At 48.3% G+C, this 288358-nt stretch overlaps 2 protein-coding genes and 1 long non-coding RNA gene across 6 annotated transcripts; 1 reads left to right on the top strand and 2 right to left on the bottom strand.

Annotated features, from left to right (window-relative positions):
* Window positions 1–98054: 98054 nt before the first annotated feature.
* On the bottom strand, window positions 98055–100566 carry LOC308528170. The gene is made up of 2 exons (XR_013996679.1): window positions 100220–100566; window positions 98055–99893 (listed from the first exon to the last, which is right to left on the bottom strand). It is a non-coding gene; the product is annotated as an uncharacterized lncRNA (long non-coding RNA).
* An 11651-nt stretch (window positions 100567–112217) lies between these two features.
* Window positions 112218–115469, top strand: S1PR3 (sphingosine-1-phosphate receptor 3; the record flags this gene model as incomplete). Its single annotated transcript, XM_081104209.1, has 1 exon — window positions 112218–115469. The coding sequence occupies one exon, from the start codon at window positions 112218–112220 to the stop codon at window positions 113349–113351; it is 1134 nt and encodes a 377-aa protein (XP_080960335.1). The 3' UTR covers window positions 113352–115469.
* A 7483-nt stretch (window positions 115470–122952) lies between these two features.
* SHC3 (SHC adaptor protein 3) lies at window positions 122953–270827 on the bottom strand. Of its 4 annotated transcripts, none has more exons than XM_081104088.1 (12): window positions 270057–270827; window positions 230375–230445; window positions 187000–187063; window positions 184606–184725; window positions 179471–179524; window positions 171007–171058; window positions 165545–165671; window positions 160459–160609; window positions 158641–158728; window positions 150230–150388; window positions 146362–146657; window positions 122953–123409 (listed from the first exon to the last, which is right to left on the bottom strand). In XM_081104088.1, exons 1-12 carry the CDS (start codon window positions 270513–270515, stop codon window positions 123281–123283), a joined length of 1770 nt encoding a protein of 589 aa, XP_080960214.1. In that variant the 5' UTR covers window positions 270516–270827; the 3' UTR covers window positions 122953–123280. The 4 variants fall into 4 exon arrangements, with proteins under 4 accessions (XP_080960214.1, XP_080960215.1, XP_080960216.1 ...); XM_081104089.1 differs by having other exon boundaries at window positions 160528–160609; XM_081104090.1 differs by lacking the exon at window positions 150230–150388.
* Between the last annotated feature and the right edge of the window lie 17531 nt (window positions 270828–288358).

The raw sequence follows: 288358 nt of genomic DNA, 5'->3' as shown, positions 1-288358 counted from the left end.
GAACTTGTAGAGATTCAGTTTGTGTCCTAACATGTGGTCTATCTTTGAAAATATTCCGTATGCACTTGAGAAGAATGTATATTCTGCGCTTTGGGGTGGAATGTTCTATAAATGTCAATACATCCATCCGATCTAGTGTGTCATTTAGGGTCACCGTTTCCTTGTTAATTTTCTGTCTGGAGAATCTATCAGGGATGTGGGCGGTGTTAAAGTCGCCTGCTGTGACTCTATTACTGTCTTTCAGTCCCTTGACGTCCTCAGGAGCTTTTTCATATGCTTAGGTGCTGCTGTATTGGGTGCACAGCCACAGGCTGGCCTGCTGCTGTCTCCTCGGCACAGGTTAAGGTGCAGGTGTGGCCAGCGGGGCTGCTGAGGGTCCCTGTGCTGCATCGCCTGGGGGAGCAGCATCCCTTTTCCTGAGCTGTGGCTCTGGGAGGGGCCAGGGGCTCTCAGGAAAAACCGGTAATTTCTATCTGCGGGTGTCTGATTGAATGCAGGTCTCCCTGCTGCTACTTTTCCACGTCCTCCCCAAAGCCTCCCACCCCAGCCTTTCCTTAGGCACCGGCGATGTCCGCACTGCCTTCCCTCCACTGAAGCCTTGGCTGAGTAGCTGCAAGCGAAAATCCTGTGCTCTGGGTTTATAAAACACAAAACAAAACAAAATCTGAGGCTTTATCTCAGACCGGCTCTGGACTCCCGGCTGCCAGAAGCCCTGCGCCTTTCAGGACAGGATGTGACGTGGGCGCTGGGCTCGGCTCTGGGCCTCCCTCTCAGGGGAAAGGCCCTCCGTAGCCCAGAGCCCTCTTCACTGTCGTCTGCTGCCTGGGGAGCCGGGCAGCCCCTCTGGCACCTCGCCCTTCCTGCCGGCCTGCAGGTGTTTCCCGTCCTTCCTGATACATCTCCTCCTCAGCGGGACCTCGGGGGCTAATTCTGGGCCAGTGTTCCCCAATTTAGTTTTATTTCCAGTCGGGCCCTCGGAGGAGGGGCAGGAAAGGTCTGCCTGTTTGGCTGCCGTTTTCCACACGTCCCTGTCATGTCTCCTTACAGCTAACTTTCTCTGTTGTCACCCCAGCTATTATGCTAATAATTGTAATCATTTCATTGCCAGCTGATTGCTGCATTGCCTTGAAGAATATTCTGAGGCGTCCTTCTCCACTGTCTGAAATATTTCCAGTTAGGCTCCTTGCCGGTGGTTTTGGAGGCAGGCTGTACCGTTTGTGCTGGCTTTGGGAGAGCGTCCATCGCGTCTCTTCCTCCTGTTCCCTGTGACTCACATGACCGCGGGCTTTGCTTGCTGCATCAGGAAGCCACCATCTCTTCTTCACGGCTCACTGTCACAATCGCCACTGTATTTGCAAGGTCCCTTAGGCTTGAACTTCTCCACATTCTGTTCCAAATAAATCCGTTTCTTTGACGAGAGTGCTGGAATTCTCTGTTCTTCTAGCCTGCTCTTCTGCTGAGCCAAATCTTTACCCTGGAACTGGTTGCTAGGCAGGGCACTGGGCGGGGTTGTGGCCTGTGGTTTTCTCCACGTGCTCCTGCCTGCGTGGAGCCTTGGCCGTAATGGCGAGCTGCTAGGAGGGCGATAGGAATCTCATGGCCTCTCTGTCAGGCTTGGAGTAGCACCTTCACCCTCTAAGTGGGGGCTGGGCTGGGAATGAGCTGGTGAGCTCTTAGCTGCGCTCAAGGGAATTTAACCTCTGAAACACAGAACTACGGGAAGGTGTGCGATGCTGGTGCCCTCCCCCCTCCCCCAGGAAAACAGCATCGTTTTTGACTGGAGGACAGAGGGGGAAGGAGCCCTGTTTCCCTCCCGGCCAGGAAAGCTGTCGTCATGCTGCCCCGGGCCCCAGAGAGCGCTAGTGCCACAGCCCCTTCCTGCTCCCGCCAAAGCCTGGTGGCTTTTCTTGCATGAATATGTCTTCATTTTCTGTGCGCCCTTTGGACAATTTCCAGTCTTTAAGTGGTTGAGTTTTTCAAATACTTTCACCCGCTAAGGCTGTTGTAGAGCAGGTCTGCAGAGCCTTGCATGCTAGCATTCTGGAATGAAAGCTCCCAGTTATTGTAAAAGTTCACCCAAGTGTGCTGGGAGCTCTCCCCAAAGAGAGAGAAATAAGGGAGAGGAGACAAAAGACCTGGAGGACAAACCTGGGGGTCAAACACCAACTAACAGGAGTTCTGGATGGAAAAAGCAGGAGGAGAGTGAGGGGGGAGTTATAAACACACACACACACACACACACACACACACACACACACACGAAAATGTCTGAGAACTGCAGAACGCACGTCTCTAGTTTGAACAAACCTTCCAAAAGGTCAGCACAATGAATTTAAAAAGCAAAGACAGGCAAAGGTACATAATGATGAAACTTTAGGACATAAAGTCATAAAGAAAGTGTTTAAAAGTAAAAAACGGATAGATTTTTGTGCTGATTATTTTACAACATATACAAATATTGAGTCATTATGTTGTGCACCTGAAATGCATATAATATATATTGGTTTTACCTCAAAATTCAAAACATTTTAATTAAAAAAACACATTGAAAGGAACCCAATTTTGAATGGGATTTGCCTGGATGTTGACGGCAGCAGAGCAAGGCCTACAACGTCCTGAGGGTGTATCCTTTGAACATAGAATTCTAATGCTCACCAGATAGTCCATGTACAATGACGGAATCAGGAAGGACATGGGCAGCTACACGGAGGCTGGTGGTTTTGGCTCAGAGACCACAAAAAGAAGGGAAAAAGCTAAGTCTGGGATGAATGGTCAGGGAGCAGCCTGCAGGTGAAATAATTGCATTTGGAAAGTAACAACGTTTCACTAGGTTCGGTGCCGGCCTGCTGTACAGGCCTTTCTGTGCTTCCGGGAAGCTCACGGATGATCGACCTGGCTGTGCTGGGTTTTGAATTTGCTTCTGAAATAAAATAATGGAAAGTAAAGATCTGAGCTAACTTATAAGCATTTTAAAGTGAATTTTAAAAGCTGGACTCTCCCCAGTAGCAGGGCCTTCCTCTGAAGTGAGCCGGACAGAAAGGAGGCCAGTCAGAACCGGAAGGAAATCATTCCCGTGGGGAATTTTGAACAATATTTTCTAAAGCCTGAATATCCCCCACAATTAGTTTTCATTCATTCATTCTGCATTCCTTTGTTTGTTCAACATTGTGGGAGCATCTGGTCTGTGACTTGCACTTTGGCAGCAATAAGGCTACTGATGCGAGAAAAGTCTCTTTTCTCTGCTTCCCACTTTACAGGGAGAAGCTCCCCACGTCTCTTCCTGGGGACCCCTGTCCAGCTCCCACCTCCCACCCCCCTCCTCTCACCCCCCACCAAGCTACACCCCTCTGCTGAGGGGGGCTTTAGCTTTAAGGTTTTAAGCTTCCAAATTCCCAATTGCTTTACCTCATGTTTAAAACATACAAAGTACACAGTAAAAAGAAACGAAGACACTTCCACTAGTAATAACTTTCTTTTCATTCGTCAATTACAAATGCAAGAAATAGAAATTATTGAAAGTTGTCAAATTCCACATAAGCGGCCATGCAGTAGGTCGTTTAGATAAAATGTCAAGAACACTACCGTCACCACCAATCTTGAGTCTAATTCTTAGGTTAACCAATCCATAACCAGAGCTTAGAATCAGTTCTGAGTTTTTAAGAGAAATATTTATTAACTGAAGGTGGCTAACCAAAAGATTTAAGTTACTGCTAATAGTTCTTCCTTTTTTGAGCAAAGACCAAGCTTCTTCTTTTGTTTGGTGTTGCTGGGGTCTTTTTACTGATGCTTTTGAGAGATATAGCCAAGCGGACACCCCGACCTGGACAATCTCCAGAATGTTAAAATGTATACACAGGAAACATAATGACTCATCACAAAATTTACAGAAGCTGTGAAATCTTGGGGAGCATTCCTATGAACAAAGCAGTGCAGTCAATGTTTGGGGCTATCATATTTACAACGTCAACCATAACAACTACACATTGCACAGTCTTCACCAGCGCACATCAGCAAAGACCAAACCTAGCACCGCGCGGGGAAACAGAGCTAGTGACCCGGGCACCAGTGCCCTGCTCCAGGGGAAAGACTGGCCAGATTAGGCCACGTATTTTGTGGGGAGAACTCCCCGACCTCCTTTTTAGCAACATCATCCTTTGACATATTATCCACAGGAAGGGCATTCTAACCATGATATTTGTGGCTAAGCCGCAGCAGTCAGCATGCAATTCATTCCACAGAAGTTTCTCCAGGCCAGCCTGTGTCTTCAGTGACAATGTCTAAGAAGCTGTGTAAGAGGAACACAAATCGTAGTTTTCTTTTTATATCCGAAAGGATTTATCTTGGCACAGAGCGTGCTGGGATTATGAAAAGCAAGGAAACAGAGTAGAAATGCCAGGTTCCTTTCCTCTCATTTATTCATTTACTTAGAAAGTAATTACTGAATACATCGCCTGTGCCACGGCCGTGCTGGGAGCTGGGGGTACTGCCGTGAGCAGTGCATGGGTGTGCATATTGCCTCCTGTCTAGGACTCTTCCCAGTTACTCACTGGTGCTTCTTGATCTGCAAAATATGTAAGTATACGGGGAACAAGTGACAACTTCTAAAGAAATGTGTGAATCATATTAAAAAGGGAGACAACGGAAGTTCAAGTGTTACGAGCACCAGACCTTCAATTCATTGTTTGTGTAAAATCTTGAGATGCTTTTTATAAGCCAAAAGCTTACTAGCAGATGAGAAGATAACATTTTTTGTTTGGAAAGTTTTTGCTTGTTGGAAAGTCACGGAACAGAAGAAATCCCCTAGAATTTACCGTCTATACTGGCTGATTTACAGGTAACTTATAGCAGCAGAAACCTGTTGCGGCATTGCACACAGAGGTCACGGGAGGAGCACAGAGATCCCTGTCTTCAGGTTAAGGCAAAGGCTTCTAAAGGAAATGCCGAAAGTGCTCCCAAGGTTGCCGAGGCAGGGAGGGTCTCTTGGTGGGAAACTTCTGAAAGGCCGAGCAGCAACTGGAAATAGAATCGTCTTCTTAGATCGCTCACCAAGATGTGTGCTCTGCCGGGTAGTGAAAAGTCAGGGCCTGCTGCATGGGGCAGAAACCAACTATATTGAGACCAGCGGCTAATTTCTTTCTCTTTTCTGTCCTAGAGAAGTCCTTCTCGTTGTTAAAGCTGGAAAGGGTGAGCTCCTTGGGGATGGGAAGTGTGTTTCCTTCAGTGCTGCCTCCAAGTGCCTGCCATGTAGCAAGTGCTCAAACAGTTAAAGGGAGGCAAGAAACGCTTACCTGTGTAACCTTGTCCCTTCCCGCCTCTATGGGACACACTTTGTTTATTCCGCATCATCAAGTTTCTGTTTGACAAAGAAATGAAGCAGGGGCTCCTATGGGAGAAACGGCTGGAGCCGCCTGGGAGAGAATGAGTGTGGGGGCTGAAGGAGCGAATCGGGAAGGGGTGCTCACAGGTCCGGTGCAGAGTGGAGGAGGCTGGGCCACTGGTGTTTGGGGGCGAGGGATAAAGCAATGGGGCCCGAGACAGAAGTGCCGGAAGAGGGTTCCTGGGGGCTTTGCTCTGTTCCGTGTCCTTGATGCCCTCAGAAGAAGCCTGGGCCGGGGACCCACAGGAAGCCCAGGGCTCTGGCGTGGAGTGGTTGCGTGCTAGTGAGGGGTGGGTGCTGGGAGACTGTTCTAAAAATGGGAGAAGGGTGTTGGGTATTGCCATCCAAAGTCCACGTGCTGATACTTTGAACGGCCACAGCTGAAAATGTCAGAATTTGGAGTAAGGAAAGGCTTATTGATTGAGAAGGAGCCAACAGAGAAGGTGGGAGACTTGAAGGTGCCTCAAATCCATCTTCCAAAAGTACAGGGTTCAGGCTTCTGTAATAGGAGGGGCTGTTTCTGTAAAGCTCACGCCAGGGCAGAATCCCCATGTTTATATGCAAAACTAAGCAGGAGCTATTAGCCTGAAGGCATGGGGACAGGCAGGCTTGGGCAGAGTGGGTGAGAGGCCGAGCGTTTCACTTGGTTGAATGAGTCCCAGATATTTTAGTCTTACAACGCTTCATATTTGCCATCCTCAGATGGGTGGCCCTGTCATAGTCAAAGCTTACATACCGTCAGTAAATAATTAGTGATTATAAAAAGAGCTGGGGTCCCGTGGTGATAATAATAATCATAATAATTTCTCTCCATGAGTCCACATGATGATCGTGTTGGTGCCTAAGGAAGAACCCCTCCCACATGGAATGCAAGGATGGTGTTTTGTTCAGAATTGAATGACTCTTGATAAATAATCAAAGAAGCCCACTCGTTGTCCTGCAGTGATGGAAAGGACCCCCCGGAACAGCAGCAAAGGCTCATGGTAGGCAAGGATTTATTTTGTGAAAAATATGATGGGATCTGTGTTAAATGCCAGACCCTTGCTTTGACCAATATCACAACCCTGAGACATAGCCATTTATATTGATTAGTATTTATTTAATGTCCAGACAAAACCAAGTTCTAGCAAATTCATCAGGCCCCTATATTGAATTCTTCTAAAGACCATAGTTACTGCATTTCACATTTCATTTTCCTTTACACAGATAACCAAAGGGAGAACATATTTTACTCTCCCTGCATATGCAGGGCTCTCTTATTTCCCTACACATGTTGGTGGCGGGAGACAGACCTCTCACCCGGAGTCAGATTTCCCAGGTGATTTTGCTGATGAACTCAGGCTGTGGCTGTAGGAGTGCTCTTTCCAGAAAGATACTCAGGGTGTTGAGTGTGAGCACCAGCCCATTACACATTCGCTAGTCCTTGTCTCATGTTTTCCCTTCCTCCGAGTCTGCTTTCCTCCCCAGGCACTGAGCCCACACAGCTGCTGCCGGCTCTCGGGGGGAGTTTCACAAAGGCATTCCTCTGTCTGTGGTCCCTGGGCGAGCAGTTACAAAATGCCGCGTCTTTCCTTTCCCAGAAATTAATAGTGTCCTCTCCCTGACCAGGAAGCCCTGGTGGTTTTCTCCGTTTGCACCCAAGAAGTTGGCCATCACCAGGCTCTGGTACAGTCAACAGATTGTAAGCAAATAAGGCATTATTTTAAAGCAGCCACACCTTTAGGGACACTCGGGCAGCTTGCATTCAGTTTCCTTTCAGAATTCTCCCAAAAAGCATTATACCTAAGGAAAATAATGTCACACGATAGCTCCTGAAACAGACATATTTACCACAACCAGGTGTGCCTGTGTGTTTTGCATAGTCATGCCAATACTGTATATCTGTTGGATAAATTCCTGAGAAGTGGAGTTGCTGGGGCCAAGGCCACACATATTTAAGATTTTGAAAGGTGTTGCTAAATGGCTTTCCAATGAAAGTGATGCCAGTTGACATTCTCACTGAAAAGGTTACCCTCTTGCCAGCACTGACTAACATCACACTTTGATCTGATAAGAAATGGCATCGCATCATTATTTAGATTTGCATTTTTTGAATGAGTGATGGAGCTGAGCCTCAAGTCATAAATTTATGTTCTGCAATTTCTTTTTCTGTGAACTACTCGTCCAAGTCCTTTGCAGGTCACTTTCAGTTGCATTGTTCATCTTTTTCTTCTGATTGTTTTGTTGCTGGTGGAAATGGGGTCCTTTCATGGAGTTGTGATAAAAGTATTTCTGGGGACACACATGGGAGGATAAAATTTAGTGGCAAGATTTTTATTGGAGTTGAAATAAATGGCTGCCCCCAGGTCCTGGTATCTCGTTTTTGTCTGTCCCACTGTGGGGAAAGTCCAGCCTTGTCTTCATCAGGCCCAATACAAAGGCCAGTGTCCAAAAGTTCTGTGCCATGCGGAAGCCCAGGCCAGTTTAGTCCAGGCCTGTCCCTGTTGGCTATGTAGTCTGCTCCTGGCTGGGCTCCAGCCGGCTGTGTTCAGGCCTGCTCTTGGAGTCCATGCTACCCGTGCTTGGAGCCTGCAGGCTGGCTGGGCCCCAGGCAGCTGCCAGGCCCACGGGCTGCTATGGAGGGACATGTATGGGGTGAGCAGCTGTTACTGAGAGGGAGTGGGAGGGAGGGAGAAGGAGGATGGTAAACTGGGATTATAGGACCTCAGGCTTGGGAAGGACCAGGTGCTCCTTCAAACTGTCCAGTCATTTTCCCAATCTTTCAGGGGCTGGTTGTTGGGTTCTCCCCCCAACCAATCCTTTGCCAAGATCTTCTGGGTTACCTGTCTCTTATCCAATCTGATCATTTTCCCAGGCTAGGCCCCACCCCTCATGGTCACCTTCATGCCTCACAGTAGAAGCCCCCCCCCCCCCCCCCCCCCCCCCCCCCCCCCGTACCCTCTTGGCTTCTGCGCCTGAGCCCAGCAGCGGGAATTCTCCTGCTGTTTCTATTCCTCCAGCAAGCATCCTTCCCGCCGCTTGGGGGTAGGTCGTGAGCGGCAGGATGCGGCTCCCCTGGGGGCTGTGTGAAGCTGTAGCTTTCTAGTGAAGTGGAGGGACATTGGGTTCAGCTCCCTCGTTACCAGGCGCAGGGTCCGAGGCCCTTTGCTCCCTTTCTTTACTGATATCTGCCTCCCTACGCTAACAGTCTGGGCCTCTTACAGATTAGGAATTCTCTTTCTGTCATACATAATGCAAGTGATTTTCACTTCACGGGAACATGGCAGACTGTGATGTCCAGGAATAAAACCTGGGCCACATTCTATTATGACTGTACTGTCATAATAGTATTTAATATATCGTAACCAACAGACATGGCTAGGCTCACATCATTCATTTTTCCCTTATAATTTCCTGGCCAGTCCCACACGCCCCTCAGGACATTTCCCTACCATCATCGTAATTATGATCTTTGCCAAACCCCTGGGAACTATACAGTGGCCAGCACTGTTTTTCAGGCATAAAGTCACCTCAATTAATTATATGTATTTTATATTTTCACTTTCACTTTCGTCTTATTTTTATTTTTTACTAGAAGCCCAGTGCACAGGTAGGGTCCCTAGGCCTGGCCTAGGGCCAATCTGTGGGGCAACTGGGGGGGCAATGAGGGGGGGCCACTGGCGCCTGCATTGGCGGGCCTAGAGCTGCCCACTCGCTGGCCCCGCCCCCCCTGCCACCGCCACTGGTTCCCTCCCTCTGTGGGGCGACCAGTGGGGTAATGCGGGGGGGGGGGGGGGGGGCGGGCATGCCGCTGGCACCCGCCTTGGCTGGCCGGGGCCTGCGGACTGGGGGCAGCTCCTGCATTGAGCGTCTGTGCCCTGGTGGTCAGTGCATGTCATAGTGACCGGTCGTTCCGCAGGCCGTTCAGCTGTTCGATTTGCATATTGAGCTTTATTATATAGGATGATAGCTTTGGCTAAGTATTTAGAATGCATAAAACATAAAGAAAGAAAGGGCCAAGTGGATGTCTTTGTCTTATCCTGACTTTAAAGGGAATACTTTTGGTTTTTACTGCTAACCAGCAGTTGAGAGTTTATGTTTGCTAATTGCTTTACTCTATTTCTAACCTGATATGTGACTTGGAACTAATTTCTTAACATTGCTAAACCTTCAGTTCTTTATCTGTTAAATGGGGATATGAATACTGCCAAATTCTTTGTTTTGCATTTTTTTCTGTTTTCTTTGTTAAGTCTTGAAACCACTGTTATGTCAGTTTCATTAAATAAATTTGGAAGCTTCCTGTGTTTCTATAAACTCCAAATATATAAATATCATCAGAATCATATTTTATTTGAAAGCAGGAAAGAACTTGGGCACTAACTCTTTGAGAATTTTTACAATTCTTTTTTTTTTTTTGGTTTTAATCTCTTATTAAATCAAATTTTATGACATCTTTTCCTAGAAAATCAACTATTTAATCAACCTTTAAATTAATTAGCACACATTAGTAAATGTATAATATTATACATTTTTTGGTACCTGTAGGAATATAAAACAAGGAACAAAGAAAAAAATAAAATGGCTTACTTAAACCCTAATGTTTCAGAAATTATATTTAATATAAATGGTCTATATACACCAATTTAAAAACAGAAGTTGACAGAATGGATTTAAAAACATGACTCATGCTGTCTACAAAAACTCACTACAAATAAAATTAAAAAGGGTAAAAGTAAAAGTGAAAGTAAAAGGGTAAACAAATATATTATGCACCATTAATTAAAAAGAAACAAATGATTGGCTATATCAATATCAGACAAAGTAGACTTTAGAGTAAATAAAATTACCAGCAGCAGAGAAGACTATTATATCATGACTAGAGGCCCAGTGCACGAAATTCATGCAGGGGTGGGGCGGGCAGGATCCCTCAGCCCGGCCTGCACCCTCTCGCAATTTGGGACCCCTCAGGGGATGTCCAACTGCCAGTTTAGGTCCGATCAGCCTAAATCTAAACCGGCAGTTGGACAACCCTCTCGCAATCCAGGACTGCTGGCTCCTAATCACTCGCCTGCCTGCCTGATTGCCCCTAACTGCCTCTGCCTCAGCCCCTGCTGCCACGGCTTCATCCGGAAGGACATCCAAAATGACGTCCTGAAGATTGTTCGGCTATCTGGTCTAATTAGCATATTGCACTTTTATTATTATAGATAAAAGGTCAATCACCAAGAATACAGTAATCTTAAATATGTATGCACTAAATAAGAAGCAGGAAAACATGTAAGGATTCTCTCTTTCTCTCTCTCTCTCTCTCTCTCTCTCTCTCTCTCTCTCTCTCTTTTTACCTCAATTGCAGGCTTGACCCCCTGCCCTGCTTGGGGCAACCACATCAATCTCTCTCTCACATCAATGTTTCTCTCTCTCTGTATCTCCCCCTCCCTCCACTCTGTCTAAAAATCAATGGAAAAATATCTTCTGGTGAGGATTAACAAAAAATAAATAAAAATCATAGTTAAGTTTGATTTATACAAATCTGATGGCAAATGTTCAAGAAAGGTGATTCAACTCTATTATTCCTCACAATAAGTACTAGTATATATCACAGGCAATGTAGAGTATTGTGCAGATGGTCCTACAAAGTGGGTTGGAATGGTTTTGTTTTAAAGAAGTAAGCAGAAGAAATAATTATGACACACGGAGAAACAGTGATAGAGTTAGAGGAACTGATAATATCAGCTACACACAGAGAAATAGTGATAGAGTTAGAGGAACTGATAATATCAGCTATTTTATGAATGATTTAAGACAATGTTTTCAAACTATGGGTTATGTTCCACTAGTGGACTGTGAGGTCAATTTATAGATAATCGGCATTAAAAAAATACAATGGTATAGAATAGAACAGAATATTGTCTTTTTCTTTAGTAGTTAACTTTTAGAATCCAACATTTGGGTAAAAAGTGTTTACTAGAGTAAACACTAACAATAATTCAACCTCACAGAAGTAAGTAGGTATAAAGCAAGATACTGAGACAGGCTAGTAAGACGAGACAAGTGGAAGTCAGCACCCCTCTCTTCACAATTAATATTAGACATAAAATCAGCAATGATATAGAGGAATTCAACAACACCATCAATCAACGGTATCTAATTGACATTATAAGACACTCCACCCAACAACACAGAATACACATTTTATTTAAGCACCCATGGACCATATACTCAGGCAGATCATATCCTGGGCCATGAAACAAACCTTGAGAAATTTAAAAATATTGAAATTATACAGAGTGTGTTTTCTGTCCTTAGAAATCAGTAATAGAAAGATAATAAGGAAATCTTCAAACACTTAGAAATAAAAGAATACATATAATTGAATGAAAATAAAATATGCAACATACCAAGAACTCAGTGTACTACAGTTAAAGCAGTGGTGAGAGGAAGCGTTATAGCACTAAATGCATACATTAGAAAAGAGGAATTGCCTCCTACCTCGAAAGCATAGCAAAAGAAGAGGCAAGTAAGCTCTAAGCTAGCAGAAGGAAAGAGATAAAAAGATAAGAACAGAAATTAGTTCGATTGAAAACAGTAAAATGATAAGACTATCAGTAAAACAAATGGTTGATTTTTACAAAGATCAATACATTTAACACAAAAAAAAATCCTTTAAGCAAAATGCAACATCCATTCAGGATAAAACACCTCACAATCTGGGGAGAAAGGGAGCTTCCTCTATTTGACAAAGGACATCCATGATGAACGATAGTGAACGACTGGGTGCCTCCCACCCAAGCAAGATGCCCTTTTCCCAGGACCAGCACCCTGCCCTTAGCAGGGGCCTCTGACACCTCTGCCAATACACAAAGCCCAGGACCCTTCCGATAAGGGACCTGTGTTCTTACCTTCTTTGTTTGTTTGTTAACCCTCACCCAAGGGTACTTTTCCATTGATTTTTAGAGAGTGGAAGGGAGGGGGAGGGGAAGAGAGAGGGAGAGAGAAGCATCTATGTGAGAGACACATCAATTGGTTGCCTCCTGTTCTCACCCCAACCAGGGCCAGGGATCCAGCCGCAACTGAGGTACGTGCCCTGGACCAGAATTGAAGCTGAGACTCTTCAGTCCCCAGAACGACCCTCTATCCATTGAGCCAAATCGACTATGGCATCATCTTCTTTTCCTCCGGATTCAGGTAACAGATCTTAATAATGTTCTATTGTAACCATATATTAAATGCAAATTGTTTCCTTAATAAATGGTATTTGTTATGCAAACATGTACAGTAGGAGAAATGCGTTTACAAGTATATTTTTATTATAAGTTCCTAGATTCAGGAAAATGATTGGCTGTGATGCGGAGTAAATCCAAGGGTTGGGGAAGATCAAATGTGACCATCCTGTTGGTGGTAAATCCCAAGTGAACTAAGATGATGGGTCATTTCACTTTGCTCCGCCTAAGGCAGGGGTGGGCAAACATTTTGACTCGAGGGCCACAATGGGTTCTTAAACTGGACCGGAGGGCTGGAACAAAAGCATGGATGGAGTGTTTGTGTGAACTAATATAAATTCAAAGTAAACATCATTACATAAAAGGGTACGGTCTTTTTTTTTTAGTTTTATTCATTTCAAACGGGTGGGATCCGGCCCGCGCGCCCTACTTTGCCCACGGGTGGCCTAAGGTCATCCTTCTGGAGCCGTCTAAGAGTCAGGAGGTATCCCGTATGCTCGGATTAAGAAAAAAAATTAAAAAAGAGGAAACCTGGCATAAGTGGCAAATGTCATAATTCAATCTGTCCAATAGGCCCATCTGAGCGTCATGTGATGGTCTAGGGCAGCGGTTCTCAACCTGTGGGCCGCGACCCCTTTGAGGGTCGAACGACCCTTTCACAGGGTCGCCTAAGACCATCGGAAAACACATATATAATTACATATTGTTTTTGGGATTAAGCACTATGCTTTAATTATGTTCAATTTGTAACAATGAAATTGGGGGTCACCACAACATGAGGAACTGTATTAAAGGGTCGCGGCATTAGGAAGGTTGAGAACCACTGTTCTAGGGAATGATAACCGGCACACTTACTGTTTACTAGTATGTACTGCAGACTTTGTAAGGTTAGATGTTAATTCCATAGGAGACTGACGAATTCCCAATGATTTCTGTCCAAGAGAGAGGAAAACACTCTGTGTGTTGGCATCGAGACACCTGAGCGACCTTGCCCCACCGATGTGTGTGCACGTTATGCTTCCTCAGATCCTCTCTGAGGGGTTGCAGACTCTCGCTCTTTACTGGGCGCTGTCGTGCATGGGCCGTGCTCAGAGCGGTCACTGCCGTTTGGTTATTTCAATGGGAAGATCCTGTGGGGCTTCTCTTCCCATCGCTTCTCCTCATGCCAGCAGGCAGCGGCCGGCACCGCTCTGGTGGTGGCCTTGAGCAGGCGCTGTTAGCTACCCTGCAGGGCTGGGAACGGGTCTGACACCAGCCCCCCCGGAGTCCACCGGCGTCCAGCACCAATGGCATGTGGTCTGTGTGCAGGAGAAACACTGACGCTGACGGAAAACAGGTTTGCAGACAGCTGCCTGCTCAGGGGTTAGGGCCGCTAAGCCCCAGTCTAGGGCCTTGAGGATTTTTAAAAATAACACAATGTGTGAGCTTTTTTTTTTCCAATTGCTGTTGACTTGAACAAAATTAAACTGAGGTGAGAACTAGCCATTGCGCATTAGAAATGCATGGCTTGGCTCCATAGTCCACTGCAGACACAGGAGTCCCGATCTCCCACCCAGCCCCCATTTCCTGAGTCATCAGGTGCTGCTAGAACTGCGTGAGCAGCCAAAGATTCTGGGGTAGTAACAGGTCCTGGTGTCAGAGCGGGGGGCAGACAGACCTCTGGCCCGTGCTGCTGAGGAAGGCTGCGCAGAGCGGAAAGGCCGGGCTGTGGGGAGGAAAACAAACCCTCCCGTCTGTCCAATGGGCCGGTGGGATACTTAGCCACAGTAACCTGTACCCGTCTGTCCGCTGCAGTGCATGGGGGCCCCCCTCCAGGTGTTTCTAGGCCAGAGCTTAAAACGCTGGCTTCAGGAGAATGCCATCCTTGAGGCGGACAGCCGTGACCTCTAAGTTGTCAGCGGACGCACGCCCGGGACAGGCTGCCTCCAGCAGCACCTGCGTTCTGTGCAGACAGACCTGGCTCGGCCTTGAGCATCCAGGTAAGGCACTTCCTCTCTGCCAGACTGAGTGGGACACTCAGGGCCTCGCCAGCTCCGCTGGTGAGGGAGGAGCTGGAGGGGGTGGCCGCTCTCCATGGGGAGAGCTGTCGGGGAGCAGCGGCCACAATGCCTCTCACGGTGGCCTCAGGCCCTGAACACACGCTTACTGCCGGCCAGTTCCGTTTTTCTAGAGACATTTCGAGATTTTGAATTCAGACTTTTAGAATTTAGTAGAATTCATGCTGTGAAATAACTCGTCTAAAGAGCCAAGTCAATAATTAAGGGAAAACTTTCCAATTTCATTTTCTGAACGAGATTTTATATACATAAGCACATATAGCACATGCTTTGTGTCCTCGTATTTATATTACGTACTTCAAGTGTCGATGTACATGCACACACATCTACAAGAATAGGCTGCCCCAGCCCTTGTTTTATTTATTTATTTATTTATTTATTTATTTATTCATTCATTTATTCATTTATTTATTATTTGTTAATCCTCACCTGAGGGTATTTTTCCACTGATTTTTAGAGAGAGTGGAAGAGAGAGGGAAAGACAGAGAGAAACATCGATCTAAGAGAAACACATTGATTGGTTGCTTCCTGCAGGTGCCCAACCAGGGGCAGGGTTCTGGAGGAGCCTGCAGCTGAGGTATATGCCCTTGACCTTAATCGCACCCGGGACCCTTCAGTGGGCAGGTCAATGCTCTTTCCACTGAACCAAACTGGCCAGGGCCCAGCCCTTGTTTTAAAAGCCCTGCTCTCTAACCACAAGTGCGGCAGCCCAAGGCGGAGACCGAGGCCTGGGCGGCCTTCACAGAGCACCACCCAGAGCAGGAGTGGCCGAGGAATGTGCCCATGATCCTGACCTTGAAACATGCATTTCTCTTCCCTCAGTTGGAATCCCAGACCTCAGAGGTCATGACCGCGTGAGGAGCTGGGACCTGCTGAAGCTGCAGGGGCCTGCGCAGCAGAGGCCACGGAGCACCCTACCCTCCTGCAGCCTGGCACCGGGCGGAGGGGCAGCCAGAGGGTGTCCCACGCAGGCAGCCCGGCTTTCCCTTCACTGAGCTGTGAGCTGGTGCTCAGACAAGCCTCCTTCCCCCACCACGTTCCCTCCTGTTCCCTCAGGAGGGGAGACAGGACAAAGTTTCCGCCGGCCTCGCCCCTCCTGGCAGGGACAGCCTGCACAGCGTCTGCCTCCCCTCCCATCCCCCCGTGCTCCACCGCCCCCCGTCCCCCCTCCCCCCGCGTGCGTCTCGGCCACGCCACCAAATGAGGCCTTTTTGAATGAAGATCCCACTCCACTCAACCCCCAGCCTGACCCCAAGCCCAGATTTTGATTAAAGTGCAGTCTTGCCCATGAAACTAGGAATTTGACTTTTTTAAACTGCAGTAGATACAAAGGCGGCTTTTCTTCCTCATCCAGATGTCCTCACTGTTGACATTTGCATGTGCTCAGAGGTATTCTCAGCCAGAAAAGTCATGAGGCCAAATGAGGCAGGAAATTCCTCCGAGGGCTCCTGAACTGAGCGTAAATTCTACTCTGATGTGGAAAATGCATTCCTCCCGCCTTTGCCCCGCCAGCATTCCAGAGCCGACCGGGCATTAGAGCGCTGGCCCGCCTCCTCTGCACACGTTCAAGGGAATCAGAAGTCGGTGACCGTACATCTGAGCTTTCATTTTATTCTTTTTTACAGATAATACGTTGAGTCAAGCAAATAAGCAAAAAGTATGAAAACTGCCTCTCTGCACTTTCCTTTCCCCAGTCTCACCCCATCGACCCTTTCAAACGTCAGCCCAATTCTTGTCCCCAACCTTGATCTGACACAATGTGGCGTCCTCAGGGCCTGGAATGTGGTCTTTGGAGCTGGTCCTGCTCCCCAGTCCTCAGTGACCTTTCATTACTCTCCTCCCCACCCTTGTCTGAGCTCCCAGAGAGTGAGACAGAGGGGAGGGAGGGGGGAAGTGGAGGGGCCGGGGGTGGGGGGTCGGGGGGGGGGTGGAGAGGGCCCCGCAGGAGCAGAACAGAGCCCATTCAGGACGTCCTTAGCCATTCAGGATGGCTGGTTCATGGCTGAAGAGCTCTTTGTTCTCTTTCTATGCTGCTCTGGGAGGCCCGTTATGATTTTCATTCTTTAATGATAAATATGCGTTGCTGCTCTCACCTTGTGGGTAGTAGAGGCGCTCAGGAATGCAGTAGAAGGTATGAACCCCAGTCTGTCCTTACTGTAGTTTATGATGAACCGGATAATAGTTTTCTAATTAATGTGCTGATTGTTTTCGGCGCTGACTCAGGAGCCGTGAGGGGCCTTCAGGGTGGGCACAAGGCCAGGAGCTGATGGGCAACTACAGTCCCGCGGTCGCCAGTGGCACCGCTTTCCCAGGCTCGGACAGTTTCTCTTGCAAGGGGCCTGCTTTGCCACCACAAAGGGCCGGATGTAGAGCAGGTGGAAGGATCACCCGCGATGCCCTCTCTTTCCGGGCAGGAGCAACCAGACGTGCAAGTTGGAGACTGCCTGTGAGTGCCGGCATTGCTGGTGAGGAGGGGACGTTGCCATGGTGACGGAGAGCCCAGATGTCTGTGGGTGCCATCTGCCAACAGGGGCGTCTCCTCTGAGGCTATAGGCTGTTTCAAGGCCCTATTCTCTTTTTGGGGAAAGAGCTTACTTTTTAGACTGGAATCTGTCTCCTGTCTCAGCCCACACAGAGACTGCGCCTGAGGCGGCCTGAGGTCCTGTCTGTACCCTAAAAGTCCCGGGGGGAGTTTTACTCTGGATCCGGGACGCCCTGACAATGACGTCACCGGTTCCACTGCTCACAACTCAGTGACTCAGAAGCCTCCCGGCTCCACTTCCACCGAAACAGGAACAGGTCTCCTCACGCCTTTGGTTCTTTGGGTTAAGCAGGAGCCCAGGACACTTAAACCCACTTAATGGAGGGAGGTGCGATCACTGACAGCGTCCTGCGCGCAGTGAGTCACAGGCCAGTGAGTTTGACAGCTGCACTCGGAGTGAGCAAGACAGCGCTCCCCGCGCCCCTCCTGCGGACCCCTCCCCTCTCTGTGCCCTCCACCTGCTCCCTGCCCAGGCCACTGCTGATCTGCTTTGTCACCGACTCAGTCTGCCCTTCCTCGGGTTCTATATAAGGAAAGGGCGCACAGTGTCAGCCTCCGGTGAACTGGCTGCTCGCGCTCAGCACAATGACTGAGCCACCTGCACTTGGGCATCTATCAGGAAGCGGTTTGACCTTTTGATGGTGAGCATTACCCATCATGTGGGCAAACCTCATTTGTTTATCCACCCGCCTGTGGATGGACATGGGGTGGCCCCAGTTTTAGGATATTATGAATAAAGCTGCTATGAACATCTGTGTATGAGGTTGTGTAGACATTTTTCATGGCGAGACACCTACTAATGGAATGGCTGGGTTACATGTCACCGTTCAGTTACATTCCCATAAGGCCCCTGTTGCCCAGCGCGCTGCGCAGTCCAGCCGGCCTCCATCGTTGCCAGGACTCGGTGTGTCACCTTTCCTCCTCATCACCCTGATTTTGATCTGCATCTCCCGTGATTAATAACCTTGAGCATCTCTTCACGTGCCTGTTGGCCACCACATCTCTGCTTTTTTTTTTTTTTTAAATATATTTTATTGATTTTTTACAGAGAGGAAAGGAGAGAGATAGAGAGTTAGAAACATTGATGAGAGAGAAACATCGATCAGCCGTCTCCTGCACACTCCCCACTGGAGATGTGCCCGCAACCCAGGTACATGCCCTTGACCGGAATCGAACCTGGGACCTTTCAGTCTGCAGGCCGATGCTCTATCCACTGAGCCAAACCAGTTACGGCCATCTCTGCTTTTGATAAATGTTTGCTCAGATTTTTTTCCTGATTTTTTAAAAATAGGTTATTTGTCTCCTGATTCCCCCTCAGACACTTCAGGTAAGTGTGGGGTGTTTTTTTTTGTTGTTGTTTTCTTGCTTGTTTGTTTATATTTTATACAAAGTGTATAGTTTTCTGCAAGAGTTTCAGTTCGTTGAGAGTTCAATCCACCATAAAGAAGCAAAATTCCTGGTCAATTTTGTAAACAAACCCCACAGCCTGGCCCATGCTGGGTGATTTAATCAATGGGTACGTTCAAGAGATACATCCTTTCATTATAGAAAAACAAATGAAATGTTTTAATTTTCAAAAAGAAAGTTGTGGGGACTTTTGTTAATCCTCACCCGAGGTTATTTTTCCATTGATTTTTAGAGGGAACGGAAGGGGGAGAGATACACAGAGAAACATCGATGTGAGAGAGACACATCGATTGGCTGCCTCCTGCACTAGCCCCGACCAGGATGGGTCAGGGCAGCAGGAATCAGGGTGTCATGGCGTGGCAACAAGCGGAACTGTGGCAAAGGTGTCTGCCTTTTTCCCCAGTCCTTCCCCATTCACCTCCCTGTCCCAGAAAGCTGCAGGCCCGTGGCTCAAGCTTGCCTTCTATTATGGGCTGAGCTGTGTTCCCCAAAATCTGTCTGTTGAAGTTCTAACCCCAGCGCCTCAGAATGGGACTGGAGTTGTAGATGAGGTTATCAGAGTGGGCCCTAATCCAACATGACTGGAGTCCTCACAAGAAAGGAGTTAAGACACAGACAGATTAGAGATGACCTCTGAAGGACACAGGGGGAAGATGGCCATCTACAAGCCAGGAGAGCGCTTCAGAGGAGACCTACACGGCAGCACGCTGCTCTCGGACTTCCAGCCTCCAGGCTGTGAGACAGTAAATTCTTATTGTCTAAGATGCCCGTGTGTGTGGCCCGTGTGTTATGGCAGCCTGAGCTGACTGATACATCTTCCCAAGCATGAGCTTTAGCCACTGGTCCTCACCCCGAGGTTTGCCCCCAGGCCTACCCAGCACCAGCCTCCTGCCCAGGCTACTCCCCTACCTCTCGCTGAAAAGGCCCCTCTCAGGGCTCACATCCTCTTTCCTTACCTCCTGGGTCACCCCAACTCATCTATTTCCTCCGCTGTTTCCTCAGCAGGAAAATAAGTTATGACCTACTCCCACGAAGGAAACCATTCCTGGATCTTAGTAAGTGGTGCCACCTTCTAAGTGCTCACCTAGAGGCCATGCTTGTGTCGAGAAGGCTACCACTGCTCCAACCGTCTTCTGAGAGGTCTTCACAGAACGTGCCACCTCCCTCGAACTACCTGAGGGCAGGAATCCAGCCTGCGGTGGCCGGACAGTCAGAAGCAGGGTCACTGCTTTGGGAGTGAATGTGGTTGGAAGGGGCCCTGGAGTTGGGGGATGTGGTGAGAATCAGAAGTGCCTCTGACAGAACATGGGGAGCCCCCTCACCAGGACCTTCTAAACCCCGAGTCTCCTCGTCCCATAGACGAGGGGCACCAGAGATCTCTGTCACAGACGAGGGTCTGGTGTGTTTCCAATGGCGACTCCTGCCTCACAGTTGAGGCGACAGGCTCAGGAAGTTGGAAGAGCCAACCCGTCAAGGCCAGTCACAGGTTCCAGTTCCTATTCCCTCGCCACCAGCCACTGCGTCGCGGGATCTATGACACCACCATGGCATCCTCCCGGGGGCCTGCTGAGCATGAAATCACTCTTTTGTTGTTGCAGCTCTACAGACAGGGGCACTGATTATTAGGAAGATGAAGCCACCAACCCAAGCGGCAACCGAATAGGCTGCAAATCAGGGTGTACACTGGCCCTCCAGCTGGGAGGCCCACCTGATCCAGTGCCTTTCCACTGCCCCTCCCTGTGCCCCCTTCCCTGTGCCCCCCTTCCCTGTGCCCCCTTCCCTGTGCCCCCCTCCCTGTGCCCCCTTCCCTGTGCCCCCCTTCCCTGTGCCCCCTTCCCTGTGCCCCCTTCCCTGTGCCCCCCTCCCTGTGTCCCCTTCCCTGTGCCCGCTTCCCTGTGCCCCCTCCCTGTGCCCCTTCCCTCTGCCCCCTTCCCTGTGCCCCCTTCCCTGTGCCCCCTTCCCTATGCCCCCTTCCCTGTGCCCCCTTCCCTATGCCCTCCAAGTATGCTGCTGGCTGCAGCCCGCTCCTGCCCAGAGCACAGCCTCCTGCCCCCCCTCCCCTCTGCCCCATTTTGGCTGCTCCTACCGGGAAGGGCGCTCCTGTGGGAGGGGGGTCTCTCCAGGCCCCGTGGCCACCCGCCCACAGTTATGAGGGAACCACTTCACTGCTAAGGCGTTCGAAGGGCTTTGAGAAGCTGGGCCTTCCGCTGAGAATTGTTTTTTAATGTTTCCCAGGAAGTATGGCTACATCCGTGAAAGATGCGGATGCCTCCATGCCTGCTCCTCACGTGTCTCGGCATCGAAGGGCGGACGGGACTCGCCCTGCACAGGCCCAGGAGCCCCGGTGCTGGCCGATGCCCCGGAGCAGAGGTCTCCTGCCAGTCAGGCTCCGGGCCTCCCTGTGGGCTGCTTCCTGCGGCTCATCTCCCTGCAGAACCCTGCGCTTCAGTGAGGTCCCCAGGGCAAGGGGCGAGGCGCCGCGACGCGGGCTTCCTGCCCACACATCATGCAGGTCCTGGGAGGATGGGGGCGCCCCTGAGAAGGAAGCCCGCTGCGGGGATGAGTGTCCTGCGGCTCAACTACAAAAGGGGGCGGCCGCCCCTCGTGGGGAGGACGGCCCGGGACTTTCTGGGACGCACGCAACGGCTGCCCCACAGCTGACGGCCAAGCAGGTCACAGCTGGGAAGGAGCCAGGGAGCCAAAGCCGCGAGAGTGCGCGGCCGTGAGCTGGACAACGGCCCCTGATGGCCGAGCAGGATGTGGGGGGAGGCGTGGGGCTCCCCGCCCCGGCCGCAGGCGCCCTCTCCCCGCGTGTGGCAGTCACTGCTGGACAGTCCCCACGCGGCGACAGCAGCCGCCAGCCCCTCTGCACAGCGGGCACACGGTCCGCCCGGGGTCAGGGCCGCATGGAGCCCGCTGCCGTCCCCACCGGCATTGCCAGGACTCCCCAGTCACTGAACCCGACAAAGCCTCGGGGTTTCCTGTGTGAAAAGGAAATGAGCCCAGCTGGCACCCGCCTGGCGAAGGCTGCCCAGAGCCAAAGCGCTTACTCTGTGGGCCGGTTGGAAAGTCCTGGAAGAGGCGGTGGCAGTGGCACGGACAGAGTCTAAGGATGGGACGGTGCCCACGCCCTGTCCCTGGGACTCTGAGGCAGAGCGGGCGCCACCATCACCCCCAAAGTCAGGTCTCTGGCAGGAACAGAGACAAGCAGCCTCCACTCCCCCTTGGACCCCGCGCTGGCGTCGCCATCACCAGGCACCGGGAGAGATGGAGGGCAGGAGCGGAGAGCCCCCTGTGGTGCCTGGGCTCTGCAGGGCAGCGGGCAGGGCCTCGGCCCACGCCACCCAGACAGCTTCTGAGAGCCGGGCCGGGGCGCATCCAAGTTTTATAAACCTCATTTCCTGAGCCTCCGCGGGGTTCTGACAGAGCTGCATGAATAGGACATTTCTGGAATGCAGCTTTTCACCAACCACCCCACCAAATGAATGCAGCCTGCTAAGACGCGTTGGTTCTTGATTTGTTTTTTATTGTGATTTTAAATGTGGGTTGTAGAACGCTTAGGAAACGCTGAGAGAGAGAAAAGAGGAACGCAGTGATCAGCGTACTCTCAGCACCCACGGGGGTGGGGGGTCCCTCACTCTCCCTTTGCATAGCGTTGCACTGTGGCCTCTGGGCATTTATTTGCAGGGCACGGGCGGGACCATGTGCGGGACCACGTGCAGGAGGGCTGCATTTGGTCCGGGGAGGAGTCGGGCCCTGTTAGGGGTGGGAAAGAATGGAAGGATGGGCCTCCCTTCCAACAAGCCCAGACACTGCTCTGCTCTGGCCACAAGTGCCGGGACCGCAGGCCCCTGTCCGCACCCTCCAGGGTGCTGCCGGGTGGGCGTTCAGGGGTGGGGAGTGGTGCAAGGCCTCGAGCAGGCCAGGGAACTGCGAACCGCCTTCCTGCGGACACACTAGTGCTTCATGGACACGCCCACAACCAGGGGGAATGAGGCCATCGGTCCGATACCCCCTCCACAGTGAGGGCCCCGAGCCACCTTCGCTAGGTGAAAGGAGAGCCCTGAGCACCTCACTCTCCGCCCGGCTGGTGAGGTGGGCACAGGCCATTCCATTCTCCCTTCCACTCACAGGACTGCTCTGGTTCTGCTACAGAGTTGGGGTTCTTTACACTCAGTCTTGGATGCTTTCTCTTGTTCTGAGGTCATGGCTTTACTTTACCCTTTCTCTTGTAGTCTAAATGTTCTTCGATAAGCATGCATTGCTTTCATAACCAGAAAAAAATGTGCTATTGATGAAAGAGAGGGTGGGTCTGTAACAGAGTGTTTGAAGCTTCATTTTGTATGACTGCAACCTCGTCATTCTGGAAAAGGCAAAACTATGGAGACAGTGGGAAGATCCATGGTCTCCAGCGGCTGGGGCTTGGGGGCGGGGGGATGAGTAGACAGGGCACGGAGGGTCCTTAGGCAGTGACACTGTTCCGTATTAGATGCCACAGTGGAGACACGCCCCTGGCGTTAGTCAAAGCCCATAGGATGCATGCCACCGAGAGTGCCAACTATGGACTTTAGTTAATGATAACGCATCTGCTCTCCACCCCATCGGTCACCAGGAATATGCAAGTTAAAACCACAGTAAGATAGCACTACGCCCACCAGGGTGGCTAACATACCACCTCTCTTCCCCCCAGCATACCAGGTGTCCGTGCAGATGCAGAGCAACCAGAAAGGGAGCACGCAGCTGGAGAGGCCCAGCCGGTGCAACCACGTTAGTAAACAGCAGCTTTACTAAAGCAGAACCCACACACACCAATACACACCCACCCGAGACGCACACATACATGTATGTGCACCTGAAGCATGTATGTGAATTTAATAATGCATTATTTGTAAAAGCCAAAAGTCAAAAATAACCCTACTGCCCAAGTATAGCATGGATAAGTGAAGTATATTTGTGTGCTGACATACTACACAGGGAGAAAAATAAGCTACGGCTGTTCTGCAGCAACATGGGTCAGGCTCATAGACATAATGTTGAGGGAAAGAAGCCAGTCACAAAGACTTCTATTGGATAATCAGATTTTTATACTTGAAAAACAAGAGGAAACCAATCTGTTTTAATGAAAACCAGAATAGCAATTATCCTTGTGGTTGTAATGATTGAGAGGGAGTGGAAGGAAATTTTCATAGTATTAAAATGATTTATACTTTGATCTGAGTGTGTTCACTTTATATGAATTTTCTTGGTGAACACATGGTTTGTGTGTGTGTATGTGGGCGTGCATGTACCCCGCAGGAAAGTCGGTGTAGAGTTACCAGTGTGATCCTTCATAACTTGTCATTATCTTGGCCCAAATTTGTGACTGCATTTGACAGACAGCTATTTTGGCAAGGCCGTGAGAGAAATGTAGACAGGTTGCCAAGTCTTGAAAGTCGTGGAGGGCAGAGTTTGTCTCTGGTGAGGGAGGTGGATAAGGATAAACATCGCCACGAGGTCTACGACACCCACCCTGAGGGGCAGATAATCAAAATGGACAAAAAAGAAAATCCCACAATGTTTGAAGCCCATTCTGCCAATTTGTTGGCATTTGCTCTGCCTCATCGAGTGAAGCCCATTCTCTTCTCTCTCTTATTTTTTTAAGACTACAGAAAAAGAATCAAGAAATAATTTTACCCGTAGTTTCTCAGAAGTGAGGGTATATGCTTTCCTGTCAAATGTTTCAGTCAGGAAGCCGTGTGTATGAATGGCCAGTAAAGACATGGAAAGTCGTTACCACAAGCAACCACTGCAAACCCACTCAATGGCTAAGACTGAAGACTGACTATACCAAGTGTTGGCGAGGGTGTGAAGCAGCTGCAAGTCACGTGTTGCTGGAGCCCCTTTCCAAGACAAGGACAGTGTGCCAAGCGCAGCAGGAAGAAGGTCTCCCTCCGGACCAATGCGGGGGTAGCACCAGATTCACCAGGAGATAATTTCCTTTCTCGGTGAAAAAACATCCCTGTCTTAACAGCTGACATCTTGGTATTTTGTTTTGTCCATTGAGTTATTCTCTAGTAGCAAATCCTATTATTTCTGAAAAGTGTGGGAGCACTTTGTACCACGAATGAGTGCACCATTACTGTGGAAAACCCCGCACCACTGCCCAGCCCCGTTCCCAGTGGGCCTGTGAGGGGCAGACCCGTGCCCGGACCCCTCTCAGTACGGCTGCGCTGGGGTAGCTCCCGGCACTGTTAGCGTTCACAGAGCCATGATGCTGGGATGATCCCGGGGCCAGACACACATCAGATTTTGATTTTCCTGTGTGAATACTTCACAGGCCCCTGGACAGATCTTGGTTACAAAACTGCTGAGGCTTCTTGACATTCCTCCCTCGGCCTCAGGCCACAAGACGTACCGGGAAGCGTTAACCTCCACATCCCGCAGGCAGCGGCTACGCATGTGTCAAGAAACAGTAACCTTTATGCGTTCTCTGAAGCATTCTGACCTCGCGTCCAAGAGGCAGGCTTTGGAAAATCAGGGTCATCATTAGAAAGAAAAAGGTTTTTCCGTAAAAACTCAGCGGTAAGAAATGTGCCAGCAAATCTGGAAGTTTACAAGATTATTCTTCGCCCTGGCCGGGTGGCTCTGTTAAGAGCACCAAAAAGGTCAGAGGTTCAGTTCCCAGTCAGTGCACATACCTAGGTTGTGGGTTCCATCCCCAATCAGGGAGCATATGGGAGTCAACCAATGGGTCCTCTCTCACATCGATGTTTCTCTCTTTCCCTTTTTCTCTCTGTAAAAATCAATAAAAACATACCCTTGAGTGAGGATTAAAAAAAAAGAATATTCATCCCTGAACATGAATTCTGATTCACATTAATAGCTGTCAGTCAACAGTATTTTATTTTGCAAATGATCTTAAACCTTGATGTTGCACGTATGATATCTTGTAGCTCTTGTTTGAGAAACTGAACAATAATCACATTAAACTACACTGATGTCCGACATGAAAAAATAATTATTTTAACTTAAAAAGGATAATATTATGTTGGTTTAAAGAGGTGGTTCCAGGTGATAACTTTTAAAGTAATTCAGTTATTTAAAAATGCACCGGTGGTTGTATGAAAGAGAAAAGCAGGGTCAGATCCACACCAAGACATCAATGAGAAGCAGGTCCAGCGTTATGTCAGTAGCGATCAGGCAGGCAAATTACAGCCTGCCTGTCGCAGCGGGGCTGAGAGATGGCTAACAGGGCAGGTGCTGGTTAATTTGACATAGAAGATTTCATGATTTAATAGAAATGCTCTGGATTTTGCTTTTTAAAAAATATGCCCTCAAGATTGTTCCACAAAGGGAAGCAAAGAATTTCCTTATTCTTTTAACAGACCAAGTAATACTCCATGACTGTGCATACCACACCCACCAACTAATGTTTTCATTGATCCTGTGCTATTAAAAGCCACAGTATCCTCAACTCCCTTCTCAGGTGTCATATGTCATTTTTAAAATGTCAGATTTATTGGTTATGACCTCTGGAATCTTTGGTCACACTTTCTGTATCCTACAATAACTTTTCGAAAATTCCTCAATTCTCCTTCCAGTATTTTTGTTTAATTAGTAGACTTTATATTTTAGAAACACTTTTAGGTTCACAGAAAATTTGGGAGGAAACTAGAGAGGTTTTCCATACACTGTCTGCACACACCACACCCCCTGGCCGACCCTCACCGACCCTCCCCGCACCGACCCTCCCTGCCCATCAACATCCCTCACCAGGTGGTACATTTGTTACAATCAATTATCCAAAGTCCACAGTGTGCGTTAGAGTAACTCTTGGCATGTGCATTCCATGCGTTTGGACAAAGGAAAAAGGACATGTGAGCTGCCACTGCAGTGTTACACAGAGCAGTTCCGCTGCCCTGAAAACCCTCTGTGCTCTGACCATTCATCCCTCCCTCGATGGGCCCTGGATCCACTCATCTCTGCTGAATGCGTAGGTTGGCCTTTCCAGAATGCCGCATAGTTGGAGCCCCACAGGAGGAAGGCTTTCCAGATCGGCTTCTTTCACTCAGTGGTGTACATTTAAGTTTCCTTCATGTGCTTTCATGGCTTCATAGCTCACTTCTTTCTTTAAAATATATTTTTATTGATCTCAGAGCGGAAGGAAGAGGGAGAAATAGAAACATCAATGATGAGAGAGAATCATTGATTGGCTGCCTCCTGCACGCCTCCTACTGGGGACCGAGCCCACAACCCGGCTTGTGCCCTTGACCGGAATCGAACCCAGGGCCCTTCAATCCGCAGGCCGGTGCTCTATTCACTGAGCCACACCAGCTAGGGCAGCTCATTTCTTTTCAGCGCTGAATAATATTCCATTGTCTGGATGGACCCGAGTTTATTTCTCCATCACCTACTGAAGGACATCTTGGTGCTTCCAAGTATGGGCAGTTATGACTAAAGCTACTACAAACATCTGGGTGCAGGTTTTTGTGTGGACATATTTTCAACTTATTTGACTAAACACCAGCGAGTGCAAATTGTTTTCCCAAGTGGCTGCACCACTGTGCATCCCGTCAGCAGTGAGTGTGAGTCCCTGCTGCCGCGCACTGGATGCTGAGTTCAGGATTTCAGCATCCTGATGGGTGCGGTGGGGGCTTATTATTGCTTTAATTTGTAATCCCCTAGTGATATGTGGTGTGGAGCATATTTTCATCTGCTTAGTTGCCACCTGTATATCTTCTGTTTTCAGTTCGCAGGTCGATGCTCTATCCACTGAGCCAAACCGGTCAGGGCTGTATATCTTCTTTAGTGGGGTGTCTGTTCACATCTTTTGCCTGTTTTTAATTTTTTAATTATTTTCTTACTGTTGAATTTTAGAGTTCTTTCATATTTTGTATAACTAATCTTGATCACATATGTGTTTTACAAAGATTTTCTCCCAGTCTTCTAGTCATCTCATTTTCTTAGCAGTGTCTTGGGCAAAGCAGTTTTTTCTTTTATATCAAATTTTTTTCATGGATCGTGCCTTTGGGATTGTGTATAAAAAGACACCAAAACCAGATTTACCTAGATTTCCTCCTATGTTATATTCTAGGAGTTTTATAGTTTTGCATTTTACATTTAGATCTCTGGCCGATTTTGAATAAATTTTTTGTGAAGGATTGAAGGCCTGTGTCCAGGTCATTTTCACATGTGTATGGCCAGTGGTTCCAAGAAGGTTTGTTTAAAGCCTCTCCTTTCTCCTGGCCTTTGCCGCTTATCAAAGAACAGATGACTGTGTGTGTGTGGGTCTATTTCTGGGCTTTCTATTCTGACTCATTGACTATTAGTCCTTTCACCAGTACACACTGTCTTCCTGTTATAGCTTTAAAGTAAGACTTAAAGTCAGTCTGTCAGTCCTCCAACTTCCTTCTCCTTCAACATTGTATTGTCTATGCTAGGTCTCTTGCCTTTACATAAAAAAATTACAATGAGTTTATTGATATCCACAAAGTAACTCATTGGGATCTTGATTTGGATTGCATTGAATCTGTAGATCAATTTGGAAAGAATTATCTTAACAATTTTAAGTCTTCCTATCCATGAATATGAATTATCTCTTCATTTATTTACTTTTTGATTTCTTTCATCAAAGTTTTGTAGTATTCATCATGCAAATCTTGTATATATTTTCTTAGATTTATAATAACTTTTATTTTTTCAATGTTAATGCCAATGGTATGTTTTTATTTCAAATTTCAATTGTTCATTGCTGGTATATAGGAAAACAATTGACTTTTGTAGTTTAACCTTGGACCCTACAATCTTGCTATAGTCTCTTATTAGTTCCAAAATGTTTTTGTTTTTTTATTTGTTTATTTGTACCTGTGGAATTTTTTACAACAATCTTCATATAATCTAGGAATGACAGTTTTATATCCTCCTTCTCCCAATCTGTATAACTTTTATCTCCTTTTTATTTTTTGTCTTATTGCATTATCTGTGTCTTCCAGTACAATATTGAATAGGAGTGGTGAAAGGGAACATTCTTGTTTTGTTCCTGATTTTAGGGGGAAAGCATCTAGTTTCTTCTTATTAAGTATGTTAGCTGTATGGTGTTTTCTTTTTAACAGATGTTCTTTATCAAGTTGAATTCTTCTTCTCCTTTTGCTGAGAATTTTGATCATAAATGGGTGTGGAAGTTTGCCATATATTTCTTTGATCAGGAAATTTTTCTTGCTTAGCTTGTTGATGTGATTGATGTGCAAATATCAAACCTGCCTTGCATACCTGGAATAAATTCCACTTGGTCACAATGTTTAATTCTCTTTATACATTGTTGAATTCAACTTGATATTATTTAGTTGAGGATTTTTGGTATCTATGTTCATGGGAAATATTGCTCTGTAGTTTTGTTGTTGTTGTAATGTCTTTGTCTGGGTTTAATATTAAGGTAATTCTGGCCTCCTAGAATGAATGAGGAAGTATTCTCCCTGCTTCTAATGTCTGGAATAGATTATAGGGAACAGGTAAAATTGCTTCCTTGAGTGTTTAGCAGAATTTACTAGTGAATCTCTTTGGAGATGATTTGTTATTGATTCCATTTCTTTAATAGACATAGACCTATTCAGATATCTATTTCTTCTTGTATGTATTTTGGAAGGTTATGTCTTTCAAGGAATTGGTCCATTTCATCTAGGTTATCAAATTTATGGACATAGAATGTTCATACTATTCTTTTGTTCTTTTAAAGTCCATATGATCAATGGTGATGGCCCCTCTTTCATTTGTGATAATAGTTATTTGTGTTTTCTCTTTTCTTTAGATTGGCTAGCTGTTTATCAATTTATTTTATTGGTCAGTACAAAGAACCAACTTTTAATTTTGTTATTTTGTTGATCTCAATTTTTTCTTTTACTAATTTCTGCTCTAAATGTCATTATTTCTTTTCTTTTGCTTGTTTTGGATATGATTTGCTCCACTTTTTCATGTTTCTTAATATGGAAGCTTAGGTGTTTGTGGGGTTTAAATATATATTTTTAAATATATGTGTATTCAATGCAATACTTTCTAAGTGCCAATTTTGCTGCATTCCATTAATTATGGGAAGTTGTATTTTTATTTTCATTTAATTCAAAATATTATAAAATTTCTCTTGAGATTTTTTATTTCCTGGTGTTTTATTTAGAAGTGTGTTGTTTAAAGCCAAATATTTGGGGAATTTTTCAGCTACCTTTCTGTTCTTGAATTCTAGTTTAATTTTATTGCAGACATTGTATGATTTCAATTCTTCCAGGTCCATTGATGTGTGGTTTATGGCCCAGACTGATATCTGTCTTGGTGGATGTTTTATGAGCTTTAGAAGAATGTGTATGCTGTTGTTGGATGAAATAGTCTATAAATGTCAACTAGATACCATTGATTGATCACAGTGTCCAGTTCAGTGTTGCCTTTACTGATTGTCTGCCTGCTGGCTCTGTCAGGTACACGGGCTTAAAGTTTCCAACTATAGGAGTGAATTCAACTATTTCTTCTTGAAGTTCTACTCGTTTTTGTCTCATGTATTTTGAAACTCTGTTGTTGAGCACTTACACTTTGAGGACTATGATGTCTTCTTGGAGAACTGGCCCCTTTATTATTAGGTAATGCTCCTCTGCATACCTGGTACGTTTCCTCCTTCCGAAGTCAGCTTGGCCTGAAATTAATAAAACTTTGTATAGATCCAAGTTTCTGGCCCACATCATTTTCCTTCTCCCCGAAGAACTTCTTTTATGTATTTCTTACAAAGCAGGTGGCCTGGAAATACATTTCTTCAAATTTTGTTTATTCATCCTTCACTTTTGAAAGGTAATTTCACTGGATACAAAAATTTAGGCCACTAAGATTTTTGTTGTTCGACTCTATAAATACTGCACCGCGTTCTCCTCTTGCCTGCATGCTTTTTGAAGAGAAGTCTAATGTAATTCTTATCCCTGCTCCTCTGTAAGGAGGTGTTCTCTTTTTTACAAGTTTTTGTCTTTGTTTTCAATTACGATATGTGTGTGTTACAGAATTTACCAGGCAATCGAAGAAATACGCAGGAGTGCTGGAGGCACAGGAAAAACCCATTTATTTCCAGGCATTTCACATGTACCGGTACAGTGACTTAGGGGAGTCTGTCTCTCTCCAAATCCTGAGCCCCCCACCCCCCCAATATGGAGTAAGCTTTCCCTTTATACCACTTTGGTTTCTTTGTCCCCCAAATATGGATTATACTTCCGGACCTTTCACTGGCTTTACAAAAAGCCCCATCTGCTGAGATGGGGGCACTGGGACCACATCTCAAGGCCTGGCCTGGCGCTAGCACTGATAACTCCGTCTTAGGGATGGTTTATGGCCTCTCTAAAACGGGAGTAGTACTTTGGGTAAACAGGTCTTGCAGGGCCAGATAATTAAAGGGGCAGTGACTAGATTCAGATTGCTAGCCCCCCCAAAATGTCTCATTTTCCCCATCAAGTGTAGGCTTTTTAAAAGCATATATCCTTCTGAGCTTCCTGGATCTGTGAATTGATGTCTGAAATTGATTTTGGAAAATAGTCATTACTGCTTTAAGTATTTCTTCTGTTTTCTTTTCTCTCTTTTCTTTCTGGTAACTGTTACACAGTTCTTGGGTATTTTGCTCTTTTTTTTTCCAGTCCCTTTTCTTTTTTTTTAGTTTGGAAAATTATCATTGACATATCCTCAAGTTCACAGATTCTTTCCTCAGCTGTGTCCAGTCACCTTATGTCCCCATCAAAGGCAATCTTCATTATAGTTTTTTTTCCTATCATTTATTTTTGAGTCTTTCTTAGGATTTCCTTCTCTCTATTTACATTATCCCTCTGTTTTACATGTTGTTTACTTGTTCTATGAAAGCCCACAGTGTATTCATTATATTTCTCTTAAATCTCTAATGAATCCCTGATAGTCCCAGCCTCCCTGCCATGTCTGAACCTGGTTCTAATGGCCTACTTATCTCTTCAAAGTGTCTTCTGCTTGTTAGTATGCCTTGTAATTTTTTGTTGGAAGCAGGGCATGATGTACTAGGTCAGTGGTTGGCAAACTGCAGCTCGCGAGCCACATGCGGCTCTTTGGCCCCTTGAGTGTGGCTCTTCCACAAAATACCGACTTCTGCACATGGGCCACAAAGTTTCAGTCGCACTGTATGTGCACGCCCGCACGTGGTATTTTGTGGAAGAGCCACACTCAAGGGGCCAAAGAGCCGCATGTGGCTTGCGAGCCGCAGTTTGCCGTCCACCGTACTAGGTAACAGGAACTGTGGTAAACAGGCACTTAGTATGTGACGGTGAGATATGGGGCGAGGGGCAGTGTTCTTGAGTTCCACAGTCTCTTGTGAGCGGGTGTCCCTGGCTGCAACCTCATGTTGCTTCGTTTCCCGACCCCTCCCTGTTCAGTGAGTCAGGACAGCTCGAGGAGCTGGGCTGGTATTCCCCTTCTCCCACTGGGAAGGCTGGAGGGGCTGAAGTTGGGTATTTCCTTTCCCTTGGTTGTGAGGCTCAGGAAAAACCCAATGGGTTAGGCTCTGATGAAATCGTTCCTTTGTGAAGAACAGAATGCTCTGGGCTATTTCAAAATGGTTACTTTCCCATTCCTCCTGCTGGAAACATGAGGGGACTTTCCTCTGATCTCCACCCGAGAACCCCATGAGGCTCCTAGAGTTACAACTCAGGAAACTGTGTACCCCCTCCCTCCCCGGACCCCGCCCTCCTGCCGCAGGTTCAGTGCCAGGAGCTTTTATCTCTCAAGCTAGTCCTTCAGCAGCCCCAACCATTAGGCAATCACACTTGAATAACACATTTGTACCCGTGCCAGCTCCAGCGTGGTTGCTGGCTTGTATCTGCGCCACGCGAGCTGTCATTCTTTGTATGTGCCTGCCCCTCTGGCTTGTAGGTGGTGTTTTGTCCTGTGACCTTAACTCTCTGCTGGATTTTACAAAGGTTGTTGGTTTTCAGTTTTTCAGCTTTTTTCTTGGTGTGGGGATGGGAATAGTGACTTCCAAGCTCCTTACATGTGAGGCCATCTCTTCTAGCATTTTTAACAATATAAGAAATTAAAAGATTTGATCTACCTAGACTCCTAGTGTAAACTGTGAGGTATGGATAGAGCTTTATGCTTCCCAAGGCCCCTCCATATGTCCAAAAGCTTTTCTTAAATAATCCATCCTCTTCCTCCACCAATGAAATGCCAGTCTACAATCTAATGAATTTTCTCTAGTCCATGAAACTATCTCTGGACATTCTATTCTGTGGTATTGATACATAAATCCAGGCATCAATATTGAGCCCTTTTAATTATTGAAGCTTCATACTATGTTTGAACTTCTAAGAGGTTAGTCCTTATTCATATTTTAGTTTTTCATATCATTTCCTTTTCTACTGTTCATTTTTCCTTAAGAACTTCAGCTAGTTTAAAAAACATATTTTAACAATATTTTTATTGGGCTCCTAATAATGTTAACATTTAACTTACTGGGGGAATTAATCTTTGTCATGTTGAGCCTTTTGGTCGGGTATGTAGGCAGTCTTTCCACTTGTACAGGTGGGTGTTTTTTGTTAATGACCTTCAAAAGGATTTTACAGTTTTTCTTATAGATTCTCTACACTTCTAATAGAGTCATTATTTTTCCTTATATTTTAGGTGGGTTCTTTCCTTCCATTTAGCTCTTCCAATTAATTTGATGCTTTTACACACAAAGGTTATAAAACTGTATGTATTCTTTTTGTACTAAGCATGTTATTGAATTCTCTTATTGTTTATAATAATTTTCTCCAGAAAATATTCTGATTTTCCCAGGTATAATCAATTAATACATAAAATAAAATTTATATGGTATGTAAAACTACTCATAATTTTACTTCCACGTTTTCAATTTTTTTACCTCCAATTTTTATTAGTAGTTCTAATTGTGTTGACTGGTACTTCCAAAACAAATCCAAATAATAATGATAACAATGGGCATTCTTGTCTTTTTAAATTTAACAGAAGTACTTTCCAATAAAAATAAATTTTTGCCTTGAGGATAAAATAGCTATATTATATTTTACTAATGTAGCATATATACCCATATTTCTATTTTTAAGCAGTTTTTATCATGAATGAATAGTACATTTTATTGAATGCCTTAAAAACATCCTTGAAAATAAGCACACACTTTCCAACTTAGCTTCACTAACATATTAACCATATCAATAACTTCGACCCTTGGGTCACTCTTAGATTCCTGGAGTAAACATGCTTGGTCATGGTGAATAACCATTTTTATTTGCTGCGGGTTTTATTTAGTAATATTTTATTTATTAATTTTAAATCAATATTTCTATGTAGCGTGGTCTATAATATTCTTTTGTGTCATCTTTGTTTTCACATAAATGACTGGAAGCAGTCCTTTTGGTAAGTTCTAGAATAGAACCATTTAATAGCATTGGGATTGTTATTCTGTATAGGTTTGGTAGAATCCCTTGCAAAAACAACTGAACTTAGTGATTTCTGGAGATTTAGCTGGAAACCTTTTCTATTTCCTCTCTGGTAGTCAGTCTCTTTATATTTTTCACGTCTATTTAAGAAAATTATGTATTTCTTAAAATTACATATTTTATCCAGGTATTTAAATAAAAGTGTTGAGAAGACAAAGTTTCTAATCAAGATAAAATAATAGATACCATATTTTACCCCCCCCCCCCCGAACTAAAACAATATATGAAACAATTGTTTTTCAGACACTGGACATGAGGTAGCAAAGGACGGTAATCCCCAAGAGTCAGGGAACAAATGAAGCAAGTCCAACATCGCCCAGCGTATTGATGGAATAGTTTCCAGGCTGGGCTCAGGAAGGAGCAATCCAGGGAGAACCCCACAAGCTCCCCAGTTGAGGAGATGGGGCTGAGGGGACAGAGTCCTGGAGGAGAAGTGCACAGAGAGAGAACCCTGGCTTCCCTCCAGGTTCAGCTGAGGGCTCATTTCCAGGGATGCGGGGAAAGCTGCCTGAGGTCAGGGAAGAAGGGAAGAGCCACCAGAGAGGGTTAGAGGGAACAGGACCCAGAGCTCTCATCATGTCGAAGAGCAGAGCCTGCTTCTGTCAGCACTGCTGGACAGTCTTATTTCTCATGAAGACTGAAACACAGAGAACAGATAATGTTAAACGAACAGATCATCAGTTCTGTAGGAAAAGTTCGAGCTGCAAAAATATAGGTAAATGGAGTCATTGTAAAACAGGGTAGGGACACAAAAAAAATTTGATGACATAATGACCAAAAATTTACCAAATTTGATGAAACCTATAAACTCATGGATTCAAGAAGCTGATTGAAGCCCCATCACAAGAAACATAGAATGCAAGCCATGTGAAGCCATGACCAGCAGGGCTAGGGTTCAAGCTCCGGAGAAGGGGCTGACGCACAAATGGATACACTAGACAAGAAATATAAATTTAGAAGGCATGGGGGGAGCCAGGCGGAGACCTTACTCTCTAGCCGAGAGGTTCCCCCAAATGCCCGGACCTATTAGCTTTTTATTTACTAGAATACACATTTGCCCTTTAGCAAAGCAAACAGACATATCAATGGTAAGGTTTGGTAAATGAAAAAGGATTATCATGTTAGGGGGGTTGCCTTCAGCCATTCAGCCAGCAGCAGGGTAATACAGTGCTGATTTTCAGCCCTTGCTGAATATCAAAGTCCATTAGCCTTCTAAGGACTTCTCACATAATTATGCTAACTACTTCTTGGTCTTAGCCTTTGGCAAAGTTACATTAATATGAAATAGCTCAAAACCAGTTATAAAAGGAATATATTAAAATCAGCCAGGGAAAAAGAGATGCATTATGTAAAGAATAACTAAAATAAGAATAACAGCATTTCTTGTCAGAAATAATGCAAGTGAGAAATCAAGAAAGTAACATCTTTAAAGAACTGAAAGAAAAAAATCTGTCAACTCAAAATTCTATGCTTCATGAGAATGCCTTTCAAAAAGTAAGACAAAATAAAGACATTTTCAGACACACAAAAGCTTAAAGAATTCACCCACAGCAGCCCTGCCCTATAAGGAACAGTAAAATGGTTCAGGTTGAAGGAACATGACACCAGAGGAAATATGCATCTGTACAAAGGGATGAAAAGTACCAGAACTAAATAGGTAGAGATAAAATATTTTGTTCTTATTATTTAAATATAGGTCATTCCCCAAAATGTATATACACACTTTGAATCATTATAAAAGCAAGTGTTTATTAAAATACATTTCATTTTCAAAATGGAGCTATCGGCTGTTCAAGTGTGTATACATTTTTGGGGCACCCGTATATTTAAAAGAAATTGACTAGAATAACAATGTTCTATGAGGTTTATTAATTCTGTACTTAATTTTAAAAAATGTATGACAATAATAGAATAAAGTTTGGGATAAGAAAAATAGAACTATACAATTGCTAGGTTCTTATACAGTATGTGAGGTGGTATAATAGCACTAAAACCTAGTCTACAATAATTAAAAGATGTATACAAAAAGTTAAAGCAACCACTAAATAACAAAAAAGTTATAGCAAATAAAGTCAACAAATCAAAGAGAACGAAAACATTAATTCTACCAGAGCTGAGCAGGGCTGTTTGAATAAGACAATGGGATGTCGCTCATTCATAGGGTCTCCAGGAGTTAACAGCATTTAATACTCACAAAGAAAGAGATTTTATAATGACAGTGGGGTCAGTTCATCAGGAGGACATAATAATCCTAAATATCATCTAACAAGAGAAAATCAAAATAACTGATGCAGAAACTGATATAACTGCAAGGAAAAATATATAGATTCACAGTTATGGTTAGAGAATTCAGTAACCCTCTCAATAATTGACAGAACAGGTAGACAGAAACTCAGGAAGGATATAGGATATTTGAACAACACTGTCACCTGGCTTGACCTAACCAGCATTTATGGGACACTCCACCCAACAACAGCGTAAGACACAGTATTTGCAGGTGTACACATACTGTGTACCAGGATAGGTCACACTGGGACCATAAAACAAGTCTCAAAGAATGTACAGTGTTCCAAGCCATACAGAGTCTCTGTTCTACTCCAAGAGGAGTTAAATTTAAAATCAATAACAAAAAGACCTCCAGAAAATCCTTCAAACATGTGGAAACCTTAGCAGCACATTTCTACATAAGCCATGGCTCAGAGAAGAAATTAAACTAGACAATGATTTGAGCTGAATGAAAGTAGAAACACAACAAACCAAAGTTTATGAGCTGCCACCGCAGCACCCAAGGAGAAATACGGAGCACTAAGCATCAATATTGGAAAACAAGTCTCAAACTTAGAATCTCAGCTTCCACATTAAGAGTAGAAAAATAGCAAGTTAAACCCCAAAGTAAGTAGAAAAAACGAAGTAACAAAGATCAGAGTGGGAATTAATGAAACAGAAAGTGCGAAGACAATAGACAAAAATCAATAACATCAAAAACTGTTGTGTTTTTAAAGAAGATTGTTAAATTGACAGACATTAAGTTAGATTGTTCAGGAGAAAGGAAAGAGAGAAGTCACAAGCCATCAAAATCAAAAGGGATAAAAGTGATATCACCTCAGAATCAAAAGACAATAGGACAATAAGGGAATATTATGAACAATTTTGTGCCACTTAATTTGGTGACTAGATGAAATGGGTAAAGTCTTTGAAAGATACAAACTACTAATGTTCACTCAAGAAGACAGATAAACTTAATAATCCTAAAATAAGTAAATTTAATTTGTAATTAAAAGTCTTATTACACACACACAAACTCTACTCCCAGATAGCTTCCCTGGTGAATTCTATGAAAAATTTAAAGAAGAAAAAAAGTACAGTTCTACAAGAAATTTTCCAGAAACTTAAAAGGAAAGACTCTTCCCTACTCATTCTGAGACCTGCTACTCATGCTGACTCAAGAACTAGACATAATATTAAATAAAAGACAGTATAGACCAATATCTCTCATGGACATGATGGACAAATTCTCAAATTTTTTTATACTAATTTATCTGTCAATGTATAAAAAGCAAAAGACATTTTGCGTAAGTGGGATGTATCCCCAGAATGCCTGCTTGGATTAACATTCAGAAATTAATCAATGTAACTGGAAAAGAAAAGTCACATCATCTCAATACACACAGAAAATGCATTTGATAAAATCCAACACATGCTTAAGATGAAAGCCCTTAGGAAACAAAGATTAGAAAGGTTTCTACCCAAAATCCACAGATGACATGAAACTTACTAGTAAAGAACGATGCTTTCCTCCTGAGATCACAACAATATACTTCTACTCCACATGGCGCTGTGGGCTCCGGCCTGCAAACAGACAGGAAAAGGAAGCTATAGGCATTCAGACTGGAAAGAAAACAGCAAGATTGTCTTTATTTGCATATGACATGACCATCTATGCAGAAATCTAAAAGCTAATAGAACTAGCAAATGAGTTTAGCAAGGTTCCAGAATACACGTTCAATAGACAGAAATCATTTTATGTTTATGTACTCGCGTCAAACAATAGGACATTGGAATTTAACAATACCATTTGCATTCACATAAAAACATGAGATATTTAGTGGTTAATCTGTCAAAAGAAATGAAAGAACTACACACTAAAAACTACAAAATATCATTGACAAAATTGAAGAAGACCTAAATAAATGAATAAATATGCTGTGTGTCATGGGTTGAAAGACTTGATATTGTTAAGATGTCAATTCGCCACAAATCGCTCTATAGAATCAATGCAATCCCTGTAGGAACTCCGGCAGTCTTTTATAAAGTGTTATAATTAAATCTAAAACTTATACAGAAATGCAAATACTTACAATACCCAAAACAACATTTAAAAATAAGAACAAATTTAGGAAGCTAACACTATCTGATTTCCAGATTACAATAAACTTACAGTAATCAAGACAGTATAATTTTGTTGAAAATATAGACCCAAAATATCAACGGAATGGAATAGAGAGTCCAGAAATGTACCCACACTCTATGGACAATTGATTTTAACCAACTTTCAAATGCAACTTGATGGAGAAATGATAGTCTTTCCATTACAAGGTGCTGCAACAATTGACTAGCTATACTTAACAAGATGACTTGAGCTTTGGGGTGTTTTTTTGGTAACCTGTTGCGATATTACAAATGGAGATAAATTTCCCTTTAAAGCAAAATGATGGCCAGAATGTGGGGTAGAAAGGATCATTAGCTACCAAGGCAACCTGGCGCTATGAGGTTGCCATAAATAAAGGAGAAACACAGAGGAGTGATACTAAAAAGATAAAAAGGCTTCAGTTTCAAAATAACTATTTTCCGAGGTTTGTATCAGATGTCATAAATATGCAAGGGAAACGGGAGGCTTGTGGTTTATCAAGATTCGAAGAACTGCCGGAACTGAGGGCAGTTCGGTTGAGGGTTGTTGATAAAACGGCGGGAAAGCTGTGACCATGTGGGCATGACCCAGGCCTCACAGCTCGCTTTCCGAAGGGTCTGCAGACGCTCCTCCGTTCAGCAGCGCACATGCCGCGCGCCCGCAGAGCCCCCCGCAGAGCGTGGCCTGGGCTCACCGGGAGGTCGGGCAGGACGGCAGGGAGCGCTGGCACCTGCTTTCAGCCACCCTGTTCCTGGCACAATCTGTATTTCAGGAATGGCCTCAGACGCCATGCACTCCTAACAGCTAGCTGGTTCACTAGCCAAGTTCCAAAGGAAGGGGCTCTTCTCCCCGTTTTACCACGAACCGTCTGCCTAGAAGCAGCCTCACGCCCCGCGCGGCCCAGGGAACCCCCAGCAGCTGCAGCCCTCGGGGAGGGTCCCCTGATCACAGGGTCCGCCAGCCTCTGCGGTGAAGAGCACAGCACGGCTGAGCCACGGGCACGCGGAGCCAGGACTTGGCCCCCTCGCCCCCCCCCACAGCAGTCACGGGCGGTCTCTAAGCACCCCCAGATCCCACGCCACAATTTCCAAGGCCCCACCATATACCCTGAAATATTAGAAATCACTTCCTAGCCCGACTGTTTAAGAGTTATAAAATGATAATGACTAGATAAAAAACCTGGTTCAGTATTTGGGGGAAACACTGCAGTTGTATGGAGAGCCGTCAGAAAATGCATGCCCTTCACGGCTCTGAGTGCCGTGGCTGAACGTGCAGGAGAGGGGAGTGTGGGACTCCCCTTTTACAATGAGGGACTCCGGTCCTGTCGGCGCAAATGGAAACCGTGTCCCATAAATAACCCAAGCCAGAGATTTGTTTTCTCTGGGGAAGCTGGCAGGAGAGAGGTGTGGGCGAGTGTTGGCGAGGAAAGAGGAGGTGTTTTAATTGATGAGGTGGGCCAGGAGGAGATGGAAGTCCCGAACCATTCCGTCAGGAATAATGCCTTGGGTTTACAGGGTGGTTTCTTCTGAAGATCTAAAGACATTTCATCGCGACTATTTTGTTTCTGTTCACAGCAACCTGGCAAACAAGACACTGTTGTGAAGTAAACAGACTGCTGCCTACAGAGAAGAACAGGCCTTGCGGAGCCGCACCGACCTGCCTGCACAGGAAAGGGGGCAGCTCCAGCCCCTCGCAGGGGAGGGGGGAGGGTTGGAGGGTTGGGGGGGGCGGCTGGCCCAGGGGTGCCGCCCGCCTCCCTGTCACTGGCAGCCAGCCCCTGCAGCGCTGCAGATGCTCAGGGACTTGGACACATCCTTGTTTCCACCAGAGGAAGCCGGTCAGGTGCAGAGGGCCTCCCATTCCCACGAATCTTTCCCAATCCCTTTTCCCATAAGTAGGCTTTATTTTAGAACAGATTCAGATTCAGAGCAAAGCGGAGGGCAGGTCGGAGGCTTCCCATATACGCCTGCCCCAAGCACCCACAGTCCCACCCACCGCCCACATCCCTCCCGAGTGGAACTTTGTTCCCATCAGCGAACCTACACTGACCCAACATCCTCACGGAGCCCGTAGTTCACATGCGTCCCCTCTTGGTGTTGGGCCTTCCGTGGTCTGGACAGCTGTGTGATGGCCTGTTCCCGCCATTGTAGTATCCACAGAGCCGTTTCCCTGCCCTAAAAAGGCCGATGCTCACCTGGTAATCCCTCCCCATCCGGCCCCACCAGCCGCTCACCGGCACCATCTCCACAGCAGCCTTTTCCAGAACCTTTCCGTTGGGACATACGCTATCCAGCCTCTTGACGGAATAGATGGGCTTCATTCACACAGCAATGTGCACGTAAGTTCCCTCCGCGGCTTTCCATGTTTTAATCTCTCTTCTTTTATTGCCGAATAATAAATATCCCGCATGGGAATGTACCACAGTTTGTGTATCCGCTGAAGGCCATCAATGTCACTGTCAGGGGCCGCTCCTGCCGGGGAGCTGGCGGCCGGGACGGTGTGCAGGAGAGGCCAGCCCTCCGCGGAGCGTGGCCCGCAGAGAGCCTCGCGAAAGGCCTCCCTGCCTCCCTGACGTTGTGGACCCACCAAACCCTCAGGACCCAGCTGCACGCCAGGCCCAACCACCCACTCAAGTCTCTTGTGAGGCCTGCTGCCCTGTGCAGAACAACGCGAGCCGAGAGCCACCGTGGCCGTCGGCAGAGCCAGCAGGACGCGAATCCCGGACTCCCAAGCCAAAGAAGCGAGAACCCCAGTGCTTGATGCTGGGGGCAGAGACAGGCCTCCTGGTCGGCCTGTGGGAAAAGCAAGCGCAAGTTTCCATCTCGCCTCCATCCAAAGTGAGAGCGTTATGCTAAGCCAAGTAAGCTGGTGGGAGAAAGGAAATATCACATGATCTCACTCATATGTGGAATCTTACAAACAAGCCTAGAGGCCTGGTGCACGGATTCCTCCAGGGCGTGTCCTGCCCGACTCGCCCAGACCCCATCAGCCGGACCCCAGCAGCAAGCTAACCTACAGGTTGGAGCATCTTCCCCCTAGTGGTCAGTGAGCATCATAGCGACTGGTTGAATGGTCAAAGGAATGGCCGGACAATGAGCAGATTAGGCTTTTATTGTATAGGATAAACCGACAAACAAAATAGATTCAGAGGCATGGGAGCATGGCATGGACTGTGGAATCTCAGCGGGAAGGTGGGGGAGGCGTGGGTGGGAAGAGATCAACCAAAGAGCTTATATGCATACATGCATGACCCAGGAACACAGACAATAGTGCTGTGAAGCCTAGGGTGGGGCAGGAGGGGGGAGGAGGGGAGCCAATGGGGTAAAAAAAGGGGGAGGGGGGACTTCTGTAATATTTTCAACAACAAAGGTAATAAAAAAATAAAGAAGTTGGCGATCTCAGAATAATTTACTTTCCGCAGTTTTGATTATCTAAAAATGCTTACACTCTAGCACATAAAGTCCCTTTTCCGGCAGATACTGCGATCCTCACGGAGGGGAGGCCGGAGTTGGCTTACGTTCCCCCTCCAGGTGGCAAAAGCCCTACTTTGTTCTGCACGAGATTGTTGTTTACTTGAAATGACAGGTACACACGTGCTTTGTTGAAAAATTATCAAATATAGTGAAGAAAAAGTATTTCCACCATGAGCGCTGCCAAATATGTGTGTGTGTCGGGGGAGGAGTAGGGAGGCAGGGGGCATGTCACGTGCACATGGAGCTGGGTATATTCTGCTTTGGGCATATATAACTGATTTTAATGTAAAAACCCTCAGTGATCAGTAATTTTCACACCTTAAAAAAAGACTTCAAATAATTCAGTTTGAGGAGACAAAGCCTGGGGAATTCGCACTTTCACTCCACTGGGCAGTCAGAGTTCGCAGTGATGCCAAGTTTCAGACACAGCCTGAGAGATCTGGACTGAGCCACGCTCGGCACAGTGGACACCCCAGTCCCCCCGCAGGCCCTGGGGGCGAATAAAACCCCAAGAGTCTGAAGGACGTTGGCCAGAGGGCTGGCTTCCTCAGGTGGAGAAGCAGGCCCACCCCCACCCCCGGCCGCAAGATGCTCTCCCAGGAGGAGGCCTGGGAAGCCCTCTGTTTCCTTGTTCCCCGCCGCTTACGGGGAGAGGGAGGCTCAAAGGCGCTGGGGAAGGAGGCCAAGGCAGACTTCAAGTCCACGCCTGCCGGGCCCAGCCCACGGAAAGCCAGTGAGCACGGGCGGGAAGAGGGGGGGGGGTGCGGTCGCTGTGTGAGATGCTGCCTGCTGTCCCCACGGGTGGGAGGAAGGGGGGGCGCTGTGTGAGATGCTGCCTGCTGTCCCCACGGGTGGGAGGAGGGGGGGCGCTGTGTGAGATGCAGCCTGCTGTCCCCACGGGTGGGAGGAGGGGGGGTCGCTGTGTGAGGTGCTGCCTGCTGTCCCCACGGGTGGGAGGAGGGGGGGGCGCTGTGTGAGATGCTGCCTGCTGCCCCCACGGGTGGGAGCGGGGGGCGCTGTGTGAGATGCTGCCTGCTGTCCCCACGGGTGGGAGGACGGGGGCGCTGTGTGAGATGCTGCCTGCTGTCTCCACGGGTGGGAGGACGGGGGCGCTCTGTGAGATGCTGCCTGCTGTCCCCACGGGTGGGAGGAGGGGGGCGCTCTGTGAGATGCTGCCTGCTGTCCCCACGGGTGGGAGGAGGGGGGCGCTGTGTGAGATGCTGCCTGCTGTCCCCACGGGTGGAAGGAGGGGGGGCACTGTGTGAGATGCTGCCTGCTGTCCCCACGGGTGGGAGGAGGGGGGCGCTGTGTGAGATGCTGCCTGCTGTCCCCACGGGTGGGAGGAAGGGGGGGCGCTGTGTGAGATGCTGCCTGCTGTCCCCACGGGTGGGAGGAGGGGGGGGCGCTGTGTGAGATGCTGCCTGCTGCCCCCACGGGTGGGAGCGGGGGGCGCTGTGTGAGATGCTGCCTGCTGTCCCCACGGGTGGGAGGACGGGGGCGCTGTGTGAGATGCTGCCTGCTGTCTCCACGGGTGGGAGGACGGGGGCGCTCTGTGAGATGCTGCCTGCTGTCCCCACGGGTGGGAGGAGGGGGGCGCTCTGTGAGATGCTGCCTGCTGTCCCCACGGGTGGGAGGAGGGGGGGGCGCTGTGTGAGATGCTGCCTGCTGCCCCCACGGGTGGGAGCAGGGGGCGCTGTGTGAGATGCTGCCTGCTGTCCCCACGGGTGGGAGGAGGGGGGCGCTCTGTGAGATGCTGCCTGCTGTCCCCACGGGTGGGAGGAGGGGGGGGCGCTGTGTGAGATGCTGCCTGCTGTCCCCACGGGTGGGAGCAGGGGGCGCTGTGTGAGATGCTGCCTGCTGTCCCCACGGGTGGGAGGAGGGGGAGCGCTCTGTGAGATGCTGCCTGCTGTCCCCACGGGTGGGAGGAGCGGGGGGCGCTGTGTGAGATGCTGCCTGCTGTCCCCACGGGTGGGAGGAGGGGGGTGCTGTGTGAGATGCTGCCTGCTCTCCCCACGGGTGGGAGGAGGGGGGCGCTCTGTGAGATGCTGCCTGCTGTCCCCACGGGTGGGAGGAAGGGGGGGGCGCTGTGTGAGATGCTGCCTCCTGTCCCCACGGGTGGGAGGAGGGGGGGGGAGGCGCTGTGTGAGATGCTGCCTCCTGTCCCCACGGGTGGGAGGAGGGGGGGCGCTGTGTGAGATGCTGCCTGCTGTCCCCACAGGTGGTGGGGGGGGGCGCTGTGTGAGATGCTGCCTGCTGTCCCCACGGGTGGGAGGAGCGGGGGGCGCTGTGTGAGATGCTGCCTGCTATCCCCATGGGTGGGAGGAAGGGGGGCGCTGTGTGAGATGCTGCCTGCTGTCCCCATGGGTGGGAGGAAGGGGGGCGCTGTGTGAGATGCTGCCTGCTGTCCCCACGGGTGGGAGGAGGGGAGCACTGTGTGAGATGCTGCCTGCTGTCCCCACGGGTGGGAGGAGCGGGGGGCGCTGTGTGAGATGCTGCCTGCTGTCCCCACGGGTGGGAGGAGGGGGGGGCGCTGTGTGAGATGCTGCCTGCTGTCCCCATGGGTGGGAGGAAGGGGGGCGCTGTGTGAGATGCTGCCTGCTGTCCCCATGGGTGGGAGGAAGGGGGGCGCTGTGTGAGATGCTGCCTGCTATCCCCATGGGTGGGAGGAAGGGGGGCGCTGTGTGAGATGCTGCCTGCTGTCCCCACAGGTGGGAGGAGGGGAGCACTGTGTGAGATGCTGCCTGCTGTCCCCACGGGTGGGAGGAGGGGAGCACTGTGTGAGATGCTGCCTGCTGTCTCCACGGGTGGGAGGAGGGGGGCGCTGTGTGAGATGCTGCCTGCTGTCCCCACGGGTGGGAGGAGGGGAGCACTGTGTGAGATGCTGCCTGCTGTCTCCACGGGTGGGAGGAGCGGGGGGCGCTCTGTGAGATGCTGCCTGCTGCCCCCACGGGTGGGAGGAGGGGAGCACTGTGTGAGATGCTGCCTGCTGTCCCTACAGGTGGGAGGAGGGGAGCACTGTGTGAGATGCTGCCTGCTGTCCCCACGGGTGGGAGGAGCGGGGGGCGCTGTGTGAGATGCTGCCTGCTGTCCCCACGGGTGGGAGGAGGGGAGCACTGTGTGAGATGCTGCCTGCTGTCCCTACAGGTGGGAGGAGGGGGGGCGCTGTGTGAGATGCTGCCTGCTGTCCCCACGGGTGGGAGGAGGGGGGGCGCTGTGTGAGATGCTGCCTGCTGTCCCCACGGGTGGGAGGAGGGGGAGCGCTGTGTGAGATGCTGCCTGCTATCCCCATGGGTGGGAGGAGGGGGAGCACTGTGTGAGATGCTGCCTGCTGTCCCCACGGGTGGGAGGAGGGGGGGCGCTGTGTGAGATGCTGCCTGCTATCCCCACGGGTGGGAGGAGGGGGAGCGCTGTGTGAGATGCTGCCTGCTATCCCCATGGGTGGGAGGAGGGGGAGCACTGTGTGAGATGCTGCCTGCTGTCCCCACGGGTGGGAGGAGGGGGGGGCGCTGTGTGAGATGCTGCCTGCTGTCCCCACGGGTGGGAGGAGGGGGAGCGCTGTGTGAGATGCTGCCTGCTGTCCCCACGGGTGGGAGGAGGGGGAGCGCTGTGTGAGATGCTGCCTGCTATCCCCACGGGTGGGAGGAGGGGGAGCACTGTGTGAGATGTTGCCTGCTGTCCCCACGGGTGGGAGGAGGGGGGGGCGCTGTGTGAGATGCTGCCTCCTGTCCCCACGAAGGGAACCACACAACCTCTGGTCTCATGTGAACTGCCTTGCAAGGGGCAGGTGGCTTCCAGACGAGCCCACAAACTTTTTTACAATTGCACCATGGAGAGGAAATCAACAAAATGACCACGTATGTGGTCCAGCTACGGAAAGTAGCCACACGTACAGGGATGTCATGAGTAAGACGAGGCCCACCTTCCAACTCAAGCTGGAGTCCCTCAGCACATGAACTGGGGCAGGGGACACTGTTTGGCCCACAGCCCCAGGAAGTGGTATCCAGGGCACTGGAGACATCGCAGGCCACCAGCGCTAAAAGACAGGGGCAGATCTGCCCTGTGCGCCCTGGACCCTTTGCAGAACCAGACCCCATCTTTCTCCACTGCTGCCCTGGAACAAGTGAACCACAAGCCTTACTCAGACCTGAGCCTCTCAATAACTTTCTGGGGGCAAACATTTTATGGGCCCTGCACCTTGACCTTTTTTTTTTTTTTTTAAATATATTTTTATTGCTTTCAGAGAGGAAGGGAAAGGGAGAGAGAGATAGATACATCAATGATGAGAGAGAATTATTATTATTTTTTTAATATATTTTATTTTTTACAGAGAGGAAGGGAGAGAGATAGAGAGTTAGAAACATCGATGAGAGAGAAACATCGATCAGCTGCCTCCTGCACATCTCCTACTGGGGATGTGCCTGCAACCCAGGTACATGCCCTTGGCCGGAATCGAACCTGGGACCTTTCAGTCCGCAGGCCGACGCTCTATCCACTGAGCCAAACCAGACAGGGCTGCACCTTGACCTTTGACGTTGACCTGTGACATTATAGCTTAGACCAGTGGTCGGCAAACCCATTAGTCAACAGAGCCAATATCAACAGTACAACGATTGAAATTTCTTTTGAGAGCCAAATTTTTTAACCTTAAACTATATAGGTAGGTACATTGTTATTAACTTAATTAGGGTACTCCTAAGGCTTAGGAAGAGCCGCACTCAAGGGCCCAAAGAGCCGCATGTGGCTTGTGAGCCGCAGTTTGCAGACCACGGGCCTCGACAATTCACGAGCAAGCTTCCTCTTCAGGACCCATTCACTTTCACTTCCTGCTTTTTATCCATCTCACACCTGTTTCACCACCTTTTACCTGGGAGATTTATTAAAATATTAAAACCTTAATCTTCTGACCAGCTGTCTCACTTGAATCTAATTAATCCCTAAGCAAAATCATACAGAGTTTTTTCAATCTTATACCTCAGATTGTAGGGTGGAACTCTGAGAACCCCTAACTTAATTTGCCCAATAGAAGAACTGAAAACTGACATTTTTTTCAAGTACACATGGTTAGATGTGGCTCATTGATGTTTTTGTATGTACACATGAGACCTCGCTGCGATTCCTGGGAATTTTTTTTAATGGTCAGAGCCTTTTTTGTCCTTTATGTCTCCCTTTTTCTTTCCCTTGATTCTTTTTTAAAAAATTGATTTCAGAGCGGAAGGGAGAGGGAGAGAGAGATAGAAACATCAATGATGAGAGAGAATCATTGATCAGCTGCCTCCTGCACGCCCCCTACTGGGGATCGAGCCCACAAACCCGGCCATGTGCCCTGATCAGAATCAACCCAGGACTTTCAGTCCACAGGCCGACGCTCTATCCATTGAGCCACACCAGCTAGGACTTCCTTGATTCTTAACTTCAGTGTTTACCTGTTCTGACGAAGCACTGGCTGTCAACACTCAGAGCAGGGCGGGCTGTTCCCTTCCTCCTTTTGGTTACTTTGCCTGTCGCCCTCACGGAATTATGAACGCGGACATACTGGGTGTGGTGACTAGGCACAGGGCACTCACGGTGACAAGGTGACGCGTGGAGATGGGCTGAGCTAAGTCCCTCCCGTCTGCATGCGGTGCTCACACTCGCGGTGGTCGCCCTGCTCAGCGCCACGGGATGCCCAGTCCCGAGGCCTGGCTCACGAGGAGGCTCTCCGCTCCACGTTCCTGGTGGTTTTACACGCAGGTTGCGTCTCACTTACCAACCCAGAGCTTCAAAGCAGGCGTGTTGCTTTCCCCTCCCCTGGGACCGTCACTCCTCCCTCTTCCACACTTTGGTCATTTGCAGAAGACAGTTCATCCGCAGGAATGTCAGCATCGTCCGAGTCTGAACCCGGACCCTTCTCGCTGATGAGGAGCAAGCGCCAGGCAGCCTCTGTGCGGCTCCTCCCGCTCTGCTCCCTGCACCGCAGTTGTGCCCTCCCCCAGCACAGTGTGGCTCCGGGCGGTGCTGCGTGGCTGTGCTGTGCTCTGCGCTGCGGGACCTGGCCCGTGGCTTTGGAAGCCACCCTCTGGTCACATGGTGTCCCCGCTGGTGCAGGTGAGAGCAGACAGGGAAGCAAGGTGACCATTTGGACAGCAGGCTCACCCTTCCAGGGACCAGGCTGGGTCACTCGCTGGTTGTTCCATTATCTACACTAATAAAAGAGAAACATGCAGAAATTGGTGTCACTCCGCTACGCCCACCAGCCAATCAGAGCTACTATGCAAATTATCCCAACAAAGATGGTGGTTAATTTGCATATGGAGGCACAGAGTGAAGACTGAAGACTGAAGACTGAAGACTGAAGCAACAGCAGCAGAGAAGCCAAGCCTCACTGCGGCTGGAGGGGAGGAGCCTCGCATCGAGGCTTGGCTTCTTCACTGCGGCCGGCGGGACCAAAGGCCTGGGTCCCAGGTGCCAGAGGAAAACCAGTGCCAGCAGCCGGGGAAAGGAAGGCCTATTGAGCGAATCTTTGTGCAACGAGCTTCTAGTTAGACAAGAAGTTCCCACGCAGCTGTCCGCTGGCGCCTCCTGGCTGAGTCATCACCTGGGAGCAGGAGGCTTGTATTTCTGAAAACCCGCTCCAGGGACACCTTGCTCCCCCCCCACCACCACCCAGCCGGGTGCCCTGCAGCTGGCCTGCCCTGTCTGTCCTGTATTTGAAGCCAACATCTTCAGTCACACGGCCACGTGCACGTAAGTCTTCCATTGGGAGGAGGGCAGCCAGCTGACTGGCTCTCTGAAGATGAGACTGTTTATTTAGCAACCCCCAGGCGGCATAACTGCATCTGAGCAGCACCCAGTCCTGGCACACAGACCGCTCCCCATGGCCCCTCCCCGCCCCCCGCCCCCGCAGCTCAGCTGTTTTCTTGGTGGGAGGCGTGGGACCAGGAGTGGCTCCTCCTGCAGAAACTCCGGCCCTTGCACCTGCGGGGCCCTTGGCCAAAGGGCTGCAGCCTCCAAGTGAGAGCTTTGTTCCTGGAGCCACCCGAACCCAGCTTCCAGTCCTTCCCCAGATGTGCTCAGGGCCAGGAGGGTGGGTGGGGGGGAACTGCTGTGAGCCAGACAGGAGGAGAGATGCTGCCCGTGCCAGCACCGGGAGCAGGCCGCAGGCTCTCGGTCCTGCCCAGCAGAAGCAGAAGCAGAGGCAGAGGCAGAGGGCGGGACAGGAGGTTCAGAGGGCCTATCCTCCCGGGCTCACTCCAGCCACACACTGACCTAACACAGCTCAAAGCAGAGGCTGCGCGGATCTAAAGCTGCGAATTCTGGAAGCTCGCCCTCCCAAAGACAGCAGGGGCCAAGACAAAAACTGCTGACCCAGGGCGTGCGGGTCAGCTGCAGATGCTCGAAGGGAAAGCATATGCGCAGGGCGATAGGGGCACACAGAGAATGTTCACAGAAGGCGTGTGTAGAAAGCTGTGTGTAAAAGGTGTCTGCAGAAGGGGTGTGTACAGGGAGTGTGGAGAGGGTGTGTATAAGGGAGTGTGTGCAGGAAGTGTAAAGGTGTGTACACAGGAAGTGTGTAGGAGTATGTAGAGGGTGTGTGGAGGTTGTGTAAGGGAGTGTGTAAAGGTGTGTGTAGAGAGAGTGTGTAGAGGGTTTGGGTAGAGAGTGTGTATAAAGAAAGCGTGTAGAGGGTGTGTGTAGAGACAGCATTAGAGGGTGTGTGTAGAGGGAGTGTGTAGAGGGGGTGCAAGGGCGTGTGTAAGGGAGTGTTCAGGAGAGGTGTGTCGGAGGGAGGTGTGGATGTGGGTGGGGTGAGGAGGTGCTGTAGGCAGCGTGCCAGTGTGTGATGAGAAAAGGCACAAAACAAGGCATTCCTATAATTCTCCCGAAACCAACACAGCCATTTCATGGCGTCATACACTTGAAATGACTCCCATAAAAGCATTTCCAAATTAATTACAAGGAGTTGTTAAAAGGCTTTGGGGATAGTTTCCAGGAGCGAAGACGGGAGTTCTTCATGGATACCTGGTTCCCGGCAGCTCTTAACACTTTGAACGCCCCTGTCTCTCAGCAGTGCCTTCACTGCAATCCGCATACTGCTCTACGCATGCTCACTTGGCTGAGCGGAGGCCTTGGGATGCAGCTCTTAAGGCTAGTCTACCTTACTGAAGGGTTAAATGTAGAACGTAAGAGCTAATGAGGAAAGGGAGAGGGTGGGGGAAAGCGAGGTATAAACGGCCTTTTCACATGTTTTGGACTGAAAATCCAGTTCAAACATAAATTGCTCAGTTCAGGAAAAAAAATACCTCTGTGGAATGGGCATCTGTCAGGGGAGAGAAGGCCGGCCTGTGGGACAGGTGGCATGTGGAGATGCCCACCCCCCCTCCCATGCTCCTCCGCTTCTGCCTCCTGCTCTGTGAGTGTAGGTGGCTGTTGCTTCTAACCAAGAGGGACAGCAGAGGTGCTGGCTGTCACTGCCCTGAGTAGGCTATATACGGTGGTCAGACCGGCATGCTGTGCGCACAACTGGGACACTACTGCTATCCTTGGCGAGGCAGACTGCCGCGTGTCAAGTGCCTGAGGGGCTCCATGGGAGACCACGGAGGGCCTGAGCTACCCTGAGAAAGAAGAGCAAGGAGGAGGCATCACCCTCTCTGATGCTAAGCCATACATAACGCTGCAGTAATCAGAGCGCGGTGCTGACATAAAAACAAAGCAATCAATGGAACAGAGCCAAGAGCCCAGAAGTAAACCCAGACATACACGGCGACCTGATATTAGAGCCAAGGTTACTCAATGGAGGACAGACAGTTTCTTCAGTAAATGGGGTTGGGGTAATTTTATGTTCACATGTAAAGGAATGAAATTGGACCTCTATCTTACGCTATTCCAAAAAATTAACTAGAAATGGATTGAAGGCTTAAAAGTAAGACCTAAAACCATAAAACTCCTAGAAGAAAACAGCAAAAAAGCTACTTGACATGAACCTTTATTTTTTGGATATGACACTTAAAGCACAAGCAACAAAGTAAAAGTAAAAAATAAACAAGTGGTAAGACACCAAACCAGAAGGCTTCTGCACAGCCCTGGCTGGTGTGGGGTCTGGTCAAGGGCACGTACCTGGGTTGCAGGTTTGATCACCGGGTTGGGGCACGCTTGGGAGGCAAACAACTGATCTCTCTCTCTTTCTCTTTCTCTTTCCCTTCCTCGTTCTTTTCCTCTCTCCCTTCCACTCTCTCTGAAAAATCAACAGGAAGAATATCCTCGGGTGAGGAGTAACAAAAGAGAAATCCTATCTAATAAAGGACAAAAAGGGTAATTAACCATACCTCCGCTACTCTTTTCATTGGCTAATCAGGGCGATATGCAAATTAACTGCCAAGAAAGATGGCGGTTAATTTGCATACGTGCAATGATGGGAGGCCAAAGGGGAAAGAGGAAGAATGGTGATCGGCAACCCAGGCAGCAGGCAAGAGCTTGGGGGGTGGGCAAAGGCCGCCTTTCCCTACCCCCCAGCCGGTGATCGCCATCAGAAAGCTCGCGGCAACCCCGAAACCTCGGGGGCCCGGGGTTGCGCCTGGCCTGCGGCCCCATGATCGCCATGGCGATCAGAGGGCGGGAGAGCCGGGGCGCCAGAACCTCTCTTAAAGCAGTTGGCGAGGGACCTCGGAGAGCCCCAGGGGGCCCTGGTGCCAGCAAAGCTGAGACCTGGGGCGGCTCTCCCCAGGAAGGTCTAAGGAACAGCCACTGCAGCCCGCCCCCACCCCAGCGCAAGGCAGGGCGCGCTGGGCCCGAGGACCCACCCCCTCCCAGGGGCCCCTCACTCGCTCATGCAGCCCTGGTCACGTCACCGGAGCAGCTATAAGGCACAGACAGCGCCAGGGACGGCCGCTTGCCCCCACCCGCATTTGCAAAGACAAGGCCGGAGGGTGTGAGGGCCGCTCACATCTCCTTCTCCCTCCTTGTGCTCCTCCTCTGGCTGCTCAGCTCGCCCAGCTTCTTATCCAGGCTCCTCTGCAGCTGGGCCCTCTTGGCTGGGTCCAGGGACCGGTCCTTGGCCCCACCCTCCGGCACTCCCTCCGGCTGAGCCATGGGTCTCGGGCAGGCAGCGGCTGAGGCAGTAGCGGTGGCTGCCGTGTGGGCAGAGCTGGCCCAGAGCCACGACGCTGGCCCGGCACTTGGTGAGGCCACAGGTGTTATCAGCCTTCATGGCGGCCGAGACCAGGGCATCGAAGTCCTCCGTGGAGGGCAGATCCAGGGCCGTGGGTCCTTTTGCATCTTTCTTCTTTTTCTTTTCTGGTAACTTCTGCGGCCCGTGGGCCCTCCTTGGCTCGCTGCTCCTGCCTGCCCCTCTCCCTCTGCAGTCGCTCCAGGTGCACAGCCCTCAGGCCCACGCGGCTCTGCTCCGTCTGCACGGGGCTGGAGGGCTCGGGATGGAGAGGGGCTTAGCTGTCAGTCCCTGCCGGGGCTGGTGGGACAGGTGGGACAGGTGGGGCTGGTGGAGCCAATTTTTTTTTTGGCCATGTGCACATAGCTTTAATTCTTAAATAATTTATACTCCTCTAAAAAAAAAAAAATAAAACTCTGTGGCCCTGTGATCGCCATGGTGATCGAAGGGCGGGAGAGCCGGGGCGCGGGCCAGGTGGCACCCAGGCACCCCAGCACCTGACATGCAAAGGTCGGGGATGGAATGACTTTTCCCAACCACATCTGCAAATATCCTGGTAAAGGCATCACTGAAGAGTTCACAACTCTCTTACTTGGCAAGGAAGAAAAAAGTTGGCAATGGAAACAATCCCTTACATCAAAGTTAAGGTGCCTCTGGGTAAAAAAGAATATTTCCAACGTAAAGGAGGGAGCAGACAAAAATAATAGGTTCTCATGACTTCCGCTGAAGTTTGAGCATATGACAGAGTCAAAACGAACATACAAATTAAAACAGACAGTGGACATTCAAATGACCTGAATCAACTGTCACTGTTTGTCCCAATGGCAGCAATGCTTATGTGATAACAAACATACAAAACAAGTCACATGATAAGAGAGGTTCGGCTTCTAAAGTAAATTGAATATGTTCTTTTAAAATTCTAATGTCCTTTCCTCTGACTATAATTCTTAGTTTTCCAATCAGAAAATTACCCCAGGTGATCCAGTAACATGTAGAACTCCAGTAAGCTAACTTATTTAAAAACAGACAAACATCCCAACCATTTTTAAAATATTTAAATTGATATTTTAGGGTTAAAATTATAGAAGATATTTAGATCCAAATATATTTTCTGAATAGAAAATATTTCAGTTTTTGATTTAAAAGAAAAACATAAAAAAATATAAGTGATACATTTTCCCAAGGAACTCTGAATTAGTACCTTTCCCTCTAACTTTCTTCAAATTGAGAGAATCTATGGAGTTCCCTATACTGCACAAGTTTTAATGAAAGAAAATAAGACTTTCTAAGAGATCAAATACATGTTTTCTTATTTACAAACATATACACTCTTCTCTCTCTCTTTCTCTCTCTTTAAAATATATTCTTACTGATTCAGAGAGGAAGGGAGAGGGAGAGAGATAGAAACATCAATGATGAGAGAGAATCATTGATCGGCTGCCTCCTACACACCCCGTACTGGGGATCAGGCCAAAACCTGGGCATGTGGCCTGACCTGGAATCAAACTGTGACTTCCTGGTTCATAGGTCTATGCTAAACCACTGAGTCACACTGGCCGGGCTCAATTCTTATTTATAAATTCATTCCAAGGACAGATACAGCTTGAAAAGCTTTGGAAGTAGTTTTTAAAAAAAACCTAGCTTTTAAGTAACAAGAAAACAGTTATAGAAGAAAGTTTAAATTAAAAGAAATAAATTGTTTTAATTTATTCAAGAGTGGGAACATCCTCCATGAAAATGTATACCTTGACTGTGGATGGCTGGGAGGCCTTATCACACCTTAGGAATTCAAATGCTTTTTACAATGAAAAGAAAGAGAGTTTCATCTCATTTCTCTCCCAGAGTAGATGTCTGTCAACAGAAGGTGGACATCAATAAAAGGAGGTGCTTGCACAATCAATCCAGAAAGTCAGCAATCTATGAATAATCCAGAACCCAGTATTTATCTCCTCTGCCACAACCCTTCCTCCCAGCCAGTGAGCAAGATAATTACTCTCAAGTCAAGCTAAGTGCCCCCCAGTCACAGTGGCCCAATGCTGACATACAAAGCATACAAATAATTCTCACTCTGGCATAAAAGTGACAACTTTCTTGGAAGAAAAGCAGATACTGTAAATTTCTCAAAGTCTTCCTGAAACATTTTTTAAAGTAATTTTTACTTCTTTAGAAAAAATGCATACATGGCAAACCATCTGTAATAAAAGGCCCATTCTATAAAATTTACCTGGTCCTACTCATATCTACAATCTTAATCATATTTAAAGACAAATATATCTATACTAATAAAAGAGTAATATGCTAATTAGACTGGGAGACCTTTCAGGAGACCTTCCAGATGTTCTTCTGGACAAAGCCATGGTGGTGGGGCCGAGGTAGAGGCAGTTAGAGGCCAAGAGGGGATGGCAGTTGTGGGTGATCAGGCTGGCGGGGGCTGGGGCCGTTGGGGGTAAGCAGACCAGCACGGGGGCCAGCTGGGGGCAAGCAGGCCATCAGTGGGGTTCAGTTGGAGGTGATCAGGATAGCGGGGGGGGGGGGTAGTTTGGAGTGAGCAGGCCAGCAGTGGGACAGTTGGAGATGAGCAGGCCAGTGGGGATGGAAGGTAGGGGTGAGCAGGCCAGGAGGGGGTGCAGTTTGGGGTGATCAGGCTGGCGGGGGGGTATTTGGAGGCAAGCAGGTCAACAGCGGGGAGGAGGGCAGTTGGGGGCAAACAGGCCGGCAGGCAGAGTGGTTAGAGGCAATCAGGCAGGCAGGCAGGCAGGTGAGCGGTTAGGAGCCAGCAGTCCCGGATTATGAGAGGGATGTCCGACTGCTGGTTTAGGCCCAATTCCTGTAAACTGGTAGGACATTTTTCGAGGGGCCCCAAATTGGAGAGGTTGCAGGCCAGGCTGAGGAACACACTCTCCCCCTGCATGAATTTCGTGCACCGGGCCACTAGTAAATAAATAAATAAATAAATAAATAAATAAATAAAAAAATAAATACATGACTTCTACACAACAAAGGAAAACACCAACGAAGTGAAAAGACAATTTGTGGAATGGGAAAAATATTTGCAAATCATATATTTGATAAAGGGTTAATATCCAAAGTATATAAAGAACTCATACAACTCAATAGCACAAAACTAAATAATTTTAAAAAAGGGCAAAAGACTTAAATAAACATTTCCCCAAAGAAGATATACAAAAGGTACAGGAAAAGGCTCAGCATCATTAGTCATTAAGGAAATGTAACTCCAAACCACAATGAGATAATACTTCATGACAGTTATAATGTACATCATCAAAAAGACAAAAAATAGCAAGTGCTAGAAAGGATGTTGGGAAAAGGTAACTCTTATATGCTGTTGGTAGGAATTTAAATTGGTATAGTTACTATGGAAAACAGTATGGAGGTTCCTCAAAAAATGAAAAAAATGAACTGTAATATGACTCAGTAATTCCACTTCTGGGAATATATTCAAGAGAAGCAAAAATGCTACTTGAAAAGATATCTGTACCCCCATGTTCATTGCAGCATCTATATAATAAAAGCCTAAGTGAGCATTATCACGAATGACCAGAATGACCTGTTGCTATGATGCTCACTGACCACCAGGGAACAGACACTCACCGCAGGAACTGCCTGCTGGTGGTCAGTGTGCTCCCACAGGGGGAGCACCGCTCATCCAGAAGTCAGGCTCATGGCTGGCAAGTGCAGCAGCAGTGGCGGGAGCCTCTCCCGCCTCCACGGCAGCGCTAAGGAGCAGTGGGCCAAGGTGGTAAGGAACAGTGAGCAGGTGGACGGTAAGGAGTGAGGGGCCCTGGGCTGCGAGAGGGCACAGGCCAGGCTGAGGGACCACCCCCCAGTGCACGAATTTTGTGCACCAGGCCTCTAGTTATTTATAATAGCCATAGTAACAACCTAAGTATCCATCAACATATGAATGGAAAAAGAAGCTGATTATTCAGCCATAAAAAAAAGGGAAATCCTGCCATTTGCAACAACATGGATACACCTTGATGGCATAATGCTAAGTGAAATAAGTCTAACAGAAAAAGACAAATACCATATGCTCTCACTTATATGTGGAATCTACACTAATAAAAGACAAAGATGTTAATTGACCTTACCTTCATTACGCCCACCAGCCAATCAGAAGAGTATGCAAATTAACCAACAAATATGGCTGTTAAATTTGCATACTGCAGGTGGGGCAGGCAGTGCCAGATGCCGCCCACAGGATCCAGGCCGCAGATCAGGGACTGGGAAGGTGGAGCGGGCAGTGCCAGACACCACCCGGGGAAGTGGAGCTGGCGATCACCCAGCCAGAAGCCTGAGGCCTGGGCAAGGGTGGAGCCGACAATCACACAGGGCTGGGGGTCCCCTGCCCGGGCCTAAAGCCCCGGCCAGAAGCCTGAGGCCTGGGCAGGATGGAGCTGACAATCGCACAGGGCTGGGGGTCCCCTGCCCAGGCCTAAAGCCCCGGCCAGAGGCCTGAGGCCTGGGCAGGGGTGGAGCCTGCAATTGCACAGGGCTGGGGGTCCCCTGCCCCTCTGGCCTGGGCAGGCGCGGCGCCTTTGATCAGAGCAGGCTGGGGGCCCCCTGCTCAGGCCTAACGCCCCAGCCAGAGGCCTGAGGCCTGGGCAGAGGTGGAGCTGGTGATTACCCGGGGCTGGGGGTCCCCTGCTCAGGCCTAACGCCCCAGCCAGAGGCCTTAGGCCTGGGCAGGGGCCGAGCCAGGGATTGGTGTGAACTACAGAGGAAACACCTTTTCTGACCGCTCATTGGTTAAGCTCCCTGTATGCCACTGGTAATATTCTTAGTAACTTGGGTAATAAGAATCCAAAAAGGTGATCTAGGGTTTTTCACCACACTCCTGGCGAAAAAAACAAAGGTCTGCTGCTGGAGGGCTAAGAAATGTCATATCCTGCCCTAGCTGGTTTGGCTCAGTAGATAATGCCTCAGCCTGCCAATGGCAGGGTCTGGGTTCAATTCTGACCAAGGGAATGTACCTAGGTTGCAGGCTCTTCCCTAGCTGGGGCCCAGGTCAGGGCTCATGCAGGAGGCAACCAATCAAAGTGTTTCTCTCACTTTGATGTTTCTCTCTGTCTTTCCCTTTCTCTTTCACATTCTCTAAAAATCAATGGAAACATATCCTCAGGTGAGGATAAAAAATAATAATAAAGAAATGTCATATCCTTGCCGAAACCGGTTTGGCTCAGTGGATAGAGTGTCGGCCTGTGGACTGAAAGGTCCCAGGTTCGATTCCGGTCAAGGGCATGTACCTGGGTTGCGGGCACATCCCCAGTAGGAGATGTGCAGGAGGCAGCTGATCGATGATTCTCTCTCATCAATGTTTCTGACTCTCTATCTCTCTCCCTTCCTCTCTGTAAAAAATCAATAAAATATATTTTAAAAAAAAAAAGAAAAAAAGAAATGTCATATCCTATGAAAGACACATCTTGAAAATGCCTAAAGAAAGTTGTCATTTTTTCATGGTGAAGGGACCGGAGTCCATGTTGATGAAAAAATCTTGCTGGCTGCGGTGACTGACAGTGGCTGCAGCAGCGGGGTGATGGGGCTGGTGCCTTCCCCTGATCAGCCTGGTCACCTCCCACAAAGGGAGGCCAGACTGTGGCTTAGGCCCGCTCCCCAAGGGGAGCAGGAAGCGGGCCTAAGCCGTCAGTAGAACATCCCCTGAGGGCTCCCAGTATGTGAGAGGGGGCAGGCTGGGCTGAGGGGAGCCCCCCCCACCCCCCCCCCCCACCCCTCCAGTGCATGAATTTCATGAGCCAGGTCCCTAGTCTAAAAATAAAATAATAAAAACTCATAGAAAAAGGGATTAGATTTACCAGAGGTTGGGGCTCTGGGGAGGGAGATTAGGAGAAAGGTGGTGGAAAGATACACATTTTCAGTTTCAACATAAATAAGTACTAGAGATGTGGTGTTCAGCATGACGACTGCCATTAACATGCTGTGTGATATGCCAGTTGTTACGAGAGAGAAATATCTGTTCAAATCCTTTGCCCATTTTTAATTGGGTTGTCTCTTTAAGCCTGAATTGTAAGAGTCTTTATATGTTCTAGGTAGAAGTCTCTTTCCAGATATATGATTTTCAAATACCTTCTCCCACGCTGTAGGTTGTCTTTTCACCTTTCTGATGTATCACCTGCAGTACAAAAGTTTTTAATTTTAATAGTCTATTTTTTTTTATTTTGTCATTTGTGCTGCAGGTGTCATCTAAGAAGTCATTGGCGAGGCCAACATCATGAAGATTGACTCCTACACTTTGTTCTAAGAGCTTTAAAGAGTTAGCTTTTACATTTAGGATGATAATTCATTTTGCATTCATGTTTGTGTGTGGAGTGAGGTATGGAACCAGTTTCATTATTTAGCATGTGGACAGCCAGTTGCCCCAACACTATTTGTTGAAAAGACTATTGAATTATCTTGGCACCTTTATAAAAAATCAATTGACCATAAATGTAAAGATTTTTTTAAGCTCTCAATTCTATTCTGTTGATCTGTTTGTCTATCCTTGTACCTTGACTACTGCAGCTTTATATTAAGTTTTAAAATTGGGATATATGAGTCCTCCAACTTTGCTCTTCATTTTCAAGATTGCTTTGGCTTTTCTGGGTCTCTTGCATTTTTATGCGAATTGTATCTGCTTGTCAATTCCAGCTGGGATTTTAACAGGGAACATGTTGAATTTGTAGATGATTTGGGGGAGTATGATCATCTTAACACTGTTAACTCTTATAAACCATGAACATGGAATGTCTTTTCATTTATTTTGATCTACTTAATTGACTTTCAACAATGTTTTATAGTTTTTCAGTATAAAAGTTTTGTACTTCTTTTGGTAAATTTATTCCTAGTTATCTTATTCTTTTTGATGCTATTGAAAATGGAATTGTTTGCTTATTTCTTTTCCAAAATGTTCATTGCCAGTATATAGAGGTACAATTGCCTTTTGTATAATGGTCTTATGTTCTGAGATGTTGCTAAACTCGTTTATTAGTTCTAATGGTGAATTTTATGGTAGATTCCTTAGGATTTTTTATATACCTCTTGTCATGGCATCTGTGATTATAGTTTTATCTCTTCTCCAATCTGGATGTCTTTTATTTTATTTTCTTGCCTCATTGTCCTGGCTAGAACTTCCAGTGCAAGACTGAGTAAAGGTGGCAAGAGGAAACATCCCTGTCTTGTGCCTGATCTTTGAGAGAAAGCATTCAGATTTTCACTATTAAGGTTATGTTAGTTGTGGGGTTTTACTGTTTTTTAAAATAAATGTTTTTTTAATCAGACTTAAGAAGTTTCCTTCTACTTCTTGTTTGTTGAGTGGTTTTAGTATAAAATAGTTTTTAGTTTTTGTAAAGTAATTTTTCTGCATCTATTGAGATGATCATTTTTTTATTCTATTATATACTGCATTACACTATTTGATTTTTCTTTTTTTTTTCTCTATCAGTGTAGACAAAGTTTTGTCATTTTGTTGATTTTATTAATTGTTTTACTTTTCTCTATTTCATTAATTTCTGCTCTAATCTTTACTTTTTTCCTCTTGTTCACTTTAGGTTTATTTTAGTTTGCTCATATTTTTCCCCTGTCTTAAAGGAGAAGTTTAGGTTATTTATTAGAGATTGTTATTCTTTTTTAAATATAAACATTTAAAAGTATAAATTCCTCTAAGCCTTACCTTAGTTGAATCCCCATAAGTTTTAGTATATTTTGTCTTCATTTTCATTCATTTCAAAGACTTTCCTAATATCCCTGGTGATTTTCTTCTTTGTATCATTGGTTATTTAGGAATGTATTGTTTATTTCTACATTATTTATGAATTACCCATAATTTTATTTTAACTTTATTCCATTGCATGCACTGTGGTCAAAAAACATACTTTGTATGATTTCAGTTCTTTTAATTTATTGAGGCTTGTGTTATGGCCCAGCACATGGTCCATCCAGGAGGATACTTCATGCTGCGTGAGGAGAACGTGCACCTCACGCTCGTGGGTGGAATCCTCTCCATGTGTCCATTAGGCCTCACTGACTAGAGCGTGTTCAAGTCTTCTGTTCACCTTACGATCATGCCCAAGTTTCTACCCATTAGTGAAAATGGAATATTAAAGTCTCCAACTTTTATTGTTGAATTGACTACTTCTCCCTTCAATTATTTCAATTTCTGCTTCATGTGTTTTAGAGTTCTATTGTCATATGCATTATGTTTTTAATTGTTATATCTTCTTGATGGATTGACCTTTTTATCGTTATAAAATGTCCCACTTTATCTTAGCAATATTTTTTTTAATTTAGAGTTTATTTTGGAGATATTCCACTTCTCTTATAGTTACTGTTTTTAAGATACATGCTTTCCCATTCTTTTATATTGAGCCAATTTAAACTTTTGAATCTAAAGTGTGTCTCTAGTAGACAGCATATCATTTGATCTTTTCTAATTCTCCTGAACAATCTCTGCCTATGATTGATTGTTTAATGCATCTGAAGTTTTATTTTTTGTTTTCTATATGTCTCATTTTTTTGTTCTTCTCTTCCTTCTTTACTTTCTTTGCAGTTAGTGAATATTTTCTAATGTAACATTTTTAATCCTTTTAATGATTTTCCACTATTATTAAAGTTATTTTCTTAGTGGTAGCTCTAGGGTTTACAATATACATCCTAACATATCATAACCTACTTCAGAGTGACATCAACTTAATTCCAGTAAAATATTAGTAGATATATTTATATATATCAAATATGTATTTTGTTGTTATTATGCATATTATATCTGTACATGTTACAAACTCAACAATACATTGCTATAATTATTATTTTAAATATTTTTGTATCTTTTTAAAAGTTTAGAAAAAAATGAGCAAGTTTATATTTCTATAAATTCTAGTGCAATGTTGGTTCAACCACCTCTTTTTTGCTGTTATTTTTAAATAAATTGCATTTTATATGTTACAGATCCAACCTTACAAGTTATATGTACTTGTATAATATGTATACAGTAATATATATATATATATATATATATATATATATATGCAGTAATTTATACAATTGCTTTTTAAATTAGTTTTGAGACAGGAGAAAAAATAGAAAATTTACTGTCTTTTATAATTACCTGCATGTTTACCTCTCATGACACACTTCGTTTTTATGAGAATTTGAATTATTATCTGGTATCTCTTGTTTTCAGCCTAAAGAATTTCCTTTAGTATTTTTTATAAGATGAGTCTTTAAGCCGTAAATGTTCTGTTCTGCTTCTCCGGTAATGTCTTAATTTCGCCTTCGTTTTGAAGGGTACGTTTTGCTGGACATGAGATTCTGGTTTGATGGTTTGAGTGTTTTCTTTTGGCGTTTAGGTAGCTATCCCACTGCTTTCTTCCCACCTGGTTTCTGCTGAGAAGTCAGCTATTAACTGTTTTGGGGTTCCCTTATACGCAACGAGTCATTTTTCTCTTACTACTTTCAAGATTTTTCTTTTTTCAACATTTTTTACTATCATGTGTGTGTCTGAGTGTGCGTCTCTTTGTGTTTATCCTACTTACAGTTTTATTTTTTTGTTTATTGGACACATAAAAAATGTTTTTCATCAACTTTGGGGAGTTTACAGCCATTGGCTCTTCATATTTTTGTCTGCTCCGTTTCCTCCTCTTTCTTGTGCTCTCTTTATCTGTATACTAGCATTGCTATCCCACATTTCTCTGCAGTTCTATTCATTTTGCTGTATCTTAGAGTTACCACCCTCCTCTCAATTTATCTTCACCCAGATGCGAACCATTCCCCCAACACCCTCAAGCATGGATTCTGTCTGTCCCATACTTCAGGGTGATGCAGAGATACAGAGCTACCCTTTGGTCTGCCTGTTCTCTGGACAAAACCTCTGCATCACTGCAACAGAGCTGGGGCCTCCCCCGCTTCTCTGGGAGTAACACCCCCACTTTAGAGGTGGGCCTGATTGCCATTCTATTGAAAATGGAAAAGCAGCTGCAGGAAAGTGTAGAAAAAAATGTCTCCCCTGAAGATTTCCCCCGTCCCGGCCACCACCCGGGAGCAGAGAGGCTGAGGGCCTGCATCCCTGGTGCCCCGCCCTTTGCTGGTAAGCCAGGGGGTGGGGTTCAGCACAGGTGCGGCAGGGGCCCCGAGAGCGCAGGGCTTCCCCTTCCTCCTGCTCAGAGCACAGGAGGGCTGGAGAGCGCCATGGCCCAGCATCTGCCCTGAGGCAACTCTGACCTCCTTTGATCAGAGGCAGATTACTTCTGACCAGTAACCCAACCACCGGAAAAGAGTTATGCAACCTTCTTTCTAGGGACTGTCATGTGCCAACAGGCAAGCCCGTGAACTGCAGCTGTCCACCTTCGGGAGGAAGCAGCGGGCTCTGGAGAGGTGATGTGACCTAGCCCTTCAGGTGAAGCAGACATCACAGGCGATGGGAGGAAACGGAGTCAAGGCCCCGACCAGGCCCAGAGCACAGGAGCGTGGACACCGTGAAGAGTCAGGACACATTAGACGTCAGGGGAGCGGAGCGTAACTTCAATAAGTGATTCCGCATCCAAATGGTGGGAAATAGCCATTGGAAATCATGCTTTTGACACTTTGTCATGTTTAAATGGCACAAGGGGAAAATACCAGTTATTCTGGCAAGTAGGGCAGAGACTATGTCATACAACCCTAATGTTACTATATAATATATAGTAGCTCCCTGTAGATTTCACACACACACATATATATCGCACACACAAACACAGAGAGTACATTGTTCTTCCTACACATTGCATGCCTAGGTATTGGATACGTGACACAGTATATATATATATATATATATATATATATATATATATATATATATATATTACACTACACACATGTACTACATGAGGGCCTACCATGTGCCCTTCCATGCTAAGTGCTTTAGAAACATCATCTCATTTCTTCATTGCTACAACTGAGGGATATATATACTGAGTTGAGTAGTGTCCCCCAAAATGTATACACACCTGGAATTTGTGGATGTGATATTATTCAGAAACAGGGTCTTTACAGATGGAATCACATTGAAATGAACTCGTATTGGATTAGGGTGGTCTTAAATCCAATAACCAGTGTCCTTAGAAAAAGCAGGCAAGTTGGGACACCCTGGGGGTGGGTGGGAAAGGCTGTGTGAAGGCAGAGGCAGAGACTGGAGTGATGTGCTTACAAGGCAAGGATCGTCAGCAACCACTGAAGCCAAGGAAAGCAGGAAAGGACGTCTTAGTGCCTTCAGAGGGAGGGAGGCCCTGACAGCACCTTGATTTGCTGCCTGCATCCAGAATTGTGAAAGAATACATTTCTGTTGTTTTAAGCCATCTGTTTAGTGGTCCTTTGTTAGAGCAGCCCCAGGAAATTCATGCAAGATAAATGTATCCCTATTCGATACATCAAGACGATTAGAATCAGTAGGATTAAGACTACCTAAGGCTTAACAGTTAATAACTGTGGTGACAGAATTCAAATGCAGGTAAAGTGATGCCTGGGAACTGGGGACCTCAGGCTGCACAGCCTCCCAGAATTTGGTAAATTACACAGAAAATAAACTTTCAAACAAGCCAGCATTTATTTGGGGTAGCTGGGCAATAGGTGTTTCAATTTTCTTCATTGTACTTATTTGTACTTTCTAGTTTTTATAGTGAATGAATATCATATATAATATATAATATTTATTATCAAAGAGAAAAACTGTTATTGAAGAATTATGGCCCCAAGCCAGGTAAGACTGGGTCACAGGTGAAGGACTTCCTTCTCACCTTTCCCTTCTAGCTGCTGCTTCAGGGAGCTGGGCTGACATCAAATCCAGAACCAGCAGCGATGTCCTCCCTGGGAAAAAGCCCTCCAGCCAGTTGAGTGGCTTCGCCTCCGGCCGACTCTGTGTTAGACTCTGCCTTAGCGCTGGTGGGATTTCCAGATGGAAGTGCAGCCCATCCCACTGAGGCCTGGGCCCTAGAGAACTTCGTGCCATGGCTGACCTTCAGGAGGCATGCTGAGGCTGATGGCTCTGTGTCCTCAAGGGCAGGAGAAAACAGCCTTCTTCCCCCTTCCACCAAAACCAGAAAAACCACTGCTCCTTCTTCTGCCTCCAGCCAAGACTGACAGGGTCACTGTGTCCGTGCACGTGGCCCTCTGTGTCTCCCATGTGGCCCTCTGTCTCGCATGTGGACCTCTGTGTCTCTCATGTGGCCCTCTGTGTCCGTGCACATGGTCCTCTGTGTCCGTGTATGTGGTCCTCTGTGTCCATGCATGTGGTCCTCTGTGTCTTGCATGTGGCCCTCTGTGTCCGCGCACGTGACCCTCTGTGTCTCCCATGTGGCCCTCTGTGTCCGTGCACATGGTCCTCTGTGTCCATGCATGTGGTCCTCTGTGTCTTGCATGTGGCCCTCTGTGTCCGCGCACGTGACCCTCTGTGTCTCCCATGTGGCCTCTGTGTCCGTGCATGTGGTCCTCTGTGTCCATGCATGTGGTCCTCTGTGTCTTGCATGTGGCCCTCTGTGTCCGCGCACGTGACCCTCTGTGTCTCCCATGTGGCCTCTGTGTCCGTGCATGTGGTCCTCTGTGTCCATGCATGTGGTCCTCTGTGTCCATGCATGTGGTCCTCTGTGTCTTGCATGTGGCCCTCTGTGTCCGCGCACGTGACCCTCTGTGTCTCCCATGTGGCCTCTGTGTCCGTGCATGTGGTCCTCTGTGTCCATGCATGTGGTCCTCTGTGTCCATGCATGTGGTCCTCTGTGTCTTGCATGTGGCCCTCTGTGTCCGCGCACGTGACCCTCTGTGTCTCCCATGTGGCCCTCTGTGTCCGTGCACATGGTCCTCTGTGTCCATGCATGTGGTCCTCTGTGTCTTGCATGTGGCCCTCTGTGTCCGCGCACGTGACCCTCTGTGTCTCCCATGTGGCCCTCTGTGTCCGTGTATGTGGTCCTCTGTGTCTTGCATGTGGCCCTCTGTGTCCGCGCACGTGACCCTCTGTGTCTCCCATGTGGCCATCTGTGTCCGTGCATGTGGTCCTCTGTGTCCATGCATGTGGTCCTCTGTGTCTTGCATGTGGCCCTCTGTGTCCGCACACGTGACCCTCTGTGTCTCCCATGTGGCCCTCTGTGTCCGTGCACATGGTCCTCTGTGTCCGTGTATGTGGTCCTCTGTGTCCATGCATGTGGTCCTCTGTGTCTTGCATGTGGCCCTCTGTGTCCGTGCACATGGTCCTCTGTGTCCATGCATGTGGCCCTCTGTGTCCGCGCACGTGACCCTCTGTGTCTCCCATGTGGCCCTCTGTGTCCGTGCACGTGGTCCTCTGTGTCCATGTATGTGGTCCTTTGTGTCCATGCATGTGGTCCTCTGTGTCTTGCATGTGGCCCTCTGTGTCCGCGCACGTGACCCTCTGTGTCTCCCATGTTGCCCTCTGAGTCCGTGTATGTGGTCCTCTGTGTCTTGCATGTGGCCCTCTGTGTCCGCGCACGTGACCCTCTGTGTCTCCCATGTTGCCCTCTGAGTCCGTGTATGTGGTCCTCTGTGTCTTGCATGTGGCCCTCTGTGTCCACGCACGTGACCCTCTGTGTCTCCCATGTGGCCCTCTGTGTCCGCGCACGTGACCCTCTGTGTCTCCCATGTGGCCCTCTGTGTCCGTGTATGTGGTCCTCTGTGTCTTGCATGTGGCCCTCTGTGTCCGCGCACGTGACCCTCTGTGTCTCCCATGTGGTCCTCTGTGTCCGTGTATGTGGTCCTCTGTGTCTTGCATGTGGCCCTCTGTGTCCGCACACGTGACCCTCTGTGTCTCCCATGTGGCCATCTGTGTCCGTGCATGTGGTCCTCTGTGTCCATGCATGTGGTCCTCTGTGTCTTGCATGTGGCCCTCTGTGTCTCCCATGTGGCCCTCTGTGTCCGTGCACATGGTCCTCTGTGTCCGTGTATGTGGTCCTCTGTGTCCATGCATGTGGTCCTCTGTGTCTTGCATGTGGCCCTCTGTGTCCGTGCACATGGTCCTCTGTGTCCATGCATGTGGCCCTCTGTGTCCGCGCACGTGACCCTCTGTGTCTCCCATGTGGCCCTCTGTGTCCGTGCACGTGGTCCTCTGTGTCCATGTATGTGGTCCTCTGTGTCCATGCATGTGGTCCTCTGTGTCGTGCATGTGGCCCTCTGTGTCCGTGCATGTGGCCCTCTGTGTCCATGCATGTGGTCCTCTGTGTCTTGCATGTGGCCCTCTGTGTCCGCACACGTGACCCTCTGTGTCTCCCATGTGGCCCTCTGTGTCCGTGCACATGGTCCTCTGTGTCCGTGTATGTGGTCCTCTGTGTCCATGCATGTGGTCCTCTGTGTCTTGCATGTGGCCCTCTGTGTCCGCGCACGTGACCCTCTGTGTCTCCCATGTGGCCATCTGTGTCCGTGCATGTGGTCCTCTGTGTCCATGCATGTGGTCCTCTGTGTCTTGCATGTGGCCCTCTGTGTCCGCACACGTGACCCTCTGTGTCTCCCATGTGGCCCTCTGTGTCCGTGCACATGGTCCTCTGTGTCCGTGTATGTGGTCCTCTGTGTCCATGCATGTGGTCCTCTGTGTCTTGCATGTGGCCCTCTGTGTCCGCGCACGTGACCCTCTGTGTCTCCCATGTGGCCCTCTGTGTCCGTGCACGTGGCCCTCTGTGTCTCGCATGTGGCCCACTGTGTCCATGCATGTGGCCCTCTGTGTCCCAGCATGTGGTCCTCTGTGTCCGTGCATGTGGTCCTCTGTGTCTGTGCATGTGGCCCTCTGTGTCTCACATGTGGCTCTCTGTGTCCATGCATGTGGCCCTCTGTGTCCATGCAAGTGGCCCTCTGTGTCCGTGCATGTGGCCCTCTGTGTCCATGCACGTGGCCCTCTGTGTCCATGTATGTGGCCCTCTGTTTCCGTACATGTGGCCCTCTGTGTCTGCGCACGTGGCCCTCTGAGTCCATGCACGTGGTCCTCTGTGTCCGTGTATGTGGTCCTCTGTGTCCATGCCTGTGGTCCTCTGTGTCTTGCATGTGGCCCTCTGTGTCCATGCATGTGGCCCTCTGTGTCCGCGCACGTGACCCTCTGTGTCTCCCATGTGGCCCTCTGTGTCCGTGCACGTGGCCCTCTGTGTCCGTGCATGTGGTCCTCTGTGTCCCAGCATGTGGTCCTCTGTGTCTTGCATGTGGCCCTCTGTGTCCGCGCACGTGACCCTCTGTGTCTCGCATGTGGCCTCTGTGTCCATGCATGTGGCCCTCTGTGTCCATGCATGTGGCCCTCTGTGTCCCAGCATGTGGTCCTCTGTGTCCGTGCATGTGGTCCTCTGTGTCCGTGCATGTGGCCCTCTGTGTCTCGCATGTGGCTCTCTGTGTCCATGCATGTGGTCCTCTGTGTCCATGCATGTGGTCCTCTGTGTCCATGCAGGTGGCCCTCTGTGTCCGTGCAGGTGGCCCTCTGTGTCTCGCATGTGGCTCTCTGTGTCCATGCATGTGGTCCTCTGTGTCCATGCATGTGGTCCTCTGTGTCCATGCATGTGGTCCTCTGTGTCCATGCAGGTGGTCCTCTGTGTCCGTGCATGTGGTCCTCTGTGTCCATGCATGTGGCCCTCTGTGTCCATGCATGTGGCTCTCTGTGTCCGTGCACGTGGCGCTCTGTGTCCATGCATATGGCCCTCTGTGTCCATGCATATGGCCCTCTGTGACCGTGCATGTGGCCCTCTGTGTCCGTACATGTGGCCCTCTGTGTCCATGCATGTGGCTCTCTGTGTCCATGCATGTGGCCCTCTGTGTCCGTGCACGTGGCCCTGCTGCGGAAAGCCTGAGGAAGTAGTCTGATGGGAGGATGTGTCTCAGACCCAGGCACAGTGAGGGTGTGCTCAGACAGTTCACAGTGACTCTGCTAAGTCGAGGCCAGTGATGGCGATACTGTGGGTGAGTTTGGGGGTGTAGGCACTGGGAATGGTTTGAAAGGAAGAGCCATACTGTATTTTAAAATCCAGTGGTGGCTAGAGCTACAAGTTTTAAACTCTTGGCAAACTGGGAGTCGGGGGCAGTAGGGATAAATGGAGGAGAGGGTGATGTTTTGACAGTTTCATACTGATACGTGGGAAGAGAAAATTGGTGCCTGAAACATTTTGGGGAAACAATTATTTAATGCTTTTATGGTTCCTAATACACAGAGATTCAATTATAAATGTTGAAATCAGGAAGTGGGATTGAAAAGTATTTTATAAAAATTCCAACATGAAAGTGTAAGAATAGGAATGAAGAAAATGTGGCCTAATGACAATCTGACAGGAAAATGGGCGAAATAAAGGAAGAGACACTTCAGAGATACAGTGGATAAGCAAGTGAACTTACTGTCTGAGGGAGAGTCAGAAAAGAGACGGGTTCGCTCCCAGCCCCTGGCACTCAGCTCCCGAAGTCCTGGCCCCCTGAAGATTAGTGCCTCTTGTATGTGATGGGCGCGTCAGGAAGGGGCTGCTGTCCAGAGGACCACGGCCTGATCAGACGGCTGGGATCCCCAGTCCCGCTCCCCACCTCCTGGCAGCAGCAGAGCTGGAGATTGGAGATTGATGTCAATTAGCAAAGACCACGATTTAATCAATCACGTTTATGTCATGAGACCTTGATAAAACCCTCAAAGCAATGGGGCGTGGGGACCTTGGGGCTGGTGACGACACGGAGGTGCTGGAAGGATGGGGTGCCTGGAGCGGGCGAGCACGCTCCCTCCCCCCGCATACCTTGCCCTCAGCCTCTTCCATTTGGCTTTTCATTTATACCCTTTCCGGTAAACCCGTAAGTAAGCTGCTTTCCTGAGTCCTGTGAGTCATTCTAACAAATTATCAAACTTAAAGGGCTGTGGGAGCCCCCACATTTGCAGTTGGCTGGGAAAAGTATGGATGGCCTGGCCCCCTACAGCTGGTGTCAGAAGTGGGGACCTCTTGTGGGACTGGGCCCTTAACCTGCGAGGTCTGCGCTCATTCGGGGGAGATGTCAGGTTTGAGCTGAATTAATGGTGGGACACCCAGATGGTATCAGAAAATTAGAGGTTGTCACTTATAAAATGAAAATTAAGACCACAATGTGATACCAATACACTCACATTTGATTGGCAAAAAGGTAAGGATCCTGGGAACCCCCACAGTGGAGAAGGCTGTGGATGGACCAGTTCTCAGACTCAGTCCCGGGATGCCAATCAGAGTGACCACTTTGGAAGCGAACTGGCCACTGTCTCTTAAACCATGTACATGACTCAGCACCTCTGCTCCTGAGTGCGTATCCAGGGGAAGGCCCTTCGCAGGCCTCAGCTCCCACTCCGAGGCAACGGGCAGCCCATCCTAGAAAGAGAGGATGCACTATCTCTGTTGGAAATGGGGTGTCAGACAGCCATGAACGCCTGGGCCACCACTCTGCACGACATACGGCAAGCAAGGCCAGGAGGATGGGATGATGCAGTGTGGAGTCCTCGTAAAGTTCAGACATGAGCAACATGAAACAATAGCAATTCAGGCACATAAATAATTCATCAGGGGAGAGAGAAGTGGCGGCCCAATAGGCAGACCTGTCGTGCACCTCATCCGAGGGCCAGACTGGGCATAGAACTAAGTGAGAGAACATTCACTTGGAATTACCAGGAGACCCAGCTGAGGAGACAGATCAAGGAAGGACAGAGGACACCTGGGGATGATAGAAGGGCGCGGTCGCGAGGAGCGGAGCCGCTGGCTGTTTGGGTCTGTGAGATGCACTGGAATGTCAATAGGGACCGCATTGCATCTGGGGCCTGCGCCAGGGCATTGGCTGGGCCTGCTCTGTGGCAGCTGGGCTGGTCCCCGGGAGGCAGAAACGCGCTCATTTCTGCAGCTCTCCCTCTGCGGGCTTGTGCTGCACGCGCTCTCACCAGCCCCTGGGCTGGGGATGCGAGGAAGACAGCAGAGCCCTGTGCTCGGTGGGCCTGTGAGGACCACGCCGTGGGGCGGTGCGGGCGAGGCTGCGGGCCAGGAGGAGCCATGGAGAGGACGGCAGGAGGAACGGCTTCTCAGGGGAGCTCACACGGGCACTGACGGAGCAGCTGCACGGTTCAGGCCCAGCAGCAGCACGGCTGCAGCCAAGCCAGGCAATGCCAGGCTGACCCGGGCTGGTGCCCAGGGCAGAGCTGGAAACCGCTGGGCTGTGCAGCGATCTGAAGGGGCTCTTACTCACTGTGGGTTTCCTCCGGGAGCCCAGCCTCTTCCCAGTGGTGTGACCTCTGGGCGACGCTTGGTCTTTCTGAGCCTCCAGTCTCCCATCTGTAAAATGGCGCAGTGACGCCAGGTGCTGGGAACACTTGGCGGGAAGCGAGGCCTGATCAGCACAAAGTCCACGACAGTAAACGCAGTTCTTGAAGGAGCCAACGCCGCTGCCCCTTCACCCGCCTCGGTGCTCCTCCGGGGGGTGCTCCTCCAGGGGGTGCTCCTCCGGGGGGTGCTCCTCCAGGGGGTGCTCCTCTGGGGGGTGCTCCTCTGGGGGGTGCTCCTCCAGGGGGTGCTCCTCCAGGGGGTGATCCTCCGGGGGGTGGTCCTCCAGGGGGTGGTCCTCCAGGGGGTGGTCCTCCAGGGGATGCTCCTCTGGGGGTGCTCCTCCAGGGGGTGCTCCTCCAGAGGGTACTCCTCCAGGGGATGCTACCCTGGGGGTGCTCCTCCAGGGGGTGGTCCTCCGGGGGGTGCTCCTTGGGGGTGGTCCTCCAGGGAGTACTCCTCCAGGGGATGCTCCTCTGGGGGTGCTCCTCCAGGGGGTACTCCTCCAGGGGATGCTCCTCTGGGGGTGGTCCTCCAGGGGGTGGTCCTCCAGGGGGTGGTCCTCCAGGGGGTGGTCCTCCGGGGGGTGCTCCTTGGGGGTGCTCCTCCAGGGGGTGGTCCTCCAGGGGGTGGTCCTCCGGGGGGTGCTCCTTGGGGGTGGTCCTCCAGGGAGTACTCCTCCAGGGGATGCTCCTCTGGGGGTGGTCCTCCAGGGGGTGGTCCTCCAGGGGGTGGTCCTCCAGGGGGTGCTCCTTGGGGGTGGTCCTCCAGAGGGTGGTCCTCCGGGGCGTGCTCCTCCAGGGGTGCTCCTTGGGGGGTGGTCCTCCAGGGGGTGGTCCTCCGGGGGGTGGTCCTCCAGGGGGTGCTCCTCCGGGGGGGTGGTCCTCCACGGGGTGCTCCTTGGGGGGTGCTCCTCTGGGGAGTGGTCCTCTGGTGGTGCTCCTCCAGGGTGTGGGTCCTCCAGGGGATGGTCCTCCAGGGGATGATCCTCCAGGGGGTGGACCTCTGGGGGTGCTCCTCAGGGGTCCCGCGGCAGCAGCAAAGGGCAGTGTAGGCAGTGCCTTGCCCCAGGCATGTTTCTCCACAAAGAAACGTGTCATTTCCGCTTTTATTTGCTGGCGGGCACCTTTGAGACCAGCGTGTCCTGGGTGTGGGATGTGGGATTGGGGGAGTTGTGGCGTGGGCACGTCTTGTACACGGCGATGGGTATTTTCTTCTCAAGGCTATTGAACAGGGGATCGCTTTCTCTTTCTTTTGGCCACAACACCCAGGCGAGCCATTCTGTCCTTTCTCGGAGAGCCCGTCTCCATGGGGGATGCTACCCGAGGGGGATAGGCATGGATGGGGGCTGGGGGTGGGTGAGAGGGGTCTGCTCGGGCCCCCGCGTGGGGAGGGGCCTCCTGGCTGTGGCTCCATGTGTCACAGTCTGAGGGGGTTCTTCCGTTATAGTGACCCCGACTCTCAGTGCCGGCTGAAGAGAAGGCCTCACAGGCCACCCCTTGTGCCTTGAGAAGTTACTGCGCCCCAGCTGCACACGCAGCGCCTCCCCGCAGCGTTGAGATGTACCCGTGTAGCGGGCATGACACGCGTCCTGGTGAGTTCTCACCGACACAGGAGCAGGCGGCTGCTGAGCGCCCCCAGCCTCGGGAGGGAGGAATTCCAGCCCTAACTGAGGACCTGGCCCAGGAGGACCTTTTCCTCAGCCAGGGCTGCCTTACCCACGCCCCTGGGAAGAGCGCACAGGGCAGAGCAGCGGCCCCTCCTCCCTGCTCTCTTTTGCAGAAAGGAGACCGGAGTGGAAGGAGGAGAGGCCAGGGGGCGGGGGATGTCTTGGCAGAGGCGGGGGTGCAGGAGCCTGGCCGAGGGGGGCCGAGGAGTGGGGTGAGCGGAGCCTCTGGGGTGGGCTCTGGGCAGTGAGGGCAGCAGGCGGGCCCTCGCCAGTGGGTTCCCAGGACCGCTTTCCTATGAGACGAGGCGCACGGGGTGAGAAGGAGCCAGCGGAGAGGATGGGAGGGAGGAGGCTGGTCGGACAGGGCGTGGAAATGCAAGGTGAAGATCCTTGAGAAAGTGCGTCAGAGGGCAGGGGCGTGCGTCAGGCAGTGCAAGGGCAGGCATCTTGAGAGAGGCCTGTGGGGGCATGTAGGGGAAGGGGAGGGATGTAGAAGAGGGAGAAATGCACAGCTCACAGCTCTGAGGGCCCAGGTGTGGGAGGGCCCACCTGCAGGATGCAGCCCTGCAGAGAGAGAAGGCCGGGGGCTGGACGGATCCCGGGGGGACAGCGGTGGCGAGGGACAGAGGGCAGGGAGAGGTGTAGAGGTGCAGAAGGAGGTAGAATAGTGTCGGAGGGGAGCTTGGGCAGGGGGTCAGTGGCCCCGGAAACCCCTGCAGTCCGGGAACCCTCCCAGAGGGGCACATAGGGAGGGCTATGCTCAGGGAGTTGGAAGGGGAGATGCTCAGACAATGACAAGATGGCCATGTCGCATAGATGCCGCAGGGGTGAAGGTTGTTGGAGAACAACCCATTTCCTTTGAGTACTGGCTGTTCACAGACGCCTGAGTGATCCAAGATGCTGGCAGGAGTGTCCCGGACTGGTGGGAGAATTATGTTTAATGTGGAATTAATTCAAAATCCAAAAGCAAGATGAAGATCATCAAGCTGTTTCTCTTATAATATTATTCCTGAGGACCCACACCTTCAGAAAGCATCATCAAGAATAACAGGTAAGAGAAACGCCACCCGCTATGGTCTGCGCTCTTGATGCCATCACAGAGCTTCTGGATCAACCCTTACCTGAACCCCATCCCTACTGTTTCAGGCAGGTGATTTGCGTTCTCTGTGATTTGCAGCTCAAACCATCCCAACAGATACAGGAGCTATTACACAAGAATAATTTCTTTGTTTCCAACTTTCCTTTTCCTCCCCTACATTACCTCCACTAGATTAATTCTTCTAGCAGAAATTAACAATAGATTTCTCCCTAAAACAACTTTCGTATGCAAAAGCTGCAAAAGTTTTGCATGCAACCAGCTGAGTTTTAAACTAATGAAGCAATAGCAATGCTGTCATGAAAAGGATATGTTAGGGTAATATGAAAAACCAAGAATATAAACTTTAAAAATCTGCACAAAATTTAAATGTGAGCAGGCCAGAATGTGAATACTAAAAGAACAATCTCAAAAAAATGGTACTTCATTATGGGGACCAGTGGACAGGTCACCAGGACATCTGGAAGCTCAGCCATTCAGGGGACAAAAACCAGACACACAGATACTCCCGGTCAGTCCCCCGTGACGCAGGAGAAACTGCCGAAGAGCGGATGGGGACAAGCCTGGGTACACCAGCAACGTCTGGGACGGAGCGATTTCAGATGTACAGAGTGTTGGCACCATTTTTCTCTCTCTTCCCTGCCTGTTCCTCACTGTCCCTTTCTGGGAGGCAGCCAGGCTGTCAGGGCTGAGGGCCAGCAGGGCTCCACGTGCTAGCCTTTGTCTGTCTCCGGCCCGAGTGCGTTAAAGACACTGTCCTAAGAGCCTTTGTGGAAAGCAGGTGGGAGGACTGGGAGGAGGAAGAAGGGACCCAGAGGAGGGGAGACTGAGAGAGCTGGCCCCACGCCCTGCAGCTGTTTCCCGCTGGAGCAGAGAGCTCCCGGGCTCACTGGGCCATGGCCACTGAGAAAATGGGGTACTGCAGCCACCGGGATGGATGTCAGCTCAGAAGCCCTGCCATCAGGGGCGCCGCCCCAGCAGGGCCACCTGGCAGGTCACGAGAGCCCACGGTTGTCTGGGGTCCACGTCTCCATCAGCCTCGCAGCACAGACAGAGTCAGGCGTCCGGGCAGGGCGGAACTGGGTGCAGGGCGGAACTGGGTGCTGTGCCTGTGTGCGCCGGCGGCGTGAGGCTCCTGCTGCGGCCATGGCCCGCACTTGCATTACCGTGGTGGTCTGGTGTTGGTGAGGCTTTAGAAATCAGAGGCTGAAACAGGAGGATTTGTGAGAAACAGTAATAATACATTAAAATTGTATTTTTTAATTCCCTATTCTAATCTAAGTACAAAACCAATAGACTGATGATGGAATAAAACCGAGCACATCGGTATGAACCCGCGTTTAATGTAGATTCCCCTACATCAGCGGTTCTCAACCTGTGGGTCGCGACCCCTGTGGCTGTCGAACGACCCTTTCACGGGTCGCCTAAGACCATCCCACGTATCAGATATTTACATGATGATTCATCACAGTAGCAACATGACAGTTATGAAGGAGCAACGAAAATAATGTTATGGTTGGGTCACCACATGAGGAACTGAATTTAAAGGGCCAGAAGGTTGAGAACCGCTGCCCTACATGTCGATTGTGTGCATACACGGGTTAGCGTCGCACACGCGGCCTCAGAAGTGACAGCCAGGGAGCACCAGGCAGATCCAGCTCCGTATCTCCGTTTCTAAATGCGATTTCCAAAAGCAAGGGGACCACAGCTCCCCAGGGAAATGGCTGGTTCTGGGACAGGGGCAAGGAAAATACAAGATGAGCCAGGGACATCTTATTGTGCCAGAAATTTAAAAAGTACTCACGAAAGGAAGGAAACGATAACAAGTTGGGGGCATTTTGAAAGAGCATCAGGATCCAACCGGGAAACACCCCCAGCCGCCAAAACTGGAACAAATTGAGCAACAGAGTAAATCAGGAGAATACCAGATTGCAACCCAGAGAAAATAAATTATCTGTGAGTCCGGGTATAAATAGGTGGCTGAGAAATAAATAAATAAATGGGGAAACAGGAGAAGTCTCCCTTCAAGAATTCCAAGCCGCCAGTGCGGAGGCCTGGGGGCCAGGGCACACCGCCATGGTCATAGCTGCTGCAGGCGCGGCCCAGGGGGACGCTGTACTGCATCAGTGGGAGACCGAACAGGTGCAGGATACTAGTGTGGCCACAACGCATCTGCCGCCCATGTTTATCAGTTCCCATGCTGGTTTTAACGTATTTCCGCAAAGTCGTGGTCAGCCTCCAGGAGGCGGAGCTTCCTTCCCCTCCCTTGAGTGCAAGCTGGATTTACAATAATAAGTTCCTGTTATATTTGTTACAAAATGTGTCAAGAAAATAGCTTGGGTAATAATAAACTTTGAAATATCAGAGTTCAACTAAAATAAAAGGTCTCAGATAAAACTTTTCAACAATAATTGTTATATGATATATAACAATACATATTATATTATATTTGATATACAATATATTATATGATATAAGCATATATAAGCCTATATAATAAAAGCCCATCAATCAAACAGCGGAACGACCAGAACGACCGGAAGACCAATTGCTATAACGCACACTGACCACCTAGGGGGCAGGCGCTTAACGCAGGAGCTGCCCCCTGGTGATCAGTGCACTCCCACAATGGGAGGGATGAGCAGCTGCTCCCACAGCAGGCGAATCCCCGCAGGCCACGCCCCCACCAGTGCCCAAGTCCCGTGCACCTGGCCTCTAGTACCTATTATATTACATATATAACATATTTAAGCATATATATACTTAACCACAGTTTTCCAAATTTAACATTTAGAGTTTTACTGAGTTAAGTTAAATGAAATAAATTATTGACTATCTAGATATTTCAAAATAAAATAAAAATCTGAAACATTATTAGATTAGTCTAAGTTTACCTCCTTTTGGCTCCATATTACAGAAAGATTAAAAGATAAATTTGGATCTGTAAATAAATGTCTTGTAATTTATTAATATATATATATATATATATGTTTCTTTAAAAGTATAAATGTATTTGACAATGAAATAATGCTTATCTTTAATTGTCACTAGAAAGTAGGGTTTCAAGTAGTTAAGAATTTTAATTAAATTACAAAAATACTATGTTTTTGGTAATAGGAGGTATAAGGCATGAAGATACTATTTGAAGGAAATTAAAGGAAAATAATTAGTCCTGAAGTTGGTTATTTCTGAATGAGTTAAGGAGCAAACTAAAAGGGACAAGGAAGGTTGCAGAAAGTCTGTGAACAGCAATCTTTAAAAAGAAGATTTTATATATGGTTATGCAGAATAATGTGGGAACAATTATAATAAAATTAATGAATTTTATTTATCTATTTATTTATTTATTTATTTTGTTAGTCCTCACTTGAGGATATTTTTCCCATTGCTTTTCAGAGAAATTGAAAAGGAGGGTGAGGGAGAGAAAAGAAGGAGGAGAGAGAAACATCAATGTGAGAGAGACACAGCAATTGGTTGCCTCCTGCGTGCACCCAGACTGGAGCAGAGGTGGGTGCCCTTGACCAGGAATTGAACCTGCGACCTTTTGGTGCTCAGTCTGTTGCTCTAACCACTGAGTAAGACTGGCCAAGGCTAAATAATTGAATTTAAATATCAAAAGGAAGCTAATGCAAAACCAGAGTTTGGTTCTTTCCCACTCTGTTAAGAGGAGAGCTTTTCCCGTATGTATTGTCCTTCTCCAGATAAGATATTGTGAGCCCTGGCTGGTTTGGCTCAGTGGGTGGAGCATCCACCTACGGACTGAAGGGTCCCGCGTTTGATCTCAGTCAAGGGCACATGCCTGGGTTGCAGGCTCGATCCCCAGTAGGGGGCAAGCAGGAGGCGGCTGATCAATGAATCGCTCTCATCACTGATGTTTCTGTCTCTCCCTCTCACTTCCTCTCTAAAATCAGTTAAAAAAAATAGATATTTTTAAAAATTCTATTTAAAAAAGACAGTATGAGAAGTTTTCTACTCAGAAAGTGAAGATTGTGTTTTATTAAAATAGACTGTCTCATTGTCCTAATGAGTTCCTTCATTTCCTAAGGGAACCGTCTTCTCAATCCTGGGAACTGAGGCTGGACTGACAGTAGCAAACCAGTGTTTATGTTTGATACGTTTTGTTTCACTTTGTGTGAGATAATTAAATATTGTTTCATGATGATATCAGATCTTTTTGGTCAAATATGTTTGATAACCTTCCCAGCGTTCATTAAAAGGAGACATTTTTGTAACCTGTAAATGTCTTTGAGCTATTCCAATGAGCTTATGGAATATCTCAAAGATTTGTTCTCTCTCCTTATAGAAGAGAAAATTTAAACTAACAAGGCCTATTTGATGTGCTTAAATTACATGAAAAGATTTGTCAAATAAAAAAATAACGCTTATGTTGTATTTGTATGCACATATTAATACTAAAATGATCTAGAGATTATATAAAGATCTTTAAGAGTCTACAAAGTCATGATATGTTTTCATTTGTAATTCTGATTGTTATCTTAAAATGTTATAAAAAAGCAAAGTTCTCTGCTAATTGTATGATAATCATATCTATAACTGTGTCATTTTAAGTTTTATCATTTACAGACAGTTATTGTTTTACTCTGATGTTTTGAAAATGATTTGTCTTCAGAAAGATTCATGGAAAGGACTCTGTCTTATTCTAAAATAGAATTTTCTGAGAATAAACTTTCAGATCATAACTTTAAAGTATATGAAGATTTATAGAACTCTAAGGAATAGCTGGATTCATGGAAATGCTGGCCGATGATCAAGACAAACAAGAACTCTATGGGACTGAACAAACTGAGGATGATTTTAATCTTTATAACTTTTATTTGAACTATTGCTGATTTGAAATTTTTTGTTTTGTTTTCAAATATAAGAAAACTTGTTAATTGTAGAGAAATTTGATAAATTATATCTTTGTGGGCACTATTGAAACATTTACATTTTTCTCCGTACCTGATCTCTATAGAATTTGGAAATTCTTAATGAATATTATTATTGTCATGTCAATATGGTTATTTGCATAAATTCAATACGAATCTGTTCTCATTATAACAGGACAGAATTGGAAACTGACATTATTTTAAAAGGTTTGATTAAATATAATGTTGAAAGAGACATGCATAGACTTTGATGTCGCCAAAAAGCTTGAAGGAATTAACATTGACTTTGGGCTTAGACCGTTTGACTCAGTGGATAGAGCATTGGCCTGTGGACTGAAGGGTCCCGGGTTCGATCCGGTCAAGGGCACATGCCCAGGTTGCGGGCTCAATCCCCAGTAGAAGGCGTGCAGGAGGCAGCCAAGCAATGATTTTCTCTCATCATTGATGTTTCTGTCTCTTTCTCCCTCTCCCATCCTCTCTAAAATCAATTTAAAAAATTTTAAAAAAAGACTGGTTTTGGAAGCCAGTAAAAGCCCTTGGAAAACAGCCTGATGCCTCGCTTACATGGTTCACAGAAGTCGTTCCAGGTGAGGAACCCAAGCTGCTTCCCGGAAGACGGCAAAGAAAGGACCTCAGCGCATCCTGGGGAGCTTGAGACCCTGAGGAACCCACCCAAGCCTATCGCCTTGCAGACAAAGGCTGATGGCAACGCGGTGCTTGGCTTCTTAGCCTCACGAAGCTAATTAAAGCTCAATCGGAGGTTCCTTACAGAATTCCAGCAAAGCAGATTTGAAGAAGCCTATATGATGCATTGCTGTTCTTGTATTTATGCAGGTAATCAGGCCAAATTTATTGGAACTAGACTTCTACAGTAAATTAAGTAAGTTAGTGTTAATTTAGCTATCCTTGCTAAAACTGAGGGTGACTTTAGGGAGAAATTGTAATGTGCAGTTGTGGATATTAGATTCCAGTTATCAATTGTTTGTAAAGCTTTTTTTTTTTAATCTAGAAACTGGACTGGGTCTTGAATATTTCTAGTTTTCTTACATATTTGGCTATAACCCTTCAAACGAATGTTTCATTTTTCTCCCATCCTTTGACTTGAAATTATTGAGAACTAGCACTTTTTTTTTCTGAATCAACATAATATAAACTTCAAAGAAGTCACAACAGCTTATGCTTAAACAATCTCAGGGTGATGCTGGGTAAGCCACACGGAGAATTTACCTGGCACCCGATGACATCATCAGAGAGATGAAAGCCACAGACCAGGAGAAGCTGATTGTCACGCCCGCCTCCTTCGTTCCAGCAAAGGAAGCTCAGCTTTACATCTAGAAATCTCCTCCACGGACGGCCTTACAGGCTCAGAAGCTGGTTTCTACTTTGCTCTGACCACTAACCTCTGCTTATTTCTGTTTTCATAGTCAGATCTCTTATGCAACACCTGCCTGCTTGCCTACACATTACAGACCTCAGTCCAATGCCTCCTGAAATGAGACTCTACAGATGAGCTGAACTGACTTACTCTCAGCACTGAATGACTGAATCAATGAAATACGGAGCAGTCCGCCAATTCAGCTTCTGAAATGTAAAACTTACTTAAGTTTCAAAGGTAGGACTGAAGGGAACCCAAGTTTTGCCACCCTGAAGCTGTCCTTTGGGATACTGATTTCAAGCTGCTTTTTAAGAAACAAGACTCAGAAAGAACCTTTGACCCTCTCTTCTTTCCTGCCTCAGGGACTCAGAGGAGAAACCTGCTGTAACAGAGAGCTTTGGCGTAAGCACCTGCCCCCCAGCGGGAAGACTCCTTCAGTAGCTGGATAAGCCGGGTCCCACGTTTCTGAGTTGCCTGGCAAAAGCATTCCTGCCACGCGTGTCCTGCTCTTTGTCAACTCCCTGCGAATTCCCATTCTCGCTTCTTGAATCTGATACCTCTCCCTTCCTTTTCTCCTTTGTCCAAAAATATTTTATGTACCCAACTTCGCCTCACTGTCTTTGGAATTTTCATGCTTATGTGATTTCCCCATGCACCTGTATTAAAACTTTGACTTTCTCCTGTTAATCAGTCTCTGTTAATTTGATGATTGGCTCAGCTGAAGAACTTAGAAGGTGGGAGGAAAATTACTACTATTTTTTAGCCCCACAATACATTGGGGATATTAGGTTCATCGTCTTTTAAGTTTTGTGTGTGTTTTAATTTTCTACCTATAAGCTGGACTGTATCCTGAATGTTTCTAGTTTTCTTCAATATGTGGCTGAACCCTCCAAACTAACATTTGTATGTTATCACCCATGGACTTGAAGTCATTGGGAACTACACGGACTATTCCCCATGCCCAGGCAAGCTAAAGTGGCTCCTGAGCTGCCAAGTAAATGTTCTATTTGCGACCTCAGAAGTCGCCCTAGCAGCTCCTGGTGGCCACTCCTCATGCAGCTGCAGAGACAGTCACACCGCAGGCCAGGAGGACTGAAGGCTGCACTGCCTGCCGCACTCCCTCAGAAGGCGATGGGCAGACATCTAGCAATCTCCTTGACTGCCTGCCTTCAGAGCTCAAACACTGCAATAATGGTCACCTCTGTTCTAATTTTTTTCCCTAGAGATGCCTCCATGTGGGGGCTAAAAACATATTAATACTTTCTCTCCTACCTTCTAAGTCCTCTTGCTGGGCTAATTATCAAATTAACAGAGACAGATTAGCAGGAGAAAAATCAAAGTTTAATACCTGTATGCGAGAATTCACAAAGATACGATACATCCATGAAAATGCCAAAGACAAGGCAAAATTGGGTACAGAAGGCATTTTCGGACAAAGAAGAAGGAGGGTGGGGTATCAGACTTCAGAAGGGAGAATGGCACACAGGCAGGAAAGCCCTGCAGGACACTTAGAAGCAATGGGACACAGTGGGTGTCAGCTCCCGGGCCTGCCTGGAGCCTTCTCTCCTTTTACCAGACTTACTGCAAATTCGGGGAAGGCAGCGTCCACCCTAGGACCTCCTTCCTGAAACAGATTTCTCTTCCTGAGTCTCTTGGGCAGGAAGGGGGAAGGGTCAACATTTATCTCTGAGCCTCGTTTCTAAACAACAGCTTAAAGTCAATACCTCCTAGAGGCAGCGTGGGGGGGGGGGGGGGACTTCGGTCTCTTCGCCTCCCGGGAAACACGTGGGTGCCTGCTCCCTGGCCATATCCAGCGTCATTGCCTCCCGCCGGGAGAGACAACTGTTTCATCGCACCGAACTTTTCTCAAGGCTGAGACTGGGTTGATGATAGAAAACTCCACCGGCCAGTTTTTGGAATAGGAAGCTGCCAGGGAGGTTTCGGAGGAGGGAACTTTGGGGTTCAGAATGAGCTGTGCCTCAGTGGGGTGCAGGCTACTCTGAGCTAAAAGCAATTTCAGCTTCAGGGAGAAACGTGGCTCCTCCCTTTAACTGCCATCTGTAGGGCAGGGAAACTTTCCATTTACTAAATGTCTGCCCTTCTTACCATCCTGCAAGGACCCTTTGGAGCCCAAAGTCCCAGGCTGCTGGCAGCCTCCCCCCTGGGCCTGCTGAGCTCCCCCTGAGGCAGCTCTCCGGGGCCTCCTCTCTGAGCCTCCCCACTAGGTGAGGGGACACTGCTGGGTTCTATTCTCTGGGTCCCCAGTGCCAGTTCTGGGCTTGGCACCACTACAGATGAGTGGGAGGGAGAAATGGAGTGAGCGGGCGCATTTTGTCCGAGACCTTTCTACTGGTTCTTTCTAGGGCCCTGACGGTGCAGCAAACCAGGCCTGGAGGCTATGGCGGTGTGTGTCTGTAAGGCGGGGGGTGTCTGTAAGGCGGGGTGTGTCTGTAAGGCGGGGTGTGTCTGTAAGGCGGGGTGTGTCTGTAAGGCGGGGTGTGTCTTTAAGAGAGTCAGCTCGCGGGGACTGGCGCAGGGGCTGGAGTGGAAACCGATGCTCCTCAGTGCCCAGGGGGCCCAGTCTTCAGCCTGGTGAGCCCGGTCACTGCCCCGCAAGCTCAGGCTGTGCCATACAAATGCCGACGGGAATACTGAAAAACTCTAGGTCAACAGAGAATACTGTGCTTCCTTGAACCAAACCAGGTGAGATTGAAAGTGAGGAAGATAAGACAGGTTTCCTCTCAAATTGTCTTACAACACAGTTAACAGAAAATGGGGTGAACGTATTAGAGACCAAAGTGGTAATGGGCATAAGCCATTCAGAAATCATTGTCAGGCCTCCCCGGCGCCTGAGACAACTGCTAACCAAGGAGGGCAACGGGGCGGCTCTTCAAACTCAGCCCGTGGAGGGCAGAGTGGTCTGCACCTGGGAACTCTACTCCATGCATGCTTGACACATATGCAAACACACACAGATACACACGCAGACATATGCACATGCATGAACACAGGTACACACAGTTATACGCATGCAGACGCACATGCATGCGTGCACACTCCATGCCTCTCTCAGGGTGACACTGAGCTTCAGGACCACAGAGTTGCTGAGCCAGCATTTCCCCAGCGTCCAGGGGGCTTCCAGGCGCCCACCCCTCCTCTGCAATCCCTTCCCCACATCGCCTATACTGGCAGTCAGCTGCCCAGCACTCCAACTTGGTGAGTAAAACCCTCCCGCCCCTGAAAGGCTGTAAATTCAAGCAGAGCTCCTCTGTTCCCCCCTGCTTCGCCCCAGGTGAGTGTCAGGCCCAGCTGTGGGGTGCCAGGCCCCAGCGTGGGAGTGGCCGTGGCAGCCAGGGTAGATCCACAGCACTCATCCTGAGCGTGCACTGCCATGACATGTGCGTCTGACTTATGCAAAATGAAAAATAAAAATATCACTTCTTGGAAAAAAAAGAAATCCCCCAAAGGGGTGAGAAACTGCCTCCGCTCCAAGCAGCTGCAAGAGGGACTGTAGATTGTGCCTCTGCTCCGCCGGAGAAGAGAGCACCTCCGCTCCGGGGCAGAACCTCAGGACATGCTGCTCGATCCCCAGAGGTCCAAGCCTCTGGATGGCCAGGCTAGGGGAGGGGGGGGGCAGGTGCAGAGTCCGGGGGGGTGAGGAGGGAGGGGGGAGGGGCAGCGGAGGAATTAGAGGAGCGTTTATCCCTTCGATTGCCAGGAGGGGTGAATGAGGTGCGCAAGGAGGGCGTCTTGCAGGAAGGGCCCCTTCGTGGAAGCCAAGGGGTATGTAGGGTCTCATGAGACGGGGAGGACGGTGGACACCGCGGGGGTCGTGCATGTGCTCAGGCCCTGGGGGAGGCAGCAGCATGGCAGGAAGAGGCTGCCCTGTGAAGAGGAGAGAGCTGAGCGACCTGGGTGTGAGCTGGGTGTGAGCTGGGTGTGAGCTGGGTGTGAGCTAGAGCCAGGATCCGCAGGGCACGAGGCCACGAAAGAGTGCGCTCTGCCCCGGAGCTGAGGAGCCAGGAAGGGGGAAGAGATGCAGTCATGTTTGTACTTTGAAAAGGTCCTCCAGGCCGCAGTGTGAAGGGAGGGGGAGGGGCGTTTGTGTGCTATCGTCATGGAAATTAAGATGGAGAAGGCCCCGACCAGCCATGGGGAAGCCAAGGGCCAGCCTCTCTCTTTTTCTAACTTTAGTTTTATTGTTGACTCTATTACAGATTCCCCGTTTTCCCTCCCTGTGCCCACTTCCACCCGCCCCGCCCCTTCCCTCTGGCCATCACCCCACCGCTGTCTGTGTCCAGGGGAAGGTGAGTCGCTTGAGAGCCAGGGGCGCCTACAAAGGGGAGCGAGGGAGCATGCAGAGGAGGGACGGCGGCCAGGGAAGGCCCTCCAGGCGGTGTGGTCAGCACGCTCAGTTGGCAGAGGGGCCACAGTGAGAGCAAAGGGCGGTGGCTTAGCAACCTGGAGGCCTTGGTGACGGTAGCCAGAGACGTTTTGGCTGGAGCAGTGGATTCACGCCAAATGGGAGTGGACTGGGGAGAGAGAGGAAATAGAAACTTTAGGAAAGAGGAAAAAGGCAGGTGGGGAGGAGGAAGTGTTCGAGGAAGGGTTGGCTTTGCTGCCGTTACTGTTTAAACGGAGAATGCTTTCCGTGTTTAAATGCCGGTGCTCTCCAGCTGAGACATTGCATGGACACAGTCTCCTTCCTGAAAACCCACTAGAGTGGCAATCAGTGCACAGGTTTGGAGGCCAAGGGACAAAGGAATGGACTGGAGACTCAGGGAAAGACCTTCAGGAAACTTTCTAGAGAGGAAGCCTGGGGGAGAGGCGGATGCTGCCTGAGCAACCTGGGAGGGGCTGCACCCTGGACCTGCGGCGGGTGCGGACCGTGGGGACCCTGGGAGCCCTTGAGTCTGCGGGCTGGGCTGAAACCGGGGAGCCCCAGGGAGCGAGGGCCCGTTCCCCCTCCCACCTGCTCTCGGAGCACAGCCTGGGGCTGGTTCCAGAACCTACACGCGTCATGCAATGGCCCAGAACCGCACACGCGCTGTGCCTGCCAGCCTCTGGTCTGAGCTGTGCTCCACAGCGAGGTAAGATGTAACCAGCAGGAGGGTGCGTGAAGGCTCCATGGGACTCTGCGCCAACTTTGCAGATTCCCACGAATCTATAATTATTTCAAAATAAAATCAACATTTTAAATAACTAAAAATCAGCAAGTCCTTTTTTTTTTTCTGGTAAAAGATTTAACACGTGATGCTGTGTTCCAGTGGGAAAGTGAAGGGTGGTGTGTTCTAATGACCACGACAAGAACTGGGGTGTGGACCCCTGTGAGGAAGAGCAGGTTACTCTGTCATGAAGAAAGACCCCACCTGGAAGGCCCGGGGACTTGTTACCCCTCGAGCTGTGGTCTGAATGGGGAGTGGGTTTTTTCCGAGATAGCCTCTTTCTGGACAACGCCACAGGGTTCACAGCACGAAAAACCCTTAGCCCGCGCGTCCGGGGCCCCAGGCTAATGGGGAGGCGGGAGGAAGGCCGTGGGCTGCAGGCCTGGTGCTCGGGGAGAAGTGCCCAAAGCCAGCCCTGCCTTCCTGCAGGTTCTCAAGTTACTCACCGCCTTGACTCAGCTTTTCGGATCACCCGTCACTCACAGCCCAGTGTGTTTTCCTGCTGACCTACAACTCCCCTCCGGCTGAACCTGAGCCTCCAGATTGCACATCAGAATGCCCCAAGTCCAAACACGTTCCCCTCTTCTGTCCCCTTTATTTCTCTTCAAGTACCTGAGCGGCATGATAGTCTGTGAGGGCCTGGCACATTTCCCACGCCTTTAATTGAGTGGAATTAGCTGTGCTCTCCATGAGTCAGTTAGCGAGGACTCTTGACTACCTGTGGGCTCCTTGCAGGCAGGTTTCTCTCCTGCTGTGTGGCTTACCTCTGCTTTTATCCGACTTTGCAAGATCCTAAGGCCACACAGCCCATGGAGCTGGGGGCCCAGGGCCCTCTGGTTGCTGTTACTACTTAGAGGCCTGCAGCCCTGAAGCAAGTGTTCTGAGGCCTTCACAGTCCAGGCTGGGGACGAGTTGCTTCCCTGTCCTTTGTCACAGAGACGGGAGCAAGAGAGTCAGGGAGGGAGGCCAGGGAGGGCTCCTTCCTTCGCTTTCTCTGTCCTCATTCTGAATGTCAAATTCCTCAGATTTATTCTATAATTGTATTCTTTTTTATTCCTTATATACTCTCTACTCCTCTTTGTCTTTTTACTCTAATTTTTGTAATGATTTTAATTTTTCTTTATCTCCCAAGCCCATCCGATGCAGTTTTAAAAGTTTTATAGATCCATCTTCTCTCCCACTCCCACCCAGGCTCTTCCTAAGATTGCTCCTTTTCCATAGATTCTGTTCTTCTTTGATTGATAAAATATTTTCTGTGTAGCTGTGAAATTTGTTTTGATATTTTTATGACCTCAAAGATCTGTTTCCTCTCCAAGAAGATCTCTCTCATGACACTCCTTTATACCCACACCCGCCCCCCACTCACCAGCCCCCTCCCAATGCCTAACCCCTGGCCTCCCTAACCTGTCCTCTATCTCCGTTTATGGAATATAAATGGAGCCACACAGCGTGACCTTTAGAGACTTATTTCATTCAGCAGCATGAACAGTGATTCCTTTCAATTGCGGAGTGAACCTCTTTGGTACAGATGTGCTGTAGTTTAACAATTCACAATTCATCCAGGAATGCTAGGGTTGTTCCCAGGTTTTGTCAATCACAAGTAAAGCTGCCGTGAACAATCATAGCCAAGTTTTCTGTGGACAAAACTTTCATCCCAGTGGGATGAATGCCTAGGAGTGGTTGCCAGGTCACATGGTATTGCGTGTTTAACTTTTTAGGAAACTGTCAAACTGTTTCCCACAGTGGTTATGCATTTTACATTCCCACTAGAGCGATCCCGTTCTCCACCACCCTCACCAGCATTTTCTTTCAGTTGTTCCCATAGGTATGTAAGGAAAATTCATTGTGGCCTTAATTTTCTTGTTCCTAATGGCTAGTCATGTGCCTGTTTTCCATCCACATTCTTTTTCATGCCTTCTGCCCATTTTCTATTTGATTTTTTAAAATATTGAGTTTTCAGAGTTCTTTGTGTGCTCTAGATATGAGTCCTTTACCAGATGAATAGTTTGCAAATATTTGCTTCCAGTGTATAGTGTGTCTTTTCACCCGCATTGCTGGGTCATTTGCAGAGCAAAAGTTTTAATTTTAATGAGGTCTATTTATTGACCTTTTGCTTTTATAGATCATGCTCTCCTGTCATGTCTAAGAACTCTTCACCAAGCCCCAGGTCCCAAAGGAGGGCTCCTACGGTATCTTTTAAATAGTTTATAGTTTTACACTTTACATTTAAATGTGTGATCCACTTGGATTTAGTGTTTGTATAAGGTCAAGACCTTTGTTTTTTGTTTTTTTTGCTTTTAGATATCGATTACTTCAGCACCATTTTTTTGAAAAGGCCATCGTCCCTTCACTGCACTGCTTTGCACTTATATCAAATATCTGTTGATGCCCATGTGAGGCTATTTCTGCGTCTTCTATTCTGTTCCATTGATCTTTGTGTCTCTCTTTCTGCCAAGAACACCATTGATTAAGGTAGTTACATTATAAATCTTGACATTTGGTAAAGTGACTCTTCCTATTTTATTCTTTGTTTTTATAATTGTTCTAGTGATGCTATTTACTTTGGTTTTTCATATAAATTTAGAATAATTTTGTCTATTTCTATCAAAAATTTGCTGGGATTTTGTTAGAAATTCTGTTAAAACTACATATATGTCAATTTTAGAGAATTAACCACTTTAATATATTGACTCTTCTAATCCATGAACATGGTATGTCTCTCTGTTTATTGAGATCTTTGATTTCTCTTTTTAATACTTTTTAGTTTTCAGCATGCGAGTCCTGTGCATATTTGTTAGGTTTCCACCAAAGTGTTTTTTATAAGTATATAGAAATACAATTGATTTTGTATTAATTTGTATTATATCCTGCAAGTTTCATATTAGTTCTGGGTGTTTTTACTTTTTTTTTTTTTAATTCCTTAGGATTTTTACGAGGACCATCATACCATCTGTAAATAAGAACAGTTTTATTCCTTCCATACATATATGCCTTTTATTTCCTTTCTTTTCTGCATTGTGCTAGATAGGACTTTCAGTACTGTGCTGAACAGAAGTGGTAAAAGAGGGCATCCTTGTCTTGCACCCAAGCTTAGGAGAAAGCATCCAGCCTTTCACCACCAAGTAAGATGTTAGTTGTAGAATTTTTGCAGATGCTATTTGACAAGTTGAGGAAAGTCCACTCTGTTCCTAGTTTGCTGAGAATTGTACCCTGAATGAATGTTAATTTTGTCAAATACATTTTTTACATCAACTGATATGATTATATGGCTCTCCTTTCATAGGCTATTAGTATTATGGATTACATTGCTTAATTTTTTAAAATTAAACCAGCATTTCATTACTGGAATAAACCCAACTTGGTCATGGTAATATTTATTCTCATGTACTGTTGAATTCTACTTGTTAATGTCTTGTTAGGAATGTATGTGTCGATATTTATGAGAAATATTGGTCTGTAATCTTCTTTTTTCTTGTATCCTCTTTGTCTGGTTTTGGTATAAGAATAATACTTGCTTTATAAAATGATTTGGGAAGCATTTCTATTTTTCTGAAAGAGATCATGTAGAATTGCTGCTAATCTTTTTTAAATGGCTTGGTAGAATTTTCCAGTGAAACCATCTGGGCCTGGAGATTTATTGTTTATGAACTCATAAACCCCACTTCCCATTCAAAATGCTTACTTCATATTGAAAGAGTTGTTGTAGTTCGTGTCCTTCCGGGATTGGGCTGTTACATCTAAGTTGAGTTGTCAAGTGTATGTGTGTGGAGTTGATCCTAATTTTTTATTGCCCTTCTGCTGGCTTCAGGGCGTGCAATGCCAGCCTCTGTTCCATGCCAGACGGTAGTAATTTCTTTCTTCTCCCCTTTTTTCTTTGTCAGTCTGGCTAGAGGTCTACCAATTTATTGATCTTTCAAAGAACCACCTTTTATTTCATTGATTATTTTCTCATTTAATTTAATCAATTTCTGTTCTTATGTTTCTTGTATCCTTCCTTCTACCTGCTTTGGGTTTATTTTGTTCTTCTTTTCCTTGTTCCTTGAGGCGAGAACTTAGATAATTAATTTGAGACATTTTCCCTTTTCTAAACTCAACTTTTAAAGGATTTTTAATCAAGAAGAAAGTCTTCGAGGAGAAAAAATGGCGGCCGAGTAGGCAGATGTGTTGTGCACGTCGACCCGGGGCCAGACTGGAAATACAACTAATCGGAGAACATCCACCTGGAATTAACAAGCAGGCACAGATGAGGAGACAACTTACAATAAGGAAGGGCAGGAAACACCTGGAGACCTCTAGGGATGGTGGCGATGGGCCGGAGGGCTAAGAGGGAGAGGAGGAAGCTGCACCAAAGCCTCGCCCCTTGGCAGCAAGCATAACATCCAACTGAGAACAGGAAAAGCCACAGGGCAGTCTGGACCGAGACCACAGCCGTGAAAGGTAGCCCTGCGAGGGGAAAGCAGCTGGTGCTGGCGGGACAGAAAGCCACAGGTTTGTTGTTGTTGTTGTTGTTGTTTTGTTTTGTTTTGTTGTTGTTTTTAGTCTCTAAACCCAGAACAAAGGACTTTCATTGCCATCACCCATCCCAGGCTTTGGCGCAGGGAGGGAGGCTTGGACTTGAGGTGCCTGAGGAGAGGCTGGGATGGGAAGCAGGGCAGGGGGGTGTGGCAGGCGTCCAGCACTGGGGCATTCTTAAGCTTCTAAACCTAAGCGGCCATTTCTCCCCAGAAGAGCTAGCCCCTCCCAGGAGCCTCGGACAGGTGATACAGCTGCCAAGCCCTGCCTTTGAGCTTCAGTGAGGAAACAGGCGGAGGCCAAGCTCGCGGGTCCGAACAGTCTCCAGGACCCTTCAGTGACTGAATTGGGAGAGGGGCCATCCACCCTGCTATCTGGGAGCCAGACTGATAAAAACTCCAGGTGGGCAGCCAAGCTCATTGGTCTCCATACAAGGACCTCTGACCAACCAAGGCCAGAGTAACAGTTTGGGTCACTCACCCATTATGGGTCAGGAAAAAAACACCCATCTTATTCCCTGAAAGGAAACAGCACCAACCTCCCCTAAAGCCCTGTCAGAAACAGACGCTTAAGTGACTAAGATTGACAGCTGGCAAGCAGGCAAAGAGGGCAGACTGACCCCCCTGCTGGCAGCCGAGGCCTGTGGAGGCAGACACGAGCAGTGGACCGGTGGGTCACCTGGAGCTCCAAGCAGGTGCTAAAAGCCAAAGACAGTGCCTGACAGTGGCCAGCACCTAAGTACCTCGCAGGATGCCCAGAATTGGCAGACAGAACAGAAGAGCGGGGTCCTAAACCAGCTCCCCTGGGGCATTAAAACTGGGCTGCAGTAAACAAAGCTTCATTTTTATTTTTTAATTAATTTTTTGCACCATTTTCTTCCTCTATTCTCTTTTTTCCTCCTATTTTTCTTCTCCTTTCCCTATTTCAATTTTTCTCTTTCCTTTCTTTTCCCCCCTTTTTAAAAATTGATCTTCTTTAGCTGATTTATTGATGTGTTATTATTCTAGTCTCTGTTGGTTTATTCATATATCTAAGTTCCTCTTCCTTGCTCTGACAACATTTCCCCTTCTCTTTTTTTTTCTTCACTACCATTTTTTAAAACTCTTCTCTTGCTCTTTTCTTCTAATTTTTTAACTTGGTTCGCTTCCTAAATGTAGGCCTATCTGCTCTCTCTTATTCTCCTTTCCAAAAAAAGATTTTTTAAAAAATTTTCTTTTTGTCTTCTCATTTCTTTTCTCCTTTCTCTATTCCAAACCATGGTACTTCCTCCATTCATCCAATTCCTTAACCTTACTTTCTCTATTTCAGCTTAGATTCTGCCCCCTCCCTTTTTTTCTGGGTGTTTTTTGTTTGTGCTTTTTGGTTTATTTGTTCATTATGTTGTGTTTTCGTCCCATGTTCTTTCTTTTCTTTTCTCCCTCACTATCATTCTTGTTCTCTTTTCTCTTGTGGTCACTTTTCTTGGGATATAGGTGTCTTGTGTACATTTGTGTTCTGTTCCTTCTGTGTTGTGTCTTGTTATGTTGTATTTTGTGCTGTTCAATCAGCACCTCCACAACAGCTGGCACGATGTGGCAGGGAGCAAGCCACGTAATCAGACTCCCTGAGAGGAGATGCTGTCCACGAATGGGACAATAACATTCAAGACCCAACTACATCAGGAGAACCCAAATATCTAAGTTAGGGAGCCTCCCTAGAACACCCAGCTCAGGAGGCCTGAGAGACTGACCACTGGATCCCACAAAATACCTATTAAATATGGCCAATTAAACAAATCTGGGCAGCATAGCAGTTTCATCTAATACATAAAAACAATTACAAAGGAACCGCAAAAATAGGGAGACAAAGAAACAAGCCCCCAATGGAAGGAAAGGGGGAAACACCAGAAAAGGAACTAAATTAAATGCAGGCAAGCAATTTGTCAGAGAAAGAATTCAAAGTAATGGTTATAAGGATGCTCAAACATCTGGATGAGAAATTCACCATGTGTAAGAATCAAGAAGAAATGAAGAATGGCATAGCTGAAATAAAGAACACAATGGAAGGTTACAACAGTAGACTAGAAGAAGCTGAGGACCACATCAGTGAGTTATAACACAAGGTAGAAAAAAAAAACCAACACCCAGGAGAGCAGCAACTGGAAAAAAACATTAAAAAGTAGGAGAGTCTAAGGGAGCTTCGGGACAACACGAAACAAAACAACATCCGCATAATAGGGGTGCCAGAAGGAGAGAAAGCTGAGCAAGGAATAGAAAACCTGTCAGAAGAAATAATGACAGAAAACTTCCCTGATTTAGGGAAGAAAAAAGTCACAAGTCCAAGAAGTACAGAGAGTGCCAAACAAGATGAACCCAAAAAGATCGACACCAATACACATCATAATTAAATTGGCAAATGTCAATGACAAAGTAAGAATCTTAAAGTCTGCCAGAGAGGGACAGAAAGTTACCTACAAGAGATCTCCCACTAAACTATCAACTAATTTCTCAATAGAAATACAACAGTCCAGAAGGGAATGGAATGAAGTATACAAAGTGATGCAAAGTAAGGGACTGAATCCAAGAATACTCTATCCAGCAAGGCTATCATTCAAAATGAAGGTGAAATCAGGAGCTTCACAGACAAATAAAAGGCTGAGAGAGTTTGTTACCACCAAGCCAGCAATGCAAGAAATGCTAAAGGGACTGTTGTAAAAAGAATAGAAATGAAGAAGGAACAAAAGCATAAAGAATAAAAATGGCAATAAACAAGTAGCAATCCTATATAATAAAAGGCTAATATGCAAATTGACTGAATGCCAGAACGACCAATCACTATGATATGCACTGACCACCAGGGGACAGACGCTCAATGCAGGAGCCTTCCCAGGTGGTCAGTGCACTCCCACAGGGGGAGTGCCGCTCAGCCAGAAGCCAGGCTCATGGCTGTTGGGCACAGCGGCAGTGGCGGGAGCCTCTCCCGCCTCCGTAGCAGCAATAAGGATGTATGACTGCCATCAGTTGGATATCCCTTAGGGCTCCCGGACTGTGAGAAGGTGCAGACTGGGCTAAGGGACCCTCCAAGTGCACGAATTTTGTGCACCGGGCTTCTAGTCAATAATAACCTTAAACGTAAATGGATTAGGTGCTCCAATCAAAAGACATAGCATTGCTGAATGGATAAGAAAACATGACCCATATATATTCTGTCTAGTAGTCCCACATTAGAACAAAGGATTCACATAGACTGAAATTCTTTTTTCAGGCAAATGGAAATAAAAAAAAAAAAAGCTGGGGTAGCAATATTTATATCTGACAAAATAGACCTCAAAATGAAGGCCATAACAAGAGATAAGGAAGGCCACTTCATAATACTAAAGAGATTGACACAACAAAAGGCTATAACTCTGGTACACATATGTGCACCCAATACAGGAGCATCTAATGATATAAAAAAAAAAAACGTCTGGAGGATGTCAAGGGAGAGATCAACAGCAATACAATCATAGTAGGGGACTTTAATACCCCACTGACGTCACTGGATAAATCCTTTAGACCAGCGGTTCTCAACCTGTGGGTCGCGACCCCACAGGGGTCGCCTAAGACCATCGGAAAACACATATATAATGGCATACTGTTTTTGTGATTAATCACTATGCTTTAATTATGTTCAATTTGTAACAATGAAATTGGGGGTCACCACAACATGAGGAACTGTATTAAAGGGTCGTGGCATTAGGAAGGTTGAGAACTACTGCTTTAGACAAAAAATCAACAAGGAAACAGCAATCCTAAATGACACTCTAGAACAGATGGAACTGATTGACATCTTCAGAACATTCCACCACAAAGCTATGAAATATACATTCTTCTCAAGTCCACATGGGATGTTTTCAAAGATAGACCACATGTTAGGACACAAGCTAAGTCTACAAATTCAAGAAGATTGAAATCATATCAAGCATCTTCTCCGACCACAATAGCATGAAATTAGAAATCAGCTGCAATAAAAACGCTCAAAAGCAATCAAATACATGGAGGCTAAATAGCATGTTATTATAGAATGAATGGGTTACCAAAGAGATCAAAGAAGAAATAAAAAACATCCTGGAAACAAATGAAAATGAGCACACAACTATCCAAACCCTATGGGATACAGTGAAAGCAGTCCTGAGAGGGAAGTTCTTAGCAATACAGGCCTACCTCAAAAACAAAAACAAAAACTGGCAATAAGTTATCTAACACTACAACTTAAAGAGCTAGAAAGTAAACAAAATCAGAAACAAAGAGGTAAAGTAACAACCGACCCCTCGGAAATACAAAGGAGTATAATAAAATATTATGAATGACTTTTTTTCCAAGAAACGGGACAATCTGGATGAAATGGACATATTCCTAGAAAAATACAATCTTCCAAAACTCAAGCAGGATGAATCAGAAAACCTGAATAGGCTGATAACTAGTGATGAAATTGAAGCAGTAATAAAACTCACAGCAAACAAAATCACTGGGCAAGAAGGATTCACAGGGGAGTCTACCAAATATTCAAAGAACTAACGCCTGTACTCCTCAAACTATTCCAAAAAGTTCAAGAGGAAGGAATACTTCCAAACTCTTTCTATGAGACCAGCATCTCCCTAATTCCAAAACCAGATAAAGACATAACAAAGAAAGAGAACTACAGGCCAATATCCCTGATGAATATAGATGCTAAAATCCTCAACAACATTCTAACAAACTGGATCCAGTAATACATTAAAAAGATTATACATCATGACCAAGTGGGATTTATTCCAGGAATTCAAGGCTGGTCCAATATTCAATTAATGTAACACATCACATAAACAGTTGCAAGACAAAAATCACATGATCACAATTGATGCAGAAAAAGCATTCAACAAAATCCAACACCCTTTTTTGATAAAAACTCTCAGCAAAGTAGGAGTAGAAGGAACATACCTCAACGTAATAAAGACCATATGTGACAAACCTACAGCCAACATCATACTCAATGGACAAAAACTAAAATCATTTCCCCTAAGAACAGGAACAAGACAGGGATGCCCATTCTCACCACTCCTGTTCAACATAGTACTGGAAGTACTAGCCACAGCAATTAGATAAGAAAAAGAAATAACAGGCATCCAAATTGGAAAGGAGAAAGTAAAACTCTCTTTTTCGCAGATGTCATGATACTGTACATAGAAAATCCTAAAACTCCATCAAAAAACTTCTGGACTTAAGAAATAAATTCAGAAATGTAGCAGGATACAAAATTAACACCCCCAAATCCATGGCATTTTTATACACCAATAGTGATCTCTCAGAAAGAGAAACTAAAACAAAACAAAACAAAACCCATTTACCACTGCAACAAAAAATTAAGATACTTAGGAATAAACTTAACCAAGGAGGTCAAAGACCCGTACTCTGAAAACTACAGGACATTGAAAAAGGAGATTGAAGAGGCTATAAACAAGTGGAAGAATATACCATGTTCATGGATTGATAGAATTAACATCATTAAAATGTCCATACTACCCAAAGCAATCTACAGATTCAGTGCAATTCCTATTAAAATACCAATCTCATATTTCACAGACCTAGAACAAATACTCCAAAAATTTATATGGAACAAAATAAGACCTTGAATAGCTGTAGCAATCTTGAGAAAGAAGAACGAAGTTGGAGGAATCACAATGCCAGATATTAAATTATACTACAAAGCCACTGTACTCAAAACAATGTGGTACTGGCACAAGAACAGTCATTTAGACCAATGGAACAGAACAGAGAACCCCGAAATCAACCCAACCCACTATTCTTAATTAATATTTTTCAAAGGAGGCAAGAGCATACAGTGGAGTCAAGACAGTCTCTTCAATAAATGGTGTTGGGAAAATTGGACAAATACATGCAAAAAATAAAACTAGACCACCAACTTACACCATACAGAAGAATAAACTCAAAATGTATAAAAGACTTAAATGTAAAATGTGAAACCATAAAAGTCCTCAAACAAACCATATACATCCAAATCTCAGACATCCCTCATAGCAATATGTTTACTAATACATCTCCTAGGACAATGGAAACTAAGGAGAAAATAAACAAATGTGACTACATCAAAATAAAAAGCTTCTGCACAGCAAAAGAAACCATCAACAAAATAACAAGAGAGCCCACCTATAGGAGAACATATTTGCCAATGTTGCATCTGACAGGAGGTTAACCTGCAAAATATACGGGGAACTAATACAACTTAACAAAAGGAAGACAAACAATCCAATTTTTAAAAATGGGCACCTTAACTGGTTTGGCTCACGTGGCTAGAGCATCAGCCTGCGGACTCAAGGGTCCCAAGTTCGATTCTGGTCAGGGGCATGTACCTTGGTTGCGGGCACATCCCCAGTAGGGAATGTGCAGGAGGCAGCTGATCGATGTTTCTCTCATCGATGTTTCTAACTCTCTAGCCCTCTCCCTTCCTCTCTGTAAAAAATCAATAAAATATATATTTTTTTTAAAAAAAGGCAAAAAACCTAAATAGACACTTCTCCAAAGTGGACACGCAGAAAGCAAAGAGACATATGAAAAAAGGCTCAAAGTCACTAATCATCCGAGAGATGCAAATCAAAACAACAAGGAGATATCACCTCACACTTGTCGGAATGGCTATCATCAACAAATTAACCAATGACAAGTATTGGTGAGGTCATAGAGAAATGGGAACCCTAGTACACTGCTGGTGGGAATGCAGACTGGTGCAGCCACTGTGGAAAACAGTATGGAGTTTCCTCAAAACATTAAAAATTAAACTCCCATATGCAAATTGACCATCACTTCACTACAAAGATGGCAGTGCCCACAGCCAATAAGGAAGGAATATGAAAATTGATGTGACAAAGATGGCGGTGGCCAGGCCAGGATGCTTGCATAGACACAGGTGTTCCACCCCACCCCGGCTGCTCCGGGCGTCTGGGCAGCACATGGAGGCGGAAGGCAGCTCTGGGCCAGAGTGAAGGTGGTACTGGCAGCCAGGGGAAGGAAGGCCTATTCTTGCACGAATCTACATGCATTGGGCCTCTAGTGTCACAAATAAAAGAAATGGAAGAAAGCAAACTATTGAATATAGAATTCAAAACCACAGTTATAAGGTCACTCAAGAATCTTCTAGAAACCTCTAAGCGACTTAATGAGACTTTCAAGGACCTTAATGAGCATGCCAAACACATGGAAAAGGGCCAGTCAGAAATTAAGCATACACTAACTAAATAAAGAATAATTTACAGGGATTCAACAGTAGAGTAGAGGATTCTGAGAATCAAATCAATGATGTGAAATTTGAGGAAGCAAAAAGCACACAACCAGAAAAACAAAAAGAAAAAAGAATCTAAAAATATGAAGATAGTGTAAGGAGCCTTTGGGACAACTTCAAGCATACCAACATTTGCATTATGGGGGTGCCAGAATAAGAGAGAGAGCAAGATATTGAAAACCTATTCGAAGAAATAATGACAGAAAACTTCCCCTACCTGGTGAAAGAAATTGACTTACAAGTCCAGGAAGCCCACAGAGTCCCAAATAAGAGGAACCTAAAGAAGACCACACCAAGACACAACATAATTAAAATGCCAAGGGCTAAAGATAAAGAGAGAATCTTAAAAGCAGCAAGAGAAAAGCAGTTGGTTACCTACAAGGGAGTACCCATATGACTGTCAGCTGATTTCTCAACAGAAACTATGAAGGCCAAAAGGGAGTGGCAAGAAATATTCAAAGTGATGAATAGCAAGGATCTACAATCAAGATTACTCTACCCAGCAAAGCTATCATTTAGAATTGAAGGTCAGATAAAGAGCTTCACAGATAAGAAAAAGCTAAAGGAGTTCATCGCCACCAAACCAGTATTATATGAAATGTTGAAGGGTATTCTTTAAGAATAGGAAGAAGGAGAAAAAGATAAAAAATATAAACAACAAAATGGCCACAAATACATACCTATCAACAATTGAATCTAAAAATCAAAGTAAACAGATAAGAAATCTAATGAACAGAATAAACTGGTGAATCAAATAGAATCAACGTCATGGAAATGGAACAGAATGATGATTCTCAGAGAAAAGGAGGGTGGGAGGGGACAGGGAGAAATTAAACAAAAATCTTATATGCATATATGCATTACCTATGGACACAGACATTAGGGTGTCAAAGGCCAGGGGCAGGGCAGGAACTGGGTGGAGGAGGGCAATGGGGGGAGAAAGAGGGACATCTGTAATAATCACAACAATAAAGATTTTTTTTAAAAAAACTATGATACATTTACACAATGGAATACTACACAGCAATAATAAAAGAAAGAACTCTCATCATTTGCAACAGCATCGAGGGACCTGTAGAGTATTATGCTAAGTGAAATAAGCCAGTCAGAGAAAGGTAAGTATCACATGATCTCACTCACATGTGGAATCTAATGAACAAAATGAACTGATGATCAAAAATAGACCCAGCATTATAGAAGCATGAACAGACTGTTGAACCTCAGAGGGAAGGCAGGGGGAGGGTGGGTGGGAAGAGATCAACCAATGAACTTGTATGCCCATATGCATAACCTGTGGACACAGGCAGGGGGGTAGTGAGGGCCTGGTGGGAGGGGAGGAGGGGAGGGGCTGGAAGAGGTTAATGGGGGGGGGGGGGGAAGGAGGATCTACATAATACTTTTAACAATAAAGATTTTTTTAAAAATCCCAGAGCCACTAAAATATAATAAAAAATAATAAAATAAAAATATTTTCACTGTAAAAAAAGGAAGAAGAAGAAAGGCTTGTGGGTGGATTCCATTCAATGAGTGTGGAAAGCTTCACATGTGTGCATACAGTAGGTCCTTGGGCTACGTCGGAGATCCGTTTCTTCAGCGCAGGGTAACTCGATATTTGCCGTAAGTTGGAACCCACCTACACAAGCACCTACGGCACTCACATGGAGCACATACACAGCGGTAATGAAGTGAAACAGTAAAAAAAAAAATTAAAGGAAAGATAACAAGTCCTGACCTTTACTTGTGGTAAATAAATAATAAAAAACATAAAGCACATATGTATATACATCGAAATGACGGAACTTTTTTTTTTTTTATAAATAAATGGAGATGGCCACGTGACCAAGAAACGATGTACGTTGTAACCCGCGGACTGTCTGTATTGTGTAACGTTGCAGAATTTCTGTGACCCACTCAAATGCCAGGGTACTTAACATTTTACCCATTGAACATGGTACAATATACCATAGACACTGAAGCTCAGAAGGTCAACAGTTTCTTTATAAAATAGGCGTGATGGTGGACTCAGAGTCCCATACTTCTCCTCACCACAGCGTTCTAGCCTGGCTAGTGGTCCTAATGGGTTTGACAGGGACTGTTCGTAGGATCCGGGCAACTTCCATCCAGCCCCCCAAACCAGCCACACACAGTCCAGAACCAAGAGCAGATGTGGGGACTGGCAGGAGTGAGGGTCAGCGGATGGTCATCCTCCTCCCCTTTCCGCCCTCGGTGCCAGCCAAGGGGGTCCAGGGATCCACACATAAAGTTTAGTCCAATGTCTTCCAGGGGGGTGCAGTTTCCAAAGAGCTAAAACCAACAAACTCCAAGTGGGCTAAGCTCTCCAGCCTGCGCTTGCCAGCTGTGTGACACTGGGCGGATGTGCAGTCATCGCTGGGCCTGAGACTTCTCTCTGCGGAATGGGCTGCTGCTGCTGTTGGTCGCGGGTTGCTGTGAGGCTCCGGGAGTGTGTGTGTGAAGCTCCTGGGCATGCACCCGTCAGGCCTGAGATTTGCTTTCTTTCCCATCAAGACGCCTCAGCCTTTTCTGCGTAAAACCCACAGGCCTTTGACGCTGGAGGCGTGAGAACATCCACAAGTGCTATTATGTTTAACTCCACCCCGCGCCCAGGAAACCCTTCTGCAGCCAAGAAAAAGCCGGACTCCAACAATGCTGCGGACGCTCGTTCAAAAAGCCGAGGCGGCGGAGCACACAGAGCAGGTCCCAGCAGAGTGCAGGCAGGCCTGCGCCACGCCCGCCGCGGCAGCCCCTGGAATCACACCGCACAGTGTGTATCAACGTCCTCTGGAGACAGGGGGCACTGGCCCACCCGCCAACCCTCCACACCCGCCCCGTCTCCCCCCACCCCCAATTTCCCAGCCGTGGCAGCCATCAAGGCAGGCACCTTGGGGGCTAACTTAACTCACAGCATGGGGGCTGCTGAAGACTGAGCTACCCGCCCGGCCTGTGGGATTCAGATGCAGGCATCACCATAAGCCCTGGCAACCCTCGTCTGCCAACGTAATGGAGAGGCTCAGGAGTGCCGTCCTTTCTCCTCCAGCTTTCAGAGCACGCGGTTTCCCCAGAGAACACACCCTGCGCGCTCACAAACACGGCGGTCCCCTGGCCCCGGGCTGAGTTCACGTTTTCCCGCCTGTTTTCCGCTGGGTCTGCTGCCAGGCCGACTACACACTCAGAGGCTCCTGCCCTTCCCCACTGGGTCGTGTGCTAGAAGCTCACAGAACTCGGGGAGCCCCTCACTGATGTTACTGGGTTATTGTAAAGGCCACCACTTGGAACAGTCAGCTGGAAGGCCTGCGGCGGGCAAGGTATGGGGAAGAGGGCCATGGAGCTCCGCGCCCTCTCTGGGTGCGCCGCCCTCCAGCACGCGGAGGTGTGCCCCAACCTGCAATCGCCCCGACACTGCTGTGTAGGAGTTCCGTGGAGGTTTCATGATGCAGGCTGCATTGATGAAATCATTGGCCATTGGTGATTAGCTCCATCTCCAGCCCTTCCTGCTTCAGCCTCAGTCCTGACTGGTTTTAGGAGATCTGGGCCAAGGACTAGGAACAGGAGACCAAACATTTATTTTTGTCTTATGCCACAGGGTCCAGGTGCTCATGTTCCATGAAGGGGCGGGCACATTACCACCCTCACAAAAGTACAGTTCCCGGGCAGCACGCATGCGTACCCAAACACCCACATACACCCACACACATGCCCATAAGCACACATGCACACACATGTCCATATCTACACACATGTAGACTCATATACACACAAGCACACATGTGCACTTGTGTACATACATACACACATGCACACAGTTACATCCTTACATGAACACACACTCACTAGTTAGGTGTCTGAATATCATAAATATCCTCACAAAATATGAAATGTAAATAGAATAATTCTCGGAATCTCTGTTGGTTCCTGGCTGCCATTCAGGGTGGAGAAAGGGGTGCATGAGGCATGAAGATGGCACAGGCGCTGTAGTAATGAAGTCACTATTAAAGCTGCGAAGTTCAGCTTTGGCGGTGTCTGTGAACGAATGAGTATTTCCTGTGAAAGAGTTCTGGCGGCCAGTCAGGGGCTTCGAGTCCAGACGGGGTCACTGCACACAGGGCCAAGTTTCCCTTCGCAAATCCATACCCAGGTCATCTCTCCCCGGCCCTGTGTGAGCGACCTCACTCACTGTGATCCGTCAGAGAGCCACACCGCGTCCCAACCCCGCCCAGGTGCCCTTTCCACCCGGTGCCCTCCCCTGCCCCCGCCCGCCCCCGGCTCCAGAGCTCCCTCCTGGCTGTGGCTCACCCCACATTGTCCTGAGTGCACCCTAGAAGCGCTGCCTCTGAAATAAAAAGACAGCACGCACATTTACTCAAGATGAGAGCTAAAACAGAGCTAAGAATGGACACAGCAGATTAATTCTGACCGAGGGACCGAGAAGGGTGTCCTGGGAGCAGGAGGCAGAGGCCCGGAGGGAGGAGGATGGGGGCAACAAGGACATTTACAGGAGGAGGGTCTGCCGTCCCAGCCCTCAGTCCTCAGCCCTGCAGTCCCCGTCTCGGCGCCGGCCTCTTTCCTGTGCTGAGGGTCTTCATCACGCTGCCCCTGTGTGCCAGGCTGCAGGCGCTCGTGCAGGGAAAGTGAATCCATTTCCTTTTTAAAAATTACAAATAGTCCCGACCGGTTTGGCTCAGTGGATGGAGCATCAGCCTGTGGACTGAAGGGTCCCGGGTTCAGTTCTGGTCAGGGGCATGTACCTTGGTTGCAGGCACATCCCCAGAGGGAGGTGTGCAGGAGGCAGCTAATCGATGTTTCTCTCTCATTTATGTTTCTGGCTCTCTGTTCCTCTCCCTTCCTCTCTGTAAAAAAATCAATAAAATACATATTATTTTTAAAATTACAAATAAACAATATATTTGTTCAAATGTTATTCAATGTTGGGACCATGTGGCTTTCAAGAGTATACAGATATAAATCATACCATCTTTTTATTTTATCCCATAAGCCTAGATTTGGTTTGATAGCCTGAGTTCAGAGGTGGAGAAATATTTGAGTTTTCTCCAACTTTTACTATGACATTTTTTAAACATATAAGGAAAGGGAACACATTCCACAACTCCCTCCCCATTTCCACCAACAAGATTGCTAACACTTTGTTGTATCAGCTTTATGTGTATGTATTGTTTTTGCAGAATAATTTATAAGCAAGTTTCAGACATCAACCCATGTCACCCTTTAACAGGGTGAAATATCCCCCAAATAAGGCTATTCTCCTAGAGAAGCAGTGTGCTATTATGGCACCCAGTAACATCAACAGAGCCCTGTGACAGCATTCAATACCCGTCAGACACTTGTCTTCCGTGACGGTCAGTTGGTGCAGGCGCTGTCAGGCTCCAGCTTGAGGTTATGAATGGTGCATCACGTTAGCTGTGTTTGTACCAGGACCACTGTCACCCCTTTTCTGACACTGACCTGTGTGAGGAGCCCAGGCCAATGACTGACGCTAGGACGGCCACTCTCAGAACCGCTCCGCCTGGTGTCATTCCCTTGCTGCTCGCTCCCTTCTCCATCCCGTAAAGGCGGTGCAGGCTCCTCGCCTGGCCTCTGATTCAGGTTAAGCATTTTAGCGCTGGATCCGCACCACCCCGCGCCGCCAGCTTGGTCCAGCATGCGCGGCCCTCGTTACACACTTACATACCTGTTCCTGTTACGTACTGGATCCCACTACAGACCTGATCCCGGTAAGGTGCTGCAAGCCAGGCGTGGCCATTGCAACTGGGAAACGTTTTCTCTCACCAGTTAGCACGGTGCGGTTCGCCAGTTCTCCACGCGGCAGGCACGGAAGTCACTTGGTCTGACTGTCCTCCAGGGCTGCAGGCTGGGAACTGGCTAACCCCCACCCTGTCTACAGGTACAGGCGGGCATTGTGCTGTGCAGAGCGCTGCCTGCTGAGCAGGGGTGCGGCGGAGAGACTTCCCATGAGGGCTGGCCTCCTGAGGAAAGTCTGGGAACCTGGGAACCTGGTCTGAGGGCGGTGTGGGAGCTCAGAGGGGCCCCTGTCAGGCTCCAGTGACTGAGCTTTAGGCCAGGGAGCAGGGAGTGAGTGTGTGTGTGTGTGTGGGGGGGGGGGGGGGGACTTGTGAGGGGAGGGTCCCCAGGACTGGGAATCTTTAGGGAAACAACAGCCTTGTCAGAGAGGAGTTTCAGCAAGGCCGCTGTGTCCGCTCCCGGGGGCCCTTGGGCCACCTGCGGCGAGGAGCCCCTTTATTTTCTAGGGCTTCTGGGGTCGCAGACACCGGGGCTAGTACAGTATCTTGTTGCCCTGATGATGGCAAGTGGCCCAAGCCACAGTCCCCCCCCCCCCCCCCCCCCCCCCCCCCCCCCCCGCCTTTTCCTGACTTGATGCTGTGGGAGTGGAAAATGGAGACACTTTCGGTCTCACTTGCCATTGGGGACGGATACGGCTTCTCGGAGCTTGTACAAGACACCATGAGTGAGTCCAGAAGGCCAGTGCTGGGGGCGGACAGGCAGGTGGACTAAGGGGCAGGGCAGGGCAGGGGCCGCCTCCCCTGAGCCCTGGGGGCAGGCCGGGGCTGGCGCCGCTCCGCCCTCCAGCCGACCTGCCCAGGCTCGGGTTTCTGGGCGCGGCGAGCCGTGCGGAGCCCAGCCGGGACTCGGTGCCGGGCATGGCACGTGCCCTCAGCGCCCAGCCCCCGGCGCCAGGAAGAGGCTGCTCTGGGCGCCTCCTCTGGAGCAGAGCGCACGCGACGGGCAGGCATCTGAGGGCGGCCCCTCCCCAGGGTCCCCACCTCGCTCCGCGCCGCCTGCGGCTCCAGTCCTTCCGCCCGGGACTGCACAGCCGCGCGGGCGGCCGGCGGCCGGGTGCCCGGCTCCTTCACGCCTCTCCTCCCGCTCCGCCGCCGGAAGGTCCAGGGCCGGCTGCGGCGCTCGCTCACTCCGGGGCCGCCGCGTTCCGTTTCCAAGAGAAGATTCGCAGTCGCCTGCTGGCCTTCTCCTTTCCGGAGCGCTTCGCCAGGAGCATCTTATTCAATCACCAAAGACGACCCGTGCGTGCGTGGGCGGGGGTCGCTGAGGTCCCCGCGGCGGTTCGCGGCCCCGCGGCCCCCGTGTCCAGCGCAGGATGCAGACGCGGGGCGCGTGGGCCAGGCGCCCGCCTTGCACCCGGACTCCGAAGGGGAGCCGCGCGTCGAGCCCCAGGCGCAGCCTGCCAGGCGCTCCCCTACCAGCTAGGGTTTGTCCGTTTCGAACGGAAATGGCCGTGGTCGCAATAATGGTCGTTAATAGTCATCATTGGCCCAAACTCGCAGTCGGTGCGATCCCCCGTTCCCAGCCCCGGGTCCAGTTCGGACGGGTCCCCGCTGGGTCTTGGGCCCGGTGGATCCGGGAGCTAGCCTGGCAGGCGCGAGGTCTGGAGGCCGCCCTGGGGCCGGGGCGGGAGGCGGGCGGCCCCTAGAGCCCTGCGGCGGGGCGCTGGGGGCCAGGGTGGCGGGGAGACGGCGGGCGGCTGCGGGGAAGGGTAGGGGGTGGAGGAGGAACGGAGGAGCCGGGGGCGCGGCGCTGGGAGCTGGAGGTGGGCATGGAGGCGGGATGCGGCCGGGCCCCGCCCCCGGGGAGCTGGGCAAGTTTGCGCTCGGCTCGCGCGCGCAGAGGCCGAGGGAGCCGGTCCGGGGACGCGCGACTGGGATCTGGAGCTGAACGTGGTGGCAGGACGAGCCCAAGCGAAACCTCCAGGCCTGGGGGCGAGCCCCTGAGCCCCAAGACTATCCCGGTGGGCCAACCCAGCTTGCGTCTGAGCGGAGGGCGCTCCAGGATGCCAGGGGCCCACGCGCCCTACCCTGACGAAGGTGAGCCGGCGGGGCCGGGGTCGCGGACTCCGGGCGGGTGGGGGCCGCTGGGTCCACTTTTCTCATGAAATCCCAGCCGATTCCGGGCGCAACAGGGACCTGGGCGGACGTGCACTCCACGACAGCACCCCCTCCCCCAAACCATCCATCCGGCGACCGAGCCGCGGCAGGGGGAGGGGGCGCTTCCCTATACACTACATTTGGAGCCTTTAAACTCAGCCGCTTCTCCACAACCCGAATGAAGGAGAAGCGGCTTTTCTTGGAGAAATTCCACCGGTCGTTTAACTTGGACAATTAAAGCGTTAGGTGCGCTCCCAGAAAGAGGACCGGGGGACTCTGAAAGTGTGTGGCTGTGGTCCTTCTGGTAAAATCATTTTCTAAAGTTATGTTCGCCCCAAAATTCCTTTTTTCTTTTTGGTTCTCAAACAAGGCAATCAGGGCTGTCAGTTTAGGGCCTGAGGGTCAAGTCCGGGTGCGGTCGGGAGGCGCCCACAGAAGTCCGTGCGCTGCACACGGGCAGATAAGCCGGGGAAGGGGCCGGAGGGCTCTGCTGCGGAGCCTGGCCGGCTTCCCACTGTTCGCCGCCAGCCTCTGAAAGCTCGCTCTCTCCCGCCCTGACTCTCCCTCTCTCCCTTCCCGACACCGGACACTACCAATGACATATTCTTTGTGGTGTTTTTATATTTAGATGTAAAAGAGGGACTTCTTGCTAGACTTTTTTTTTTTTTTCAGAAGAACACGATTTGCTTTGGAGATAAAGGAGGGACAGCAGCATGACAGAGGCTCTTTTGGGAGATTATTTAAAAAATGCGGAGTCCACCCTGCAGGCAGTGCCCTCCCAGCTGGAGTTCTGGGCGCTTCCAGAACCGGGAATTTCTGGACATCAGGGGCTGAGACCTTTCCCTCAGTCACATGTTCATACTTCACCTTTCCAGCATTCCTTTCTTCGCTGGTGAGCATCGTGCAGGCATGAGGAAGAAAAATGTAGCTCCTAGAAATGCAGGGGCAGGATTTGGTTCTGCGGGGCTGCGCCTGACAAGGTGGCCGTGCCTGTGGCAGGAGGTGGTGCAGGAGGTGGTGGCTGGGGTGTGTGGTGCTCCAGTTGTGGGAGTGCCTGGATCTGTGCAATTTCTCACCTAATGGATGCAGAGCTCGATGCCAGTAGGAATAGTTTTTGTTGTCATAGAGGAGCCACACATTGTATGTTCTCGTCAGCAGACGTTCACACTGGGCCTGCTAGTCCGGCCGCTCTTGTCACTGGGCACGGGGACAAGATCTAAAATGCAAAGTCAGCCCTTAAGAGCCTCCTCTAAGATATAGGCCCAACGATTTCTCATCCAGTTTTCATTTTTGAAAAGGCCCTTCTTCTTTAATGTTTGTGAATTTCCTTAAGTGCACGACACTCCTAATTTTATACGCAGTGGATAGATGAAACTCCCGTTTTCCTGTAGATCGGGGGTGGGGAACCTTTTTTCTGCCCAGGGCCATTTGGATATTTATAACATCATTTGTGGGCCATACCAAATTACCAACTTAAAAATTAGCATGCTATAGCTTGTCAAACATTAATTAACTCACCTCTAATGCCTTGGCAGGGCCAAACCAAGTGACCCCGTGGGCCTTACACAGCCTGTGGGCGGGACGTCCCCCATGCCTGCTGCGGAAGGAGCTTTACGTATTGACTAATGGCTTTCTTTCTCAAAATGCGGAATTGATTTTCCTTTCTCTGGGAATTATGACACACTTTTTTTTAAAAAAATATGTATTGTATTGATTTTTTACAGAGAGGAAGGGAGAGGGATAGAGAGTTAGAAACATTGATGAGAGAGAAGCATCAACCAGCTGCCTCCTGCACACCCCCTGGGGATGTGCTTGCAACCAAGGTACATGCCCTCTACCGGAATCGAACCTGGGACCTTTCAGTCCCCAGGCCGACGCTCCATCCACTGAGCCAAACCGGCCAGGGCTATGACACACTTTTGATTCCATTGTATTTCTTCCATCCCCTAAAGATGATTCAGAATCTGCAGTGTATGCATATATTTTTATTACAAAAAAATTGAGAATTTGAGCATGTCATAATCTTGAAAAGTTAGGGGTGCCATCTTGTGGAACCCCATTTTGTCTGCCAGGACTTAGGACATGACCTGAGTGCTGACACAGCTGACGAGGCACCTCGGGCCTGGGCGCCGCGAGCCAGGACTTCACCTTCGCGCTGGGCCTGCAGGAGCCCATTGCCTCGCACTCGGCTCCCTAACCCTTTCGCCAGTTTTGGAGTTATTTCCTATTATTTCTTTGCCACATATTTTCTGCTCAAGTAATTAATTGCCTTAAGAGGTTTTCCATAAGCTTTTGGAGATAATACTGTGTGGAATCCTATCTAGTGTCAATTAATAGTACATTTCAGTTATTACTGTTACAGTTACTGGACATAAAGTTGCCTCTTTTGTTTGTTTTTTGCTTTATCCCAATTTTGAGGAATTGAAGCTTTGTCTGTGAGAGACCAGACATCAGGCCAGTGGGGTCAAATCAGTGACAAGATTGCTTGGTGGAGAGTGTGGCACCTGGTGGTGCATCTGGCGTCCCATCGGCACAGTGAGCTGGAGTGGGAGTCCTGGGCAGCTGATGGGGCTCTTTGGCCCTGATGCTGCTGCTCCATTTCCTGGAGGCAGAGTTTTCCATCTACTCCAGTAAAGCCGGCATTCCAGGACTCGCTAGCACAGTAGCTAGAGGCGATTCGGCTCGGAAGCATGCTAGGGATGCTCTTATCACCATGGAGGTGAAGGACACGTGGAAAGGTGGGCACCTCCAGAAAAGCTTATGATTAATGTGGTGCTCTGGTCACAGACATCCAGCCCAGCTCGGCCTCTTCCAAGTCTCCGCCTCCTCCCCACCCCCCAGCCTCAGTTTCCCCCTGTGTGCATTCAGAAGGCAGATGGGAGACCAGACGTCGTCCCTGCGAGGTGCAGTGTGCATTGCACAGGCCATGTCACCGAGTGAGAGCACGGTTTGGGGAAAGGATGGGAGGGACCCCACCCTTAGGACTTCTTAGGCAGAACACCTCTTGTTTGCATATACCTTTAGCTGCGTTGAGGAGCTCAGGTCCACACCCCAATTGGTCCTGTGACGATCTTGGTAGGAATTCAGTCCTGTGTCTTACTTAGAGCAAGCAGGGGAGAGAAAGTTTGGAAAGCTTAGTTGAGAAACAAAGAGAGTAAGACCTCTTGCATCAAAAGCATTTGTCCCCCGAGGGACAGGCCTAGGTGCCCAGGGGAATGAGCACTGACCGGGAAACCCTCACCTGGATCCTGGACAGCAGTGGTTTTCTCGACGGAAGCTCCCTGTTGGCCGGGAGCACAGTGCAGCCTGCGAGGCGGTGTGCGCAAAGCCCCTGCTGTGAGCTACTTCTGAAAGCAGAGGGGGGCCGCCTGAGAAATCCAGAGCGAGGGGAATACTCACCAGCAAAGGGATTTTTCTGGGGCCATGAACGGCCAACTCATTCTTTCCTTTTGAAAGAAAAAAGTCTTGCTTTCCAAGGAATTTTGCTTGTTGGCAAACGCGTGGTGTTTTCATTTCGTTTGGAGGATGAGCTAGTTCAGTGGTTGGCAAACCGCGGCTCGCGAGCCACATGCGGCTCTTTGGCCCCTTGAGTGTGGCTCTTCCACAAAATACCACGAGCGGGCGCGCTCGTACAGTGCGATTGAAACTTCGTGGCCCATGCGCAGAAGTCGGTATTTTGTGGAAGAGCCACACTCAAGGGGCCAAAAAGCCGCATGTGGCTCTCAGGCCACAGTTTGCTGAGCCGCAGTTTGCCGACCACTGAGCTAGCTGATTCCCTGGGAGACACGCCTATGGGAAGCACTGCACCCTGGGAGACCTCTCTCTGACCGGGAGAAACTCCTCACTGTCCTGTCGTGCTTTCCTTTTCCGCCGTGAGAAGAAGAGACCCCGGACCCTGTGGACGTATTTTCCTGAACTTTTTTCTCTTTCTTCTTCTTATAGTTTGTTTATTTTTCAAATTGACCCGTAGAGAAAGTGACTCATTAGCGTAGAAACCACATCTGGAGCCCATTGGCCGCCCGTGCTCTCTCCTCCGCTCCCCCGTGGATGTGCCCCTTGGGAATGCAGGGAAGGGGAGCACCCCTGGCTTGACAGGTCTAACCTGGGTGACCAGCGGCAATTTATTCCTTCTCTGTGAAAAGTGTTGGTATTGAAACACCTGGAGGTGGCCCAGAAGATCCCAGCCGACGAGTTCGCAGTGAGACCCCTGGGAACCGCCTCTGTGAGTAGGTGAGGGACTCAGGCCTGGGCAGGGTGCCTCCTCCAGGTGAGGAGGAGCCTGAGGGACCCAGGCTCTCCAGTGGGCGTCACCAGGCCTGCTCCAGGCCGCAGCGCCATGGGAACATAGATTCCGTGGAAGACCTCTGCTGACGAGCCGTGTCCCTATACAACACGCCCAGCTTCCTAAGGATGTACGGGACCAGCCAGCACACAGTTCTCAGCGCTGGGCTTTGCGTGTTCAGGTGGAATTTAAGCAGCGATCAGACTCGTACATTGTCTCTGCCAGCCCCAGACACTAATTTTTAAAATAAGACAAAATGTGAAATGTGTAAATCTCGCCCTCTGGGGGCTCTCCCCTGCTCCGCACACACACTCACTGCTGGGCGCTGGCCGAGCCCAGGAAGCCTCTCCAGGGACCCCCGGCGTCAGAGCCCACACTCGGCACCAACACCACATGCTCACGCATCAGTGGTACCGCGGCATCCAGGCACGTCCTCACACAGGACGTGGGCATGCAGAACACAGAAGACCACCCATGTCCACAGGCAACAAACAGTGCGTCTGTCCGATCAGCATCCACCCCCATGGCTGGCAGGAGCACCCCTCCCCCAGCACGGCTGCTTCCTGCTGGGATCCTTCATGTGAAGGCCAGCCACAGGCTGAACTACAGGATGAGAAGCCCAGACAGTGGTCCCATTTGGGAGGGGCTTGGGGCCCCGAGGGCCAGCCTCAGGGGCGCTGGGTTGGGACCCGTTTCTGGGGTGAGGTAGCTGGCCTCCCACAAGATGCCGTTGAGCAGGCACAGCAATGTTCAGATGCATATAAAATCAGGCTGGCCCTTAGCTGGCACTCAACTCTCAGGCTGGGTCTACTCTCTAATGTTGATAATCCAAAGAAAATATGCTTCTAAACTCCAAGGACAACTGGATGTCTTCCAGTTACACAAAATGTGGAGACTCACATTTAACCAAAAAGTGTTCTTGATAAAATATGCTCCTCACCCTGACCTGTGGGCTCAGCTGGTTGTCCCAGGCACCGGGGGTTGCCAGTTCGATTCCTGGTCAGGGCACATGCGGTGTGGGCTCAATCCCAGGCCTGGGGCAAGTAGAAGGCAGCCGATGGATTTTAGGCTCTCACATCGATGTTTCTCCCTCTCCTTTCCCCTTCCTCTCTCTCTGAAAACCAGTCAACGGTTTCTCTCCCCTGCCCTGATGCTGGGCCTTTCCCATGAACAAGGACCTCTATTGGTGGTGTCCTTGGCTGCACCTTCCTCTGTGCGGGCTGCGTGAGCGCTCACTCAGGGGCATCCTTGGGGCCGAGTTCTCCTGGTCGTGGGGTCCAGCGAGGGGGCGTGGGACGCCGCGTTCACCGCTCACAGATAAAGAGAAGCCGTGAAGAGGGTGCACACATTGTTGGGCGCCCCTGAACGTGCCAGGTGCTGTGGGGGACGCTGTGAGCTTCAGGATGCCAGTGAGGATCAGGTCAGGCCCTGCAGGCAGAGGGCTCGGAGCCTGCCAGCTGCTACCATTTCTACTTTTAAAAACACAGCTTGGGATTTGTTTTAAAAAGTGGTGCACAGCCTCAGAAAAAAGTCAGCACGGGCTGGGCTGATTCTAGAAAATGCCGCAGAGCAGGGAGCATTTGACTCAGGCTTGAAGGACTGACAAGATTTAAGTGAAAATGAGGGAGGGACAGGAAAGGAGGTGACACCAGGTGACTTGCCCTGTTAACTCTGGAAGAAGCAATACAGGTCTGTTGTCCGATGGGGGCGGGGTTCCGGGGCTTGGGGCACCGGGCAGCTTTGCCTTCTGCCCAAGGCAGCAAGGCCCCTGGCCTGAGTGGGCCACGGCCAGGGAGGCAGCCTGGGCTGCTGAGCAACGGAGGAGACCCGCCCGGGCCCCCCTGCAGGCCCCACTGCTAGTCCAGCCACAGAACTGCCCACGATTCCCTTTTGAAGTTAGGAGAGGTTTCCGCCACACTTGGCCTTCAAGCTGACCTCCAAGTCCTCCGTGGCCTTAGCTGTCATGGAGGGGCCAGGGAAGGGCCAGGGGCAGTTCCAGGCTGAGCGCAGGCAGCAGCTCAGGTGCCAGGACCTGCGGGGTTCCCAGAACAAGCAGCACAGTGAGGCTCCTGGACACTGGGAGAAACCCAGGAAGACACAGTGGGGCCCCTCTGCCGAGGTTCAGAGGACAAGGTCCCCCAGGCCAACGAAGGGCGGGAGGGAGGGCCTGACCTATTTGCAGGGCCCTGGGACCAGCACCTGAGGGCGGGAAAGCAGGGTCCTGTGGGCAGGGCGCCCTGCTGGGGTCTCCTCTGCCTCCCCCTCACAGCAGCTGCCCACACGGATCCCTGTGTCCTTCCAGGTGCCAAGGCCTGTCTGGGCCTGGGATGAGCTCAGTGAGTAGGTGAGGCCTTCAGAGCCCATCACACCCCAAAATGCAGAGCCCCACGTCATTGGAGGGCAGTCCATTTGCCCTCAATCCAAATCTAAGGTTGTGAATTAAATGTTAAAAAGTACAAAAAAAACTTCACCAAATACACACGGTGGGCTGTTTTAGATTAACGCCATCTGATCTTAGTTATGCATTTATTATTCAAATAACTTAAAGGTAAAGTCAGTGAGCCCACTGAAAGCCCTTTCTTCCTTGGTAGCTGGGTCCCCCTGGACTTCCCAGGAGGCCGCAGGCCGGGTGGGGAGTGTCCAGGTCGGGTGGGGGAGGCATTAAAATCCAGGGCCACCCAGGGCCTGGCTTGTGGGCTCACCACCTTCACTGTCTCACTAGCCTCCGAAGTTGGTTGTGTCTTTGGGCTCACGTGCACTGATCTGATTTAGTTTGGGCGGGGGGGTGGGGGGGGGAGTTAGTTACAGCTGCTATTTTAAGTCAAACTCCAAGTCCGTGTGCTTGGCCTTGCTTTCTCTTTCTCCCTCTAAGCTCAGTGGAAGTTGACTCCACTTTGACAGGTGTATATTCCTCCCTCCCCAGCTCCGTGCTCAAAATCCAGGGCCACCAGCTCAAAATCCAGCTCAGCTGCTCACCAGCGAAGCAGCTTCGAGTTCTCACGCCGTCCTTCCCTAGGGGCAGCGTGGTCTGAGGTCAGGGCTCTGGGCCCTGCAGACCTAAGGGCCATCAGGATCTGGCTTCTGTCCTGGGCCCTGCTGGGCTCCAGGGAAGGCAGTCGGGCAGTGTGGGCTGTCCTGTGATGTCACTCTAAGACTCACCAGAGAGCTCTCAGAAACCAGGTGGGCACCTTCCCTAGTCCATCCTATTTTTTTCGGCCTCAGATACTCCTCAGTTTCTCCTGCTAACTGAGAATAATGGTGTGCCAGCTCCCGTGCAGTAGGTGAGGAATAACCGATAGCATTTCCAGAGGGAAGTTCTCTTTGGGTCTGTGAATGACCAGGGCTCCTCCCTGGACGCCCTTCCTGGCAACCAGACACCAAGCGCTCCCCAGCCCTCCTCCGTCACCGGGAACTTGGCCTGCTTTGAGAGGCCCTCTCTGAGCCCCTAGGCCCAGCCGTCCCGGTGCTTCAGCATTTTTGGTGCCTTCCTCCAGCTTTGCTGCCACCCTTGCACTGGGCCCCTCCTTTTTCTGTTCGCAGGAGCCCATTCCCAACACCCCAGCAGGCGTCTGGCCAGGATCACGCCGGAAGCCTGAGCTGGTCTTTGCTAGAAATGGACGTTCCTGAGGCGCCCTCTGGTGGATCTGACGGTCTGTAAATTCCGAGTGATGTCCAGAGTCCTCACGCCGCGGCCCAGCCCCTCCCCGGGAAACGGGACTCTGTACGAACATTACAACTACGTGGGCAAGCTGGCCGGCCGGCTGACGGACGCCCCCGAGGGCAGCACGCTCACCACCGTGCTGTTCCTGGTCATCTGCAGCTTCATCGTCCTGGAGAACCTGATGGTTCTGGTTGCCATCTGGAAAAACAAGAAACTCCACAACCGCATGTACTTCTTCATCAGCAACCTGGCTCTCTGCGACCTGCTGGCCGGCATCGCCTACAAGGTCAACATCCTGATGTCAGGCAAGAGGACGCTGAGCCTGTCTCCCACGGTCTGGTTCCTGCGAGAAGGCAGCATGTTCGTGGCCCTCGGGGCATCCACCTGCAGCTTACTGGCCATCGCCATCGAGCGGCACCTGACCATGATCAAAATGAGGCCGTACAATGCCAACAAGAAGTACCGAGTCTTCCTTCTCATCGGGATGTGCTGGCTCATCGCGCTCTCGCTGGGGGCCCTGCCCATCCTGGGCTGGAACTGCCTGCAAAACCTCCCCGACTGCTCCACCATCCTGCCCCTCTATTCCAAGAAGTACATCGCGTTCTGCATCAGCATCTTCACCGCCATCCTGGTGGCCATCGTGATCCTGTACGCGCGCATCTACTGCCTGGTGAAGTCCAGCAGCCGCAGGGTGGCCAACCCCCAGCACTCGGAGCGGTCCATGGCCCTGCTCCGCACCGTGGTGATCGTGGTGAGTGTGTTCATCGCCTGTTGGTCCCCACTCTTCATCCTCTTCCTCGCCGACGTGGCCTGCAAAGTGAAGGAGTGTGCCGTCCTGTTCAAGGACAAGTGGTTCATTGTGCTGGCAGTGCTCAACTCCGCCATGAACCCCGTCATCTACACGCTGGCCAGCAAGGAGATGCGGCGGGCCTTTTTCCGGCTGGTCTGCAACTGCCTGGTCAGGGCCCAGGGCACCCGCTCCTTGCCCATCCAGCTCACTCTCGACCCGAGCAAGAGCAAGTCCAGTGGCAGCAACAGCAGCCCCTCCCCGAAGAGCAAGGAAGACATCACCCAAACGGCCCCCTCACCCTGCATAACGGACAGAAACAGAACCCTGCAGAACGGGCTCCTCTGCAAGTGAGGGCGGGGCTCACGGGAGGAGCCGCACCCAGCCCTGTGGCACCTGCTTATTTTTTAAAAATATGTTTTTATTGATTTCAGAGAGGAAGGGGGAGGGAGCGAGACAGAAACATCAATGATGAGAGAGAATCGCTGCCTGAGAATCATTGATCAGCTGCCTCCTGCGCAACCCCCACTAGGGATGGAGCCTGCAGCCCAGGCATGTGCCCTGACCGGGAATGGACCGTGACCTCCTGGGTCATACGTTGACGCAACCACTTATGCATAGCAGCCTCGCCAGGGCTTTACCGGAGCTGAGACTCGGGAAATCTGTTTTGCCAGCAGCCTGCTGGGTGAGGCTGTCTCTCCAGGCTGGGACTCAAGGGCTCGCCAACCCATTTCAGTGTAGACAGTGCCCTTTGTCCGTTTCCGGTCAAAAGCCTCCCAAGGGTACCAAGCTGCACGGGCTTCACGGGGCCGCCGTGGCATGCGCAGGAGCTGCCGCACTCAGGGCAGTTCACAGGGCACACGGACATGTTCTGACCGCGCTGCTGGGACCTGACTGGGAGCAGGTGACGCCAGTCCCAGCCTCAGACAGGCGTGAAGTCTGGAGTTGAGCAGGTGTTGATGCCAGAATTCTCAGAAAGCCCTGTCCAAGGCTGTCCCGGGAGCCTGGATCTGACCTCACACAGTCCTGACACGTGCCCAGGAGCAGGTCAGTGTTTGAAGGATCCTGGCAAGAACAGCCAAGTTCCCCGAGGACCTGCCTCATGTCCCTGCACAGTGTTAAGGACATCCGGAGCCAAATTAGCCAAATTACATGATTATTCATGGGTTTCCCCAAATCACAAAAAAGTCAACCAGGGTCCTTCAGGAGCCTGAGCCCCAGACCAACTAAGAAAGGCACCTACCCGGAGAAGCCAGGACAGACCCCGGGGCCGCCTCATCAAGTTGCCGGCAGCACCCACCTGCTGAATGGGAAATTTCTACTGAATTAGGACAGGTTACGAGGCATCGCTTTGATCCTGTGTTAAGTTTGGTTCTGTATCAGGAAAGCACCACGTCAGAACCCCGTGTTGTCACAGCTGAGGAGCTGGGCCAGCCGCCCTGTCACCACTTCCGAGAGCTGCCCTGATGGTCACTGTTCCAGCAGCTGCATTGTCAGGGGGCAGACGTGAGCTGGGGGCTGTGCCCTCTTCCAGGAAGTGTACCATCACAACCTTCCTTCCGGCGCAGGCCGGCTGTGTCACTGTCTGCCTTACGGGGGACGCCAGGCGCTCTCGTGCGGCTCGTCCCCAGGGGTTCGACGTGAGCACAGACCAGAGCCACGCCTGTAGAGCTCTCATAAGCACACGGTTGATGTGTTGAGTTCTTGAAAAATCAAAGCAAACAACCTTCAAAAGGATTCTTACTTGAGGAAACCCTCATGAAGTTTTAGTTTCGGTGAGAATGTTACCTGAGTAAAGACGGAAAGAGTAGTATTAACATGTTAACTTCTCTGCAGAGAAACTGACTCCTGTTTTTCTGACACGAGTTCCTCTCATTAAGGGACATTTCTGTGGTCCTGGGGCATCTCTATGGAGTGACCAGAGACTGTCCTCATGTTATTACTGATGACATACATTCTGTTCGTAAGGAGAGGTTCCTCAGTGGCATTTTTTGTTACCTTCTTACATCACTGAAAAAGAACTTATTCCTTTACCTTGTAACATGAGAAAACCCAGGGCATTTCTTGCAAAGTTAAACATTAAGGTACGGGGTTCAGAAAACGCATCAGAGAGCCAAAACGGTGGGCATTCCCTTTCGCTGAGGTCACGGCGTGCCTGTCATGGTTCGAGTTGGTTTGGGGCCCAGGGCTCGGGTGCTAATAATAGTAACACTTTGCACCAGAGCCACAACTTCCCTTTGAAATAACACAAGACGTTCAAACAATCTGAATGAAAAGTACTCACAAGAGTAATTGTGTTCATTTGATATGTGCAAAAAATAATCAGCTGTAACATGCCATGTGCACCCCTAACTAGCCAGCCCAGAGGTCGGAGTGCTCAGCCACAGACAGCCTGCCCAGAGGTCTCCTTCAGTTAGTAACCCGCGTTATGGCCCATGTATGTGTGTTAAAAAATAAAACCAAAAGCCTTTGTGTAAACCGCTGTTGGGAGTCCATCTGGGGGTGCACGCCGGGGCGACGCCTGGAGGAATGCAAGACGGCAGCCTGGCCTCTCCCCTGGTCCCGGTGTGTCTTCGGGAATGAAACCACGCAGAACCCCGAAACCTTCCCACCTACACTTCCCTCTGGTGCTTCTTGGGCTCCGTGAAGCCGGGTGCAGTGGGCTGTCCCCATGTTGCTAGGCCAGGCTGTTTGAAGGCCAGTAGACTGCCCTTTGACAGAGAAGGCGGTGAGAGCGTGGCAGTCAAGGTGGGGCCAAGAGACGGGATGTTTGGTTCTTTCCATTTGCAAAAGGAGAGAAGAGGTCGGAACTGGCCCTTTCCCGACTTTCTCCTTTACAAGCGGTAAGTTCGTGTGTGTGTGTGTGTGTGTGTGTGTGTGTGTGTGTGTGTGTTATGTTCTACAGAGAACAAGGTTGGCATTTGGCATGCTAGGATGGTGGCCACAGGCATGAAGAAATCCCTAACACAGCCAAGCACCCCGCCTTAGCTTCTGCACGGAACAGTGAGCTGACACAGGCCCCTCAGAAGGCGTCTGCCCAGCTGCCGTGCTCACCCACACCCTTGGCCACGGGCAGGCGTGGCTGTGCTCGTGCTGTAGAGAGTGGAGAGTGACTGAGAGAGCCTGCTTCCGTTGGAAGGGTTTCAAACTCCCTTCCCCTCTGTTAGGCAACACAAGATCCACCATCCAAATGCGAGACTTTTCATGATGTTCTTTATTGCTCACGGAGTTACAACGACAGTCATTTAAACAATGGACGGAATAGAAAACAAGGTGCATTTTATAGAAAACTACCTTATCAAGTCCATGCTTTAAATGGTCTCTCGGAGGGCAAAACCACAACCCAGTGTTTGAGTGCCAAGTCAGATATCAAAGGGTTTGCCCAGAGTCGGAAATGCACTATTCTGAAAATGAAGGCACGTTTTCTGATAACCAGTGGGAAGTGCAGCATTGCCTGCGTGGGTGACAGCCTCCCTCCTGGGCCAGTGGTGACCCTCGGGAGCCAAGCAGCCCCTGCACTGGCCACCCCAGAGGCACAGGGACGTGCCAGGTGAGCCAATGGCTTGCAGCTGGGGCCACGGCATCTCCTGACGGAGGAATGTGGGTTCTCAGAGGGTGAGGAGGGCATTGAAGCCAATTTCCTTCCCTGTCGCATTGCCAGAGCTCCCAGCTGTCAGCCAAATGACTGTGGCGTTACCCTGTCATGGAGCGGAGAGGAGAGAACTTGCATCAGGTTGTATTCCCACTCTGCGGGCCACAGCCGGAAGTGGTGAGTGGGCAATAAACCCAGACACAGAACTTCACAGGAAAGCTTTCCTGTTTCACAAAAGTTAATGGAAAACCAAACACAACATTTTAAAATAATATTTTTCAATATGTATAATTTGTCATCCAAATGCTTTTTAGAAAAGGAAATCTTATTGTTACACATTAAAGTTATGTAGAGTTCTTGCCTAATCCTTGGCTTTAAAGATGAACTGTTTAATTCTTGCTTAAATCTGAATACAAAGAACATTCACATAATTTACAATATTTATTCTAGAACAAGTCATAGTCAAAGGAACAGAGAACATTCCATGTGCAATCAACACATAGTTGTCACAGGCAATTCTGTTTTAAGGATGGGTTTCCCCATTATTTTTGGCTTTGTTAATTGTCACTTAACTGAACCACCAAACCTCAGGACCACGGCGGGCCCTCCCACGTGCACACTTTTCTACCTACAGCGTCTCGAGGTGACTCGGCCAAACGGGAACTTTGAGATTTCAATTCCCACGTGAGGGAGCCCTGTGTTTAGGGGCCTCAGGGGCTCACTTATTTGGGGCCCTGTGAATGCGGGAAGGAAGAGAGAAGTGAGGAAGCTGCCTCACCTGCACCCCGCACCCCTGCTAGCAGCAGCTCGTGCCTCCCGCCTCCTCCTGGGCCTTCCTGCCTCGTCTGTCTGCGTGTCTCCTGCCCTTCAGTTGCCAAAGCCTTTAGACCCACCCAGGAGCTCCGGCCGCCACCGTCCTCTTGCTCTTGGCCACAGCCCCATCCAGCTTATCACACCCACACCCTGTGGTCCTCCTGGGTTTCCTCACAGGCCGGCAGCTCCCCCATCCCGCACGTCTCTATCCCGGGAGCCCAGACAGCACCTGCCGCGGGGGAACTAGTGTACGGACCAGAACACAAGAAGGCTGGTTAGATGCTGGGAAGTGTCTGGGACGCAGCGGCTGAGGGAGGGCACCGTGCCTCGCCCCCCATGGAAGCTGATGGGTGGGCCTCTGCCACGCCTGGCCTCTCGCAGACACTGCGCACTGATGACCACAGGACAGGCGCCCCTTCTCTCCTTAGGCTCCTCCATCCCCCCTTTTCCTCTTCCCCCCATCTGCCCCGGCTGGCCTGCCCGCCCTCGCGTCCCTCTGCCATTCCCCACCGTGGACCCTGAGGCCCTCCTGTCTGTGTCTGCAGCATCCAGGACCCTCCTCCAGATGTCTGATGCCAGGACGCATCCGTCTCCAGACTCTCAACATTTGTTTCCCTTTTTGTCTAGTTGTCCTCATTAGTCAAAATATCAACACCCAGGGAGGAGTCCAAGGTGCGATTTGTACAGTCAGCCTCCTGGCACACGGACAGACGCACACGCATCATAACCAGTGCGGGCGCATGTGTGTGCAGACACATCACTGGCATTCGAAAGTTCTTACATGACGTCCAAGTTTTCTGGCTGCTATAAAATGTGCCAGTTTTAGCCCGGCCGGTGTGGCTCCGTGGTTGAGCATCGACCTATGAACCAGGGGGTCACAGGTTCAATTCCTGGTCAGGGCACATGCCCGGGTTGCGGGCTCAATCCCCAGTAAGGGGGCATGCAGGAGGCAACCGATCCATGGTTCTCTCTTATCATGGATGTTTCTATCTCTCCCTCTCCTTTCCTCTCTGAAATCAATAATAAAAAAAAAATATTTTAAAAAAAAAATGTGCCAGTTTTAAAACCGTGCGCTCTGTTGCTTGCAAACGTATAAACCCCATTCGAATAAATGGTGGCTGGTCGCTGGCAGTTCATCTTCCAGCGATGGTTGCACGGAGTTCTAGATGTTATTAACCTCACCCCAGGACCCGTGACATGAAGGAGCATGAAAACACAGGGTGGGCAAAAGTAGGTTTACTGCTGTGAGTATGCAAAGCAGTTTATTCTTGTATCATTATTTATGGATTATTGTATTAATTTCCATAGGAACAACTGTAAACCTGCCTTTGCCCCACCCTGTGCAATCACAGAGGAGGGCAGCCGGCAATAAGGGGCATCTGAGGGCTGGCAACTCACACCTGAGGGTGGTTCTCAGCGTCTACACTGCCCGCCGGCTCACTCGCGGTTTATGAGAAATGCAAGTTCTCAGGCCCGTCCAGACCCACTGAGTCAGGAGCTCCCGGGTGGCCCGCGGCTCTGATGCTGAAATCCCTCCTCACGCTGCTTCGGAGGGAGGCCTGTCCCTGCCAGAGGACTCCGTGGGGCACAGGCCGCCCCGTGGCAGTCTGAGGTGTGTCCAGTCCCCGTGCGGTCAGTTATCTGCCTCCCAGGATCTGCCTGATCCTGTGTGTTCTTGTCAGCTTCCTTCCCTCCCGCACCGCTGGGTCACCCCCCGGGGAAACCACAGACACCCAGTTCCTCTCTGAGGGTCTGCTTCGGAAGGCACCCCAATGACACGGAAGCAGGGCAGCATGTCCGTGTGAATGACTCGCGCTTGCCATTACGCATTTTGGAAAAAAGCTGGACAAATGTGAGCCCGAGGAGGGAGGAACTACGTCCACTTCCATGGGGGTGAGCTTCCCTTTCCAGCCCTGAAGGACCCTAGCGGGTCCTGTGCTCTGTCCTAGATCCAGCCCGTGGCCGCCTCCCGCAGTCTCCTGGCTCCAGTTGCTCACTGGAAAATGGGTTCCTCCGGCCGCACCCCCGGGAGCACCCCTGCCATGGGGAGCAGGACAGCCCTGCAGTTTTCCTGCTGCTCTTTCTGGGGACCAATTTTGTAAGTTTCACTACAGAATCAGAGCATCATTCTGAAACCCAAGGCCAAGATTCGTCTGTGTCCTGCAGCGCCCTACCGGCCATCTCCCCCAGCTCTCCTCTGCGCTCCCACCCACGGCCAGCACTCCCGGAGGTGGAGGCGTGTGAGAGGAGCCATGCACATTCTGGTGGAGCATCTGAGGAAACTGTCCTGCCCGCTACACGGAGTCCCCACCCCCACAGGCCCCGGGGACCGCACAGCCCCGGGCGCAGGCAGCCAGGGCTCAGAAGCGCAGCGACCAGCACAAGGCCGGGGGGCTCTGCGTGTGCACAGCCCAGGCTGGATGGGGGACTCTTCGCTGGAACTGCGGTGGGGGGAAACCTGGCTGGCCTCCGGGTGGTGGCTGATGAGGGCGCTGGGCAGGGCCACTCGCTTTAACGCATTCCGGCATGAGGGAGCCATCGAGCACTGACCCTACTGCAGGGGAAGTTTCATATTAGGAGCGGGGGGCGGGGAGGGGGGGTTGAGTAGGGGGGGAGTGGGTCCTTAGGACCCCAGACAGGCATGGGGTCAGAAAACGTGTCAACAGTGTCCCGAGCTGGGTCACAGCGTGCTGCTCTGTCATCCTCCCCCAGCCTGCCTCCGCCACAGGCCTTGGCCGCACACCTGGCTTGTCACTTTGTCCTCAGTGGGAATGACGGGTGGCAACCTTCGCCACAGGAAGCTCTCAGGACACCACATGCGCCCCATTGGGTCCTTGCCCCTCGACCCCAACACCGAGTCAGCCAGGAACAGAATTGTGCTGAAATGAGACACGGCTCGAGGCTGGGTGCGAACCAGTGCTTTGGCCGCTCAGACAATAGTTTTTAAAAAGGCGGAAGTGGTGGCTTTAGGCCCAGGATGTGCACTGGCAGTTGTCTCAGTGCCTGTTTATCAGACTGTCCACGGAGCCCCGGGGTCTCCCTGGGAGATGAGCATCAAAGCTGACAAGCCAGGGGTGCGCGGCTTCGCGGAGGCTGCTGGCCCCCAGCAGGACAGGATGCCATCTGAAGCCCGTGAGTTCCTACCCTAGGCTGGTGCAGGCGGGAGGGTGGGCTCCAGAGCCACTCCGCACCTGGGCACTGCAGGACTGCCCGCCTGCCCAGTGCCTCCTGCACACGCGGAGGCTGGGCCCAGCAGCCAGGGGCCCAGGAGAGGGCAGTGGGCCTGGAGTGTTCCGTGGGCCCAAGTGGCTCTGTGAGGCCACAGCATGTATGTCCCGGGCAGCAGGGGCCCTGGAGCCACGCCTAGTGCTGGGACCCGCGGGAGAAACTGCTGGAAGAGGGGCGCCATCTGGGCAGCCAGGAGGCCCCATGGATCTGCCTCCAGCCCTGAGCTCCATGCGCAGCAGAGCGGGGGAAGGAGGGATGCGCAGACCAGCCCTGCCGCCCCACAGCGCGGGGCCTTCAGCAAGAGGCGCCTCGGGCTCCCGCCGCTGTAAGTGAGGCTCACAGCTGTGCCCACCACATGCTGAAGGGGGCGGCGAGCTGGCTCCTGTGAGCTCGGCCGGCTTCCCAGTGGAGGGAGCGCAGGCGGGAAACCTCGGCCCACCGCCAGCCGCGGCCGTTCCACTGTATGTGGTCGTGGGACCTGAGCTTTAGAATGTGTAGTTTGAATTCATATTGAAACAAAATTTGATTCCCAAATACTTTCAATTTTCTAAATTGATCCTCATGCAAAAACACATCATATGTATAGAGCTTATCACTGAGCGAAGCACTGACTTCAGAGCAGAGAGCAACTCGGACTGCAGGTCCCCAAGAGGGAAAGAGTGCAGGCAGGGCCGGAGGCCCCAGAAAGAAAAGCCATTCTGTCTGTGTCTAGTGTGTCACACCACCCAGAGGGGGCACACGCCTCTCACAGCGCAGGCGTGCCCGTGTGCCCGGGCTGCAGGCCTCCAGGAGACAGGCGCAGGGAAGTCTCACCCCACCCCCAGACCGCCTGGTGCAGGCAGGGGGCAGGGCGAGCTGCTGGCTGACTCAGAATGGGGCATCCGCACTGCGCCTGAAGCCAGGGAGCGCAGGATGGCCTAGATTAGCTCCAATCCAGTGCAGAACATTCTAGAAGGTTGAAGCCACTGTCAGCTTGGATTCACTGGACCCTCAAAGAACAGAAACTCCAAAGAAGGCTACACACGAACCCTTGGACCTGCTCCGACCCATCCTCAGCCCATCAGATATATCCCCCTCTCCCATCCTGGCCATGAACCCCCAAAGGTTGAAATGGGGTTCACACACTTAGGAATTTTGCCAAATTAGTGCTTATTGGAATTTTAAAAATCTCTCCTTAGCTCCTCAGTCCTGAAGCCCCGAAGTTATCACGATTTAAGTCTAGGTATGTGGGGAGGGTCTTGCGTGCGCTGATGCGGAGGTGGGCGCGTTCAGGAGCCCCCCCCCCCCCCCGGTCCCCGCGGCTCGCAGCACCGCAAGGAGTCCTCTGTCTCTAAAACACCCCCCCAGTCTCGCAGTCTCATCCCAGATGTGTTCTAACGTCATACACACTGTCAGCTTCCAACGCCAGACAACCAGCCGGAACTGCGTGCTTCCCCTCCACAGAAGGCCCCACGCTCGGCTCTGCGTGGGGCACACGCCTTTCCCGGCAGCGACTGGGAAACCTGCTATAGAGACAACCAGTCACTTTACACACCAGTTGCTCCAGGAGCAGAAACTCACACAGATTCTCAGAAGTCCCCGGCGTCAGGCCGGCCTGGACCCAGGGGAACGGCTGCTGCCGATGTCCCTGGGACAGGACTGTGGGCACGTGTTCCACTGCCTTTGGCACAGCTCGTCCACGTGGCTTCTCCACTGAACAGAGGGGCGGGGCCCGTTCACCGGCAGCCCCGGAGCAGCCTGGAATCAACCGGGCGCCCCGAAGGACATCCATCCAAGGCTTTGTCCCACTGCCCCTCCACACTCACTCTTGGTCATTACTCAATGAAACAAGGGAAGCAGTTGCCAGTGAAGATATTCACTAGTGCGGCTTGTTTTGTGCCTATTTGGCAGCAGAATGCATCCCCAAGAACTGGACCACAGAGGTCGTGGGGGACAGCATTCCTGAGCTCAGCGTGGCCCGACACAGCAGAAGTGACACCTGCTCAGGGCAGCCACAGGAGCCCCGGGTGCTGGACCCGGCACACAGGCGTGAGGCAGACAGCCCAGCGGAACCTGGAGGAGGCGCCATCAGAACCAGCGCCCACACTGCTCTCTATCAGGCCTGGGCCTCTTGGGGTGGCATCTTGCCTGACTCTATTACATCGCTGTCCATTACCCACACCCCTGCGTGCGTCTACTCCCCAGGTTGTGCTTCCTGGGTAGACTTCCGGTAGCACTTTCCTGGTGGACTTGCCCAGGGGAATGGGTCAGTTGAATTAAATTTTGCCCAGACAACTACAGTCAAACATTTTTTCATTAAAAACATACAGCACAGAACATTAGTCTTACCTCTTTCTTAATCTTAAAAAATAGAAATTTAGAGGGATCATTTGTACAGGATGTATAGGTATGTACACCTTTACTATGCACGTGAGAAAGCAGACAAGTTTACAAAACCTGCACTTTACAAACGCTTTCCTCCTGGGACTCTGGACCAAGGCAGCTGCCTGAGTCCCTGTGCCGGGCACCCGTCTGCCGAGAAGAACCGATCCCCCTGACCATGGTGCAGTGTCAGGAAAGGCAGCTGCCTGAGTCCCTGCGCCGGGCACCCATCTGCCGGGAAGAACCGATCCCCCTAACACGGCTCAGTGTCAGGAAAGCAGCCGGCAGGTCACGGGTTCCTCTCCACCGGCTGCTGCAGGCAGAGCTCGCTCCCGGCGGAGACGATGGGCAGCCTGTTCGCCAGGTGGTGGTTGATGAGGTGGCTGATGCTGTCAAAGATCCTGTCCCTCGTCCGGATCTGTGAAGGGCATGGAGGGAAGTCAGCATCACCCACAGGCAGAAATGAAAGAACAGGCCCTGCTTGGTGTCAGCCAGGCCATCTGAACTGGAGGGTCACTTCCTCCCTCTCAGAGATGGTCTGCAAGGTCCCTGGTCACTGTTGCTGGCCAGTCTATTCAGTCTGCTCATCTATCCACCCCTCCGGGACTGAGCCATGGCCTCCCCCACCTTTGGCAACCAGGCGCCATGGTGAGCTCCCCTGCCCCCTGCCAGCCTTCTCTTCCCTGCTCCCTCCTGCCCTCATAGGATCCATCACAGAAACCTGTCTAACTGCACCGCTCACTGAGGTCTGCAGGCTTCCATGCCCCTCCCACCTGCAGGCCTTTGCATGGCAGTCCCTGGGCCCAACCCCTCACCACCACTCCCCTACCCCCCCCCACCCCTCCCACACACACACTGAGCTGGCACTTCCAGGTACAGACCACACTGGAAGAAGGCCGTAAGAGGCCTGGCCAAGAGCAATCTCTCAACATATACTTTGGACACAGCCCGCTGGGGCTGCTCCTCTGAGAGGGAGTTGCAGATAGGGCAAGGAGCAGGTACCTGTCTACACCATTCACCCCCTCATGGTGGGGCTGGGAGGCCTGGGTGCCCAACCTGTCTCTCCACCTTATTGCTGGGAGCCCACCCCTTCCTGATGGCAACCTGCTGTCTCTCACCCCTCTCCTTTCCCCAAGTTCTTAATCTCTCCCCTTCCCTAGGTAGCCACTGTCTCCCCTCCATCATCTCACCAACGGGACATTGCTCTCTGGCTTTCAGCCCCCATCTCACTTCCACACCAAATCTATGCTCCAGGTATGCACATCAGACACCCCTGTCCAGGCCATCTGCTCCGAGCTCTACCAATTAGCTGTCAAAGGAACTTTAAATTAGGATGTTTTCACCTCCTGGGATCCAATTCGGAGGCGGGCCCCTCCGCACCCATCTCTGTAATCACCAGAGGCAGAGGCCTCCCAGGCCACAGGGTCAGCTGACTCTTGGGCATTAGTCTCAGTAGAGATATAATCTCATGGACACATTCGGAAAGGGACCTTTCTGTAGGACTTCTGGCATCTTTCCATTGAGGTTCAGTCCTCCTGGAGCTCCTAGAATTCCCCGCCCAGAGGGACCACCTGGGTGACGTGGGCAGACCCTTCCTTGGAAGCCAGGAGCGCTCAGGAGCTCAGCTTGAAGCTAGTGTTGTCAGCATGTTGCCTTGACATTGACTTCTTATTCCCACTTCTTAACAATTAACACTCATGTAAGTCTGGGGCAATGAGGGTGGTTTAAGGAGGATTATGACAGGAAGTGTCTGAGACAGTGGTCTCAACCTGGGCTCATGTCAAAATCACCCAAGGAGCTTTGCTAACTCCATACCCAGACCGACTGTATCAGGAACTGGAGGTGGGGCCCAAGCACTGATGTATTTTATGCTACATCCATGATTCTAACTTGCTACCCAAACTGAGGACCACTGATCAGTGCTTTGGAATATATGTCCTGGCTAATATAAAGGCACACTTAAACAAAGGCACAGAAAAGAGGTAAGTCATAAATTCACCACATTAAAAAAAAAAAAAAGGCCAGTTCACTTCATTCTCATGAATAGTTACCCAAACCTGAGTCTGGCTCCTGCCCAGAGAACTTGGAACCCACAGAGCTATCTGTGTGGACCCAACTGCCATGTGCCCGAAGTGCAAGGGCTGGTTAAGAGCACTTAGCCAGCCAGGCAAACTTCCCCAGGTACCTAGAAGGGTTCTGCTGCAGCTATGCCATGTGGAATGTTACCCCAGGCAGCTGCGTGAAGTTCTGCATAGCAACCAGGAAGCAAACATGAAGGCCATAGGAGACCAGAATAAATATGCATATGTTGGAAGAAGAAAGATCTGAAGTCAATAATCTAAACTTCCACCCTGGGAAACTAGAAAAAAAAAAAGGCAAATTACGTCCAAAGTAAATAGAGAAAACAAATAATAAAGGTTAGAGCAGAAATCAATGAAATTGAAATGAGAAACCAATAGAGAAAACTAATGATCCATAAAGTCAGTTTTCAGAAGAGATAAACTCAACAAGCCTTCAGGCAAACTAAGGAAAAGAGAGGACACAAATTATCAATGTCAGAAATGGAAAAGAGGGTCATCACTATAGATCTCATGGGCATTAAAAGGATAATAATAAAATTTAAAAAATGACGGCAGAGTAAGTGGATGCTGCGCGGACACGCTCCCAGAACCAAACTGGAATTACAGCTAAAATACAGAAAAGCTTCCAAGAACGGAAAATGGAGACTGCAGAGACTGGCAGGAGGGGCAGAGGTGCAAAAGGGCTGGTTGGGCTCCCACTGACAGCAACTGAAGTTCTGGAAGGATATCTCAGCTGTCGGGGGTTGCCACTGAGAACTCTGGGATCTAATCCCCAAGCTGGGCCCCCCAACAGAGAGCACCAGAACTGAGAAGGGTGCCCACATAACATCTGGCTGTGAAAAGCAGCAGGGTTGCTGTCTGCCCGGGAGAGAGCTGGAAATTCAGGTGCCCTCTTAAAGGGCCAACACACAAAATTCCCTGCGTAGCCACTCTTCTTGTGCGCTGGTAGAGGGAGAGCAGTGTGGACTGGAGCTGTGTGAACAGAAGCCAGGATTGGGGCACTGGGGGTTAGAGATCAGAAGGCAGACACATCAGTTTCCTATGCTGAGTCATTCCCTCAGGCCATTGAGGATATCTTTCTCATGCAGACATTTATTATACAGGTGGCTTCACCTGGAAGGGGGTGGGGGGAGACAGCTGACCCACCCTATTGGAAAACGCCTTGCTCCACAGTGTAGTCTCCAAGGCCCATTAAGAGACTGAGAATAACAATTAGCCTCCGGGCAGAAGCAATTGCACCACCTTGTTGAAAAAACAGTCACCACACCTGTGGATCATTGCCTGAGGGCAATTCAAAACAGAATCCTATCATTTTGTAGGCAGAGATGGTCTCTGGCTATGAGTCTTTACCTGAGCTAATTAGTCAGAAACAGCATTTGACACTGTCCTGCACTAGAGATTGAGAGGGGTAGCAGATCCACCTAATACATAGTCACAAACCCAAACAGAAAGCCAAAATGAGGAGGCAAAGAAACAACCCCCAAATGAAAGAACAAGAGAATTCTCCAGAAAAAGAGATAAATAGAATGGAGATAAGAAATTTATCAGACATAGAGTTCAGAATAATGATGGTAAAGATGTTCAACAGCATGAGAAAAAATATAGTGACTATGAAAGCAGAAATAAAGAATGACATAGCATAAATAAAGAACATATTAGAAGGAATACACAGCAGATTAGGGGAAGCTGAGGATCGAATCAGTAAATTAGAAGACAGGGTTGAAAAAAACACTCAACCAGAGAACCAAAAAGAAAAAAACAATTAAAAACAGGAGGACAGCTTAAGGGAGCTGTGGGACAGCATGAAACATAACAATATTCAAATAACAGGTGTGCTAGGAGAGGCAGAAAGGTTGAAAGGGATAGAGAACATGTTTGAAGAAATAATGGCAGAAAACTTCCCTAACCTGGTAAAGGAAAAAGTAACACAAGTTTAGGAGGCACAGAGAACCCCCAGCAAGAAGACCCCAAATAGGCACACACCCAGACACATCATAAATAAAATGCCAAAAGTTAAAGACAAAGAGAAAAGCAAACTGTTACCTACAAAGGAGTCCCCATAAGGCTGACACCTGATTTCTCATCAGAAACTCTATAGGCCAGAAGGGAATGGCATGCAGTACTCAATATAATAGAAAACAAGGATCTGAGACCAAGATTACTATATCCAGCAAGGCTGTCATTCTAAATAGATGGTAAAATAAAGAAATTCCTGGACAAAAATACATACAGGAGTACATCACCACCAAGTCAGCATTATAAGAAATGCTAAAGGGACTGCTGTAATGAGAAGAAAGAGAGAGAAGCCTAGGCATACAAAATTAAAAAGGCAATAATTATGGACCTATCAATAATAACCTTAAGTGTAAATGGATTAAATTCTCCAGTCAAAAGACATAGGGTAGCTAAATGGATACAAAAACATGACCCAACTATATGCTTCGTACAAGAGACCAACCTCAGAACAAAAGACACACACAGGATGAGAATGAAAGGATAGAAAAAAAATTTCCATACAAATGAAAAAAAAAAAGCTGGAGTAGCAATGCTCATATCTGACAAAATAGACTTCAAAATGAAGGCCATAACAAGAGACAACAAAGCTCACTACATAATACTAAAAGGATTAATCCAACAAGAAGATATAACCCAGGTAAACATATATGCACCCAATATAGGAGCACCTAAATATATAAAAAAACTTCTAGAGGACTTTAAGGGAGAGATTGACAACAATACAGTCATAGTAGGGGACTTTAAGACCCCTCTGACTTCACTGGATAGATCTTCCAGACAAAAAATTAACAAGAACACAGTGTCTCTAAAGGACACACTGGATCAGATGGATTTAATTGACATTTATAGAACATTTCACCCCAAAGCTGCAGAATATACATTCTTCTCAAGTCCACATGGATCATTCACAAAGATAGACCACTTGTTAGGACACAAAACAAGTATCTACAAGTTCAAGAAGAGTGAAATCATATCAAGCATCTTCTTTGATCACAGTTGAATGAAATTAGAAATCAACTACAGTGAAAACACCCCAAAACATTCCAACACAAGTTATTAAACAATGAATGGGTTACCAACAAGATTAAGAGAGAAATAAAAAAACATCCTGGAAACAAATGAATACACAACAAATCAAAATCTCTGGGACACAGAAAAAGCAGTCCTGAGAGGGAAGTTCATAGTACTACAAGTCTACCTTAAAAATTAACAATAAACTATTTAACCCTACAACTTAAGGGATTAGAAAGAGAGCAACCAAAAAGCCCAGAGTAAGTGGAGGAAGGAAATAATAAAGATGAGAGCAGAAATAAAAGACATAGCAAGTAAAAAAAAATTACCAAAAAAAAAAAATCAATGAAACCAAGAGCTGGTTCTTTGAAAGGATAAACAAGATTGATGAACCATTAGCCAGACTCATCAAGAAACAAAGAGAGAGAAACCAAATAAATAAAATCAGAAAATGAAAGTGGAGATGTAACCACTGATACCACAGAAATACAAAGAATTGTAAGGAAACACTATGAACAACTATATGCCAACAAACTGGACAATGTGGATGAAATAGACAAATTCCTAGAAAAATACAATCTCCCAAAATGGAATCAGAAAAAATAAGAAAATCTGAATAGGCCAATAACAATCGATGAAATAGAAGCAGTAAGAAAAAAAAACTCCCAGCAAACAAAAGCCCAGGTCCAGACTGCTTTATAGGGGAGTTTTACCAAACATTCAAAGAACTAACACCTATACTCCTCAAACTATTTGAGAAAATCCAAGAGGAAGGAACACTTCCAAACTCTTTTTATGAGGCCATCATTATCCTAATTTCCAAACCAGATGAAGACACTGCAAAAAAAGAAAATTCTAGGCCAATATCCCTGATGAACACAGGTGCTGAAATCCTCAACAAAATATTAGCAAGTCACATCCAGCAATATATTAAAAAGATCATTCACCATGATCAAGTGGGATTTATTCCAGGGATGCAAGGCTGGTACAATATTCACAAATCAATAAACATGATACATCACATAAACAAATTAAAAGACAAAAATCACAGGATCATATCAATAGATATAGAAAAAGCATTCAACAAAATCCAACACCCATTTTTGATAAAAACTCTCAGCAAAGTAGGAATAGAAGGAGCATATCTCAACATGATAAAGGCCATATATGACAAATCTACAGCCAACATCATACTCAATGGGCAAAAACTAAAACCATTTCCCCTAAGAACAGGAACAAGACAGGGATGCCCACTTTCACCACTCCTGTTCAACATAGTACTGGAAGTGCTAATCATAGTGATCAGACAAGAAGAAGAAATAAAAAGCATCCAAATTGGAAAAGAAGAAGTAAAACTGTCCTTATTCACAGATGACATGATATTGTACTTAGAAAACCCCAAAGAATCCATTAAAAAACTACTAGATTTAATACATGAATTCAGTAATGTAGCAGGATACAAAATTAACATCCAGAAATCTATGGCATTTTTATACATCAACTAGAGGCCCAGTGCATGAAATTCATGCACTGGTAGGGTCCCTAGTGGCTGCCAGCTGCCAGCCGGGGCCTCCCTCCCTTCCCCCAGCCAGCCCCGCCCCCTGGTCAAACTCCCAGACAACTCCCAGTTGAGGGGACAATTTGCGTACTATGCATTTATTATGCAGGATAATGAACTCACAGAAAGAGAAACTAAAAAAAAAAAATCCCATTTACCATGGCAACAAAAAAAATTAAGATACCTAGGAATAAACTTAACTAAGGACGTAAAAGACCTACACTCAGAAAACTACAGGGCACTGAAAAAAGAGATAGAGGAAAACATAAACAAATGGAAGAATATACCATGTTCATGGATTGGTAGAATCAACATCATTAAAATGTCCATACTACCCAAAGCAATCTATAGATTCAATGCAATCCTCATTAAGATACCAACAGAATATTTCACAGACTTAGAACAAACTCTCCAACAATTGATATAGAATAAAAAAAAGACCCCGAATAGCCGCTGCAATCCTGAGAAAGAAGAACAAAGTTGGAGGGACCACAATACCAGTTATCAAGCTACATTACAAAGCCACTGTTCTCAAAACTGCCTGGTACTGGCACAAGAACAGACATATAGACCAATGGAAAAGAATAGAGAGCCCAGAGTTCAACCCAAGCCACTATGCTCAATTAATATTTGACAAAGGAGGCAAGAGCATACAAGGAGTCAAGACAGTCTCTTCAATAAATGGTGGTGGGAAAATTGGACAGATACATGCAAAAAAATGAAACTAGACTACCAACTTACACCATGCACAAAAATAAACTCAAAATGGATAAAGGACTTAAATGTAAGACACAAAACTATAAAACTCTTACAAGATAACATAGGAAACAACTAGATGACAATGGGTTTGGTGATGACATTTTAAATATGACATCAACGACATAATTAATAAAAGGAATAATAGGCTGGACTTCATTAAAATTAAAAACTTCTGCTCTACAAATCACACTGTCAAGAGAATGAGAAGACAAGCTACAGACTGGGAGAAAATATCTGCAAAAGGCACATCTGATAAAGAACTTTTATCCAAAAATTATGAAGATCTCTTAAAACTAACAATAAAAAACAGCAACCAGTTTTAAAAATGGGCCAAAGACCTTACCAGACAACTCAGGAAAGAAGATGTATGCATGGCAAATAAACATGAAAAGAAGCTGCACATCCCTGTCACAGGGAATGTGAGTAAGCCAATGAGACACCACCACACACCTATTAGAATGGCCCAACTCCTGAGCACTGACAAAGCCGGCGAGGACATGGAGCAGCAGCCTGTCATCCATTGCTGGTGGGAATGCAAAACGTACAGTCACTTTGGAAGATCATTTGATGGTTTTTTATAAAACTAAACATACAATCTTATCACATGATGTAGCAACAGCTCTCTTTGGTATTTACCCAAAGAGTTGCAAACGTATGTCCATGAATATTTACAACAAGTTTATTAATAATTGCCAAAATTTGGAAGCAACCAAGTTGTCCTTCAGTAGATGAATGATAAATAATCTGTGGTCCCCCCAGACAATAGAATATTATTCAGTGCTAAAAAGAAATGAGCTATGAAGCTATGAAAAGGATGGAGGAGCCTTAAATGCATATCACTAAGTGAAAGGAGCCCATCTGAAAAGTCTACGTACTGTGTGACTCCAACTATATCCTTGGGAAAGGTAAGACTACGGAGACAGGAAAAGATCAGTGGTTTCGAGGGTGAGGGGAGGGAATAGGCAGAGCAGCCAGGATGGTTTTCAGGGCGGTGAAACTGTTTTGTATAATACAGTAACGGTGGCTACGTGTCGTTATACATTATCCAAACCCATAGAATGTCCAACACCAAGATGAGCCTCATGTAAACTATGGGCTCCGGGTGAGGAGGACACGCCAATGCAGGCTCATCAGCAGGAGTGCTGGTGGTGGCGGGGCTGTGCATGGGGGAAATCTCTGTACCTTCCTCTGAATTTTGCTGTGAACATAAAACTTCTCTAAAAATTAAAGTATCTTTTTTAAAAGAGTAGACTAAATATTCAGGTTGATAGTGTCAGATGGGATAAGGCTTTCAAGGGGAGCAGCTTGGGAGACAATAAAGTTTCACGAAGGAGGGAAGGCACCATCTTTAAACAAGGCACCTTAGGGCTCCTGAAACTCTTCATTGTAAGGCGTTTCCACTTTGGTTTGATGTTGAAACCACTCTTCCTAAAAGTGTGTTACCTTGTTAAGGCAGAGATCCCCAAGGTCCTACAGCAGCTACGGAGCTCTTCTCCAGGCAGGGACCGAAATGCCTGCGCAGCTTCACAGGTGTCTGGTCAGCTGGCATCATCCCCTCAGTGTCCACAATGGGCGGCAGGGACGGAGGTGGGAGGCAGCAGTCAACCTCAGTTTTGAGTAGAATGTCCAGGTTGGGGGCCCAAAAGAGACCAAGCGAAGTCTCTGAGCTTCCCGCACCTCTACCCCCTCATTCATTCTGGACTTTTCCTCCATCAAGATTGAGTAAGTATGCCCTAACCGGTTTGGTTCAGTGGATAGAGCGTCGGCCTGCGGACTCAAGGGTCCCAGGTTCGATTCCGGCTAAGGCATATACTTTGATTGAAGGCACATCCCCAGTAGGGGGTGTGAGGGGGCGGCTGATTGATGTTTCTCTCTCATCGATGTTTCTAGCTCTCTATCCCTCTCCTTTCCTTTCTGTAAAAAAAGTCAATAAAATATATATTTTTTAAAAAGATTGAGTAAGTAGAGCATGGACATCTGTCGAAAGGGACGCTGGGCGGCTGGTGTCCAGTCTGTGCTTTCCACGCAGCGGTGGAAGAAGTGGCGCCCGGGAGCATCGCGACGATGTGGTGAGGTCTGGGTGGTGCAGGGGCTGGCTATCCAGGAGGGCAGAGCAGGGCAGAACAGACTTGTAGGCCTGGTTGGACCTCACACAATCATATCACATATGAACCTCAATTCCCTCCCAGACGTGGGGCAGCTGGACCAGCCCTTTGGAACTCCAGCAGGGGCGGGCTTTAACCTTTTGTTCTGTCAAGAAAGTGTAACAAACACAAGGAATCCAGCTCCAAGATGACTTTTTAGGAGCTCTGCCGCTGATAGAACAGAAGGTAGTGTCTCCAAGTGCAGCACTCTTGGCCCAGGAAAACCGTTCTGGGCCTGCTGGTCGGCCGCTAGGGGCTCCCCTCCGCGGGCTGCAGGATAAGTCACTGCTCAGAAAACTGCAGGAAGTCCTAATTCAGCTGCTAAAGGAGCGGGGCTGGACCCATGCACTCAATTCGTCCCCAAAGCTGCCTGCCCCGGCAACGGCCTCCAAGACTAGAGGACACCCCAAATGGCCCATACAGCGAGGGGCCTGGCCCTGGATGCCAGCCCAAGGAGGACACATTCATCTGGCAAAGCAACCTGATACCTTTTAAAAAATCTGAACACAGGAAACGGAAGAGAAGCAGCGTGGTGAAAGCAGTGGCTGGACGCCCTCCCCTGGCTAGGGTGGAAGTGTGTGCCTCCGGCGCCCTCTGGTGGCCCACAGAACACAACAGCATGGTGTTGCCATGGAACAACCTTGTGACTAAAGCACCAAAACGCACATCCAGGAACGAGGCAGGAAGAGGCAGGTCCAGAGCACACCAGGGCCCCGTCTTGTTCCAGGGGCTGTGAGAAGGGCCTGGAAGACCATCTTCACTTGATGGCAAGGCAACAGGTCACATGACTTACCCAAGACCACAGGTGACCTTGACCAAACTGGCAGTGTAATTTCTATTGAACAAATGTGTACAGAATGAAGGCACAATGCCAATGATGGGGATGAGGACGTCATCTAGCAATCTGGGCAGGCCTAGGTCCCCTCCTCAGCAGGGGCCTCTGCCCCCACCCCAAACCCCAGCAGAATCCTTGTTCCTAGCTGAAGCCAGCCATTGCTCAAGCACCTTGACATTCCCCCCGAGTTCTGGAAGCCTGAAGGGGGATGCCAGGGAGTCTTCAGTGTAGGGAGGGTCTCTCCTGCCCCACTGCCTGCTCAGACCTGAGCCACACAACAGGGAGCGCTCCCTCCACTCACCCCTCCACTCACAGCCTGCTTCTGGCCTGGCCAAGGTCATCTGTGGCCTCAAGGGTTTTCCAAGGCACATGACGGCTTCAGAGAGTTGGCCCCTCCTGGCCTTGATCTCTGCAGGAGGGAGGGCAGGCACTGGCTTTCTTCATCTGATCACATTGCAGCAAGAGAAGGGGCTCAGGTGCCCTGGGCTCAGGTGTCCAGAGACTGAGGTGCGTGGGGCTCAGGTGCCCACGCTGATCACAGCATGAAAACTGACAGGCCTCAGGGCCAGCAGCCAGGCATAAACCCAGAGGCCAGCTTGATAAGGCTTCTCTGTAAGGTATCTTTGAGTTGCTGACAGTATTTTTAATCATTTCACACAGAGTCTGGAAGTAGAAGAAAATGAGATCCCAAAGGTGGGAAGGAATGCTGCTCCAGGCTTCCAGAAGGGCTGGTCTCATTAGGGAGCCTGAGAAACGGCTCAAAGGCGGTGGAAAGTAAAGTAAGTAACAAACACAGAGCGTGTTCTGATTTCTCAATCGCAGTGAGGCTGTGACAATCCCTTTGTCTGTTCTCTGCCACAACCTCCAGAAATCCCAAGTGACATGGGGTGGGGGGAGGTGGACACCCTTCTGGGTTAGTTCTCCCTTTCTGCCTGTCTGTTCTTGTACACCTCCCGAAATTCAGTGGAAATTAATTTCTCAAAATGTATTCATCCAGGCTCCTCGGTGACTACCTCTGTGTCTCAGGGGCTGTGCACACAGAACAGAACCAGAAGGTGCTGCTGCGGGTGGGAAACACCACTGGCCAAGAAACCGTGAGTCTTGGGTTCGAATCTACCGCTAGCTGCTGTGGTCATTTGATTAGCTACTGACAGTGCAGGTGGGTGGGGAAAAGGGGTGCTTTCACAGATATTGAGGGGTGTGGTCAGTCGTGGAAAGGGCAGTGTGAGGGGAGGTGCTGGAGGCTGAGGCTTGGTGACTGGGCCAGTGGTAGGAGGAATCCAGAGGGCAGGTGGGTGAGGAGGAGGGATGATGGCAAGCTGCCTTCCACTTAGACGGGTGGGCTTGTGTTGCCTAGGGAATGTTTAAGTGGAGTTGCCCTGTGGGAGTTAGATACTCTTTAAAGACTGTGCATTAACCAGGACATTTGATCAATGACAAAATGATTGCACCCAACCCCTTCCAAAGGTCAGACTGGAACAGGCAAAGCCTTCATTCTGATGCTTCCAGATGACAACTCTGGCTCTGTGGGAACAGGCTGAGCGTGGAGCCGCTGCCCTTCGGCTCCTGTCTCAGCCCTGGCTGGACCCACGGAGACCTCACCCCGAAGGCTTGTGCTCAGCACAGCCCACCCCAGCGGGACGCAGCCACCACAGCCATGTTGCCTGGCCTCTCCCACGTTTGAAATTCAGACAAGATCCAGGCTTTCCATAGGCACAAAGCCCACCGTGCCAGGCCATGTCAGCCTCCAGAATGCTAAGCCAAGAGTCAGGCTTGGGATCTTGTACACCAATTGCTTACACTCCTCCAGTCAACGCCTTACTGCACATGAGCACTCGAGTCCCTTCCCAAGAGTGAAACTGAACTTGAATCTCTGCACGCTGGGGTCCTGTGGCCACGTCTGCCTGTCAGCCTGTGGCCACCATGTCAGAGTGAGGAGGACACTCGTGTGCCCCCTGGCTCCTGCTCCTTCTGGGTTTCACTCCCCTTCCTCTCCTAGTTCCAAGGGTCTGAGGAGCCCCAGTCTTCGCCAAGTTTGCCCAAGAGTCAGAAAGTCTTATTTCTGACAATAGAAATGAAAACAAGATGGAAAGCTGACCATGTGGCCAAGAGGAAATTCATAGGAAAAGGGCGCCCACCAGGGTTTCTTCGCTGGAGATGTGCAGGGAAGCTGTGGGCACCTGAGCGCCCACTCCCCCGGGAAAGACTCATGAGCTCCGGCCAGTGGCATTTTACAGAGAGAAGGATGGAAGTTCCTTGCTAATTATCAAGTGAGGGAGATGCTAAAATGTACCTATGTGTTTTTATTTCTTTAATTTGGCTTAACTTTGCAATCCTTGATAGAAAGTAGAGATTGGTAAACAGCTGATACTTTATATGATTAAATAATTCTATTTTTATAGGAAAGGCATGAGAAAAGGAATTATAAGTTAAAACGTGAGGCGAGTGTAAGCATTGTCCCATCTCACCTACCCCAACCGCAATGGAAGAGATGTCTGAAACAAAAGAGAAGATGGACGGCCAGAGGACATGATGGCCTCAGCACGAAAAGACAGGAGACTGCTGAATTAAACAGCAAGAAAGAGGAGAGCCTAGAGTGGGGGAGGAGGGACAGGGCCTGTGGGCGAGGGGGATGCCGGCCACAGTGGGAGCAAGAGCAGCTGGGCCCCTGGGCGATTCCTGCAGCTCCACAGCCCCTCCTTCCCGCTCACCTCCTTAGGGCCAAACTAGCATTTACTTTCAGGAAGAAGCCAGAGAATGTTTATCCAAAGAAACAAAACAGGCTGGGGGGTGACGAGGCTGTAGGAGAGTGATGGTGGCACCAAAGTGTTTCTGGGAGCCCCCAGCCTGAGGGGCCAAGGCCCTGTCCTCTCCTTCAGTCCTCTAACCTGTCAGGCAACAGCTCCCCACCCCAGACCTATTGCCACCATCCTCTTCTTTCCCCCACGCCCTACCACACACACAGCCTCAGTCCGTCTTCCATGCCCGGCCTGGGGAAGGCTAGAGGGAAACAGGCCAGCGTGCGTTACAGCAGACCCAGCCCCCGCTCTCATGTATCTCAGGGAAATGTGCTGGGCATCTTAAGAACACCAAGATCATGAAGAGAAAAACTGTGCTGAGCAAATAAAACACCTGACCCCAGAAGATAATCTGAAAAACAGATAAAAACTCATTAATAACATCAAAAAGCCAAAAAGATACTTGAGCCATTAAAAAGAAGATGCATGGGGGAAAAACAATCAGAGAAGAACAAGTTTTCTTTTAGAAGTTAAATATACAATCTGGAAAAGCATATGTGTAGTTTCTATATCCATAAAGTTTGAAAGACAGTCAAAGAAAGCTTCTAGAACATAGAGCAAATTTTCAAAGAACTGGAAACTACAGAAAAAAAAGAGAAAGAAGGTCAGTGCAAGAGACTTAGCCCCTCAATGAGGTGTTCAAAGAAGACAGAATATGGGAGAAATTAGCAAAGAAATATTATAAGGAAATTGCTCTGACTTAAATGAATAATAGAAGTTTTCAGATTGAAACAGCTCATCATTCATTATCATATCATTACAGAAGGAAAAGAAAAGAGAAAAAAGAGTCTAACATTTCTAGAGGAAAAAAAGTAACCTACAAAAGATCAGGAATCTGACCAGTCATACTACAACCAACCATACTATGAAACAAAAGTGACTTCCAAATGCATTTTCCAGACAGAGATAGATGAGAGAGTTCATGCCCATGAACCTGTTCTGAGGAAGGCCTGATGAACCACTCCAATGCAAACTGAGTAAAAACCTAGAAGGAAGAAGATACAGTATACACAACAGGCTGGAACTTACCAGGAGTGCAATCACAATATTTTCCTGGAGTGATGGATTTGCTCTAGAAAGCTATTAGTCAGGGAATAAGACTGTCTTCAGGTGTGTTCCAAAAATAGATGGAATGAGCTAGATAACAGTAATGAAATGGTGAGGAAAGCAGAAGAAGGCAATTGGAAACTTTGAGGTTAACATTAAAAGCAATGTATAAAATAGGATGTATACAATGTAATTTGGGACTAAATATAAATGTAGTATAAGGATAACAAATTTGCCTATAACTGCACCAAGGAGGTGGGAAGGAGCGAAGTTGCACTGGGCTGAGGAAATAATTTCAAATGGCAAAAAAATCATTATAACAACGTATGGTTGGGTTTGTAACAGTGCATGTAGTGTGTATAACAATAATGTCACACAAAGAGAGAAGGAAATAGAGTTATATAGGAACTAGAAGCCCGGTGCACAAAAATTTGTGCACTCAGGGGTAGGGAGTTCCTCAGCCCGGCCTGTGCCCTCTCACAGTCTGGGACCCCTCGGGGGTGAACACTTGCTGGCTTAGGCCTGCTCCCCGGGGGGGGGGGGAGGAGTTGGGCCTAAGATGGCAATCAGACATCCCTCTGGCATCCCGGCAGTCCTCAGGGGATGTCCATTTGCCAGCGGGGAGCAGACCTAAGCTGCAGTCAGACATCCTTAGCGCTGCTGAGGAGGCAGGAGAGGCTCCCACCACCACCGCTGTACTGGCAGCTATCAGCCTGGCTTGTGGCTGAGCAGAGCTCCCCCCTGTGAGAGCACACTGACCACCAGAGGGCAGCTCCTGCATTGAGCGTCTGCCCCCTGGTGGTCAGTGTGTGTCATAGTGACCAGTCATTCCCAGTCTTTCTGCTGTTAGGGTCAGTTTGCATATTACCCTTTTACTATATAGGATAGAGGCCTGGTACATGGGTGGGGGCCGGCTGGTTTGCCCTGAAGGGTGTCCCGGATCAGGGTGGGGGTCCTGCTTGGGTGCCTGGTCAGCCTGGGTGAGGGGCTGATGGCTGTTTGCAGCTGGTCACACCCCCTTCAGAGTGGGGGTCCCCACTGGGGTGCCTGGCCAGCCTGGATGACAGGCTGATGGCTGTTTGCAGCTGGTCGCACCCCCTTCAGGGTGGGGGTCCCCACTGGGGTGCCTGGCCAGTCTGGGTGAGGGGCTGAGGGCTGTTTTCAAGCTGGCAGGTGACTGAAGCTCCCAGCCTCTTTTTTTTTTTATTCTGGCATTTATTTACCTTCTATAGCTGTCACTGGAGCTGAGAGCCAGCTCCAGCTCTGAGGCTGTGGCTGGCTGAAAGCAGATATCTGGGTTTGTTTAGCTTCTATAATTGAAACTCTGTTACCATCACTGGCGCTCTAAGCTCTGAACCCACTGCCGGCTGAAAGCAGGTTTCTTTGTTTAGCTTCTATAATTGCAACATTGTTGCATCTGGAGCTCAGAGCCGGGCTGCGGCAGGTGGGGAACCTTGGTTTCCTCCATCACTGGAGCAAGCAAGCCTCATGTTTGCTTCAGCTGCCTGGCTGCTGGCCGCCATCTTGGTTGGCAGTTAATTTGCATATCCTGCTGATTAGCCAATGGGAAGCGTAGCGGAGGTATGGTTAATTACCATGTTTGTCTATTATTAGATAGGATAGCATTTCTATTTATCACAGGAAATAAGATAGTATAAATCTGAAGCTGATTCTGGTAAATTCAGATGTATATGGTAAACCACTAAAAATAATGTCAAAAATATTGAAAAGTTATTAAAGAAATTAAAATACTACCTTATAAAAATCTACCTAATGTAAAAAAAAGCAGTAAAAAATGAAGAGTAATATATAAAACAAAAAGTAAATGCAGATGCAAATGCAACTATATCAATTATAACATCAAATATAAACAAATTAAATAATTCAATCAAAAGGCATAGGCTGTCAGAGTAGATAAAACATGATCTACCTAAATGCTGTCTAGAAAAGACACACTTTAGATTCAGACATCCAGGTAAGTTGAAAGTAAAGAACGGAAAAAATATATATCATGCAAACAGCAATCACAAGAAAGCTATACAAATATCAGAAAATAGACTTCAAAACAAACAAACAAAACGTTACTAGAGATAAAGAGGGACATTTCATATAGATAAAAGGTCAAACCAACAAGATTAGTGATATTTATATATATATATATATATATATATATGCCTAAGCAACTGTTATGACCCACACTGACCACTAAGGGGCAGATGTTCAAGGAAGGAGCTGCCCCCTGGTGGTCAGTGTGCTCCCACAGCCAACCTCCAGTGGTCCCTCCCACTGACCGGCCAACTTCTCGCTATCCTTCCCCCTGACCGGCCCCAATTGGCCCCGATCACTGGGCAGACCGAGGGATCCTACCCATGCATGAATTTGTGCATCAGGCCTCTAGTATAATTATAAACATAAAACATAACAACAGAGCACCAAAATACATCAAGCAAAACTGACAAAAATCAAGAGAGAAATAGACAAATTCAACAATAACAGTTAAAGAACTAGATATCCCACTTTTAATAGTAGATAGAGCAACAAGACAGAAGATCAATAAGGAAAAAAAAGATTTGCTCAATACTACAAACCTAACAAACATTTATAGAAAACACTCCACTCAAAAACATCAAAATATACAGTCTTCTCAAGTGTATATTGACTATCACCAGGGCACACCATATGCTGGTCCATAAAATAAATAAAATAAATTTAAAATGATAGAACTAATACAAATTATTTTCTCTGACCCAAATGGAATGAAATCAAGAATCAAAAGCAGGAAAAAAATTCGCAAATATGTAAAAATTAAACAATACTAGTAAGCTCCTACATAACCAATGGGTCAAAGGAGAATTCATCAGAAAACTTATAAAATATTTAAAATGAATGAAAATGAAGACACAACAGACCAAACTTATGGGATGCAGCCAATGCTGAGAAGTTTATACCTATAAAAGCCTATATTAAGAAAAAAGAATGGTCTCAAATCAACAACTTAACCTCCCACTTTAAGATACTGAAAAAAAAGAAGAGCAAAATAAACCTAAAACAAGCAGAAGAAAGAAAATCATAAAGATTAGGTCAGAGATAAAACAAAACAGAAAATATGAAAAAAAAATAAATGAAACCAGAAGCTGGTTCTTTAAAAAGATCAATAACATTGACAAACATTTAGCTATGCTGACCAAAGCAGGGGAGGGGGGGACTACTCATACAGAAAAGTCCAGGACCAAATGACTTGACTCCTGAATCCTACCAAATATTTATAGAATTACACCAATTGTTCAGAAACTCTTCCAAGAAAGTAGAAGAGGAGAAAATGCTTCCAAACTGATGCTTTCAAACTCTTCTATAAGACTAGTATTACCCTGATGCCAAAGCCAGACAAAGGAGCCATAAAAAAATCTATAGATTAATATCTCTTATTAATATTATATAAAAATTCTCAACAAAAAACACTAGCAACACAAATCTATCCACAGATAAAAAGAATCATACATCATGACCAAGTGGAAATTTTCCCAGGAATGCAAGGTAAGTTCAACATCTGAAAATCAATGTAATACATGTAAATAGAATTTTAAAATTATCTCAATAGATAGATAAAAAGCACTTGACAAAATCCAATACCCTTTCATGTTAAAAAAATATTAGGAGAAGAAGGAAATTTTTGTAGCCTGATGAAGGACATCCACATAAAACCCGCAGTTAACATCATACTTAATTCAAAAGACTGGATTATTTCCCTTAAAATCAGTAACAAGGATGTTAACTCTTGCCATTTCTAGCCAGGCAATTAGTTAATAGAAAGAAATAAAAGCCATCAGATTTGAAAGGAAATGTAAAACTGACTGTATTCACAGATAACATAATCTATATATAGAAAACCCCCAGGAACCCACTAAAAAAACTATTAGAACTAATAGAGTTCAGCAAATTTGCAGGATACAAAATCACTATACAAAAGTCCATTGTATTTATCTACACTTTCAATGCACACTATGAAAATGAAATTGAGAAAATAATTGCATTCACAAGAGCATCCAACAAATTAAATATTTTAAAATAAATTCAACAGAAGTGAAAAACCTACTCTGAAAAGTACAAAACATTGTTGAAAGAAATTAAAGACAATATAAATAAGTGGAAAAACATGCGTGTTTATGAATCAGAAAACTTACATTGTTAAGAGGGCTATATTCCCCCCATCTAAACACCAATTGGTCTGCATCCAACACAATCCCTATAAAGTCCCAAATGGCTTTTCTTTTGAAATTGACAAGCTGATTCTAAAGTTCATATGGAGTTGCAAGGGGCCTTGAATGACCAAAACAATCCTGGAAAAAAAAAGTCGAGGACTCACTTTCTTACTTAGAAACTTACTACAAAGCAACAGTAATCAAAACAGTGTGGTACTGACACAAAGATAGACTTTGAGATCCGTGAAAAAGAATTGAGAATTCAGAAACACACACACACACACACACACACATGCACACACACACACATAGTCAATTGGTTTTTAACAATGATGTCAAACTCATTCAATGGGGAAAACAATTGTGTTTTCAACAAATAATGCGGTGAAAACTGGACATACACATGCAAAAAAATGAGGTTGAACCATTTCCTTACTCTATATATACAAGGTGGATCAAAGACTTAAATGTAACACTAAAACTATAAAGCTGCCAGAAAAGCATGCAGCTAAATCTTAATGGATTTTTAAAAAGAATTCTAAGATATAATACCAAAAGCCTGAGCAACAAAAGGAAAAAACACATAAACAAATTGAACATTGACCTACGGTCACAGTTCCATTCTTGGTCAGGGCATATGCCTGGGTTGTGGGCTTGATCCCCAGTGTGGGGTGTGCAGGAGTCAGCCCATTGGTGACTCTCTCTCATCATTGATGTTTCTCTCTCTCTCTCTCTCTCTCTCTCTCTCTCTCTCTCTCTATCTCTCTCTCTGAAATCAATACAAATATATCTGAAAAAGAAGGAATTGAAGGGGTTAGTTTGTTTTCTTTTCCTCCATTGCATTAATTTCTTTTCCCTCCTTAGGTAGACAAGTAGTAAAGACTAGGACATCCAAAAGTAATTCATATACAAGAACAATTAGAAAGTCATTGCACAGGCTGAGGGACTATGCGGAGTCAGAAAATACCCTAAAGCCCGTAACTTTAACCTCAGGCTGACTCTCGGCACAGACGTGGCCTACATCAACTAAGAAAACAAAATAAAAAGGAAACCCTCAGGACTGGGGGAGGGGAAATGCGATTCCCAAAGTCCAATTAGATATTAGATTCACTATTCAGTTTTCAACAGAAAACATCACAAGGCATATAAAAGAAACAAAAAAGTATGTACCATTCAAAGGCAAAAATAAACCAGCAGAAATTGTCTCTGAAAAGGACCTAGTAGCACATCTAATAGACAAAGGCTTTAAAACACTGTCTTACAGATCCGCCAAGAACTAAAGATGTGAACTGAAAAAAATAAATAAATAAGAAAGATGTATGAACAAAATGGAAAATCAATAAAGCCTACTAAATAGAAACCGAAGAGAAACCCTGAAGCTGAAAATGACAATAACTGAAATGAAAAATTCACTAGAGTAATTCAAAGGCATATTTAAGCAGACAAAATTGGGGAATTTGGTTATCAAGTTCTGAGAAACAGAAAAAAAAAAAGATTGAAGAAAAGTGAACAGAGCCTACAGGATCTGTGGGATACCATTAAGCAGAACAACATACACATTGTGAGAGTCCTAGAGGGAGAAGACAGAGAGAACGGGGAAGACAGAATGTTTGAAGAAAAAACAACAGAAAATTTCCAAATTTTATGAAGGATATGAATGTATAAATATCCAAGAAGCTCAATGAATGTCAAGCAGGATGAATACAAAGACACCCACACCAAGACACATTATAATCAAACTGTCAAAAGACAATGACAAAGAAAGAAGTTTGAACGCAGTAAAAAAGAGTGACTTGTCATATTCAAGAGATCCTTAGTAAGATTATCAGCAGATTTCTCATCAGAAACTTCAGAGGCTAGATGGCAGTGGATTTATACATTTAAAAAGCTAAGAGAGAAAAAACATGTCAACTAAGAATCCTATATCTGACAAAACTGTCCTTCAAAAGTGAAGAAGAAATCAAGACAATCCCAGGTAAACAAAAGCTGAGAGAGTTCATTTCCACTAGACTTGCCCAATAAGAATTGCTAAAGGGGGTTCTGCAGGTTGACAGGAAAGGAGATTAGAAAGTAACTAGAAGCTGTATGAAGAAATAAAGATCACAGTAAAGTTAAATATATAGGTGATTATGAAAACTACTATTATTAAATATTTGGTTTGTAATTCTAAATGTTGTTTTCTACATACTTTAAGAGACTAATCCATTAAAATTATTAGTTTATGTTTTTGGACATAAATGTATAGGACTATAAGATGGTATAATTTAGCTAAATTTTAACTTTAGATTTTTAAAATGTTTTTGTTGATTTTTTTGATTTTTTTTTTTTTTAGAGAGAAACATCATGGAAAGAGAAACATCATCAATCAACTGCCTTCTGCACACCCCCTACTGGGGACTGAGCCTACAACCTGGACATGTGACCTGATCAGAATCGAACTGTGACTTCTTGGTTCATGGGTTGACATTCAACCACTGAGCCACACCGGTCAGGCTAACTTTTTATTTTTTTAAAATACCTAAAATTTTCAACTGAAATATTATATTCTCATTGAATTGCTGAGACATTTTCTCTCCTGTTTTCTTTGGATAAAAATAAATGAATTATCAGACAGCCTATGCAAATGGGAAGAACTCTGGACTGATTCTGTTGAGAAAAACCTTACTTGTGATTCTATGACTGCCAGTAGCTGGTGACCCTTAGCTCCCCACGTCACCTTCTTGGGCTCTCAATTCCTAAAAAAGCTTGAGGTTAATTTAGGAATTTACTAGTCTCATGCTTGTTGAATACCTACTGTGTGCCAGGCACAAAACAAACTCTAGAAAAACTAAAACAAAATCTTGTCAAAAATCGTGAAGTAGCAACAATGAGTAAATCTAGGTGCTCAGGGACAGTGCAGTGAGCAAAACGGCTACCTCCATGCGATTATAGTCCAGGTTGGGGAGGGGGTCAAATAATAAACAAACTAGCAAGTAAATGAGTGCTTGTGTGTGATAAGTGCTTGGGAGTAAAAATAAGTCAGGGAATATCCAGGGGATTCTATCTGAGATAAAATGGTGAGGGAAGGTTGTCTTATTTGGAGTAAATCTAGCTCATTGGAAGGGATGAATGTAACCCTATAATCTTGACACCCGAACCAGGTGAGCACACACAAATGACAGCAGCAAACACAACGAAGACACTTAACTTAGGAACAGTGACTGAAGAACCCTAAAAAAACTAGGTGCCCAAATCCAACAACGCATTTCACAATTCCCATGTCAAGACCAAAGAAGGTTCATGCCAAGACATAACATCAGAAACATCTGCCTATGTACTACCCCACAATAATGGACTTAAGAAAAAAACCACAGAATTATCTCAAAAGACACTGACGAAGCATTTGATAAAGTTCAATACCTACACAGGATAAAAGTAATTAGGTAATTAATATGCACCAATTCCAATAGGGCAGAGGCTTGTTCTTTTAACTGATTCATGAACATATCCTAGATGATAAAAACAATGCCTGAATTTAGTAGCCATTAGGTACACATTTGCTTAGTGAATGAACAACAGAAGGAAGGAAGGAAGGAAGGAAGGAAGGAAGGAAGGAAGGAAGGAAGGAAGGAAGGGAGGGAGGGAGGGAGGGAGGGAGGGAGGGAGGGAGGGAGGGGAAGGGAGGGGAGGGGAGGGGAGGGGAGGGGAGGGGAGGGGAGGGGAGGGGAGGGGAGGGGAGGGGAGGGGAGGGGAGGGGAGGGGAGGAAAATTCTTTAGACTGACAAGGGCAGTCTACCCAAAGCTTACATCATCCTTAATGGAACAAACCCTCAAACATTCCCTTTCAGGTTGGGAACAAGGCGAGGGCGCCCTCTCCTGGCCAATGCTCAAAGATGCCCAGCCAGCAAGGTGGGATTAGAACCCTGAGGACAGGGACTGGGAGGCACGCAACAAAACTGCCAGTGTTTGCAACGCAGTTCCAGTGAAACGATTGCAACCACATTCCTCTCCCTGCAGCAATGACTATAGAGAAAAAGTAACCAAAAGTTACATACCACTTACAACAGGAACTAAAACTAGACACTAGAAAGCAACCTAATGCAGGAAAAAGAAGGGCTTTCTGAAGAGAATTTTAAAATTCTAACCAAGGACATCTTTAAAACTAAGTAAATGGAGCCTTATGCCATGCTCATGGATATGATGACTTAATATTAAAAAATGTCAGCTCTCCCCAAATTAATCTATAAATTCAATGCAAATCTTATCAAAACCCCAGCATATTCTCTCTCTCTCTCTCTCCCTCCCTCCCTACCTCCCTCCCTCCTTGATAAAGTGAATCTAAAATCTGAACAAAGAAGAGTGAGGCTGTGAGAATAGGGGAGGCAACTGACCAGGAGGAGCATCAGGAGGAAAGGCGCACCCCACCAGAGGTTAGGGCAGTTCCAAAGCCGTGATGACTAGCACCGTTTCTCATACAAGAAACACTAAACAGCGAGGTCAGTAGGACGGAGCTGACGGTGCAGGACACAGGGACTCAGTGCTAACAGGCAGAGCACCAGCACCACAGAGAACAGGGGAATTATTTGGCAAACGGTGACCAAAAAGATTGGCTCACTGCATGGAGATATTTAAAATGTTGGGTCTCTACCTTAAATCATCTTCAAAAGTAACTCCAGGCCCGGCCAGCATGGCCCAGTGGTTGAGCACTGACCTATGAACCAGGAGGTCACCGCATGCAGCTGAAGACCAAGCCTTCGTCCCTGCCTCCCAGTACTGGCTGGACGATGGGATAGGAGTGAGACCACAGAAGGGCTGTCAGGAGCATTACCTCTCGGGCGGGAAAGCTCTGGCCCTGGGCCTGGCTCGGGGTCCCGGAGGGTGGCCATCGGGGCTTCCGCGGGCGCCTGTGGGTGGAGGAGGGAAAGCAGCCACCCCGTGCTCACCGTGCCTTCCGGGTCCACGAGCAGCAGGTGCTTGGCCTGGCCGTCGTGCATGCCAGTGAGGACGAAGGAGCCCGGGCTGGTGGTGCTCTTCCTGACCAGGAAGTCCCCGTCTCGCTTCAGCAGCCCCTCCGCCTCCTTCCTGCTCATCTGGCCTTGGTACCACAGCTCGGCGTTCAGCTCCTCCAGCATCCTGGCCTCCGGGGCTCTGGGGGAGACGGGGCTGATGCACTCCACGGAGGCCGCCTTGCTCAGCACGGGCCCCAGGGACTGGTTCTTGAGAGCATCTTCAAAAGGTTCTGCCAATAGCATTTGCCAGCAACGGGTGGACCCAGGAAGAGCAAAGGATAAACAATACAATGTGAGGGCTGAGAAGGCAAAGGCAACGCCCCCGGAAGAAAGAACCAGAGACACATGACAGCTGATAATCTAACGAGACGAGTCATAACAAGCATTTGAAAGTACAGCCCAAATCCTGGCGTGACTCTGGTAAGCCTGCTTTCCCAAGGCAGCTGGGCACCGTGCCTTGTGCCAAGGGTTCAAGCACACGCAGGTCTAGCTGGTTAGAATGCCTGGCTTTGCACGCCACAGGAAGCCACGCATATTACATGCCGTCTACTTTCTCTGGAACGTTGGCTAGCCTCCAACAAACATGTTCTCTTCTGGATAGAAACCTGCCAAACCGAAGGAAATACGCAAAGAAAAAGACAATTTGCAAGATTTTTATTTTGTGCGAGACCTAAACCCAACCCATCAAACGTTTATTTCAAAATCTTTGTATCGGGTGAATTTTTTAAAAAAAATAAAACTGACGTTTAATTGGGTGCCTTTTGTGTGACTTGTCCCAGGCCAGGAGCCCTACCTTCCCTTGACCTTCACTTGTCCTTGTGGGAAAAGGCTCTGTGTGAGTGTCTGAGAGTGAGCCTGACTTCGGGCCCTTCAGAACAAACCTCTCACTGCAGGGCATCGATCAATGGCAAGACTTCTGCTCTAACATCAACAAATAGCAGCAGCAAGCAAGTCAGCAGGCACGCCTAAGTTAATCTCAGGGTTTGATTTTCAAATAAGTAATTGGACAAATGAGGGGAGTGCTACACGAATGTTTGGTGTTATAATGACTGTGGGACCACATGGCCAACCCAGTCAATGCAAGCCCCGCAAGAACAGCATCCTCCTGGGCACAGCTACACCCCAAAGCCCAACATTATTCCTGGGACATGGTTCCTGCTCCACAAACATTCAACAAATGCTGTAAAATAAGATCAACTTAGAGGATGGGCAGGAGTGAGGTGAATAAATGAAACCAAAATTAGGTCATTTGGGCACTCATTAAGTCATTTATATTTTTGAAGCAGAAAAGAAGTTAAAACTATTGATTAAATTTTTATTTTTTACCCTATCTTTTTCCTGATTACCTGGAGTGTTGAAAATTTGTATTATACTCTTTCTACACCATCATCATCACCACCACCACCACCATCACCATTATCCTGTTATCACCATTTATCATCATCACCACCACCATCACCACCATCACCACCATTATCCTATTGTCATCATCACCATTTATCATCATCTCCACCATCACCATCATCATCATTATCTCATTATCATCACCATTTACCATCATCATCACCATCATCATCACTATTATCCCATTATCATCACCATTTATCATCACCATCACCACCACCATCACCACCATCATCGCCATTGTTATTCAGCTCTAGTGGTTAAAAGTAAACAACAGAGTGCTGCCTTTATTTTTTCACACTTTTCAATAGATACTAGCCTTCCAGGGCCCTCTCTTGTTTTTGCTGGGAGCAGGAGTAGAAATAGATGGATGCGAAAACGTTAGCTCTGGTTCTCATAGTCCTCATCTCAAACCCCAGGCCAACCTAACTACCCAGATCTGGGGCCAGGAATCACTGGTGAACTGACTCCATTAAACAAGTACAGCCACCAAAGTGCAGTTGTGAGCATTGTGAACCTGGGGCGGGGGCTCAGCGGCTCCACTTGGCTCTACATCTGGGGAAAGCCACCTCACGCCTCGCGTTACTAAAGTGAAGGGATCGGACTAGGTGACTGTGAAGGCGCCGCAAGCACTGAGATTCCAGTTCTTCTGGTTCTGGTCATCTTTGTAAGTCGGAAGGGGAGTCCACTATCTATGGAACCAAAGTGGCGGGGAGAATTAGACTTCTGTTTCCATGGTGCCGCCTAATCATAAACGCACTCAGTCCTGTCCTCATCACATGCACCATCACGGACAGCAGGTGTCGAGCCAGCGAGGTTGCCTTAAAGCGGTAAAGTCACTTAACCTCTAGGGTTCTCTGTTCTCTCCTCTGTACAGTAAAGATAATAACAGCAATAGTGATGATAATACAGTCATGTGTCACTGAATGATGGAGATACTCTGAGAAGTGTGTCACGAGGCTATGTTATCATGGTACGAATATCATAGAGGGCACTCAGCCAATGCAGCTGGTACTTTCATACAACTGGCAGTGCAGTAGCTTTGTTTCCAACCCACTGCATCACCACAAACACATAAGTAATGTGCTGCACTATGGGACACCAATGACATCACTAGGTGACAGGAATTTTCCAACTGCATTGTAGTCTTGTGGGGCCACCATCACAAATGCAGCCGGTAGTTGATCCAAGTGTCATTCTGTGGCACGTGACTGTAGTAATAATACCTGCCTGTAGTATCATTGCAAAATTAAATTAAATAATAAGTGCATAGCCGGTGGTAGAAAGTTATTAACTGTTAATCTCCTCCCCTCTTTAGCCTTTAAATCCTCAAGGAATTTGAAAAAGAAATTTTGGGATACAAAACTTCTTTTTTAAATATATTTTTATTGATTTCTGGGAGGAAGGAAGAGGGAGAGAGAGATAGAAACATCCACGATGAGAGAGAATCATTGATCGGCTGCCTCCTGCAAGGCCCCCACTGGGGATCGAGCCCACAACCTGGGCATATGCCCTTGATCGGAATTGAACCTGGGACCCTTCAGTTCGCAGGCCGACGCTCTATCCACTGAGCCAAACCAGCTAGGGCGGGATATAAAACTTGTGAGCTAAGGAAGTTCTTTCAAAATTCCTTAAAAACGGCTTCCACTTCCATTAATGGGTTCATGGATGATTTAATTTCGCAATGTTTATGACAAACAGAAAGTCCTTGGCACACACCCTACCGCACTGCTATCTGAGTAGTTTCCTGCCTCTCTCTCTGGCTTATGCGTGACCCGTGCACTTGTTACCAGCTGCTAATACACAGCGGTGATTTCAGCTCCACAGAATAGAGACGTGGCCTGTTTTGGTTTTGTGTATATAGGCAAAGTGAGTAGACTGGCATTTGACACATGTTAGGTGTCCAATAGAGCAGCGGGGAGGCTTGTAGTGGTAGAGAAAGAGGGAGAACAGAGGAAAATGAGAGGGAAGGCAGGCATGTGCCTGCAGACGAGAAGGGTCTGCTGCAATTTCTTGCTCACCAGACGGAGAACTGTGAGGACGTGGCCATGCCGTTACCTCTGGCATCCTCAGCAACTGAGGCAATACTTGGTACACAGTAGCCAATGGCTAGTGAAGTGAATACATAAATGAGTGCATTTATTTATGTATATTGCTTGTCTCAATACATGTGCAGTTCTTCAGGTGCTAAGTCAATGCCAAAAAGAGGGGGAAATTGCTTTGTCTCTGGACAAAAGAAAGGGATGGACCCCAAAGCAGGGGTTGGCGGAAGTTGAAAGCCTTGAGAAGCCTGTCATACCCAGAAAAGTGCAGCAAATCCCGTGACCGCACCGATTTCCAATAAACGAGTAGAAAGCAACCTCAGAAGAAAAGAAAAGCGAGGCGAATGGAAACGCACTCATGTCGAAGAGGTCCTTCCTCGGGCTGCTCTCGGCGCTGCTGCCCGCAGCCGGCCCGGCCTGCGGCGCGAAGTGCGGGGCGTTCACGTAGGTGGGGGCGTCTCCCGTCGGGGCCGCCGGCGCCGTCCCTCCCGCCATGCTGGCCGTGTCCAGGGACCCTGCAACAGAAAGCGAGCCTCTTTCTTCTGACGCTAATGCTGCCCACGCGCTGGCAGTCACGCCACCCGGCCTCACACAGCAGGTCCTCCAGGTTAACGCAGGGAATTCTCCCGCAGCTCCCACAGTTCACACCTCCCCTCTGGCCCGTCACAGGCACTGCTGTGCTCCGGCCAGGACACGTCCGCACCCGCCTGCCAGGATGCCAGCTGCCAGCCCATGCCCACGCCTGCCCCCGCCGCTGGCCCGTGACGGGAGGAGTGGAGCCCACGGCGTGGGTCTGCTCATCCCGTTACCGAGGCCCGAGATCGAACAACTGAGCAGACGAGCAACAAGCTTCATTGTAATTGTCCTTTCCCTGTTCAGTGTAAGTGAATGTTTTGTAAATGAACTCCATTCCGGTTAGGCAAGGCAGGCGCTGCCACCGTTTTAGAAAGTTACTACCTAAGGAACTGAGGCGCGTTCTTCCAGAACAGCCCAGCGCGGGCGTGTGATGGAGCCCGCGCCGCAGGCAGGGCCGGCGTGTGCTTCCTGCGTGCCCACGACTGTGCCCGCGCTGGGCCAGCTCCCTGCTGTGGGCACCGGAGGAGAGCTGAAGGGCGCCGCCCGATCGCACCCGCTTGGGTCACTGCCTGATTCTTCCTCCGGGATCCTGACTCTAGCACCTTTACACGCATGCTCTCCCGAGGCTTCTGGGCGCTCCCGTCCCCTGGGAGAGGTCACCTTCCCCAGCCTGGGGCGGTCAGCCCAGCCAGCGGTCAGCTCAGGGCTCTGGGAGAAGCGCTCCCCGGAGCCTGCTGCTGGGCTTTCGGCAGCACCTCGCCGTCTGCCTCATGCTGAGAAGGCAGGCGTCCCTCCGCTTCCCGCAGGGCGGGCGCCCCGGCGAAGTCTGAACTGCCCCTCGTCTGCTCCTGTCCTGCACAGGCGCCCGCGCCCACAGCTGGCCCTGGGTGCACGTCCTGCTCCAGCCGGGGCTCTCTGCCGCTCACACGTGTGTGGGCGTGGCAAACAGATCAGCCTGTAAAACGAATTTTACAAACTAATTTTTAAAAGGAGGAGATGAAAAGCCCAATGAACAGCCTTCCTGACCGCGACCCTTTGCGACTCACACGGTGGCAGGTGCGGAGCCGGGGCCGTGGACGCGCACGCCATGGCGCACCGAAAGGTCATTTTAGGGGAATAGCTGCTAGCAAACTAACAGGAAACATTCTTAACTGTTTCATGAAAAAAGGTATTTATTGCTTTCAAATGAGAACTTGAAATTTATTAAGAATAATGAGTCTCAAATGGTAGGCCAGGAACTTATGTACGGCTGATCTGCCCTGATGAACCTCTTGCGTGGTCTGTTCTTGATCTGGCCAGAGTAACATACAGAAAGAGAACTCGTTTTCTAAATAAACCTAACTTTTTTCAATAAAGTAAATATCTAACATAAATAATGTGTCTCCTTACATGTCTAGGTGTATACATGTTATGTAAATGCTTTTTGAAAAACTATCAAGCGAATTATTGTTTTACTTTACTTTTTGTAAGAGGAGAAGCCTTTCAAAAAAAATGTGTCTTTATTGTTGAAAGTATTACAGATGTCCCTCTTCCCCCAGTGACCACCTCCAGCCGTCCTTGTCAACCCCCCACGGGCCTACTGCACTATAGTCTATGTCCATGGGTTATGCATATGTTCATATCAGTTCTTTGGTTAATCTCTTCCTGCCTTCCCTTCCCTCAGAGATTCTACAGTCTGTTCTATGCTTCCATGTCTCTGGATCTATTTTATTCATCAGTTTAGTTCAGTTCATTAGATTCTACATATGAGTGAGATCATGTGATACTTGTTTTTCTCTGAGTGGCTTATTTATTTTAAATGTCTGTGGAACAAAGATGAAAACATAGTAAAAAACTGCCTCTGACAAAATTATGACTTTAATTTGCGATATCCTTCCTATTCTGACACAGAGCCATGTGGTGGCTTCCGACAGGTGTCATGTTCAACTCACCAGGCCAGCACGATGGGTCATCTTTCAGCTGGGGCATGCAACATGTGAAATTCTCTCACAAGTAGGGAATTTTAAAACGTTATTGTCATTACACAATGATAAATGGATCAATCCAACAAGAGGATATAACCCTTGTAAGCAATTATTCACCCAATGCATGAGTACCTAAAAATATAAAGCAAATATCTTTTAATCATTATTTCTTATTGGTACCACTTAATGTGAAGAAAAAGTGCATTTTCCAAAAATGTGGAAAAATATTCCATTTGCCTTATTGGGTCCAAATATTAGTTTAAATTATTTTACTATGCAAGCTTTCTGTCATATCTTGGCAGTAGTGATTTCTATTTTTATTCTTTGGTATCCATAATCTTATCAGAATAAAAAACATATGCCTTGAGATCACTGGACAGCTCCTCCTCCAACATTTTAAAAACGTGCAGTGAAGGTTATTGTGCTGGTAACTAAATAACAGTAATAATAGGAGAGAATTAAGAGGACATCTAAGCTGATGGCAAAGAGGTTCAATGGTGCGGACAGGAAGGGAGAGATTGACAGTTATACAGTCATAGTAGGAGAATTTAACACCCCACTGACATTAATGGACAGGTCTTCCATATGGAAAACCAACAAAGAAACAGTGGCCTTAACTGACACATTAGATCAAATTGATTTAAATTATGTTTTCTAGAGCATTTCACTCCAAAGCAGCAGAATGTACACTCTTTTCAAGTGCACATAAAACAATTTCCAGGATAGGCCACATGATAGGCAACAAAATAAGTCACAGTAAATTTAAGAAAACTGTAATCTGCCCTGACCAGTTTGGCTCAGTGGATGGAGCGTTGGTCTGCTGACTAAAGGGTCCCAGGTTCGATTCTGGTCAAGGGCATGTACCTTGGTTGCGGGCACATCCCCGGTAGGGAGTGTGCAGGAGGCAGCTGAATCAATGTTTCTCTCTCATCGATGTTTCTAACTCTCTATCCCTCTCAGTTCCTCTCTGTAAAAAATCAATAAATGTATTTTTTTTTTTAAAGAAAAGAAAACTGTAATCCTATCAAGTACCTTCTCTGACCACAATGGTAAGAAATCAGAAATAAATTAAAAGAAAAAAACTGAAAAACACACAAACACAAGGAGGCTAAATAACATGTTACTAAACAATGAAGGGTTAACAGTGAAATCAAGGAGGAAATCAAAAGACACCTGGCGACAAATAAAAATGGAAACATAACAACCCAAAATCCATGGAATGCAGCAAAAGCAGCCCTAAGATGGAAATTCATAGTAATACAGGCCTAACTCAAGAAGCAAACAATCTCAAATAAACAATCTACTCTTATACCTACAGGAACAAGAACAACAACAAACAAAGCCCAAAGTGAGTAGAAGGAAGGAAATAATAAAGATCATATCAGAAATAAACAAAATAGGGTCTAAAAAAAACAATAATAAAGATCAATGAAACCAAGAGCTGGCTCTTTGCAAAGATAAACAAGATTTATAAACCTTAAGCCAGACTCATAAAGAAAAAAGAGAGAGGACCCAAATACATAAAATCAGAAATAAAGGAGGAAAAGTGACAGCAGACAACATAGAAATAAAAAAGGATTATAAGAAAATATTATGAACAATTATATGCCCACAGTTGGACAACCTGGAAGAAATGGATAAATTCCTAAAAACATACAATTTCCAAGACTGAATAAAAAAGAAACAGAAAATCTGAACAGACCAACTACTTCCAACAAAATCAAAACAGTAATTAAAAATACTCCCTACAAACAAAAGTACTAGACCTATGGCTTCAATGATGAATGTTACCAAATATTCAAAGAAGAATTAACAACTAATTTTCTCAAACTATCCCAAAAAAATTCAAAAGGAGGGAAGGTTCCCAAGCTCATTTTATGAGGCCACCATTATCCTGATTCTAAAACCAGACAAAAAACATTACAAAAGAAGAAAATTATAGAGCCATATCCCTGATGAACATAGATGCAAAAATTCTCAATAAAATATTAGCAAACCAAATTCAGCAATACAATAAAAAGATCAAGTGGGATTTTTCCGGGATACAATGTTTGGCTCAATATCTGCAAATCAATTAATTTAATACACCACATAAACAAAATGAAGGGTAAAAATCATAAAACCATATCAGTACATGCAGAAAAAACATTTGACAAAATCTGGCATCCATTTATGACAAAAACTCTCAGCAAAATGGAAATCAAGGGCGTATACCTCAAAATAATAAAGGCCATATATGACAAACCCATAACTAACATCATACTCAATGGGAAAAAGCTAAAAGTATCTTCCTTAAGATCAGGAACAAGACAGGGTTGTCCACTTTCACCACTTTTATTCAACATACTATCAGAAGTTCTAGCCACAACAATCGGATAAGAAAAAGAAATAAAAGGCGTCCAAATTGGAAAGGAAGAAATAAAACTGTCACTATTTGCAGATGACATATTACTACATATAGAAAACCCTAAAGATCCTACCAAAAAGCTATTAGAGCTGATAAATAAACTCAGTAAAGTAGCAGGATACAAAATTAATATTCAGAAATAAGTTGTATTTTATATAACAATAATGAACTATCAGACAAAGAAACTAAGAAAACAATCACACTTACAGTTGCATTTTAAAATACCTAGGAATAGCCGAAACCAGTTTGGCTCAGTGGATAGAGCGTCGGCCTGTGGACTGAAAGGTCCCAGGTTCGATTCCGGTCAAGGGCATGTACCTGGGTTGCGGGCATATCCCCAGTAGGAGATGTGCAGGAGGCAGCTGATCAATGTTTCTCTCTCATCGATGTTTCTAACTCTCTATCTCTCTCCCTTCCTCTCTGTAAAAAATCAATAAAATACATTTAAAAAAATAAAATAAATAAAATAAAATACCTAGGAATAAATTTAACCAAGGAGGTAAAAAAAAACAAAAACCCTATAGTTAGAAAATTACAAGGCATTGAAGAAAGATTTTTGAATTGGATACAAATATATAGAAGCAAGTACCATACTCATGGATAGAAAAAAATTAACATTGTTAAAATGTCCATACTACTCAAAGCAATCTATGGATTCAATGCAATCCCTATCAAAATTCTAATGACATTTTTCACAGAACTAGAACAAAAAAATCCTAAAATTTATATGGAATCACAAAGGACTCTGAATAGCCACAGCAATCTTGAGAAAGAAGAACGAAGTTGGAAGTATCATGTTACCTGGTATCAAACTATACTACAAGGCTTTAGTAACCAAAAAAGCTTTATACTGGCATAAAATCAGCCATACAGATCAATGGGACAGAATAGAGAGCCCAAAAATAAACCCATGCCTATATGGTCAATAAATATATGACAAAGGAGGCAAGAACATACAAAGAGGTAAAGACAATCTACTCAATAAATGATGTTGGGAAAGTTGGACCGATACATGCAAAAAATGAAATGAGACTCCCTTTTTATACCGTATACAAGAATAAACTCAAAATGAATTAGGGATTTAAATGTAAGACTCAAAACCATAAAACTCCTAAAGAAAACATTGCCATTGCTTTAGTAGTATTTTTTCTGATATATCTCCTCAGGCTAGGAAAACAAAAGAAAAAATAAACAAATGGGACAAGTTTTTGCACAGAAAGGAATTCATGAACAAAACAAAAAGGCAACCTACTGAATGGGAGAAGATATTTGCTAATGATACATCTGATAAGGAGTTAATGCCCAAAATTTATAAAGAACTCATACAACTCAACACCAAACAATAAACAATTCAATTAAAAAATGGACAGAGGACCTAAATAGACACTTCTCCAAAGAAGATATACAGATGGTCAACAGACAAATGAATAGATGCTCAACATCAATAATAGAAATGCAAATTAAAACCAAATGAGTTATCACTTCACATCTGTCAGAATGGCTGTCATCAATAAATCAAGAAACAAGTGTTGGCAAGGATGAGGAGAAAATTGTACTATTGGTGGGATTGCAAATTGGTGCAGTCACTATGGACAACAGTATGAATGTTCCTCAAAAAATCAAAAATAGAACTACCTTATGACCCAGCAATTCTACTTCTGGGTAGCTATCTGAAGAATCCAAGGCACTAATTCAAAAATATATGTGCAGCATATGTATTTTCAGCACAATTTACAATAGCCAAGAATTGGAAGCCACCCGAGTAATCACCAATACATGAGTGGATAAAAAAGTTATTACCAATGGAATATTACTCAGCCATAAAAAAGAATGAAATCTACCATTTGCAATCACATGAATGGATCTAGAGAGTATTATACTGAGTAAAATAAGTCAGACAGAGAAAGACAAATACCATATAATTTCACTTATATGTGGAATCTAAAGAACAAAACAGAGACAGACTCATAGGTACAGAGAACAGACTGTTGGTTGCCAGAGGAGATGGGAGTTGGAGAGCTGGGTGAAAGAGGGGAAGGGATTAAGTACAAACTGGTAGTTACGCAATAGCCAAGGGGATATTAAGCATAGCACAGTCAATAATGTTATAACAACTAGCATATGGTGCCAGGCAGGTACTAGATTTATCGAAGGAAACACTTTATAAATCATGTACTTGTCTAACCACTATCCTATATACTTAAAATAACACTGAATGTGAACCACAATTGAAAAATATAATTTTTAAAGTGTATTGTAATTTACTCCCAGAAGAAATGGCTACAAGGAAAAAAACCTTAACATTAAACCAAGAAATGGTTAAATTTATATACATAGAAGCATAAATTGGATCTGAATTCATTTGTCACTCCACCTCCTTTAGACCCCACAGAGTGAGTAGCCAGAGGCCTGGAGCTAGTGAAGGAGTTATAGAAGTGTCTGAAGGGGGAGAAGTTTAAAATGAAAAGAAACCTTTAAAACACACAAAATACACACACACACAAACTATAATAATAAAAGTATAATATGCAAATTGACTGAATGATTGAACAACAGAATGACCATCTGGACAACCTTCCGGAAGACCACACTATAACACTGCAGCCAGGGGAAGGAAAGCCCTGATAGGCCCTGATCACTGGCCAGGCCTAGGGACCCTACCTGAGGGGTTCCGGACTGTGAGAGGGAACAGGTCGGGCTGAGGAACACCCCCACCCCCCGCAACCCCCCAATGCATGAATTTCGTGCACTGGGCCTCTAGTATGTATATGTGTGTATATATATATATATATATATATATATATATATATATATATATGTATGTATCTGTGTGTGTGTGTGTGTGTGTGTGTGTGTGTACAGAGCTGTCTATAGAATGGGGACTTACATTAGCAATTAGTTATCAGTTGTGAGTGAATTATTTTTAATGTGGGTGCAGGAGCACGCTCACTGATTTGATAAGAGGTGGCAGTGTTCTCTACATGTAGCCCAGGCCCGGAGGGATGCATCTGGAGCCCTCTCTGCCTCCAGTAGCTGCCACTCTCCTCCTGAAGTTAACCCTGGAGCAGGTGGGGTGTGGGGAGGGAGGAGGAGAACACTGCTACTAGCTCCTGTGTGGAACCACTGGGCTCAGCCCCGCTGGGGAGCTCAGGGACAGCATGAAACACTTGAGTCTCCCAGCCAACTCCCTTTTGAAATGGGTGGGGGTGCCCTTGGAGAGGTCAGTTCCTCAGCCCTCCTGGCAGATGAGTCTCCAAATGCTTGAGAAAGTACGTGCTGAAGGATAGGAACCCGTCCTGTTGCCAGGGGAGCCATCACTGATGTGTGGCACCCCCACAGCCCTCACTTTATATCTTCCTATGACCTGGGCAGGAGTCTCAGACTTTTGCAGTACGTTTTCCTGCCCCTCCACGGGAGATGAAGTGCCACCAGGGAGACGTTACTTTTGTCTTGGGTTTTTTTTAACAGGGGAGTGCAGACCAACTTTATATGTAATGCCCACAAACTGGGAACAAATATCAGTCAACAAGTAAACACAGGGTAGGATATTCACACAATGGAATGCCAGTCATCAAGAAAAAGGGAAAACTATGGATACATGCAGCGACAGGAGTGAATCTATAAATAGTCTGTTGAGTGGAAAGAAGCCAGATGAAAAAGAACGCATATGCATAAATGATATGTACATAAAACTCTAGAAAATGCAAACGAATCTATACAAACATATAAAGCAGGGCGGAGGAGGGGCGGGGAGGACCAGGAGGCAGTGCGTGACTTGGGCGTGTTTCCGTGTTGCGGCCCTCATTGCCTTGCCTCTCACCTTGCCTGGCAGGTGTCGGCTGCCAGTCTTCGCCCAACGGCTCTCCTCCGTGCCTTCCCTGGTAATAAGTTTGCTCTTTTCCTGAAAACTGTCAGCACAAAGAGAAAAAAATTATGCTCTTCTTCTGTCCCCGCCTCCAAAAGCCACGGTCCAGTAGAAGGGACAGCAGTGGCCAGGCAGCTGCATCCCCGATCGCACACCATCTTCCCTCCGTGCCTCACATTTGGCACGAAGAATTAGGAAATAAATGTGTGTGGGTGTGAGGAAGAGACTGCATCTCAAAAAACTACACATTCCCCCCCGTTTTCATTCCCTAAGTCCCCTTCCACCCAGCCCATTCGCACTCGGTGGCAGAACTACGGGCACTGCATTTCAATGTTATTTTGACACTGTTATTAGTGTCATTATTATTCACTAAGGTAGGTGACATCAAAAACTCTCTAGAGAGATACATTACCTCTACAAAACAATTGCCTTCCTAGAATGTTTATTTGGAGGTAAAATCAGGGAAATGACTAAAATAGAAAAAAATCATAAAATTCTCACCTATGTCCACTGTCTTTTCAGAGAAACCAAAGCACCCAGGCTTCTTAAAAGCCTGAATCCTCTCCTCTCCTCATGAAAACTGCAGTGTCCTGGGGGAGGGGGAGGGGGCGGAGGGGGAGTAAAGGACCCAGCCTCCCAGCTCAGGAATCACAGTATAGTCTCAAGGTATTTGACTAAGACCCTGTGATGTTAAAACAAAAGCCTCCCTTATTTGTCTGCTTCGTGAAATCCAAGGGGGGAAAGCATGTGTGTTATTCTGTCAAAGACTGAACAGAACAGCAACCTGAAAATAAAGCTGAGAAATCTAAAAGGAAATACAGTAAAACCTTGATGTAATGGACTAATTTGGGTGAGAGGGTGTGCGTTAAAGAAAAAAATCCGTCATATAATAAAGTAGGTTTTCTGAATGTGTATGTTTAAAAATGATAAATTAGCCTAGCCACTGTGACTCAGTGGTTGAGTGTCTATGAACTAAGAGGTCACAGTTCAATTTCTGGGGGTCAGGGCACATGTCCAGGTTGTGGGCTCAATCCCCAGTAGGGGGCGTGCAGGAGGCAGCCAATCAATGATTCTCTCTCATTATTGATGTTTCTCTCTCTCTCTCCCTCTCCCTTCCTCTCTGAAATCAATAAAAATATATATATTTTAAAAGTTGACAAATTAGTTTACCTGTTTTTACTTACGTAGACACATTTGTAATTAAAATTAAGTATGTACGAAAAGTTTAACTTCACAGAAAGTTTTCTACATGTATTATAGGAAATGCATGCATTCACCGGTCCCTGAGAGTAAACAAATGCTTAGCACACATGGGCACATGGGCCCACACACTTTAAAACTGCTGCAGAGTGACGCCGGGTGACAACAGAACCGATTACTGTGTGCCATGGTGCGATTACATGGTAATCATTAGCCAAACACGTTACCAGCGGTGACTCTTGGATGTAAATATGTAGACTATGGTTGTAGATATGCAATATTTATCTATGTTGGTGAGATTATTACAGTGTTTTTTCCAACATATGTCCTATTTGCTGAAATTTGTTTAAAATAACAGTGAATTGATAACAAAAAATAACCTGTTAATTTAATTATAAGCAAATATTGTTTTAAAGCATGTTAAAATTAATAGGGTGTTAATTTTCACATATGAGATATGGACTGGAAATTTTGTCCATTAAATCAAAGTCTGTTAAATCGAGGTCTGCAAAATCAAGGGTTTACTATAAAGCTCAATTAGCCAGCATCCCAAGAAAAAGTTACAGAGCTAACCGGGGCTGCGTCAGGGCCATGCGGCCTGGCCTTCAGGCGGGCATCCACAAACCCCCCGGCGGGAGGCACCTTGTTTGGGATGCTGTTGTAGTACGGGTGGTCGGAGCCATCGCCCTCCTCCTCGGTCCAGGGCTCATCCAGACTCTGCATTCTGTTAAAAGAGAATTTTCAAGAGTGTTAGCCGAAGTTGAGCTTCTAGTCAAAACCATCAAATCTAATGTTAATTAACACCTGTCACCCCAGAAAAGTGAATTTAGTCACTGCCCCTTCAACCATGTAGGTCTCAGGCATATATATGAAAAGCATATTAGTGGTTTAGTCAAATATCTCTGCCTATTCACAGATCTATCCTTTGGAAAATTCCAATCATATTTGAAACAAGAAAAAAATCATTGTTTTAAAGCACATTTTAATTAGGAAAGAAAAAGTTTACATGTAAAGACAACCAGTTCCTCAAAGCACAGACACACATTTTAGTAAATTATAAAATTTACCCAAAGCAAAATCAACTAAAAATTAAACATTTAGTGACATCATGGAAAATGACAGGGTAAGACCTCTGAAAATTTTCTCCTCCATGAAAGCAAAACATAACTGGTAATAAATAAATAAATAAATAAATAAATAAATAAAATAAAAATTTTATATATATAATAATTATTTAAACTAGTTATATATATAATAACTATTTTAAACCCTAGAAATTAACCAGAGGCTTGCAACAACCTAGGGAGTGTTTATTTTGTTTTTTAAGCAAATGAAAAAAAGCTGTAAGAACAGCAGCTTTGGGGCATTTTAACTTGCCTTATTCCCATCTCCAAAGTAGTCTTGAAAACAAACAGCTTACAGTCACAGAGAAAACCAGTGGCCTGATAACCACAGGAGGGGGCAAAACAGCACTGAGTCTCTTTCCAAGCCCCCTTCCCAGCGCACAGTCATCATGTACACTGTCTAACTCCTTGGAAGAGGTCACTCCTAAGGCCGTCTATTTGAGCGGGTTCAGAGCTTGCCCAGGGAAAAAATGCCTCTTACCCTGGGACATTTGTCAAAAACAATTAGAGGCAATTGTTTAACAACATGTCACCCTGAGGCAGTATAACATTTGGGGCAAAAAATAGGCTAATCAAAAGCTTAAAAAAAAAAAAAGGCTAGAAAATAGAATGTCTGTAAGAACTTTGATAAATTTCAACATATTTCCGGGAATCTAGAAGGCCACGTGCATTCTTAGGACTCTGTTCTTATCCAAGGATGTATGCCTGCTCAGGAAAGATTCAAAAAGGCCCTAGAGCAGGGGTGGGCAAACTTTTTGACTCGAGGGCCACAATGGGTTCTTAAACTGGACCGGAGGCCAGAACAAAAGCATGGATGGAGTGTTTGTGTGAACTAATATAAATCCAAAGTAAACATCATTACATAAAAGGGTACGGTTTTGGTTTTTTTTTAGTTTTATTCATTTCAAATGGCCGGATCCGGCCCGCGGGCCATAGTTTGCCCACGGCTGCCCTAGACTCACCTCTGGCTTACCTTGAAGCTATGCGCAAACAGGAAGTGAAAGTTACAGCGGAATTGCCAACTGCCTAGCTTGAGTGTTGGAAGGGTGCCCCCACACTCAAAGAGTTCTAGGAATTTAAGGAAATCTCTAATTATTAGTTTTCTAATAATTGAACTGAACAGAGCTGTCAGTGGCCATAGCTGACAAAGAGTACAGAGTTATGGATTTAGTTTAGAAAAGTTTAGAAAAGAAACAACCACTAAAAAAGCAGCAACAAATCCTGAGGAGGGGAGAAATCTGGTTTGCAGAGTAAGCCCATTATATTATTTAAAATCTCTAGCTTCAACAACAAACATTTTATGAGACATGCAAAGAAAGACAAGGATTAAAAGCAATCGGTAGAAATTGCCCCTGCGGAAACTCAGATTTTGGACAAAGGATCTTCAATAATATTCACAGCTGACTTTATTTTCAGAAACAATGAAGGCCAGCAAGCAGTGGGGTGGTATATTCAAGTACTGAAGGAAAAAGACTGTCTACCAACTACTCTATGCCCAGTAAAACTATCCTTCCAAAATGAAACAAGAAATAAGACATTTCCAGATAAATAAAAACTGAAAAAATTCATCACTACTAGGTCTGCCCCGCAATTAATATGAAAGGAAGTACTTCAGGCTGAAATGAAAGAACACCAGATGGTAATACATATCCACATGAGGAAACAGAGGATGGTAGCACAAAATTAAATTTCTTTAAACTTTAATATATAGAAACACATATTGGACTTCATGCCTTACGTTTTTTCCCAGGGAAGCATGGTAGTTCAATCAACTCCGAGCACCCATTTTTATACACATTGTTTAAATAGTGTTTATTTGACTTTTACATAACACTTCAAAAGTACAGAAAATTATAATTAATGTAAAAGACACTTACACATCCACCACTGAAACTAAACAGCGGGAACATGTTGCTGTATTTGCTTCCTTTTATTTCAGAGGGAAAAGAATTTGTCAAACTGACTTTGGATGAATAGATATGTAAAATTAACAGTAAAATGTTCATGAGGAAGCTAGATGATGGGCATACAGGTGTTCACTGCACATTATTTTTGTATATTGGTACCTTTTCTTTATGAAATGGTAGGGAGGAAATGCACTGGACCAGGTGAAACCCACTCCACACCCACTCCATCCTTGCATGTCCTAGAGTTGGTGTAATATTTCTGCATGTTTTTATATACATGCACTTATACATAAACTATGTATAGAACTGTTTGTGTCTTTAAATTTTTCATAAATGGTTCATATGTTTTTCACTCCATTAAAAAATTCTGCCATTTTTTTCTGATAATACACGTATGCCAATGTATTCTTTGTAATGACTATATCCCATTATATATAGAATCTGAAAGTTTGTTCATTCGTCCCCTGCAAGGCCATCTGAGGCCCTGTCACTTTCTCACTCTAACTCTCCTTACACATGCAGCTCGCCTGAGCTTGTGAGAGCTTCTGGCAATGGGGAAAGTGGGGCCTTCACAGGCACCTCCAAAAGGAACGTCTTAGAGAAATGTTCCAGTGGATGAGAGAGAAAAATTAGAAGTCTCTTTCGAAAAAGATGAAAGCTTCATAGAGATGACAAAAATCTTCAAAAGAATGAAGGCAAAGGGACACCGCCTCCGTGACTAAGTCCCGAATGTGGCTGCAGGAGCTGGAAAAGGCATGCAAAGTAGACCTGGGAGAAACAAAGTGGTGTTTTGCTTGTTGGGTGTTTTTAGCGTTGAATGGGACTTTAGAGTTACTCGGTCCAAAGTTGTGTCTCACATTTAAGTAGACTGAGACATGGACAGGCTGGACCATGGCAGCGTGGCAACTGGAGCAAGGGCCTCTTGCTCTGGGTCCTAGGACTCTTTCCATTGCATTGTACTGCTTTTCACAAACAGGAAGAAACAACTGGGAAGGCAACTTCACAATAATTCAAGTGAAAATATAAACTCATTAATGGCCTAAGTAGGATTTCCAAATTCACCCAACTGGCCTGTACCTAAAGGTTCAGGAAAAAGGTAATTATGAGTAGGTTTTCATCACCCATCAATTCCTTCTCAGGCCGTAATAAGCAGATAAAATGCCTAAATTCTCTGGAGTCACAAAGCAAGAGTTGACAGACATCATGGTCGAGGCATCATCTTGGTCTTTCATGACACCTGAGTCAAGTAGCCTGGAAGCCTCATGGGGGTCCATGTTTGGGACCTTGCTCAGTGCTCCAGAGCCTGAAGAGAAAATGCTCAAGTAGTGCCAAGTTTATTAGAGTGAGAGAGAATCCCCCTCACATTGCCACCAGTAGATCCCAGAGTTGCATGCACTACCTCATACCGACAATCATGGAAAATTGTTATAGTTGGAAGATACCTTAGATACCACGGTGATAGATAGGCCTTCAGTATGAAAGGTCAGTAAGGACAGCCTACCGAGTGACCACTATGCCCTGGGTTACCTTTTTTTATGCTGCTTGGAATATCCCTATGTCCCTAAGGTATTCAATGGTCAATCCTGAACATCCTATCTAATAAAAAGCTAATATGCAAATCGACCAATCAGCAGAACGACCAGTTGCTATGAGGCGCATTGACCACCAGGGGGCAGACACTCAATGCAGGAGCTGCCCCCTGGTGGTCAGTGTGCTCACACAGGGGGAGCGCCGCTCAGCCAAAAGCCGGGCTGACGGCTGGCTAGCGCAGCGGTGGTGGCGGGAGCCTCTCCCACCTCTGCGGCAGCACTAGGATGTCCAACTGATGGCTTAGTCCCGCTCTCTGTGGGGAGCTGGCCTAAGCCATCAGTCGGACGTCCCCCAAGGGCTCCCAGACTGTGAAAGGGCACAGGCCGGGCTGAAGGGAACCCCCTCTCCGCCTCCAGTGCACGAATGTCGTGCACTGGGCCTCTAGTTTTTTATAATAAATCAAATCTCTCACAATTCCTGTTCACATTTACTATTATATTTAACACTTAAAATAATAGTACTGCCAAGGCACTATTCTTATTTTACAGAGAAATACATATCCACATGAAGAGACCCGGACTGGGTAAAGAACTTGACCAGGGCCAGACTGAGTTTCCGAGCTGCAAAGGCCAGTACAGCCGACTGACACTGGTCATTCCAGGCACGGGCCTCACAGAGAGCCTCTGGGCAGGAGGCTGCTGGACCACGATGCCACGGACAGTGGACATGCAGAGCCTGAGGGCGCACCCAGAGGAGGTGGCATGGGGAAACATCACACGGTTGCACAAGAAGCAGAGCAAAAACGTACTATAATGCTTTTTTGTAACCTTGGCTACTATCACTATAGTTTCCAGAAAAAATGTTTTTCTAAACCTTCAGAGCATCGCCCGTGTGTCCGCTTCCATCTGCCAGCTTCCTCCGCGCCGCACCCCACGCCCCTCCCCCCGCACCCCGGGTGTCTCGAAGCTCAGGAAGCCCTGGCTCGCGGAGAGCGCACCTCGGGGCGCCGGCGTGGTTTTCTCCTGTTGAGAGTTTTGTTTTTAGGGAGGAAAGGTGCTACATTGCAGCAAGGCCACTGCAAAGAGCAGCAGTACTCACCGGTCGTGGAGGGCAGGGACCTTGGAAGGACAGCGCAAATACTGCTTGAACCGGAGCTCAAAGGCTTGTCCGATGGCGCCGATGACGTCCTGGGCCAGCCCGTCGCAGCACTCCAGGATGTGGCAGGCTGTGGGAGCAGCGCGCAGGCCCGTTAGAGGCACACGGGCGCCAGCCCCTGCCCAGCAGCCCTCCTGAGGGAGGGACCGTCAGCCCCAGTGAGGAAAGGGGGTCGGGGGTGCATGTGTCCTTCTTAATGTGTCCCGGGGCTCCACCTGCAGCTGAACCCCAGGGCCACCATCGGATGCATTCCTCAACAGCCTGTTCTCGCTAACATTAAAAATCAATCCCTTGTGACAGGAGCCGGCCATCCCTCCAGGACACACTGTCCTGTGACCCGGCTGCGGCACATCCACGTGGAACCTTCAGAGAAAGGAGGGTCGCGTGGGGAAAGGCAAGAGAAGGCCCCGCCTCTGCTCTACGAGGTAGTGACTGCCCGTGGCATCCCACCGAGCGCCAGCCTCTCCGTCGCCAGCAGTCAGCGGCTGATGGGACAGGGCTCTCCCTGGAGGAGACAGGCGTGTCCCACTTCACCTTTCTCTGGGCGGCAGCTCGCATGTAAATGCATTTAGGGAGGCTCGTCCTGGAGCACGGCAGGTGCCCAGCGGGGAGGAGGCATTCCCGCAGGGTGCTCTCAGCAACAGAGCACCCCACCCCCACCCCCACCCCCGCCCCGCACATGCTCCGGCCGCAGGAGGAGTGGGAAACGGGCAGGTGGGCAGAGACCGCACCGCCTGGAAGTTGGGTGACCTGCAGCGCGATGCTGCCTTCTCTGCACAGAGCCAGTGGCGCTCCCCTGGGTGGCAGCTGCCAGGCCACCCCCAGCTGGAGGGGCGCAGCCCTGAGGACTCAGGGAGCTCTGCCAGGAGGAAAGGGCCTGCCCTGCACTGTGGCCGCCATGCAGTCCTCGGACAACTAGGCCTGACAAGGTATGGTCCCAGGAGACCACGTCCCAGCTGTATTTTTGTTATTGATCATTGAGATTAGCTGTTAAGTATCAGCCCACGTGGGCACAAGCAGCGCCTGTGACACAGCTGTTAGGGTGCCAGTTACCGGCCGGCTGACAGGAACGTCCATGTCTTTCCAGCTGAAGGGAAGGAGGAGCCGAGGCTGGTGAGGAAAAGACAGCTGGTCCCCCCACACCCCAATTTCCAGCCCCACACCCCACCCCCAGCATCGGCAGCAGCCACCGGAGTGGCTGGCTGTCCTTTGGAAAACCAGAATACAGACCAGAAGGGGACCATGTGACCCTCTGGGGTAAGAAAGTCAAAGTCAAGGGCCCAGCAGGTGCCAAGGCCCTGAGGCAGGTGCTGCCTTGCTGTTCAAGGAAGAGCCAGCAGCCTGAGGAGCTGGAGGCGGGCGGGAGTGGTGGGGAATGAGACAGGAGAGAGCAGGACTGAGCTCGCTCGGGCCCTGTGCACGGTGATGAGACTAGCACCACGTGGAGGGAGGAAAGGCAGACCTGTGGCATGTCGGTGTGTGGGGCTGTGAGACTTCTGCGTGCAGAGGGGTGACCTGCAGGCGCCAGCTCTCAGCCAGAGCCCAGCGGGACGGGCATTCAGAGTGTCTGGCACAGGATGTCGAAAGCCCAGGGCCTGGCTTGTTTGTACAGTCACTGTTGACAACAGCCAAGTGTGGAGCAGCCTAAATGTGCACTCACAGGAAACCCACCTCCTCCCAGCTTAAAAAACAACGAACACACCATCGCTCCCCCTCTCCCACCCCGCCACCCCGTGCAGGTGAGGTTCTGTCTACGCAGGAGTGGGAGTTAGAGCAGGTGCTGTGCTGTTTGCCCCCGGTGACATCAGAGCGTGTAGGCCTTTCCCGGGAAGTCACCTCCTGGGCCCTACCACTGCCCAAGGCTAGAGCAGCCCGAACTCTGTTGAAATAATCCCCTGCTGTTAGAGAAGCAGGGAGTGGGCAGGCGTGGCCACTGGAGGCAGCATCCCCATGCGGGTTTCCTGCCCAGGCCGTTCACCAAGGTTCCCATACAACTCGATGGCGTGGGTCAGAGGCCTTTCGCCTTCCACCAGAGTAACTACAGAAGCATGGATTCTTAACACCAGGTTCTCACTGTAAATAACTTCTAGCTAAACCCAAAGACATGCAAAAATGCATAGGCAGGAATCATCATGGGATTTTGACAGAAGGCTTTCTGGGACCCAGGTGTATCTTGACAGCTGCCCGCCTTGAGGAGCCGTGCCTGCAGCCACGGGACCACGCCGGCACGTGCACTGGGGCTCTGCTGGGGAGTGAGCTATCTAAGAGCCCAGACAAGACATTTACTACTTAGTCCCAGAATGTCTTGCTAATCTGACTCCAAATGGCAGAGGCATTCTTGCTGCATTAACCTCGCTGCCTGGCCCGGGGGGCTGGCTGGGGGGTGGGGGTTGGAGAACAGCAGCTCCTCACTAGGAGGGGGTAACTGGGATGGACACGTGAGCTGAGGCAAAGCATGCTCCGAGATCTTGTTCATGGCGAAACCGTGAGCCCCTCCCTGCACCGAGGCTGGGCCTGCTGTGGGGACAGAGCCCTGGTGCAGGGAAGGCTGCAAACTCCCGCGGAGGGTGGGTCTGGCCCCTCCCTGGACCGGAGCTGTGGCTGCTGACAGTACACGTGGCCGGACTGGGGCTGTGCCTGGCCTTTCGGAGGCCTGGAAGCTTCCCCTTTGGTGTCTCAGAGCCGAGAGCTGCCAGGTGAGAAGTCCTGCACCCTGATAACCCCTCGGGCTCCCTGGGGAAGGAAAGGCTCAGACACCTTGGCCGTCTGGTCATCCCTACAAGGTGTCAGGCGTGGAAGCGAAGTAAACTTGGACTCTCTGGACCAGGCCAGCCACCAGCCCAAGTCTGCCCCGTGCCCCCACTGGCGCCACACGGAGCAGGAGAGTCGGCCGGCTGAGCCCTGTGGGATCCTGGCACTTAATCTGAAGTGACAGGTGACAGGTAATTGGCAGGAAGGAGTGTGCGTCCCCCGCCAAGTATCTCAAAGGGCCCGTGACAGGGTGCCCCAGCACTGCCGTGCGCAGGGCCAGTATTCGCCTCACTGGCACCGCACACTGCCCCTGGGGGAGCCAGGCACAGCGCCCATGGGATGTGGAGTGGAATCTGATTTCCATGACTGAAAAGGCCCTGTGGGCGAAGGCACTCCTGGGCGTGGCTCTGAAATGAGACAGCAGCCTGCACACTTCCATGGCCCCAAGTCCGACTGCACTGGGCCCAGCCGCTCCCTCCGGAGCCTGGTTCCTGCCACGCTGCGTGGGGCCACCTGGAGGGCTGTGAAAAGGCTCCCTGGCGGGCCGGCTCTCGGAGGCCTGAGCCCTGAGTTGCCAAAGCTCCCCTAGGTGACTCTAAAGTGTAGCTCACTGAGAGCCACTGACCGAGGGGCCCCTGAGGACGTCAGAAGCGCATAGGACTGATCGAAGTTGACTTCAACGACCGTTAACCCCGGGCGGAAACGGAATTCTGTGCCGGGGAGGTGCAGTCTGCCCCTCCCCCTCCCGACCTCGTGGGACTTCGGGGTGGTTGAAGGCTTGGCCTCTGTCACGGGTTAGTGTCCTCAGTGGGAGATGTGCCCTTCGTCGGAAACAGGGCTGCTGCAGACTGACTAGCTAGGGCGAGGTCAGCTGGACGGGTGGGTCTGACCCAGCACGTCTGGTCCCTGTGAGGTGGCCCCGGGAAGCCAGAGGCACATTCAGGCTCCGGCCACGCGAGGGCTGAGGGCTTGGGGAGACACTCGCGTGCCCAGGGGGCAGGCACCCCCCTGGAAGCTGGAAGAGGCAGCAAGGACTCTGCCCTGCAGCCTCCAGGTCGGCAGCTGACCTGAGTTCCGCCTCCGGAGCTGGGAGGCAGGGGCCCTGTGCTGTGAGGCTCCTGGCTTGTGGTGTTTGTACAGCAGCCCCAGCAAACCGAGAACACGGCCTCCACCTGGGCGGAGGAGCTGGCGCTGAGCTGCCCTAGCCTGCCCTCTCAGACAGTCACGTGCATGTTATGTAAGGCCCTTGGCATCTCTCCTCAGACCCGTTATGTAAGGGCTGCTTCAGTTCAGACGTGGTCAGCCAGAGCATGTTAGCAAGGGGTGCTGGGGACAGTCCTCAACTCACCCAGATCCTCTTGTCCCTGTTCCATCCACCCTGAAATCTTTGTCCTTATCCTGGCTCTGGGTTAGGAGTGACAATGTGGTGATTAGAGGACGCTATCTGCATTAAAATACCTCATCTATGAACCCCCAGACACCCCAATGCCAGCTTCTAGGGGAGCCCCAACATACCTGGAGAAGAATGACAGCCAACACTCTGTAAGATCGCACCTTCATTCCCAAGACAGAAAAGGCCGCCCCACCAACCACTGCTTTCCAGCCCAGGGCTGGGAAAGTCTCCAATGGAAAGCGCCCTCACTCACTTACAAGGCACCGCAAACGTCCCGCCAGTCTGCGTGGTCATTTGCAAGGTGCACTGATGCGTCAATCACCCGGCCTTTCCCCTGCGCACACCTCATTAGGGGCCACAGAACGTGCGGGAAGGAAACGCAGCCCCGGGGCTCCGTAGACCTGAGGGCAGATGGCGGGGAAGCCGCGTCCTGGACCGGGTAGCCTGGTCTCTCTAGGCTGGCTTGAAAATGGAATGCTAAGATCTCATTTGTATGAAATGTAAGAAGAAGAAAGTATGTGTGTAAGTACCTGAATAAACTGCTGCCCACTAGAAAAACGTCGGTACCGGGTGCTGGGTGGGAAGAGAGGCAGCCAGTGGGTGGGCGAGGGAAGCATCGCTTTGTGCTGTGTCGACGCCTCTGGTGATGGTGGGGGGAGGTCGGAATTGGAGTTGCTGGTGAACCAGTGCCCGCCTGGTACTTCAGGGCGGCACCCTTCGTCGGCCCACCCCCAGGCTTGTGAGCCTCGGTGAGTGGGGCTTGGTTTTAAGTGGTAAATCGGGGTGGTGGTGTGCAAGGAGAGTCTAGGAGTAAGGGCCCGTGAGGAGAGAAAGCACTGGAATGCCTCGGGCCCCACACCCCACCGGGGCAGCTCCGAGGGGCAGGGGGTGACAGCACCTAAGCCTGGACACCGGCCCTGTGCGGGGCAGCACCCGGCTCCTGGGAGACTCGGCAGAGGACACCGGAGCTCAGCCCGTCCGGGCGGCTGATCTGTAGTCCTCTGTGCGCAACGGGGCCACTTTCAAGGTCTGAGGGCAGCAGCCTGGGGGGCAGGTGCCGCGAGCACGCTGGCCGGCACAGGTGTGCGTTTGGAGCTCACAGGCCCAGCCAGGGGTGCCGCGCGCATCACCGCCTGCGACCCTCAATGACCATGAGCGGTGCGAGGTGCGCTGGCTCACGGCGAAAGGGCTGAGCTGAGGGGCATGTCTGTGTGAACCTCCAGGGTGTTTGAGGAGATGCCAAGGGTCAGGCATTGCTTACCTCTGCGGTTAACAGGGTCCTTCGCTACGTACGCAACGTAGTCCGTTGTGTCCTGTCAAAAAAGTCAGACATCCATGTCACTACAGTGCACAGACCAGCTCAGGGCGACAAGCCGGCCAAACAGCCCCTGGGGCGGCCTTTCTCACACCGCACCATGGCATGGCGGGGATCGCGGGCACCTTGTGAACTGCAGATTCGGGTGGGGGAGGGAGCGGATCACTGAGGAGCTTTAAGAACAGTCTCAGCTCCCAGGAAACCTGATTTATGAATTGGGCGTGAGGCCTGGGGATGGGGATGTTTGAAAGCTGCCCGGATGATCCCAATGTGAACCGAGGCTGCGAGCACTCCGTCAGCTCCGTCTGCTCAGCGAGCCTCTACCTCCAGTCCGACAGTGCCCGCAGCTCTGTTACCATGACCACCCCGTGCCAAGTGCCCCTTCGCCTGTGTAAGCACCAGCTGTCCCTGAACTCCTCCCCAACAGGAAGCTGAGTGGCTCAGGGCCCTGCACTCTCCTACCTGCTCTCCACTGTGGGATATGACACCTCCTGGTGACAGTGTTGTTCAACTCCAAAACTGTCCTATTTCTCAATGGCATCAGCATCTGACAGTTTAAGGTTCAGGTAGGCCACTTACTGATTTTGTGATCAAGGGCCTTATGCAAATCTTACATACTCGTGGCTACCCAGCAAATGTTTATTTTCCCCCTGCCACTGGAGCTGGTGTCAGACCCCTTGCAGGGCTGGAACACAGACTGCACAGTCCCGCCCAGGGCTTCCGTGCGCTGGGCCCGAGGGGAGGCCACAAAGGGGTGCTTTAGGCAAGTCCGCAGGTGCTGCTGCCACCGCTGGCCTGGGCCTCCCTGAGAGCTGCTGGTAGGGGACACTCAGCAGGGGGTGTTCCATGGTTCTTTTTGGGGGGGGCATAAGTAGTCATTTTATTTATTTTTTTAAAAATCTTTATTGTTCAGATTATTACAGATGTTCCTCTGTTATCCCCCCTAGCTCCCCTCCACCCGGTTCCCACCCCACTCCAGGCCTCCCCCACCCACTGACCTCATTCATAGGTAAGCTCTTTGTCCAGTCTCTTCCTGCACCCCCCACTTCCCCTTCCCCCTGAGAATTGTCAGTCTGCTCCCTTTCCATGCCCCTGATTCTATTACCTTCACCAGTCTGTTCTGTTCATCAGGTTTTTTATTCGTTTGATTTTTAGGTTCACTTGTTGATAGATATGTATTTGTTGTCACTTTGTTGTTCATAATTTTTTCTCTTTACCTTTTTCTTCTTTGAGACTACCTTTCAGCATTTCATATAATGCTGGTTTGGTGGTGATGAACTCCTTTAGCTTTTTCTTGTCTGTGAAGCTCTTTATCTGACCTTCAATTCTGAATGATAGCTTTGCTGGGTAGAGTAATCTTGGTTGTAGGTTCTTGCTATTCATCACTTTGTATATTTCTTGCCACTCCCTTCTGGCCTGCATAGTTTCTGTTGAGAAATCAGCTGATAGTTGTATGGGTACTCCCTTGTAGGTAACTAACTGTTTTGCTCTTGCTGCTTTTAAGATTCTCTCTTTGTCTTTTGCTCTTGGCATTTTAATTATGATGTGTCTTGGTGTGGTCCTCTTTGGATTCCTCTTGTTTGTGGTTCTCTGTGCTTCCTGTACTTGTAAGTCAATTTCTTTCACCAGATAGGGGAAGTTTTCTGTCATTATTTCTTTTAATAGGTTTTCAATATCTTGTTCTCTCTCTTCTTCTGGCAACCCCATAATTCGGATGTTGATACGCTTGAAGTTGTCCCAGAGGTTCCTTACACTATCTTTCTATTTTTGGATTCTTTTTTCTTTTTTCTTTTCCAGTTGGGTGTTTTTTGCTCCTTCATATTTCAAATCTTTTACTTGATTGTGGGATCCTCTAGTCTGCTGCTGAATCTCTGTATATTATTTTTTATTTCAGTCAGTGTATACTTAATTTCTGTTGGTCCTTTTTCATATCCTTGAGGGTCTCACTAAATTTCTTGGATGTTTCTAGAAGATTCTTGAGTAATCTTATAACCGTGGTTTTTTAACTCTCTATCCAGTATTTTGCTTCCATCCATTCCTTTCATTTGTGACTTTTTCTTTGTCTCCACATTTTGGCTGCTTCCCTGTGTTTGTTTCTAGGTACTGGGTAGCTGCTGAGTCTCCTTGAATTGATAGAGTGGCTTTGTGTGGTAGGTGTCCTATAGGGCCCAGTGGCTCAGCCTCCCCAGTCACCTGAGGTGGATGCTCTTGGTGCGCCCCTTTGTGGGCTGTTTGCACAGTCTTGTTGTAGTTAACCCTTGATTGCTGTTGGTATCACTAGGAGGAAATGACCTCCAGATCAATTGGCTATGATGACCAACTGTGTCTATACTAGAAGATCTGTTGCATAGGAGACACCTTTATGGAGCAGGACTTGCTTAGTGGGGCTTTGGTGCTCACTGAGTCTGCCCCTTGAGTATGTCTCTTTTGGATGTGAAGAGTTGTAATCCAGTATGGTCTCACTCTGACCACTGGGTACACTGGCCCTTGGATCTCCAAGGAGGTGCAAGGTCAGCCACTGTCTGGGGCCACCCAGCAGGAGCTACAGAGACATCTGCAGATTCCTCCTCTTTGTATGGGGTTTGGAAGTGCCCAGCTGGGAAGCAAGGCAGGCTGTTGTTGCCAGGCCTTGGGCCTCCTTTTGGAAGCTCTGGGGCTCTCTGACCCAGCTGGAGTTTGACAGGTTTTAGGCAGAGTAAGGACAGGCCATTCATATGCAAAAGCCAATGCGCACAGCTTGGGTGGGGTTGTAAATTGGGTGGGGCAGGGTCTCTGGGAATCACCAGGGCAGAGCAAACAGCAATGGCAGACAGTCAGTCCTGCACTGGAGAGGTTCCCAGGTCTCTGCGTCCTGCACTTCTATGCAGGAACAATGATCGCTTTGAGCACCTCTGAGAGAAAGCTGCCCTCGCGTTCCTGTCCTGATGCCAGACAGTCCAGTTTCTCCCTGTCTGAGTCCCCCAGAGTCTCACCCGGAACTGGAGTTCAGAGCAAGTGGGAGCTTGTATCTCCCTCCCTATTAAAAAAGCAGCACATCCAGGTGCCAGCACTTTCCGCGCCTCCACACCTCTTACCAGCCTCAATGCGCTTTCTTCACCGCTCTAGTTGTGGAACTTCCACTCAGCCAGCCTTCCTGTGGTTCTGGATGGTAGTTGTTCTGCCTTTTAGTTGTTATTTTGATGTGGTTGTGAGAGGCAGCAAGTATAGGTGCTTACCTATGCCACCATCTTGGTTCTCTCTATAAGTAGTCATTTTAATTGTTTTGAATATATGAGCTGGATCCCTACGCATGAAACCTGTGCCTCCTTGCCTACCTCCCATTTAAGCAGGGCACAGGCTCTACAGCCTCAGCAGTGGGCCCTGGTGGCCACGTGGATTTCAGTTTCTAAACAGTCACAGGGACCAATAATCCTCTCATTTCATGCAAGCAGAGGAGACTTCTCTGCAGGGGTGGGGGGCCTGGAAAGGTCTGTCCCATTAGTACAGACAGCTCCCACCATCGGTGCAGACAGCTCCCACTATCGGTGCAGAAAGACAGCTCCCACCATTGGTGCAGACAGCTCCCCAGGGCTCCTGCTCCGCAGAGCTGCATGGCATGGCTCAGGGCCCTGTTAGCAGCTGGGAGAGTCTGTGGTGAGCGCCTTCACTGTTAGATCCTTCTCTTTCCATGGGGCTCCCGGAAACCCTCAGTGAGGGGGTGGCAGAGGGAGCATGCCTGCGGGTGGGCGTACAAGGCTATGGAGCACTCCCTGCAGGGTGGTGGGTGGTGAAGACATTGCCTCATACCCTTGCCCCAGAGCTCACAATGACACAGTACGACCACGCAGGGGAGAAGAGCTCCCCCAGCAATGGGCTGTGACACCAGGGCCCTTCTCCAGTATGCAGCCCAGCTCAGCCGTGTGCTCTTCCCACTCAGAGCACTGGCCATCGGTATATTCACAGACTGACCTGGGGAAGGGAGTAAGAGACAGTCAAACCAGTCACCTGCTTCCGGTCATTTCCATTAGGAAGACCTGGTAAGACTCTGAAGCCACTGGCAAAAATAAGGCTTGTCGCTTGCAATCAGAGACCCTGTTCCTGGATCCAGGAGAGTCACTGTCAGGAGGTTCCTCAGGGAGCATTCATGTTTCTCAAACTGAGATCCACGAAACCTAGGGCTGGGCAGGTATCTCCCCCTGCATTTGAGACGTCACCAGAATTTCCTTTTAATTTTGTATTTTCATTCCCATGATAATCGTCAAGTTAATATAAGAATATTCGGGATCATCTGGATGACCACCAGGGCATCGTGTGCGGCATGCAGTTTTAGTGCCAAGATTTTTAGTTGGGTTTCCAACATTATGGGTACCACATTCTTAAAAAATTAGGTAGAAAAGGACATCATCTAATCATAAAGACTAGATGCCTTGCCCCCCCCCCCCCCGAAGCAAATTACTGTCACATTTATACACAAGGATGTACCAGTAAGGGTTTGCTTGAGTAGAAGAAATTAGTGGGAGAACTGAGTCTCTGGTACTGAGGAGAGATGCCGACCTCAAGATTCTGAGGGGCCACGGTGGCCAGTCTGGCTTCACGCTGAGAGCAGAGACTTCGTGTCAGCAAAACGTTATCCATCACAGTAAATTAACGCTATTGGCTTTTCCTGTGTTTGTTAGTAATCTCCCCAGTTTGATTGGGGTTTGCAGCTCAATAAAAAGTATAACATTGCACTCGCCAGTTTGGCTCAATGGATAGAGCATCAGCCTGTGAATCCCTGTCAAGAGCATGTACCTCAGCTGCAGGCTAGATCCCAGCCCTGGTTGGTCGTGTGCAGGAGGCAACCAATCGATATGTCTCTCTCACATCAATGTTTCTCTCTCTGTCTGTCCCCCTCCCTTGCACTCTCTCTCTCTCTCTCTAAAAATCAATGGAAAAATACCCTCAAGTGAGGATTAACAAGAAATAAAAAGTATAGCATGGGGGTCTATATTTTATTTTTGTACATATTTGGGTAACAAACTTAATTTGAGTCAACACTAGTGGAATACACAAGAAAATTCTTCTTTTGAAATTCTTATTCCAACCTGAGAAAGTCTGCTCAGATGTGAGGTGTCCCTGTCACTCCAATGGCCAGTGGTCAAGCCAGGACATAGCTTTCCTGATCCAATACGATTTCTGTAGCACAGCGGGGGGGTGTATGACTGTTCAAAACAATGTTCCTGACATCACACCGCGAGCACATGGAGTCCCAGAGGTGGGCCCAGCACGTGTTCAGTGTTTACCATCTCTGCTCTCACTCGCCGAGAGTCTCTGAGCCTGGCCGGCATTCATTCTTTCATGGTCTTTTAACACTGCTAATCATGCAGATTATAATGCATGTGTGCCCTTTTTTCTTGGAGGGATTAACAGTGTTTTCCAACTTGTCTTATTTAACATTTCAAAATATTATTTTCTAACCTGGTAAACTGAGGCACAGAGCAATTAGTAGATATACACGTGGCAACAGAACAATGACTAGAACCTAGAACTTTTGGGTTTGTTTAAAACACCCACCAACTGTAATAATTATCAACCAAGTTGGTATGGAATTCATGGACAATGTGATGTATACTTGGACTGGTTACAAGGGCAGCGGAAAGTAATTCATACGCTTTTATGTTCTTGCCGATTTTTTCTGATAGATGTTTCTCTCTCTGTCTGTCTGACAGAAAAAAATCAGCAAGAACATAAAAGCGTATGAATTACTTTAAGGGTCCCTGAAGGCTTCCCTTTCTGAGAAAGAAGTGATGGGGAAGCTGAGGAAAGCTCACAGGCCTGTGTGCACCCTAGGGATAACTGGTTCCCACACAGGACAATGCGTTTGGCTTCCCGGTTGCTCCATCATCGCGGGATGAGGACTGAGACAGGCTCCGGAGAGGATTGTCAGTGCAGGTGGCAGCGTTTCTGCCTTTTATCTTTCAAACTGGGCCAACTGCCAAATTTAAGAAGCTGTGGTTCCAAGCGTCACATGCGGCAACCCAGTAGAAGGCCATGGCAGTTCAGTAGAGCCAGACACAGCACAGGTGCGGGCATCAGTGCGGATGCGGGCGGCCGTGCAGGCAGAGAGCAGGTGCGCATGCGCCTTGGGGCATAACCCGCAAGAGTGCACCAATGGTGGGTGCGACTATGGAAGACGTCACCTTCTAAACATACTTTATAGTAAAACTTAAAGCAATGCTGATGCATGTGTGATGCCCCCAGGTGCTGCAGGAGCTGGGGGGGGTGGTGCTGGTTCCCCTGTAGGAAGACACTCCGCCGTGATCACACGCCCTTTGGAGATGCAGAGACTGGAGCCAGCAGTGGAAAGCACTCCCTTGCTTCAGTTGTCCATGTGCCAACAGCAGTTCAGCAGTCAGGCTGCCCAGGGGGAAGGGGCTGGGAGGACAGGGCTGTCTGGTAAACATGGGCTGGGAAGAATTCCCTGCCTGGGGACAGGAGTAATATATCCACCAATGGCTCAGGCAACCTTGGGCCAGTAAATCTTATTTAAAATCTGAGCATTGCCTACTGATAATTGGACAAAATAGTACAAAACAACAATTATAGCAAAAATACCACTATAAGCCACCATTCTTTTATTATAAAAAAATTTTAACAGCAAAAGGACATCTTCCCAAGATATTGAACAATTTAATTGATTAAACTTAGCTCCAAGAAAAACTCACTCTTTTGTCCTAATTTTTAGATGTTTCCCTGGGGTGATAACTTTAAGCCGACCAATGAAAAGTAAGTGAGAACATGTGGGGAGCCTTTCTCCGCTCACTGCTGGCTCCCTCTGCACTTCCCTCCTCGTGGCCCACCCCTGCCCGGGCTTCTTCAAAGGGCTGGGCGGTCCACGGGGAACGGTGACGGCAGTGAGTGTGCAGGCGTGGCCCTGCGTCCTGCCTCCCTGACACTGACAGTGACCGCTAACACCAGAGCGTCACGTTCCTGACCACACGTGGGGAGCAAACCCCTTGTTATTGCACCTTCTCCATAAAATAAATGATGCAAAAACAGCACATTCCCATTTGATCCTGTCTCCCTCTGGTCTCTGCAACTCCTTCCCTGTTGGCTAAACAAACCATTAAGAGGCTACAGCAGGGGTGGGCAAACGTTTTACTCGAGGACCACAATGGGTTCTTAAACTGGACCGGAGGGCCGGAGCAAAAGCATGGATGGAGTGTTTGTGTGAACTAATATAAATTCAAAGTAAACATCATTACATAAAAGGGTACGGTCTTTTTTTTTTTTTTTTTTAGTTTTATTCATTTCAAACGGGCCGGATCTGGCCCGCGGGCCGTAGTTTGCCCACGGCTGGGCTACAGTGTTAGATTTGGAGAGAAAAATGCCAATTTCAAATATTTATGAACAAACTAGACCAGGGGTGGGCAACCCCTGGCACACGTGCCAAACATGGCATGCCAGTAACTTTTGCTGGCACGCGAAACCCTCTCTTATAATCTTCCATTTACAATTTTTTTCTTAATATTGACTTTTTTATTTTTTAGATAAATTCAGTGTAGATGCATCTTAGCTAAATAAATAATTTTACATAACAAGTTATCTTAAAGATAATGGATTAATGAGAGAGGGGAAGAGCAATTTCTATGCCTCTGCCTTAACTCTCCCTGCCTCCCTAGATCAGACCAGTGTTTTGGTTTCATCCACATATGCTTGTGAATCTTTGTTCTCAGTGATGAATTTTGTTAAGTCTCGTAACAGGAGTAGCCTGACGGATGAAAGTAGTAGCTCGTGCATATCTCTGAAGGTCATGAAATATAAACCTGATGTAAAATCTCTGTCATCAGTGATGCAGCAGCAAAAGTCCCACTGATAATATCAAGTGGAGTCATAAAGGTTTCTGTCGGACTATCAGTGTACATGTATACATTAAAAAATAAATGTATTTTTCATCATCATATGCTGTGTTTTTGTCGCTTGAATGAATTTTATAATTTCTTCACGGTTCTTCACATACGTACACCTTAAGAGATATCAAGTAGGCGTAACATGTTCTCAAAAAATTAGGGTTGGCACACAGAAGAATTTTGAGTCAGAGATTTTGCTGGTTTTGGCACGCACTCACAAAAAGGTTGCCCACCCCTGAACTAGACTAAGTAAATTCATAGCCTTCGAGTCGACTTATATTTAAAAACAGAGGACCTGGTGGAGGCCCAGGGGAGAAACAGGAACCAATCAGGGCAGACAGTCGGGAGGCTGACACTTGGCGACTCTCATTACCTCTTACTGGTAAGAAAACCAGTGCCTCAAGGGTTGTCAACGGTGCTTGGCTAACGAAGTGAAAGTTTAAGCTTTCTTGATAGCACCCTAAGAAGTGCACCTCAGAAGTAGGGCCCCTTCCCAGTCACTCCCAGCAAGATGAAGAGAAAACAACGCCAAGGGCACTTACCGGGTCGCCCCCAGAGGCGAAGGAGATGGACTGCATGTGGTGATTCGCTATAATCTGTCAGGCCCAAGACAAGAAACGAGACGTGCCATCAGTGCTCTTCCCACATCTTGGAAAACCAACCGTTGACAGGCAGTACAAATCAGCAAGGCTCCCCAAAACTCGGTAACACTGTTCCCCAATGAACATAGCTACTAGAAAAGCAATAGCGCAGCACGTCCGCTGCTCATCTAGCAGCTTTGCCAAAATGAGGTCCTATAAGCTCCACGGTAGCCCTGTAAGGAGCTTTTGAAGCCCATTTCACAGATGGGGAGCCTGCGGCCCAGAGGGGCCAAGTGGTTTCTCAGAGTACCACAGCCAGTAATGGTCAGGGCCGTGGCCAAAGACAGAGGGTCTTCGCGACCATGCGTCTTTGAGAAGGAAAATGTCTCACCCACACACCAAAACATTCAGCCGTGCAGTGTCAGTTCCCAAGGACACGTGGGGTCCTCAGTGTAGACTCGTAGCTGGAGTGGAGGGAAGTGTGTCTGCCCCAATTCAGCCCATTTACATCATGTGCGCATACATTGCAAAGTCCTCCTCCAAGATCAAAATTGGCGCCCTTTCAGGCACTCTTGTAATTTATCAATTTAAGAGCCAGCAAAGACATTCCAAGTTCATCTTTAAATGGGAAATTTCCATTAGCATTATAGACTGCAGGGTACAGTGGAATTTAGCAGACGCTGAGTAAATTAGAAGCTGCACTAAATTTAAAATATAAGTCTTCCATGCTACTTTTATCTTTTTAAAGACAATGTAATGACATTGAAGTAAATTTCTGGGGGTGGGAACAATCCTCCCTCCCATCATAATCAGGTTTATTTCTGCTGGGCCCCCTCAGGCCCTGGCGGGCGGGCAGTCAGATCTTACAGAGCTGTAATCCTACCGTCCTGGGATTTTTCCAGCCATGCTCCTGTAAAACCGAAGCAGAACCATAAATGAAGTGTAAGATAAAATATCTTTAAATGCCTACTTCAGTTTTCAGGACATGCAATACTACTCAGGATCTAGAAAAATCGGAGCATATAGTGCTTACGTTTAAGGGAGAGTCAAAAGTTAACCACGGATTTTTGACTGCACAGGGGCGGCTCCCCTAACCCAGGCATTGTTCAAAGGTAAACTGCAAACGAATAGGAACATGAGTCCAGCTCTGTAGCCTGTGCCCAAGCCCAGGGGGATCAAACTACTAGTTGGCTTTTGCAGCTCTCCGGAATCCTGCCTCGAGTCCAGGGGTGGAGGGCTCCGGGGAGCAATGAGGACACAGTAACCCCCCAATGATGATAAAGCTACAACTTCTAAAATTACATTTTGCTTATTTAACTTTTGCTTATTTAATTTTTACTAACTTAACCTTCTTAACAAAGCAGTGCTAAAACTGGGGTTTGGAAATCAAAGTGGACACGAAGATTGAGGGGAAAGTAGAAATCATATTCGGTCAGCGCAGTGCCTAACCATTATGTGTGAGTGCATGCTTTCCCGTTGGCTAAGAGAGCTGAAGAGGAGAGCTAGCTAACTGCAAGCATGCATTGTTGCTCTAAGGCTGTTTCATCGTTTTCTTCTCCTTGAGAGCTCTGCAGAGGGGAGCGGGCCCTGCCTCCTGCTCTCTCTGCATTGGGAGGGAGCGTCCTCTCAGCTTGCTCTCAGTTTGCTCCAGCGGGGCCCTGAACTTGGCCGGAGGGAGAGCCGGAGGGATGCAAGCTTCAGCTCCCATCAGACCTTCCTCAGCTCATGCTCCTGAAGTCCGTGCCAGCATCCCTCAGGACTCACTCCCACCCACCTAAACCAAGGGCAGGCCAATGAGAGCTGGCACACCCAACCAGCCCCTCTCCCAGGATGGAGAGGGCCAACCATGACGGCCTCATGCTTTCTGCTCTGAGTTTGCTTCTCTGTATTGTGAGGTGGGGAATTTAGTAAAAGGAGAATTAGGAGGTGAGATCCCGCAGAATTGAGGCCCAGGGTTCCTAGAAACGAAAGGCGCAACAGCCACATAGGATAAGAGTGGATGTGGGCATCTGAGAGCAGAGCTGAGGGGACCAACCCTCATTAGCCACAGTGGGTGCTCAGCCTGGAGGCAGCTCCAGAAAGAGTCTGAGCCTGTTCAAGCTACTTAATCCACTTAGATGAAGGTTCACCCAGCCCTCAGAAGTGCCTATGAGAAAAGAAAAGGCTCATCCAGCACTCCAGGAATAGAGTGAGAAGCGACACCCACTGTGTCAAAACAAGGCCCAGACATTGCCTCTTGCTTCCATTCTGGATCTAGAATTTATTTCAACATCTCGGGTGGGGTATGTAGGGTGGAGGAAAATATGGAGCTGGAAATGCTGCTTGCTTACCTGGGGAATTTGAAAATTCATACATAAGAATATGTGTAGCGACCTAAAGGTGCCCTAGGCATCCTGGTGCCCCGCTGCCATGGTCCCCATAGTCTGGGGCGGCCCATCGTCTGCAGTGTGGAGACACTGGTCTCCAGCTCACACTGACAGCATGGGGCCCAGGCTGAGCACAGCAGGTGAGGGGACTCATGGTTCGCAGCATTTCCACCTGCTGGTATCCAGGGCGGCTACTTGTATACACATTTGAGCCATGATGTTAAACAGTTCCCTCTAATTTTTTTTCTACAAACATCCCTGGGGAAGAGGCATTTTCCCTTGGCAAGCTCTAAATCAGGTCAAATACAGACAGCCTTGATGTTAGTATAGGTGGCTAGTCCTATATAATAAAAGCCTAATATGCTAAATGTCTGACCGTTCGACCATTCAACCAGTCTCTATGACGTGCACTGACCACCAGGGGGCAGGTGCTCTGACCAGTAGGTTAGCTTGCTGCTGGGGTCTGGCTGATCGGGACTTGGCCTGGGCCCTCCCACAGTCCCTCCCCAGCCCTGATCATGCACCAGTGGGGTCCCTCGGCCTGGCCTGCGCCCTCTTGCAATCTGGGATGTTGGAGAGCTGGTTTAGTCCCAATCTCCGCAGGCCAGGCCGAGGGACCCCACCTGCCAGAGGGACACCGCTCACTCTGCAGACGCCGGGGAGGGACTGCAGGAGGTTGGCTCCAGGGCATGTCTGGCCTGCCTCACCCAGTCTTGCCCCTCCAGCCACCTTCTAATTTCCTTTCAATGTGCACAATGTGCACAAAACCATGTACTGGGTCACTAGTTAGTATTAATAAAGGAAGGGAGCAAAGGAAATAAGGTATTGAGCCTCATCAACGGGAGCTGAGTCAGACATTAAACCTCACTTACTAGGACAATGTAACATTCCCAGCTCCCCAGGGGACTTAACCCCCTGAAGCAGGCTTCCCCACCCCTCAACAGACAGCCGCTATCCAGGATGAAAGAGAGAAAACAGTAAAGGAGAAAGCACTTTGCTCAGCGCACACCCAGCAGAAGCCAAGCGGGCACAGGAGGAGGAGCGCGTACTGTGAGGCATGCACAGCAGGAACTAAGATGGTGGCCATGAGGGGTGGAGCCAAGACTGGGAAAAGGATCGGATTGGATAAGGGAACAGAACCCAGAAGATCTAGGAAAGTGATTGGTTGTGGAGAGGACCCAGCGCGAGCCTGGGAGGATTGGGCTATTGACTGGTTAGCTTAGAAGAGGACTGGCCCCTTCCCAAGCCCAGGTGATCTAATCAAGCTTAACCAAGGCCTCGTGCATTCATTCGCCTGTCCGTTTGCGAGCAGCAGCCACGCGGGCCGGGCAGCATCAGGGCTCCAAGGACGGCTTCAGAGCAAGCCTGCGGGCGCCAGCACAGCGCTGCTGCAGTGCGACCAGCTGCGGTGCACCCCGGCAAGGAGACTTGGCCAGTTGAATGGGGCAGAGACTGAGGTGGGCTAAGCTTTGCATGGACGGGACCAATGCCGCAGTTTCTGGGCCCTGGCCTTGCTTCTGGGCTTGAGGCAGACAAGGCTGGACTTCTTCCACGGTGGGCCCGGCGGAGGGGGGCACTGGGACCTGGGGCAGTCTTATTCCTACCCCAATACCTCATCCTCCCAATGCTTGATCACTGAACCGTTTTTCTTGAGACACCGCAAGTACCTCATTTCCACCAGCAACATTGACACTAAGATCTTCAGGGAATGAGCAAGCAGGTCATGTAATGATATCATATAACCATTTTTCTAGCTGAAGGAGCTAAGGACTCGAGGAACCTGAAAGAAACTCTGCAGAGAAATGCAACCATCCTGAACAGAATTCGCCTCCATAAACATCCCTGCTGTGCTGCCTCCATCAGCAACACACTCCTTGCACACTGGGAAGACATGAATACACCACATCACGTGAAACCCTTAGGCACTATCAAATGTGAGAGGCTCCAAAATAATGACTGGCTAAGAAAAAAAAAATAATGTCAAACCACAACATGCCATTCATTTCAGACTAGAGGCCCGGTGCACAAAATTCGTGCATGGGGTGGGGAGGTCTCTCAGACTGGCCTGCACCCTCTCCAATCCGGGACCCCTCGGGGGACATCCCTCTTGCAATCCAGGACTGCTGACTCCTAACCGCTCACCTGCCTGCCTGCCTGATCACCCCTAACTGCCTCTGCCTGCCAGCCTGATCGCCCCTAACTGCCCTCCCCTTCTGGCCTGATCTCCCCTAACTGCTCCCCTGCCAGCCTGATCGCCCCTAACCACCTCTGCCTCGGCCCCCACCACTGGGGCTTTGTCTGGAAGGAGGACCGGACAACCAGAAGATGTCCAGTTGACCCAGTCTAATTAGCATATGACCTTTTTATTAGTATAGATAATAAAATGTGGGCTGTGGAACCAATGGAATATGGTGTAAGAGAAAACAAAATGCGGCAAGGACATTAAGAGGAGACGTTTGCACATACCCACACCTCCATTCTACATTGTAAGTAAATCAATGGCTTCATGCACTATCCTCAAGCAGAGGTGATTTATGGAAGAATTAAAGAGCCAATGCCATCTGTCACCCTGTTGGTGACCCTTCACGTGGCCAATCAAAGTTTGAAGCGTGTGAAGGTTTTACACAATGTGCACCACACAGACCTGGTAAAGCTGGAAGTGGGGAGCCCATGGAACACCCATTGTGTGGGGGGCCCTGAGCAGGGCAGGGGCCTGAGCCCCCAACAGACCTGTTTTGAGTCAGACGTCCGCAGGTTCAGGCTGGCGGTGGATATGGTGAGGGAGATGCTCATCCCCGCGAACTGGAGGTTGCTCTTGCCCAAGATGCTGGACAGCATTTTGCTTGGAGGCTGTGAAGTCAAGCAGCATTAGTTTCAATTTGAGTGACTGGAGGCCTCACTGCTGGGGCCTCTCTGTTGTTCCTATTTGCCACACCCCCAAACCTCCATCTCCCACCCTCATTAGGCACGTGAAGAAAATTGTGCTTTGAATAAGCTGGTGGGGGGCCGGGGGGGAGGCGGGGTCTGACACTAACACAAAGATTCTAGAATGCGCAGTGTGGGGATTATGAACATCTATGCACACACTGAGATGAGGGAAAGGTGGGGTCAGGGTCCTGGGCAGCTCATGTTGGGATGCGTCTGAGAGAGTGACTTGGAAGCCTGGGGAAAAGGCCACAGGCCAGGGCCTGCAGCTTTGCACTCAGAAACCAGCTTCATCCACCAGGAGCCATGTTAGTCAGGCCAGGCTAAGTCAGTCCACTTGGGGGTCATGAGCAATCCCATTGAGCCGTGAGAGTGCTCATTGCTGGAGGACTGGAGCCTGAATGCTCTAGCCGGCACATCCTCTGGTCCAGTCAGAACACACGGGTCTGGGGCACCACGGAGGAGTGACAGACTCCTTTCGGCTCTAACAGGTGTACCCATCAGACCGTAATTGCTCTTGGCACAGGGACCGCGGCTGCATGCTTCAGCCAGGCACCTCCTCCTGGGTTCCTGCGTGGGCACCACCAACACTTGTCCATTGCTAACCCCCCAACCTTCCTCTTCAGATTAGAGCTCACCCCCTTCGATATCCCATCCAACCTAGTTCTTAACCAGGCTGGCCCCACATGTGAATCCCCTGCCTGAGCTAGTGAAGGGCAGAGCTGCCGGGCCCTGATTCAGTGCCTGGCGCGGAGCCTAGAAGTCGGCTTTGTTTCCATCACCTGCACCCAGAGAACCAGGAGGGACCCCAAGACTTGCCGCTCAGGTGCCACCTGGCTGTTCTCAGACACCCTCCTAGTTCCCATATTCAAGATTCTGGGGGCATCTTGCTTCCCATGTCCCCTGTGGGATGACCAGAACACAGGCCAGCACATCTGAGCCTCCATCCAAAGTTCTGTCTCTGACACTCGGTTGCCCTTTTGGTCACCAATGTCCCCAAGCTACAAAGACACAAACAACTCACAGCCCAGGTAGCAGCAGAGGCAAGCACCAGTCTGCTCCCTCCCCCCGCTTCCACCCCCCCTCCCGCCTGCATCAGGACAGACTCAGAGATACACAGAGGGGCGCCCCCACATTCAGGCCAGGTGCAGACAGGTCCTGATGGCGGGTATTTACTTCTGTGTTTACTAGGCACTTAAGTTCAGAGTTTTTCTGAGCTTTCTCTTAATCCAGTTGTTTTTTTCTTTTGGTCCAAACACCTCAAGATGAAAAGGTCGAGTACAGGGGTTGAACACACAGCCCCTAGAGCCAAGTAGTTGGGCTGGCGCTTGGCTCCACCACCTGCTGGCCTCATGGGCTCTCCTCTCAGTGCCTCAGTCTTTATCTCTGTATAATGGGGACATGCAGCGGCGTTCTAGAGCCGCTCATGCTAGTGAATGAGCGACAATGATCAAATGTTTAGGAATATTATGAGCTGGCCATTAAAAACAGCTGCTATTAAAAATTAATTATGTAAACTTGCAATTAAATACATTACATTTAAAAAACAATAACTACTCAAAACTCATCACTTCCTACTTTTTGCTGCATGAGCTGTTACCCCTGCAGTGCAGGTTGTCTGCATCCGGTGTGCCCGTGTGAACTGCGTGGACACTGTATAATGGTGTCTGCACCCCTCTTCCCAGCTCCCTTTTAGGGTGTCATGGTAGAGCTTGAAAACGGCCACAAAAACTGGCAACGCCACTAACTTGGTGCTTCTCGGTCCCCTAGGCCTGGGAGACGTTGTTGAACTTGCGCCAGCCCAGCGCTGAGGGGTCTGCCACGAGAGCGGTGCCCATGGCGTGAATGGGTGACCCGAAGCTCGGGAGAAGGCGGGCTGTTCCACGCGGCTGTTGCCATCCCTGTCTGTACGTTGAGGCCACAGCGAGGAACCAGGGTGTGGCGTCTGGGTTGGCAGCAACAGCTAACTGATCTCATCAACCACGTGGCAGAGAGGGGACCTAAGCTCTTTCTGTTTTTAAAGTGACAAGAGCCCTTTCAACAGGGGTGCCCTTTGGTTCTCCCTGGGCAAAAACACAAACAAACAAAAACAGTGCGGAGCGCTAGGCCCTGGGAAGAGAGGCCTGAGCCATGTGTGTGAGGGAGCTGCCGAGGGACAGAGGAGGGAGAGGCGGGCAGACGCAGCGCTGAGGACAGTACCTTTCTCTTCCTGAAGGCTCCCTTGGCGCCCGGGACGGCTTCACACACGCGGCTGATGGCTTCCCTGCGAGGACAGGGAGAGAGCGTTCACATGGCGGCCAGGCCCGCCCAGCCCAGCCCTGCAGGTGCCCCAGAGGACGGCCCTGCCCCTCGGGCTCCCGTGCTGTTGCGGGGCTTGCCTCCTAACGTGCGTGATGGACATGTCGATGCTCTCGTTGCTTTAGTTTCTGTTCGTTTTTATGTTGGGTTCAGATTCCGTGTCAGGGACGCGGTTCCCTGAAATGGACTCCCCCGGAGGTTGCGCTCATGGGGATGGCCCAGGACCCACTGCTACCAAGCGCTGCCACCGAGCAAGGGCCTCCGAGTGAGTCAGAAGGGATTCGAGGACACGCGGTCCTCGGAGTGTCCCTCCCCTCCCCGTGACAAGAGAGAGACCCGCAGATGTCCTGCATCCATCGCAGCAGCAGCAGCAGCGTAGGGTGGGAGAGAGAGGTAAGAGGCTAATCAGTTAACAGCCTCGGGCCAACCCAGCTAAAGCGCTCACATTCCTGAATGTGCTGAAACTTTGGGTCAACCTTGGTGACTATTTCGGCTCTTATCTAGGGAGAACGGCAATGACCAGACTCCACCGCACCCGCCCACACCCATCCAGAGGACTCTGCGCCCCACTTCCTTTCTCCCACCCCCTTTATCTGTAGCCAAAGTAAGTTCTTTCCAAATAAGTGACACCTTCCTCTCCACACTCACTGTATTGAGACCCATGAATCCCAGGACACACACGCTCATCTTCCCGGCCACCCGCCGCTGGTGGCTCAGGCTGCTTGCTCCAGGACCTGGTCCTTTTTCTGGCTAGAATACAGCTCAGCAAACCCTTTATTTCAGAAAAACTTTTATCCCCCATGGTTTTTATGTAGCAACAGCTCTGTAGTTAGTAAATCATATAATCTGAAGGGGTTTGAAGGAGAGGAACTCCAGGGGCATACACATGAGCCAGAAATGAGGTTCCGTGCAGGTCAGTGCCATGGAGCAGGCATTTATGGAGCAGCTCCCATGTGCCAGGCACTGTCCTGAAGGAGTCAGTGAGTGTCCCAGGTCCTGGGGGGAGGGGCCTGACAGGAGGACAGGCTGCAGGGGGTCTGACCCCAGGGCCGCATGGGGCAGAAGCAGAGGGGAAAGTGCACAAGTGAGCCCAGAAGGAGGCAGCTACAGTCCGCATGCTGGAGGTGGGGCCTCAGGCCAGGAGGATGTGGCTGCCTAGCCACTTGAGAGCAAACAAAGCTCAATGTTGTGACTCAGCCTCAGAGATAATGATGGGAGATCTGCTGACGTCAGGAGCCAGAGAGAGGCCGGTGAGCCTCCCAGCTCCCACGTGAGGAAGGACAAATTAGTCAGAGAACCCTGGACAAGGTACACGACGGGATCGGAGACGCGCTGAATGGTGGAGAAGACAGTGGGTCCTCAGAAACATCCACAAGCTTCTCAGCTGGGCACATCTTGGAACTATTTTCTCTCATCTGGAAACAGAATTGTCATCACAATGCATTGCTTTTAAGAGAAATACAGCCTTGTCAAATTAGGTAAGAGACCACGAAGATAAGCTTCACATTTGCCATTGAATTTATTGTAGAGAGCGGAGAAAGAAGTGCGATTCTAAAAGGTCAGAGACCATGGAAATTGTAGACAATGAATCACCATGACTCGCAAAAAGTTCATTTAAAATAAATAAATGACTTGGATGTTTATATGTAGTCATTTATTTTATAATAATATTCTTGCTGTGGTTTCATCAAAATGACCATCCTAAGTACTTTCTAAAAGCACATTCCCATTGAAGGCCAAGCAGTCTCTCTTGAACAACTACACGAACCCCAGCATCTACATTGTACCTGTTTCGTTCTTTTAAAACTGGGTGTGTCCCTGCACTGTACTTGGTACATTAAGGGATGTATGTAGCTAAACAAAGCAGCTGACTCTCTGCTGGCCCCAGCAGCTGGAAACGCATTTTATGGAGGAAAGTCTTCCATAGTCATTTCTTAAATTCCCCCAGCAGGCATCGGATTTCCTTTTCCACCCACAGACCTGGAGGTACGAGGGGGAAGCCAGTTGGATGACAGCTAAGCTGTGCTGTAGGTCCACTCTAGTGAGGCCACCCAGAGCTTGCGCTGCTAATGTGTCTGGGAGAGGGAGGTGGAACAGTGAGCATTAAGAATAGGGTTGTGGGGAAGACACTGCAAACAATGTGCATGTTCTAGTAACAAGCCCCCCACAGGGCAGGCAAGCACTTCAGGGCAGAGTTAGAGGCTCAATCTTTTGTCTTTAAAATGTGCAGCATGAAAAATTCCGGAAAGTTCTCAGGGCTCATGGACTCAGGAAAGTCCTAGGATCCCCTTGAGAGGCAGCCTTCAGAAGCCCCAAAGAGGTTTGCAAATCAAGCTCTTTTCAGAAAAATGTCCTCCTTTCTCATTGGCATAAATTTGTTACTAATGTTCATATGATAGTATGTGTGTGTGATTATCATTTTAATCAGGCTGATGGTAACTATTTCTATTTGAAATAGAAATGTAACATGACTATTATAATTGCAATACTTAGGCCAGCTGGTGTGGCTCAGGGGTTGAGCATTGACCAATGAACCAGGAGGTCACAGTTTGATTCCCGGTCAGGGCACATGCCTCCTGAGGAAGGTCAATAGAGATAGGTTTCTCTCTCTTTCTCTCCCTTCCTCTCTGAAATCAATAAAAATATATCTTAAGAGTAATTGCAATAGTTACATGAATGAAATTAGTAACTTAACTCCAAGGTCTAATTTTAAATGTCACAATTCTCATCGTCCCTCCTTACTGTTTAGTACTCTGCATTTTGGTGAGCATTCTATTTCAATTTGTTCATTTAGCAATAACTATTTAGCTTTGTGTCCTTCCATTTAATCTCAATGTGAGTCTCAGGCAGCAATTTTGCCCTGTTTTTAATAATAGAGATTGCTTCTTAGCATTCTGTTCAGTGCATTCCCATTTCGGTAAGCCAAACCATGAGCTCAGAGCAAGGTAATAGGAAAATGAAACATTTGGCACCTTCACGGTTATCTGGAAGTAATCCCAAATGCTGAGCCCACTTTCTCATAACATCAACATCTTCCTCTATTCAGCCAAAATTCTCACCATTACAGCCAGTACCGTCCACCTTTCATAACTTTCTCATTGGAATGTAGGATTTTTGAACTGGAATCTTTCAAGTCGTAGCATCATCTTTCTCCCTAATCATCCATCTCACTCCTACCAACCTGATCTACACACACACACACACACACACACACACACACACACACACACACTTTACAGACTCAAGCTATTAAAAAAGAACATCTGGGTGATTTCTGCACTCATGGGATTGGAGTGAGTAGGGGAGGGGCAACAAACAGACACATAGAACAGCAAACTGCGATCAACTTTATGAACAAACAAAGAGGAGAGATACACGTAGTGAAGAGGATCAGAACAGTCACCCTCAAATAGGCCTCTTTGGCATAAAGATTATTTTAAGCTGAAGGCAACTGAGAAGAAGCAGACTCCGGAAAAGCCCTCTGTCCTCTTCTATTTGCCTAAAAGCAGGACATACATCTGTAAAGGCGGGCCCCGCCCTTCACTCCCAGGAAGAACAGAAGTTAGTCACTGGAGAAACTCCGGCCCTGACCAGCCCTGAGACCAGCAGAGGGATCTGCCTGAGAAACCTACCAGCCCTCAGCTTCCATTAGTTCCTGCATAGCAGGAGCTTACCCTCCCACAGCTGCTGCCCCGGGCTCCCAAACTCCCTTCCTCCGTCCCGTCTCTTCTGAATGGATTGACTGCTCTTTGGTTAAGATGGTTTAGAAGCCTAAGTTCTAAACACTTTTGTAGCTGCTCATCACCGAGTTTCCCTGCCTGCATGGGCACGGCATGCATTATGCATTAATCCATCCTTTGTCTTTCTCTTGCTCGTCTGTCTTTTGTCTGATTTGCAGAGCCTAAGCCAGAAAACCTAGGAGGGCAAAGCAAAAATGTCTTTCCTCCCCAACAGTAATAAATGTGGTGATGCCTGTCAGGAGGGGGAAGAGTTGCCCAGGGAGGGACATTTGAGTGGCTGGGCAGCTACCCAAGGGAAACAAGTGGGTTCCCATCTTGTGCCTTATATGCAAATAAATTACACATAGATCACAAATTTCATTTATTTGCAATGAAACTGCAAAAGTACTAAATGAAAACTAGGAGGACATTTTTTAAATCTTTGAGTGAAAAAAGCCTACACTAAAATTCCTGTTTCTCAGCCAAGTATCAGGACTCTGCACTGGTGAGGAGGTAATTCGGCGCAGTCTCCACGGGGGCAGATTGGTCAAATCCGAGCAAAATGAAAAATGCACAGCCCTGGCCCAGCAGCTCTGCCTCCTGCACACCCTCTAAGTGCACCTGCAAATGAACCTGCGATGCGTGCGCACCTCCACTGACTGCAGCAAGTGTCCCGCTGACCTGACGGGGAGCGACCAGTGTCCATCATATCACAGGCCATTCCTAGACATGACGGCCCCTCCACAAAATGGACCACCAGCTCCGTGATGTTGATGATGCCCTCCGCCCTCTCCACTCCCCTCCACACCAGCTCTAATTCCCACTAGCTGCCCCTGCAAACTCACCAACAGCCTCCGTGGCACCAAATAAATGGGCCATCTCTGTCCCCTGTCCCCACTCCCGTCATGGCTTCCTGGCCCCAGGCGCCTCTGCCATCCTCTGCCCTCCTGCCGCCCTCGGCCAGTGCCTGGCCTTCTCTGTGGCTCGGCCTCTAAACTGTGGAGAGTCCCAGCTAATCCAGTCCATTCACTTTCAGACCAGGAAACGACCTCAGCCACTGACAACCTTCTCCATTTTCCTGTGTTCGGTGTAGATGCCCCGTCCCCCCTTCGGAGCAGCTGGGCGGGAACCTGCAGGGGCCCAAGAAGGGAGGGCCTCCCACCCTCTGGCTGCAGCTGCTGACACTTTGTCGGGGGTGGGGGTGGGGTGCCCAGGGAGAAGTTGGGGCACAGGCAGGACACCTCCAGCCTGGGGCTGGCCCTCTGGCCAGAGCTGAGGTTGGCAGCGACTTCTCTCACAGGCATTCTCCTTGCTTCTTTGAAGACCCGCCCCCTGCAGATTTGGGGGGGGCCTATGCCACACATCTTCTCCCTCGCAGTGCCCACCTTTGGGGGAGCCCCAGCCTGTAGCTGCTGACACAGCCCCAATCTCCAGCAGAAAGTCCTCCTGGGGCCCAATGGGCTCCTGGCCCACACAGGCTGCCCCTGCCCCTAGCATCTTTGCCTGGCTGTGGGCAGGAGGCAATTTCTCCACAAACACATCCACTTCTGCTTCAGACTTCACTTCAATGCCTGTGTGAGAGCATCGGTCCTCTGGGCCCCCGGCCCTGGGTGACATGCCAAAGTATGGGTGATCTCCTGAGTTGGGGGTAGGGATCACAGGCACAGGACTCTCACCTAAGACATCCCCTCCACAACTCCCAGCCTTGTCCAGCTACACCTTCCCTGCTGGACAATAACAGCAACATAGATGCCACGACCCTCGCGCCTCACAGCCCTGGGGGCCCGGATATTGCTCAGGGCTGTGGAGCCAGGCCCCCTGGGACCTCCGTCCGATTTCACTCTGTGGTGACCTCCATCCCCTCTGAGCTGGGGGAGGAGTCTGATCTCCAAATGCCCACTTGTCTTTATCCCCCAGAATACCAGGATATTACAGACAATGCCCAAACCCCACTGACACCCCGACTTCATTGTCAGTGTCATGGTCACCATCAAACGCAGTCTCAGTGTCACAGTCACCCAGTTTACCATCACGCACAGCCTCAGTGTCACAGTCCCCCAGTCCACCGTCACACACAGCCTCAGTGTCACAGTCACCCAGTCCACCATCACACACAGCCTCAGTGTCATAGTCACCAAGTCCACAACCACACACAGCCTCAGTGTCACAGTCACCGAGTCCACCACCACACACAGCCTCAGTGTCACAGTCACCGTCACACACAGCCTCAGTGTCACAGTCACCATCACACACAGCCTCAGTGTCACAGTCACCATCACACACAGCCTCAGTGTCACAGTCACCCAGTCCACCATCACACACAGCCTCAGTGTCACAGTCACCCAGTCCACCGTCACACACAGCCTCAGTGTCACAGTCACCAGTACACCACCACACACAGCCTCAGTGTCACAGTCCCCCAGTCCACCACCACACACAGCCTCAGTGTCACAGTCACCCAGTCCACCACCACACACAGCCTCAGTGTCACAGTCCCCCAGTCCACCACCACACACAGCCTCAGTGTCACAGTCACCCAGTCCACCGTCACACACAGCCTCAGTGTCACAGTCACCCACTCCACCACCACACACAGCCTCAGTGTCACAGTCACCCAGTCCACTGTCACACACAGCCTCAGTGTCACAGTCACCCACTCCACCACCACGCACACCCTCAGTGTCACAGTCACCCAGTCCACCGTCACACACAGCCTCAGTGTCACAGTCACCCAGTCCACCGTCACACACAGCCTCAGTGTCACAGTCACCCACTCCACCGTCACACACAGCCTCAGTGTCACAGTCACCCACTCCACCACCACGCACAGCCTCAGTGTCACAGTCACCCAGTCCACCACCACACACAGCCTCAGTGTCACAGTCACCCAGTCCACCATCACACACAGCCTCAGTGTCACAGTCACCCAGTCCACCACCACACACAGCCTCAGTGTCACAGTCACCCAGTCCACCGTCACACACAGCCTCAGTGTCACAGTCCCCCAGTCCACCGTCACACACAGCCTCAGTGTCACAGTCACCCAGTCCACCACCACACACAGCCTCAGTGTCACAGTCACCCAGTCCACCACCACACACAGCCTCAGTGTCACAGTCACCCAGTCCACCGTCACACACAGCCTCAGTGTCACAGTCACCCAGTCCACTGTCACACACAGCCTCAGTGTCACAGTCCCCCAGTCCACCGTCACACACAGCCTCAGTGTCACAGTCACCCAGTCCAACGTCACACACAGCCTCAGTGTCACAGTCACCCAGTCTACCACCACACACAGCCTCAGTGTCACAGTCACCCAGTCCACCACCACACACAGCCTCAGTGTCACAGTCACCCAGTCCACCGTCACACACAGCCTCAGTGTCACAGTCACCCACTCCACCACCACACACAGCCTCAGTGTCACAGTCACCCAGTCCACTGTCACACACAGCCTCAGTGTCACAGTCACCCACTCCACCACCACGCACACCCTCAGTGTCACAGTCACCCAGTCCACCGTCACACACAGCCTCAGTGTCACAGTCACCCAGTCCACCGTCACACACAGCCTCAGTGTCACAGTCACCCAGTCCACCGTCACACACAGCCTCAGTGTCACAGTCACCCACTCCACCGTCACACACAGCCTCAGTGTCACAGTCACCCACTCCACCACCACGCACAGCCTCAGTGTCACAGTCACCCAGTCCACCACCACACACAGCCTCAGTGTCACAGTCACCCAGTCCACCATCACACACAGCCTCAGTGTCACAGTCACCCAGTCCACCACCACACACAGCCTCAGTGTCACAGTCACCCAGTCCACCGTCACACACAGCCTCAGTGTCACAGTCCCCCAGTCCACCGTCACACACAGCCTCAGTGTCACAGTCACCCAGTCCACCACCACACACAGCCTCAGTGTCACAGTCACCCAGTCCACCACCACACACAGCCTCAGTGTCACAGTCACCCAGTCCACCGTCACACACAGCCTCAGTGTCACAGTCACCCAGTCCACTGTCACACACAGCCTCAGTGTCACAGTCCCCCAGTCCACCGTCACACACAGCCTCAGTGTCACAGTCACCCAGTCCAACGTCACACACAGCCTCAGTGTCACAGTCACCCAGTCCACCACCACACACAGCCTCAGTGTCACAGTCACCCAGTCCACCACCACACACAGCCTCAGTGTCACAGTCACCCAGTCCACCACCACACACAGCCTCAGTGTCACAGTCACCCAGGCCACCACGACACACAGCCTCAGTGTCACAGTCACCCAGTCCACCGTCACACACAGCCTCAGTGTCACAGTCACCCAGTCCACCGTCACACACAGCCTCAGTGTCACAGTCACCCAGTCCACTGTCACACACAGCCTCAGTGTCACAGTCACCCAGTCCACCACCACACACAGCCTCAGTGTCACAGTCACCCACTCCACCACCACGCACAGCCTCAGTGTCACAGTCACCCAGTCCACCACCACGCACAGCCTCAGTGTCAGTCACCCAGTCCACCATCACACACAGCCTCAGTGTCACAGTCACCCAGTCCACCACCACACACAGCCTCAGTGTCACAGTCACCCAGTCCACCACCACACACAGCCTCAGTGTCACAGTCACCCAGTCCACCACCACACACAACCTCAGTGTCACAGTCACCCAGTCCACCGTCACACACAGCCTCAGTGTCACAGTCACCCAGTCCACCACCACACACAGCCTCAGTGTCACAGTCACCCAGTCCACTGTCACACACAGCCTCAGTGTCACAGTCCTCCAGTCCACCGTCACACACAGCCTCAGTGTCACAGTCACCCAGTCCACCGTCACACACAGCCTCAGTGTCACAGTCACCCAGTCCACCACCACACACAGCCTCAGTGTCACAGTCACCCAGTCCACCACCACACACAGCCTCAGTGTCACAGTCACCCAGTCCACCGTCACACACAGCCTCAGTGTCACAGTCACCCACTCCACCACCACACACAGCCTCAGTGTCACAGTCACCCAGTCCACCACCACACACAGCCTCAGTGTCACAGTCACCCAGTCCACCACCACACACAGCCTCAGTGTCACAGTCACCCAGTCCACCACCACACACAGCCTCAGTGTCACAGTCACCCAGTCCACCACCACACACAGCCTCAGTGTCACAGTCACCCAGTCCACCGTCACACACAGCCTCAGTGTCACAGTCACCCAGTCCACCGTCACACACAGCCTCAGTGTCACAGTCACCCAGTCCACCGTCACACACAGCCTCAGTGTCACAGTCCCCCACTCCACCACCACACACAGCCTCAGTGTCACAGTCACCCAGTCCACCACCACACACAGCCTCAGTGTCACAGTCACCCAGTCCACCACCACACACAGCCTCAGTGTCACAGTCACCCAGTCCACCATCACACACAGCCTCAGTGTCACAGTCCCCCACTCCACCACCACACACAGCCTCAGTGTCACAGTCCCCCAGTCCACCACCACACACAGCCTCAGTGTCACAGTCACCCAGTCCACCACCACACACAGCCTCAGTGTCACAGTCACCCAGTCCACCACCACACACAGCCTCAGTGTCACAGTCACCCAGTCCACCGTCACACACAGCCTCAGTGTCACAGTCACCCAGTCCACCGTCACACACAGCCTCAGTGTCACCGTCACCCAGTCCACCGTCACACACAGCCTCAGTGTCACCATCACCCAGTCCACCACCACACACAGCCTCAGTGTCACAGTCACCCAGTCCACCACCACACATAGCCTCAGAGTCACAGTCACCCAGTCCACCACCACACACAGCCTCAGTGTCACAGTCACACAGTCCACCGTCACACACAGCCTCAGTGTCACAGTCACCCAGTCCACCATCACACACAGCCTCAGTGTCATAGTCACCGAGTCCACCACCACACACAGCCTCAGTGTCACAGTCACCGTCACACACAGCCTCAGTGTCACAGTCACCATCACACACAGCCTCAGTGTCACAGTCACCCAGTCCACCATCACACACAGCCTCAGTGTCACAGTCACCCAGTCCACCGTCACACACAGCCTCAGTGTCACAGTCCCCCAGTCCACCACCACACACAGCCTCAGTGTCACAGTCACCCAGTCCACCACCACACACAGCCTCAGTGTCACATTCACCCAGTCCACCACCACACACAGCCTCAGTGTCACAGTCACCCAGTCCACCACCACACACAGCCTCAGTGTCACAGTCACCCAGTCCACCACCACACACAGCCTCAGTGTCACAGTCACCCAGTCCACCGTCACACACAGCATCAGTGTCACAGTCACCCAGTCCACCACCACACACAGCCTCAGTGTCACAGTCACCCAGTCCACCACCACACATAGCCTCAGTGTCACAGTCACCCAGTCCACCGTCACACACAGCCTCAGTGTCACAGTCACCCAGTCCACCATCACACACAGCCTCAGTGTCATAGTCACCCAGTCCACCACCACACACAGCCTCAGTGTCACAGTCACCCAGTCCACCACCACACACAGCCTCAGTGTCACAGTCACCGTCACACACAGCCTCAGTGTCACAGTCACCATCACACACAGCCTCAGTGTCACAGTCACCGCCACACACAGCCTCAGTGTCATGGTCACCGTCACACACAGCCTCAGTGTCATGGTCACCGTCACACACAGCCTCAGTGTCACAGTCACCCAGTCCACTGTCACAGCCTGTGTCACAGTCACCCAGTCCACCACCACACACAGCCTCAGTGTCACAGTCACCCAGTCCACCACCACACACAGCCTCAGTGTCACAGTCACCCAGTCCACCACCACGCACATCCTCAGTGTCACAGTCACCCAGTCCACTGTCACACACAGCCTCAGTGTCACACCCAGTCCACCACCACGCACATCCTCAGTGTCACAGTCACCCAGTCCACTGTCACACACAGCCTCAGTGTCACAGTCCCCCAGTCCACCGTCACATACAGCCTCAGTGTCACAGTCCCCCAGTCCACCACCACGCACATCCTGAGTGTCACAGTCACCCAGTCCACCGTCACACACAGCCTCAGTGTCACAGTCACCCAGTCCACCACCACACACAGCCTCAGTGTCACAGTCACCCAGTCCACCGTCACACACAGCCTCAGTGTCACAGTCACCCAGTCCACCACCACACACAGCCTCAGTGTCACAGTCACCCAGTCCACCACCACACACAGCCTCAGTGTCACAGTCACCCAGTCCACCACCACACACAGCCTCAGTGTCACAGTCACCCAGTCCACCACCACACACAGCCTCAGTGTCACAGTCACCCAGTCCACTGTCACACACAGCCTCAGTGTCACAGTCACCCAGTCCACTGTCACACACAGCCTCAGTGTCACAGTCCCCCAGTCCACCACCACACACAGCCTCAGTGTCACAGTCACCCAGTCCACCACCACACACAGCCTCAGTGTCACAGTCACCCAGTCCACCGTCACACACAGCCTCATTGTCACAGTCACCCAGTCCACCGTCACACACAGCCTCAGTGTCACCGTCACCCAGTCCACCGTCACACACAGCCTCAGTGTCACCGTCACCCAGTCCACCACCACACACAGCCTCAGTGTCACAGTCACCCAGTCCACCACCACACACAGCCTCAGTGTCACAGTCACCCAGTCCACCACCACACACAGCCTCAGTGTCACAGTCACCCAGTCCACCACCACACACAGCCTCAGTGTCACAGTCACCCAGTCCACCGTCACACACAGCCTCAGTGTCACAGTCACCCAGTCCACTGTCACACACAGCCTCAGTGTCACAGTCCCCCAGTCCACCACCACACACAGCCTCAGTGTCACAGTCACCCAGTCCACCACCACACACAGCCTCAGTGTCACAGTCACCCAGTCCACCACCACACACAGCCTCAGTGTCACAGTCACCCAGTCCACCGTCACACACAGCCTCAGTGTCACCGTCACCCAGTCCACCGTCACACACAGCCTCAGTGTCACCGTCACCCAGTCCACCGTCACACACAGCCTCAGTGTCACAGTCACCCAGTCCACCACCACACACAGCCTCAGAGTCACAGTCACCCAGTCCACCACCACACACAGCCTCAGTGTTACAGTCACCCAGTCCACCACCACACACAGCCTCAGTGTCACAGTCACCCAGTCCACCGTCACACACAGCCTCAGTGTCACTGTCACCCAGTCCACCGTCACACACAGCCTCAGTGTCACCGTCACCCAGTCCACCGTCACACACAGCCTCAGTGTCACAGTCACCCAGTCCACTGTCACACACAGCCTCAGTGTCACAGTCACCCAGTCCACTGTCACACACAGCCTCAATGTCACAGTCACCCAGTCCACTGTCACACACGGCCTCAGTGTCACAGTCACCGTCACACACAGCCTCAGTGTCACAGTCACCCAGTCCACCGTCACACACAGCCTCAGTGTCTGCAAGATGCCCCCCGACACATAGACACAGTCAGTGTCAATGAATCCTTGTTGATTACTATACAGTATCATATAAGTTCCTTAAAAAAAACAACAGTAAGTAACTGGCAAAGAGATTCCCTGTGCACACTGAGCCCAGCCTGTGGTTAAGCAAGCACACCTGTGTTATGGGATCTCTGTGAGAAACTGAAATGAGATCCTCTGTGACTCCACAGAGCTCCCAGCATTCTTAGTGCTTGGCATTGGAAATGCAAAATCACCACCCAAGCTTTCATCCTCAATATTCCAAGCAACAAGCGCCCACCTGCTCTCAGAACTGAAAAAGGGTCCTTAATTAATGGAGGCATATGAACTGGATAGATTATATACAATTACATCCATATGGATGTGAGAGACTTCTCTACGTTTACATGTGGGCTCATATAAACAGAGAGAGAGTCAGAGGCAGGGGGAGAAAGAGAATGTGAAGTCTTAGGAGCTAATTCTGGCTCCAGACACGATACATGTTCACATTGACCGTCATCTCATTCGTTTACAGACATATGGTCCCAAGAAACATATGGTCTCTAGAAAATTATAGGAAAATAAGCAGATTCATGTGTGAACATAAGCCGTTGAAAAGCCCACTTTTGGATTTGTATTAACGGCTTTTTTGTATTCTTATGTGCAAGAGACTGTGCTAAGAGGCTGCCAGGATGACCCTGGCCCCTCACAGCCATCGGGTTCCTGCAACGCACCCCCGGCCACACACACGGACACATGGTTCCAGACATGCTCGCTGCTAGCACAAACCTCAGCAAGTCAGAGGTGAAGCCAGAGTTAAAACTAACTGTCCTGTTTCCAATCAAGGAGGATTGGAGAGAGGTGAGCACAGGGAAGGGCTGTCAGTCAGACAGACGCCGAGGAAGAAGAGCGCCCGCAGCAGGTGTTGCTCTGTACTCGGCCTGACTTAGTGCAAAACTCAGGCCCTGGGGAAACTGCATGGAGCCCAGGCTCTGGGGGCCCCTCAGGAGCTCCCCCTTCAGGGCTGCTGGCGGGGGGCTGGGGGTCACCAGGAGGCGCCCCGGAGCCCAGCAGTCAGAGGAGGGGCAGGGGAGCCAGGGGTCCACTTGACTGGTCCAGAAATGTCCTCCCTGTCACCATGTCATTGACAGTAAGACACTGCAGATTATTATGTAAACTAACCCTATAAGACGAGCAACGTCGAATACAGGACCCCAAAGTGCCCACTCCTAGAAATAAATGCTCCGTGGACACAAGGGGTTGTTTCTTCAAACATGTGTTTACTATCCGGCAACGAGCTGCAACACCGTCTGTCAGAAGGGCAGCGTCAGGCTGCTGGAACAAACAGGAGTCGCCCCGCGAGGAGGGAGCGGAGCAGGCAGCACTCCTGAGGCTGAGCCATGGCGGGCGCAGCTGGACAGTCCACCGCGGGACAGCAGCCTGAGGGCGGGCAGAGGCGGAGGCGGAGGCGGAGGCGCAGGTCCTGCATGAAGTGCCTTCTGCACGAACAGCTGCAAGGCAAGAGAGAAGGTGATTCCTGCTGGTTGCCATGCTGCTTCCGAGCTTCCTGGGGGCTGTGGGCGGTGCTTACTGAGCCAGGACAGAGTGTTCCCCCCCCCCCGCCCCCCCAGTCAGTGAGCTGCTCTGTCTGCAGCACTTGCGGGAGGCCCTTCTCAGCCCTCAGGCCTGACCCACTGCCCCTGTGTATGGGCTTCTGTGGGATGTGAAAGCAGAGTCGCTCCGACTGAGTTTGGGGAGGAGAAAGGGCAAGAGGGAAGCAGCAGAAGTCACTGATGCGCCTGCGAAGAGCGCGCTCAGGTGGGTGCTGTGAGGAAAGGTAGCCCTGGAGTTAAGGGCAGCGCCAGAGGGGCCTGGGGAGGTCTCGGGGCTCCTGAGAACAGACTGCGCGTAGGAGGGGATCTGCCTCTCTCTCTCTCTCTCTCTCTCTCTCTCTCTCTCTCTCTCTCACACACACACAAACACACACACACACACACACACACACACACACACACGGTGAGGCACAGTGACCCCCATTGTGAGCCTTCTCCACCCGGGACCCTCCTCTCCCTGCGCCAGCATCCCATCCTGAGTTGTAGGTGCCATTCCTTCCCGTTTGGGAAAAACAAACTAAGATCAAAGAAATTAAACTCATAGAAGGTTCTGAACTCTTCCCAGAATCGCACCACATTAGTGGAGTCAAATTAGAATTAGACTCCCAGGCCCAAAGCCAGCCAGGCACATGGTGACAAGGGAGCCGACTACCATCACCCCCGTGAGCAAGGAGACAGTCACCCCGGAAGGAGGGGCCCAGCTGCGGGGTGAAATCTTGCCCCATCACCAAAGCCCATACGATCAGGGGCAGCACGTCCTGCGGGCTGGCCGCCCGGTGCTGCTGGGTGACGCCGGGCACAGTCCCAGAGCTGCCGTCACCTCTCACGAGAATGATCAACACCCCTGCCTGCCTTCAAAATCTGCCCACACACAGTCCTATAAACACGCTGATGGCTGGGCGCCCAGCGCTGGTGAGATGGGTTAGGCCTGGCCCATGAGACCAGGATGTCACTCAGATGCTGTGAGGCAGGTGAGCACTTACGGTGTCCTGTCCATTCGCCCTCCTCAGGTGGCACAGGGACACCCATCCGGTTACCAAGACCACAAAGCCAGTGGGGTCAGCCTGAGCCGGCCCTGCCCTTTCTGGGGGCTGAGCGTGTGCCCAGCAGCCCTGACCCTGTGGGCAGGGGGACAGACAAAGAGAAGAGCCAGCTCCACCAGTGGCTCAGTGCCATGCAGCCAGTGAGCACCAGAAGGGAGGCCAGCTGAGTGATGGGAGGTTCACGCTGCAGAGGCCTCAGCTAGAGGCGGGATAGTAAGAAGCTAAAGAAATCCCTTGGCGAGTGGAGTGAGGGAAACTGAGACAAAAATAATTAAACAAGGCCAGATGATTTGAGTAATTTATAGTCAGCTAATGAATCACAAGGTTTTATCTTCCCTAACCAAGGATACTGAGGAGCAAATGGTTTACACACTCCAAACTGTTCCAGGACAGACCAGCTTGCGTTTCAGTCCCTCTTCAATAATATTCTTTAAAAAGGAAACTAACCTGACCCCTCTATAGGCACATTCCGATGAATCAGCATATTGCAAGACACACCTACAAAGCTAACGAATATTCTGTTAAGACCCTCCCCTGAGACCTCCCCCAGGACTCCTGCTGGCTAAAGAGATAAAAAGCCTCAAGACAAAGGACCCGCCCACGGGGCACTCTCTCTATAGCATGCCCACGCCTTTCTCTCTTAGACATGTTTCTCCACTCCCTTTCTCCTAAACTCGAAGGGTCTCCACCAGACTTGCAACCAGGGGAACAAGAGCAGCAGGCAGCGCCAGCCCATCCCAGGCTCACCCCCTGATCCTGTCTCCAAGGCCCCCTTTTTCTCTGACTTCCCAATGAGCTAAAGCAGCCCGCCCAGGCTCATGCTGTCACTGTGACCCTCACTTTCCAGTGAGTCCATGCAGCCCAGCGTGGCTCACTTCTTTCCTACAACATTTCTAAAAAGCCAGAGCAGCCCCGCCTAGCCCCTCTCCTGCTGCTTCCTCGCCTTAAGCCCTCCTTGTTTCACTGTCCCAGCTTTAGTAAACGTCCTCTCGGCATCTCTTGGACTCCAGCTGTGAAATCTTTCCTGCACAAACTCAAGTGCCCACACATTACCGGCCGGCTGAGGCAGACCTGCTCGGGTCAGACTCCATCCAGTAACAAGAGGAAGGCAGGATCTCGGGCCTTCAAGGTGCAGGGTCGGAAGGAGCAGTCATCGCCCCTGAGCACACCTGAGCCCTGGTAGTTTGGGCGACTCCACTCAGGCTCCCTCCTGAGTGGACCAGCAGGTACCTGGGGGAAAGGGGCAGCTACTGAGGACGAAAGGGTGACCCAGAGCAGGACCCATAACAGGGAACCAAAGAAACAGGCAAGAGGAACCCCACATGGGTGGGCCCTGGACGCTGGGAGAGATTACATTGTTAAAGTGACATAAGGAAAAAAAGACTGGGAACTAACAGGAGGGCTTGGTGATGGAGAGAGACAAGGATCTTTCCCCTCTGACAGCAGCGAGCACATAGAATGAAGATGGTGGGTTAAGGTGGGAGCCCCATGTGCATCGCGGCCAAAATGGGGCAACACCTGGATGCAACGTGACGAGCGGCAGGGCCTGCGTGAAGACAGACTAACATGACAAGGAAGGACACGAGCAAGAGCCGAATGCACGGAAACTCTGCCATGTGACACATATAAAGACCTAGCACTGTCAAACGTCAGTTCTCCCAAAAGCGTTAAATTAATTTGATAACTGTAATCCTAAGGAGATCTTTTTGCACTGAGCCCTATGTTATTAGAAAACAAAGAAAGTTCAAAACTTGTGAAGAAATTTTTTTGAACAAGAAAAAGCACCTGATTGCAACACGGCCCAGACCAGAAGCCGCAGCTAACGCCACAGGAGCAGACCCGCCCGGGCTCGGAGGCCACGAGGGCCACGCGCACAGGGACCTCGCAGTGGGTGAGGTGGCTCTCTTGTTACATGTGAAAAGAACCCAAAATCAGAAGTAAAGTAAATAAAAATATTAGAAAATCATTAGTTTAATCTCAGAGTGAGAGAGAAATTCAAGACAAGTCATAAAGGAACCACTGATAGATGTACTCTAATAAAAAAATGTAATTGTATTGTAAAATATTTTAGCACATATCAAATATGCAAAAACTCCCGCAGATTGATAAGAAAATAAGGAAAGCCCAATAGAAAAATGGGCAGGTGATGCAAGCAGGTAATTCATTAAAAGGAATGACATCGGCCACAAAACTATGTTACCAGGTGCCACCTTCCTGGTGCACAAATCTTCGGAGGAAAACCACAGCAACATTGTTCTGACCATAAAATTAGCTAAAATGAACGACATTAGGCCCAGTGCGGCAAGGCTGTGAGGAAGGCAGCGTCGCCAGTCACTCGAACAGGGCGAGCGTGGGAGGCCGCCCGCAGCAGCCCGCTGGGCAGAGCCGCCAAGGCTCCCAGGCGCGTTCACGCTGTGCGAGTCCTTCCCACCGAGGGCTGGAGGGCCACCTGTGCACATCCCGCGACGGGGGCTGCACACGGCCTTCGTCCTCCCAGAGCTCCACACGGGAGCACAGGGGCCCTGTGTCCCCGCAGCACAGCTCAGCCCAGCAACACAAAACAACAGTGGGGACAGCTGGCTACATTATCATAGAGCCGTATGGCTTGCAGCTATAAAAAGTAAAAAGCTACACCCCAATCTACTAATCTGTTCACAAAGAGGTCACATGGGGAGGTAGTGGGTGTGGTGGCATTCCTGGTTTAACAAAAAGAGAGGGAGTTCTGTGTGTGTGCTGTGTATGGTGTTTGGTATATGGTACGTGTGTGTGTGTGTGTGTGTGGTATATGTGGTGTGTGTATGGGTGGTGTGTGTGCATGTATTGTATAATGTGTAGTGTGTGTGTGTGTGTGTGTGTGTGTGTGTGGTATATGTGGTGTGTGTATGGGTGGTGTGTGTGCATGTATTGTATAATGTGTAGTGTGTGTGTGTGTAGTGTGTGTGTCTGTATAAATGCTAAAAAAGATGTGGTACCTGTTCCCTCACTTCAAATAATTGTGACTGAACCAGGGAGAAGCTTTATCTTTTCTTTCTATATTTCTATGTTGTTTGACTTGTCTGTTGTTTTAATTAAATTTTTACCAAGAAAAAATAGAACAAAAAGTTAGTCCAAGTTGTCACCCGCGCCAGTAATCATCCCTGTTGTATGCTGAGGGGCACTGCCAGCAGACACACACTGGAACTCGTTTCTCTGCGCTCGGGCTGGTTGGCGCTTGGGTGTTTCCTGGGTCTCCTGTGAATACTGCTGCTGTGAACTTTGACAGGCTGGGACATAGTTTTTATTGCTGGACTATATGGAACACTTATATTTAACTTTATTTTAAAAAGCTGTCCAGCTGTTTTCCAAAGTTCTGTGCCACTGCGCAGCCCTCCTGGCGAAGGCCCGCACGCCATGGTGACCTTCCAGCACGTGCTGACCCCAAGGCCTCCTTCTGCAGGAGTCTGTTTCCGTGAAATCCTAGAAAAGGCCAAAGTATGGTGCCAGAAAGGACCGTGGTTGCCCAGGACAGATCTGAGGACCGCTGTGTCCTGTGAAATACACAAGGGAATTTGGGGGATGGGAGGCGTATAGAAATATTCTGTCTTCTTTGTGGTGGCAATTAAATAACGGCATACAATTGCCACCAGTCGTCACACTGTACACCTAAAATGCGCACGTCCTGTGCATGTAACAGACCTCGCTGAAGCTGGGGGACATGTATAGTTCACGCGCACAAAACATCTGTAATCAAACAGGAAACAGCCTCCCTCTGACCCATCCACGCCCACGAGAGAGAGCCGCACACCACACCGAGCGGAGCTCCGTGGTGTCAGCACCCTGGGCGCCACTCAGCAGTGCGGAGGGCAGGCTCCTGGACGGGGAGCAGCAGAGGGACTGCGCAGGCACGACCCTGAGGGAGAGGAACGGACGGCAGGCACAGGGGGCGACCTGTCCTCCCGCTGTGAGCGTGTGAGGTGGCTGCTGGCTTGGGAGGGCACAGGGGGCCACCTGTCCTCCCGCTGTGAGCGTGTGAGGTGGCTGCTGGCTTGGGAGGGCACAGGGGGCGACCTGTCCTCCCGCTGTGAGCGTGTGAGGTGGCTGCTGGCTTGGGAGGGCACAGGGGGCGACCTGTCCTCCCGCTGTGAGCGTGTGAGGTGGCTGCTGGCTTGGGAGGGCACAGGGGGCCACCTGTCCTCCCACTGTGAGCGTGTGAGGTGGCTGCTGGCTTGGGAGGGCACAGGGGGGCGACCTGGGGCCTGGAGCTGCCCCCTCTCGGTGTGCATGTGTGCGATCCCAGCGAGCTGCGCGCTGGAGACCTGTCACTCCCCAGGGGTGTCAGACCTCAACAAACTCACCTGAAAACACAAAAACAAGAGCCACAGCTAAGCCAGAAAGCCAGCCAGCAGGAGGCAGGGGCATCTGTCTGTCATTACGAGCCATTGAGCTGTTGTGACTTCTGAAGCTGGACAAAAGCGGACGAGCATGCCCTGGGGACAGGAATGTGGTGTTTAAGGAGAGACTAGTGGGGGAAGGTTGCTGGGCAAATGAAATTCTTAGGGGTCTGAGGTGAGAGTGAGCCCTGTGGTGAGGAGCCCTGGGAAGGACCGAGTTGGGATGGGAGGAAGGCTGGCCCCACGAGGCATTTCCCAGGAGAGCGCACACCATTTGAAGACGTTGGCTCTGCGGGTCATTGCCGAGGCAGAAAAACTGAGGCAGGAAGAATGAGGCAGGAAGACTGTAAGGGGAGTAAGGGCCACAGCGAATGTTCACGGAGTGCTTGCTGAGTTCCTGGCCCTGCTCCATGACTTTGCGGCGGTTCATCTTTTCTAGGGTAGGAATCATTATGATGCCATTTTAGTGTTCAAACCAGAGGTTCAGGAGCCTGTCGGAGGCCACAGAGCTCGGAGGTGAGGGTGGGGAGTGGGTCTAGTTTGCAGCATACAGTCCTGTGTGCTGAAAGAAGGACAAGCTCAGGCTGGAACCCAGCATTAAAGCCACAGGGGAACCCCCCCCTCCCCCAAGGAAGTCATGTGTGAACTCACATTCAAAGGGACCTTGGGATAAAAAAGCAAAGCACAACGCAAGTGCAAGTGGTCGTTCCTGTTAGCAGCAAGGAGACAGCATCTCGCTCATGCCCGGGGCTGTTCAAGGACGGCCAATATGTTTTTAAAGGGCGCTGTAGGCGAGGCTGGGGGAAACGAGAACCCCTGCGCACTGCTGGCGGGAATGTGAAATGTGCAGATGCGTGGGAAAAGGCGCAGCGGTCCCTCGGAAAAGGAAAGCGAGAACCACCCTCTGACCCAGCAACGCCCCAGGATCTGGAAGAGAGAAGGTGGAACAACCGGTGTCCTAGCCCAGCGGGACGGACAAATGAAATGCGGCTGCGCCCGCACAACAGGACAGCCTGGGGAACAGAGGGGCTCCTGGCAGGCCCGGGATGCGCCTGGAGGGATCCGGCTAAATGACAGGAGCCAGTCACAAAAGTCCAATATTTCTGATTCCTCTTTCCCGGAACAACCCAATTCACAGGCCGCAGCGCGGCGGGGGGGCCGCAGCCGGGAGTGGGGGTGGGGGTGGGGGAAGCCCGTGTTTAGGGAGACAGAGTTTCAGTTGGGAAGATAAACAATTCTGGGGATAGAGGGTGCCGATGTCTGCACGACAAGGTACTACCACTGAACTGTACACTTAAAAATAACTAAAATGGTAAATGTTACGTATATTTTACCACAATAAAAAAGTAGCAATGAAGTAGAAGCCAAATCATAATTTAAGAAAAACCATCCATCGCTGCCCGCGCCCCTCACCCATGCTGCGCACTCAGGCCCGCAGCAGCCTGCACCCCACACCCACGCTGCGCACTCAGGCCCGCAGCAGCCTGCACCCCACACCCACGCTGCACACTCAGGCCCGCAGCAGCCTGCACCCCACACCCACGCTGCGCACTCAGGCCTGCAGCAGCCTGCACCCCCCACACCCATGCTGCGCAGTGAGGCCCCGCCCCCCCACACCCACGCTGCGCACTCAGGTCCGCAGCAGCCTGCACCCCCCACACCCATGCTGCGCAGTGAGGCCCCGCCCCCCCACCCCCACCCACCCACCCACGCTGCGCACTCAGGCCCGCAGCAGCCTGCGGGTGTCTCCCCACAGCTGAACCATCAGACCACCGCCCGACTCACACGGCCTTTCATCTCTCCCTTTATTCTGAGAATAATTAACCCTACAGTAGTCCCTGTCAAATGAATCATTTTTCGCTGCATTATTATGCCCCATGACAGAATCCCTGCCTGAGGCTATAAATAACTGAGCCAGGGCCTTCAAACCTGGATGACAATATGATTCTCATGGGACCTCCCCAGCACAACCTGCGCTCTGCAGTTATTAAAAGGCTTTTGTGGGCGTCTAGCCACATGCCAGGAAGCCCGCCTCAGAGGTAAACAAGCCACAGCTAAGAAATAAAAAGTAACATATTTAGGGCGCATGCATCCCAGAGGACCCGCTCAGCTCTACCGCATGCATGCAGGTTCCAGAGGAGTCAGAGCCGCATGCACGCAGGTTCCAGAGGAGTCGGAGCCGCATGCACTAGGTCCAGACAGAGGGCCCGCTCTGCTCTACCGCGTGCATGTACGTTCCAGAGGCTCCCCTCCGCCGCGTGCACTAATGTTGACTACAGACGAGAGTCACATTCAGATAACAATGAGAATTTAGCCGAACATAATAATGCTGCCTGCTGGTAAGTGGGCAGGAGATGACTCCCACCCCTGCGGTCCAGACACTGTGAGCCCTCCCCCATCCCCACCGGCGAGGTCTGTGCCTGACTCATCTCCCGCCACGTGGGAAGACCCCGTTCACTTCCTGTGAGATTCATAGGCTGCAGGGGAGTGGCCTAGAGATAATATACGCACATAACATTAAATCAATATATGAATCTGATTACTTAACGTTACATTTAAGAACAAATGGAGGACCCAAAACTTTGCATAAAGTGTGATGGCAAATATGTGAAAAATTAAGGGAAAACCTCCCATCTTTGTACTTTGTTTTCTAGACTTTCTCTAGTGGGCATTCCATATGGCTTTCACAGTGACGTGGAATTGCGTCTTCAGGCGTGTAGATCGGTGCGGAGCAGCGGTGCTAACCCAGGGACATGGGGAAGTCTGCAGACAGTTTTGGCCGTCACATGCTGCAGGGGCCCTCTGGGGGGCAGAGATTAGGGGGCTGCTGAAGGCCCTAAGATACACAGAACAGCCCCCACAACAAAGCGAGACCCAGCCCAAGTGCCAATTGATGGCCAGGCTGAGGAACCCTGAGCAAGAGACTTTTTTTGTCTCCCATCCAGGACCCATCCGCAGCCCCCAGCCACTAGCAGTAACAGTTGTAGGTGTCCCCCAGGAGCAGCCCATGGATGCTCCATTTACACAAGGGAAAGGTGTCTAAGGAAGGTGGGCTCAGTTTAAAATTGCTGAAGTGCCTGCCCGCCCCCCAGTACATACTGAGGGAGCACTAGCCTTCAAGCTGCAGTGCCAACACCCCACCCCACCGCCAGTGGCCCCCGGCCGTCCTGCAGATCCTGAGGGGTCCAGGAGCGGCCGAGGACAGAGGCAGCAGGGAGGGTTTGCTGGCACTGCAGACGCCCCTCGTAGGATCTGAAAACCAACCCCCCCCCGGGAGCCACCTGCCTGCCGCCTTCCTGGGGGAGAATGGAGGTGGGACAAGGGGTCTGGCAGTCACCTATGCAAGGCTGGTCCTGCTAGAGTCGGGCCTGAGGAAGTGATTGCTTGCTGAAACAGAAGAGAGCACGAGAGGAGTGAGCAGAGCCTCACAGGAGGGCCCAGGTGCTCCCAGCTCAGGGCATAGGTGAGGCCAGGGCTCACCACGAGGAGGGGGGGGGGGGGGCGCTGCAGGGACCCTGGATCCTGAGGGGATGCCGCAGAGAAAGGACCCCAGCAGGCCCAGGGGACCAGCAGGCAACACGGGAAAAAGGGTTCCTTCTCCTGAAACACCACCAGCCACAGACCACACTGCCTGGAGGCAGAGGCAGGGCCTGACTCGCTGTTCAGTGATATGCCTCTCTCTTATCTGATATTTTAGGTATTAGAGCGCATTGAAATAAATTACAGGGACTTCCAGAAAGGCTAATTGAATTTACTTCCCAGTGCTTAAAGGCTTTGTTTCAAAGGGGTTCTAACAGCCGTGGGCAAACTACGACCCGCGGGCTGGATCCGGCCAGTTTGAAATGAATAAAACTATTGAGAAAAAAGACCGTACCCTTTTATGTAATGATGTTTACTTTGAATTTGTATTAGTTCACACAAACACTCCACCCATGCTTTTGTTCCGGCCCTCCGGTCCAGTTTAAGAGCCCATTGTGGCCCTCGAGTCAAAAAGTTTGCCCACCCCTGGGTTATAAGCTGCTAATCTTAAATTTATCCAACGAGTGTTTATTTTTCCAGGTTGTAAGTAGTAAATAAAAATGTGACGAGAAAGGTCATTACACTCAAACATGATACTCACACATAGGATGCCGAGTCTTCTGAAATGAGTGGCTTCCAGGCTGCGCAGCAGGTGCAGCTGCACCGGTTTCCTTAGAAAAGGCCCTCCGGTGGGAAGAAGTGCAAGTTATTTAATATCACTTCTCCACGTGGAGAAGTGCTTTATTATTAGTTCCAGGCTGTCACTATTAGCAATTTGCTTTTTCTGATGCTTCATTTTTAGTCATTTCCCTGGATTCTTGAAAATTTAAGATTTCAACAAACATTGATTGAGCACCCACAAGCTCCTTGCAGGACTCATCCAAGGGCTGCCTGTCACCCTCATGGGCCTGAGATGCCTCACAGAGGGCTCTCAAGGAAACGCAAACCCAAGTTTACCAGACAACTTGGCTCAACACCTCCTGCATAGCCGCTCTGGGCTTCATTGTCATTGTAATTTGCATCTCTCTGATGATCATGGCTTGGAGCATGTTTTCATTGTCTCTTGGCCATCTGGATGTCCACTTTGGAGAAGTGTCTATTTAGGTCCTTTGCCCATTTTTTAATTGGATTGTTTGTCTTCCTTTTGTTAAGTTGTATGAGATCCTTATATATTTTGGATATTAACCGTTTATCAGACATATCATTGCCAAATATGTTCTCCCATACAGTGGGCTCCCTTTTTGTTTTTTGATAGGTTTTGTTTGTTTGTTTTTTGCTGTACAGAATCTTTTTATTTTGATGTAGTCTCATTTTTTCATTTCTCCTTAGTTTCCTTTGCCCTAGATGAATCTGTAAACATATTGCTACAAGATATGTCTGACATTCTAAGATTTTTATGGTTCCCCAACTTACATTTAAGTCTTTTATCAGGTTTGGGTTTATTCTTGTGTATGGTATGTTGGTGATCTAGTTTCATTTTTTGCATGTACTTGTCCAATTTTCCCAACACCATTTAAAGGCTTTGTTTCAAAGAGACTCTCTTGACTCCATTGTATGTCCTAGCCTCCTTTGTCAAATATTAATTGAGTGTAATGGCTTGGGTCAATTTCTAGGGTCTTTGTTCTATTTCATTGATCTATATGCCTCTTCTTGTGCCAGTACCAGGCTATTTCGAGTACAGTGGCTTTGTAGCATAAGTGATATCTGGTATTGTGATTCCTCCAACTGTTCTTCTTTCTCAAGATTGCTGTGGCTATTCGGGGTCTTTTGTGGTTCCATATAAATTTTGAGTATTTGTTCTAGGTCTGTGAAATATGCTGTTGGTATTTTAATAGGGATTGCATTGAATCTGTAGGTTGCTTTGGGCAGTATGGACATTTTAAGGATTTTTAATTCTACCAATCCATGAGCACGGTATGGTCTTTCACTTGTTTATATCTTCCTCTATCTCATTTTTTCAACATCCTGTAGTTTCCCAAGTGCACGCCTTTTACTTCCTTGGTTAAGTTTATTCCTAAGAATCTTAATTTTTTGTTGCAATAGTAAATGGGATTGTTTTCTTAGTTTCTCTTTCTGAGAATTCATTATTGGTGTATAAAAAAGCCACGGATTTCTGGGTGTTTATTTTGTATCCTGCTACATTGCCAAATTCATTTATTAAATATAGTAGGTTTTTGGTGGAGTTTAGGGTTTTCTATGTACAATATTATGTCATTTGTGAATAATGGGAGTTTTACTTCCTCCTTTCCAATTTGGATGCCTTTCATTTCTTCTTCTTATCCGATCTCTGTGGCTAGGAGATCAGACAGATCTTAGCTATTGTAGATTGTGCCGCTATGAACACAGGGGTCCACACATTCTTTCTAGTTGGTGTTCCGGATTTCTTAGGATATATTCCTAGAAGTGAAATCACTGGGTCAAATGGCAGTTCCATATTTCATTTTTTGAGGAAACTCCATACTATTTTCCATACTAAATAAGAGTGGTGAAAGCAGGCATCCCTGCCTTGTTCCTGTTCTTAGGGCAAATGGTTTTAATTTTTGCCCATTGATGATGACGTTCACTATAGGTTGGTCATATATGACCTTTACCATGTTGAGATATGCTCCCTATATTCCCACTTTGCTGAGGTTTTTCATTAAAAATAAAGGGTGTTGGATGATGTCCAATGCTTTTTCTGTATCTATTGATATGAAAATGTGATTTTTTTTGTCTTTCAATTTGTTTATATGATATACCACGTATACTGATTTGCAAATATTGCACCAGCCTTGCATCCCTAGAATAAATCCCACTTGGTTGTGGTGTATTATCTTTTTAATATGTTGCTGGATCCGATATATTAACATTTTGTTGAGGATTTTAGCATCTATGGTCATCAGGGATATTGGCCTGTAATTCTCTTTCTTTGTAGTTTCTTTATCCCAGAAGCCAATTCCAGCATGTTCAGCAGAGCTGAATCATTTGGAGTGGCAAATGGCATTCCCCAAACCTGAATAGGATACATTAAATTGATATCTTGCTGCCAGACAGCTCAGGGCATCTTAATCTACAGGTTATTGCCTCCTACTGGCCAAACACCTAAACAGCCATAGGCTAATTCTTCCAATCTGACAATGCCTCTGTATACAAAACCCTGACCCTTTGAAACGTATATCTCCACCTTGCCTCAGGACAATTTGTGTTAATAAAAAGCATGGGGTCCTGAGACTAGGAGATCTTAGTTCCTTTTAGCTAAGCTCCTCTGACCCCCAAATGCCTTTCAAAATTTTACTTAGTCTCTGGACTCTTTAAGTTATACACGGCCCCTTTTCCAGGTTGCTGAACCCTTCTAGATGCCGGAACAAGAACCCTGACATCTTTATCTGGTTTTGGAATTAGGATAATGTTGGCCTTATAAAAAGAGCTTGGAAGTGCTCCTTCCTCTTTGGATGTTTTGGAATAGTTTGAGTGATATAGGTGTTAGTTTTTCCTTAAATGTTTGGTAAAACTCACCTGTGAAGCCATCTGTACCAGGAATTTTGTTTGATGGGAGTTTTGATTACTGCTTCTATTTCATCAGTTGTTATTGGCCTATTCAGGTTTTTGGGTTCTTCCTGATTCAGTTTTTGGAGATTGTATTTTTCTAGGAATTTTTCCATTTTATACACATTGTCCAGCTTGTTGGTATATAGTTGTTCATGATATGTTCTTATAATCCTTTGTATTTCTGTGGTGTCAGTGGTTACTTCTCCCCTTTTGTTTCTGATTTTTTTTTTATTATTGATTTTTTACAGAGAGGAAGGGAGAGGGATAGAGAGTTAGAAACATCAATGAAAGAGAAACATCGATCAGCTGGATCCTGCACACTTCCTACTGGGGATGTGCCCTCAACCAACGTACATGCCCTTGACCGGAATCAAACCTGGGACCTTTCAGTTCGCAGGCCAACGCTCTATCCACTGAGCCAAACTGGTTAGGGCTGTTTCTGATTTTTTTAATTTGGATTCTCTCTCTTTGTTTCTTGATGAGTCTGGCTAATGGTTCATCAATCTTGTTTATCTTTTCAAAGAACCAGCTCTTGATTTCATTGATTTTTTTGTATTTATTTATTTATACTCTCTATGTCATTTATTTCTGCTGTAATCTTTATTATTTCCTCACTTCGACTTACTCTGGGCCTTTCTGGTTGTTCTTTTTCTAATCCCTTAAGTTGTAGGTTTAAATAGTTTATTAATATATATATATATATATATATATATATATTTTTTTTTTTTTTTTTTTTTTTAAGATAGGCCTGTAGTGCTATCAACTTCCCTCTCAGGACTGCTTTTGCTGTGTCCCAGAGATTTTGGGTTGTTGTGTGTTCATTTTCATTTGTTTCCAGGAAGTTTTTTATTTCTTTCTTGATCTCATTGATAACATGCAATTTAGCCTCCATGGGTTTGAATGCTTTGGGGTGTTTTTACTGTAGTTGATTTCTAATTTCATTCCACTGTGCTATGAGATGCTTGATATGATTGCAATCTTCTTGACCTTTAGAGACTTGTTTTGCGTCCTAACATATGGTCTATCTTTGAGAATGACCCATGTGGACTTGAGAAGAATGTATATTCTGCAGCTTTGGGGTGAAATGTTCTATATATGTCCACTAAGTCCATCTGATCCAGTGTGTCGTTTAGAGTCACTGTTTCCTCGTTAATTTTTTGTCTGAAAGAACTATCCAGTGAAGTCAGTGGGGTGTTAAAGTCCCCTACTATGACTGTATTGTTGTTAATCTCTCCCTTAAAGTTCTCTATAATTTTTTTATATATTTAGGTGCTTCTATACTGGGTGCGTATATGTTTACCAGAGTTATCTCCTCTTGTTGGATTGATCCCTTTAACATTATGTAAAGAGTTTTGTTGTCTCTTGTGATGGTCATTTTGAAGTCTATTTTGTCAGATATGAGTATTGCCACCCTAGCTTTTTTTTCATTTCCATTTACATGGGAAATTTTTTCCCATCCCTTCTCTCTCATTCTGTGTGATTCTTTTGTTCTGAGGTGAGACTCTTGTAGACAGCATATATTTGGGTCATGTTTTTGTATCCATTCAGCTACCCTATGTCTTTTTATTAGAGCATTTAATCTATTAACATTTAAGATTATTATTGATAGGTAGTTATTTGTCATTTTAATTCTGTATGCCTACATTTCACTCTCTACTTCTCTTTACAGCAGTCCCTTCAGCATTTCTTGCAGTTCTGGTTTGGTGGTGATAAACTCCTTTAGCCTTTTTTGTCTGGGGAGCTCTTTATTTCACCATCTATTTAGAATGACAGCCTTCCTGGATATAGTAAGCTTGGTTTCAGATCCTTGTTTTTCATTACCTTAAATACTTCATGCCATTCCCTTCTGGCCTGTAGAGTTTCTGATAAGAAATCGGCTGGCAGCCTTATGGGAGCCCCTTTGTAGGTAAGAAATTGCTTTTCTCTTGCTGTCTTTAAGATTCTCTTTGTCTTTAATTTTGGGCATTTTAATTATGATGTGGCTGGGCATTGGCCTGTTTGAGTTTTTCTTGCTTGGGACTCTGTGTTTCCTGGACTTGTGTGACTTTTTCCTTCACCAGGTTAGGGGAGTTTTCTGCTATTACTTCTTCAAACATATTCTCTAACCCTCTGCTCACTTTCTGCTCCTTCTGTCACACCTATTATGTGAATATTGTTACATTTCATGTTGTCTCCCAGCTCCCTTAAGCTGTCCTACTGCTTTTAAATTGTTTTTTCTTTTTGGTTCTCTGATTGAGTGAATTTTTCTGAGTGATTATTTTCTACCCTGTCTTCTAATTCACTGATCCGATCCTTGGCATCCCCTAATTTGCTGTGTATTCCTTCCACTGTGTTCTTTATTAGTGCTAAGACATTCTTCACAATTACTATATCTTTTCTCATGCTGTTGAACATCTTTGCCATCATTATTCTGAACTCTATCTAATAAATTTCTTACCTCTATTTCATTTAGCTCTTTTTTTCTGGAGAATTATCTTATTTTTTCATTTTGGGGTTTTTTTTTGTCTCCCCATTTTAGCTGCTGGTTGGGTTGTGACTATGTGTTAGATAGATCTGCTACACCTCCCAGTCTCTAGTGCAGGACAGTGTCAAATGCTGTTTCTGAGTAATTAGATCAGGCAAAGACTCAAATTCTCCAGAGACCTGCCTCTACCTGTGGACTGACTGTATTCAGTGGCAAGTAGTCTCAGGCTTTTGCCCACAAGTGGGGGATGAGGTTTTTCAACAGGGTGGGGTATTTGATTATGCCTAGAGGCTAATTGTTATTCTCAGTCTCTTAAAGGGCCTCCAAAACTCCACAGAATGGGACAAGGCATTTATGAATAGAGTGGGGCAACTGCTTCCTCCCCCTGCAGGGAAAAACTGCATAGGTAGCAAAGGTCTTCCTGAGAAAGATGTCCTCTGCAGTATGAGGGAATGATTCAGAGCAAGAAACTGGGGTGTCTGCCTTCTTAGTTCTAACCACAGAGCCCCCAACTATGGCTTCTGCTCACACAGCTCTAGTCCATTCTGCCCTCCCTCTACTGGAGCCCAAGGTGAGTGGCTGCACACAAAATTTTGTGTTGGCCCTTTAAGATGGTGCCTGCATTTCCTGCCACCTCTCCCTGGTAGACAGCAATCCTTCTGCTTTTCACAATCTGAAGTTATGTGGGCACCTTTCTCAGTTCTGGTGCTCTCAGCTAGGGGGCTCAGTTGGGGTTTGGACTCCAGAGTTTTCAGTAGCAAACCCCCACAACTGAGCTATCTCTCCAGAACTTCAGCTGCTGTTTTTGAGAGCTTGGCCAGCCCTTTCACTCCATACTTCCTACCAATCTCTATGCAGTCTCCACTTTCTGTTCTTGGTTATCATGGTCCTCTCCAGCTAGTATTCAATTGATTTTCAGGATGGTTTTTGGGTGGGGCTTTTTTTTTTTTTTTGTATTTTAGTTTTAATTCCAGTTTGGTCTTGGAGGTGTGTCAGTGTAGAATCCCCATTTTTAATATCCTCCCATAATATATATATATATATATATATATATATATATATATATATATATATATAATGTTTTAAAGCCACTTTGGTAGTTCTATCTTTCAAGAAATTTCATCTCAGTTATACATTTCATCTAAGTTATCCAATGTATTGGCATAAAATTTTTCAAAATATTCTTCTATTATCCTTTCAGCATCTGTAGTATATGTACTAATGTCCCCTCCTTCATTCTTGTAATTGGTAATTTGAATTTTCTCTCTGTTTTATTGATTAGTCTAACTTGCAGTTTATCAATTTTAGTGATCTTTTTATAAAAAACACCTTTGGGTTTCAAAGATTTTCTCTATTCTCTTTCTGATTCCAATTTCATTGATATCCAATGCTCTTGAAATGGCCTAAAGGATAATAAAACTTAGGGGAAAACATAGATAGCAATGATTTTGAATCAAGAAATGATTCACACCCTAGCTGGTTTGGCTCAGTGGATAGAGCATCGGCCTGTGGACTAAAGGGTCCCGGGTTCAATTCCAGCCAAGGACACATGCCTGGGTTTTGGGCTCAATCCCACCCAGTAGGGGGCATGCAGGAGGCAGCCAATCAATGATTCTCTCTCATCAATGATGTTTCTATTTCTCTATCCCTCTCCCTTTCTCTCTGAAATCAATAAAAATATTTTTTAAATGATTCACTATTTTCAGATTCTCAATTAGAATACATTTTTAAGAACATCTTTTTCATATTGCTTATATTTCCCTTTTAACAGAAGTACAAATGTTAAAAATAATATGAATCTGTCTTCAGAGTTCCAAAATAGCTTTATCAATATATAAAAACTGATTCTTCACTGGCCATTGTGGCTCAGTCGTTAGAGCATCAACCTGCTCACCAAAAGGTCTTGGGTTCAATTCCTGGTCAAGGGCACATACCTGGGTCACAGGTTCACCAAGGGCCAGGGGGAGGCAACAAATCCATGTGTCTCTCTCACACTGATTTCTCTCTCTCTCTCTCTCTGCCCCTCCCTCCCTTCCATGCTCTCTAAAAATCAATAGAATAAATATCCTCAGATGAGAATTAACAACAAAAAAACTGATTCTAAGTGATATTAAAGTATTGTGTCATATTTTAATAGGCAGTTCATTTTTTACTGTTTATAAAATAACTAGAGGCCTGGTACATGAAATTCATGAACTCATGGGAGGGTCCCTCAGCCTGGCCTGAACCCTCTTGCAGTCTGGGAGCCCTCAGGGGATGTCCAACTGACAGCTAAGCCGTCAGTCGGACATCCTTAGCGCTGCCACGGAGGCGGGAGAGGCTCCCGCCACCAGCGCTGTGCTCGCCAGCCATTTGTCTGCTTCTGGCTGAGCAGTGCTCCCCCTGTGGGAGCACACAGCTCCTGTGTTGAGTGTTTGCCCCCTGGTGGTCAGTGCAGCGTGTCATAATGACCAGTCATTCTGCCATTCAGTCAATTTGCATATTAGCCTTTTATTATATAGGATGAAATATTTTTAGAGTAGATGGTATTTTAAAGTAGATGAAATTCAGCCTGTGTCTTTAAAAGTCTAATACAATGTATAATGTGGTAAAAGCCTGCAGAGAAATTCAGACAAAGTAGTCTTATAGTTCAGGGCAAAAGCAAACATTTCTGTGGCTGAATATTTGGCCTTGAGTTGTGGACAGTGCGACAGGAGAATGGGGAGTGTGTAGGTGTGGGTAGGGTCCCTAGGCCTAGCCTGAGATCAGGGCCATCTTCCACCCACTCGTCAGTCCCCAGTCCCACCCCGCCACCACCCACCCCAGTTCCCCCTGGTTCCCGTTCGCCATCCAGCGATCGGAGCCTGCGGGCCGGGGGGGGAGGTACCAAGAGGTCTGCCTTCCACCTGCTTGCCAGTCCCCAGTCCCGCCCTGCTGCCACCCACCACAGTTCCCCATGGTTCCCCATTCGCCATCCAGCAATTGGAGCCTGCAGGCTGGGGGGAGGGACTGATCGGTCGTTCTGATCGTTACACCGTTATGGTTGCTGGCCTTTTATTATATAGGATATTGGAAAGGTATCTGAGGCAGATCAAGCAGATCATTGAATAATAATTTTTTCATTGTAGTCTGCTGGTAATGGACAAATAATGAAGCTGAATGTAGAGTAATGTTTCAGGTACATTAACTGATTAGCAGGTACAAGGGGAGTGAAAGGAGAGAGAGACTGAAAGAAAGGAGGGAAGTTACATGGAAGGTTTCCAAAAGAAAAGCAACAGGCCCTGGAAACTGAACAAGGGAGAAAAATGAGGTAAGACTGACTTCACGGTGTCGAGTTTGGGAGATGCGTGCATTGAGGTTATGACAAACATACAAGGCAATGTGAGCCGGACCTGACTATGGTCCTGGCGGTGAGACTGGTGGGCGGGGAATGGAACAGAGAGCTGAGGAAGGTCGCTTAGGATTTGGCAACTGACTGAGCATCTGCAAGGAGACACAGGTCCAGTCGGCTGCTATGAACACAGGGCTGAATTTCCGCAAAGATGCAAAGGCACAGATACAGGTTTGTGACGTACACACTCGGAAGTGTTACTTAAAGCAAGAGATTACGAACACTTTAAAAGTCTAAGACAATGTATAATGTGGTAAAAGCCTGCAGAGCAATTCCAACAATGTGGTCTTATGGTTCCCAATCTCTAGGGCAGGATATAATAAAAATAGAAATAACGGTATCAGCTACTATGTCTTGAGCCCTCCCATGTGGTAGACAGCATCTTAAAGTGCTTTTCCAATATTAACTCAATTACTTCTCAGCCCTATGAAGGAGGGAAAGAGGTGCCAGTATAATTCCCTTTTTAAAGATGGGGAAACTGAAACACAGAGAACTGAAGTCACTTATACAAGGTCACACAGCTGGAAAGCTGTTCAGCCTAGCAGAAGCCCAGACTATCTGAACACTAGGCTGCCCTCTGCAAGGACAGAGAGATTCTTATGAAATGATGTATCTGGGGGAGGGGGAGAACAGGAGACAGAAAAGGAGCAATCAGAGAGGTACATTCTCACACAAACGTGCTTCTGGCAGGAGGATTACAAATGCACGCCATGCCAGATGGTCCTTAAGGAAAGTAGGGAGCAAGTGCCACGTGTTCGTCTTATGGATTCTATTTAAACCATTTAAAGCCACTAAGTCATCCACACTCTCCATTTTTAAATTTTTTGGATGAGTAGGATCACTTGAAGAAATTAATGGGCTACTTTTCAAAGCTGTTTCATAGATGTAGCTGCACATGATTCAGACGTTTAAAGTACAACTTCTGGAACACTGCTTCTCAGAGTGGCACATGGACAGGCAACATCAGTGGCCCTTGAGAACTTGTTAGAAATAAAAATTCTCACCCTCACCCCAGACCCACTGATTCAGAACCTCTGGGCTGGGCCAGCCACCTGTGACCAGCTCTCCAGGTGATGCTGATGAATGCCCAAGTAGAAGAGCCACAGCTCTAGAATATGAGATGGTCTGTGTGCGTATTAAATCTTTGGGGACCCTGTCCCAGGTCAGAGCACTGAAGGAACACAGCCCGTGCCCCTCCTGCCCAGCCTGATGGGCTCTTAGCGGAATGCATGCTAGGGTGGAGCTCAGGTGAGGTGAGAAGTCCTTTCTTCTGTTGTGATATGAAAGAGAGGCGACAAAGGCCTTCTGCTCCTGCTGCCATCATGCACAGGTACTAGCAGGGTCTTTGCCCAACCCCCTGCGGCAGAGTCTGCCCGGGACAAAGACATGGCAATTAGTGTGTTTCCTGTCCCCTTGGCCTTCAGAGTGAGATCTCTTAACCAACCAGACAGTTCCACCAGGAGATAGAGCCAGCTTCATAGGCTGCCAAAGAAGCAAATAAACAACCAAATAAACAAGCCAGTCTTGAGGGTTTGCATGTAAGGCTCTACAAAGTCCTTAACTCACTCTGCTACAACTTAGACATTGTGTCCAACCCCTTCCCCTGTATTTCAATGCTGTCTGAACTCATCCCACCCCCTCGCCCTTTCTTGCCACTCATCCTACCAGATCCCAGCTCACCTGTGCTGCCAACTGGCTGCCCAAGCCCTTGCCAGGCCCTGGGCCTACTGTCCAGCCACGCATACCCACTGACCCTGACAATCCTGCCGAGGAGACTGTCACTCGAATGATCTCCTCACCCGATTCCCAGGAACAGGCCCCGTAGTTGGAAGTTGGCATGCCCTCGGGCATTAAATGCCTCACCGGTAGAGACAGCCATGTACCTTGCACCTGGTCTCCGTAACCAGCTGGTCAGAAAATTAGGATGATGGGCCACCCTGACATAATGTTAACCAGTGCTTGAGACGAAAGGGAAAACGAAGAAGTAGACCGATGTCTGCATTTACCAGGTGGGGAGAGCAAGGAGAATCGGACTGGTTTATTCCGATGGTTGAGGCGAGAAAAGGAAGGCAGATCTGTTCCAGACCTCATGGCGAGAAAGATGGCACCTCATCCTTCCTCCCAGCCCTCCGCCTCACCCCAGCCCGCCCCACTTCACCCCACTTCCACTCGGCCCATTCTTCCTCATCGCATCTGCCCTCTCACCCCACAATCACACCCCTCCCCACCCCGCCTCTCCCGACTCTAGCTCACCCTCTCACTTCCAGCTAGTTGAAGTGATAAGGCCTCGTCCTTTCTAAAACTATTCATATGCAATGTCTTGTTAAGAGCACTTTTATTACATTTCCTCTTCTAGTTGGTGAAATTCAATGATGAGTTGCCGAAACGCAGGTGAGCATCCCCGACGGACAGGATGGGAGCAGCACGGTGTGCAGGGCCACCCGCCTGTACCTGACCCTTTCGGGGGAGTGTGTCTCCCCACTTATCCCCACCGGATGGCAAGCACCTCAGCAGACCCTGCGTTTGCTTTCGTTCCCTCTGCACAGGGCTCAAGGCCAACGTCCCACCGTGGTCAGGAAGGGCACCGGGGGATTAAGGGGGCTCCCACCCCAGTGTATGTGGGGGCTTTCTGAAGGACGCAGGCCTTCCTCGGGCAGCAGGGCAGGGCTGTTTGAGCTCGCAGACTCTCCATGCAGCCGGTTCTCAGCCCTGCCACTTCCTGGCCACGAGGTCTCAGTTGGCATAAGCATTTCAATCCTCAGTTTCCTCACCTCCAAAATGCACACAGCCTGCCTCCCAGGCTCCCTAGGAAAGGCCCCACACACTCGCATCACTGTCTCAAGTTATTATGCAATGACCAACAGCTGATCATTTTCAACTACAAAAGTGACAAGCTCATATGGTTCACCTCAACATCCTCCTTTTGTATATGTTCGTATTCATTTTCTCTCTCCCTCCCACAACAGGAGGCAAGCTGTTGTTTAGTATCTTGTCCTAAGATCTAAACAGTGTCTAGACATGGTATGCAATCAATAAATATGCGAATGAATAAATGGATGAATGACATGTTTAATGAATGCCTAGAACATAGTAAGTGTTAAATATGAATGTTATTATTATATTAGCAATTGGCAAAGCAGGAGCATAGAATACTGGACAATATTGGCTCAAGTGAAAATTAATGCCACATTACCAAATATTTTATCCTCTTCAGTAACTTTAGTGTGTTGCATCAAACCAATCTTTCTTTTTTTATTTGGTACTAATTTATTTTATTTTATTCTTCAATTACAGATTACTTTTAATATTATTTTGTATTAGTTTCAAGTGGTTAGATAATCATATGCCAGCGGTTCTCAACCTGTGGGTCGTGACCCCTTTGGGGGTCAAATGACCCTTTCACAGGGGTCACCTAAGACCATCGGAGAAAACATATATATTTACATATTGTTTTTGTGATTAATCACTATGCTTTAATTATGTTCAATTTGTAATGATGAAATTGGGGGTCACCACAACATGAGAAACTGTATTAAAAGGTCATGTCATTAGAAAGGTTGAGAACCACTGTCATATGCTTTACAAAGTATTCCTCCTGATATTTCCAGTACCCACTAGCACCATACCTAGTCATTACAGTATTATTGACTATACTTCCTAGGCTGTATTTTATATCCCCATAACTATTTTGTAATTACTAATCTGTACTCAATTCCTTCACCATTTTCACTGAGTCACCCAGTTGCTCCTCTAGCAACCATCAGTCTGTTCTCCATATCTATGAGTCTGTTTTGGTTTTGTTTGTTTATTTATATTGTTCTTCAGACTTCACGTATAAGTCAAATCATGTGGTATTTGTCTTTCTCTGATTTATTTCATGTAGCATAATACCCTTTAAGTCCATCCATGCTGCTGCAAATGGGAAGATTTTGTACTCTCTTGTGGCCAAGAAATATTCCATTATATACACGTAACCAAACCAATTTTCTTTTCAGCTAGAAAAAAAACACCCTGGATCAAATTGATTGATATTGTAATAATGTCAGTCAGCGATTACCATTATCCTATACAAATATTTGGAAAAAGTAAACTGCACAATTAAATTCATGATAACAACCCTATGCAGATTTGCTGAACAGCTACTGTGTGCCAGGTGCTGCCCCAGCACTTGGCAGGTCTCATTCCCAAAACTCTCAACAGGCTTCAAGTGGGGGCTTCATCTCTCTTCGGTGGGTGAGGACCCCACCCCAGGGAGGGCAGGAGTGGGTGGGATGTGTGGTAAGAGGAGGTGCTGGGCTGGCACCCCGGAACCCCTTCACTAGCCTGTTATGTTAGGAGCCCCACCCCGTGTACATAAGCTCTGCTATGAGGGGTCGGGAGTCTGCTACCCAAAGTCTGGACTAGAACAGCTGCATGGGGGCCTCAACTGAAAACTCCCCGGCAGCTACACTGGCCCAGGTTGCCAGGGCTTGGTGCTGCGTGCCTTCAGCCATCTGTCATCTCTACTCTGAGCTGCATGGGTGGTGCCTGTAAAAGTGGCCCTGCTGCCTCCAGGGCCCGAGTCTGGCCTCCACGTGTGTGAAGCAGGCTTCTCCAGCATAATCAGCCTGCTCAGGGCACCCCGAAGTGTGGGGCTCCGCCATTGAATTTAACTTAGTGGGAGGTGGTCCAGGGTCATCCCCACCCTCCACAGGAGAACTCTGGGGCACATCCTACAAGGACTGAGCCCCGCAGGGGTGGGAGACCTGCTGGGGAGCCCCTGCCCTGCTCCCTGTTCCGCCCTGTGCTACGATACAGTGTGAGCACCAGTGAGGCCCAGGGGAAGCAGACTGCACGCCCCAAGCCCCGCCCGTGTCCCGTGTCCTGAAGGTGCCACTGGGGCCAGACCTCGGGTGATGCAGCCTGTGCCTGTGTCCCTCGCCATGTCGGGCTCACCTGCCACCCTCAGGGGGCATCAGAAATACTGCGCAGTCGGAGAGGCGGGGGGGGGGGGGGGGGGGAGGGGGGGTGTGGGGGGGGGCACAACTGAGGAGTCATCAGGAGTGTCTGCCCACGTTCCAGACGCCCCTGGTAGCCCAAGTGAAGGTCACTGCCTCAGTCTTGTTTCCTTCCGTCTACCATGCGGCTGGGGGAGGCATCTGCCCTGGGCTTAGCTGCTCCTTCTCCCAGGAAGTCCTCCCAGGCTCACCTGCCCCAGGTTCCTGTGGTACCTTTCACCAGCACTGAACTGACTCCGGGCCTCTCTCCAGGGTCATAGCCCCCTGGGTACCTGTAACGCATGCACCCCTCTGTCTAGCGCATTCTGGCACGCAATCACCGATGGAGGAGATACGGAACTATTCTGGTTGGTGTTGAAACCCAAGTAACAATGTAGAAATGAAGCTGAAGGGCCGAGCCTGCTTTATCCAAAGCTGCAGAGGCGCTGGCTGCGACTGCGCCCCAACAGGTGAATTGAGAAGGGGCCGCGGCCTTCACTCATGGGCCCTGCGGAGAGGCGCTGGGGCAGGCGCTCACTCCTTGTGGGTTCTGATCAGCAGCCTCAGGGAAGGGGTTTACAGATTTGCTCTTTCTCTGGCAGCTGAACTCAAGTCGGCAGAGAAGTGTTTGTCTGTAGTGAGCAAGGAATTCTGGGACGTCAGGTGGAGCCGTGGAAAGAGGGAGCCGCCACATCCCACCCCCGAAGTGATGGTTTTCAAACGTGGGCGCTTCCGCCGCCCTCCTCTGGGCTTGCAAAGTGCAGAAGCCACAGACCCAGAGCCCGGCCCCTGGGGTGCGCGCCTGAGTTCACGTTCTCCAAGAAGAAACAATGCGCCCACCCCTGAACAGAAGATGCTCCCCCACTCCCCACCCCCCGCCGCCTTCCGTCATCCCACCAGGCAGGTGGTGATGCGGACCCTCCAGCCAGGGCCTTACCTGCCCTCCGCGCCGTCCACCGCCTCTGCCAGGCCCGGCTGCCCTGAGGGTGGGAGCCCCTATGAACAACACAGACATCTCGTTAGCGCGGCCTTTCCCACGCAGCACCGTGCGTGCTGCTGCAGGCCCCCCCTCCCACCCCCCACCCCCACCCCCGCGACCTGGTGATGATGTGGCATGTGCTGGGCATGCTGGGCGGATGGTGAACGGTCTGGGGGCCGGTGGTGGTGGGGAGGGGGGACACAGGCGGTCCAGCCGGGCACTCTGTCCCAGGAGGCCTCCCTGCGCGAGGGGAACTCGGGCTGAGGGATGCTCGCGGGGAAGGTGTCCCGGGCGCGATGGAGCTGGAGAGAGTGCAGTTTTACCTGGACCTTTTCCAGCGCATGTATGGATGTTGGAGGCCAGAAGAGACTGGAGCAGCCAAGCTTCCAGGTCGCTGGGAGAGGAGAGCACGGGCTGCGGCGGCTGGCGGCCTCCTTAGGGCTGAAAGGGTCCGTCTGTGCGCAGGGAGCTGGAGGCCACCCCGCGGGCCTGGCGCAGCCTCTGCTCCTTTTCCCTCACGTCCCCGAGGCTGTGCCTGTAGCTTTCCACCACCCGTCAGTGTCAGACCAACACCACGCGGTTACACATCCACCTTCTAACCGTCCCCTGGGAGCACCACCGGCCAGAACTCAGCGGTGGGTGACCGCGCTCAGCCCGCTCCCTCCGCTGGTGGCCGGTCCTGTGCCCCGCACGCTCCGCCCTGTGCTGAGTCCTGAGAGGCGTGGACGGCCACTCTGAACCTCAACAACAGGCGACACCTGAAACTGCCGCCAGAGGCTCCGTCAATTCGCTGAAGAAGGAGAAAAGGGAAGTAGTTCCAAAAGAAAGATGTTTACCTTTTACAGGTTTTGATTTTAGTTTTCAAACTAAAGGGATTTTATGCATGTTCCTGGAGAATTTCCAAAACACCCGGATCCTGCAGCGGTATCCGGGGAGTGGTAGCCGAGTGCCCTGCTGGGGAGTGGACCATCCCCCCGGGCAGTGCTGGTGAAGGCCAGGCCCAACCAGGGTCTTCAGGGCCCGTCGAAACTATGACAACTTTTAAAATAAGAAAAACAAAAGTACCTAAACTACAGTCAACTGTTCACTCTCTACAATTTGGGAAAGTGGGTTTATGTTGGGCCCCGGGCAGCTAGCCGAGCTCACCCTGACAGTGTAGCAAAGCCACACACCGCTAGGTCCACATTCTGCACAACCCTGGTGGAAAGCAGGCGTGGCCAGCATCTGGCTAGCCCAAGTGGTGCAGGGGGTCAGCGGGAGTCCTGCAGAACCAGAAATACATGCCAGCGGTTTGCATTAACTGTTGGAGAAAGACCACCTTGCTGAGTGCTCTGGACTTAATTGGGTATCTACCTATAGCCTTCTGTGTCCTAAAAATGGCTTAGGATGATTTCCAATAATAGGTAAAATGTAACACAATAAATAAAATTAAAATGAGCAGATGAGGAAATCGAAGGAAAGGACAAAGAAGGGAAGCTGTGCGGGTGGCCAAGGGCATGTTGGGGGCTTTGTATCACTGCACAGGGCGGCCAACGGGTCAGATAGCATGGCCTCCCCCGAGTCCTCTTCCTGGAAATACCGTTTAACTCATCCCCCAATTGGAGTTGAGAGTAGTCACATGGCAGGACTTCTCACAGAGATTTGTGGTGTGATCATCTGATGGTCAGGCTCAGGCCAGACACTGGAGCAGTGGTTTTCCAATGCTGTTGGCCATACAGCATCATGGTGAAATCCATGACCTAATTCAGATGAAAGCAGAGGTGTCTGACTGTTTCCCCACTGGGAAGCTGTTTCCTCTCTCCTTGGGGCCACCACCCTCAGCAACGCTAACCTAAGACCCTCCCTCCCCTTCTCTCAGGGACTGCACAGCATGGTGTGAAATCCAGGCAGGAGAATAGCTGTTTCTAAGGGGTTTTCACAGTCTATGAAGTGGTGCTGGTGGTGAGGAGAGAGGAGAGCAGTTTCCATCAGCCAGAGGAGCAAGTCTGAGAAGCACTAGAATAGCCCAGATTCACGGATCTTGGCAGTGGGGTTTATGATAGCTTGCAATAGAGCAATGTCACTGCAAATCTACAAGGTGTGGAGAAGTACTCTATACCACATTCCAAAGCCATACAGGACAGGGGACCCATTAGTGGGTAAGGCCATACTGGGTTTCACAACCAAGGGCATGTTGGGAAGCTATCTCCTTTTTCAGAAGCTATTTCTTCTTCAGGGGTGCATCTCTGTCCCCTAGGCAGACTTTCACAAATACATCTCTCAGCTCCTCTCTGTACCCCACCAACAGGCTGACCCGGAAAAGCAGCAGCTGCGGAGGCTGCCATCTGTATGACCTCAGCTGCTCTCATGCTCACAAACACTCCCTTCTTTGCACACTGCGGTCTTGCACCCACTGTGCTGAATACAAGCTCAGGCAATGAGACAGAGCAAACACTTCCACAAGGCTGCCTCTTTGCCAGGCCCTGTCCTGTGTGCACCGGATGTAGAAACTGTCCTGTTTCTTACAACAGTTATTGAGGTAGAAACTGGTAGAGCTGGACTCCACATACAGGCTGACTCCACAGAGCAGGCACCATTAGTGTGAACAAATTATCAAGTTCCTTTACCCAAAGTGTTAGGGTGCAAGGCATTTAATAGCCACAGCCAAGACTAAGCATACAACAATGGCAGCTCCAGGGTAGTTTTTAAAGTTATCTACTTGTGAGAGATCAGTAATCCATGAGTGATGCTGTTGCAAGCATTACAGTCAATCTGAACTCAGATAGAGCATAAAACTACACTGAACTGACAAAAGGACACTTGGTTCAGCTGTCAGAACCTTCAAAAGACACATATCCAAAACTTGAAATAATGGAACAGATGAGTAGAGATTGGTGATTTGTTTATAGAAGTATTTTTTTATGAAAGGTATGGTTAAAAATTTTGGAAACAGGTTTTCCTAGAACCTATATAATATAACTTAATTATAATTGTATATTACCCTACAACCTTTCAAGAATGCCTTTATTATATAGGGTAAACCACAGTGATAGAGTTTAATGCTAGGCATGTTTAACACTCCGTTGCCACAGAGGCCTTAAAAGCTCCACCATGTACCATATCTAGAAAATATTGCTGGGTATTCTTCTCCTGGATGCAAAGGCTTCTTTCTGACATTGATTTGTCATATTGTTTCCTATGAATGGTCTCCAGCTATTAACTAAGGTCATGTAATAAAAATGAGGTAAGAGCCCTGGCCAGTTTTGCTAAGTGGTTAGAGGGTCGGCTTGTCACCCAAAGGGTCTCATATTTGATTCCAAGGCAAGCACACATCCCTCCATTATAGGTTCAATCCCCGCCCCCAGTTGGAGTGCAAGCCGGAGGCAAGCAATCGATGTGTCTCTCTCACATCAATGTTTCTCTCTCTCCAGCGCCCCCCTCCCCCACTTCCCTCCCCTCCACTCTCTATAAAGCAGTCAATGGAAAAAATATCCTTGGGTTACAAGTAAAAAAAAGAAAAAAGAAAAAATACTTTTCACAAAGTCTAAGAAACACAAAGCAATTCTGGTACAACCAGAATTCAATACCAACTTTCATGTGTCCAAGAATGGCACTCTACTCAGCCCATTACACCGCTGCATCTTTGTTAAAGTCTAAACAAAATGGGACTGGAGGTCTGTTCCATGGCTTCCTTCTACAATGCTATTTTCACTTCTACCCATTTGGATTCTACCTCAAATAGTGCTAAGACCCTCATCCAGGAGAGCACTGGGATTGTTCACCTGACCCCTACCCACCACCCCTCCCAAGGAGCAGTCTGTGGCTGTGCCTCTCACAGGCCCCTCAGCCATTTGCATATACATCTTTCCCCCCAAACTGGAAGGCACAGTAAAGCAGGACAACCCACATTGGCCATCACACTGCACATACACAGTCAGCAGTAAATGCTCAATGAATGTATCAGGAGAATTGAAATGACATGAGTCATCTCAGAAGTTCTAGTAACTATAAAGGAAATTAGTTGAAAATTCTCTTTTAAAACAACTGCCACCACACAGGAGAAGTTGAACAGTGTCATGGGTTCCAGTATTACCCCAGGCATGTGGCCAAGTGCTCTGCCCACAGATGCTGCACAGAGCATGCCTTGTCATGGGCAGGATGATTGACCAAGTAAACGTTCAAACTTTTCTTTTAAATGCTGTCACTTCAAAATACCACTCTTCGGCCTTGGCAATTTTCATAAACTATTTTCTACAAATATGTGGAGATGGATTCTTCCCTCTGTGTAAATTATGAATGTTGGTGTGTTCCCACTATGTACATGTGTCCTGAGTAGCTTTAGAGAAAAGACAAATATTTTGAACATGAATTTCCTCATTGAGGAAGAAGAGATATCTTGTGGTGCTTAAAACACAGAATTGAGGTGTCCATATTTAGCAGCTAATTCTACAAATAATTTTTTTCTGATTCTCAATCTTTAGACTTTATTAAACCAAAGAGATACACACAGTGATTTAAATGGAATAAATATGAGGCATTTTCTGAGGCCACAATTTAGATTAAATAATTTCACAACTGCCAAAGCAATCCAAACAGCTTTTTAACAGCCTCATTCCTAGCTTTCCGGTTCTCCTGTTCGAGATGACTTGAATTGGCATTTTTCTAAATGTATAAACTGTATTAGGCTACAGATTTTATAAAAACAGAACTGGCCCTCAGGAAGTTTACAATCTAGTTGATGATGGAGAATATATAAACCTGTCCAAAGTCACTGACACCTTGAAAGAACTGCTCTTTAAATTACTACTCCCATTAATATTACTATTACCAATTCCATGCATTTTATTTTCTGTGTATACTGTTGAAAATTGTCTCCTGACATCTTGATTTTCTTTTTAAAAAGAACACAGTTCAACAAATAAAATATCAATCTGGTATTAGAGTTTCATTTATTAAAGAAACAAACATAAACACTCCATTTGTCTGCAGCTTAATTATAAAAAGCGCTTGGAAGTGGGGCGTGTCTTTCAGGGTGCCAGGTGAAGAGACACATGCCACAAATATGGATCAACATGTAGAAGTCTTGAAACACGGGGGTCCTGACTCCTCCCTGTCACCAGCACTCAAGGGGCAACATTTCCCTTTGGACATTTCTAGGCTGCTACCCTCTGAAAACATTCCTTTCCTAAGTAAAATCACAGGGGTCCGTTTTCAAAAGGGCTTACCTGGTAATTTGTGTTCTTGTACTGAAGTCAAGAGACCTCATTGAGCGTAGAACTTCAATGCACCCCAAGTACTGCAAGGGGAAAAAATGTAAATCATGAGCCCTGGGACCTGAGATGAAGAGTCACCCCAAATAACATCAAGGGCATTTCTGGAAGCCATACACATTTCCTAATCACATTTAACTTTATATTCGTGGTGATACTTTATCCTGTTTCTATAATTGTAACAACTCATAAGAAACTATGCTGAATGCTTAGATTGGCACTACACTCAACTTTTCTGAAACCTGTAATATTGTCACCTTACTAGAATTTGGAAATACATTTTTAAACTCTTGTTCAGGTGCAACTTGTATGCCATAAAATACAGAAATCTTAAACAGATAATTCACTGATTGTTTAAACATATATCTGTCCTGTAACCACCCAGACGCCAACATCTCAATATCATATTTCTAGTCCTTTACAAGGCTTATAGAAGTTTATAATTTCTAAAGAAAGAACCAAAAAAACCTAAAATACCAACATTTTTTGCCAATATTAAATTTATTTAAAAAAATATGTTTTGGATTCTATGAATAAACTATATTATCTTCAAAGATGCTTTACTTTGGTTTACCAGAAAGCTCTTTTCTGCATTATTTGACATAAATTTTTAGAAGGTTAATTTTCACATCTACATTTCTAGTTAATTTTTTTATGTTTCACACATGAAAATGTGGGGGGGGGGTGAGGGTGTGCGTGAGCATGTGCGTGTGTGTATGAATATATGGACACAACTAAGGCTAAAGATAAACAACTAGAATGGTAGAGATATAATATTTAGCTTCCAAAGTCCATGGAGAGTTTGAAGATACAGATGTTTGATATCAATGCTTTTAAATTTAGACTCAGCAGGAAGAGAATTCATGGTGGAATACAGAAAAAGCTGCATTTGAACTATTCAGAAAACCTGAATTTGAGCTTGGGTCCATAATATCTTATTATATAACTTTAAGCAAAAATTCTCTAAACCTAAGTCTCTCTACCCATAAAATGTGGTTTTTACTCCAACCATTGCATAGGCACGTGAAACTTCCACCATCACATCACAGAGTTATTCACATACCATAACCACCATCACAGGATGAGGATACCATGGCCAATGTCGCAGAGATAACTGAATTAGATGACCGCCAACAGTGACCAACATCACAGACTCCTGAACACCAGGACCATTGTCACAGGGCTATGATTACCACTACCACCAAAGTCACAGGCATGTAAATATCACTTCCACATGCAGAATTACATGACTACCATGAACAACATGGCAGAGTTATATAAGTAGCCATATGGAAACTATGAGCAATCGTGTAGGTTATGTGAATGCCACAGGTGCTGTTACAGTTATGTGGATACCACTATCGCTGAGATATATGAAGGCCATGACCCACTTTGCAGATATGAGATTGCCATACCCAACACTGTCACAACACCCAGAGTTATGTGAATACCACCACCAGCAATATTACAAAGTGAGGCAATTAGTGACCAGAGGAGCATAGTTGTGTCATAGCTACATCACCGCCTCTCAATGATATGCGAATACTATCATCGTCACCTTGGAGAGTTATGCAAATTTTACACCCACAGTTGCAAACCCAGGGGAATGCTCCATGACCACCATCACAAGTGTTTGAATGTGACAACAACCACTTCAGATTATCAGAATACTGCGACCACCATCACAGAGCTATTGAAAACTATGACCCAGGTTGCAGAATTATTGAATACCACCACCACAGAGTAATGCGAATGCCGTGAACAATGTCACAGTTATGCAATTACTACTAGCAACAGTGATATTTGAGTACCATGGTCACCAACACCACAGGGTTATATTAATACCACCATGTTTGTCACAAAATTATCTGAATGCCACCTATAGCTTCATAGTTTTGTGACTACCATGACCAAAATTGCAGAGCTATGTAACATCAAATCTACCAACATCACAGAGTTCTGGGAAAACCACGATGGTCATAACAGTTACGTGAATAACATGAATAGCATTGCCTTGTTTTATGTGTCCCAACACCACCACTGCAGAATTATGTAAATATAAGTACCACGACCATCATAGAATTATGTGAGTGCCACCACACCCACCATCTCAGAGTCATTTGAATACACCACCTATACCATATCACATGTATGAGAGTATAATCAGTGCATATTGAAGAGGCATATGAATACCACCAACAACATTACAGAGTTATGTGACCAAAACCAATAACCTCATAGTTGCGAACACCACACTCACCCTTGCACAGCTGTGTGGAGACCACACCAGTACTGCTGAGTTATATGAATACCGCTACCACCATCGCTGAGTTATGTGAAGATCGTGACAAACTGCAGAGTTACAGGATTAGTATACCCAACACCATCAATTATGTGAAGACCAGAACAAGAGCCAAGTGGAGCTAGTTGAATACCACCACTGTCCTGGCAGGTCTAGGAGAATACCACCACCAATGTCACAAAGACATGTTAGCACTATGGTTGCTATCATAGTCATGCAAATGCTTCCACCTCCATTGCAGAGTTTTGTGAATACCATAACCCTAACAAGCCAGACTTATGTGACTATCCTGACCAAAGTTACAGATTTCGGTGAATACCACCACCTTGCAGTGACGTGTTAACACCAATGCCACCACCATGATAGAACTGTGTAAATGCAAGCATACCTCATTTTATTGTGCTATGTTTTAATTGTGTTTTCATCAACACTGAGTCAAGACCCTCCACCAGCAAAAAGATTAAGATTCGCTAAAGGCATGGATGATGGCTAGCATTTTTAGCAATAAAGTTTTTTTTGGTTAAGGTATATACCTTGTTCTTTTAGACATAATGCTATTGCACACTTAATAGACTACAGTATAGTGTAAACATAACTTTTATATACACTGGGAAACCAAAAGACTCATGTGAGTCACTTTACTGCAGTATTTGCTTGATTGTGGTGGTCTGAAACCGAACTTGTCATATCTCTGAAGACTGCTGGTACCATGACCAAGCCACAGCATTATCTGAGTTGACCATCACCACTGTCAAAAGATATGTGAATAGCACCACCAATGTTATACAATTATGCCAACACCATGACAAACTAATGTCGCAGGGTTATAGGAATACCATGATAAATTTCATCGCATCTGTGAACACAACCTCCAATATTACAATGTCATGTGAATACACAACATCCATCACACAGTTATTTGAATACCAACTCTACCACCATCATGGTGGTATGTGAATGTCATGACCAGCCTCACAGAATCATGGGAATAACACCAAAAACAATGTCATGAAGGTAAGTGAATGCAGTACCTCAGCTGCAGATTATTTGTATGCTTATATGCTTACACTACCTATGTGACAGGGCTATGAGACACCATGACCACTTTGCAGTTATGAGATTGCCACATCCAACACTGTCACAACACTCAGAGTTATGTGAATACCACCACCAGCAATATTACTGAGTGAATTAATGACCAAAGAAGTATAGTTGTGTCATAGCTACATCACTAGCTATAAGTGGATAGATAGCCAAAGACCTGGTTATAAAAACACTCTCACCAGAATGACCACTGAGTTATATAACTACTACAACCAACACCACGTGGTTATGCAAATACCACAACCAATATCATAGCACCGTTTCAATACCATCACCACCACACTATCTCATTATGTGAAGGCCATCACCACAGTGACGTGAAGGCCATCACCACAGTGACGTGAAGGCCATCACCACAGTGACGTGAAGACCATCACCACAGTGACGTGAAGGCCATCACCGCAGTGACGTGAAGACCATCACCACAGTGACGTGAAGGCCATCACCACAGTGACGTGAAGGCCATCACCACACTGACGTGAAGGCCATCACCGCAGTGACGTGAAGACCATCACCACAGTGACGTGAAGACCATCACCACAGTGACGTGAAGGCCACCTGCACCCACTTCACAGAACAACAAATGCCATCCCAACCCTTCAGAGTTGGATGAACCTAACCACCTCAATCATTGCAGTCATGTGAATGCCATCACCACCAAATTTGCAGAATTATTTGACTAGCACGGCCGACTTTGTGGAGTTATCTGGTTATGACCATACCAGTCACAGATGATTGTGAGTCCCACCACAGACAACATGACAGAATTTTGTGATATGTGACCACCTCCACCACCACCAACACAATGCTGGCTGAATCCCATGACTAATGTAGCAGAGCTCTGTGTAGACTCACTTCTCCGAGTTATTTAATTACCACCACCACTACTGTCACAGCCAAGCCAATACCTCCACTACTGTCGCTGAGTTGTGGGAATACAACCGCCATGGCTGTCACAGAGGTATGTGAAGACCATGAGCAACTTCAAGGAGGTACATGATCACCACCACCGAGGGTGTAAATTACCCTCCCAAGGGTCTGCAGCAACTTGTACTCTCACCACCAATATCTAAGCATGTTTATTTCTCAATCCTTCATAACACTGTACAGCATCAATATTTTGAATCTTTGGCTGTCAGAGGCAAAAGTATTTCTCTTTTTGTTTTAATTGGCACTTTCCTGATATCTAATAAAGTTATGTAAATTTTCTCACTTGTGTATTGCCATTTGCACTTTCTTTTCTGTTAAGTGACTGCTCATATTTTTGGCCTAGCTTTCTATTAGATTATTCATCTCTTTCTTATAGATTAAAGGCATGTTAATCTTCCATTGAATTAGTTTTCTTTTATGGCTTCTACATTTCCCCTAACACAGATTGTTCCACAGTAATATTGTAGTAATTACTGCAACCACATGTCTCCCACTTTCTGTATGGCTTTGTTTGGCGTGCCCTGTCTTGCTTAAGAAGGTCTCCCTATCCCCAGATTCTTACAATATCTTTTATTTTAACAATATTTATTAATTATTCATTTATCTATGTATTCACTTATTTAAGAATTTAATATTTTCCATTTTGCTTTTTAATCTGTTTGGAGTTTGTCTATAGAATATGGCATAAGTTAGCTTGTCAGTCTCCAAATGGGTATGACTACTGCCACACCACTGGTTTCATAACCCATCCATGTCCTCCTGGACTGACACATTCCTGCTTCTGCACCTGAACTCTGTTCTGTCAACTTCATTTGTCAACTCCTGTGTCTTTTTTATGTGTTTTGACTTAAGAACTTTAAAATCATTTTGTGAAGTCTCCACCCCTCAAACACTGGATTCCCAATAAAACCCATGCTACCTTGCAAAGAACTCAGGTTTGCTGTTTATTTTTTACCCATGAACAGAAGCGTTGTTTCCATTTCAAACATTACCCATTGCCTTTAACATTACCCATGGTCTTTAGTAATATAAATAGCATATATTTTTCTTCTTCCATACATTCCAAGGAGTTTTTTTAAAGTTTCGGTTGCCACTAGAAATGACAGTTTGATTTTTCTGTCCTGTGTTTACCTGGTTTTTCCTAGCAGAGAGAGAAGGAATTGACTTAAGATATGGGCTCCAGACATTTACAAAACAGAAGAATTATATAAGCTTGGACAATGGAGCTCCAGCACCAATGGGACTGAAATATAAAAGAAAATGCAGCCCTAGCAGGTTTGGCTCAGTGGCTAGAGCACTGACCTGCAGACTGAAGGGTCTTGGGTTTGATTCTGGTCAAGGGCACATGCCCGGGTTGCTGGCTCGATCCCCAGTAGGGGGCGTGCAGGAGGCAGCTGATCAATGATTGTCTCTCATCATTGATGTTTCTCTCTCTCTCTTTCTCTCCCTCTCCCTTCTTCTCTGAAATCAATAAAAATATATTTTAAAAAAAGAAAAAGAAAATTTCTGCATCTGCCTCAAGGGAATTCCGGGGGGCCAGGGGGGAGAAAATACAGGGGAAAGAAATATTCAAGAATGAAAACAATAAAATGTTTAGTGTTTATATTTTTAAGGCGACCAGAAGGAATAAGAAAAAAGGTGTACTTTTGGACATGATGGAAACAGCACAAAAGGATCAAGAGAGAAACATCCTGAAGGTATTCCAGGAGGAGCAGGGGAAAGGGCTGCCTACACAGGAAGTTCCCTTCAGCTCCAAGCACACGAAGACAACGTTATTGAAAGTCTCAAGAAGACAAGTGTGGAGGCAAAAAGCTTAGTTCCACCTGTACTAGCATTCCAGTGGAGGGAGAAGGGAGGCCTCGGAAAGTTAACCACCCACAGACACCCTCTGAAAGAATCATTGTGGGGGGGCAATGAATACAGAAAGAAAGGAGAGTGTGGGCTCAGAGAAACAATGATAAGGAAAGAATCAACAAACGTTACAGGTGCGCCTTATGCCTTGAGAATTATTGATGCAGAACTCTAAGTATGTTTTTTTACAATGATGGGGATTCAACCTCAGAAGACCCCAGCGTGGCTAGCAGGGGACAGATATGAACGACAGACCGGAGAGGAGAGGGGAGCATATCAGAGGCTATTGTGGGGGGTTTTTGTTTGTTGTTGTTTTATGATGTATTTTTATTGACTTCAGAGAGGAAGGGAGAGGGAGAGAGATAGAAACATCAATAATGAGAGAGAATCATTAATTGGCTGCCTCCTGCATGCCCCACGCTGAGGATCAAGCCCAAAACCCAGGCACATGCCCTTGACCAGAATCGAACCCTGGGCCCTTCAGTCTACAGGCCAACACTCTATCCACGGAGCTAAACCGACTCGGACAAAGCTATTGTGTTTTGTGGAGGTAGGTCCAGAACTGGTAGTAAAACAGTGTAAGTTTACATATGTGTGTAAAAATTATAAACCACTGCTCGCGTGCTGGCCAAGGAAAACAGGGGACAATGGGGGTGGGCGGGTATCTCAGGTAAAATCACAAGAAAGAAAAAATACTAAATAAATGTAAGAAATGTGCATGACCAAGCTGAAGAAAAACCTTAGTGAAGAGTGAAATAATAAGAGAAAACCTGCATATATGGCAAGACATACTGTAGTTACTGTGTTGAATGATTTAATATTAAAAACATACCAATTCTCCCCAAATTAATCTACAATTTTTGTTTTTGTTTTTTTGTTAATCCTCACCCGAGGATATTTTCTCATTGATTTTTAGAGAGAGAGGAAAAGAGAGGGAAAGACAGAGAGAAACATCGATGTGAGAGAAACACAGCAATTGGTTGCCTCCTGCAGGAGCCCTGACCAGGAACCAGGCTGGAGAGGAGCCTGCAACCCAGGTATGTGCCCTTGACTGGAATCGAACCCGGGACCTTTTGGTCTGCAGGCCAACGCTCTATCCACTGAGGCAAACCAGCGAGGGCTTAATCTATAATTTTATTATGATGCCAATGAAAGTGCCAGTGGGATTTTTCACCTCAGATCTTATTCATTTAACTCCAAAGTTTATGTCATAAAAGAAGACCCTTGAGAACATGAATAAATTCACGAAGAAGATAAAAATGAAAAGGAACTGGTGAAAGTGATGTGATATTCACATGGGGATAGAGGGACTGCAATGGGCCCAGAAGAAAAGGGCGAACAATCTGTGGGAATCACTGAAGGAAAGACAAGCCAGTCGGTACATGTAAGGGAAGGAGTGGCTGTCCCTTAGGAAAAGAACGCCTTGCTGCAGCCCTGCCAGCCCGCTGTACGCGGCTGCGTGTGTGTGGCACAGTGTGCTGTATAAGTGCCATCTCCTCACCAACATGCGCATCGTGCACTGTGCACGAAAATAAATCCCAAAATGATTCAAGAGCTAGAGCTAGGAACAAAATTAGAAGCATTACAAGAAAATAGAGAATAACATTCTGTGACAAGACCTAAAACTCAAAGGCCATAATGAGCTCATGAAAATGAGCATGTGTAGGAAACTTCCACATAGAGCTTCCACACTGGTTAAAACATGTGTGCTAAATAACATGCCATACATAACATGGAAAAGCAAGGGAAAGACTGGGAAAATGCAATCAAGTAAGCAAGTCATCAGCTCAATAGGGAAAAAAGGGCAAAGAATACAAGCAGGGGATTCACAGCGGAAGAAAAGTAGGAAGAGCAGTGATCAGGGAAATTAAAACAAATGCCAGGAAGAGACGCAGCTTTTCACACAGCAGAATGGTCATCTTGGGTGAGGAAGCAGGAAAATTGGACTCTGTTTCATCTCATAGTGAGTGTAATTTGGTGAAACCTCCAGTAAGGTTACTTGGAATTATCTGTGGGTATGGAAAACCTGCTTGCCCTTTGACTCAGGGATGGTGTTTGTAGGACTTTATCCTACATAAGTGCATGAAACTGTATGTGTAAAATATTCACTACTTAGTTGCCTTTATAGAGGGGAAACTTGAACCCCCTCCTCGGACGTTTAGCAGTAAATGCATGTTTACATACTTGGGCACATCCATAGCCACTTTTTTTTCTGTTAATCCTCACCCGAGGATATTTTTCCATTGATTTTTAGGGAGAGTGGAAGAGAGAAGGAAAGACAAAGAGAAACATCAATGGGAGAGAGACACATCGATTGGTTGCCTCCTGCACGTGCCCCGACCAGGGCCCGGCCAGAAAGGAGCATGCAACCAAGGAACATTCCCTTGGCCAGAATCGAACCCGGGACCCTTTGGTCCACAGTTCAACGCTCTACCCACTGAGCCAAACCGGCTAGGGCTGCAGCCACTTTTTAAGTAATTTAAGTTTAGAATCTCCAAAAATACTACTACTTCCTCCACACTTTATTGTTCAAGCAAGTCACAGTGTCAGTCTAAACTCAGAGGAAGGGGCCCACCCAAGGGTGTGAGTGTGAGAAAGCCCAGGCCACTGGGTCCACCATTGGAGACACAGAGAAGAGACAACAGGGCAGGTGTTGTTGGGAGGAGCAGTGGAAGGAGGGGTGGTGAGAAAGGAGTGTTATCTCTGAATGCCCCCATATTTCTAAACAGTTATAACAAGAATGTGTTCATTTTTACTTATACAACTACAAAATAATTGTAAAGTATTTCCCACACAAAAGACCATACTTAATAACATCAATGCCCACACTGTGATGCAGAATTGACCACAAAGCGGGTCAGTATCTGGTGGCTCTAATTCCCAGGCCCCGGCACCGCCCTCCTCGATCCTCGGGGAGGACCTTGTTCTGAGGACGCAGTGGAGAGCGCGGTGGTCGGGGAGACCAAGCACGCCTCCCAAGCGGGCTGCTCCTCACTGAGCTTCTTTGAATTCCGTCCCCACCTCAGCTATGGGTCAAGGATGGTGTGTGACCCAGCCGGGCCGGCGAGTCGCAGTCCTGGGGCTTTGCGGGAACTGCCATTCAGGAGTGACAAGCAGTGCGGCTCCTGAGAGCGGCACAGCAATGGTTCCCTGGCCCTCCGTCCCTCGCCTTCCCGGCCAGAGGGAGTTAAGACAATTTTTTGACAGTTGACCCTAATGATTTCCGCCCTCAGCGACTATCACAGGCACCCTCTAACGTCCACTTGGAATTACGGTGTGTCAGCCTCTGGTTTTCGAGCATGGTCCGTAAATGGGGTGATTGATGATTTCCCTGCCCCAAAAAGTCACAGGGGAGCCAGGTATTAGAGCAACAGCTCACCTGTGCCTCCAGGTTTGGCACCATTTCCTTAAATAAACCTTCACTTTCCTTGCCTCAAACTCCTGTTGTGTCTGATTGGGCTTTGATGTAGGCAGCCCAACAGACCTCTTTAGTTCAATAACAGTTATCCCATCTAATAGTAGTAACCTTGATTTTCAGTAATGTTTAACTCAAATCTCCCAGAGCCTAGCTTTCCTTCAATGGGATGACCACATATACTTCCTGGATTTGCTGTGATAATAAAACCCACCTGTGAAATGCCTCGCACAGCTCCTGGCCTTCATGTGGCTTGAGATACTAGTAACATGCTTATTTGAACACTCCAGTCCAGGCTCCTAGGGGCACCTCCACACACATGGCTAAGGGCTCAGCTACAGTTCACACTTAGCTACAAATGACACACATTTCATCAGGTTTTATTTCTTCAAACTCTAGATGGCCCTGAGAGTCCCAGAACTTTATGGCTTTTGGCTCCTCCTGTTTCCCGTGATAATCCCTGGACACACAGCTCCCAAATCTGTCTGGCTGGCATGGCTCAGTGGTTGAGCGTTGACCTATGAACCAGGAGGTCAGGACACACACCCGGGTTGCGGGCTCGATCCCCAGTGGGGGGGTGTGCAGGAGGCAGCCAATCAATGATTCTCTCTCATCATAGATGTGTCTATCTCTCTCTCACTCTCCCTTCTTCTCTAAAATCAATTAAAAAAATATATATTTTTTTTAAAAAACACATCCCAAATCTTAGGAAAATTATGGCATACCATTGGTAAGTGGACTTTGTGAAACCCAAGTTTGTGATATTAAATTAAAACCATTCCAACCAAGTTTCTGAAGGTTTTCTTGGGGAAGCACAGGAACGTAGGGAAACAGCACTTTTTATACAAATGAAAACTCAAGAACGCAGAATAAAATTAGCTTTCTGAATGACAAATGTTAAATGCAAAACCCCTAGGGGTGGAGGCAGAGTTCCTGTGACAGCAGTGAGCATGCACCGAGAGCACACACTGAGCTGGCTTGTTCTGGGATTCAAAGAAACTGTGGGGTGCGTAGGCAAGAAGTCAGGGCCATCAAAAAAAGAGCTGCAACTTACAAAAAGCCTGGAAAAAAGCTCTGTTTATCCAGAGCTTGAGGAAAATAAAGAAGAAATGTTGCTCCTTCGATGCATAAGAAAAGAGTGATAACTCCCACAGAGCGCAGACAAGAGCCATTATTCTGAAAGGGAGTCTTGATAAAGGCTTTCTCTGCAACTGTGGGCCTGAGCGGCTGCAAATGAAAGGACAGGGCAAGAAGCCCAAACACACGGGGGGAAGATCAGTCACAGGCGGGCACCCTCCACCTCAAGCTGCCATCTCAGGGGTCGGAAGACCAGGAGCCACTGGGAGCATGGCCGAGAGTGGCCTCAGGTGACACCAGAACTGTCCTGGCAGCGTTCCTGTCCTTCCACCAGGGGTCTCCATGGAGAAGGAGGTTGGAGAGGGAGACTTACTGTTGGGGCCAGAACTGCAGAAGATCCACATGGGGTCCAGCAGGTTAGGGACAGAGAGGCCCGGGTCCAAGAACCACAGAAAATTGTCTGGTATTTAGGACTCGCAGGCAGGAGAGTGAGGAAGCCCGAGAGGCTGGCACACTCACTAGACCTGAGCTGGCCCCAGGTGTCAAAATGAACCCGCTCTGCTCGGACCTCTGGGACGGAGGACAGTGTGCCCGTGTGGTTTGTAGACTGCAAAACAGTCCTCAGACCCATCCTCGCTCTTCAGGGAAAGAGAGGCCGCCCTGAGCCCTCGGGCCACTGACAACCCGGGGACTGTCTGAGCAGCGCCAGGCCCTTGCTGGGGCCTTGCGGATGCTGGAGGTGTTTTGAATCCTAGCATTTGCTCTTCACGACCATGGGAATCCATCCCAAAGGGTCTTATTTAAAGAAAGACAGGATATGGCTTGGAATTCCATGAACCTGAGCAATAGTAAGGTTCATTGGGGAAAAAAAAGGCAGGGCAATATTAACTTTCATTTAAAATAATAATCACCTGAATATTCCTGCTTTTTCTTTATGTTCCCTCTGCCTGATTCAATACGCATTTCTGCTTGTGTGTGTGTGTGATAAAGGAAAAGTGCAATAAGAGTAAATGCATTACTCTTATAATAATAAAAGTATTATTGTAAAAATGTGTATGACTACACAGAAAATAGCTTAGCTATACATAGTAAGTCTCAAAACAGTTCCTTTACTCCAGAAACTTCACTTCTGAAATGATAACATAGGCATGGACCCCAATTACCGCTAATAAACAGTTTCATGAACAAAGATGCTCATCAGCTGCTATTTATAACCACATAAAAACAAACCATACACCCCTCAGGGGACAGTGCTCAGTGTGGTCAAGCCACCAAATGGACTATTGTGGGGAAGCACGGGACTTGGTTGGAATGTCTGTGAGGAGGATTCTCTGAAAGGTCGGAGGCTTCTGGGGGGACCTCGCCGAAGGCAGCATCCCCTACCTTGACTTTTCCAAACAAGTCCAATCCCCCGGGTATTTTGCTAGAATCTCTATGTTTAGTCTTTAAAGACCTGACCTTGTAGAAGCATGTGCTTTCTCAAGGATACTTGCCCTGCTGAGAGGTTCACTTTAGTTCAAGCTGTTAGGACAATAAAAACCTAAGGAGGTGGGCAATCAAGGCTGCTTTGTTCCTAAAGTGAAACAGCCCCTTAGCCTTCTCTTTCACAGAAACGTGTGTCAGAATAATCTGTTCACCCATCACTCAGGGTCTGCTGGTCAGCCCCAGCAGACTATGTCATCATTACTTATTTGTGAAGACTATATAACTATTGGAGGAAAGGATGTAAGATCATCCATAATAACCAAGTATTTCAAATGGTAGTAAAAGCAAACACTTGTTCAGCACTCACTGTGCTGGACTGGGATGACCACACTGGGTGGGAGTCCTTACCCTGCCCCCCCCCCCCCACCCCGTAGCAGTTCTGTGACCAGCTCCATTCTGCATGTGGAAACCGAGACTGAGTATGAGGAGGAACTTCCCCGAAGATACTCAGGTGCCACCAAACATATGAAGATGTGCTAAACTTCATTAGCAATCAAAGCTACACAATTGAAAGCCACCATTAGAAACAGAATTGGCAGAAATTGAAAAGTTTAATGGCATCAGTGTTGGTGGAAGTGAGATGAAACAGTACTTTCTTATTTACTATTGGTGGAACCATAGTTGACACAACCGTCTCAGAGAATGGCTCCAAATTTCAATGTGCACTCTTCTCTTCCAACCAAACATTTCTCTCTGGGAAATTACTCCAGGGAGATTCTCACACATCTTATGAAAGGACACGTATAAAGATTTTCACTGTGGTTGTTTGTATGAAATAGAAGTTAAATAAATCATGGTTGATCCAAGCAACAATTAAAAAGAAAAAGATAGATCTCTTTTTTTGAAAACCCTCCAAAGCAAGAAAAATAATAATAATAATAAAGCTAACTTGAAGAAATATGCATACTATGATACCATTTATGTCAAAACCAAGAAAGAGAAACGCACAAACCGACATCTTTCTCGTGGCACGTATGTCCATGTATATGCACAGAAAAAAGGTCTGTAAGTACAGGCACCACCTGGTAACTGCATGAGACACTGGGAGGGAATCTGATACTCTATATATGTATGTCTTCAGTTGTCAACTTTTTACAGTAGGAATGTATCCATGTATTACTTATGCAATTACAAATAATTAAATAGCTAAAGGGCAAACAAAACAATCCTTGCTTAAAGCAGTGGTTCTCAAACTAGAAGCACCTGGAGAGCTTGTTAAACCCCACGCCCTGACTCCTGCCCCAGAGTTTCTGATTCGGTAGGTGGAGGTGGGGGGATGACTGATGCTGTGGTCTGGTCAGAGGCCACACTTGAAGAACCAGTGCCTTGGAGAGGTGGAATGCTAAGCTTACAGTGTCATGGGAGGAGCCAGGATTTTAATCCAGACCGTGACAGATAAGACCCTAACTCTTGACTTTGATCAACTGCTTCCAGAGCTATCTTTGTGTGGTAGAATTAAGGTGGGTTTGTTTGTTGCCATTTTTTACATATATCCTTATTGATTTTTAAATATGACATAAATTCATCCTGTGAAGCCTGAAACTATACTTTGTGTATTTACCAAAGTTTATGAGAACTCCCTGCTTTGGAAATGTTTTTAGGATTATATAACAAACTCCCTCTGTCTCAATGAAGTGTCTGTGTGAGTCAGGGACTTCCTGGTGTGAACCTGAGCTGAGCTCTGAATATCACTCAACTCCCTAGGTTGGGAGAGCTCTCACTCCATTTATTGGACACAAAGGCTGGTGAGGACATATCCTTTCCCTAACAGTGGGCATCCACCCAAAATGCAAGTAGGGTTAACTAAGCCAAGGAAAGTAAGAAAAAAATACATTTCTATTATGATTGAGGAAAAAAAAATTTTTTTGCTTAAAAACTAATAAAGGTTCGGGCTACATGCACAGAGCACCCTCCCCTTCCACTCAACTCCCTAGGGGTGGTATTAGAATAAATCCCTAATTGCAGTGGGAAACAGGAGAAGAGGCATGTCAGTGGACCAGCCACGTTAAGGATCCCTGAAAGAGGAATGTTGATCAGAATAGGACAGAATAAGGAAGTCCCACACACCATGCGCAATGCGCACAGTGGAGGGAGGACATGGAGCCCTGGGAAGCACCAAGCTCCAAGAGGATATTGCCAAGAGGATGCCTCGTTTTGGCTTTGTCATGGTTCCTGAACCAACCGTTTACAGGAAAAGTGATTACACAAAAGAGTTGGGCACACTTCCTGAAATATGTGTGGAAGGAGCAAGTGGACACTGGGAAACTGACCACACCAAACACCAGCAGCACAAAAGTTCAAAGAGCTGGGAAGAGTAAACGAAAATATAAGAGACATGGAAGATGGATCCAGACATTTCAACACCTACTGGATATAAAGCAGATGTAAGAATACAGAGAAGAGGTAACAGAGAAAACTTACCCAGAACTGAAGACCCAAACCCTCCTTTGAGATGTCCCACCAAGTGCTAAACTAAACAAGATCAAAAGAATGAATGAACATTGACTGGGGTGGTGAACACACAGTACAGTGTACAGATGATGTATTGTAGAACTGTACACCTGAAACTTGTAGGTTTTGTCAACCAATGCCACCCTAATAAATTCAATAAAAAGGCAAAAAAGAAACAAATGAACAGGGAAATTCCCATGTCTTGGTGTAATGTCAAAACAACAATAATGAGAAAATTCTAGAAGTTTTGGAGTTAGGACAGGAGTATTCAATTACTTAAGAAAGAACTAGACACAACAATGTGAATGCACTTAATGCTACTGAACTGTACACTTTAAAATAGTTAAAATGGTACATTTTATGTTATGTACACTTAAACACAATTTAAAATATATACATGCCCCAATCACAACAGGAGAGTCTAAATAACCCATAAAAGGGACATGCCTAGAGCACACAGCTCAGTAGTGCAATGAAATCACACTTCCGTGCCCCAGTACATTTACTAAGAGAAGCAATCCCCAAATTAAAAGAAAGGAGGAATCATAAGAAAAAGAACTAGATGAGATGGAGGAAAACAAATTATCAGACATAGAATTCAGAGTAATGGTTATAACAGTGATGGCGAACCTTTTGAGCTTGGCATGTCAACATTTTGAAAAACCCTAACTTAATTCTGGTGCCGTATCACATATAGAAATTTTTTGATATTTGCAACCATAGTAAAACAAAGACTTATATTTTTGATATTTTTTTTATATATTTAAATGCCATTTAACAGGAGAAACCAAGATGGCGGCATAGGTAAACACCAGGGATTGCTGCCTCGCACAACCACTTCAAAAATACAACTAAAAGATGGAATGGACATCATCCAGAACCACAGGAAGGCTGGATCAGTGGAAATTCTACAACTAGAAGGAAAGAGAAAAGCATACTGAGACTCAGAGGAGGTGCGGTGCAGAAGTAAAATACAGAGGTACAGAGGCGCATGCGGAGAGGGCTGGCAGCTGAGGACACGGTTGTCTTTTTCAATCGGGAGGGAGTCTCAAGCTCTGAGCTCCAGTTCCGGGTGAGTCTCTGGGGACCCAGACTCATATGGGAGAAACTGGACTGTCTGGCATCAGTCGGAACTTGAGGGCAGCTTTCTCTCGGGGGTGCTTGCAGCGATTGCCAGGACACTGAGAAGCAGGGCCTCTGAGGGCAGGACTGAGAGCAGCCATAACTGCTCGCTCTGCCCTGTTGATCCCCTGGGTCCCCGCCCTGCCCAAGCTGTGCATGGAGGCTTTTGCATATGAAAGGCCTGGCGCTTTGCAATCTGATAATTACCTAACAAACTGCAACTGGCCCAAGGCCCCAGGGCAACTTGCATTGTGTCACAGTTGGCTCCTGCTGGATAGCCTCAGGCAGAGGCTAGATTAGCACCTCCTTAGAGACCCAGGAGCCAGTGTGCCCGGTGGTCAGAGTGGGACCATCCAGATTGCAGCTCCTCAGATCCATAAAGGACACACTCAGGGGGCAGACTCAGTGAGGACCAAAGCCCCATTGAAGCAAGGCTTGCCCCGGATGGGTGTCTCCAGCACAGAAGTTCTCCCACTGCAGACACAGCTGATTCTCACAGCCAATTGGCCTGGAGGTCAATCCCTCCCAGTGTTACCTACAACAATCAAGGCTTAACTACAACAAGACTGTGCACAAAGACCACAAGGGGGTGCACCAAGAGTGTCTACCTCAGGTAATTGGGGAGGCTGAGCCACTGGGCCCTATAGGACACCTAGCACAGAAAGCCACTCTATCGACACAGCGAAGCATAAAAAAATGCGGAGACAAAGAAACAGGACACAAATGACAGAAATGGGGGAAAGCAAACTACTGGATATAGAGTTCAAAACCACACTTCTAAGGTTTTTCAAGAATTTTCTAGAAACTGCCGATAAACTTAATGAGACCCTCAAGAAATCTAGTGAGACCCTCGATGTTGTGATAAAGTACCAACTAGAAATTAAGCATACACTGACTGAAATAAAGAATATTATGCAGAATCCCGACAGCAGACTCAAGTCAAAGATTTGAAATACAAAGAATCAAGTCAAAGATTTGAAATACGACGAAGCAAAAAACACCCAACCGGAAAAGCAAAAGGAAAAAAGAATCCAAAAATACGAAGATAATGTAAGGAGCCTCTGGGACAGCTTCAAGTGTACCAACATCCAAATTATAGGGGTGCCAGAAAAAGAGAGAGAGCAAGATATTGAAAACCTATTTGAAGAAATAATGACAGAAAACTTCCCCCACCTGGTGAAAGAAATAGACTTACAAGTCCAGAACCCCAAACAAAAGGAATCCAAAGAGGACCACACCAAGACACATCATAAGTAAAATGCCAAGAGCAAAAGATAAAGAGAGAATCTTAAAAACAGCAAGAGAAAGAAACTCAGTTACCTATAAGGGAATACCCATACGACTGTCAGCTGATTTCTCAACAGAAACTTTGCAGGCCAGAAGGGAGTGGCAAGAAATATTCAAAGTGATGAATGCCAAAAATCTACAACCAAAATTACTTTATCCAGCAAAGCTATCATTCAGAATTGAAGGTCAGATAAAGAGCTTCACAGATAAGGAAAACCTAAAGGAGTTCATCACCACCAACCCAGTATTATATGAAATCCTGAAAGGTATCCTTTAAGAAGAGGAAGAAGAAGAAAAAGGTAAAGATACAAATATGAACAACAAATACACATCTATCAACAAGTGAATCTAACAATCAAGTGAATAAATAATCTGATGAACAGTATGAACTGGTGATTATAATAGAATCGGGGCATAGAAACGGAGTGGACTGACTATCCTTGTTGGGGGGGGAAGGGGTGTGGGGGAAGCTGGAAGAGACTGGACAAAAATCGTGCACCTATGGATGAGGACAGTGGGGGTGTGAGGGCAGAGGGTGGGGTGGGAACCAGATGGAGGGGAGCTATAGGGGGAAAAAGAGGAACAACTGTAATAATCTGAACCATAAACATTTAATTAAAAATAAAATAAAATAAAAAAATAAAATTGCCATTTAACAAAGAAAAATCAACCAAAAAAATGAGTTCGCGTGTCACCTCTGACACGCGTGTCATAGGTTCGCCATCACTGGGTTATAAAGATGTTCGTGGAACTTAATGATAACTATATCATTAAGTATGATAAAGAAACCTAAAAATAACTTCCAGGAGCATAGAGGGAACTATAAGGAACTTAGTGAAAGCTACATCAGTATGAAAAAGATGTATAGATATAATGAATAAAAAACAGGCAGAAATGAAGAATACTATATCTGACATCAAGAATATGCTGGAAGACTTGAGAACCAAGATGGCGGCATAGGTTAATGCCGGAGTTTGCTGCTTTGAACAACTACTTCAAAAGTGAAACCAGAAAACGGAAGGGACATCACCCAGAACCACAGGAACGCTGGCTGAGTGGAGGTCCTACAACTGGGAGGAACGAGAAATGCATAGGGACACTCAGAGGAGGCACAGTGCTGAAGTCAAGTTCTGAGGTGCGAGTGTGCGGAGCGGGCTGGCGGCGGAGGGCGCGGTTGGCGTTTTCAATCGGGAGGGAGTCGCAGACTCTGAGCTCCAGATACAGGCGAGTCTTTAGGGACCCAGACTCAAACGGGAGAAGCGGGACTGTCTGGCTTCGGTCAGAGCGAGTGCAGCTTTCTCTCCGAGGTTTGAGGCCGTTGCTGGGACTCAGACAGGCAGAGCCCTTGGGGACAGGACTGAGAGCCGCCATAACTGCTCTCTCCGGCCCACCCTATTGATCCTGTGCGACCTGCCCCGCCCAAGCCCTGCACACAGGCATTTGCCGGATAGCCTCAGGCAAAGGCTAGATTAGCACCTCCCTAGAGGACAGAAGTTCTCTCACTGCTGACACAGCTGATTCTCATAGCCACTTGGCCTGGAGGTCAAACCCTCCCTGGTATTAACTACAAGACTGCACACAAAGACCACTAGGGGGTGCACCAAGGAAGCATAACAAAATGCGGAGACAAAGAAACAGGGCAAAATTGTCAATGGAAGATATAGAGTTCAGAACCACACTTTTAAGGTCTCTCAAGAACTGTTTAGAAGCCGCTGATAAACTTACTGAGATCTACAAGAAAACTAATGAGACCCTCGATCTTATATTGGGGAACCACCTAGAAATTAAGCATACACGGACTGAAATAACGAATATTATACAGACTCCCGACAGCAGACCAGAGGAGCGCAAGAATCAAGTCAATGATTTGAAATGCGAGGAAGCAAAAAACACCCAACCGGAAAAGCAAAATGAAAAAAGAATCCAAAAATGCGAGGATAGTGTAAGGAGCCTCTGGGACAGCTTCAAGCGTACAAACATCAGAATTATAGGGGTGCCAGAAGATGAGAGAGAGCAAGATATTGAAAACCTATTTGAAGAAATAATGACAGAAAACTTCCCCCACCTGGTGAAAGAAATGGACTTACAGGTCCAAGAAGCGCGGAGAACCCCAAACAAAAGGAATCCAAAGAGGACCACACCAAGACACATCATAATTAAAATGCCAAGAGCAAAAGATAAAGAGAGAATCTTAAAAACAGCAAGAGAAAGAAACTCAGTTACCTATAAGGGAATACCCATACGACTGTCAGCTGATTTCTCAACAGAAACTTTGCAGGCCAGAAGGGAGTGGCAAGAAATATTCAAAGTGATGAATACCAAGAACCTACAACCAAGATTACTTTATCCAGCAAAGCTATCATTCAGAATTGAAGGTCAGATAAAGTGCTTCACAGATAAGGAAAAGCTAAAGGAGTTCATCACCACCAAACCAGGATTATATGAAATGCTGAAAGGTATCCTTTAAGAAGAGGAAAAGGAAGAAAAAGGTAAAGATACAAATTATGAACAACAAATATGCATCTATCAACAAGTGAATCTAAGAATCAAGTGAATAAATAATCTGATGAACAGAATGAACTGTTGATTATAATAGAATCAGGGACATAGAAAGGGAATGGACTGACTGTTCTTGGGGGGGAAAGGGGTGTGGGAGATGCGGGAAGAGACTGGACAAAAATCGTGCACCTATGGATGAGGACAGTGGGTGGGGAGTGAGGGCGGAGGGTGGGGCAGGAACTGGGAGGAGGGGAGTTATGCGGGGGAAAAAAAGAGGAACAAATGTAATAATCTGAACAATAAAGATTTAATTAAAAGAAAAAAAAAGAATATGCTGGAAAAAAATAAAAGCAGGCTCAATGAAGCAGAAGATCAATAAGTGAATTAGAAGATAAAGTAGAAAAAAAACACTCAATCAGAGCAGCAAAAATAAAAGATACTCAAAAAGCCTGAGGACAGTTTAAGAGAACTTTGGGACAACCTGAAATGAAACAACGTCTGCATCATAAAGAAACTGGAGGAAGAAGAAAGTGAGCAAGGGATAGAGAACCTGTTAGAAGAAATAATGACAGAAACCTTCCCTGAGAAGTTAATTTTTCATTAACTTTCATTTCACTTATTAACACCAGTTTGCACTGGTTTGTGATATGTAATATGCTTGAACATTCTCTGACTGTTTCCCTGAAATTATTCTAGAATTAGATATTTCGCTGTTAGGTCTTTCCGCTCAGCTATATTAATCCAAGTGAGTAAAGAGCATGGATTTGCAGTGAAAGGACAGTGAAAAAAAAGGCTTAACCCTGGCAATGGAAAGAAGGTATACAAAGTGCCTTATTTTTACAGCAAATATGTCTGCAATTATTTCAAAATAATTCAAGAAGGAGAAAAGTAGACTGTAAATGTCAACATTTCTCTCAGTCTACCTAGGTGCCAATTTTCCCCATCTATAGTAACCCAAAAATGGACACGGGTAGCTTTCAATTAGAGCTACAGGTGCAAAAGATCAGTAAGTTGTCATTTTCCAAATTGAATCACATGCTTTGAGTTTCCCAATGATTAATATAATTTTAAGATGGCTATACATTCTATAAGAGAACGACCTAACTCTAAATCTCAATGCTATCTGGCCCGTGACTGTTAAGCAGAGTAGACCATACTTACACAATCAACATCTATTTAGTGACTCTATGCCAAGGACTCACATATAAAAGTGAACAAGGAAATCCGCTAACCTCAAATTTCTCCTGTTCTTTTAAAATCATGAAAAACACGTGTCACTTTCCCTGGCTGGCAAATGGCAAAGCCCTGTAGGACTTGCATTTGTTTCTGCATCCTGCTTGACAGCTGGACAAAAGCAGGCTCTGCACCCCTACGGCCCAGGTTACAGACCCACGTGCTGGCCACCTGTGTGCATGTCAGCCAGTTGAGGGCTCTTTTTGAGTCTCTGCCCCCACACCCCCTGCAGAATGGGAGACAGCATGGAGTTTATACAAGTGGCATCACACCGCATAATTAATGCAGTTAATATGCACTGTCCATCCACAACACATTCCTGAGCTACATACATAGCTCCATCTGGCTTCTAACAAAACTTGTACTTACTCTTTGCCAAATGTGCAGGATATGATTTCCATTTATTTTGTTACTAGAGGCCCAGCACATGAAATTCATGCACAGGTACGGTCTCCAGGCCTGGCCTGAAATTAGGGCCATCTTCCCTGGCGGCCTGCAGCCGGCCCCGCCCCCCGCCACCACCCACCCCCCAATTCCCATTCGCCATTGGGCGATCAGAGCCTGCCAGCCAGGGGGAGGGACCGAGAGGTTGGAAGTTCCTGCCTGCTCACCGGCCCCTTCCCCCAACGCCGTTCGCCCTCTGTGTGTGGGGTGACTGGCAGGATGGGGGCCTTGGCCTGGCACTGCCCATGTCCACTGCCACCCACCCCCGGTTCCCCATTCCCCATCCAGAGATCGGAACCTGCCAGCTGAGGGAAGGGACCAAGAGGTTGGCTGGCAGGTGAAGGGGGCCTGTGGGCTGGAGGCAGCTCCTGCGTTGAGCATCTGCCCCTTGGTGGTCAGTGCACATCATAGCAACTGGTTGTTCTGCTGTTCAGTTGATTTGCATATTACCCTTTTATTACATAGGATAAGACAATGCATGGTCCCTCCACTCCCCGCCCTAAGACCTGCTCCTGATACCAGAACACTTCCCTCCTTGGTCACCTGCGCAGGTGCTGCTTACATTCAGGTTCTCGCTAAAGTCAAGTCTCCACTTACCTCCAGTTCATTTTATGTAACATACTACATTTTTGTAATTATTTTTTATTGAGATATGATTCACATGCCATAAAAATTCATCCTTTTAAAGTGTATGTCAGTCATTTTTAGTACATTCACAACATTATACAACCATCAGGACAATTTAATTCCAGAACATTTACGTCATCCCAAAAATAAACCCAGACAAGAACCCATTAGCAGTCACTCCCCATTTTCTCCCCACCTTCAGCTCCTGGCAACCTACATTCTGACTCTAATTGCCAATTCTGGACATTGACCAGAATGAAGTCATGCACTGTGTGTCCTTCTGTGGCTGGCTTCTGTCACCCAGCATAGTGTTTTCCACGGTCATCCCCACTGCAGCATGGGGCACTATTTCTCTCTTTTTATAGCTGAGCACTGTTCCGTTGTGCAGATATGCTACATGCTGTTTATCCAGCGGCAGCTGACGGACACTGGAGTTGCTTCCCCTTTGGAGTTTCTATGAAGAACGCGGCCATGACCATTCATGCACAAGTTTTTGTGTGGACAGATGCTTTCCGTTCTTGTGAGTGTACACCGAGGAGTGGAATTTCTGGGTCATGTGGTAACTCCCTGTTTAACATTTTGAGGAACTTCTTTCCATTTTACATTCCCATCAGCAACGTGTAAGATCCAGTTCCTTCACATCCTCATGAACAGCACCTGTTATCGTCTTTTTTGTTTTATCTACTCTAGTGGGTGTGAGCCGATATCTCATTGTGCTTTTGGTTTGCATTTCCCTAGTGACTAAAGATGTGAGCATCTTTTCATGTGATTACTGGCAATCTGTATGTCTTTTTGGGAGAAATGCCCATTCTAATCCTTTGCTCATTTTTAATTGGCCTATTTTTCTCTTTGTTATTAAGTTGTCCTAGTTTTTATATACTCTAGATGCAGTCCTTTATCAGATATATGATTTGCAAATATTTTCTCCAATAAAAAAATATATACAAAAATTTAGAAAATAAAAACATCAAAAAATTAAAATCACTATTAATCAACCTGCCAGAATAACCTGCATTATGATAAATGTTGTCTGAAGTCCTATAACATCTCAGCTTCCCTTCCCTATAAGGGCATCTCTGGAAAACTCTATTAATACCTGTGAACTTTGATACTGACACTGGAGGCGGTGGTCACATAGACACCTTCCACCCCAACAAGGTCTGTGTCCAGTATCCATGCTTCTCCCTCCCAAAAGGCTTCAAACCAGTTGCTGGTAAGTACCTTGTCATTCACCCTCCATGACAGGCCCGTGCTGTTCCTGCTACAGCCCCAAAACTCACGGCCACCTCAGCGGCACGAAGATGGCGCTGCTCCAGCACGTCTCCCGGAGCAGACTCACACACAGACACAGAGTTGGAGTCACAATCTTTGATGTGAGAGCACTCATTTTTGAATAAAGCAAATGAATAATCAACCTCTTTGCCTGAGGTGGAGGGCGGCCCTGACTCATGGAACTTTAGAGAGGTGAGCTCTCGATTGAACAATAGTGCCGCGATGGTGCAAAGAGTGACCCTTCAGTACGGGTCTGCGCCAGCCAGCCACGGCGCCAATTGCCCTATAAATGTTCATTCACTTCACCCCTTCTGATGACGCCGTAAGGACGGTGCTGTAATCACCCCCGTTTTACACAGGGGACTGGATGTTCAGGTGCACTCCCACACAACAGGCACACCCGGAAGAAGTGGAAGATTAAGAGTTAAGTCAAGTTGTCCACATGTCCAGAGAACCTGAGTGCAGCCAGAAGTGTGTTTCCAGTGCAGTGGGCACAAAGGGATGCAAGGAGGGGATGCCATGGGCCTTGTGGGAATAAACGGGTTGGGTACTGAAAGAGATGGCACCCACTTTCAGTTTCCTACTTCCTTTGTCAGGTTTTTTTCAACTGACATACAAGGAAGAATATAGCCATTTGGTCACATCTGAACCCTCTGTGTAAGTTTCCTCAGCGCGACAGTTCCCTCTTAACCTTTCATCTCACAGCAGTGAAACTGTATTGATACAAATGCCATACAGGCTCTGGTCAAAAGAGCGAGGATGCCTTTAGAAGCGTTTGCCTGTGGCATGTGTCATCTGCCTCATTTACCACGAGGAAGCTGAGTCAGAGAGAGGAAGTATGAACGGGGTTTGGTTAAAAGCAAACCACTGTGCTTCGTTTCATCTGAAAATCACAGTAATGTAATAGGCCACATCTGTTATTCAAAGTCAAAGGAAAAAAGGAAAGAAATATTCCAAAAATACATAGTGGTATTACAGCTGAAGCCACGCTCCAGCTAACATGTGAATAAGGCCAAGCTGACCTATTATTCGAATGTGTCACCCTGCACGCTCTCATCCTCACTCTGACACAAGGCTAGCTTGTCGGTCTTAGGAAATGCATTCTCTCCCCTCAAGCACTGGTTTTCTTCACCCTCTGAAAGAATTAATAAATTGTTGGACAAAATGGAGCTAAGCCAACCTCTGTGCAGCTGAACCTCTCGCAGGCTTAGTGCCAACAGCAAAGTCCCCAGGCCAGCCGCCTTTTCCCTGCAGACAATGGGTTCTGGGCCCCAGTCTCCGTGCCAGGCCTCCGTGGATTGGTCCAGACTGTATCTAGATGCTTCACTTTGCATTCCAGTCAGAACCCTTTGCCGGGAACCTGCCTCACTTTCCTCACTCTTAAGAAGCAGCCTTCAGCCATGGTCTAGACTGGAATGACTGAGAACTGGGCCAGCCTGCCTCAGAGGCCTTGTCCTGGCTACAGGATCTGTTGAGATGGCGTCGGTTTCATTCCTGCTATTGGTGATTTGTATTGTCTCTCTTTTTATCTTTGTCAGTCTTGCTGGTTACTCCATCTTATTGATTTTTTTTCAGAAAATTTGATTTTTGCTTCATTGATTTTTTTCCCTAGTAATTTTCTGTGTTTCATGTCATTGATTTCTGCTTTTATTTTTGTTATTTCTCTCCTGCTGACTGCTTTGGTTTTATTTTGTTCTTTTTTTAGTGTCTTGAGATTAACAGATTATTGGTTGGAGAACTTTTCTCTTTCCCAGTATAAGCATTTGGGGCTATAAATTTCCCTCTCAGCATCGTTCTAGCTAGCTGCATCCCACATACAGGGTTGGGCAAAAGTAGGTTTACAGTTGTTCATATTAAAATAATACAATAATTAATAAATAATAATACAAGAGTTAACCCTGTGTTTCACATACTCACAACTGTAAACCAACTTTTGCCCCCACCCTGTATTTTGATATGCCGTAGCCTTATTTTCATTCAATTCTATGTATCTTTGAATTCATTTGAAATGTCTCCTTTGTCCCATGCAATATTTATAGGCATGTTGTTTAATTTCCAACTATTTGGAGCTTTTCCTGTTGTCCTTCCTTATTGATTTCTAATTTGAATACATTGTAGTCAAAGAATACACTCTGCGTAATTTCAATTATAGTTGACCCTTGAACAATACAGGCATTAGGGATCAACCCCTAAGCATTTGAAAATTTGTATATACCTTTTGACTCCCCAAAATTTTAATAGCCTACTGTTGAACAAAAAGCCTTGCCCATAACATAAACAGTTGATTACACATATTTTGCATGCTATATGTATTATTTACTCTATTCTTACAACAAAGTAAGCTAGAGAAAAGAAAATGTTACTAAGAAAATCATAAGGAAGAAGAAATACATTTACAGTATTTATTGAAAAAATCCACATTAAGTGGACCCACTCAGCTCAAAGTTGTGTTATTCAAAAGTCAGCTATATTTTACATTTGGTTAGATTTTTTTATGGCTCAAGATATGGTCTGTCTTGGTGGAAGTTCCATGGGCACTTTATAAGAATGTATATTCTACTGTGGTTTCATGGAGCACTCTAGTATGTCTACCAGATCCTGTTGGTTGGTTATGTTCTCAGGTTTGTATATCCTTGCTGATTTTCTGCATGATATCCTATCAATTGCCTACAGTGGACTGTTGATGTCTTCAACTATAAGTATGGCTATCTACAGGTATTTCTGTACTTGTTTTGGTTACAAGAATGGGTTCATATTTCACACACATTGCTTCATGCTCTTCTCACCCAACAATGTCTTGTGAAAATCTATTCCAGTCAATCACAATAAGACTCTAATTCACTGTTTTAATGACTGCATATTACTGCATGGTGTGAATGCATCAGAACTCATTCCACAGTTCTATTTTGGGGCATTAACTATATTTAATAGCATTGCTCCCAGTTACAATTTCACTGGCCTTCTCAATTGCAACTCTGAGCTTGACAAAGCCTGATGGTTGGAAACTCACAGCAGCTGAGTGGCCGGTGGTAGGCCATGAGGCCATGGGTGGTGGAGGTGAGTCTACACTGAGCTTTTTGATATAAAGAAGTGTGATTCTAAAAATCATCAATAACACTGCTTTGCAGATCATAACAAACAACCCATAAAGAAATCCCTGTCATCCCTTCTTGGAAAAAGAGCAACTGTATTTTAGACAAAGTTGAATGCATCTCTTAATAGTTTAGGCTTATGAACTAAAGCATAAATTATTCTTAGGACAGGACAAAACTCTAAAAATGGAATAGACACCAACCCAAGCCAGAACTACAACTTCACCACATTCTTCTTCTTCTTTTTTTTTTCAATCCTCACCCGAGGATATTTTTCCATTGATTTTTAGAGAGAGTGGAAGAGAGAGGGAGAGACAGAGAGAAATATCAATGTGAGAGAAACACATCGATTGCTTGCCTCCTAATGCGCCCCGACTACAGCACTGGCTGGGGAGGAGGCTGCAACCGAGGTACGTGTCCTTGACTGGAAGCAAACCAGGCACCCTTCAGTCTACAGGCTGACGAGCCACTGGGCCGAACCGGGTAGGGCATCACCACATTCTTTACATGGGCAGTCTCTTCATTGCAATTTACAAACTAGAATGCAAACAGGTAAGAGAATCCAGGAGGCAGTGAAGTCAAGACAGCTGACAGAGTGACAGTGTGTAGCTTGGAGAGGAGAAGCCTAAGGGAAACACATCTCAGCTCCCTCAAGGGCTGTCACCTGGTGAGGAAGAGGTCAGTCCTGCAAGCCTCCGCCAGACAGCACGCGGTCATCAAGTACAACACAGCCAGGGCCAGCACTGGACTGGCTCCTCCATTACCTAGGAGCAGTCCTACTCTATGGGGCTATAGCTCATATCACTGACCAGCAGCAGCAGACAGCGCTCCCTTCTGACTGTGGCTGGTCTGCAGTAGCATGTCTTTCCCACCCCCTGGGCTAGCCCCGTGCCCACGCCCACCTCCAAATCCATTCTCACTCTGGTTCTCCTGCCTTGAACATTCTCTCTCCACCCACTCGGATCTGGACCCAGAAAATATCCCGCCCCTCTGTGCAGCCTTTCTGGATAACTCCACCCCCCGCGAGTCTCTCACCCAGTCATTCCTCCTTATTGAACATTTTTTATTATTTATTTTCTAAGGAGCAACTTGACCTGCTCAACTGGATTGCAAGTTCCTTTTGGAAAATTGCCCTGCACCTCCTTCACAATCTACAATTCCTTCCAGAGGACAGGCATGCAATGAAGCCCTCAGAACATACTTGCTGCTACATTCCCTTCCCTGTCCTGTTTCACATGTCCATGGGCTTTAATTAGCGGTGGGCAGGGGGGTGTTCAGGAGCTTGGCTTTCTGTTTGGAAACATCCTGGTGAAATCTGGCTACACGATATTTTAACTAATAATGTTCACTCATGGTTGATTTTCAAAGTTGAAAATCAAAGTTTTCTTACTGAAATTCTCCTGTAATTAGTTTTAATGAGAAAAGGCAGAAAAACAAGCATTCGCGGGTCTGCTAATGATGCTACTGCTTAGGGCACAGCCTATAGACTTTGGGTGGGCCATGTTGTACACACCAGTCACAGAAACAACAATTACCACGCAGCTCTTAAGAGAGCTTGAAATGTGCCTCTTCGGAGTTAGGTTCTTAAATCCCAATACTGGACAAACAGGTCCCTGCTGACCAGTGTCCTACAGCCACCTGTATCCCTGTAGCTTCGCATCTTAAGTGTTTGTCACAGGCTCTTTCCCCAGGGAAGTCTCAGGAAGGATGGCTGCCCACCTTTCCCACAGTGCGTGGCCTTCTATCACACACATGCAATCCCTCTGAAGGATGATTGCCTTGAAAAGATGGACAACGGAATTCATCTTGGGTTCTCAGGGGCGCCAGCGCTGGGCATCTTGTAGGTTCCCGCTTAGTGTGAATTGAATTGATGAAAAGAAAGATGAATCCACAGAGCCATGGAGACCTTGAGGAGTGACCACTAACCTTGCCCTCATGGGAGAGACAGGAGGGAACAGATCCTGGTCTTGAGAGCTGACAGTTTCTAAGGTGGGACGGAGCTAGGGGCCCAGAAGGGGAGATTTGAGCAAAGGCCAGAGGAGCAACTGGTTGGGGGAGAACAAGTTGTTTCAGGCAGTGGCGTGTTGGGGATTGAGGGGTCAGGGATGAAGTACAAGCCAGGAAAGTTTGTACCTCATAAGGAGGAGTTTGGATTGCACTCCAAGAGTGAAGCAAACAACACAGAGCTTTTCATTAGAAAGATGAAATACATATTTTACATCGACAAATGATTCCCCACATTCACAGAAAAAAGATGAAAAATATATATTTACCTTACTAGATGTAAGAAAAAAAAAAACCCTTAAAAAAAATTCAACAACCATTCCAGACTTTTTTTTTTAATTTGGAAAACTAGAGTTGCAGGAATTTTTCTTAACTTATGATAGTGTGCATCATAGTAAATACCCTCCTCAATGGGTGAGAACGGGAGGCCTCACTCTGTAGCCGGGAGTGGAAAAGTGACCTTCACCAATAAAATTATCTTTGTGCTCTAGGTCCTCCAAAGCCATAAGAACAGGGTTAATATTAGCTATACTTGTACACACAGGCCAAAGTGTGTGCCCAAGAGGGAAGATGCATGAAGAAGAATATTCATTATTTTTATTAACTGTGAGAAATTGGAAACTACCTACATGTCTAACAACAGGAAACTGTTTGAAAACTATTAGCACATCCATATCTAGAATAATAAAAGGGTAATATGCTAATTAGACTGGACATCATTCCAGACGTCCTTCCTGACGAAACCGGGGCCAGAGGGAAGCCAGCCTGGGTATCGGGTGCCTGCAGGTGGCTGGAGGAAAGCTAGCCAGGTCCTGGGTGCCTGCGGGCTGCTGGAGGAAAGGTAACCTGGGTTCCGGGTTCCTGCCAGCAGCCGGAGGAGGGAAGCCTGAGTCCCGGTGCCAGAGGGAAGCAGGTGCCAGCACCAGGGGGAAGGAAGGCCTACTCTTGCATGAATTTTCATGCATTGGGCCTCTAGTATTTGAATATTAAGCAAATGCCAAAAAGGAATGTAGCAGAACAGTAGGTACTAATTTGAAAGATTTCCAAGTGAAAAGAGCAAGGCACAGAGCAATATATGTAGAACGTTTTGCATTGTGTAACAGAAAGGAGAAAAAAAGATAAAAGGAAGGAAGAAAAAGAAAATATAAATAGCAAATGGTTGGGGAAGATTATCTCTGAAAGGGAGGAAATTAGACATATTGGGAGCAGAGTTGAGGGGAAACTGTTTGTGACATTTCAGTAAAACCATGTAATACTTTTCTCAAATTTAAAAAGAAGAGTCCTTCCCATCTGAAAACCAGTTAGTTTACTGTAACAATCACAGCCATAAATGATGAAAGTATGGATCAGGACAAGAGAAAAGGAAAAAAGAAAGATTTGAAGCCCTGTTGATTAAAAACGAATTAAGTGGTTGAGCAGAGGTGATGGGTTTAGGGAAAGGAGATATAATGGCTCTGCAGCCCCAGCTGTGGGAAGTGGGTGAACGGTGACACCGCGAACTAAGAGCCGGCGCAGGGGGAAAGTCGTGAGTTCACTTTGAGACGTGCTTCACTTAAGGGCACGTGGAACAGTGGGTGGGTGTGTTGCACAGACAGTAAGGGATACGGATCTGGGCTCAGTGTAAGCCACTGGCCTTTGGCCATGACACTGGTCCAAGCCACCATCACCCCTGCTAATTGTCTCCTAATTGCCTCTATTTTCTTTCCTGACTTTCCAATCTGTTCTCCATGAAGAAGACAGAATAATCTTTCCAAAGTTTCCAGTGGCTTCCACTGCATTTGCTTGGCACTGGCCTCCCTCTTAGGACCTCTAATGCAATTAAGCTTCCCCTAATGCAATACACTCCAGCCAGCAACACTGGACACTCTGAGTCCCCAACCCCCTCCTGAAATGGACCCAAGCATACATGCTCACGCACTAACACACCTGCACACCTGTTCCACCCATCATCCTGGATCATTCCCATGCATCATTTGGGGTTCCCTTTCCGCAGGCCTTTGGAGAAGCCATCCCTGACTTCCGCATCCCACCACCAATGTGGTCCCAGTTTTTCCTCTCCTCTGTCTCCTGCACTGACGCCAAAAGAGCAGGAAGCATGCCTACTTAATTCACCTTTGTCCCCACCCCTGGGACAGGCCTCCTCGATAAACTCAACCAACACTAGTGGAAATAACTGCTTAGCATATTAACAGGAGTAAATTAATGAGTAGGGAGGGGCCTGGAGAGGTAAGACGGTTCACAAACCATCTGGAACCAGCAGTGAGAAGAAGAGAGGGCTGCGCAGAGCCAAAGGGGGAAGCACCTCCAGGACAGGGGCTGGGGCCTGAGAGGCGCTGTGGGCCAGCGGTGCGGGCGCTGCGGGCGGGGCAGGCAGAGGCAGAGGGGATGGGGTTTGGGATTTTGTAATTAGGGGCTCATGGAAGAATCTCTCCCAGTCACCGTCCATTTATCCAAAGCCAATTGCTGCATGTCGGCGTCGATAAGGAGAGGAAGTGAATGAGGAAGAACGGGGTACGAGAGGGAAGGATGGGTATGTGGAGGGAGGCTGTTTCAGGTGCAAGAGGCCTAAGGAGGGGGTCTAGCAAAATAAATTATTAATTTTAAAAAGGTAATAAATACTTAAAACTTCAACACTCCCTGACCACCGTGTGGCACTTTACTGTCATCTACACTCCAGGAGCTAACGCCGTGTTGCTGCACACCCTCCCCCGCCAGGAGGTGGGGCAGTGGTTACTCCCAGCACAGCGCCGCCAAGCATGCGGTTTCTGTCCACAGAGCCAGGGGTGAACCGTTCGCCAGCGCCCAGCCCTGGTCTTAGCCCAGGTGGTTCACAGACAGGAGTGGGAGTGGGGGCCGTGGGGCAGAACCTTCCCTCCGGACCATCACTTGATGAATCTTACCTTCCCCTCCCCCGTGAATAAATAAGACTCTACAAACAAGGTTTTATGTATCCCAGGGTTGCTACTTCCAGTGGAAAACCCCAGCTCGGTTCTTTAGACAGTACAGCCGCCACGGCCTTGCAAACAGCAAACTTTTAAAAGGCGGTGTCTCCAACCAGAGGGTGGTCTGGACAGGGGTGGAGAAGGTGAGGGGGCAGGAAGGGCCAGAGGCAACCAAGCTGAACAGGCCCAGCTTGCAGCAGTCACGTGGACGTGGACAACAGACAGAAGCTTCTCAGCATGTAAGCCAGGGTGCTCGGCGGCAGCTCCTCTGGCCCAGGGCCCGGGCCCCCTGACCACAGATCGTCCACCCAAAGCCTGGCCTCCTGAGAGGGCCCAGCCCAGGCGGCTTCCATCTCTAGGAAGCTGCACTGCTCCTCCTAAGTTGCTCTAGGTAACAAATAGACGCACACGCCATAACCCCTTTTTAAAATCCTGAGGGCAACCTTAAACCGAGGAAGCTGCATCTGTAAACTGTTATTCTTATTTACAAATTAGAAAAACAGCTCATGGCTGTTCCTTTCAGTGGTGACACACCCGAACCTAGAAACACCTGTCTTCCGTCCTGGCCTGTGTCCCTGGCTGAGCTTCCGGATCACGGACACAGACAGTGGCCACCAGGGGCTCGCTCCTACCTGGGTGACAGGGTCAGGTGTGGGGCTGCATTCCTGGAGGCGTCGGGGGCCGCCACTCCAAGCCAGTGTACGCCCAGCACAAACCCTCGCCACGTGTCTCCTTGTGAGCAGGGGTCATAGTTCATCTGTCTCATGTCCTGGGCCCTCATTCAATGTCCACCCGCAGTAAACCTGAACAAATGTTTGAGGAATTTTCAAATGGTTTTCCATCGGGCGCCCACAGGAGAGATGAGGCAATCTGAGATTCTTCCAGGCTAGCTGTTTCCTAGCTTCTCTCCCTCGTCTCCATTATTCCAGGGACTCTGAATCTCCATAAGTGTTTGGGGTCAGCTGGTGGTCGCTCTAGATACGACTTCAAGAGTGTGTGCATTCACTTGTGAGGTTCATGTCTTGTGTCAACGTGGCTGGGCCCGAGACGCCCACTATTTGATGAAACCTGACTCATTTCTGCGAGGATGAGGTAAATCAATAGACTGAGCAACGCAGATTACCCTCCCCGCGTAGGTGAGCCTCACCCGATCAGCTGAAGGCCTGGATAGAATAAGGCTGACCTTCCCCCAAGGACGAGAATTCTTCCTGCCTCATGGTCTTCCAGCTGAGATACGGCCTTTCCCTGACTCCAGGCTCAACTGGAAACAGGGGCTCCTCCTGGGTCTTGAGCCTGCACCCTGAGGCTCCGTCGCCTGCATAACCATGGGAGAATCCCTCCGAGCAAATCTCTTCTACGCAGATGCCCTTCTCTGCTCCCTTCCCCTGGAGAACCGGAGAGTGCACGAACGGTAAAGTACTTCGGGAGGACAGCCACTTCTGAAAGGATGGCCTTGTTGCTAGAGGGGCGCCTGGGCCGGGAGGGAGGGTGAGGCTCCCACCCCGTCACCTCAGGCTGCCCAGTGTCACCACCGCTGACTCAGGGTGCTCCGCCTCCTCCCAGCATTCCCAGGACTCCGAGCTGCAGGGGCCTGCGAGCCCGCAGCGCTGCGCGTGCGCTGCCATATTTGGAACTGCTATTAAGCCCAATCTGCAACGTATTCATCAAAAACTTGAGTTCTGCCTGAGCACTGAGGCAGGAGGCCCCATGCCCTGCACACGTTGGGGAGGCAGGGGTGCAGAAGGGGTGCTGATGTCCATAAGCTGACCCCTGTTGAAGCTGGGTGCAGGGTGCCTGCAGGCTCCTTAGACCATTCTCATTGATTTTGATGTTGATATGTTTTGTATGCTGCATGTACGTTTGAAAAATCTCCATAACAAATGTTGACATTTTATAAAGGAAGGTTTACTAAAGAACCAGCGGGTGGCATCGCAAGCATGCGGACTGCGAAGCAAGAGAAGGTGGACAGGCGGTGTCTGGGGTTAGAGTTGGGGGTGTGGGTCCATCCTGGCGTGGGGCCCAGCCTCCCAAGGCTGTTCCTCTGGCCATTCCCGCCTCATAGGAAGGATTCAATGCTGGGGACGATGCCTGTTCAACCCCACACCTCCCCCAGGGCCCCGGGGCAGGCAGGCTCCTTTCCTGCCGACAGGCTGTGGGGACAGACTGAGCAGCAGCCTGCTGCTGGGGAAGCTCAGAGGGTCCCAGCTGAGACCCAGGGAAAGGAGGTGAGAGGGGGACTGCCAGGCTCTACAGGGTACGGCTCTTCAGGACCCAGCGTGCCACGGCCAGCAGTCCCAAGTGTGCACACGCTGTCCTCTGGCCGGAGGGGACCTGTCCCTGAGGGCCGGCCCGTCACACAAAGAGCATGGGCACAGCCCTGCTTTCATGGCTTTAGCCCAACAGGTGAGCACGGGGGTCGCTCTGTGGGGGAAGCGTCGGGGGCTGGGTCACGTGCTATTTCCGCTGGGCAGCAGCCTAAGGGCCAGCTCTTCAGCAGGCAAGAGCCAGGCCGTGATCCTCGCAGGTTTTATTTGGGCAAGTGGCATGAGCAATGCTTCATATTAGCAAAGCGAAAAGCAATCATATTAAACACGCCGTCCATAGTCTAGCCCAGCCGTGGGCAACTACGGCCCGCGGGCCGGATCCGGCCGTTTGAAATGAATAAAACTAAAAAAAAAAAGACCGTACCCTTTTATGTAATGATGTTTACTTTGAATTTATATTAGTTCACACAAACACTCCATCCATGCTTTTGTTCCGGCCCTCCGGTCCAGTTTAAGAACCCATTGTGGCCCTCGAGTCAAAAAGTTTGCCCACCCCTGGTCTAGCGTGAATGGGATTTGATAGTCGGGCTTTGACTGACATTGTTGCTTCTCTTTGTGCCTACTCGGGAGCCGGCAGTGAGGGAAGGTCCTTTGAGGGTGTTCACTTTGGGAAACAACACATTCAGATGACACTCCAGGACGGCTCTGGATTCAGGTGGGCAGCATGCAAGCAGCGAGCTCTGAACATGTTTCTCAGAAAGCCTTGGCTCAGAGGGCTTCAGTGATTCCAATCCCGCCAAGGGCATCGGGGACCCAACAACAAGGTGAGGCCCAGCTCCACCCTCAGCTCTCCCTTCTGCCGGCTCCCAGTTGCCTGGTTTCCTGCAGGAGCCTGGCATCAGGGCCAGAGTCCCCGGACACTGCTGCAAGGTGGTGGGCTGGCAGACAAGCTGTGCAGCAGCAAGGCCAGGCTGAGCCCAGATCCCAGGGCCAGACTCCACAGATGCACTAGCAACCTCCAGCCGGGGCAAGTGAGATGTGAGAAAATGGCAGAAGGGAAGCTCCCACCCCCATTCCCTGGGGCTGCTGTCCCTGGAGCCCTGAGTCCTCATCTCTGAAGGAGAAATCCCCACCTCTTCGCAGCACTGCTGGGGCCGCTGAGGTCAGTGCAGGGGGTTTGAGCAGACAAGAGAGGCGGCCACTGGTCCTCTCCTGCCAGATCCTGCTACCAGGCTTTAGCAGACCTTCCCCAAGCACAGGGCATATGCTCCCAGACCACACAGTGGGGAGGGAGAGGAGCGGGAAGTTTACTTTTCAGAGGATTAACTTTCATCAGCAGCTTATCTTTCAGAATTATTTTCTCTTAAGCTTGAATATAAAAGAAATGGATGATATAATCAGGTATTTTAATGTGGCATTTGCGATTTTTTAACATGAAAGAAAATAGTACCCAGCTGGTGTGGCTCAGTGATTGAGAGTTGACCTATGAACCAGGAGGTCATGGTTCAATTCCCAGTCAGGGCACATGCCCAGGTTAAGGGCTCCATCCTTAGCATGGGGCATGCAGGAGGCAGCTGATCAATGATTCTCATCATTGATGTTTCTCTCTCCCTCTCCCTTCTTTTCTGAAATCAATAAAAATATACTTTAAAAGAAAAGAAAGAAAATAGCGACAGTACAGTCATCACAGTTGTTCATGTGTGTGTGGTGTGGTGTGTGTGGAAGGAGTGTATGTGGGGGGGAGTGTAGGGTTGCAGGGAGCATGGTGTGTGTGTGTGTGTGTGTGTATGGCCTGTGGCATATATGGGGTGTGTATGGTGTATGTGTGTGTTATGGGTATGTGTGTATATTTGTGTGTTATGTGTAAGGTGTAGTGTGTGTATGTTATGGTGTGTGATGTATATGGTATATGTGTGTGTTGTGGGTATGTGATGTGTGTATGTGTGTATGTTTATATTGTGTGGTAAGTGTGTGCTGTGTTTGTGTGGTGTAGTATGTGTGTGATATTTCCAGATCAAATTAAGAATTCTGTCTATTAATCTCAAAGGAATATTTTAAACTATTTTTCAAACCATTTGGACAATATTTACATGTAAGCCACCCATATTATGAGAGTTTTCAATACTTTTAAGAAAAAATTCAATTCTTAAAGTTCTACTTTACATCAAGGAATAATTTTTTAATCTAGAATTAAAATAATTTTTAATCAATCCCACCATAACACTATATGCAGGCTGTCTTGGAAATAATTTGCTGACGACTGTTTAGTGTGGCCTCTGCTCACAGTTACGGAAGGAATGTAGTGCTAAGAAAAAGAAGATTTAAGATATTTTTCTAGACACAGAGGCAAGTGTCTATAAAAATACAAACTAAGAATAAATAAGTTTTAGAGTAAGTGCAGCTTATAAAGACCATCTATAAAGAGCAATAGAACACTTATAAATAAATGAGTAATTTATACCACCCTAATATCATCAGATTCACAAATAAAAAAAAATAATAACTTTTAAAGAGTTCTTGTAAGAGCAAGGCCATCGTTCCAAACGAAGGACAATCGGCACACCAGGAAGAGTGCAGCGGCTCTTCGGTAAATTCTCCTGAAAGCAGCCCGTGACTGAGGCTGTCAGTGAAGGCGGGCCCGTGCAGGCCGTGGACCGGCGCAACCCACTCTCACTCCGCTGCTGGCTCGCTGAGCACCAGCCGGCGCTTTTCACACGGCCTCCGGAGTCCTGCCGTGAGCACTCCAGTCGGTCCTAAGTCTGGTCACTTCTTACCCTGTTTTGCATCTGTGGTGTGATGTGATATAAAGAGAAGCCCTTCTTTTGGGGACCCCCAGAACTGAGGGCTCACCCCTGTGCAGCCCACAGTGTTGCCTCCCATCAGGCAGGGTCAAGGCTGAACCTCAAAGCCATGCCCGTCTTCAGACAGCTTTTTATCTCTGCCAGTGGCCGTCCTTAAGAACTGACCCCCAGCTGCTCTCCTTCCTGAGCCGCTTGCTCTGTGGGCCTGTGGGTGTGCGTTCGTGGGGTGTGGTGCCCCTGAATATTGCCTTTGAAACCTGCTAAAGACCAGCCACAGCCCCCGGGGGCACTTGGGGTCCTAGCCAGCTTGGGTTCTCGGGCAATAGAATTTGAAGGTGAGCAGCAGCGTGATCAATACTTCATAGTTCTACCAGCTTTCTGGTACAAATTTAAAATAGTTCCCAAATGGAATTGTAACGAAAATATTCATTCTTCTTTGTTGCTGGATTTTCCCTCCCTGTCAAGGCCGTATTTTCTTGTTCTTTCCCTTTCATGTCACCAAAAGAAAAAGCCAGTGTCAGGGGTGGGGATGGGGGGGTGGGGGGGTGGGGGGTACAAAGGTACAAACCTGGAGGCTGTGTGTGTCCAGCCTTCCTCGTCCGCTTTAGACCTGCACAGCCTCTCTAACTGCAATACCACCTGCTCTTCCAAAGACGCTCCGAGCCCGCCAGGCCTCCGTGTCTTACAGTTTCTACTGTACTGAATTAAGTTGAAATATTTTGGAATAATAAATCTGTGTTTAATATCGTCAAATTGTAGGCAGGTATTTCTATAAGTGAGAACTACGCTTATACAGCACATGAATTTTCCAGGAAACCGAAAATCATTTGGGAGTTTTGCTCAATTTAGAAATAAATTTAAATCAAGATTAATAGCCTTGGCTGGTTTGGCTCAGTGGATAGAGCATTGTCCTTCAGACTGAAGGGTCCCAGGTTCCATCTGGTCAAGGGCACATGCCTGGGCTGCAGGCTCGATCCCCAGTGTGGGGCGTGCAGTGCAGGAGGCCCCAATCGATGATTCTCTGTCATCACTGATGTTTCTGTCTCTCTCCCTATCCCTTCCTCTCTGAAATCAATAAAAATACATTTTTAAAAAAGAATAATAAGTTCTTTCCCAAACCCTAAGCCTTTAGATTTTATAACTGATGTACAGTGATGTTGAAAGATGACCCCTTTCTATCTACCAGAGATCTTTACAAGCAAGGATACCAATAAAACTATTCACACATCAGCAAGAGGACTAAATGAAGGCACCTTCTTTTTCAGTTTTGTAATTTTTTTCAAGAATGTTCATGGTTTTATGGAAATGTGCACCGACAGAGGGCCACGGGATCACATGAGTCAGGCATGTGCGCGTTGGGCCTTTGCTGTGGGATTTCAAAGCTCTCCAGGGCAACCTGAGCCTCTAGCCCAGGGGTGGGCAAACTACGGCCCGCGGGCCAGATCCGGCCCCTTTGAAATGAATAAAACTAAAAAAAAAAAAGACCGTACCCTTTTATGTAATGATGTTTACTTTGAATTTATATTAGTTCACACCAACACTCCATCCATGCTTTTGTTCTGGCCCTCTGGTCCAGTTTAAGAACCCATTGTGGCCCTCGAGTCAAAAAGTTTGCCCAGCCCTGCTCTAGCCCCACGACTCCACTGTTCCCCGCTGAGGACCGACCAGGTGACGACTCACGCGCTGCCCAGGCGTGCAGTGCAGCCCAGGTCACTGCAACCCTTTCCTTGAGGCCCCACAAAGCAGACCCAGCTCTCCACCTGTTTCAGTAACTGCTGCTGGGGTGTCACAACCTACAGCAACAGAACAGGCCGGCAGGGCACTTTCACTCTTCATACAGCAAAAGCAAAGCACTTAGCCAAGATGAATGGGTTTTTTTAATGATTTCTTTTTAAAGGAAAACTTTAAAGGTAAAATTTTGAGAATTTTCCCTCCACTTGAAAACTACCCTCTCCATTCAACATGACAGGTATAGAAAGCTTCGCCTGATTGATTTGTCTATTTTAACTGTAGCTTTTTTTTTTTTTTTTGAGATAGCAGTTATACTAATAACTGGAAGTAATATATTCCGGTATCACTGCTTCAACTCGAAGCTGTCAGGGTGCTTTGTTTGGTTTGGTTTTTGGTTTGGTTTGGTTTGGGCTCCTGGTTATATATTTTAAAGAAGGAATACAAGAAAAATCTTTTCTGCTATAACAAATTCAACCAGATGTGCATACTTTATGCTGATCTATGTGCCTTTTGTAAAATATATTAACCAATTTGCAGAGCTACTAGTAGATGAAGAAAAATTAAACAGCAGCTTTTCAGGCCCCACTTTTAACACTGATGATCACCTTCCTTTTCGGTGCTTTTTAGATAGTTAAAGATAATCCACACAGTTAACTGTTTCTTTTAACATTTTGGTTCCAAAATTACCAAGATACAACATTTTGCTTGCAGTTGTGATTTGTTGAATTTTTAAACTAAATCTGCTGCCGGTACGCAGAGGTGCCTGCGGGTGCCTCAGTGGGCAGCGCCATGGGGACAGATTTGTGTCTCGTTTCTTTTTAAACAAAAAGTGGTGCCTTGGGGTGACCAGACTGAAATAATGCACCCCCCGCCCCACCCCGTGGTCTGGAGATCTGCCCGGATGTGGGCCAGCCCTTTGCAAGAGGGGGGCAGGCCAGGTGGTCTGTGCAGGGTATTTGTTACTTAAATATCACAAAATACTTGCATAAGGGAGGGGTTTTATAGGCCACATCGGACACAGTTTTATAATTCTTTGTTGGAAGGGAAATCTTTCCAGATCCTGCAGCTCAGCCCCCTCATTTGTTTAACTGGAAGCTAGTGGGGGTGGGGAGGGGGGTGCAGTCCCAAATTTTCCTTCTGCTGCTGCAAACTGAAACCTTTCGGGGCGTAATGGAGGGCAGACGCCAAAGAAAAGCCTGCTGGGCGAGAAAGTACAGCCTGTCTTATATAAAGCGAGACAGCATTCCCTGCGCCACGAGGGGCTGGATGTGCTGGCCGGGGGAACCAAAACCAGCCCCCTGCTGCCTGGGCAAGCACAGCAGAAGCCGTGCCACCGACATGCTCATCTCGGGCTGCCCAGTTCTTCCCAGGGTGTTCACCGCGTCCTAGGTAGGCCTGGTGCACCATTCCCAGGCACAGGGCCCATGCCAGAGCGGCACTGGCCGGACACTTGGCAAAGCGAGGTGGTGAAGCTATGCCAGAGAAGTGCGGCCAAGGGAAACCAGGGCAGAGTGAAGTCACCGTTTTTAAACCTTCTCCCAACGGATTCGCAGCGGGCGCGTTTGTGGTGCCCGCTGCCCGCTGCCAGGAGAGCTGGCTGCGAAGGGGTGCGCACCTCCCGGCCTGCAAGGCGACCCACCCGGAGCGGACGCGCCCGCACCCACACCCGAGCTTCCCCACCCGGCGGCCCGCGCCCGCACCCACCTTGACGACGTAGGTGACTCCGGCCCCCAGCACCTGGTCGCTGGCGGGGGGCGCGCGGGGCGGCGGCTCGTCCCCGGGCCGACCCTTCCGGGCGGCGCGCATGGCCGGGGCGCGGGGGCCGGGGGGCGCGCTGCCGTCCGGGGCGGCCAGGCTGGGCGCGCTGCAGCTGCCCGAGAGCCGGGCGCCCGCCCGCTCCCTGGCCGCCGACAGGCCGCGGAGGCCCGAGCTGGCGAGTTTCAGGTGGGACACCTTGTGGAGCAGGTGACCCAGGCTGCCGGAGCCATCGTCCGGCGCCCGGCGCAGCGCGTCTCTGGACACCAGGTAGGGGGCCGCCGCCGCGGGGGCCGCGCGCGCCGCCGAGACCTTGCTGCTGCCGCTCACCGACAGGTTGTGCAGAAGGTCATCGACCGAGGTCACCGAGTCATTCCTGAAGCGGTTGTATTTGGTGCGTGGAAGCATGCCCCTCCGTGGGCTCGCCGCATTCGCCCGGGCGCTGCAGGTGCGGGCGCGGGCGCGGGATGCCGCGCATAGCAGGCGTGCCGCGGTCCCCAGAGCGGACTCGGCGGCCCAGCCGGCGGCGGGGTCCGGGGTGCGGGCGGGGGCGCCGGCCTCCCACCGCTAACGCCCCGAGCCGCCGCGGCCGCGCAGCCCGGACCCCGGACCCGGCTGCCGAGGGCGGCGCGCTCGCTTTGCAAAAGTCATAGTTTCCTCTGCTGAGCGCCCAGCTGCTGCTCGGGCTCTCACAGCAAAAGCGTGACTCACTGTGAGCGGAGACCCTTCTCAACAAAGGCTCGGTGAGCGCTGCAAATCACTTCCTGCGGGGAAAAGAGAGAGAGAAGAACAAGAAAACCTCATACACCCACCAGCACGCCAGAGCCAATCAGTTCTCACATTTCCTTTTTCTACCTTCCCAGCTCTTTCTTTCCAACCTTTGATTTCTCACCTCCCTGCCTCCCCACGTAGCTTTTGCACCAGAGGTAAGCCCAGCCTCCCCGGATGAGAGAGGAACTTGCTGAAGCCCATGATGCCAGGACTTTCTCTCCCACAGCCCTTCTGCGTGAGCCGTAAGGTTCTGACAGGGATGCGTTAAAATGTGACGAAGGCTTTTTAAGAATAAGCTCTTCGGCGGATCCTCATGAATTCTGATTTGGAAAGCAAACAGGGATTGTTAAATAGCAAAATAAAAAAATAAAAGAGAGAGAAATATTCACTCCCAGGTGTACATAAAAATACCAATTTTCTGGGGTTTTCTTTTCAAATCAACAGTGTAGCCATGACAAGTGTCTTTGTGGCAATGCAATTCCTCAAAAAAGAAAAGAAAAGAAAATCTGCCTGTGAACTTGTGCACAGAGAGGTTAGGACCCTCCCCTGCTGGCGTGTGGCAGCCTGCAGGGGGGCTCAGTCGGAAACCTACTGCCAAGAAAAGAGGAGTGCTCCCCTGTGAAGGCAGCAGGCTCTAGAAACCCCTCCAGGGGGTCTGTACTCGAGCCTTTATTCCACCTGCGTGTGCTCAAGCTCTGGGAAAATGCTAAGAAATGCTGCAAGTGCATGTCAGAGTCCCTCAGCTGCAGCTCACAGCCCTACAGTAAGGGAGGGGGTGCAGCTGCTCCACCCACTGCACATCAAATCCACGGGAAATGCCTTCCTCTCAGGAGTCGGACTCGGCTGTAGGACTGCATGGGCCTCCTTCCTCTCAGGAGAGAGGGAATGGGAAGCCCCGGGAGAGCTGCGGGGCTCGAACCCTCCACTGCTGTCCCATGGGCTCCGCCCTCGCCATGCACTGATAACCTGCCCAACACCATGCTGCCCAGCACCATGGCCCGCTCCCTGTCTACATTTCCAGCTGCCTCTGTGCAGGCACATGAATTTACCTCTCACACACTATCAGGTCGCCCTGCGTCTCCTCACACCCACGACTGGACGTGTGACACAGGACACACCGAGGCTTGAAGAGCTCTGTGGAGCAGCTGTAACTGGTGCCCCCCAGGGTGGGCCATTGCCGGGGCGCAGGAGCACAGGGGAGCAGCAGCTCCAGCCCTGGCGCAGGCCTAGGAGGACCGGCAGCGCTCATCTTTTCCCTTCCCCTTGCTTGCATAGCAACAGCAAATGCACACCCCATAGGTGATTGGGATGGCTATCAAAGCCGCCCCAAAATCTAAAGCGGAAATGCCCTATCATTCCCAAACCCTGATCTTTAGACAAAAACAGCAAAATGTGAATGAAATGCTGTTTGTGTGAATGAAAGGGCTAGCGAAGGAGCCAGCATTTCTGTGAATGAAGCCACCGGGCCTTGCAGCCGGTGCCAGGCAATCCCTGGTTCCAGGGGCCTCAGCCAATGAGCAGCCGCCGCGATGACTCATTCAACAAAGGCTTGCTCAATAGTGGAAGGTTCCATTTCAATCAAAGGCGGGATCTTTCATCCAAAGGCAGTGTCGGGAGGGAAAAAAGAAGAAAGCTAGCTTGGTCACAAAGATGCCGGGAGGAAGTGCCCGCCGCCTCCCTTACACAGAGAGGAAAAGCTGGTTTTTCAAGGAAAATAAAACACCGCTGGGCGCCGGGTAGCTGTGAACAGGACTGCCCTCTTGGAGGTGAGCTGTGCCCCGACTTTCATTCAGCCATTCATTTACATCGCGAGCAGCCATGAATGTGCCATCCAGTTCGGCATTTGTTATGAATGCACAGTGAAGGCACATTCAAAACCTCGGAGCTCGCCTGCATCCTTTTTGTGAAAGGAATATAGAACACGCCTGCTCGTCAAGTCTCCAAGAAGAAAAAAATCCAAAGCTAGACATTAACCCTCAGCCAACCGGAGACATTTTTTTTTTTTACTGTGATGAGGCAAATGGAAGAAATTGGCCATTTTTAAAATATAAATAGCAATGTAAGTGTACCAAATGTAAAAAGATATATCATCAAAGAGGGTGATGAACAGTCCAAGAGCACAACAGCCCAGTGAAACCTCACTTCTCAGGAAGAAACCCCAAAGGCAGCTCAGCACCAAAATAGTAGCCGCCAGCCCAGCCCAGCCCAGCCAGGAGCCGCCCCCTTCTCCCGGGACAGCCCTGTGGGCCTCCCTGGGCTGCGCCTGCTTATTTTAGAGCCCCCCCCCCCCAAAGCCTGACTGTCTGCCTTACCAGCCTGAGACAACGCAGAGGTGGATGATAGGTGAAAATTTCATAGTCTGGCAACACAAAGAAAACAGAAAAAAGGAAACAGTTGTTAAGTCAGTCTGAGACTCCAGAAAGCCAGGCAGCCTGGCTCATTTCCATCGCCTTTCCAGGTTATTGCAGTTTCTCTTTTTAAATCTATTAATTTAAAATTGTGTTAATGCCTGCCCGGTGTTTCTCAGTGGTTGAGTGTTGACCTATGAACCAGGAGGTCACGGTTTGATTCCCAGTCAGGGCCCATGCCCGGGTTCAGGCTTGATCCCCAGTGTGGAGTGTGCAGGAGGCAGCCTATCAATGATTCTCATCATTAATGTTTCTCTCCCTCTCCCTTTTCCTCTCTGAAATCAATAATAAAAAATTTTTTTTAAACATTTAAAAAGTATATTGGTTTTTTATTTCTACCTTAACCACACAGTGTTTAAAATGACACGACCGTATTACCTCCCAGTGCTTTAGGTCTGAGGTCCAACGTGGTCCCCAGGATAGTTCAGGGGTAGGGAGGGCTGCTTTCCTCTGGGGGCCCTGGGAGAAGCCCGAGCCGGCCTTTCCCTGCTTCAGAGGCCGCCAGTGCTTGCCTGATGAGGGATCATGAGCTGAGCCCTGGGGAAGGCGCTTTGCCCCCAGAGGGTTTCATTCTAGCGAGACGGGCAGAAAGTCTAAAATTAGCATCATAACATAGTGCAATGCTATGAGAACGTGTTAGTGTGTGGGAGACACAGACACTGCCCAGAGGGGAGTGTGCTGAGCTTGGCCTCAGGATGTCGGGGTGACTGCAGCGGAGTTTTGCGGAATTGTTAGGGTCTCCCCGGCAGAGGAGGGGAAACCCAGGAGGAGAGGCTGTGTGGGGAGCAGCTCCAGGCTGAGGCAGCTCGGTGTTTCCAGGGATCCCATGTAGAGTGTCGATTTAGAGGAGATATTCCGAAGCCAAGCCACTAGAAGACCCGGCCAGGAGGGTCCAAGATTAACACTTAACTCACTTGAGATGCCCAGGGAGGCCTGCAGGAGCTGGAGAATGTGGCCCAGTCCAGTTTGCATTTGATGTTGGGTGCCTTGACGGTGGCATGGGGCAGCTGTGAGGAGCCGAGAGGGTAGTACATAACAGTACAGTGGAAAATGATGAGCTCTTGAAAGAAGGCACTGGTGGAGGGACAGGAAGGAGGGGGATGGGTTCAAGATGCAGTGAGAAGGTAAAGTGACCTGAATGACAGGGATGGAGGAGGGACAGGGGTCAGGCTGGCTTGTCTGGAGACAGAGCTGGGATAGAGTTTAGGGTGTAAGATGCTTTTTAGGGACCAATCTCCATGGAAGGTAGGAGGCCACAGGACAGGGGTAAGGAGAAGTGGGGCTGTATGAAGCCACACGTGCCTCAGCCTCGTGGGGAGACTCCTGCATCCCCCTGGGGCCTGAAGGGCCCCCTTGCCCTTTCGCTCCTCACTCCTCATTCATTCAGCTGCCCCAGGAGCAGGGCCTCCAGCCAAGTGGCCTCTGCCTGAGCTCCCAAAGGAGTGAACAGTGGGAGCCACCTGCACATCACACCCGGCAGGTGGTCCGCTGTGGAGCGGGGGCAGGGCCCTCTTCATCTCCTGGGAGAGGAATGAAGAGCAAAGGCCAGGCGTCTGACTTGGACAGTGCGGCTGAGTGAGGCTCACCCCTTAGGACGAAAGGCACAGGCAGCCAGAGGAAGGGGAGGGGTGAGTCTCAAAGCCTGTGCGGGCTGGGCGCTGTCATGAGGATGTGTGTGCTGAGGAGCAGGCAGGGCCAGAGGTTGGAATTTGAAGGTCGTTGGTGTGCAGGTGAAGTTGAGCTCTTCAGCACCCCGTGTACGCTTAGGAAGGAAGATCAACAAGAAGGAATTGGAGGAAACACCAACCTTCCCAGATGGGAGCTCAGGAAACAGGGTTGGGATTGGGAGAAAGCATATGGAAACTGGTTTGGTGGATGCCGTGTTTTCAGTCTGCTCGTGCTGCCATAACAAAATCGCCACGGACTGGGGCAGCGTTAGCAACGTTTACTCCTCACAGTTCTGGAGGCTGGACGGTCATGGGCAAGGTTAGTCTGCTGTGAACCCACTTCCTGGTCCACAGACGCGGTCTTCAACCTTGCTCTCACATTGCAGAAGGGGTGAGGAGGATCTCTGGGTTCTCTTTCATAAGGCACTGATTCCACCCTCATGACTACTCACCTCCCAAAGGCCCATCTCCAAATGGGGTTGGGTTTCAGCGTAAGAATTTCAGAGGGACACAAACATTGGTTTCAAGAGAAAATCAGTGATGGTCAGCAAGAGCAGCAGTGCCATTGTCACTACTTTATTTGAGCGAACCCGTGTGCCAAGCAATGTCCTCGCCTTCAGATCCCATGACCTAGGAGATACAGCTTACATCCCACTCTGCACAGGAAGAGACCGAGGAGCAGAAGGTTCACAAAACATGCCAGGGCCATCCAATATCGGGCGCTGGCCGGGCCACGTGACTTCCATCGTCACCCCATTCAGAGAGCGTGAGGAGCTGCATGCTGAGAATCACTGGCGGGTGTGGTGATCACCCACCACTGGGCACCTCACAAGGATAATAAAGAGGTCACAGGATGGTGCCAACTGAACAAAAAACAAGTAAATGAATGAGAAAAGTCATACTTTTTAGAAGACGGAAGGAAACAAAAGGGAAGACAGAGGGTAGTAGCTGGAAGTGCAGCCGAATATTGAGCAGGTGATGGAAGTTGGGGTGTGTTTAGAGCAAAGGAGTAGGACAAGGCGAAGAAATGGAGCCGCAGGAAGGAGGGAGTGAGGCTCGAGTATGGGTGGAGCTGTGCCCTAGAGCGATGTTGAGGAGAGAGAGGAACTGAGGAGCAGGTCATCTGGGTTGAGTAGGAAACAGGAGGTTCTAAGGCAGACACCTTAATGAGATGGAGTTGAGGAAGTCCAAAGGATGGTGACACACCAAGCATTCCTAAGAACCATTAACCATTCCACACTTAGGGCGGAAAGAACAGGCAGGCAGTTGAATCTCTGGAACTGTGGAATTCCAGCTGGAATTTTAGGGGAGGGGGCCTACCATGGGGAGCTGTAGTTTTGATAAAATAACGTTACAGACTGAGGTGGAGGCAATGATGAAGAGGGAACAAGGAAGAAATACTCAGTCTCTCTCTGTCCCCACTCCCCAATCCTCTGGTGGTGCCTCCCATTATCTAACCCCACTGGAAGCCAGAGGTCCAGGATTCTATGATGCGGAGCAAGGAGGCAGCCTCCCAGACACACCACAGGCTAGGCAGGCCGGGGGGTTTGGGGGGGAGGACAGGGTGGTTGTTAGACCAAGGCTGCTATAGCGAGTGTGCCTGTTTTCTCTGTAAAATAAGAGCAAAGGCTGTACTTAAAAAGTGAGAGGTGTCTATGAAAGGAAGGAACTCAAGCTGAAGATGTACATTTAGAATGACTGCCGAGGGGAACAGAGAATACTGCTGACAAGGGAGGAAGAGTGAAAGCATCGCTGCAGAGTGTGATTCCCTCTAAAAGTGCCCCTCTGCCTATGTACTAGCTGAAAGAAAGCAAATTGTTAGGTGGAAGGCCCATTCAAGCATGCAAACAGCAGAGAGAGGGAGAAGAGAAGGCAGGCAAACAGGAGTGGGTAGAGGAAGGACAGAGATGGAAGTGTCCCCTGAAGAAAGATCAAAAGAGACACTGTGGTCTTGAGGTCCTAGGAAGGTGGCAGCCTGAATCCTCAGGGATGCACATCTGAGGGAACTGGAGAGAGCAGCTGGTCCCTGATGGTGCCACAGAAGCACAGAAGGCTGGGAAAGATTGGGGTCATCCTGGGAGGAGGTTGGGAATGAAAGGGAGTTCATTTTTCAAGACAATGTGGGAAGGGGTAGGGTGGCTGAGCACTGGGGGAAGAGAGCATGAGAGCACAGGATGTTTGGAAGAAAGAAGCATGAGCCACTCATAGAACATCTGATGGGGAGGGAGGAGTTGGGGCCAGACCTAGGGAGGGTCCCAAGACCAGGGTGGCAGATTTCCTTCTGCAGAGACTCCCAGGTGCTTATCGCCCACCCTCCACCCTCGGGTGTAGAAATGTCTGTGGTATAAGAATACTCTGTAACAGGACACCCAGTGGTGGGAAACCTGGGGACTGAAACCTGCATGGCCCACTGCTTCAGCACCAAGGACAGCTCCTGTTGGCTGGACCAGGTTCCTGTCCTCAAAGGCCAGCGTCGAGGAAAGGGCCTCTCCGCAGTGCTGTATTTCTAAGGCTCAGTATTGTCGCTCCATCCAGGCAACTCCGCTTCCCATGCCCGCGTGGGCGATGGGGTGGGGCCCACTCAATCTTGGCAGTTCCTCGGCAGGCAAGGCCCTGTGCTGAGCCCTTCCTGTGGGCCAATCCAATCCTCAGGCCCCTACCCTGCAGGTCCTATATTTATGCCACTTTACAGATCAGCACCCTCGGCTGTGAGAGGTTTAGTGCCTTTCCACGGTGACCCAACTAGCAGGTGGCAGAGCAAGGACTCACACCACAGCCAGCCTGACTCCAGAACCCCACGAAAAACAACCACACAGAGGGAAGCCCAATTCCAGCCCTGCCTCTCAGAACACAGATACTACCACCTTTTCACACCGTTGCCTTGACGGCCAGAGGCAGGCTCGGCACGGGGAAGACCGGCAGCGCATCGCCTATTGCACACCCGCAAAGGGGACAAAGTGGCCTCCGGGGCAGCCATTGGCTTGTTGGCTTTGGTGGGAAAGGGGCGGTGACTTCAATCCACTCTGACCACAGACACCCTGGGAAGCAAAGAGTACAAGGAAAACAGTTCTCCTTTCAAAAGAGAATTCCCAAGGACAAACCTCAGAAAAAGGGAGAGAACCACAAGGATTTACACTAAGAACTTACATGGGAAGCTATGCACACTGAAATACTCAAAGTGTGTAAGGACATTATTTCCTTTGTAAAATACATTGTTGTTTTTCCTGAAGAACTAACTTATTTAGAAATGTTAGTGAATTCTGCATTTCTGTCGATTCCTTGACCATACGCATGTCTACTTTTATGTAGGAACCATTTTATGTTCCTCATTTTCCTTTAAAGGACCTATTCTTAGACATTTAATTTTATAATATAATCTCCACAAATAAGTTTCATGGCTGAGTATATTTCATGAAGTAGAGAAAATATAATTTCCTCAGGTGAATCTACTGAGACAGGAAGCATACCGGCAGATACCTGGGGCAGGGGCCGGGCAGCTGTGGGGGATTGGGATTGACTGTAAATGGCACACAGGAACTTTCTGCAGAGATGGAATATTTTAGAACTAGATTGTGGTGGTGATTGTATAATCCTGTAGATTTACTAAAAATTATTAAATTGTAAAAATTATATACTAGAACTACTAATTATTAAATGTGAGAATTTTGTGCTATGCAAATTATGCCACAAAAATGTGTTTTAAGAAAAATATTTGAGGGCTGGCTTTAGCTCAGCGGTTCCTTCGCATACAGAAAAATATTTGGAAATAGTCTTTTATAAAAACTAGAACTAAGGCATCATCTTGTGTAAAACCACTTCCATTCCAATTCCGCTGGTGACACCACAGGCGAGGCCGAAACTCATTTGTTCCTCAGACAAGATGTTAGGACGTTGGCTGCACTGCACTGCGCTAACAGCAGGCCGTGTGGGGTGGGAGGGGGGTGAGATGGGAGGGAAATATCTAGTAAAATAAAGGATCTTCCATTTTAGCAAAGAGAGAATTACTGCCAACCTAAAAATGGAGTGTATGCATTGAGTTTTCTCTAAAGGACTTCTACCTATGACATTACATTTTGCCCTAAAAGAACTTCTCTTAGGACACTTTTCAACATTAAAAGTTAGTCCAGGGTGGTGTTACTGAGAGCATGTTGGAATCTCCGAATGTAATGATATTCATTCATCATAGAACGATGGGGAGAAGGGACAGTAGAACAAGCCCCAAAACTGGCATCTGTGTTTGTTTCTCAGTTGTACTTTGTATTACTTTTATCATTTAAAAGATGGGAAAATTCCATCAACTCCCTGAAAAACAGCGAAGCAGGTTATACAGCTAATTTAATCGGGATTGAAGAATCTTATTCAGACTCTACACTCAATTCTTTCTTTTTTTAAAATTGATTTCCGACAGGAAGGGAGAGGGAGAGAGAGATAGAAAGAAACATCAGTGATGAGGGAGAATATTGACCAGATGCCTCCTGCATGCCCCACTCTGGGGATTCAGTTCGCAGGTTGCCAGCGTGTGCCCTGAACAGGAATTGAACTGTGACCTCCTGGTTCATAGATGGACGCTCAACCACTGAGCCACACCGGCCAGGCATACACTCAATTCTGATGCCTCCTTCTCACGCTGAAATGGAGAAATGGGAGCACCCTGAGGTGTCTGTAGTCCTGAGTATGATCCAGAAATGCCGGCAGTGAGCTGAGGGCACTGCTTCCTGCTCATATCCTCAGCACAGGCCTCCTGGGTGGACTTTGCCAGGAAGGTGAGTGGTGCGTGTGTAGGGGTTAGAGCAGCTGGCTGCTGCCTGGTCCCTCCTGCCCAAGCAAGTGGGGGCAAGTTGGAGGCTGGGACTCAGCAGAATGGCTCCCAGCCCCCCATGTGGGCTGGGCCAGAGGTGCATAGGTTTTCTTTTTTTTTAATCCTCACCTGAGGATATTTTTCCATTGATTTTCAAGTGAAAAGAGAGAGAGAAAAAAAAAACCAATGTGAGAGAGACACATTGATTGGTTGCCTCCCACACACACCCCGGCTGGAGTCGGGAATTGAAACCGCAACCAAGGTCTGTGCCCTTGACCTAGAATCGAACCCGGGAACCTCTGGTCTGAGGGCCAACGCTCTAACCACTGAGCACCAGCCATGGTGGTGCGTAGGGTTTCCATCCTCATTTTGGCCTCGGACAGTCACCATGGTGCCACTGGGACAGTCCTCCAGCGTGCACAGACCAGGAGCCGAAAAACGAGTCAGGAACCTTAGGCCACCTCGAGGAGTTGCTGCTTACAGTAATAAAACTTACCTCCAACAAGTGACACATTCAGTCACAATCCGGTTGATGGGAGATTCTGGATTCCAGTCAGGATTCTGATGAAATGTTACAATCTGTTTGCCAGAATATGATTTTGGAGGCATTCAAAGGGAAACCTCAAAAATATTTTGATTTGCTTCATTTGGGGTTTTCTAAATATTTAATGTTTGAAGCCTTTCACATTATTGATTCAAAATGATGTTTATTTCCAACAACTTATGTTTGGTTGTATTTGCCATGTATAAACATTCACAGAACCAGCCCCACATGCCATTCATAATGTTGGTACTTGCTATTATTGTTTTTTTCTTGTATTTCTAGCATTTAAGTCCCAGGAGGATGGTGAGGAGGCCCTAAGAGGAAGGCTGCTGTAATCCAAAGGGCATAAAATCTCCCAGATGATCCCAGGAAGTATCCACACTTCTCCCTCCTGCCGGACCGGCCTCTGACGGTTTCTGCTGAATTCCCTGTGAGGATATGGAGGAAAACGGCCCTAAATTAAACCTCAATATTCCAGCCAGCCCAGCCGCTCAGGCTAACAGCATCTCAAAGTGCAGATAACGGGCCCATGCTCCTAGGTCCCCCTTAGCAACAGGGTTGTCATGGGAACGCATTGTAGCTGGTTGAGAGGAAGCAAGCAAGAGCAGGAGTTTGCAGGAATTTCTCATTGAAATAATTACAGTAGTTCTCAGTATGCTTAAGAAATGAATGCTCCAGGACTGTTTTTTCTTAATTTCCCTTTTCAAAGCATGTTTGTGACAGTCTTGCATCCAAAGAGCTTAGCTCAGATGCTTGCTATTTTAAATCTAGATACTATTGCAGCTTTTCAAAGCCATTTTTGGGAAACACTTGGTGATCCATTATTCCTCTGGGACCGAGTGTCACATGCATTTAAATGCTTGTCCAGATAGGAAAGTCCCTAAGGGGCCTGGTGCAGGAAGGATGTGTGCGCATTAACGATTTGACCTGATTTCGTGTTAATGTAATGACTATGCGCCATTCATGCTTTTGTTCAAAATTATTAATGATAAATCATTACTTTGGGGCTATATCCGTCCTGTCGCTAGCTCTGAGCCTCCCGGGTGCCTGGCCCTGTGGGCAGTTCTGCAGCTGCCAGGAGCCCCTGTTTCCCGTTAGGAACCATCGGTGCGTCTCTGAATCAGCTGAGAGATACTGGCAGGGCGTGAGCAGTGCTCCTGCAGCCTGTGTGCGGAGGGCCTCCTTTCACAAGAAGTAGCCTTCATCCTGGAATGTGTGCTCCTTAGAAATTATATAAAAGCACGAAGACAAATAGAAGGTTCCCCGAAAGCTCCCGCGAGTGCCGGCATCCGCGGGGCTCGGCACCTTCCTCGGGTCTTTATTCTTAGCCGCGCGCCTGTGTTTAGTGATCACGCTCAGGACAGAATCTGGAGACATGCATTCAACACACAAAGCAAAAGAGGCGGTTCTGAGCGAAGAAGGAAAGCCGAACCGACCAAGCAGGCCCTCTGACGTGCAGAGAGGCTCACTCCGAACTCGCGAAGGATGGTGCTCCTTGGGAAGGAAACTGGGTGCTCACTATGAAACCTGCATTCAAGTCCGTGTTGGCTGTCGCGTTCTGGAGGCACTTTCCCGGGGGCCTGGCCCTGGGGAGGTGGCGGCAGGAGTAGCGGCGCTGGCTGGGCCCACTCCCCGCCCCCTGCGCCTGGGTGTGCACGGAGCGGAGACCCCGCACACCGCCGCTCCAGTTTACTGTCATCTTTCTCATCTATTTTGATGTAAAAATGTCCAGCTCCTTCTCAGGCACAGGACCTGAGAATCAACACATGACGTTAGACAGTAATGAGTGAAACATCTGAAACTGTGACTCAAATTACAGCGCCGTTTGCACACCGAGCCTGGGCGTGGAGCGTCCTTCACTGCAGGAACCCCAGCACCTCTCGGCTGAGCCGAGGACCGTGACAAACGAAACAGATGTTCTAGGTGATTCTAGAATCCTTCTTGCTATGTGACTCCAAAGAATTTTCCAGTCATATTTTTGTGTGTGTGTGTGTTCTTTTTTTTTGAATCCTCACCCGAGGATATGTTTTATTGATTTTTTTCAGAGAGAAGGTAAGGGAAAGAGAAAGAGAGAAACAGCGATGAGAGAGAGAAACATGGATTGGTTGCTTCCTGTATGCACCCTGGCCAGGGATCAAACCCGCAACCTAGGCACATACCCCGACCAAGAATCCCTCAACCTTTCGGTGTATGGGATGCGATACTCCAACCAACTGAGCCACTTGGCCGGGGCTGTATTCTTATTTATTTCCCAGTGACCCAGTGTAGGAAATTTGTGCATGGAGGGGGAGGTTCCCTCAGCCCAGCCTGCACCCTCTCCAATCGGTCATCCCTCTCACAATCTGGGACTGCTGGCTCCTAACCGCTCACCTGCCTGCCTGCCTGATCACCCCTAACTACCTCTGCCTGCCTGCCTGATCGCCCCTAACTGCCCTCCCCTGCTGGCCAATTTGGTTCTGATTGGTCGGTTTCTATGCCAGTCAGCGTCTCCGAGCCTATCTCCGGCCTGGTCAGAGAGGTGGGGCTGATCAGCAGCCCCTGCAGAGGCCCGAGAGAAACAGAGGCTCAGCTGCTGGCAAAGCTTGGAGAGAAAGAGAGAGGCAATGGCTGATCAACAGCTGCCATGAGGGCTATGGATCAGACCCTGCCTCTCTCTCCAGGCCTCTCTGCGGGCCTGATCCGCAGCCCCCTCAGCAGTCAGTGCTGGGTCACCACGGCAACCCAGCACTGTCTGCAGGACTATTTCCGGTGTTCAGTGGAGCCTTCAGTTGGTCCTTAGGGACCCTGGGTTTTTATATATTAGAATTTTCTTTTTATTTTTCTTTTCTTTTTTTTCCTTATGTGTTCTTATTTTTTAAATTTATTTACTTTTTAACCATTTTTTGTGGAAAGAAGACAATATCGATCCTCTTAGCAAATTTCAACTATACAATACAAAATCGTTAACTACGGTCACATGGGCGTGCATTAGATCTCCAGAAGTTATTCGTCCTGCAAAACTGAAACCGTGTCGCTCTGACCAGTTTGGCTCAGTGGCTGGAGCATCGGCCTGTGGACTGAAGAGTCCCAGGTTTGATTCCGGTCAAGGACATGTACCTTGGTTGTGGGCACATCCTCAGTAGGGGCTGTGCAGGAGGCAGCTGATCCATGTTTCTCTCTCATCGATGTTTCTAACTCTCTATCCCTCTCCCTTCCTCTCTGTAAAAAATCAATAAGAGATATTTAAAAAAAAAAAAAAACTGAAACCGTGTCCTTCACCAACATCTCTTGATTGCCTCACCCCAGCCCCTGGCAACCACCAGTTCTCCTCTGTTTTTATTTCAGATTCCATGTATAAGTGAGATTGAGCAGCATTTGTCTTTCTGTGCCTGGCTTATTTCACTTAGCATCATGTCCTCCTGGCTCCTACATGCTGTCACAAATGGTAGGATCTCCTTCTTTTTAAAGGCTGCATCATATGTGTATGGGGAAGCCGGTGTGGCTTGGGATCTCCACCATTAATGTCTGTCTCAGCCCTGTGCCAGGAGGAACTCAGGGAACTGGGCAAGCCTGCAGAGGCGAGAGACGGAAAGGCTCCCATGGAGGCTGGGATTCGCACAGTAGCACCATGGGGAAGGCGGAGTGAGGCCACAACTGCCAGCACTTGCAGAGATGGCTATGGATGGGGCCTCGGCCTCAACACATCCTCCAGGTACATAGCCTCCATGTTCTGGAGAGTGAAAGGTAGTCCACATTTCAGAAAGGAGAGCAAGAGAGAAACGTTGTTAAGGGACTACTCTCTTTGGTGGAAATCATCTCACAGAAGCCCTGGCCGGTTGGCTCAGAGGATAGAGCATCGGCCTGTGGCCTGCAGGGTCCCAGGTTCGATTCTGGTCAAGGGCACATGCCCAGGTTGCGGGCTTGATCCCCCGTAGGGGGCATGCAGGAGGCAGTCGATCAATGATTCTCTCTCATCATTGTTGTTTCTATCTCTCTCTCCCTCTCCCTTCTTCTCTGAAATCAATAAAAATACATTTTAAGAAAAAAGAAAAGAAATCATCTCATTGAAGTAACTTGGGACTTGTGAACAAATGGAGGTCAAACCTCCCCAGAGCGAGAGGAGGGAGACCACGTGGGGAAGACTGGGGGTCCCCTTCCCAGAGTGCCCTGCTGCTCTGGCCTGCGGCCCTGGATGGCCAGCCTGCCCTAGTTCTGCTCAGTGACTCCCAGTGGCCGCTCAGCCCACGTTGGCAAAGAACCCAGGAAATGGAAGAGGGCTTTGTCTCTCCGTACCCCGACACTCTTCATGAAGAAAAGAGCAGAAGCCCTACAACCCTCCGTTTACATTTAAAACTAGGGCTAAGAACATTTAAAAAGAAAGAGAGAAAGGTTGGAATGAAATGCCTGGTATCCAGGAGACCCAGGGCAGCAGGCCATCCCTGCCCATGTTAAGGGCTAGGGCGTGAGAGTGAAGACACGTGCAGGTTTGTGTGTTTGCCCCTTGCTTTGGAGTTTACAAGGCACTTTCCTATTCATTGCTCTCATTTATAAAAAAGGCTTTGCGGGATAGGAATTACAACTCCTGTTTTATGACTGGAGAGAACTGACGCTTGGGATGGTGAGGGGACGTGAGGAGTCCCCCTGGGAGTCGGGGTGGGCCCTTGGAGGCAGATAATGTTTAACAATCAGCTTCCAGGAAAACAAACCGACCCAGTCGATAGTGTGAGTGGTTTCTGTGTTGTCAGTGCTCTGCCAGGGCCAATTTCAAGCTAGTTATGGTTTCACACGCGGCTCACAAAATCCCTGGCAATTTGACACTTGGCTCTTGTGAGCTGGTAGCAGCGAACTCCAGCGGACACCCTGGTCCCTCTCTCTTTAGCCTGAATGCCTCCTCACTGCCGGGGGAAAGTTAGGAGTAAGGACTGGTCCCTGATGAGCAATGGGCAGAGCGTGCGGGAAGCGGATGTGCTGCGCTAAACACAGGGCCACAGGGACTGCTGTCTGCGGCCTTCGGAGGCGGACTGCCACTTACACTCTGAGGTCAGAGCTGGTGCATCTCCCAGGGCTGCCCACCACGGTTTGTCATACTGGCTCTTGCTGGAGACCGTTGGCTTCTGTCGGCCCGGCTGTATTTTGCAAATTTCTGCAGCCTCGGGGGTGAGGGAGAGCGGGCTGGTGCGGGTTTCCTGTCTGCATTGAGGCATCTGTCCCTTAGCGCTCACGGGCTGCGGGGGAGCCTGTTGCCAGGGCGACGGGCTGACTTGCAGGGAGGCAGTGGGAGTCCTGCAGCGCCGTGAGCTGGACTGGCTGCCTGTCCTGGGTGGTCCTTGGTGAGGACAGTTGAAGTCACCTGGTCAACCTTGTCTGGTGGTTTGAAAGCAGAGCAGTCAAAGCCCAGGGGACAGAGGAGAGGCGGCGAGTCCTGAGGGGCAGGATGGCTGTGCTGAGGGGCCCTCAGTCCCTCTCACCAACCTTGAAAAGAAAACTAAAATGAGCCACTATGTGCTTTGCCACCTCACAGAATTCTCTCAAACCCAAAGGGCCGCCATGACCCCAAGCCCCGGAGCAAACTTAGCTTAACGAGGCCAAGGAGCGGGTGGACGAGGGGCAGCTGGTGAGCAGGGTCACGCTGTGGACTCAGGCCTCTCCGTCTGACTGGTGCTCCCGGGGCACCCCTAGCACTCCATCTCACAGTAGAGGCAGGAGCTCTGGCGGCTGGAAGCTCCAGGTCTGGCCCCTACCACGCAGGCGCCAGCTCCACCCCGCTCTGTGAGGCCACCGCGGAGCAGTGTGATCACACTGCACGCTCCCAACTGTCCATGCTCAACAACTCAGCCGCCACCCAACAGATGACTGGGGTCACAGCACCTCCTGTGTCCAGAGACCATGTCACAAGGCCACTTCCATGGCCTTGCACCACACATACACACACCCAGCACACACACACCCCACAACACGCACCACATACCACACACATGCACACCCCACACATGCACCCCACACATACCACACACATGCACACACCACACCACACATGCACACACCACACCACACATGCCACACACCACAACCAAATACACCACACACATACAGATACACACGCCACACATACATACAGCATACAACACATACATATACCACACAGAAATACACTCATACCACATGCAGGCCATGTGGTATGGAAGCAAGATGCCCCCCACTTTGGCACTGACTCCTCCAGAAATAGTGAGGGGCTTTCCCAGCTACACACCCAGAGAAGATGGTGATTGGTCTGGTGTGGGTGACAGCCAGACCCCAAGCCAATCACTGTGGCCACAGGACGGACAGTCTGATTACCTGGGGCTGGGCCAGCGCACACAAACCCCATAACTGCAGTGGGGTGACTCCCCAAAGTGACACTTAGCATGCACTGCTCTGCCCTTTCTAGGACAGTCTTCCTGACTAGCAGATCCCTATTCTCACATTCACTGGCTCTTACTAGGTTTGTTTCCAGAGCTTACTTCTATAAGTTCATTGATTCACCATATTTATTTACCCCAAAAAAGACCATTTAATGGAAGAAAACCTTTCAGGCATGAATAATGGGATCATCTACTTTGGCCTTTCTGTTTGAGGATGCAAGTCTTTTTAAAGCGTTAACCCTTGCCTCGCCGGTGTGGCTCAGTGAGTGAGCAACCTATAGACCAGGCGGTCATGGTTCGAATTCTGGTCAGGGCATATGCCCCGGTTAAGGGCTCCATCCCCAGTAGGGGGCGTGCAGGAGGCAGTCAATTAATGATTCTCTCTCATCATTGAGGTTCTATCTCTCTCTCCCCCTCTCCCTTCTTCTCTGAAATCAATATATATGTGTCTATCTATCTATATATAAATTAAAAAGTTAACTCTTAATGAGCCTGTCTTTTGCATCTGAGATAACATACCTTTGGAATGTCAGAGCAACCCCCTTTCACCAGGCCCCTCAGGGCACAACCTCCCATCAGAGTGCCCTCACTGTTCTCTTGTGCCCAGCACACCCTCTCTAAGTGCTACAAATGTTAACTACCCCATGTCAAAGAAGTGTTTGTCTCTTAATTTTACTCTTTATCCAATCTCAGAAATGTCCTTGCTTTGCTTTCTCCTCCCTCCCTAAACGACCATCAGTGAATTTTAGTAACCCTCCTTATGCCTCCTCCTTTGATTGTAACATATAAAATAAGGTGCAAAACTGCAATTCTCTGGAGCATTTTTTCAATCCGATTCGGCTGGTCTCTAATGGCGAATCTGTGCCACCTGCCCACACGCCCAGCTCTCCAAATGCGCTTTGATTGGGGTTGTCATGGAAATGGAGCCGCCAGGTAGGTTCATGCGCTGAGTGCACAGACACCCTGTGAAATAGTCCCCGGGCAGATCTGTGCCAGGTGCCCAGAGGGTGGGCGCCTGTGACTGCAGGGATGGCTCCGACTGTTGTCCTAGGAAACCCTGGCCCCATACATTTCATTCCTTGTAAACAGCTAAACAGCGTGTGTACTTGGTGTGTGAGTACTCAATGCTTAGGGAAATGGTGAGACTGCGTTACAGAACTGCATTTGTGCTGAGCTCGCTCATCCCGGGGTACTAAGAAGCGCCATCTTTTCCCTTGGGATTCTGAGCCGCAAAGGGGGGAAGTTGGGTGGGAGAGGAGAGGAGCAAGTCGGGATGCGGCCCGGAGAGAAAGAAGGCAGCTGCCCTGCCACACTGGGCCTCGGCCCGATCTTTGCCTCCGGGACTTCTGGTCCCCACCACACCTGGCCCATGTGGCCTGTGCTGGCGTGTTCACCTGGGGCTTTCTCAGAAGGAATGTCTCGGGAAACGGGAGCACAGCAGATGAGTGCGGAGCGAGCAGCTCTGGAAGCTTCCCTCCAGAAGGGCGCCTGGCCCGGCTGCGGGCCCTGGACCCTCCTGCCTACCTGTATTACACCCACACCCACCCTAGGGTCCAACCTCCTGGAGGTCCCTGAGTCACTTCTTCCTGTCTTCCTCAGAGGCCTCCTCGGAGTGCTGTCCACCCCTGAGGACATCTTCCCAGGTCTCAAATGACCACGCCCCTCCCCGAGGCCGGGAAATGG

This window comes from Myotis nattereri, assembly GCF_964212035.1.
Source record: "Myotis nattereri genome assembly, chromosome: 12".
Lineage (NCBI taxonomy): Eukaryota > Metazoa > Chordata > Mammalia > Chiroptera > Vespertilionidae > Myotis > Myotis nattereri.
The sequence above is the reverse complement of the archived record's forward strand: the minus strand, read 5'-3'. Positions and strand labels throughout refer to the sequence as shown.

Coding starts and splice junctions, on each gene's coding strand:
- SHC3 (XM_081104088.1), bottom strand. CDS start 270,515: ATGCTTCCACGCACCAAATACAACCGCTTCAGGAATGACTCGGTGACC. Junction 187,064..230,374: donor ACAAGAACACAAATTACCAG/GTAAGCCCTTTT, acceptor CTGTCCTCGCAG/GGAAGCCATCAGCCGCGTGT. Junction 123,410..146,361: donor TCGTGGACCCGGAAGGCACG/GTGAGCACGGGG, acceptor TGCCCTTCACAG/ATCCGGACGAGGGACAGGAT.